General features: G+C 56.1%; 15 protein-coding genes across 48 annotated transcripts in view; 5 read left to right on the top strand and 10 right to left on the bottom strand.

Moving 5' to 3' along the window:
- The window catches only part of LOC149857040 (thyrotropin-releasing hormone receptor-like), a 6,997-nt gene extending 6,578 nt beyond the window's left edge, over nt 1–419 (bottom strand). The window contains exon 1 of the mRNA XM_090062767.1: nt 262–419. The gene's annotated coding sequence lies outside the window, so the exon portion shown is untranslated. The remainder of the gene's footprint in view (nt 1–261) is intronic.
- A 2,433-nt stretch (nt 420–2,852) lies between these two features.
- Nucleotides 2,853–56,813, top strand: ZC3H18 (zinc finger CCCH-type containing 18). Of its 13 annotated transcripts, none has more exons than XM_090062302.1 (19): nt 2,853–2,982; nt 13,385–13,989; nt 16,592–16,676; nt 20,300–20,448; nt 20,747–20,839; nt 21,655–21,812; nt 23,504–23,536; nt 25,110–25,236; nt 26,409–26,701; nt 40,445–40,645; nt 41,770–41,895; nt 45,209–45,310; nt 46,872–47,015; nt 48,312–48,464; nt 50,605–50,765; nt 51,329–51,528; nt 52,395–52,491; nt 53,890–53,989; nt 55,781–56,813. In XM_090062302.1, exons 2-19 carry the CDS (start codon nt 13,399–13,401, stop codon nt 55,983–55,985), a joined length of 3,018 nt encoding a protein of 1,005 aa, XP_089918428.1. In that variant the 5' UTR covers nt 2,853–2,982; nt 13,385–13,398; the 3' UTR covers nt 55,986–56,813. The 13 variants fall into 13 exon arrangements, with proteins under 13 accessions (XP_089918428.1, XP_089918439.1, XP_089918438.1 ...); XM_090062313.1 differs by lacking the exon at nt 2,853–2,982 and adding an exon at nt 11,050–11,211 and having other exon boundaries at nt 50,641–50,759; nt 51,332–51,528; XM_090062312.1 differs by lacking the exon at nt 2,853–2,982 and adding an exon at nt 11,050–11,211 and having other exon boundaries at nt 50,641–50,759.
- A 2,725-nt stretch (nt 56,814–59,538) lies between these two features.
- On the top strand, nt 59,539–62,140 carry IL17C (interleukin 17C). Its single transcript, XM_090062968.1, has 3 exons — nt 59,539–59,649; nt 60,481–60,809; nt 61,208–62,140. The coding sequence occupies exons 1-3, from the start codon at nt 59,617–59,619 to the stop codon at nt 61,452–61,454; spliced, it is 609 nt and encodes a 202-aa protein (XP_089919094.1). The 5' UTR covers nt 59,539–59,616; the 3' UTR covers nt 61,455–62,140.
- Nucleotides 62,141–64,018: 1,878 nt separating this feature from the next.
- On the bottom strand, nt 64,019–67,226 carry CYBA (cytochrome b-245 alpha chain). 2 transcript variants are annotated; one of them, XM_090062987.1, is made up of 6 exons: nt 66,608–67,213; nt 65,978–66,047; nt 65,680–65,754; nt 65,500–65,583; nt 64,668–64,749; nt 64,019–64,393 (listed from the first exon to the last, which is right to left on the bottom strand). In XM_090062987.1, exons 1-6 carry the CDS (start codon nt 67,059–67,061, stop codon nt 64,196–64,198), a joined length of 963 nt encoding a protein of 320 aa, XP_089919113.1. In that variant the 5' UTR covers nt 67,062–67,213; the 3' UTR covers nt 64,019–64,195. The 2 variants fall into 2 exon arrangements, with proteins under 2 accessions (XP_089919113.1, XP_089919114.1); XM_090062988.1 differs by lacking the exon at nt 65,978–66,047 and having other exon boundaries at nt 65,453–65,583; nt 65,680–65,762; nt 66,608–67,226.
- Nucleotides 67,227–67,342: 116 nt separating this feature from the next.
- Nucleotides 67,343–73,585, bottom strand: MVD (mevalonate diphosphate decarboxylase). Its single transcript, XM_090062985.1, has 10 exons — nt 73,436–73,585; nt 71,354–71,424; nt 71,004–71,118; nt 70,280–70,426; nt 69,895–70,094; nt 69,466–69,540; nt 68,812–69,030; nt 68,456–68,571; nt 68,159–68,267; nt 67,343–67,581 (listed from the first exon to the last, which is right to left on the bottom strand). Exons 1-10 carry the CDS (start codon nt 73,503–73,505, stop codon nt 67,486–67,488), a joined length of 1,218 nt encoding a protein of 405 aa, XP_089919111.1. The 5' UTR covers nt 73,506–73,585; the 3' UTR covers nt 67,343–67,485.
- Nucleotides 73,586–83,818: 10,233 nt separating this feature from the next.
- Nucleotides 83,819–85,733, bottom strand: SNAI3 (snail family transcriptional repressor 3). Its single transcript, XM_090062793.1, has 2 exons — nt 85,040–85,733; nt 83,819–84,508 (listed from the first exon to the last, which is right to left on the bottom strand). Exons 1-2 carry the CDS (start codon nt 85,671–85,673, stop codon nt 84,327–84,329), a joined length of 816 nt encoding a protein of 271 aa, XP_089918919.1. The 5' UTR covers nt 85,674–85,733; the 3' UTR covers nt 83,819–84,326.
- Nucleotides 85,734–86,516: 783 nt separating this feature from the next.
- Nucleotides 86,517–93,556, bottom strand: RNF166 (ring finger protein 166). Of its 7 annotated transcripts, none has more exons than XM_090063630.1 (6): nt 93,347–93,554; nt 93,084–93,240; nt 92,895–92,968; nt 92,618–92,732; nt 91,574–91,681; nt 86,517–90,257 (listed from the first exon to the last, which is right to left on the bottom strand). In XM_090063630.1, the coding sequence occupies exons 1-6, from the start codon at nt 93,520–93,522 to the stop codon at nt 90,192–90,194; spliced, it is 696 nt and encodes a 231-aa protein (XP_089919756.1). In that variant the 5' UTR covers nt 93,523–93,554; the 3' UTR covers nt 86,517–90,191. The 7 variants fall into 7 exon arrangements, 5 of the variants coding, with proteins under 5 accessions (XP_089919756.1, XP_089919754.1, XP_089919757.1 ...); XM_090063628.1 differs by having other exon boundaries at nt 92,856–92,968; nt 93,347–93,552; XR_016444310.1 differs by having other exon boundaries at nt 90,217–90,257; nt 91,574–92,160; nt 92,856–92,968.
- A 63-nt stretch (nt 93,557–93,619) lies between these two features.
- On the top strand, nt 93,620–100,975 carry CTU2 (cytosolic thiouridylase subunit 2). 3 transcript variants are annotated; one of them, XM_090063624.1, is made up of 16 exons: nt 93,663–93,728; nt 95,259–95,333; nt 95,415–95,524; nt 96,014–96,092; nt 96,172–96,231; nt 96,682–96,742; nt 97,159–97,268; nt 97,655–97,959; nt 98,111–98,246; nt 98,646–98,777; nt 99,081–99,172; nt 99,417–99,508; nt 99,623–99,761; nt 99,865–99,931; nt 100,196–100,254; nt 100,450–100,975. In XM_090063624.1, exons 4-16 carry the CDS (start codon nt 96,054–96,056, stop codon nt 100,514–100,516), a joined length of 1,359 nt encoding a protein of 452 aa, XP_089919750.1. In that variant the 5' UTR covers nt 93,663–93,728; nt 95,259–95,333; nt 95,415–95,524; nt 96,014–96,053; the 3' UTR covers nt 100,517–100,975. The 3 variants fall into 3 exon arrangements, with proteins under 3 accessions (XP_089919749.1, XP_089919750.1, XP_089919751.1); XM_090063623.1 differs by lacking the exon at nt 95,415–95,524 and having other exon boundaries at nt 93,620–93,728; XM_090063625.1 differs by lacking the exon at nt 93,663–93,728 and having other exon boundaries at nt 95,193–95,333.
- PIEZO1 (piezo type mechanosensitive ion channel component 1 (Er blood group)) lies at nt 100,921–142,755 on the bottom strand. Of its 3 annotated transcripts, none has more exons than XM_090063619.1 (51): nt 141,114–142,755; nt 128,783–128,878; nt 125,347–125,469; nt 124,054–124,096; nt 123,544–123,706; nt 120,024–120,192; nt 119,692–119,905; nt 118,903–119,074; nt 118,649–118,756; nt 118,366–118,450; nt 117,808–117,902; nt 117,446–117,706; nt 117,249–117,360; nt 116,699–116,877; nt 116,045–116,193; nt 115,618–115,797; nt 115,276–115,388; nt 114,962–115,122; nt 114,518–114,694; nt 114,259–114,384; nt 113,944–114,144; nt 113,633–113,837; nt 113,325–113,429; nt 112,684–112,837; nt 112,075–112,318; nt 111,770–111,866; nt 111,416–111,584; nt 110,993–111,082; nt 110,689–110,777; nt 110,172–110,243; nt 109,440–109,540; nt 108,813–108,900; nt 108,612–108,683; nt 108,253–108,425; nt 108,042–108,166; nt 107,617–107,808; nt 107,066–107,324; nt 106,756–106,944; nt 106,367–106,634; nt 106,120–106,225; nt 105,780–105,927; nt 105,458–105,672; nt 104,973–105,131; nt 104,604–104,751; nt 104,317–104,505; nt 103,687–103,779; nt 103,385–103,557; nt 103,144–103,266; nt 102,625–102,704; nt 102,143–102,344; nt 100,921–101,758 (listed from the first exon to the last, which is right to left on the bottom strand). In XM_090063619.1, exons 1-51 carry the CDS (start codon nt 141,856–141,858, stop codon nt 101,509–101,511), a joined length of 8,250 nt encoding a protein of 2,749 aa, XP_089919745.1. In that variant the 5' UTR covers nt 141,859–142,755; the 3' UTR covers nt 100,921–101,508. The 3 variants fall into 3 exon arrangements, with proteins under 3 accessions (XP_089919745.1, XP_089919746.1, XP_089919747.1); XM_090063620.1 differs by having other exon boundaries at nt 120,024–120,189; XM_090063621.1 differs by having other exon boundaries at nt 120,024–120,186.
- Nucleotides 142,756–143,105: 350 nt separating this feature from the next.
- On the top strand, nt 143,106–150,039 carry CDT1 (chromatin licensing and DNA replication factor 1). The gene is made up of 10 exons (XM_090063622.1): nt 143,106–143,451; nt 144,097–144,267; nt 144,549–144,760; nt 145,073–145,267; nt 145,820–145,965; nt 146,282–146,385; nt 146,818–147,006; nt 147,371–147,508; nt 147,592–147,793; nt 148,162–150,039. The coding sequence occupies exons 1-10, from the start codon at nt 143,248–143,250 to the stop codon at nt 148,323–148,325; spliced, it is 1,725 nt and encodes a 574-aa protein (XP_089919748.1). The 5' UTR covers nt 143,106–143,247; the 3' UTR covers nt 148,326–150,039.
- Nucleotides 150,040–154,992: 4,953 nt separating this feature from the next.
- Nucleotides 154,993–161,123, bottom strand: APRT (adenine phosphoribosyltransferase). Of its 2 annotated transcripts, XR_016444336.1 has the most exons (6): nt 156,950–161,123; nt 156,733–156,836; nt 156,489–156,622; nt 156,023–156,337; nt 155,686–155,764; nt 155,190–155,248 (listed from the first exon to the last, which is right to left on the bottom strand). XR_016444336.1 is itself a non-coding variant. In XM_090063884.1 (5 exons), the coding sequence occupies exons 1-5, from the start codon at nt 157,033–157,035 to the stop codon at nt 155,106–155,108; spliced, it is 546 nt and encodes a 181-aa protein (XP_089920010.1). In that variant the 5' UTR covers nt 157,036–157,358; the 3' UTR covers nt 154,993–155,105. The 2 variants fall into 2 exon arrangements, 1 of the variants encoding a protein (XP_089920010.1); XM_090063884.1 differs by lacking the exon at nt 156,023–156,337 and having other exon boundaries at nt 154,993–155,248; nt 156,950–157,358.
- Nucleotides 161,124–161,259: 136 nt separating this feature from the next.
- On the bottom strand, nt 161,260–212,673 carry GALNS (galactosamine (N-acetyl)-6-sulfatase). Of its 3 annotated transcripts, XM_090063882.1 has the most exons (15): nt 212,515–212,650; nt 210,218–210,353; nt 209,631–209,754; nt 208,284–208,358; nt 206,831–206,933; nt 203,434–203,577; nt 201,161–201,227; nt 200,918–201,045; nt 199,964–200,103; nt 198,704–198,807; nt 192,202–192,338; nt 189,580–189,682; nt 180,003–180,124; nt 169,854–169,971; nt 161,260–167,188 (listed from the first exon to the last, which is right to left on the bottom strand). In XM_090063882.1, the coding sequence occupies exons 2-15, from the start codon at nt 210,224–210,226 to the stop codon at nt 167,102–167,104; spliced, it is 1,461 nt and encodes a 486-aa protein (XP_089920008.1). In that variant the 5' UTR covers nt 210,227–210,353; nt 212,515–212,650; the 3' UTR covers nt 161,260–167,101. The 3 variants fall into 3 exon arrangements, with proteins under 3 accessions (XP_089920008.1, XP_089920007.1, XP_089920009.1); XM_090063881.1 differs by lacking the exon at nt 210,218–210,353 and having other exon boundaries at nt 212,515–212,673; XM_090063883.1 differs by lacking the exons at nt 206,831–206,933; nt 210,218–210,353; nt 212,515–212,650 and having other exon boundaries at nt 209,631–209,647.
- A 4-nt stretch (nt 212,674–212,677) lies between these two features.
- Nucleotides 212,678–217,266, top strand: TRAPPC2L (trafficking protein particle complex subunit 2L). Of its 2 annotated transcripts, XM_090063887.1 has the most exons (5): nt 212,678–212,787; nt 213,135–213,307; nt 215,978–216,065; nt 216,229–216,308; nt 217,089–217,266. In XM_090063887.1, exons 1-5 carry the CDS (start codon nt 212,755–212,757, stop codon nt 217,132–217,134), a joined length of 420 nt encoding a protein of 139 aa, XP_089920013.1. In that variant the 5' UTR covers nt 212,678–212,754; the 3' UTR covers nt 217,135–217,266. The 2 variants fall into 2 exon arrangements, with proteins under 2 accessions (XP_089920013.1, XP_089920011.1); XM_090063885.1 differs by lacking the exon at nt 212,678–212,787 and having other exon boundaries at nt 213,025–213,307.
- Nucleotides 217,267–221,073: 3,807 nt separating this feature from the next.
- Nucleotides 221,074–233,053, bottom strand: PABPN1L (PABPN1 like, cytoplasmic). The gene is made up of 10 exons (XM_090063203.1): nt 232,901–233,053; nt 232,087–232,210; nt 230,510–230,591; nt 226,032–226,203; nt 224,730–224,838; nt 224,510–224,577; nt 223,470–223,576; nt 222,273–222,360; nt 221,806–221,951; nt 221,074–221,113 (listed from the first exon to the last, which is right to left on the bottom strand). Exons 1-10 carry the CDS (start codon nt 233,051–233,053, stop codon nt 221,074–221,076), a joined length of 1,089 nt encoding a protein of 362 aa, XP_089919329.1.
- On the bottom strand, nt 228,299–269,790 carry CBFA2T3 (CBFA2/RUNX1 partner transcriptional co-repressor 3). 7 transcript variants are annotated; one of them, XM_090061941.1, is made up of 12 exons: nt 269,381–269,790; nt 246,855–247,001; nt 244,269–244,346; nt 242,086–242,327; nt 241,155–241,244; nt 237,557–237,738; nt 236,697–236,947; nt 236,218–236,303; nt 235,647–235,842; nt 234,994–235,062; nt 234,567–234,757; nt 228,299–233,745 (listed from the first exon to the last, which is right to left on the bottom strand). In XM_090061941.1, the coding sequence occupies exons 2-12, from the start codon at nt 246,973–246,975 to the stop codon at nt 233,416–233,418; spliced, it is 1,836 nt and encodes a 611-aa protein (XP_089918067.1). In that variant the 5' UTR covers nt 246,976–247,001; nt 269,381–269,790; the 3' UTR covers nt 228,299–233,415. The 7 variants fall into 7 exon arrangements, with proteins under 7 accessions (XP_089918067.1, XP_089918064.1, XP_089918063.1 ...); XM_090061938.1 differs by lacking the exon at nt 269,381–269,790 and adding an exon at nt 268,640–268,657 and having other exon boundaries at nt 234,567–234,754; XM_090061937.1 differs by lacking the exon at nt 269,381–269,790 and adding an exon at nt 268,640–268,656.
- Between the last annotated feature and the right edge of the window lie 797 nt (nt 269,791–270,587).

Raw genomic sequence — 270,587 nt, 5'->3', positions numbered from 1 at the left:
GGCCGGGCCAGCTCGGCGGGCGCAGCCGGGCTCTGGGGAAGGGGGTCTCGGCGCGCGCCAGGCAGCGGGCTGGGAACAGCAGCTGGCAGCATCGGGGGCTTTGCCTGGCTCCTCCGCTCCCCTGCACCGGCTCGCAGACCCTCGGCTAGAGGGCCCCGCTCCAGCGCCTCGCTCTCTTCCTGCTGCCCCCCCGTGCGAAGCCAGCCCCGCTCCCACCGGCGGCTGAAACGCCCGCCGAAGAAACTTCCCTGCAGAACTTACGGGAGGCGCCGGGCCGAGCAGCGGGCCAGAAGCGGGCGGGCGGGCGCGGCGGAGCGGAGCGGCTGGCGCTCCCGAGCTGGTCTCCGTCCAGCCCTTCCCCGCCGGGCGGCAGCCGGGCTCCCCGCCGCCCCCCGCCCGCTCTGCCCGGCTGCTGCGGCTGGCTGCAGATGTAAGGGGACTCCTCGTCAGCTGGTACAGCTCCTCGCTCCTCGCTAACCTATGGGAGCAGAGACCTCGTGCCCACCAGCCAGGACCCCCGCGGGTGTCTCGAGCCTGCACCCCTCCGGCCATGCGGTGTTGGACGCCCTGGCGTCTGGGGCACCCCCGCCTGGCTCGCGGGCCCCCAGCTCTGGCTTTGCTGTCCGTGCCTCGCAGTCCCGAAAGGAGCGGCCCTGCCTCGGAAGCAAAGCTGCCCCCCCCCCCCCCCCCGCGGGGCACTGGCTTTCTCAAGGCATCACAGCAAACCGCGCTGCAGCCGGGGACTAGAGGGGTCCCTGCCTGTGCAGCAAGACGGGGGTCTGTCTCCCCGCTTTCCTCTCCGGCTGCCTGCGCGGCCTCGCGGGTGCATTCGTGCGGTTTGCGGCTGGCTGCGGAGGAGAGCCAAAGCAGGTCTTCAGGACTGGGTGGGTGGTGCTGGCAGGGAGCTCAGACCCAGGCGGCTGCTTCCAGGCCTGTGTTGCTCCCAGGTGGGGGAAGTGCCCTGGGCAAGCGTTTCCCCGCTGCATCTGCAGCTTGCCCAGCTGGGAGCCAATGCAGGTGGAGAGAGGGCATGGCCAGATGTGGAGGGCACATCCCCACCTGGTCTCCACAGCAGGGACCTGCGGGCGCCCTCCCTGCCAATCCACATCCATTGCCTCCCTGCCAAGGGATAGCAGAGGCATGGGCGCAAGCCTCCCAGAGCTGCCCTGGCGGGGCTGTGCATGCTGCTGCTGGGGGTCTCCAGCCCCTGGGCTAGTTGGGGTAGCACAGCTCATTGAGCTGCTCCTGGCCTTTGCTAGGGGCTGCCACAGGACAGGGGCAGTCTGGGGCTCACAGTGCTGTGACAGCCTTCCCGCTGGAGGTGCAAGAGCATGTGCAGACATCATAACCTGGGCTCAGACATGGCCCAGCAGTGGGGAGCCGATCCCAGCTCTGGCACGGCTGCACACTGAGTCCATCACTGATGCACAATCTGCCTCTATCTTCTGTGAGGCTTTGGGGGTGTGGGCACTGCTAATTAGTGTGTATTTGCATAATGCTAAGGACTGGGAACTGCTTGCTTTTTAAGATTAATGATGTGTTTTTTCCAGGGATGAAGCCAGCCAAACCAAGGCGCCGGGCAAGACAAGGCAGTGGCATCTGGCAGCTCAGCCCATGAGCCCAGGTGAACGCTGGCCCCCAGGAGCCACAAGGGAGACCCATGAGCTGCCCCCATGACCAGGATGCTGCACCTCCCAGATCAGGCTGCTCATGCCAGGAGCTGCCTGCCCAGCTCCTGCACCACCCCAGGGGCAACGGGCCCTGTTACAGAGGGCAGCAGGTAATCCCAGGCAGGACACTCCACCCCTGCCCTGCCCGCTGCCCTAAGGCCAGGCAAGAACAAGACGATGGCCCCGGTTGCAACGGCCTGGTCCTCGCTGCTCAGCACAGGAGCATTTGTGGAGGGGCAGCACTGGGAGGGCGTGAGCGGGACAAGACCCAACCAGGTCTTCTGGGGTGTGAAGCAGCAATGGCACCCACAGAGCTGCCCTGGCTGAGCGTGGAGACTGCACCCTGGCATCCTGCACCCTGGCATACAGCCTGCACCCAGCCAGGGCAGTGCTGCCTTTCCAGGAGCAGGTAACCTAGAGCTAATGCCCACTTGGCTGGAAGGAGCTGAGCCCACTGCAGTCACAGGGCACGCCATGGAGCTCAGCCCTGCGATCCACATGACAGACACCCCTGCCCCTGCGCTGCTCTGGGAGGACCAGGATACGTGGCTTGCTCCAGCGGGCATAAGGGGCTGACCTCAGGGGTCCCTGTCACTCCCAGCTGTAGGATTTTTGGTCATTCTGGGGGGTTTTATGGTCTCCTGCCTCAAGCAGGGGGCTGGACTGGATGTGACCTTGGGGTCCCCCCTGCTGTAGGATGTCTGTCATTCTGGGGTGTCTGGGATGATCCAGAGGGGACTGATCCTGCCCCATGGATATGGAGATGACCCCAGCAGTCCCCCCCATCCCCGCCTGCTGTGATTGTGGGGGTGTCTGATAGTCTGGAGGGGGTTGATCCTGCCTCAAGCAGGGGTTGGACTGGATATGACCTCGGGGGTCCCCCCTAACCCCACTGCTGTCGGATTTCTCTCATTCTGGGGGTGCCTGGAGGGGGGCTGATCCTGCCCCCTGGATATGGCTGTGACCTCAGGAACCCCCCCTTGTAAGATTTTTGCGGCTCATGGAGGCGGGGGGGGTCACTACGGGGCACCTGGGAGCCCCAGCACTGAACAGCGACATGCCTAGCCCACGGAACACCAATCCACGTGCCCCGGGGGCGGCCCCTTTAAGGCCCGGCCGGGCAGGGGCGGGGGCCGCTCCTCCTTCCTCCCCCTCCCCCCCCGCTTGCCCGCGCGGGTGAGTCGCGTCGCGTGCTGATGATGTCACGCCATGGCCGCCCTGCGCCGCCGCCGCCGCGCGTAGAGGCCCCGTCGCGCGCCCAGAGCCGGAGCCGTCGCCCCCGCCCCCCCCGCCGCCCCCTTCCCCCGCACAGGTGAGGAGCGGCCCGGGACGGGGGGACAAGCGCGGGGGGGCCCGGGCCCAGCGTGAGGGGCGGGGCCTGGGGACGAGGTGTGGGGCTGGGCCCTCATGGAGGTGGGGCGGGCACCCCAGAATGTGGGATGGGGACCAGAGTGGGGGGAGGAGCTGGGGGGTTGACATCAGTGGAGAGGGGGGGCTGGGGGCCAGGTCCCATTGTGGGAGGTGCACCCGTGTGGGGGATGGGCTTGGGTGCACCGGAGTGGGGGAGGGGCGGGACCCATTGATGGGTGCACTAGAGTGGGGGGGGTTAGTCCCATTGGGGGGTATACTAGAGTGGGGGGGGTCCCACTGAGTACACTGAGGGGCTGTTCCTATTGGGGGCTTCACCAAAGTAGGGAGTCCCACTGAGGACACTGGGGGGCTGGTCCTATGTGGGGTGCTGGCTCCCGCAGAGGTTGTGGGGTGGGGGGTGGACTCGGGGCAGCAGTGTCTGGATGTGCTTGTGAGTTTTGTGGAAGAAGGTCCCCATGTCTGACTGCCAGGGGTGCAGCTGTCACCCAGAGCGGAGCATCCCGGCGCTTCGGGCGTCCGGGCCCCATGTTGCCCTGTGCCAGCCAGACTGTCTCCTGCCACACTGGGGCTCCCAGCAGGAGCTGCCATCGCAGTCTCTGCTCTGAGCAGGATCCATGCGCTTTGCCCTTGGTGCCATGCAGCTGAATTACCTGCCAACGTGGTTCCTGGGAGGATTTTTCTGCCATGGTTCCAGTGCGTTAGGATTAGTAACCCCCCCCCAAGTATTTCCCCTGCAGCAACGGCAGAGCCTAAGAGAGCTGAACTCTCGCTCCTGAGCACCTCGGGGTTTGTTTGGACCCGGGACAGAGATCAAAATCTTTTCCTGATCCAAACAAATCCTCAGCTGACATGAATGCTTAACTCTGCTGCCTAATTATTCATGCATATGTGCTGAATGCCTTAAAAATGTGTTTATTCCCAGTAGCAGACTGGTATCCCATAGGGAAAAGCTAGCGGAAAAGATTGACTTGCCCCAGCAGTGGTAAGTTGTGATGTCTGAACTCCAGCACTGGAGCTGTTCAGTCTCTAATCCAACAGAGAAGGCAGGGAATGGTGTCCCCTTGTTGGGCTGGAGTTAGATGTAGGAAGCTGGCTTTGGAAGTGGCTGTCACCAGGGAGTCCTCTAGGACTAGTGCTGAAAAGAGCTTTGTGCAGCCTTTGAGAGGCTATCTTGATGCCTCCCCACTAGTTTGACAAATCCAAGTTGCCCCCTGCCCACACACATCTTCTAAATTGCACTTTCTCTAAGGGAGCAGGACAGGTATGTATTTGATTTTATTGACTTTGTCAGCTACCTGACAGGGATGTGTTTGGTAGGTGTGTTTGTCTGAGACAAAAAGAAAAATGCAAAAATCTAGAACTCTTGGTTCAGAAAGATGATGCCTTTTATTAGCCCAACTAAGAAATCGCAAAAAAAAGGTCTTTTTCTGCAAGCTGGTGGGCTCCCATGCCCTTCAACAGGGAAAATTAAAGACGGTAGGTAGGAAATCAGCTTCCCACTGTGCAAAAATGAAGTTTGAGATGGAGGTCTGTCTCTCTGGGTCCATGAGTGTCACAGGTTTTCAGGACTTTAACTATACCCCTTGGTCTTTGTTCTGTCTACCTTCTTGGCTTTCATCTGCATCTTTTCTTCCTCTTCCTAGATCCCACTGCCTCTTTTTTTTTTTTTCTGAGCCATATTTAGCATCTCTTTTTCTGTTCCATTCCTTTATATTTCTTCTTCCCCTAGCTCCTCACCTCTGTTTGTCTCCTATCTTCCTGTGCATCTCCCCAAGTTACTTGGCATCCTGCTGTTTGTCTAACCTATCCCATTAGTGTTTCTCTCTTGATGTTTTTCCGTACATATGCCTGCTGGCCCTCACCCACCCATATACACAGCTTGGGCAAAAGGAATTGCCAGGTACTAGATATCCCACGGACTACCAGAAACAGACTCGCATAAAAGATAGTGACAGGGCAAAGATCAGGTTAGAGAAGTCAGCTTTTCTCTGCTCTTTGTGAAGGAAAAAATGCTGCAGTTCACTACACAGCTGCAGCTGGATGCTGCTCAGGAGCTCTATTGTGGACCGTTTTTCTGCTGGCCTCTGGCTACTATGTGTCTGATGCATCTGAAACCCTTTCATCACCTCCAGCTATCTTTGGTAGCTGAAAGGGAGAGGAAATGCTTTCAGGAAGAAAGCCTCCTGCTAGCTGCTGAGCCAATCTGTAGAAGTCTCTCGCAATGTCCTATCTGCTCTGACCAGAGGTTTTTTCCAATCTTCCTCACTCTGTTCCTGAAGTCCTGTTTTGAGATATAGTTCGCAGGGCTGCTACTGTTGCTCTCACCTTCTTGCAACTATCCATCTTGCTGATGACTCATGGAACTTCAAAGTTTTTTCTGTTCCAGCTCTGACCAACTTTTCACTTTCTGCTCTTTAGGAAAGCAGTGAGCAGTCACTGAAGTACTAGAGCTGCCTTACTTCATTGGTTTTTGCTCTGATCAGGGTTTTGAGATTCTCTTTGCTAGTATACTGGCTGAGCCTTTTTTAATGACAGCAGGTTCTGCAGAAATTGTTGGAACTTGATAGAGCTTTTCCAGTAGTCCTGGCTTTCTCAAACCCTTGCTTAAGTAGCAGCATCTAAAGGACAAAGCCACTTTCAGTGTGGTTACAGAAAGTATTCTTGAGGTTTGATGATGAGTTAACTTGTGTTCATAATGTTGGAGTGATGTTGTAGCCCTGGTGGTCCAGGAAGTATGCCAAAGGCAAAAATTTTTTGTGAGTGATGCCTTTTATTGGACCAACTGCATGGTTAGGATAGAGCTGGAGAAGCTCTCGATTGCAAGGCATTTCTTCATCACCTCCTTTAACATACTTTCTCCTCTAGTTCCTTGGACCCTCTGCTATCAGGCTGTCTTCAGCAACAGGTCAATTCACTGTTGTTGTAGACAAAGGTTAAATTTCCATAGGTTTAACTGAATGTGCTGCTTAAACTGTTGTGCCTTTCAGCCAGTTTTTATCAGAAAGCAGCAGAGCTTTAATTCAGCAGGCTGAGAGTGACAGCTATAGATTTTTGATTAGTGCAACTTGTCTGACTAAATTGCATGTGTGTCTAGCTATTAAGACATCACTATTAAAATAGGATGCATTCCACTTTGGGAATCCTTTGCACAGCTTCTGTAGATTTTACTGGGAACAACACAGCAGCCAAGGGCAGAATTTAGCTTTGTTGCCTAGAACAGGCCTTGTCAAGGGCCAAAAGCACTAACCCTACTCAATTCCATCACTGTCATTTTCTGTCCAAGCCATTTCCCATCCTGACCTGTTAGTCCCTGCTTTAACAGAGAGTAGGAACTGGGCATGGTCCTGAATGCAGGACCTGCAGCCAAGACTTCCAGAGTGCACATCCAAGCTCTGACTCCTGCTCTTGTCTTGGGTAAGTTGCATTAAGAAAGCAGTGGATTCAAAATCTTGGCCGTTTTAAAATCTCCACTAGCTACTTGGGGCTTTTCTTACTGCCTTTAGCTTTACTAGACCTTCTTTCATGCTCTTGTCCAGTGCTGTATTTCTTTGTTGGTAAAACAGTGCAGGACAATATTTTTGTTAGAAGAAACAAATAATCTCTTTCCATATGTACTGAAGGTGAGTGCGTAGCGTTTGGTTAGTATAAACACTTTTTATTGAACATCAGCGACGTATGTATAAACTGTAAGAATAACATAAACTAGGTTTGTATAAACTGTGAGGAAGAGTGGGGCAATGGAATAGACTGCATAGGGAAGTTGTGGTCTCACTACCATTGAAAGACTCTCCATCAAGGAGAGGCATAACAGCCACTGGTTGGGGATGATCAAGAATGTAGCTGTGCCTATTTTCTACCTTAGGTATTTCCCGTGCTTCTGGGCTTTGCTGGTTGCTCCCGCCCCCATTCCCTCCCGCCACCTTTTTTTCCTGTTATATGTGTCAGGGTATTTTTTAGCTTCCCCAGAGAAATTGGCTATTGGCTACAGCTAGGGCTGGGGACTTCAACTGAGGTGTGCCAGTTCTACAGGAGCAAAGCCAGAGTTTTATGGTTAGAGGGTCTTGCCCCTCCGCTCAGGGTCAGACTGACGCCATGGGCAGATTGGCACAGACTTTGTGGGTTTTTGCCTTCCCTTGTTGCAGGGGGCTTGGCCCTCTACCCAGAACCTCTTGACTATATATTGACAACATTTTATAGAAGCAGGATATTGGCTGCCATGGTTCCCTTGGTTTACCTGTGGTAAGTTAAGTCTATGTTGTGTCAGGGTTGAGGGTAATCTTGTGTAGAGTTTGGATTATGGTTGTATGGGATAGGATCATCTCAATCCAAACTATCTCAGGGAGAAGGTTGGACTAGATGACCTCTGGAGGTCCCTTCTAGCCCTACTTCTCTGAGTAGGTATACAAATGTCTTGCTCATCTCTAAAAACGTGTCAGCAATGGCTTAAGATTTAGTTAATCGTATGAAGTTGCACAGTCAAGTGCTTCAAAGGTAGGAAATGCTGGAATTAAGGGGGATCTTGCAGCTTTGACTCGGTCACTTCTGGCATTTCTGCTTGAGTTTATACCTGATGCTCAGCACATCACTTAAATAAGGCATCTGTCTTGTGTTCCTTGCATACACAGTATGAGATTGTAGGGATCAGACTTGCAGACTAGCATCAGTGGGAGCTCTGCTAGGACTCTCTAAAGTGTTGTAACTTGCTAAGTACTCTGAAATATCAAGCCCTGGGCATCTTGGGTTGAGGACTCAAAATCTGAGAGCAGTGGCAAGAATTCCTCACTTTTGTCCTCATCCGTTGATGTTAGACTGTTTTCCCCTCTTCTTTTTATGTGCCTGTGTACTGAGGGAGAAGGTGGAAGTATTAACAAGCAGGGAAGAGGCAGCATTTGCTCTTGGTTTGAGTGCCACTGGCTCCTAGCACTGGGAAGGGACAGCTTTAGGAGAAGTCTGTGGCAGCCCCTGTGGCCACGTGAGGAGTCATGCTCAGTTATTCTGTGACAATAGCAGATGCACAGTCTGGCCCGTACCTGGGATCTGTGAAGGGATGCAGGGTACTTGGTGCAGACAGAAATCATAAGCTAGGCTTTATAACCTGGTCTGGAATTTGTAGTTTCATGGGGACAGCGAAAGGCACATCCCTGCTACCAGGGTGACCCCAGCACTATTGCTAAATCTCTGATGGGCACCAAAGTTGCTCGGAGAAGTGGTCATAAGAATCTATAACCCCGTTCAAAGAAACAGCAGCAACAGCAGAAGTTTGGGTGAAACTTTGTAATCGGGCCAAATTGGCTAAAGCCTGGCAAAGTTATGAGCAGCTGAAAGGAGGCTTTTAATGGAAAGCATCAGGCAGCCCCCACTTTTGCTGGTGCTGCCTATAATCTTATAAAGCAGTTTTGAAAATAAATGCCTCCCATTTAGGCAGACAAGTTTATGTAGGTAAATCTGATATATTTTATTAAACCAACTCAAGTAGTTGGAAAACTTCTTAGCAAGCTTTTGCATTTAAATACCCTTAGTCAGGAGAGCACTCTGCAGGTTTTTGCCAAAGAATTCTAGGTTATAAATCCTGTAGCACAGTTCAGTCTCCAATAATTCATGATTTTTCACTGTCATGAATCTGCATTTAAAGTTAGTTATAAACTGGACCAGTTTTATTAGTTAGCTAATCTTATGCTGGGTTTTTATGGTGGGGAGTGAAACCTCTGGAATTCTCTTCTAGTTATTCTTAGCTACAATGAATAAAACTAATGTTCTGAATTACCTTCTCCCTTAGGTTACTTGGTATGTGGGGCCATGCTGGGTCCCTGTTCCCTGGAAATCAAAAATCCTCAAAGAGCTTATGGGTCTGTGAGAAACTTCAACCTTTTTTTGCAAGCCCTTTTGAAATGGAGCAAAGAGAGTCATAAGAACTTAACACTGGGGCCAAACTCTCTTTTTATTTTTGCAGAGGCTGATGCATTAAAGCTGGCAAGCCTTCTGATCTGAGAGAGACAGAAAGCTTTTCTTCCTTTTCAGAATTCTCTATAAATATCTGTTGCCCCGGTAAAGGTTTCAGAGTCATTCCTCTTCTCTTTTTTTTTTTTTCCCCCCATCAACAGAGCTGTTACATTAAGAAGTTCATTTCAGCAGCTTCTGCTGTATAAGGAAGACTCCCAGTCAATCTCCACCATCTCTTCCAGTACTGTCACACTTCCGTAATTTGGCAGGTCCAAACAAGGCTGCCGCGGTATTAGCACAGTTTCTTTACTAGGTTTCCCTGCAGACCCCTGGGTCTGTTTGTGGAATGATAGATTTCAGAGATGGAAATCTCTCATCTAGGCATCCCAGCATCAGCCAGAGCAGGGCTGATTGCTGTAAGGAGATGGCCTGGTGAATATAAATGTCTTGTACTTAAATGTAGACACGGTTCTTTGGGTAAATCTGATATCTTTTATTAGACCAACTCAAATAGTTGGAAAAATTCTTCTTAGCAAGCTTTCTGGTATAAATACCCTTGGTCAGGCTGAGGAAGCAATACGGCCACAACCTATACCCTTGTACTTAAATGTTGTACTTGAAATTGGGCTGGAGTTTTTAGTAGTCTTTGAATCAATGAGTAAACTGCATTCAGTGGCCTACATTAAAGAACGGTGGCACCTTCTGTCCCAAGATGTCAAACTATCTCATTCCCCTGCTTCTTTCCTAGTTTTAGCTGTACGTTTCCAGTTCTTGAAAGGTTTGTCCTCAAATGCATGTTGTCACAGGTAGCATAAGAATCAGAGATCTCGGTCTTTGGTCCTGGCTTAGCATTTCTTGTGTACTAATGAAGTGGTGGCCCCAGGACCAAACAGCTAACTGAACTGACGGCCTTTTATGCACTTGCTTAACGGATCACTGAGAGAGCCGTGTCACTGTTTTGAGGCAGGAAATATATAAAGAGGTAATGTGAGCACCCAATTTTGTTGCCTCTGGATGCTTTGATTAAAGACCGTGTTGGTTTTAAATGTGTTCCTTTCATCGCTTGTTAATGGAGGCTAAAGAAGAAATGTAACAGGAAAGGGTTGTATTCTTGACACAGTTTTAATAGCTGCTAGCCGAGGGTAGCATCCACATAGCTGAAGACAAAATAAGTATGAACCCACTTTCTTCCCCTTCCTTTCCAGGTCTAAACCCTGAGTGCTGAAAGCTGTCTAGATCACTTAGCATCCACCTTAAAGCTTCTTATTTGCAAGAGATCAGAAAGCTTATTCCCTGACCTCCTCTCTCCCTGGCAGGTTTTTATGCTCCTACAAGCCTGTTAATGTTGACCTCTTGTATGTAACAAACTGTAAGTAATTTCCAATATGTGCATTCAAAGCGCAATTTCTTGGACACCTAGACAATTAAATATGTCATCACAGAATTATTCCTACAGATGAGTTTCTGAGCTCTGCCCCATCATTAAATGCTTTTTAGAAACAGAATTTGTTTGAATTCCTTCCCATTCTGCACTTAAGTACCCAGAGTTGTTATTAGTAGGAGGCAGTTAGCTGCATTCTTGTTTTTTAGCTCTCCGTAAAATGTCAAGGTTTTCATAGAACTAGCTCAAATGTTGTTAGAAACTCTGGAAACTTGCATTAAGCCCAACATGGAATACACTGTGCAGTGTTCAGGTACTACTTATATTTATTAATTAGTTAACATTTGTACAGTGCCTTGAAGACTGAGTCCTGTGTCTCTGCTAAATATTAATATTTGTACATGATGGAACTCGTCTTGGGAAGTTTTCAAAGCTATGCTTTATTGTGACTTCTGCAAACTGCTTCTGTGAGAATAGGCAGCATTTATTTTATAGGTGCTTTCAACTTCAAAGCAACTTCATTACAAATATTAACTAATCACTTATCTGGTCCCATGAAGGCAGGAGGAGGTATTGTATAAGGGTTGATGTTACATCTGCAGTACAAGATATGAATGCAAGAGTCTTTGTTCTATGGCGCTTAGGGTGTAGAAGGCAGCATACTGATGCGTGTTTTTTTCCCTTTAGGTCTTGTTCATCTTAGTGAGCCCTCAGGAGGGGTTTGTGTGTGGAGAGAGTGGGAACCAGGCAGCCTGGGGTCAGGGGAGAGATCTATTTATGGGAGGGTTGCTGGAAGGAAGAACCCAAGACTGAAGTGCTGGGAATCAAGGGTCTGTTCTTCTGCTGCAGGTGAGGAAAAGAAAAAGAAAACAAAAACAACACATTAAGCTTCCCAAGCCAGTGCCAGAAATTACCTTCCAGGGTTCCTTTAACTGCCTGGAGGAGAGCTGCATGTTGACTGCAATACTTCATTGGGCCCTATTACAGTGCAGAACCCCCAAATTCCATAACGATCAGTGTTTGGTGCTTAAAATCCTTAGGCAATTTGCTTTCTTTTCACCTGGAGAAATCTGCTTTGATTTCTCAGCCATCTGCTTGTGCGCTGCTGACTTAGTATGTGTTCTGCCATGTGCATTTTTCCTGTTCTTATTGTGAGTGACAGCCTTCTTGATTGTAGCCTCAAAGAAGCTCAGCAGTGAAGAGTTATATGTTGGTCAAGGGGAGTAGAAAATAGCACGCAGATGGCTGATGGGAGTCACTCTTCTATTTCACAGCATTTAATCAAGCTGCTTGAAAAAGTAGTTGTGATTTTCCTGAAGAAGCCATCTTCTTTTTTTTTTTCTTATAGCATCTTTCTGCCAAAGACCTTAGATGTCCTGGGTGAAAACCTAGCAATACATGCATGATGCCAGGGAACAAGTTTGTAAGGAGGCCATAATGGAGAAGAACTTTAAATGAATGAAGTATCCTATATATGTTATGGGATGGTTTCTCAGAAGGAGATTAATAGTGCTGGAAAAAGAAAACAAAAACAACACATTAAGCTTCCCAAGCCAGTGCCAGAAATTACCTTCCAGACTTCCGTGAACTGCCTGGAGGAGAGCTGCATGTTGACTGCAATACTTCACTGGGCCCTATTACAGTGCAGAATGCAGTTGTAATGCCACGACTTCCTTCACCTGTAAAAGTACCATAGCAAAGTGTCCATTCTCCCTTTTTAGCACCCATGCCTTTCCAAACCTACATTACAGCCCAATCTCTTTCACAACAATGGATAGATATATAAATCATACTAGGAACTGGAGGCCTCATGCTATTCCCATTTAATTTGTCACTTCCGCATTTTGGAGAAACGACTTAGTTCTTGGACTCATCTGATGTTCCCAGTCATTGCGCTGTCTTGTGATTTGGTCTCTCCTGAGTGAAGGCTGCTACATGGAGTATCAGACTGCCAGCTGGTGGTAACTGCTTTCCACCACCAGCAGCACTGGCCTGGATTAGAAAAAGCAAACTTCTGATAGGAGACCTCTGTCTCTTTGAATTCTCTGGGCCTTCCAGTCTCTGCATTTTTAAAACATGTTCCTTGATGAATTACTCCTGAACACCTTCTGCCTTGCCTCTTATAATTGCTGTATTTACCTTTTTGGTTACAAGCAAAGATCTAATATTTGAATATTTGTATTGAGCCTGCTAGAAAACGGCACAATGCAGACGATCGTTATGCCACTGAAAGACTTCCTTAAAGGAATTCTAAATACAGTGTTACTATGGAGAGTGGGTGGTGGGTTAGACATAGTAAGGTTTGTTCTCTAAATTTGACCTGATTAAAACTCTTAATCTAAACCTTCAAATGCATCTAATTCTTGGCTTTTCCTTTCCTAGTTCAGGGTACAGCAGAAGAATTAATGCCAGCATGCAGCTCTCTTACCAAAGTTCATTACAGGCTATGTTCCTGATTGTCTAAGGAGCCTGAACCATTTATTTGACTAGACTGTTTTGATACTGAGCGCTTTTGAAAATTGGTCAGTGTGTGTAGCAAGTTCATCCACTCACTTCTGAAATACCTTTGCCACCTTCCAGGAAGGGCACAGCATCTGTCTTGTGTCTTGAACACTAGCCAGCAGTTTGACAGGGATCTTTTTTTAATGCTAGCTTCTCCAGTTGGAACTAGGAGGGAGCCGTATATAAGGAGGTCTTCTATCCAAGTATTTATCCAGCCTGACCCTTCCTAGGCAGAGGGGGTTACATTCTGATACTGAGTTGTGTGTCTACTTGTACAAAAAAGGAATGCTTTTTTTTTTTTTTAATGGAATAAGCAGATAACTGTTGATGTTTCTAAACGTCTTTCCTTCTGTGGAGTGTGCTGAGACCCTGTGCATTCTCTTTTCTGAGATGGTAGGACAGGCTGTGATCATCTCTACTCAGAAAAGATAACTCAAGAGCACCACATGTTTAATGAGACTTTCTCATTCCCAGAATTGTTGCATGTAACAAATGGCTTTTTTTTGTTTGCCTTTTGCAGATTAGCAGGTACTGATGGATGTTTCCAACTGCCCTGAGCAAAACCCCTGCTCTCCGGAGGAGGAGAACCGGCAGCTTTCCGATGATGAGATCCTGAAGGAGAGTGGCTCAGATCGAGATCTCGATGGAGAGGGTGGACAAGGCAGCATCTTGGAGGATGAAGAAGAGGAGGTTGCGGCCAGGGCACTGAGTCACGGCAAAGAGAACCACTCGGATGAGGAGGATCGTTTAAGCGAAACCAAGTCTCAGGACTCTGACAATAATGAGCAGAGGAGGGAGCTAAAGAACTCCCCCTGTCGCAAGGGGGAGGAGGAAGACGGGACAAATGACCTTGGAGACGAAGCGTCCTCTGTCACTCGGGAACTGGATGAACACGAACTGGACTATGATGAGGAGGTTCCCGAAGAGCCAAGTGCTGCTGCCGCAGAAGAAGATGCAGAAAAGGCTGGGGCCGAAGAGGAAGAGGAGGAAGAGAAGGGGGATGATGCCCCTGAGGACGAGAAGAAATCCAGCACCAAAAGTGACGATGAAAAGGATGGTCAGGATCCTGTCAAGGAGAAGAAGAAAGAGGAAGACGATGGAGAGATTGATGATGGAGAGATTGATGTAAGTGCGAGGCTGCTCTTGACACGGCAGCCTGGGCATTGCTTGGGGAAATCCTTTGGCCTGCTTTATTGGGATTGCCTTGTTTGAGTTTTTGACATACCTCTTTTTAACATGAGTAGCTGCAGTCAGAGCGAGCACATGGCCTAACTCAAGCATAGGCAATGTTTTTTGCCCAAAGTGCCGAAAAAACCACAATGTGTACCTTGGAAGGTGCAGGAGCACCAAAGTGCTGGAGCCGAGAGCAGCTGTTTGGAGCCTCCCAGCTGCAGCCCACCCATGGAGCCCTGTCTGCATGCAGCAGGGCTTGTGGCCTCCTAGCCACCTGCTGGGAGCAGCCTGGGCTCTGTGGCTGGCAGCAGCTGCTTAGAGCCCAGGCTGGCAGTGGTGGGCTGAGCAAAATGGCCTCGCATGCCATGCTTGGCACATGTGCCAGGGGTTGCTGACCCCTGGCCTAACTGATGACATCAGTCTACTCTGTGAACACGAACTTGGCTTGTCCCTCTTGCCATCCACCCCTTCAAGCTCAGATTATCTCCCAGAAGGCAGCTGAGAGCATCTCTGCCAGGGAGCTTGCTTTGTTCTGTGTTACAGTTTCAACTGCTTAGGTGCCAGATGCTTCATAGTTTGGAAAATCTGCCGGCTGCAAGGCCTGGAAAACAGAGCCTGCTGCTATGGCTATGTCAGCAGAGCCCCCGAGCAATGATGCTGATCAAGGGCACAGGGTCTCCAGAGCTTCAGGGCACTGCTTCTGCCCTGGCTCCCAAAGGATGCTTGTTGGCACCACATTAATTAGCCAGGTGCTCGCATCTGTCACATCAGGTATAATGTTATTAACCTCCCAGGCTGTGACAGTTCCTATAGGATGAATGCCAGGCATACACGGGAAATCCAAAGGTTTTAAACTATGTTATTGTATTGCTGTTGGCACTGTGAATAGCACCTTAGAGCCGGAGTCAGGGAGCTGGATAGACTTGATGGTGCTGGGCTTTCTACAAGCAATGTGGGGGGTGAGGAAGGGCAGAGACACAATCCCTGTGGCTGCAGATTTTTAGAGTTTAAAACAAAATAATTCCTGCTCAGGCAGGGACAAGATGATGATGTCCTCAGGAGCATTTAAGGTCTACATTTTTAATCTGCACACATTTTTAGGTTTTAGGAACAAGTTAGCAGCAAGGCTTATTTTAAATGTGTATGCCCTCTGTTGGCATCTCAGAAATGAACCCTTACTCAGGAGAGCTTGCCTTGTATTGGATTTCAGCAGGAATATAGTAGAATCAGTTGTTAACCCACCTCTCCGCAGACCCGCTGTTTATTTCCAGCTGGCCCATGGATTCCCCTTTCTAGTTGCTAACTTGATACAAAGGCATAAAACATTTTCCCAACACAACTTTTTCCATCTAAGCAATTGCAGTTGTTGCCGCAGGGATGTTCTTCTCCCTATTGGGAGGGAATGGATCCACCAGATGATCTCTCTGTTGCCATGTGGTCCACCGTGAAAATGTTTGTGCCTCCTGGGGAAGAAAGCTGAGGCAGATAAGGGGGCAATGCTACATAGCCTTGGAAGTTGAAGAGCTTCTTGAGGGTGCAAGTGCCTTGTGCCCCTGCAGCACTTGCCACCATCAGTTCGCTCTATTTAAGCTCCCTTTGACCTTCCAAACCTGCCACAATCAAGTGGGCAAGAGCTTTCTTAGTAAGGATTTCCCCTGGGAGAATACAGACAAATGCCTGTCCTCTGAAGCTATGTGTAGTTGGTTCTGTGCACGTGTATTTAATTTCATAGATTATATTCTGATGTCTGGTCCTCTGCTATGACGGCTCATGAAGGCAGTCCCAGAGAGCTCTCGCATGCTCAGTCTTCCACAGGAGATTTCCGAGTGCATTGTGCTGGGCTGTAGCTCTCAGTTTACATCCAGTCGCTTATATGCAATGATCAACACCCCACCCTTACCTTTGTATTTAACTGCTGCCACTGGGACTTCCCAAAGCAGTAGATACAGCTTCCTTGCTGAAAGCTGTTCATGAGATTCTGTCATCTGTATGCTGTAAAAAGGCAGTTTTTAGTGGTTATTACAACGCGCATTATCCTTCAGACCTTAATGTGGAGATCCAATACAGATGCTGTGCATCTCCCCATCAGTCATGCTTTCAGACCTTGTCTGTGTCCACAAGTTGTGTTTGGTTTTTTTTTTTAAAAAAAGGAGGAGGTAGTGTTTTTAGATTGATAGAGTAATGGAAGGTAAATTGGTATGACGTATGAGTACCCACTCGGGGGTTTGTCTCGGTTAACTAAAGCATACATTAATTAAAAAGCTGCAACTTAAATCTGAAGCCTTATCTGTGTTATTGTACCAAGCTGCACTTACTGCATCCAGCGCCCACTGTCCTCCATAAATTATAGAGCTGATACCCTCCTTGCACACAGTTGTAGTACCACAGCTTCAAACTTAATTTCCGTGACGTCTTGTCCAGGATCCATTCTCAATGCCTTTGATATTCACTTGTTTTGAATATATTGTGGGTATGGTTTGAGGAAAGGTGTGTGGGGCGGGGGGGTTGTCATGGTGACCTGACTGTCTTAAGCATCTTTTTCTTCCTTTCTCAGGATGATGATCTGGAGGAAGGTGAAGTTAAAGATCCCAATGATAGGAAAGTGAGACCACGTCCCACCTGCCGGTTCTTTATGAAAGGTAACAATATACTGCGTCCCTGGGAGTAGACCAGGCACTCTGTAACTCCTCTTGGTCAGTGTACAGCTGCAAGACTGCAGGTCATATGATGCTCAGTGTCCCAGACATCCCTCAGTATCGTCTTTCTTTTCCTGGGTGGATTCACAAACTGCCAGCATGCAAAATGCATACAAACTGCTCTGCCTTAGCTGTGGCATGCCTCGCTTGCAGCAAATGAAAAGAAAACTGCTGGTGTTTTCTGGCAGGTTGAAAGAAGAACCTCAAGCTGTCAATTCCGATAATCAAATATTGCTTAAGCTGCTGTTAAAATGCTATACCATACTAATTTGGGAATGGAAAACCACTCCTTAGGCTACGTCTCATCGGCACCCAGCCAGAAGAGAATTGTTCCCTCCAGTCCAGTATCCTAAGGGCTGCTTTTAAATCCCAAACAATAGGGTTCAATTTCTTCCCTTGAGAGACCTTTATTGAAAGACCTCTTACGGAGGCTAAGTCTGGAATTGATGAGTTTCCCTGAAAATAGTAACTGGACATGTCATGTTCCTTTCTTCTCGGCATGGCTGCTTCGACAGACATTTTCTGGTGTGCATCTGTTGATATGAGTCTGCCTTGGCTGTGTAGAGGTCCAGTTGATATGAATGGAAAGCCACAAATTCCAGAGCAGCCCAAAGGTAGCTTGACATCAGGTCTGATTGGGTGAGGAATGACACTCTGTATAGTGTAGGCCCCTGGGATTGGCAGCTGGCTGGAAAAATCCTCTGATTTAGGGATGCTGTTCTGGGTAGAGACTCAGAAATGGAGACCTATTTAAAGCAGATAATAGTGTAACCTTCATTAAACAGATTTAGGGTCTTTTGGCTTTGCATTAAAAAGAATTGTGCCTTCCCCCTCTTCTTGATTTCTCTTAACTTTTGATTTCAAATAATCCTAGAGATGATCTGAACAAAATTTAACACTGTATTAACACATTCCTATTGTAAAACCTGAAGGGGAATATTAAAAGAGTTTCCCCTGCTACCCTCCCCCCTTTTTTTAATGTAAAGATTAGGCTTCAAGTACATTAAAAAAAGGACCTGATTCAGTTTTAATTTGCTGTTGCTATTAACCATATAGCTAAAGAGAGAGATGATCAGAAGCCATTGGGTCACTGCTCAGTTAGTAAAAACTACACAGGGAATTGGGATGGGGTTTTCCAAAGAGACGAGCATTTGGCCTAGCTCACCTCTTTTCCTGGAAGGTTTCCTGTGTCTAATTGTTCTTCACATGCCCCTTGGCATGAATCCGGTAGTGACGTGGATGGGTGGGACTTACGCCTTTCTTTGAATGTGATGCGTGTTTTCTTCAGCAAGCACAGTTTCTTCCTTCGTTCTTCGTAATGTTTAATGTGTCTTTCCTCCCACGCTTCATGGAATTATTTTGATCACTTACCTTGTGCCCGTGTGTCAAAGTTCAGCCTGCATCATGCCGAGCTGTTTTGCCACAGGTACATTCCTTGGATTTCAGCTTCCACTGGGTGCAGGAGGCTCCTGCTTTCTTTCCACCTTGCGAGAGATCTGTAGAAGCAGGTTGGTTGCTGGCTGACATTGCTGGGATATAGCTGGGTTGTTGCTTAGAAATAGGTTTGAAAATAGTGTCTCATAACCACCCTGGTTCACTTTGGATGTGGCTGCTTCTGTGAAATAGTGCAAATGGTATGATTAGCAGCTGTCCTGGCATGCACACAAAGGTTTCTTAATTGCCAGGAGTAACTGCTGCACTTGGCATATTTAAATCAGAAACAGGAAGCATCTCCCTCGATTCTTTTTATTAACAGTTCCAGTGGTCAGCTGTCAAATATCTTACTGGAAGTATTTGCATAATATTTTTTCTTGGTGACTGGTCTGTTTTTTAAGAGTTCTGTAAGGAGATCTGTTAACACTTTTGGTATTCACGCAAGTCCTGAATAACTGGTTAAATTACACAGAGAACAGGGAGTACAGAAGCTTGCTGTTGCCACGGTGCTCTGAAAGGTGGAGAGGCATTCTGGCTCCTGGGCTGTCTCTCCTCACACAGAATAGATGCATGTGGGTAGTGGCGATATAACTTTGCTCCAAATGTTGCCCTCCTAGGCTGCGTCCAGACGTATGTGGACATTTGGTTCCCTGGGGACAACTAGCAGTGGTGGCACACCACTAGCTGTCCCTGAGGAACACCTGTGCCACACATGTTCTGGTGTGCAGTAGGTTTCCCCGGGTGGGGTAGGAAAGGCTGGGGCCAGTACTGGGCTGGCCCCAGCAGCCTTACCTGGGGTGCTGGGGGCCTCATGGGGCTGCAGCGGTGGCAGAGTAGAGTGCAGCTCCAGCTGGCCAGGCTCAAGCTTTACACAGCTCATGCAGCCGTTGTGTGCATTGGTCCACTTTTTTTTCTTGCGGGTTTTTTTCATAGATTTCCTAGACATCAGGGCTGGAAGGGACCTCGGGAGATCATCGAGTCCAGCCCCCTGCCCAAAGGGCAGGAAGTCAGCTGGGGTCATAGGATCCCAGCAAGATAAGCATCCAATTTACTCTTGAAGGTGTTCAATGTAGGTGCTTGAACCACCTCTGCTGGCAGACTGTTCCAGCCCTTGGGAGCTTGGACAGTAAAGAAATTCTTCCTTTATGTCCAGCCTGAAACGGTCTTGCAGGAGTTTATGACCGTTCGACCTAGTCATCCCTTGGGGCGCTCTGGTGAACAAATGTTCCCCCAGGTCCTGGTGACCCCTGGATATCCCTTGCAGCACAGAAAACAGCTGAACATGCAGTATGTGGCACCACAGGTGCATCTGTGGTGCCATGCGCTCATCTGGAGGCAACTCTAAAGTCTCACCCCTGCCTTGGAGGGATCAATTGTAGGGATGAGTGAAATTTAATTTTCGGTGGCCTAATCACTTTCAGTGTTTGCATCAGGGAATGGTAGGCTTGAGTCTCCATAGGGTTTCTACCAGGTCTTTGCATCACAGCATCTGACTTCATGCCAGCTGCCACAGGGAAAGACATGTATTGTCACCTGCTGACCTGGGCTAAATCCAGAGGCACAAACTAGCTTTGTGTCCTGTTATAAACACCTGAGTTCCCACCCCCTACTGGCAAGGTATGACTGTTTCAACTAACAAACTGTAATGGCCTGAGCATTGTCATCTTCCTCTTCTTCCCGCCCCCCTCACCCACCCAAAAAGGTCTCCCCTCCTGTCACTTTCTGACAAGTGCACAGAACTGATTGAATAAAGGAACCCCAATTTATATGCACCACAGCGCTACGTATTTGATTTGAATTGCTGCTTCTACACTTCTTTTCAGGTCTTGTCATTTGGATCTATCACAGAGTTCCAGCTCCAAGTTTTTTGTATGAAACAGAGATGCAGAACTCACTGGATAGTTTTTCGCGTATAAATCTCTTATAACCTGCCAAAACAAGATTCTTCCCTTTCATTTTATCTAGTGTTGCAGTTGAATTCTTTCCTAAAGGGAGTTAGAGAGAGAGAAAAGGTCTTGCAGTGTTATCCCCTGGGACTTTGGATAGCCCTGCAGCTGCAGTAGATGCTGTCATCTTGAGGTGTTCAACTATTCTGTGTGGGAGCCTTTAACTGGACTTTGTTTTCACTACAGGTCACTGCACTTGGGGAATGAACTGTAGGTTTATCCATCCTGGTGTGAATGACAAAGGGAACTACTCCTTGATCTCCAAACCAGACCCCTTCTCCCCCAACGGCGCACCTCCCATCGGCCCTCACCCACTGATGCCAGCCAACCCTTGGGTATGAATGCAGCAGTTTACACATTCGGAGAGGCTGCTCTTTTTTGCTTGAATTGATCTGCACCTGTTCTACAGGGGCTGAAGGGTTTACTAAGTTGGCCTGTAGTATAGCAAAATCAAACAGGCCTGCGGGATAGGTTCATTTTAAGAAGGCGGTTTATATGTTGTGAAACCACCAATAAATGGCCATAACTTCGCAAGTCTACCCTGGATTTAGGGTGTTCACAGAGTTCTGTGGGACAGCCTGTGCTAATGTTTGCAGATGTCTCATATTCCAACTTGTTCTTTTCTTCTAACAGGGTGGGCCAGTAGCAGATGAAATTTTACCTCCACCCCCTCCAGACCCTCCAACAGAAAGTGCCTGGGAAAGAGGGCTCCGGCATGCTAAAGAGGTATAACTGCTCCTTCTGCAATACGTGGTCTGTCTCTCAAGCCAGCAGGTCTGTTTCCTCGGTGGCGAAACAATGGCTGATGTATTCGGAGCCACTGAGAAGGACTTTCTTTCTGGTTGCTGTATTCTCTCACCTCTTTGGAGATGGTGTAAAGAAGGATGAGGGCATAGTGCCTCATTTGGGTCTGTTTTAGTTTTGAAATGTACAAGATTTTTCCTGTTGATGAAAGCCAGGAACATCTTTTTTTACATTTTTTTAGCATTGTTTTTTTGGGAAGCCCTTTACCCCAACTGTCCTCTTTATATTGTACCCCACATCACTCTTCTGACCATGAAGAGCTGGCGTCCAGCACATTTTTTTTTTCCTTATCAACATTAGCTAGAAGAGAGAACTCATGCACAGTTCCAGCCTTACCAAAGTCAACCCCCACTTCAACTATTTGCCTGTTTCTAAGCAGGTCCAGTGAGTTTTTGTGCCCGCCTTCCCCTTGCGTAAGCCCCCCCTGTGGTACTTGCATCATAAAGCTCACAGTGTTCATCTACAGAGGCATTGGTTTAAGTTTCCAAGAGCTTTTCAGTGATCACACCAGTCTCCCTGTCTGATCCATCATTTGAGCTCACAAAATAATAAAGTGTACATATTCTGGTCCTGGAAAACATCGACATCCTGCATCTTTAGGGGACTGAGCAGCAGAGGGAGGGTTACTTTTGAGCAGGTCCTTTCTGAGTGGGGTGGTGCTGTCAGCATGCTAACACTTGTTCTCTGTGCCCTGATGTTCATCCTTCAGCCTGCTTTTATACTTTGCATTGTGGCAGGTGTTAAAAAAGGCAACTATGAGAAAAGAACAGGAGCCAGATTTTGAGGAGAAGCGGTTTACAGTGACCATTGGAGAGGATGAGCGGGAATTTGACAAGGAGAATGAATTTTTCCGGGACTGGAACTATCGCATCACAAGAGATGTCCGAGATCCAGCGTAAGAGCCCGCTTTGTGCTTGCCATCTTTCTTTTTGGAGTGGAGGGGTGGGAAATAACCTCAGCCTGTGTTCTTGATCAAATCCAAACACATTGGTGCTATGGCCAGGTCTGACTTTCTCCTTCAAGCTCTGCAGTACATACAGCTCTGAGAATCACACTAGCTTGTGTGACAGCAGCTGAAACACCACAGGCAAAAAACCTGGCTCCACTGTTCCTTTTGAGACGCCTCTGAGTAGTTCCAGGTTAACACCAGTTTTTCCTTCAAGTGTTTTAGCCCTGTTCCTTGGGCTGTACCCACACTTACCTGGTCTGGCAGCACAGAGAAGGTGTCAGCTCCTAGTATCTGCATGCCTGTATGCTTTTGGTGGCTGTGCTCCAGTAGCTGTACCACCAGCAGGGAAAATGTACTGGCTGTGGGGTGACAGTAGAAACCATGTCCACACAAGAGGTGGAGTTGTTCTGCCATGGGGAGTTCTGTTGCCACAGATAGGCTTTGGGTGTGGACCACACTCTGTGGTGCTGGTCCTAGATAAAGCACTTGTTAGGACTTTAGCCAAGAGGCTTAACCTATTCACAATTGAGACTCCCTGTAGGGGTAGGTCTCCATACAAAGGGAAGTAGCTGAAGCCTGAGGCTCGAAGCGTGCAGTAAAGTCAGCAGGAGTGATGGAGACCTCGATCTGATTCCGCTTGGGTGACTGGAAGCAGTCACTTTCGGGAGGATTTTTAGTAGCTATAAAAACGAGTAATGTAATTATATATAAAAAAAAAAAAAAGTCCTTGCGTTCTGTAGGAGCTGATGGGTGAGCCTCCTGTTTCTCCACCTCCCCACACCCCTACCATGCATATATGCATGCCATGGAAAGATTCCTCCACGCTATAGGGCAGTGAATTTTCGAGCCTTGGTTCCAGCTATTTTGAATGTCCCTTGTCTGAGTTGGGAAAGAAATGGAAACTGAAGAGAGGCAAGCTAAACTTGGCTCCCTAAGCTTAGATTGGCTCAGGACTCAAACTGAACACCCTTTCCTCCATTTTACCAGGGAAGAAGTCCTGCAACTAATTCTGTAGATTTCTGCTTATAGAGTAAAAGCTAACACTGGTCACTCTGGGCCTTGCTCTCATCCTCCTCTGAAAAATCTTACCAATGTACCTTTTTGCTTTCTCGCTAATATTTTGCAGGTTGACTGTACCTCATGTGTAACAGTGTGTCATGTATTCAAGGTCTGGGTTGAGAGTTTCGCTGTTAACACAATATAAATCTCCTGTCCTAAATAAGTATTTGGGTGACTTATTTTTCTATATTGCTATAGTGCCCAGAAGCTCTGCTTGAGGTCAGAGCTCTGTTTTGTGGGTGCTGAGCTCTCCTTGCATAGCACATGCTTAACTTCTGGAACCCAGCCAAAGTACTAAAAGCTAAAATGAGTCAAGTGTTTAAAAAGGGGACCATCAAAGTCCTCAGAAAGAATGCTATGGGAAATAACATGCACATTCATAGTCAAGCCATTCATTTTTAAAGTTGAAAAACATCTGATTTTTTTTTTTCACCTTTATATTCATTGTACGAGATGAGGTGGCATCTCGTGGCAAATATTAACCATTGGTGTTTCAGATAATGATATTGCTTGTCTTGTGACAGATGGAGATGACAAAATAGTTCATAAATCCCTCTTTCTTTTTTGAAAAACTATAGGGAGGCGGACATCAAAGAAAACGTTAATTATGGGTAAGCAGGTCTTTGCTTTCAGTACTGTACCAGCTGTAAGAAAATACCCTGTTTTCTTCCATTGTACTTAAAACTTCCTTGGCTACAGATGGTTGTCCCAGTAATGGATGGTGTGCACGTTTTAGATTGGATTCCACTACGTTTGGAAAATAGGTTTTTAAATTAAGTTAGCCTCTTCCTTAAATACACTTAGAAGGCACAGCAGTTGTGCCTGTTTTCACAAATGAAATTATACAGACAGACAAATGGGTATTACAGAAAGGGACGAGGGAGTTTGGGGTTGAGGGTGGAATGAAAAGTAAGAACTTCTGTCTTGCAGTAGTTTGCAGTTTTGAACACCCAGAGTCACTGAACCCATTCCTGCTAATGGTCTAAGACCTAGAATTGCATTTGTCACCTGGCATGGTCCTGATAACTTATGCCTCTATTAAATCATTAGTATCTAGGAATCACCTTTGTCCTTTTACTATTGCCTTGAATATCACGTCAAGCAGAAAAGTGGAAATCTTAAGCCACATAAAAGTACTGAAATCCATGTGCTGTCGTAGCTTCCAGTACAACAGTTGAATTTCACGCTTCCCTAGATTTCTTGTAACGTCTGTTTTTAAATGGGAACACTCTTATTCTTCCTACCTCCATGTGAGATACTGAAGAAAGGAGCCTTTGATTTCCAATCTTGGCTCTGCCAGTAGCTCCTTCTGTGGCCTTGGAAGTTACTGGAGCTCCATACCCTTTTCCTTGTCTGTGTAAAGTGGTTATTATGCGCCCCGCCCCCCATCCCATCTGGTTGGCAGGGATTAGTTGTTGTTGGGCACATGCTGAAAAATTGCATTAAGTAGTGTTAGTAAAAACCTTCTCACAGGGAAGGTTTTGGAGGCTTTTGGACTCATACCCCAAAAGATCATCCTCTTGCACACCTCCACAGTTATGCATGTATGCAGTGTATGTGAATGTGTTCACAGTGGAAAATGATACTTTTTCAGTTGGAAAATCCAAACTGCATGTTCCAGTATCTGCATTATGACCTCAAACATTTAGGAAAGTGATGTCAGGGACTGCATTTTTATCCCCTAGTAGAAAACTGCAAAAATGCCTGTTCATTCCCAAGTGCTATGCGCTCAGCCCGCTGACACAACAGTAGAAGATTAAGACCTATTCTCCTTCTAATGTCTATATGGTCCTTGATAGGCGCCACATGCATGCACTGAGGAGAAACTGCACAAAAGTCCAAATAGATGGGCCAGAAATTTTTTCTAGATTTCTCCAGATTTACCCCAGTTGAATAGATTACTTTTGGCCTGTGGCGTTCCTTTGTGTCCTCTTCATCAGAACTGCAGCTTTTGTGCCTGTTCTAAAGTTTTCATTTTATTGTAATGTTTGAAAGGAAGACTTCTGTGCCCCTGCCAAGATGCAGAGCGAATAAGCCATTTTAGGCAGGGAGTACTCTTGAACAGGGTTTTCCCTCTTGGTATGTGAGCATGCACACCTGATCTAGACTGTGTAGCATCTTCATCGTAAGTGCAGCGTGCAGGTGAGATTTACCCATCTAACTTTCCTGTGCTTGTCATTGCAGGCTTGATCCCTATACAGATCCGTATTATGATTATGATATAGAACGGTTCTGGCGTGGTGGGCAATATGAGAACTTCAGGGTTCAGTATACAGACCCCGACCCATATCGTAACTACAGAGTAAGTAAGGTAATCCGCCTGTCTAAACTTTCCTCCTCTGGCTGATTTAGGAGTCCATTCAACTTCATTTCCAGTATGTTATATCAAAATCTGTTGATTTCTCTACCTCCCCCTCTTGTCTTGTATGCATCATGGTTTGGTTACCTCCAATTATTCAGTCTTGACTTTTTGAGCACTGGCAATGTACAGTGTGCCAGACAAGACGGTCATACAGGCCTGTCCTGATGAGTTGATGGTCTTTTTCTTCAGTAAAGCAAAACTCACTGCTGCACCCAGCAACAGGTATTAGCTGTCTTTTTTTTTTAAGACATTTGACTTGACATGCGTAGCGTTTTGGAGATTGAACCAAAGGAAGGTTTTAAATGAAGACCAGGCTATATGAGAGTGTTAGAGTTAGGCATCTCTGCCATCATGTATACTAGTGGACTTCACTGAGATAAATGGGTATTTGAGACTTACTGCACATTGTGCTTTGGAATTTCGTATGGTGTTTGATTCAGTGGGAAGAGGGAGAACAGTAGTCTCTAGAGAGAGCACCAGATGCAGTCTCCTCGGGTTGTATTATTGCACACAAGAGGGAAAGCTGAGTATTCTATTGAAAACGGTCCTTGACATGTGGAAAGGCAGTAAAGCTTTGTTGCAGCGTCTCAGAAAGACTAATTTTGCTGAACACTCAGATTTGCAGTGGCAGAAGAGACCCGTTAATTTGTTTACTGGTAGTTGTAAGACTCTTCAGAAGTGATGCTCAGACAGTGGCCTGTCTTTGCTGCTGCTTTTTATGGCACAGTATCAATTCTTGCAATTACTTGCAAAATTCATAGTTATAATATGACAGATTAGTAGTATGCTCAGAGGCTCTTTTCACAAACATTTCTGAACAGCCACGTACCTGGTGATGTTGGTTCTCAAGGGATAAAGGTTGAACCAGATTCAGCCTGGGTGCCTGTTGCCTTTGGTGAAGTTACAGTGGGGGTGAATCTAATGCTGCATGTTCTTACAGTTCTTTTTGCTGATCCTGAAACATGGTGCACAGGCTCCATTTCCCCCCTCTCAATGTCGCGTTGTAACTAGGGGAGCTGGGATAACGGTGTCTAATCCAAGACTTCAAAACCTTGTTTGGAGGCAATGCACTCGCAGAAGTGGTACAGAAATGTCATCCTGTCTCTTTCTTTTTTTGCAAGGAAAGAGAGCGAGAGCGGGAAAGGGAAAGAGAGAACAGACAGCGCGAGCGTGAGCGGGAACGGGAGCGCGAGCGGGAGAGGGAGCGACGGCAGCGGGAGCGAGAAAGGGAGCGCGAGCGGGAGCGCGACAAGGAGCGCCAGCGGAGGAAAGACGAGTGGGAACGTGAGAGGGAGCGCATCAAGAGGGACGAGAAAGACAGGCAGCATCGAGACCGCGACCGGGACCGGGACAGAGAGAGGGAGCGGGAGAAGGAGAAAGAAAAGTCCAAACCTCGGTCACCGCAGCTACCAAGGTATGTGCTTGGCTCTCCCTTATTGTGCCTTTCTACTTGTGGGGTATTAAGCAAAGAGCAGCCTGTAAGCAGGCAGGAAGCTATGCTTTTCTGGTTCATACTGCTCTTGAGGAGGAGCAGTGCAACTGCACTGATCACTGGGAATGTGCAGTTCAAATGAAGCTTGCTGGCCACTAAGTGGAGCTAAAACGCAACAAGTGTTTTGGGGGATTTTTGCAGCAGCTGGCTGTGAGTAGAGCAGACAGGTTAAGCTTCCTGTTGTAGGATTTTGCGTGTCTTTTACTTTGCCCCTGTGAGAGGTCTGGCCTGCTCCAGGCTGCAGAAACCAGCATGATGCTAATGTGTGCGTCTTGGGAATCCAGCTGTCTGAGTGCAGGACTCATAAGCAGGACACCTGAGTTGTAGCTCTGTGCCCAGTACTGACTTCTATGGATTTGGCAAGTCACTGTCGTGGCAAAATTCAAGGATGGACTAGGTATTTGTATAGTAAGCTAATGCTAAGAAGTGAGTGGGGCTTGGAGAGGCTATAGAGCCTCAAGCTTCAGGGCTTAAAGCAATTTTGACTATAAGTGAGGATGAGATTTAATGTAGGGCAGGTCATTCAGACTTGCTGACTGGCAGGCTCCTTTCACCTTCCTCCAAAAACTCCAGCACTGGTCACAGATAGGGACAGAATAGTGGACTAGGTAGAGCAAAGAGCTGATCTGGTCTGTGGTTCCCATGCCTCTGCTTCCCTGAGGGTCAGTTAGGCAATACATGCCCACAGTAACTTCCGAGTGCATTTGGATTAATTATAAACCCCTCTATATACTGAAGCTGAAAATGGCATTTGCAGCACATTGGAAATCCTGCTGTTGCACCATCTTTGTTTTGCCTGGAATTGGGGGTGGGAAATGTTGAGATGGCAAAGCTGCTTGCTGAATGCAGAGGTCAGAAGAAAAACCTTGGGATTTAGAAATGAGGAGGTATTAGTAGGAGATGGAATCTGGCCAAGCAGCATGGGGAAATAGGGGTCATGAAAAACTCAGAACTAAGTCATCTTTGAGATGTGGTAGTCTCTCTTGGTGGCTACTGGGTCACTCTAGTGCCTCTTGGCCATGGGAGGGAGAGGTGGGGGCAATGAGGAAGTACACTGCATCATAGAAACATGCTCTGGGACTGGTCCCATCATAGAGAAGAGGACTGGGAGAACTAGCATTCCCATGTACTTCAGGTGGGTGCAGGGATTAATGTTCATCAGACCTAGAATTTAACCCTTTGGCTTGGATTCCCCTGATCGGGACATTTTGATTTTTGATGAAAGCCTGTTTTCTAACAGGAAGACATTTCATTTGGGATCCTCCTCCCCACCCAAATGTATAAGAAGTGGTCCAGGGCTGTGCTAGCCTGGGCGTATTTGTCAAGTTGAATACTCTGTTCTAAGTAAGGGCTATTCATGCAGCTCTGTTATCTTAGTTGCGGCTAAGGTTCACATTCAGACCAACTTGATGACGACTGCTTCTTGATTCCTATCCTTGTTTGGTGGCTGAAGTGATGCAAGTTGATTTGCTTCTCTAAATATCACCAGCTGTGATGACTGATATCAGTCTGAAGACTGAGGCAGTAGATTGAATGGGGAAAGGAGACTGAGCTGCCTTGTCTCCCAGTTCTCTGAGATCACACATGCTCCATGGGTGCAGTTCAGCCCGTTCCCCTAAACAGGAGCGCAGTGATCTGAGAGCTGGATCTTGCATGTCTAAACCAAACTTCATACTTGGGGTCTGCCTGTGATAAGCACAGGGAGGGAAAATTCTTGTTTTTCATGGCCTTGCTTTTGCCTAATGGAAAACACTGCTCATCTGGACAGTTCCTCTGTTTGGCTGTTTTTTGGCTCGATATTCTGCTATTTCTAGAACTACTAGTTGAAAAGCCAGTATTTCAAATCCACTCCAGTCTTGGCTGGTACAAGAAGTAATTTGTGCAAGTTCAAGTGAAGGTGCTGTAGGAAGCCAGGAGCAGCTGCTCACTTTGGCTTTATTTTATAGGTGGCTTAAAAACATAAAAACTGTGCTGTTGGGGGTCAGGTGGGTTTTTATGCTACAGTGGAGTGATTGCTATTGTACATGACATGGAAGTTTTATAACAAAAAAGTGCTCTCAATGAGGCAGGTATCCACATTGTAGCTGTATTGGTCTAGAGGCAAAAGGAATTGGACCTCATGGTAGAGGTGATTGATTATCTTTATTAAACCAACTAGATTTCTGCAAAAACAAATTATTTGCAAGATTTTGGGCATAAGCACCCTTCAAGCATTGTAAAAGTAATGAAAATGAAGCAAGCACTCAAATGAAGTGCAGTCAAAGTGCCCAGCACTGCCTCTACAAGGGAGTGGAGTAAAAGATGCATTTAACAGTGTCCAGCTATTTGAGGATGTTTTTTGTTTCCAATGGAGACGATACTCCTGTTGAGGAAAATCTGATCTAAAAATAAGACCGATCCCCAGGTCCTGTTGTCAGAATCCCACTTAATCCATCCACATGCACTACACTACGTGGGGGGTGGGAATTGTCAGTAGTAAGATGCACCAAAGCAGAAAAAGTAAATGAAAAGCAATTCCTTTAAGTCCTGTTCGCCAGAAGGAGAAGCCCAGCTCTGAGAAGTAACAGGGCTAATTTTCCCTTGAGGGCAGCAGCCCGTCCCCCCCAATGCTTTCTCTTTCCTACAGCTGTCTCATTTAAGCAATGGCTTTGCTCTGCCTTTCCAGACCCAGCGTCCCTCCTAAATTGTCTCCACGCCAGGATGATTTGTACCGGCCGTTCAAGCTTCACCCGGCGTCACATAGTGACCCACCAGGGACTCGCCAACTCCCTGCCTTCTTATCTCTGAGTAACTTGGCACTATTTATAGCTAAGACTTCTATTTTAGTGCGTTAGCCTTCTAGAAATAAGCCTCTTGCTAATTCTGTTTAATGTGTAACCTCTTTTGAATTTGATTCATATTTACCAGGGAGAAGCCTGCAGGTTAGTGGAAGTCGTGCTGCCCTCTTGGAATCCATTTATAGCCTCATGTGCTTTCCCTAATTGTCAGATCCCAATGGCTGGCAATTCCAGCCTTTCTGTGGCTCTTGGCTCATGACATCCAGTACTTCCCTGCGTCACATGGCTGCATGATGCGAAGCGGTGGTGTTGTTCCAAGCGAGCACGCGCTTCCTTATGCAACCGGTGGCTGGGTAGCATTCCATGCACAGCCGCAGTACGTTGTACCATCAGTGTCTTCAGTTGGGATGTGAACAGCCATCCTTTTTAGCCTGTTTGAGACTGGCCCCTTTTGTGGACCCCTTAGAAGGCCTTTGAAAACTCAGACTTTCAGCAGTCATGCCAGGAGGTATTAAACAGTTGTTGAACTATTAAGGATCAGTGCTGCAGTTGTACCCAGGGCAGTTGTAGTTGCAAGTAAATAGCCTTCAGTGCATTAACGCAGGAGTCTCCTGCTCTCTCCCCCACCTCCAGAAGCCTACAAATAGGCTGTAACTGGGAGGTTGAAAGACAAGTTGAAGAAGCAAGGACATTATAAAATAATGGTTCAGTTCTGCTGGAACAGGAAATTGTAGATTGGTCCGAGGACTAGAAATCTGCTCAGAAGTGAAGGGGGACCTCCTTGCAACACTCTTCCACGCACATGATGCTGGCTGTAACTTTTCTTTTCCTTTCCAAGGAGAGGCTACTCGACAGGCTCCTCTAATATAGGCTTTAAAGGCGGATGGGTTCAAAAATATATTTACGCTCCCCTCTCCCATTTCCAGCTTGCATGAGGAATAGTCCTCCAAAACATTAGTGTGAGTGCAATGCTGGCACAGTCCCACCTTCTGCCTTAGGCAGTCCATGCACTGAGCACCAAACGAGTGAGGACCGGCTCTGGTGACCGGAGAGAGGGATAATTGCATTACTTGATCAGCATTCTCCATCTCGAAAGGAGGCCTGAGGCTGCCAGAGTGTTTGCTGGGTGCAGAACGCCAGCTTCATGCCCTCTTGGCCTTTGGACTGCTGTGTATCTCGCTGTTATGTAAAGCATTTGGTGGGGATCAGAGGGGTTCTGTGAAACTCATTCGACTCTGTGAAGGTTTCTCCAGTGCAGTCACTCCAGTGCAGTTCTGCCCATTTCTTGGATTACCTTTTATATTTGCCTTTCTACCAGCTAAGGCACAGGGCAGATGTTGCAGCAAGGGAAGTTTAGGTTAGATAGTAGGTGAACTGTCTCTCCAGGAGGGTAGTAAAACACTGGAACAGGCTACCCAGAGAGGTTAGGGACTCTCCATCCTTGGAGGTTTTTAAGACTTGGCTGGGATGATGTAGTTGGGGCTGGTCCTGCTCTGAGCAGGGGGTTAGACTAGATGTGACCTCCTGAGGTCCTTTCCAGCCCTGCCTGTCTGTGATTCTCTAAAATGCTCCACTCTTCTAACTGATCTGCATAGGTTCTCCATCCTGCTGCGGATCTCAGTGGGATTTAGAAACACAGCTGATCTGCTGAGCAATTCATTCCTTTGTTGCATTATCCTAGTGCCTGGGAGCTCTCCTCTTGTGAAACAGGACCCCTTCAGTGCTAAGTGCTTACAGGAACTGAACAGAAAGGCAGTCTCTGTCCCAAAGAGCTTGCTGTCAATGTGTTGGATACAAGACAACAGAGAAATGCTCTCGGGGAAGAGCAAGGCAGTACTTGTCAGCTATAGGCAGTGAGTGCTCCTTCCCCAAGGGATGAGTTGCCTGTTTGGAGAGGGTAGAGAGGTCTGTGATCCTTCATTGCTGAGGAAGCCTGTCCCTTTAGCTAGGGACCTTATCCCAGAGCTTTGGTTGATCTCTTGGATGTTCTGGGAGACCTTCCAAACTTGATTTGATGCACTATAGCAGTGGTTTTCAACCTTTTTTCATTTGCGGACTCCTAAAAAAAACTTTGAATGGAGATGCGGACCCCTTTGAATTATAAGTGTGGGTATTCACATACTTTTGACTGATCATAACCATCTTTTGTGGACCCCTTAAGCATAGTGTGCGGACCACAAGTCAAAAACCACTGGTCTGTGAGAGAGGCAGCTTCGGAGACCAGAAAGGACAGCCAGGAGGGCAGAGAATACATTTGATGAGCTCATGGTAGCCCACTTGGCTCAGAGATGGGTTCAAACACTCTTCTCCTTAATGGCTTTGTGCGAAGGTACCTTGCACAGCTGTCATCCAGGTGCGAGATGACAAAGGTGTGTGCAATCGAGACAAAGGTCAGCATCTGCCAGGAAAAGGGCAGTGAGACCAGGAGAAAGTATTAACTCAAGGGCTGCAAAAGATAAGGCAGGAAGTCAGAGGTTTGCTGGGGAAGGAGTGGACAGCATTGGCTGTTGTGGTGACTCCCTTAAAGAAAAGTAAGTTCACGTAGGGCCTTAAACTTCATAAATTCTGTTGTGACCGGTTAATAAAACGGGAACTATTGTACACCCTTATCCGACCGTGGCATGCAGTCAGCATGCACCTTGCAGCTAGGGAACGTTGTGAAGATCCAGATCCAATGAGGCAAATACAAGATTTATGCTTTCTTCAAGGAGGAAATTGTGTGATCCAGTTAACACAGTTTGGGGCTACTTGGGACACTAAAGGGAAGTGACTTTCATCAGGGTATTTTATTGGGCACGTTCTGGAACAGTGGAATTGCACATTTAAACCTTCCTGCAACATGTACCTGGTTACCTAGTGTCTGGAGAGCATGTGAACAAGGCTGATCCCGAAAGGGAGGGGCACCATCTAAACAGACCGTGATTCAGGAGCCAGAGATGTTGGCTGTTGCAAACTGGCAAAGCTGGTTTTTTTGTAAGAATTGCTAATTTTTTTTTCTAATGGTCTTTGATCACTGTTGGCTCTTCTAATTAGCTCCTGATAAAGCTTGATTAGCCACATCTGTTTAGCTGTTTGTCTTTAGTCTCCCCCCCCCCCAATAAAAAAAATGACTGTATGTTAACAGCAAGCATTATCTCAAATGCAGCAAAAGGATTTAACTGTAGCTGGTAACAGGATTTTACCCTATTATGTAAATGATACAATGAGCTGGGGTTTACATCTTGAGTGGCTGTAGCAAAAATCATCCCTTTAAAGGCTTGCTGCTCGTACAGGTTTGCCCTCTGCTTGCATTGTAAAAAGCAAAGCCCTTGTGTATGTGTAAAGGGAGGCTCTGCCTCTGACTTGCGTGACTAAGGGTAGATCTAAGGGAATACATTTTTGTCTTGGTAGCTGTTTAAAAGCTGGACTTGCTAGAAAGATTCCTTTTGCCGGCTCTCGTGAAATGACTGTAAAGAATGAGGCAGAGTAACCGTGCCCTTGTACCCCCATAGCACAGGCTTTTGATCTAAGGAGTCAAACGTGCAGTCCTCCAGGCACATACCTATACCCACGAGCCGGAATCTGGTCCTTGGGAAGAGAGTCAGATACTCCAGAATGAGAGCAGCTTCTTCCCTTCATTTTGAAGTCGGTCCCCTGTGGTTTGGAAGAAAACCTTCCAGCTGTGACTCAACTTCGCTCTCCCTTGGACTGAAACATCTCCTTCATCTTGGCAGTCATGTTCCCCAAGTCAGAAATGTTAGCACTTAAAGGATGAGGTTTTTCAAATCATCTGGATGCAGTTTGGTTTGCAAAAAAAAAAAAGAGTAGCTGCCAATACAACCCACAGGATTTTAAAGATCCTAATCCCCGTTACTGTGCTAGATATAAAACCTAGGGTAACACATACGTGCAGTGCTTCAAATTTGTTTTTTGGGGTTTTTTGTTTGTTTGGTTGGTTTGTTTTTGGGGGGGGGGGGGAGAGGAGGGTTGCTAAACTTCTGTGCCTGAAGACCTGGGTTTGACCACTGGTTTCCTAAAGTTCCTTGACTTCATTTCCTGCTGTAAAATTCCATTTTGCTTTTCTGCAAAACTTGTGCTGATGTCAGCGACACTTGCAAAGTTTACTTTCCTGCTAGAAAACAATCCTTTAAAATTAATAGTGGTGGACTTTCCTCTTTCAAAAATTAAAATGTAGCCACACTTCAGAACAGTAGGCCTGCAGCCGAGTTGAGTCACCAGCTGTTGTTGGGTGATAAGATGTGTGTTACCTGTGCTGGGGGAGGGGAAGGAAGGAAGCAGGCACTTTCTCTGTCCGGATGATTTTCCGGATAAGATTAGAAATGCTTTGTAATAATTTGCATAAATACATTATGAGGCAAACTTGGGGCGTGAGACCAGATTTCCCCTTTTAATTTCCTGCTGGAATTAAGTGACATGCTTCAAGTCCTCGGAGTGGTTTCTTTGATTTGCAGCAGAGTAAGCTGGCTCAGTGCTGATCTGCAGAGCAATTGCGTTTACCTTTTCCTGCCTCCTTTCGCTTCCAGAGCCAAGTCTGGTCTGCATCCTTTTAGTAAAAGCCATGGTCAAAATTGGAAGCCAGTCAGTTGTGGCACGTTTCATTTTTTTTTTTCACAAATGACTTGTGAGATTTGCAAAACAATTAGCAATGAGAAAGATCTGCTGAACTGCTGTGTCCTGGCCTCCCCCCAGGTCATGCAAGAGTTTTCCCAATTGGTATTGATTATCTATCTGGACTGAGCCAAGAGCACCAAGTTGATGACTCTTTCCACTACGTGGCCTCTCTGTGAATGCCTACAAACCCAGCTGAAGACACAGCAGGAAGATCGTGTGTGCTTTGCCTCGAAAGTCTCTCTTAAACAAAAGCTTTTTAATTGTGCAATTGAAATGTAGCTATTAAGCAAATACAGACTGAACAGGTTTGTTTGAAGTACCACTAGTATTTTGCTGCAAGATGTCACCAGTTGCACTGTCTTCCGCTGATGGTACAGAGGTGAGCAAGTTTATTGCGTGATGCTGCAAGTGAGTATGCAGGTCGTTCTTGCGGAAAGGCTAGCTGGAAAAGCCCTCACCGAAGCATTGCCTTTGCCTCCTGACAGTAGGGTGACTGCATGTTCATCACTGAGTCAGACTGAAGCACATGCAAAACCCAGGCTTTCGGCGTGGGTTTCTTTTCCCGCCGCAGGGGAAGGAAAAGCCCTGTCCCGGGAGTGTAATCCGTACGAAACTAGGTGACGGGTGTATGCGGTTGGCTTTGCTTCTTCCCGACTTCATGAGCAAGCAGTTGCATTGAGAACACATAACAGCAGCCATCTCCCAATGCCTGAAGAGGGGTGTCTATGCCCGAAAGCTTGCAAAGATCTTTTTTCCAACTATTGAGTTGGTGCAGCAAAATATATCACGTCTACCCAAAGAACCTTGCCTTCCTATGCCCTTAGACCAACACGGCCACAACTGACAACCTTGCGTTAAGGGAATGTGAGCCTTGATCGGGGACTCAAGCGGAGGCAGAAATGGGGTGGTTACAGTGCCTGTAGTTGGTGACTTCTGTGTTTTTTAAGGGAGTCCCTTGCAGGCTATTTGTGAGAGGCGGGGGACGCTCTAGAAAGGCAAAATGCCCCTCAGTTAAGATCTTCTGTGGTCCTGGCTTACTGCCTTCCAATTCTGAGATCTAATAGTCCTTGCACAGTTAAGAGGATTTTCAGTTGACCTAGTTTTGGCCTGATATGTCAGATCCACAGGGTAAGACCTAAACTGCATGGCCGCACACTTTTACACCAGCCCCGCTTCCCATAGCCACCTAGGAGAGAGTTGTGCCAAAGGAACCCCTCTGTGACTTGCGCAGGTTGTGTCACCTCTCTGTGCCTCCAGAGTGGGGAAGAGGATGCCTTTCTCATGGCTCATGTCTCGCTGCTATTGGCACTCTTGGGCAGGGGACTGCCTTCTTTTGTACCGTTCTGCTGTATGCTGTAACTCGGTTGTGGCCTTCAGACCTAGTCCAGATATGAATATTGGGCCCTGTTGTCCTCTGTTAGATGATCCATGTTTGGGACACATGATGCACGGACAGCCTGTTTGAAATGGATGAACATGAGAGTAACTGCTGTTGTATTATGACTTGCTGTTATAATAGGTATCACAAGCAGGGCTGAAATATTGATGTGGAAGGTAGAGTTCCTTCAGGAAGGGCGGACAAGGGAGGAAAACAGAGATGTTGTATTATATTAAGACTATGCATAGTCTTTCCTGAAGTATAGGAAACACGCATTGAAAGGTAGAGATACAAGAGACAAAAGGCCAGGAGTCGACTGTAACCAGCTTGGAACAAGGACGTAGATGAGGCATTTTTAGGCAGCTAAACGAGTATATCCAGAAGGCAAGACCTGACTAGTGGAGGACTCTACCCAGACACCTGGAAAAGTGGCATGGCAGGACATTGGACAGTCCAGGTCATGCTGCAGAAGTGACCATGGCACCAGCTATTAGAGTTGATACCAGCTAAGAGGGATAATGCTTTAAAATGTATAGGTGGAAGGTTAGTCAGATGAAAACAGTCGTGAGACTCACTGACCTAAGACAAGGAAGGAGGGTGAGTAGTAGAGCAAAGATAACTGGTTTAAAAAAGGCATCCTGTAGTAAACACAGGAAACTGGTAGAATGGCTCTCATGGGAAGATAATCAAAGGGGTAAAAGCATGCAGAATAGCTGGCTGCTACTAAGTAGACTGTTAGCTCAGCTACACACCCTCCCACAAGAGAAGAAAGATGAGAAACACAGTAAGAGAGGTTTGGCTCTATCAGCACTCTTAAGGATCTGAAAATCAAAAAGGAGTAATGCAAAAAGCAGAAACAAAGGTCTGTGATTCAGGATAACTGTAAAACAGCAGGACTATGTAAGGAGAACATCAGAAAGAGTGAATATGTAAATGAGCTGCAATTAACAGCAGACATAAGGCAATAGAAAGGGTCTATAAATGCCTCCAAATAGAAGTCTAGGTCTTAACAGGAAAAGAGCAAATAAAAGATCATAGGATATGAGGGTTGCAGGGACCCCGGGAGGTCGCATCTAGTCCAACCCCCTGCTCCAAGCAGCACCAGCCCCAACTAGATCATCCCAGCCAAGGCTTTGTCTAGCTGGGTCTTAAAAACCCTTAAGGATGGAGATTTCACCACCTCTTTGGGTAACCTGTTCCAGTGCTTCACTACCCTCCTTGTGAGCATTTTTCCTAATATCCAACCTCAACTCCCCTTGCTGCAACTTGAGCCCATTGCTCCTTGTCCTGTCATCTGCCCCCACTGAGATCAATCCAGCTCCATCCTCTTGGCAGCCCCCCTGCAGGGAAATGAAGGCTGCTATTCAGTCCCCCCCTCCATCTTCTCTTCTGCAGACCAAATAAGCCCAGTTCCTCCCTGTCTCTCCTCACCAGTCCTGTCCCCCAGCCCCCTGAACCATTTCTGTTGCCCTCTGCTGGACTCTCTCCAATTTGTCCACATCCTTTCTGTAGTGGGGGGGCCGAAAACTGAACGCAGGACTCCAGATGTGGCCTCCCCAGTGCTGAACAGAAGGGAATAATTACTTCCCTTGACCTACTGACAACACTTGTACCAATGCAGCCCAGGGTGCCGGTAGCCTTCTTGGCATCAAGGACACACTGCTGGCTCATATTCAGCTTCTTGTCCTTTGCCCGCCCCCTCCCCCCCCCAAGGTCCTTGTCTGCACAGCTGCTGCCCAGCCTGTACTGGTGCATGGGATTGTTCCCTCTTAAGTGCAGGACTTTGTGTTTCTCCTTACTGAACCTCATGAGATTTCTTTTGGTCCAGTTCTCCAATTTGTTGAGGTCTCTCTGAATCCTAGCCCTACCTTCCAGCGTGTCTACTACTCCCCCTGGGTTCGTATCATCTGCAAGCTTGCTGAGAGTGCACTGCATCCCATCTTTCAGGTTGTTGATGAAAATGCTGAACAAAACTGGCCCCAGGACCAACCCCTGGGGCACTCCACTTGATACCGGCTTGCCAACTAGACATCGAGGCATTGACTACTAGCCTCCAAGCCTGATGCTCCAGCCCACTCTCCGTCCACCCTACGGTCCCGTCTTCCAGCCTGTAATTCCTTTGCTTGTTTGTGAGAGTGTTGTGGGAGATGGTATCGAAAGCCTTGCTTAAGTCAAGATGTATCATGTCCACTGCTCTTCCTGCATCTGCAGGGCCAGTCATCTCATCATAGAAGGCAATTAAATTGGTCAGGCATGACCTGCCCTTGGTGAATCCATGCTGACTGTCCCTAATCGCCTTCCCCTCCCCCAGGTGCTTAGAAACAGACTCCTTGAAAACCTGCTCTGTGATTTTCTCTTTTTTTCCCAGGAACTGAGGTGAGTCTGACTGATCTGTCGTTCCCTGGATCCTCCTCCTTCCCTTTCTTAAGGATTTGCCCTTCTCTGATCATCTGGGACCTTTCCCAATCGCCACAAGTTTTCAGAGATAATGCCCAGAGGGTCTGCAATCCCGTCAGCCAACTTCCTCATCACCCTCTGGTGCATCCTATCCAGCCCATGGACTTGCACACCTCCTGCTTTTCTAAATAGTCCTTAACCCATTCTTGTGCCACTGTTGGCTGCTCGCCTCCTCCCCAAGCTTTGCTGCCCGATGCAGTAATCTGAGAGCTGCCCTTGCCTATGAAGACAGAGGTGAAAAAGGCATCAGGTGCTTCAGCCCTTCCCGCATCCTCTGTCACTAGGTTGCCTCCTGCATTCAGTAAAGGACACACACCTTCCCCGAGCTTCCTCTCGTTGCTGACACGGGTGACATAGAGAAGACCAAAGTGTTTCACTCCTTTGCTTCACTCTTTCCCAAAAAGTTAACTCTGACCAGATACCTAACTAAAACCAGGCAAAAGGTTAGCATAGGACGGGCTGGGTAAGGCATGTGTTAAAGAAAGGAGTTAGGTAAGTGAGATGTGTCTGAGTCGGCAGGGCCTGATGAAATCAACCCTTGAGAACTCACCAAATTAGCGGAAGGAAGCTCTATAAAATTTAGCAGTTATCTGACTTCTAGAAAGGGCAAACCTAGTTCCTCTTTCTCTTCTTCATTCTTTAAAAAAAAAAAAAGAAAAAAAAAAGTGTGGGCAGGGAGAAGGGCAGGTCCTGCAAGTCTCATTTTGATACCTAGAAAGATATTAGAACAATTTAGACAGTGCATTTATAGGCACCTGAAGGCTAATATGGTGCCAAGAAATAGCCAGAATGACATGTCATGACAAGTCCTGTTGATCCAGTCTAATTTCTTTCTTTGCAGTAGAGCTAGTCTTGTGCCAAGGAGAAAGCAGTGGGTGTGATCTGTCTTGCCTTTTGTAAGGTTTCTGATGCCCTTCCACCCGAGTCTCATAAGCACATTCAGAAAATGTGGTTAAAAAAAAATGCCATAAAGTGTGTGCAGCTAGTTGAACAACTGCACTAAAAATACACTTGTTTGCTTCCAGACTGAGTGCATCCCCCAGGGTCTGTCCCAGACCTTGTACTGGTCAGTATTTGGGATGATCTAGTTGGGACTGGTCCTGCTTTGAGCAGGGGGTTGGACTAGAGGCGACCTCCTGAGGTCCCTTGAACCCTCACTTTCTATGAATCTATCTTCATTAATGATTGAGTGCTGGGATAAAGAGTCCACTTGCAATATTTGGCATTAGCCTGGGAGGGCTAGTAGGCACTTCAGAGAGTGGGTCAGAGTTCAGAATGATCTTCAAATTGGAGAGAGGGTCCGAGATGAACAGGAGAAGGATCAGTGAGGACAAGTGTAAATTGCATTTAGGAGGAAGAAGTCAAATGTACAAATACAGAACACAGAACAATTGGCTGAGCAACAAGACTGCAAAAACCGACCAGGAGGCTGCAGGGATTTCCAAACCGAGCAGAAGCCAACAGGATGGTGCTATGTCCTTCTAAGGCCACCACGCTTAAAGGTGTAGATGATGAGCACAGGCAGGAGCAACAAGAGCAAGGTTTGGAAAATATAACCTTTGTAGAAAGGAATTGGAATTGGGCTTGCATTGTCTGCAAATGAGAAGACCGGGCAAGGGAATGTAAGTCTCTATAGTTATAATCTGAGGTTGTAATAAAAAGTTGGTGACTAGCTGTTCTCCTTGGTCATGGAGGGTAGAAGAACAAGAAATCGCCTTTAGCCTACATCAAAGACGGGTCGGGTTGGATATTAGGGCTGACTTTCTCATTGCTCGGGTGGTGAGTTTCCACGGCTGGCTGCGTAGGGATGTTTCAGCACATCCTTTATTGAAGGTGTGCAAAAACGGGTTAGTCTGTCCGGGTGATGTAGGTGTGGCTGATACTTGAGATGATACAGCAGACTTCCCTTGAGGTCCCAGCCCTCTGCTCCTGTGCTTCTATATGGATGGAGAAGAAATCTGCGTCTTCTAGCCCAGAGCCTCCCAACCACTGGGCCGTGAAGGATTGGCAGTCAGGTTGTGGTGGGAGCTTTAACCGCTGTTAGCAACAGGCCTATGCCTGGGCCAGGCCTATGCCGTACTGATTTGCTGTGCAAGAATGTCCTCACTTGGCCAATGACTGTGACTTCTTAGCTTTTGAAATTGGACCACAGTAACTGCAGGTAGTCACCTCCGTATCAGCGAGACTGCCATAGCTGCTAACATCTGGCTTGTATACTCAGCAGCTAGCTAGCTAACCGTAGCCAGGTGATTGTGTATGCATGATTTTTAGCTATTGTCTCCTCCTTTATTGATGATGTTCCTCGCAACCCGCTCCCCCCTCCCCATGTAAAAATTAAATTTAAGTATGTAAATTAGATTGTTTCTATACCCGGTCCGCCAAAATTCTTTGAGTGAGTTTGCCGGTCCGCAGTATAAAAAAGGTTGGGAACCACTGTTCTAGCCGTCAACCAGAGCCACCAAAGAAGGAGAAGGAGACAACCACCACGCCCTCCACTCAGTCAAAGAGAGCAGATGAATGGAAGGATCCCTGGCGCCGATCCAAGTCCCCCAAGAAGAAACTTGGCATGTCCGTCTCTCCCAGCCGCGCGCGCCGACGCCGGAAAACCTCTGCGTCGTCTGCCTCTGGTTCTGGTTCCTCAAGGTAAGATGTGGGCCAGGGAAGAGCAAGAGGGGCAGCTAACACATGAGACTCTCCTGCACTGTGCCTCTGGCATATGGCTGCCAGACTTTGACAACGGCCTGCTGAAATGGCCCTTGTACGTCTTGCTGATCTGTACTTGTGCTCCCATAAACAGTCCATATAACCAGCAGAAGAGGTGGGGCTTGTGGAGCCTTAGCAACTGTAAGCCCAGGAGTGGGCGAGTGGCTTAAATTTAGCATTTTGTGACCTAACTAGGGCCTGGGGACACGTGGGTCCTTAGAGGACCAATCCAAGAAGTTGAAGCCAAGGTGCGGTCCACCTAATTAATAGCTAATCTTAGCAGAAGCTGCTCTGAGTGGGAAAGTTGTGGAGCCTACATTAAGCAGACCTAGCTCCCTGCAGAGGTAGCAGGGGAGAGTCTGCTCCAGGGAGACTTAGGTTGAAAGTGAGCCTAGAGATGTGGAGAGCTATTGAAGCCCTGGAGCCCGGTGGGACAGAACCCTGGGGAACAAGGTGGAGTGTCACATGGCAACATTTTGAATCCTCCACCACAGGCTGCCTCCCTTTAAAGATGTGAACTTTGGGTTCCCAAAAGGAGGGAAGGAGTGGGGAGGGGAGGACAGGACAGGGGTCTTAATTTGTGCGTGAGAAACACAGAGCATGCAGCTTAACAAGAACAAAGCAGATACAAACCCTGCTAAAACAAATAGAAATAGCTTTTATCCATCCTTCCTTGATCCTAAATGTCTGCTGGTTGGGATCATCCTAGTCCACCCAGAGGAACCTGGGGACAAGGTAGAAGACCATTATCTGGTATAAGTGGGCTTTAAAGGACTGTTATGGAAAGGGAAGGGAGAGCTGCTGCCTGCAGGGCCTTGTTCCAGGTGGCTGGAGTGCTGGTAAATAGAGATTGATCACTAAACCACAGAAGTGACTGGCCTGGGGAGGGGATGAATAAGGTTTTGGGAGAAATGTGCTGTGTATGGTAATGTAGCCCAGGAAGGGTCCTGAAGCAGAGATGGGAGAATGTGAGTGGCATTCATGAGATCTGCTGAACAGGAGACCTCCGCACTCAGTTAACTCCACCAAATGAGAATCCTTTTATTTATTTATTTTTTTTCCAGGTCATCTTCTCGCTCGTCGTCCTATTCTGGTTCAGGTTCCTCGCGCTCCCGTTCCAGATCTTCTTCCTACAGCTCCTATTCTAGTCGCTCTTCAAGACACAGTTCTTTCTCAGGCAGCAGATCCAGGTACTGTTCCTCCGGCTTCTGACCCAACAGGTCTATCTTTCTCCTCTTCTCAAAAGGCACAGAATAGATGGCAATACAGAATTATCAGGCTACTGATGAGCTTGCACAGTAAAATCACTGTGAGGGATATTGCAGACCCTGTGCACGCTTTCTTTCAAAATACAGTTTTAGAAATCTCTCAACATATCTCCATTGGGTGAGCAGATCCAGCTCTCTGGGAAGTGTCACGTTATTAATGTCATCTTCCCTTCTGACACACTGATTTCGGCAGATAAATCAGAGATGTATGTAGTGTGTTCTACTATTTTAATGACAGTCCTTATAATTTACCGTTTTGTCAGCTTCTGAAAGCAGAAAATGACTCTGGCAGGGCACTGCATGCGCCTGCCACTCTAAGGCCCTGGAGCTGGCAGCCTCCAGGTGCCTGATGAGGGCAGCCATTTTAGGCTCAGGGCTCCCTATATAAACAAGGCAGTTTGGCTGCTGGAGGAGAGGCAACAACATCGCCTGGCCTGAGGGCTGCCGAGTTTCATCCGGAGGTGAGGGAGGAGTTGTAGGGGATGGTAGGAGGCTCCTGGTCCTGGGTATGACCGGAAACCACCCTGCCAAAAGTGGGTGGTCTGGTGGGACTCCCAGTGGTGCGGGAGCCCCCAGGAAATGCCAGGCCAGTGATCACCCCAGTGAAAAGCGGGTCAGTGTGCCTTAACCCCTAGCCCTCACCTTAGGGTGGGTCGTGGTACACCAGAGGTAGTTGTGAGGGTTTGAGACCCTGAGGAGGAGAGTTGGGACCAGGCACGGCTACAGCCACCTGAGCCCACCTGCGGTGGGAAGCCCTGAGACCCCGAGTAAAGGGGGCATTATGAGTGCTGTGGAACCGCAGCGAGAGGGGGCAGTGATCAGAAGCCACAGATAGGGTGATGTGGAGCCCTGTGAAGAGAGAGGGGGCTCAGCCAGAAAGCGAGAGTGGAGCCCTGACCCCAATAAGTCCTCCACCGTTGGGAGGCAGAATGGGTCAAAGATAACACCAGTCGTAGCACCACGACCTGCTGCCTGGGGGGAGTGAGAGTCCCCTGTGAGACCCTGAGGCGCCAGTCATGGTGTGAGGTACCCCAGCTCCCCACCTCCGTAAAGAAGGACCCAGAGAGGGGGACCCTGGGATAAGAGTATGGGTCATACATCAGGGCCTGCCAGAGCTTCCCCTGACTGGCCCAGGTGGGGGCCAGGACCAAGAGGGTCAGAAGGGCAAGGAGGCCCACCGAGAGGGACGCCCAAGAGCCAGGGGCCTGGGGTCCCAACTGGTCTGGAGGGGGCTGGGGCTAGGGTGAGCCGAAGGTCCCAGTGAAGGGACTGGTGCTGGCAGAGAACATCAGCGAGGCTTCGGCTGTGGTGTAGGCGAGGACTGGAGCTGCAGATAGTGCCCCCTAGCAGCAAGGCAGAAAATGGGCAGCCTCCAGCCTCCTGCCTAATTACATCTATTAATTAATCAATAAAGACCAAGACGTGGTGGGCAAGAAGGCGGGCAGTTAGCTCAAGAACAGGTGGGCGGGCCTTGCAGAGATCGGCCCCAGTAGCCTCCTGTTACAATGACCATAGCCCAATTTTGAAAATCAGGACTTCCCCCCAACCCAGCTTTCAAAGAGTGGGGTTAACCCTGTTTGACATCGTATACAAGTTTTTTCTTTTTTTTTTTTTTTTTTTTTTTTTTTTACATGTTAGAAGTGTAAGGATCTTGCATGTGTCACTGGGTTTGCAGTTGTAAAAAAAAACCCAGTCTTGGGCACAGACACACACACACACAGACACATGCAGGCAGACACTGTGAATACATCTTTACATGCAGAGATCTGGTTTCATCTCCTGCTGTGCTAATTGTGCGGTTGCATGGGCCTGGTTTAAAACTAGACACATACATAGCCTGGCACTTGAACCAGCTGCTTCTCGCAGTTTGACACACTTAAATTAGCAGCTCCTGCTGTGTACAGCAGAGTGATGGGACCTCTGAGTGAGGGACCACTCTATGGAAATAGATGCAGACCTTTACAGTAGAACTGGTGGGAGGAGAGTGACTTCTTGCTTATCCCCTTCTCTCAGCCTCAGCCAGTTGCTTGCAGGACAAGGCAGTTCTTCAGCAGAAAGCAGTCTGTTTGATGTGCTTAGATTAGCAGCTGCTGCTGTGAGAGAGAGAGAGAGAGTGATGGGACTTTCCAAACCTCCCATAGACTCGTTATCTGAGGGGAAAACTTGTGCAAATAAACTGGGCTTCTTGCCCTTTGAAGTATCATAGAATCAATGAGTGGGAAGGGACCTAGACAGATCATCGAGTCCGACCCCCTGCCATGGCCAGGAAGGAGTGCTGGGGGTGGCAGGGGTCATAAGACCCCAGCCAGGTGCCTATCCAGTCTCCTCTTGAAGATTTCCAGGGAAGGTGAGAGCACCACCTCTCTGGGAAGCCTATTCCAGGCTCGGGCCACCCTTACAGTGAAGTAGTTCTTCCTAATGTCTAACCTAAACCTATCCCTATCCTCCCTCAGCTTGTGGGCATTGTTCCTGGTGACTCCAAGGGGGACCCTGGGGAACAGACTTTCCCCGAGTCCCTGCTGCTGGCTCCTGATAAGGTTGTAGGCAGCCACAAGATCCCCCCTCAGTCTCCTCTTGTGGAGACTGAAGAGATTCAGGTAGCAAGAATCTCAGGTAGCAAGAAACCGCAAGCAAGAATCTCAGCCTGGGCAGCCAGGTGAATCACATATTGCCGGCAGTTGTAGCACCCCACGATGCTGTTGTAAAGTCACTTGACTCTGTAACTAGGTTTTGATGTACTCTGCTGGATTCCCTCCCCACCCCCTTAATGTTTTGGGAAGCTAGAGGTATTTGGATCAGACCTGATCTTCCTCTCCAAGTTTCTGCTCCTTTCTAAATGACTGCAGGTCGCACTTGGAGTCATAAGCTAGAGAAGGCCCAGTTAATCTAGTTTGTTTCAGTTCCTGTGCTTGGAAGTCTGAGTTTAAAATAACCTGTGTCCACAGGCCGTCAGGAACACCAGTGCCATGCATTGGTGTGAAACAGCTGAGTGCAAGCCACAGTCTAGCTGACCATCATTTTTTTCCTTCAGAATTCTTTCCTCCAACACCAACATTGAGCTGGAAACTAGATACAACACTAGCAGAATGAGTTACAGCCCGCTAGAACTGGCTAGTGCGATGCAGCCATTTTACCTAGGGAAGGGGAAGCGGGGAGTGCTCAGGAGCATGGGCAAGGGCACCCTCTTGCATTGCCAGGGACTGAGCAGGGTGTCACATGTCCTTTCTCTGCCTAGGTCGCGGTCCTTCTCATCTTCACCTTCTCCTTCCCCAACACCATCTCCGCACAAAGCGCCTGTGAAAGCTAAAGGGGAACCTGCACTGCCTGTTGGAAAAGGGTAAGCCTTCCTGTCTGCTTGGAACACAGGGCATGAGAAATGGCCTGGAATTACTTGACCTTGGGGCTTTTATGGGATCGGGGGGGGGGGGGGGGGGGGGGGGGGGTGGAGTCCTGGCCCTCTTTTTCCCTTCACGCTAGAAATTGAAGCCAGAATGTCCTTTGAGTAGATGGGCATTAAGTTTTGAGCATTTGAGGATGTAGCAGCTCTAAAAATAGCAACTCCTTACTTGGAAAAAGTAGCTCACATTGGAGCTCCAGAAGCGGATGGGTGGGTGCACACTTCTTCAGTTGGAAATAATGAGCCAACAGGCCTAAAATCTGGTAGAGAAGCTTCTACTGATAGCTTTAGTCTCTTGGCTGCCACTTGCCTGAGCGAGTCGCATTACAGTAGAGGGAGATATCTGTGTACCCGCATGCAAATTAAAACAAACACTACAGTTCTGTCAACTGAAGTGTTTGTTTAAGTGCTTATGTCACCACTCGTGCCTTCTTTTTAATTTTTGTTTGATATTTCGCAACCTCCTGTTGTCATAAAATAGGAAGTTGGGTTTATGGGAGGATGTGTCACTACTAGAGTGACGTCATTCTTACTGGTTACCTAAAAGCCATTTACGAAAGACCTCCAACTTTGAGGCTTTGCTGCAGCTGGTCCATAACCATGGGTGTTCACCTAATGCGGGCTTTGCTCATCTTGACCTTGGGTCAGCATATCGTGAGCCTCTAAGCTGCTTTGGATGCCACCTTTTATATGTGGTCACCTGCTAGACAGACATGGGGAATTCTGCTTTCTTTGATTTACTCGACATCACACCTGTTTAATATTTGGTGTTCCACAATGGAGGAAGCAAACCTGTAATATATTACACAGGCAGGAAACAATAGGTGGTTCTTCTGTAATCCAGTCACTTCTAGCACAGTTAATAATGGGTGTGGCATCACTATCAGTACACTGGGTGATAAACAACTATTGACAGTGATCATGAGCCTCATAAAAAGCACGACTTGATTGAGCTGACATCCCTTTGCCATTTAGTACCCTCATCATAAAAGCCGGAAGTGATGCCCAAGGACACTTGTGGTGATCATATGTAACCTCAACCATAAAATGCAATGGTCAAGATCAGGGGCTTGCACCTTGAAATTGAGGTTGGCACAAACCAGTTCATTTTCATGTGCACAGGACTGGCTCAGAAATATGTGCCCAAGGCAAGAGGTTGTGCGTGGCTTGTTGAGCCCAGCACTATTTCATCAGGGGTGTGTGCTGGATACATGTATAACACAAGAAGCTCATTGGAAGTAGGCCCTGTGAAATAACCTGTACACTGGGGGAGTGGGTTCTCACCAAGATCATGATGTAATCGCATGTCTCTTTTCAAACCAGTTTGTGTTGGTGAAGTACACGTTGCATTCCCTCTTCCAAAAGTCCCCAGTTAAGGCGATGAATCTCAGGTTTCACTAGTGGGAAGTAGTGGTGCATTGCATTGCTTCTGAAACCCCCTGTGGCATGTGCCAGAGCTCAGTCACAAACAAGAGCATCAAGCCCTGTTTTCGCTTTACAGTGAGAAGTCTGTGAAGAAACTAGCTGCCTTGCCAGCCCCTCAGCCACTGACTAAAATTACAGCAGCTGCCTCAGAGCCAGCCAAGCCAGGGGATAATAGAGAGGCCAGGAGGAAGGAGCGTCAGACGAGGACTCCGCCCCGGAGGTAAGAGGAGCGGAGGAGGGCTCGTCCCCTATGTGATCAAGGAGTCCTTTTCCTTGCTCCCTAGACTCCCCAGGAGTAAGGGGCTGGTATATGAAAACAAACCAGGCTGGGCTTCTCCTCGGTGTCTGCAGCAGTAGATACATGAAGCACACCACTAGTGAACTTGCACAGGATAGGGAAAATGCATGTGGATCGAGGTGTGCAGCTGCTGGTAAAGCAAAGGAAGCTGGGAGCCACCAGGAATCCAGAGAAGAAGCTGCTTAAGGAAATAATGGAGCAGCAGCTGATGTGGGGTTGATAATGGAGCAGCTGATGCCTAGTGTACCCCAGACACATCTAATGCTGAGAGAGTTTCTGCCCAGCCCAAGAGATGCTTAACTTCCCTCCCTTCCCGTAGGCAGAGGAGAGAGCGACAACCCTGCTTTTTGTGATGCGGGTGCCTCCAGTAAAAAGCTTACCAGCTGCCATGCCCCAGTTTTAATCTCCGTCTCGGCTGGGTGCAGCCAGTCTCCTGTCTTCGTAAGAGACTCGTTCTCTCTTTGTCACTCTGCTTGTTATGCTTAGTTCTTAGCTTGGCAAGGAGCAGTTGCCCTTGTTCCTTAATAGTGACTAGAGAACAGCGTTGGGAAACCTGACTTGCCTCTGTCTCAACCTGGAGGTGGGTTGCTAAGATAAATGCCTTTTCCCCTATTCAAAAAAAAAAAAGAAAGAAATTAGTAGCTCTGGGTTATGCTGACATGGGTTAATGCCAGGTGTCCTTTGGCACATCCCACGTCCTCCAAAGTTCAGAGCTGCATGTAGGTGTTCTCACGCTAGAAGGTGGAACGCTCTGTCCCTAGCTTGTAAATAAGACGATCAGGCCCAATTAAGTATGTGGTAGCGAGCTAATCCCCAGAAAGGAGTCCAGCCTCCTAGCCAGCAGCACAATCTTGTGCAATTAACAATTTCCTTTGTAGAAAAACACCATTTCTCATCCCAGAGAACAGGAGTAAGATGCTGTAGCCGAGGCCAGGCTTTGTTTAGTGCTGACCAACATCCTTCTGTCCTGCACAGAATACTTGCTGTCCAGAAGCAGGCTGCTTACTCACAGGGCAGGATGGGAATGCCTCGTTTGAAACGCATCCAAAACCAAGACATTGACCTAGCTCTTTACTTTCCTGACCAGTGTAAATGAACACCTATCTGCATTGATGTGTCTCGTTCCCCGTTGACCAGGCACCCAAGTAAACACCCTATTGCAACTGTTTCTTCACTGACCAGCCTCAGGGGAGAGTGACTTCTTTTGTTCTGTTGCAGGCGGACCGTAAGTGGCAGCATTAGTGGCAGCGCCAGCAGCTACAGTGGCTCCAGCTCCCGCTCTAGGTCCTTGTCTCGGTCTCTCTCCAGATCTCATTCTCGATCAACATCTGCCTCAGTTTCCCCCTCCCGATCTGGGTCCAGAAAATCCAGGTAAAGCCTCACACTTCCCAGGCTTGGCCAGAAGGTAACAAAATCCCGTGTGTAACTGTTGTGTGTCATGGGTTTGAGAGTCTGTTGCAAGAAAATGTTCCTTAAGAGAAGGCTGCATGGGGAGAGGATGCTTTGCTTGCGGTATATAAATGTGCCCTAAACTTTAGGGAAATGAAGGCAGAAACTCTTGAGAGTTGCTGTATTAACTCACAGTAAGAAATGATGAAATGAGGCTGAGCATGAACCATCAGTATTCATACTGAGTTGAAGTTACAGCCTCCTTGCCTCATTTGCCAATCTTAATTGAGCTCTGACCTTCCTGCTGGGGAGACAGTCCCTGAATTCCTTATTTCTGGGCTAATAGGCCTTTGGTGTACAGCATCACTGCTATTCCAAACCCTTCCTAAATGTAGTTCTCAAACCTCTCTAGGGAAGATACCTGACCTGTCAGCAGTGTTTGCTCAAGGTATTCAGAAGATCTGCCCAGTAGCAGTGCTTTGCGCTGTTATCCCATCTGCTGATGAGGCTGTAAGACCAGTTCCTGTTGTGCATTTAGCCCCAAGACACCATTCTTTTAAGAGAACAGTGGTGTGGCTGTTAGCAATCCACACATTCCACTAAAACTTTAGGAAGAAGTTCAGGAACAAGTCCATGTCGCCGTGAATTGGGAAGTCTGGTTCAAATGCAGGAGTCTTTCTGAATCTCTGTAAGCTGTTATACTTTCCGTTTCACCTAAGTTCTCATGCACTTAGGCTACCTTGGGTACGGAGCACAACAGAAGCTGGCTCGAATCCAGGCTGATTCACTGGTCTGAGCACTGCAGGATGGCAAGGTTGAATGTCACCATTATTTTCTGAGGATGCAAAGGGGTGCTGCTGCCTTGTCTTGTTCAGTGTGTGCAGGTGTCTGGGAGGCAGTCTGCCTCCTGCGATATGCTGTCTTCATACCAAGTCATTCTGCAAGTTTGCAGATGATCCCTGGTGCTTGTACAGATAACTGAGGTTGGAGGGCAGAGTGGGACAGTAAGTCACAGCCCTGCTGAAGCATGAAACACAAGGCAGGTGGTGTGTTCACTTCCTTGTGACATGCTGCTGGTGAGAGCTGCCTGCACAGGCCAGCCTGTATCGGAGCATCGTGCCTGCTCCGATTTCCAGGACCAAAGTGCTTCCTGCCCATGTGCCCAAGCCAGCAGGTGTTCCTGTCATAGAGATGGGCAGAACTTCAGCCCTGGACTCCTGGCCCTCCAAGCCCCCACCTCTTCTTCAGTCCCTTCTTCCCTGAACCCACTTCTCCCACCACTGCCTTAGCTGTTGCTGCTGCTGGCAGGCATGTGCTGCTGCCGCTGTGGAGTAGCCCGCTGGCAGAAGCTCTGCTTGGACATATGCAGCCTGGCTTGAAATTTCCCCCTGGGATTCTGCTAGCAGCATGGCAGCACCAGCACGTGCCAGCCCTCCAAGCGCTCTCTCAGCTGCTTTGGCAGTTCTGGTCGCTGTGAGCTAGCAAAGCTGGGGCTGCTCAGGTCCATCTGTCACCAATTGTGTAGACAGAGCTTGTAACATACTGTTCCTTTTCCTGGATTTCCTTGGGTGTTGGATCATGGGCCGAGGGCAAGGACTACCGTTTCTTTCTCTGACACTGCCAGGTGCAAAGTTTGCATTAAAATAACAGTCCTTCTCCAGCATCACCCTCCTTCCTTGTGCTATGTCTGGATAGTCTTTACAGTCTCAAAACCTTCTGTCTGGAATACAGGTCAGGAACAACTCTCTGGATCATTATTTAAAGTGAATGTGTTGGGCAACATTAGGTGCACAAGGGTCTTTATAAAAGTTGCAGCCCAAGCAGATTGTTCTTGCTTACGTTGGGGAATAATGACCCATCTAGTTCACTTAACTGAGTAGAAACGATTGGAGATGTTTGTTCTGTGCCCGACACGTTTCGAGGCTTGATGTCCTCCGCACTGGACATGGCCTTCTCATCTGGCCCCGGGCACCACTTACGTCGGCAGTTCTCTGACTCGTGAACAGCACCTCAACCCAGGCGGGGCATTGACGCCAAGGTGCTCTCCGGACTGTAGGCAGCTTCCATGCATCCTCTGCTGTACGCAGCCATCAGCACATACCTGCTTGCGTTCCCGATGCAGGTCCCTGAGTGTGAGCAGCGTCTCCTCCGTCTCTAGTGCCTCGTCCAGTAGCAGTTCCGTGCGCAGTGCTGACTCGGAAGACATGTATGCTGACCTGGCCAGTCCAGTCTCCTCTGCCAGCTCCCGGTCCCTAACCCCAGCGCAGCAGAAGAAAGGTAGAGGTATCTGCCTTTGCAATTACTAATGGGATCCCAGGGAAGGAGCGGAGGGGCAAGATGTGCTTGCGTGGTGGTCCCAGGTACTGCATGGCACCTGCTAGGTAGGTGCAGGTAGGGGAGCGGGCTTGTATAGGCCAAGGGAGTCTGAGGTTGTCTGCTTTCAGCCCTCCATGCTAAGAAGATGTGAAGTGGCCTCTTTGGAGCCCTTGTGTCCATACCTGCATGGCTGCCTGAGCAGGTCTCTCCTTGTCCTTTGGATGCCCATTCCCCATCGCTCCTGCCTTTCTCATCATGCCCTAAGAAAGGCTGAGCTTCCAGCCCCATCTGCTGGGAGGCCTGGCTTATAAAGCCCCAGTTTGCTCTTCCCAGACCCCAGCAGAACCTGACATGAGCCCCTGTCACTCCTTACCTGACACTGTGTTCAAATTTCCCCAGGGGAGAGAACTGGTTTCCTTCAGCTCTCAGTGCTGGGGGGCTGCATGCTGTAGGCCCCCAAAGCACCTTTCTGCCTCGCCTCTGGAGGGGAGGAGGGGTGGAAGGGTTTATGGCAAGGCTTCTGGTTCCAGCAGGAAAAACAAAGAAGGAAGATAGCACCAAGGAAGAGAAACGGAAACGGGAGACGCCTGCCCAGGCCCTGAAGTCGGCCAAGCCTGCTCCTGGAAGCAAATCCCAGCAGCTGCTCCCATCCCAGCAGCCCACAGCACCCCAGGCTCAGCAGGGCGGCTTCAGCGCCCACAAGGAGATCAAACTGACACTGTTAAACAAGGTGAGTGCCCGGGCCTGTTCTCCAGCTGTTCCCCAGGGAAGCGGGGGCAGGATCAGCACCTGGGCCTCTGGGCTGGGGTGGAGCATGGGGGATTGCCCTGTCTGCCCTCACTTTTGGCTCTATTTATCTGTGCTGGAACCTTTGTTGGTCTTCTTTACGGGCACTATGCTGCCTCTGGGGCGAGTGGTCAGGCAGAAGGTCCCGTCCTTCAGTGAGGGGCACCATTGTGCTCCTGACCCCATGACGGGGTGACAGGGAGTTCAGGTCCTTGCTGCAGTGGGGTGTTGGCCCCAGTGTCCAGATCGGGTCCGGGCCAGAGCAGCGACTTCAGCCAGCCTCAGTTACCTTTGCCATTTCCAGCACCGAGGAAACCTTGCTTTGCTTCTGTGCCCTAAACTCAAGCAAGCTCTGTTACTGCAGGTGAATGGGATCCTGGTTGTAAAGACTGGTAGGTTCCTGTGGTACAGGGTACACTGGGTGAACAGAAGGCCTGCACTGGGGGATACTCTGCATTATAGGATACAGTGTTGGAATCCCATCCCCCAAGAGACCACCCAAAATGCCACTGCTTTTATTCCCTTTTGCCCTGAGCTGTAAAACATCCCACCAGAAGCATGGCTGGACGGTAGCTGCAGTGCACAGCTAAGCATTCCCGTTCGTTGTAGTGGTGAATTCTTGTGCACACTGCATGACTCCTTCCTAGGCAGGCACTTAGTGGTTCAAGTGGCTAGTGCACAGGGAGGGCATCTTCCAGGCCACTTCTAGGAGCACCGTGAAGATCCCAGGCCAGCATGCCTGGCTGATATGGCAACTCCAGGGCTGGAATTGCCAGCCACCCCCATCCCCTCTGTCTGCTTCCCTTTCAGGCAGCTGATAAAGGCAGCAGGAAGAGATATGAGCCAGCAGACAAGGACCGGCAAGCCTCTCCGCCAGCCAAGCGAGCCAACCTGTCGCCTGACAGAGGTGAGGAGTACGAGAGATGAACCCATGCGCACAGGGCAGGCAGTGGGTTAGGTTTACAGAGGCTTTTGCTTCAGAATATGCCTGGGAAGTGGAGAAATTGCTGGCACGCACTCCGCCAAGATCTGGGGTGCCTTCCTTCTCCTAAACAGGTAGTTACTATGGGGCATCTCATGCACATAAGCCACCTGCTGTAAAATGCCCAGCAGAGGCTAGGGGCTTGTTACTGCAAGGTGAATTGAGCCTGGGTGGGTGCACCGCCAACTTTGCCTCAGCCTCAGACTGCAGGTGCCTTGTCTCCGCTCTCTTGTGTGGCCTCCCCTGCGTGCTTCTTCCCTGCTGTTGTCCTTTGCTGTGGCAGGCTGAGTCCGCAAACTCTGAGAAATGCCCAGGTCTGGAGCTCTCGTCCAGCTGGTGTGGTCGTCCCAACCCTCTGATCCAGGCATCAATAGTGTCCTGGCCAAATGATCTGTGAAAAGGCTGCTTAAAGCAGTCTAGCAGGCTTTGCAGCCTCTCCGCTCCCCACTTCAGTGGGTCAGATCTGAACCCCTTGCTGCTATGCATTGTCCACTAGCACCTAGAAGTTGGGTCCTGCTAGAACCGGGTTAGATAACCGGCTACAACAAGGGCTGCAGTCTGCCATGGGTGTTGCTAAAGAACAGCCAAGAGGTGGTCAGTAGGGGAGGTGCACCTGCTCAGGCCTGAGTTGTACCAGCTGGTTGGGCCATGTGATGTTTTCCCCAGACGCCTCTATCAGTGCATCGTGTTGACTGTGGCTGGCAGCCAGAAATAATTTTCTGAGTGCTGTCATAACCCTTTTGCATTCCATCACTGCAGAGGTGACTGGGGAAATTAGGCAAGGTGAAAGATCAGGAGGACATAGTTCACGGCTACTGTCAGTCTGCTCACACAGTCAAAAGCTCCTGCCGTCAGTGGTCTGGAGCCTGGCTGACCACTGCGACCACGCTCTTGACTTGCTGAGTGCCCAGGGAGGTGGCAGGCAGGAAGCGCAGTCCTCCTGAGCCTCCTGTCGCGTGCCTGCAGCGAGGAGCTTGCCCGAATACAGTGCAAGGCAGCGTGTTGCTTCAGGTGTCTTCTGTTCAATTTTAGGCAGGCCTGCAGGTACACGGGGCACCATCTGGGCAGATGCAACAGTGATGGCCTAAAAACCCAACAGGAGGGCTGTGCTCTGGCAACCACAGAGACAAGGGGATAAAGCCATCTGCCTTGCATGCCTGGGGCGGGGGTGTGCTTCGGATAGGTCAGCAAGTGCTTGTCATGATGCTACAGCCAGGACTGTCTTGATTTGGCACAACTCAGTCCTGCTAGGGACCAGTTCTGCTCGGAGCACTGCAGCAGGGTTTGGCAGCAGGCCAGGGCTGACAGGCCTTTCCTTTCCAGTAGGTGCTCGTGATAGGAAACCCGCCGGGAGGCTCTCCTCACCCAAGCAAGAGCGCCAGAGAGGCCAGAACCCCAAGCCCACCCCTGCACAGGCTGACAGGTCAGTACATCCCCCTGTCCTGGCTGCGTGATGCTCCATGTGCACTGGTTTTGCAGAAGAGGAAAAGCCTTGGCTTGTCGTCTGGGGGGGGTGGCTGCACACTCAAGGACTAGAGCAGGGACCGCTTCCATCATGCTGCAAAACGGGGATGGCCCTCAACAGCAAGGAGCCAGGGTCAAACCCATGTTGGGTTCAAGGGAACTGGGATGACACCTGTGTGAGGGAGCATGGGGACTTGGTGCTACCATGCCACAGCATGCGCCCACAGCTCCTGGGCCTATTTCCCTTGCAGTAGAACAGGGTCTGTCTGTCCCCTTGAGACACCCCACCCGCCCCCCCCGTGCCACTCCTCGTTTTAAAGTACTTTGCGGGTCCTGTGGGCAGATGGACACCAGCAGTGAGGATGTCAGCTCTGCAGCTCCGTAAGCAAAACCAGCTGTAGCCTGTGGAGCTCAGGTTGCATAGCCCTCCATGAGCACTGCTCTGGCTCGGAGACCCCGGAGGGCTCAGGCCACGGTGTGTCCTCTCTCAGCTGCCCATTGTGCACCACTGCATTTCTTCTTTCTAACCTGGGGGGAGAACAAATGACTCCAGGCTAGGCCTCAAGCCCTGATGATAGGGACCCTGGTGTAGCCTGCTCATTGTTCATCCTGTGTGATCTCAGATGAGTGCAGGGCCCATTGACTGCACCCCGAGAGAATGAGGGGTGTGGAGTCGGGGGCTTGCTACATTAGCCAGGAGTGGGCTGTCACCATAGTTTGTTCTGGGACCCCTGGGCTGGTGATGGCTTTGGTCCAGCTTGCCACGTGGGTCCCACACACCATGGCTTTGTGCTTCCTAGCTCCCGCCCTGCCGGAACATGGGCAAGTGCTGCAAGCAGCATGGCTGCATCCCACACAGCCTGTGCCATGAGGTTAATGCTGCCCTCTTCCTCAGTTGAGAGGCCAGGGGCATGAGTCTCCTTGTCTCATGGGAAGTGGAGCAAAGCCCACTGTAAAAATTCCAGGCCTCGTGATGCTCGGCTGTTGGCAGGATGTTGTCCTTCCTCAGCAGCCCAGCGGTGCGGCCAGGACCATATTCGCTGACTGCCAGAGTGAATGTCGACTCTGCTGGAGTGACATTTGCTAGCTCCCAACCTTGTGCCCATCACTGTTTGGCAGGCGGGTAATGCCAAGGGCTGCAAGAGCACCAAGTTCAAGGGCTAGCAGGGAAGGGAAGGAAGAGCCCATTTGCGGCAGCCGGCAGCTCACCCCCCACTGTTCCCCTTCCCGGTTTCAAGCACTTCCCAGTTCACATGTGAACAGCCAGAGTTAACACTTCTCCCCGTGTGACCTGCTCCCATCAGGTTCTCAGGACAGCTCCTCTGGAGACAGGTGACAGGAAGAGCATGTTAGGCCAGGCTGTAGCCTGGTCCTGTGACCGTCGGCTGGCAGTCATGTGCAGGGTTATCTACAGCGTGACGTAATCCCCGGTGCTGGGGCGGGAGAGCACCGTGCTGCACTTCCTGGCTTCCGCATGTCATTGCCTGCTCCCTCGTGGAAGCAGGGTCCTTCACCCCCACGGCACAGGGCAGGGCAATTAGTTGAATCTCCTGCAAGTGGAGCTGTCAGGCTCTAGTATTCAGTCCCATCTCCCATCCTTCCTCTGCAGCCTCGCGTCTGCGCGGCTCCGGGCCCATGTTCAGTGCTGGTCTTGAGCCAGAATCAGTGTTTGCAGGACAGCGACCCCTTTGTGATCCAGCCATCCCTGCTCACCATGCGCGCGCTCTCTCTCTCTCTCCTCTCCCATTAGGAAACGCCAGCTTTCGCCCCAATCCAAGAGCTCCAGCAAAGTCACGAGCGTCCCAGGCAAGGCGTCCGAGCCAGGCGCGCCAGCTGCCAGCGCCAAGGCGGGCAAGTCCAGCACGCTGTCGCGGCGGGAGGAGCTCCTGAAGCAGCTGAAAGCGGTGGAAGATGCCATCGCTCGCAAAAGGGCCAAAATCCCCGGGAAAGTATAGTTGGGCGCGGCCGCAGTCCCGCCTCGGCCTGGCCTAGCGACTCTGAGCTGTTTTTATACGTAGCACGACGCGGCCACTCTGGATTCGGTGGTTCCGTCTGATGATGATTTTTTTTTTTTTTTTATTTTGGCCACGGTTCTTTTAAAAACAAAAAAATTTCCAAGTTTGGCAGCAGCGAACACGCAAATGATGCGACTCACCCCGGCTCCTACCCTAGGGCCATGCGGCGGGGGCCGCCAGCCCCGCAAGACAGACCGAGCCGGCACCATGACGGAGGTCCAGCCACCCCGCCAGGTTTTCCATGTAAATTATGCACAGAGGACTCCAGATCGCAGCCCTGTTGGATACGTTCACTACTTTCCTCTCTCTTTCTTTCTCTTTCTCTCTCTTTCTCTCTGCGCCCCCTAGCCCATTTCTCTCTGCCTTCTCCTCTTTGCTAGCCATGAGTTGTATTCTTCTAGTTAGCCTTGCTGTGTGGTTGAGTGTCTTCAGCAATGCAGTTCTATATACTGTGTAACGAGAACCGAAAACTGCTGTGAACTACTGGCGACATCATCTTCTTCCTGCCCCCCACCGCCGCCCCCCCTCCCTCCAGCCCTCCCCCAGGAGCAAGACAAATATATATATATTCTTGACGAAAGTCTGATTGGGAAATACAACCTGTCTTTTATTTTAAGCATCAGATTGTTTTAGTTGATTTAAAAAAAACAAAAAAACCACAAACAAAAAAAAAACAAAAAACCACCCTGCAAAGGTCTTGGGATGTCTGTCTGACGAGGAGGGTCTTTTTTTGAGGGGTCTCCCCGAAATAAAGTATTTTGATAAACAGTTCTTCCCATCCTGTCTGTTCTCTTCGGGGTGCCCCCATCTGTGCCCACCCCTGGCCTCTGATTCTTCCAGCGGGGTATTGCTGCCCCCTACTGAGCCACATAGCTGCAGGTGCCATCTGCCAGGGCTTGGAAACCCAGGAGCTTGCATCACGGCTGGCCTCTGAACACAGGTTGAATGTCTTGCCCTTTGCAAGCATGAGCTGTCTCCGCATGCAGCTCTGGCACGTGCCGGTACCGCAGCTGCGTGTGGAGGGAGCAGTGCTGCGAGCCTGGCTCTTCAGAAGGTGGGAAACTGAGGCACGGCTGTTAAGGGAAATACCCTGGTTCAGCAGCAGCACCCTGTCCCACTGTGCTGGGTGACCTCTGACTGCAAGTGAAGGCAGGGGCATTGCATGCACTGGAGCTGCTGGCACCAGGGGTGAACGGTGCCTTCCAGGCCGAGGAGGAGGGTGACCCTGCTGGCTCCGTGAGCGGTGTAAATGCAGCTGCCAAGATGTCGTCATGGTTGTATGTGACACTAATGCGTGGCTGCTGCTGCAGTGGTGGGAGCTGGCTTAACCCCTCCCTGCGCAGCAGTGGCACCGCCTGTGTGCTAGTAGCTACCTCCCAAGGAGATTTACCCTTGCAGAGTTGCACTGAGCTCCACCCTGCAAGCCTTGTGTAGCAGCTGGAAGGAGCATGCCTCTGGCTGGCTTGAACTGCCCCCGCTGGGTGCCCAGGAGCCCGGGCCTCTTCCCCCCTGAGCGCCAGCCAGCGCCGCAGCTTCTGGTCGCATTGTTTCCCCTGTTTCCATCCCCGTAAGGGCATGCATATTTCCACCCTGGCGCTTGCCGGCTGCTGCAATCTCGCCATCTCTGCGGACAGGAGCAAGCTGGCTGTGGTCAGCAGCGACGTGTCCTAGGGCAGCTTAGGCAGATGTCCCAAGATGGGCTGTGCGCGGGTCTCCAGGGCGTGAGAACCTGCAGGGTTAGCCGGGACAGGCTCCGCTCTCTGCCGCATCTGCGGGACAGGGGCTCTCCTGCCCCGCAACAAGGGCTGAAGCCGCCCGCACATACCCCGCCATCAGTGTGTCGTGCAGTGGGGCAGCGGCACCCAATAGCTATACACAAGTGAGCACAGGGCAGCCCCAGGCACTGCTCCCATGCTGCGATGGGGGCACCCCCTGACCCTGAGGCTGGGCGAGGGGCTGCTCAAAGGCAAGCCTTGCGTTCCTGCCATGCTGCCTTTGCGCACGTGCAGCAGGTGCAGACGTGGGCCCAGGGATGTGGCTGCCACTGGCCCCACAGACACCGCGGTGGGAGACACGAGCCGGGCCTGGCCCTGGCAGGGGGGAATTCTCTCGGGGTGGCCCCTGCAGGTCTTCCTGCCCCACCCTCGCAGTGTCATAAAACCACCCCCTGCTTCTATGCCCCGGTGCCCTTTTCCTGGGTTGCCCAACATGGGACTTCTGGGCCTTGCTTCAGTGCCGGGCTCGGTACCAGGGAAGGAATGTGGCCGTGACGTCGCCGCCTGCTCTTGCGAAAGGGGCTCCGGGCCACCGTGGCTTGGGCAGGGGGGCACCCCCCCACGGCCCCTTGTGCACGGGAAGCACTTGATCTCCATGCCTGTGCAGGACCCTGAGCAACACCCCCACCCCATCCATCCCAGCAGGAGGGGGCTGCCAGGGATGCCCGGACCAGGGATGGGAGGGAGCTTGTGGGCTGTGGTCCAAGCTGCTGCCCTGGCGTCAGACACCCAGAGATGTGGAGGAGGGAGGTGGACACCGAGCGAGGCAGGTGCTGGCTGGCAGATTGGTGGGCATGCTGCAAAAGGGGAGCAAGCACGACCCACCCTGCAAGGCTGTAAATGCACCCCAGCATCAGCCAGTGCAGAAGGGCAACAGGCTCAGTGCCCAGGGACCTGGGCACGGGCTGGGGGGGGTCCAACGCCATCTGGGTCACGGGCACCCGGCTGCAATGTTGGCAGAGATGACCGTTTTCCTCCTGGCAGGGGCACAGCAGGCTAACCCTTCATAGCTGCCACCCCCCTCCATGCCCAGCCCTGCTGCTAATATGGGGCGGACGGCTCCCCGCTTCCAAGTGGGAGCTCCCCGCACCGGTGTTTCTGAGGCTCTGCTCTGTGTTTCTGGGTCTCAGGCAGATGCCCCCAGTGCCCGGGATCTGTGCCTCTTCTGCCAGCAGCTCTCCCCGCCCCCCCCTTGGATGCAGCTCCCTGGACCAGGGCAGCCCACCACCCCCCGGGGCCTGCTTGCACCCCGGTCTCCCTGCTTGCAGGAACATCAGCTGCCCAGCCCCTGCCCCAGGTCTGGTTCTGTCTCAGCCCCCACCACATCAGCCCAGAGCCCCCATCCCTGTGAGGGGGGCAGCACCAAGGAGAGGAGCAGCCAGCTCTCAGGAGGTGGGGGAATCCAGCCTGCAGGGTCTAGGCAGGGTCCCTGCTGGAGCCTGCAGGGAAAAGCCGGATCCCCCCCCCCCCCCCCCCCCCCCCCCCCCCCCCCCCCCCCCCGCCTTGCTTACTAATCCCCTTCTCAAATGCACCAGGGAAATGATTAATGGCAGCAGGAAAAGAAAGAGAGCGGCCACACAGAAGGAAGTCCGCTGGGAAATCTCCCCAGGGCAGGAGGAAGAGATGCAATGCTTGGAGTTTCCAGGTGCGTTCATCACCTGTGCAGGCTATATAAGCACCGTGGCCAGGAGCCCGGCTAGACAGCACCCGCCAGGCCCCAAGGGCAGCCAGACACTGCAGCCGGGACAGCAACAGGGCTCTGCGCACCCAAGACACGTCTGGCTCTGCTCCCAGCCATGTCACCCTCCACCCAGGCATCCCCTGCCATGGTAAGGGCCTGCCAGTGCCCGCACCCAGCTGCACGGCGCTGACTCAGCCCCAGCCGGGCTGGCATGGGCAAGGGAGACAGCATGGGGGGGGGGGGGGGGTGTGTGTGTGTGTGTGTGTGTGTGTGTGTGTGTGTGTGTGTGTGTGTGTGTGTGTGTGTGTGTGTGTGTGTGTGTGTGTGTGTGTAAAGAGAGAGACAGGCAGCATTACTATATTTTCTGTTGTAGCAGATACCTCAATCCTCTCCAAAAAAAACAAAAACCAGTTTAATGGCAATTTAGCTGGTTATTTATTACGAGGGTGTGGACACGGCTGGTTGTGCTCCTCTGATGTATCTGAACTGTAAGGGGTCAGGGAGGAGCCCTATCCCACTTCCTCATGGGAGGACTATTTGTGTGTGTGTGTGTGCGCGTGTGTGCGCGCGCGTGCGTGCGTGCGCACACGCAGGCGGGGACAGCTGAATGACTGCGCTAGGACAACCACCACGCTGTATGCGTGGCCATGTGGATGTGCAGTGTACGTATGCACACCTGTGTCCCATGTACAGGTGTGTGACCCTCTCTGTACTGTGCTGCCCATGTAGCGCGTCTGGGGGCAAGGAGGTGCGGGTTCCCCTGCACGTGTGCGTGTTGGTGGCTTTGAGTGTGTGGCTCCTATTGGGTGTATGCAGGCTGGCACACCTGCACGCATGTCCACGGCAGTTGGGGATGTGCCGCACACGTGCGCGCACAAGCGCCACAGGGGAGGCAGAGGGGCAGGATGGTGGTGCTGACACCCAGCGGGGTTTCCAGTCATGGGGCTGACCGTAGTCGCACACCTCCTCTTCCCTGCAGGCCCTGCTGTGCGGCGTCATCCTGCTCCTGCTGCCGGCCTGCCAGGCCCGCAAGCTCCCGGGGGGCAGCCAGGCCCACCACCATCACCACGTGCCCTGCTTCAGCCAGGAGCAGCTGCAAGCAGGGGAGGTGCCCATGCACTACATGAGCCGCGCCGTGCACTGGGACCGCTACACCCCCGTGCAGATGGTGCCCTACCTGGAGCAGGCGCAGCGGGACCAGAGACGCCGCCAACGCCGGCACCCCAAGTCCGGCTGCCCTGCGCTGCAACTCACGGCGGGCGCTCACAGCGAAGCCAACGAGCGCTCCATCTCGCCCTGGCAATACCGGTAGGTGCTGGCAGGGGGAAAGGGGGAGGTCCACTGTGTATGCCCTCAAGTCTTGGGGCCTGCCTCAGTTTCCCCATCTGGGAATGGGCTGCTGCCCTGCTCTGCGTTGGCTCCATTTCCTCTGGCACGTGTGAAGAGGAAAATGGCCTCCCCGCCCCCAACCCTATTGCCATGGCAAGGCTCCCTGAAGTGGCGAGCTGGCTGCTAAGTGACATGCCTGAGGTCATGCAGAGAGGCCGTAGCAGAGCAGGGAGCCTGCGATATGGATGAGCGCTGCTCTCCCATGGGTGGGCTCAGTGGGAGTAGGCTGGCACCCCGTCGTGCTGCCAGGCAGGCCCCGGGCAGGGGGCGCTCTGCACCTAGACCCCGGCCTGACCCACGTGCCTTCCTCCCCACAGCATCGACGAGGACGAGAACCGGTACCCGCCCAAGCTGGCCTTCGCCGAGTGCCTGTGCAACGGCTGCATCGACACCAAGACCGGGCGGGAGACGACGGCACTCAACTCGGTGCTCATCCACCAGACCATGATGGTGCTGCGCCGCAAGCCCTGCCCCCGCGACGCCCCCGCCACCTTCGCCTTCGACGTGGACTACATCCGCGTGCCCGTCGGCTGCACCTGCGTCCTGCCCCGCACCGCTCACTGAGCTGCCCGCGGGGCGGGAGGGCCGCCGCGCTCCCATGGAGTTGCCCATAGCCCACTGTAGCGTGACCGTGTCACGTGGCCAGTATGTGCTTGTTCTAAGGCACGTGTTTATGCCCGCCGTAGGCCCTATGGATCCAGATCCCCCCGCCTGCCTGCACACAGCGTGACCCCCCCACCTCCCTGGTGCATGGAGAGCCTGGCATCCAGGCGTCGGGGTGGATGCAGCAAGGCGCCATCCTCGTGCATCCCGTCAGGAAGGAACGACGGCTCAACGGAGCCCGGGGTGGATTCAGGGGCTTGTGCGTGGCGCTGCCCTGTTTTTACCCCATTCCCTGCAGGAAAACCTGGGGTCTCGAGGCAGTTCCAGGTGCCCAGGGGTGCACGACAGCACTGCCCAGGCCCCAGGGACGCGGCCAGACCCTATGTATTTATTTGCCTGTGTTATTTATGAGTTATTTATGTCTGATCTGCCAGGCTGCCCAGGCCCATGGCAGCAAGAGGCTGGTGCTGGGTCCTGCCTCGGTCCTCAGCCTGGCTGTTTATTCCAGCCCTTGCTGCTGTGCATGTGTGTGTAAGCCTTCTGCTGTGAGCCTGATGCTCATATGTAAAGCCCTTAATTATTATTAATAATTATTCATATTAATATTGTTATTTATGCTCTCCCCCCCCCCCGGCTATTTATTGTGCTGCCACCCAATAAAGTCTGGTTGTGCCGGAGCACGTGTCTGCCTACTTTGTCCTCTGGGGGTGGGCCGGGGAGACACAGCTCCTGAGCCCGCTTCCCAGGGCACAAGAGCTGCAGAGCTGGGGCGGGCATAGCCAAGGGGTGCCCTGTGCTGTGCTGTGCTGCACTCTGCCCAACTTGCAGGTGGGCAGGAGCGTGCCCAGGGCAGAGCAGGTCCCAGCAGGGCAGTGGGGGGGCAGAGGGTTGAGGCAACCAGTCACATGCAGAATTGGGGGGTTCTGGCCCACACAGAGGCCTTGGCCCCCACATCCACCCCACAGGCTGGTCTTCAGTATGCCCCAGCCCCACTGCCATAGCCAGGCTGCACAGGCAGGGGCACTGTCCCCCCCACCCGCTTCCAAAAACACACACACGCTTACAAATATTTATGTACACATTTATACACATACACACACATGTAATTGCACATACATGTTATACACACTCAGATGTGTGCATAGCACTATACACACATACATAATTGTACACATATTTTTATACACACACACACACGCACACACACACGTGTGCACAGCTCCATCTACACACACCTTTTAATACACTCACACAATTGCACACACATTTTTATACACACACACACACACACGTGCACAGATCAATCTAGGGGTGTACGTTGTCACTGTGTTGGTCTAAGGATGGAACAAAGAGGAAGTGCGCACACCAACTGCAGCAGCTTCCTCAGGCCAACGACGGGTTTTTAAACCCGAAACCTTGCTAAAAATGTTTTCCAACTATTTCAGTTGGTTTAATAAAAGATACCAGATTCACACAAAGAACCTCGTCTGCCTAGATCCGTCCACACCCCGCCACACAGATATTTACATACAATATTTATACACACACTTAATTGCACATGCACTTTAAACACACAGATATGTGCATACACACATGTAATTGTACACACACACACACACGTGTGCATAGAACCATCTACACATGACACTGTACACATCTTGTAATACACACACATAATTGCACACCATTTTGGTACACACAGAGGTGTGCACCAATTGATCTACACACAGCTAAGTGCACATACATTTTATACACACACTGGTGTGTGCCTAGATTGTGTGTATAAAAATGTATGCATGTGTAAATCAATCTAGCTACAAATATGAACTTTTACACACACGTGCATAGATCTATACACACACGTACGTAATTGCACACATTTTTATACACAGATGTGTGCACCAATTGCTCTACACACACACGTAATAGCACACACATTTTTATACACACAGATTGCTCTACATACCCATTTCTTTACACACACACACAGGTCTATCTACACTCACACCGTGCCCCCCGCACCAAGCCACAGGCAGGCCTGCAGCATCCCCTACAGGGCAGAGCTGGGCACTGCAGGACATGGGGCCCAGCCATGGCTCTGCCTCCTCCTGACCCATCCCCCTTACGCTTGGCCCACGGGGATCAGGGCCCAGACCCCGACTCCCAAGCCCTCAGGACCCCCCCAACAGAGGAGCCCAGAGCTGTGCACTGCACGCTGGCAGCAGGACTTGAACCCAGGACCTCAGCATCCAGGGCTGGAAGCTGCAGCTCACCCCCATCCTGCTGCACCGTGCTCACCAGGGTGAGATTTCATAGACATGAGGGCTGGAAGGGACTTTCCGAGAGCACGAGGGGCAGGAAGTCAGCTGGGGTCAGACCACCCCAACGAAATAAATGTCCAAATGTTTCTTGAAAGTGGCCAGAGTAGGTGCTTGCACGGCTGCTGGGGGGCGTTTGTTCCAGGCCTGGGGGGCTCGGACAGCAAAGACGTTTTTCCTTATGTCCAGCTCAGAACAGCCTTGCAGGAGTTTCCTTCACTGGTTTATTATGGTATAAAAGAGGCCAGTACAAAGGGCGTAGGCTGCCCTGAGAGGGGCTGAGCTGGGAGCACTGGGGGCAGGGGGAAGCTGGTTGGGGCAGAGCCGGTTGGACGACCGCAGGCAGCATGGAGGATGCTCAAGGCAGGGCCCCGGGGAGACGCATCACTCCGCCAGCTCAGGGGCAGGGGCAGGGGCAGGGGCAGGGACAGCTCCTTCAGCCTCGGCCGGCGGCCTCTTGCGGGCGTCCGGGGGTGGGCGGGGCGGGGGGGCAGCCGGGGGCTGCTTGATGGTGGTCCACACCTGTGAGCGCTCCTGGGGCTTCTGCTCGATGGGCTGCCACTCCTCACCCCGCACAGCGGCCTGTGGAAGAGCCCCAGAGCGTTAGCAGAGAGGATGCAACCCCACACCCAACCAGGGAAAGGGTGCAACCCTTCCCTCCCACCCTCATGCACCCATTCTCAGGACAGGTAATGTTGAGTCCCTGTGCCACTGCAACCGCTCGTGCAGCCATTCTCTGCTGGCACTGTGGAGAAAGTGGGCAGGGAGGGAGGCAGTGCCCGGGACCTGCTGTACCAGCAGCCTGGAGGGCGACCAAAGCAAGCCCAGCTGCGTCTCCGGCTGCCCACGGACGTACCAGTAAGTAGATGACGCTGGCGATGCCGAGGCAGGCGGTGCCCAGGACAGTGGCCAGGAGGAAGCCAGCCGGGACAGCGAGCCTGGGAGGACGAGAGGAGTGCTGGGCTCAGGCAGGAGCTGCACCCAGACCTGCAGGCTAGGAACAAGCGTGGGCAGGGGTATGCACGGGTGGAAGAGCGAAGGCTCATGTGCAACCTATGGCCAGGGGAGCAAAGGCTTCTGGGTAATACATGGGCAGCACGGAGCAAAGGCTCGTAGGTCACGCACAGACACAGAGAGCACCTGCACACAAACAAGAGCATGCGTGTGTGCTGCCACACATACACGAGCTGCACCCATACTTGCAGAGGAGCTATGCATGCACACACACACGGAGGAGCTGCACACCTGCATGCACAACACCCAGACAAGAGCATGCACACACATACACACACAGAGGAGCTGTGCACCAGCACACACAACACCCAGACAAGAGCACACATAGCGCATGCACGTGCACATAGGCACATGCCCACAGCCGACACATGCACAGAGGAGGTGTGCATGCACTTGCAGAGGACCTACGCATGCACACACATGCACAGAGGAGCTACACACCTGTGCACATGCAACACCCGGACCAAAGGATGCATGCACACGCATGAGCTGCACATGCCTGCGAGCACACGCATGGGAGCTGTACACGCACACGTAGAGAAGCTCATGAACACACTGCACCTGGACAACAGCACACACGCAAGAGCTGCACACATGCACACGCAGACAAGACCTGCAGACACACACCTTTGCGTACACACAAGCGTGCACAGGAGGTAACTGGCGTGACTCACGCGGCGTGGAGGATGGCCCGGATGTAGTAGTTCCTCGTGAGCAGCCCGAACACCTTCACCACGGCCGTCAGGTACTTCTGGCCCCTGCGCGAGCGGCGGAAGAGGGGGGCAGGAAGGCATGAGCTTCCCTGGCATACCCCACGGCCCTCGCCCCCGCAGCCCCGACCCAGCCGCACTCACCAGCGCTCCATGGTGGAGCCCTTTTTCCGCCTCCCGCGGGGATACTCCAGCAGGCAGATCAGGACACCGGCCGCGCTGCGGGGCTGGTTAAGGAAGATGGAGCCTCTCTGTGCCTAAATACCCTGGGCAGACCCTGCCCCGATGCCATGGGTGGCTGAAGCAGACTCGTGCCACCCGCCCCTGCCCACGTGGGACCTCCTGGCAGCGCCCATGGCCCGAGCCCCAGCCTGGGGCTATCCTCAGCCCCTCCAGGACAGGATCCGACCCGCCCAGGGCCCGCGGGTCCGGGGGAGGATACATGGAGTAAGCAGCAAACTGCCAGCCCTTGAACTGCCCCACCACTGCCACGATGCCACCGGCCACGAGGACTGCGGGGAGAGCGCGAGGGGTTAGCGGGGAGGCGGCTGCACCGGGACGCGCCTGGGGACGCCTCAGCACCCGGCCCCGGGCCCGGCGGGGGCCTCTGCGGGGCCACGTGCACCGCACGCAGCCCTGGCAGCCCGCGAGTACACGCACCCTGCCCGCACGCGCGCACTGCGCATACATACATCGCGTGTGCACGCCCACCCTGCGCGCGCGCACCGCACGCGTGCCCCGAGACGGGGGCGGGGGCAGGGCTGGGCGTGCGAGCCCCCGCCGGCGCACGGGGGGCAGGGAGGGGCAGGCACGAAGCGGGGCGGCCGCAGCTCCCGGGGGAAAGCCGCCGGGGCGTGGGGGCAGACGCGGGGGCCTGGGGCGCCCCCGGGCCCTGCCCAGGCCCAGAGGCCGCGGCGGCCGGGCGCTGCTCCGAGCTGCTTCCCCATTTCGGCCAGGCACTTCCTCAAAGCCGGGCGGGCGGTGGGGCCAGCTCCGCGGGGCCCGGGGGCCGCTGCAGCCCCCCAGACCGCAGCCCCCCAGCCCACTGCCCCCCGCCCCCGCGCCCACTCACTCAGGCCGGAAGCCAGCGCCTGCTCGTTGGCCCACATGGCCCACTCGATGCCCCCCATGCCAGCGCCTGCCCCGCGCCGCGCCAGCCGCACCAGCCGCTTCCGCGACGGCAGGCGCCCGCCCCGCCCCGCCCCCTGCTTTGCGTAGCCCCGCCTCCTGGCGCGGCCGGGGGCGGAGGCCCACGGAGGCGGGGAGCGCCGCAGGCCGCATCTCGCGCGCCCCCTGCCGGGGGAGGGCCAGCCCCGCCCCGCCCCTGCTTTGCGTAGCCCCGCCTCCTCCTGGCGCGGCCGGGGGCGGAGGCCCACGGAGGCGGGGAGCGCCGCAGGCCGCATCTCGCGCGCCCCCCTGCCGGGGGAGGGCCAGCCCCGCCCCGCCCCTGCTTTGCGTAGCCCCGCCTCCTCCTGGCGCGGCCGGGGGCGGAGGCCCGCGGAGGCGGGGAGCGGCGCAGGCCGCATCTCGCGCGCCCCCTGCCGGGGGAGGGCCAGCCCCGCCCTCCGTCACCGCAGCGCCCAGCCCCGGCCGCGCGTCAGGAAGGAGAGGCGAGGCCTGCCGGGGTCACAGCCATCTATTCGGTCCGCCGAGGGCCGCACGCAGCGGCTACGGCGGGGGAGGCTTGGCGCAGCGCCCGGCGAGGCAGCGGGCGCCATCTGGGGCCGGCCCTGGAGCTGGGCGACAGTCCAGCTCCTGGCAGCCGAGGCCCGTGCCCGGGCGAGGGGCTGCCTCCCCCACGGCGGTGCGGGCTCTCAGGAGGGGCTCGGGCGGGCTCCGGTGCAGGCCCGGAAAGCATCTTCCGCGACACAGGCCACGTCACAGACGCTCCCCGGCTCGGGCGCCGGGTGCGAAGCCCCGGAGTCCCGCCCGGCTCCCCCCGCGCGGCGCTCAGCGTGGCTCTCCCGCGGCGCTCCGGAGGGGCAGCCCATCTGGCCCCAGCAGGTGCAGGCCGGGGTCGTGCAGGAGCTGGGGGCCCGGGCCCGGCTGTAAGGGAACAGAGACACGGGACGGGTGAGGACGCCGGAGCCACGGGCGCAGCGAGGACTCGTCTACGCCAGGGTGAGGTGGCGAGCTCCAGGCGCGCGCACGGCCAGAGGGGTACGTCATTAGATCGGACGGACCTGGCTGTCTCGTTTGCTAACGACCCACCCTCTATCAGCCCCTGCTACTGTGGGCCTATGGTGTCCAACCCCTGCGTGCCTGGGGACATGCTCGCAGCGGCGTGGCACAGACACACTTCCGCTCACACGCCGGACCCGTGGCCAGGAGCCCTGAGAGGCCCTGCCTGCTTCCTCTTTCTCCATGAGGCAGCAAGAGAGCCGTGTGACCCCACCTCAAGGCCCCGCACAGCCAGGCCTGGGGCGGAGGGGCTCGTCCTGGCGCCTTGCGAGGAGCGCACCCCAGGGCTGGAGCAGGCAGAGCCCCTGCTTCCCACCCCCCAGTCCCATGTGAGGCTAGGGCCTGAATGAGACCCTCGAAACAGTGCAGGCAGCAAGGAATGGGGCAAAGCCCTGCAGTGCTGTGCGCCGCTCGCTCCGTGCCCCTGGCCCCCACCCCCTACCTGGGTGTGCAGGATGTACCGGATGGCTCCTGGCACCGGCTCCAGCACCACAGCGGACTGCAGCTCCTCTGAAAGCACGGCCGGCCCCACCGGCAGCCCCTGCAGGAACCTGGGGCAGGAGGGGATGCATCAGCGCATGGTCCGAGTGGGGCAGGGACAGGGCTAGCTCCAGGGGCACAGCAAAGCGTGGCTGGAGAGTCAAGGGGGCCCTGCTCCCTTTGCTGGTGCCCTTCCTATCACCCCACTCCCCCCAGCCCAACCCAGCCCCTCAACCCACCCAGCCACATGCCCACATACTGGTCTCCGTTTGACTCTGGGGGGAAGCTGCGCTTCACCACCTCCACGAACTCATCCACAGTGTCCTCCAGGGTGAAGATCACAGCGTTGGGGCCAGCGTCAAAAGTGTAGGCCACCTACGGCACAGTGGACATCCTCAGAGCTGCCCCTCACTCCTGGCCACAATTAATCCTGGCCCTGGCACAGGCTTCGCCAGCCCAGGGTACATGTCCATGGCACCAGGCCCCACGGCCCTCGATCGCCAGGGCATGGAGCACGTTAGTAAGAGGAGGGAAAGGGCTGGGCACATGCACACGTATCCCAGCCTCCAGGACTGCTCCATGCACCACTGCATGGCCCAGAAGGAGCCCACGTACCTTGGTGGCACCGTGGTGTGCATTGAAGCGGTGGGCCAGGGCAATGATGCACCGCGACACGTCGGTGAGGTAGAAGATGGGCGGGAAGGTGTCCAGGCAGGTGGCATGGAACTGGTTGCTGTCCTGCATGGTGAGCTGCCCAAAGCCCTCGAAGTCCCGCTGCTGGATGAACCGCACCATCTGGGCCATGCGCTCGGGCACCACGGCCTCCGCACGGTGCTGCAGCAGGGACGTGCAAACGGTCACAGGGTGGAGGGGCACCCTGTCCCTCCTCTTCCCCACCATGGACTCGTGCAAACCCCAGGGGCTGTGCCTCCAGCTAGCCCTATGCCCAGGCCTCACGCACAGCCTTGGGGGTAGCACAGGCCCCATCAGGAGACACTAAGGAGCGGCTCTGAGGGTGGGCACAGCCCCAGGCAGCCGGAGGAGAGGCACTCAGTCCCACCCGGCTCCCTCCAGGAGCTGTCCCCCTTGTCCCGGTCACAGCATAGCCCTGCTGTCGAAGGGGCTCAGGCACCACTGGACTTGGACACAGCCAAATAAACGCGCCCCCCAGCTCCAAGGCCGTGGCAGGACTTGCTGGGACCAGGACCAGCATCAAAGCACCACCCTCTCCACCACCACCCTGGGGCTTGGAGAGGGCCCGCTTCCTACCTTCAGCAACGGGCTGGTGTCCACACTGGTCTGCATCCCTGCTGTGCTGCCCATGGGCTTCTTCTCGGCGCTAACCTGTCACAGGGAGAAGGACGGAAAGCATCAGGCATGAGCACCCATCACAAGGCAGGGCCCTGCGGGCACCCACCACCTCGCCCTCGAGGTCCCTCCGTCTCATTCATGATATCCTCGTGGCAAAGCTGCCCGCAGCGCAGTGGGACCAGGGCTGTGGGGGCAAGCGTGACTTGCAGAGATGCCAGGCATCCCAAAGGATGCCCTGCTCTCACCACTGCTCCAGTGCTGGGAGCAGCCCCAGGAGCCAGAACGCCTGGGTTTTCTGCCCCGCTGGTGCCTGCCCTGCTTGGGCATGGAGGCAGTCAAGCTGGAGCCTCATTGCCCCCTACCCACCACCCCCCCTGCCCCACTCACCACCAGGATGAGGGCTCTCAGCTGAGGCCAGTGGGTCTCGGGCATCACCTGCTGGGCGACGCTGTCCTTCCCATCCAGGCGCTCCCCCATGAGCCACTGCACGAAGCCCCCAGAGAGGCTGCGGCAGGCACTGCCCGAGCCCTGGCGCGCAACCTCCGACAGGTCCCCGTCAGCGCCGTACAGCCGGGCCAGCGTGTACACTGCAGGGTGGGATCGAGGGGGCAGGGAATCAACCACATCCAGCCCCCAGGGCCCAATGCAACCCTCCCCACCCCGATTCCGGGGCCACATGAGGGCATCTCCGCCCCCGTAGCATAGTGGGGAGAACGGGAAGATCACAGCACCCCCATCCTGGGCGCCAGGAGCAGCCCAGTGCCACACTCACCAAGGCAGGCGTACCCTGCCGCTGAGGACGCCAGGCCGGCTGCTGTGGGGAAGTTGTTGACGGAGGCGATGTGCAGCTTGTAGGTCAGGTTGAGCGGGGCCGTGTCACCCTCGCTCCCGCTCCGGCGCTTCCGGGCCAGACGCCGCACTGTGGGCACGGCAGGCTGGGCCATCAGGAGGCATCAACCTCCCCTGGGGTGGGGGGGATCTGCCCTTCCAGCTGCCCCAGACAGGGACACCCCCCACCCCAGCCTGCACCCTTAAGCCAAAGCCTCATGATGCTCCAAGACACCAGTGGGTGTTTTAACCACCTCATTGCAGTGGGGGAAACAGAGGCACAGCAGGAACACGGGCCAGGAAGGAGTCCACAGTCCGCAGAGCGACAAGGACAGGGCCAGGGCCATCAAGTTAGTCAGTGGCAGAGCTGGGAACAGCACCCTGGGCACTCTCCTGTGCACCCAGCGCACATACAGCCTGGTATGTGGGTGGGCACACCCCACAGAGCACCCAGGGGCCTGGGGCAGGGCTGGGCCCCTCCACACCCACCAGGCCTACCCGCTTCTAGTCCTCTCTGCTCAGCTCCCAGCCCCATGCTACAGCCCAAGGCAAGGACAAGGACTGGATGGGGTCCCCCCTTTGAAGCAGATTCAGCAGCTAGAAGCGGGGGTGCCAGGCCGACATTACCCACCCGCTGGCCGTGGCCCCTGCCCCCCGGGGGTACTCACTCTCCCGCAGGCAGTTCTGCAGGCGCGGGTGGGTGATGTCGGCCTCCTCCCCATTCAGCCACAGCCGGTCCTCCTTGAAGTCCCTGCTGATGGCAGCCGTGGTCGTGGTTTTCAGCTGGGAGGAGAGAGCAGATGCTGAGCCAAGGGCAGCCAGGGGCCAGCTTCATGGCTGGCATCACCCCAAAGACCTCCACGGGGCAAAGGGTTGGAACCGGAGCCCGGGGTTACTTCAGTGCAGCCCAGTGCTAGGCGCTGTACAAACGTGCCCCTGGGACGCAGCGCTCAGGAGAAAACCCAGGTGTCCTGGCCAGCCCAGCTCGGCTGGGTGCACGTGCCCCTCATGTACCAACCTGGTCCTGGTTCAGGGTGACACTCAGTGAGGAGTTAATGGGCAGGATCAGCTTGCTGTCCCGCTTCCCCCCTGGAAGAGAGGGCACCAGCTGAGTGGGCACCGCGGGAGCACCCGCAGCTCCCCACCCTCCAGCTGGGCCAGTCTCCAGCCCATGACTGTATGGGTGAGACAGGCTGGGCCCTTGAGGGCTGGGGCTTGGCTTATGCTGTTCTCTGAGGACGTGGCCCCACCCCAGGAGGCACAGCGTCTTCCCAGCGCCCTCGCCATTCCCACAGTCTTCGCCCAGCTCACAGCCTCTGCATGGAGGGGGGCAGCAGGCAGCCCCAGCCCCACAGAGCCCCACTATGGACACGGCAGGGGTCTCAACCCTCACCCAGCACAGGGCAGGGGGCTGCAAAGCCAGTCCCCCCAACAGCTATAGCATCCACAGCTCTGCCCTGTGGCATGAGATGAGCAGTACTGCACTGCCCACACATGGGCTTGCAATGTCTGCAGGCTGCTGCACTGCGCTTGCAACATGGCTTTTCCCATGTGCTGTTGCACTGCACTTGCATCACTGCATTGCCCATGCACCTGCTTGCATTGCCCATGCACCTGCTTGCACAGCCCGCCCAGCTGCACTGCCCGTGCACCATTGCACTCCCCACCTACCTGCATTGCCCGTGCACCCTTGCATTGCCCACCCACCTGCAGTTTCATAGTAGGTCAGGTCGGAAGGGACCTGAGCAGATCATCTAGTCCGACCCCGTCCCATGGCAGGAAAGAGTACTGGGGTCAAACGACCGCGGCAAGGTGATTGTCAAGCATCCTCTTAAAGCCCCCCAGGGTAGGAGCCAGCACCACTTCTCTTGGAAGTTGGTTCCAGGCCCTAGCCGCCCTGACTGTGAAATCACGCCTCCTGATATCTAGTCTGAGTCTACCCTCCGCCAGCTTGTGACCGTTATTCCTGGTCACTCCTGGCAGTGCTCAGGGGAACAGGGACTCCCCCAATGCCTGCTGGTCCCCCCCGACTAGTTTGTAACAGGCCACAAGATCCCCCTCAGCCTTCTCTTGTGGAGGCTGAACAGGTTCAGGTCCTGCTGCCTCTCCTCGTCAGGCCTGCCCTGCTGCCCCCAATCATGCGGGTGGCCTCCTCTGGACCCTCTCCATGCTGTCCACATCCCTCCTGAAGTGCGATGCCCAGAGCTGGACGCAGTACTCCAGCTGCGGCCTGATCAGTGCCGCAGAGGGGGAGGATCACCTCCCTGGACCTCCTCGAGATGCATCTGTGGATGCATGACAAGGTGCGGTCGGCCTTCCTGACTGCGTCCCCACACTGCCGGCCCATGTTCGTCTTGGCATCAGTGACGACTCCAAGATCCTTTTCTGCCTCTGCCCTGACGAGAAGGGAGTCCCCAGCCTGTAGGCATGGAGCTGGTTCTTCCTCCCCAGGTGCAGCACCTTGCACTTGTCCGTGTTGAATCCCATCCTGTTCTCGTCCGCCCACCCCTGTAACCTGTCCAGGTCCGACTGCAGCCTATTCCTCCCTTCTAGTGTACCCACGTCCCCCCCACATCTTAGTTTCCTCAGCAAATTTGAACAGGTGCTTTTTACCCCCTCGTCCAAGTCGCTGATGATGTCGAACAGTGCGGGCCCGAGGACCGAGGCCTGGGGGACCCCACTGCCCACGTCCCCCCCAGGCCAAAAATGACCCGTCCACCACCGCCCTCTGGGTGCGGCCCTCCAGCCAGCTGGCGACACGTCTGACTGTGCGGGGGTCGACACCGCAGCCCCCAGTTTCTTAACGAGAACGGGGTGAGAGACAGTGTCGAAGGCCTCCGAAAGCCCAGGAGGACGATGTCCGCTGCTCCCCCTGCGGCTAAGGACTTGGCGACCTGGTCGTAGAGGCCGCCGGGTTGGGCTGACAGGACCTGCCGCTGATGAACCCGTGTCGGTTGCCCCAAGCCTGACCTCCCCCGCCGGCCCCGCGTGGACGTGCGCCAGGATAACGCTCTCAAAAAGCTCACCCGGGCCCGAGGTGAGACCGCCTGCCCGCGCACCCCTGCACGGCCCCGGCTGCCCTGCCCTGCCCGGCACTCACAGTACTTGACGACGGCGATGTTGACGGGCGCGGTGCAGGTGACCCTGCAGCAGCCCTGCTCCCCGGCCATGCTGAGCCCCACTACCTGCTGCCCCGCCCCGCGATCAGCTGCTGCCCGGGATTGGCCGCAGCCGCCCAGCCGCCCCCGCCGCACCCAATCCGCGCCAAGGCCCCGCCCCCAATTGCATCGGAAGATGGACAGGGCGCGGCGCCTCGCGCCCCCCCGGAACATTGCGGCGTGGGCGCGCGTTCCCACCCGGACTGCTGGAACTGAGGGAGCGGGGTAGGGGGGAACAAAGGGCCGCTACGCGCATGCGCACTCTGCGTTCAGGCACTCTGGCGGCCATGACACTATAGGCAATGCCCGGGGCGGGGCGGGGTCCGGCGTGTGCTGCTGGAGCCTGAGCTCCGGGAGTCGCGGGAGGCGCTGGGCTTCTCCCAGCTCCAGTGCCCAGCCCGGGGGTAGGCTCCTCCTGAGCCTGCTCCCCTGCCCGGACCCCTAAGCAATCACCTCCCCGCTGCCTTCTGATTGCTCTTGTACCCCTCCAGTCCAGCCTCAGGCCTTCACCTCCACAGCCCCTTCTTCCAGGGCCTCTTCCAGCCACATCCCATACGCGTCCCCTGCTTTTCTCCGCCCCAAAGGGGCAGATCCCAGTCGTTCTCCCCATGCTGCAGTTGGGGAAACTGAGGCACAGAGCCAGGCGGGGAGGGGGAGAGGGCCCGCATCACTGCACTCCAGCGCTGACTGAGCTGCATCTCTCCCGGGGGCGTGCGTCTCCAGACTCCCAAAAGCAAGTTGTTTTCCCCCAGCTCGGTCAAGGAGGAGGGCAGAGAAAGTGGCCCGAGGATGCCCAACTTGGGCAGATGCAATATCGGCATCAGGTCATGGGAAACTCCCCCGGGACCCCCCGCAAGAGAGGGAAGATCTGCTGCAGGGACCTTGGTCCTTTGAAACCTCGTGATGACAACGGGAGATGGAAAAGCAGGAGAAACAGTGGGTTGCAGACGAACTCGAGAAGCTGGAGCCGTGCATCCCGCGTAGAAACGTGTCCCCGAGGTGCAGCGGGGTACGTCGATCCCAGATCGGCCTCGTCAGCCGCTTTATGGAGCCATGGATGAGACGACTGCGGAAGGCGACCGTCCTCGACGGCGAGGGGTTGCTGCGGGGAGAAAGAGGCACACGGCACGCTGTCTTTTACCAGGGACCAGGGCAGCCCAGAGCCCCGGGGCGATGTCCAGCAGGTGGGGCCCGGGACCTGGCTTTCCTCTCTGCAGCCTTTCCCCGTGAGTCACCCACGCCTTCCCTTGGCACGTGGTGACTGACTGATGTGGAAACTGGCAGCGGGACAGCCGGGAGCCTGCCAGGGATCCACCGGCCAGGCCTCTGCTCCTGCCTCTCCCCCCTTGCATTGCCAGGGGCTCTGTGAGCAACCTTTCCCAGCTCCATCCTCGTGCCCTGCCTCGGGGGGCCAGGAGGGAAGCCACCTCTTCCAACCCCGGTCCACGCCAGGAGGTAGCACCCAGCCCATGGTGCCGGCCCCTCTCTGGATACCTGCCCCATCCCCAGATGAATGCCCCTTGGCAATACCAGGGCTCTGATGGGCACAGGCCTTGCCCCACGCCCAGTGACGAAGGAAGGGGAGAAAGCCTGACATCACGGTGCCCAGCAGGCAGCCCTCTGCCACTCCAGATGGGCTTCACTGCCGTGCTGCGGACATCCCCCTTCCTACCTCCCTCCCTGCACACACCTCCAGGTAGCCTGAGCATGTTGAGTCCTCCCGCCAGAAAGCAAGGAAACAGCCCAACTGCGAGGCCCCAGGCCAGTCTGGCGAGCAGGGCTGAGACACCCACCTGGTTCGGGTGGTAGCAGGTGGGAGGTGCCCCCCAAACTGCTGGCACCCACCCAGACAAGCCTTCGCTTGCTAAGGGACCTCTTGCCCTGCCCAGGGTGGGTGGAGAACCAGGCATGCAGGGGTTAATCCTTCATGGCAGGCCCCTCCCAGATGGCTGCAGCCCCCCTCCCCTTTCAGGCAAGTTGGAGTGGCGGGGGGGTTGCTCTTTGCTGGTCCATGCTGGGAGCCCAGCTTCCCCCCCACTTCCTCTGATCTTGCCGACTGCTCCCTCATGAGCTGATTGACCTGGCTCCTTGCACACTGCAAACACTCCCCCGGCTCTTGGGATGCCAGGCATAGCTCCACCGGTCACTCCCCCGTGGCACCTGCAGGAGGGTGGGGTGGGGTGGGGGGGCCCGCGTACCTCTCCGGGGCGGAGGTGGGTGTTGGCAGGGACCCTTGGGACTGGAAACCCCCAACTTCAATGAAAGCCTCTCCGTCTTGAGGATGCCACGGCCCCCCCCCAGCATCCGTGCTCCCCGTGGCAGTGCCGTGAGTCGGGGGGGGCACTCTGAAGTGCTTTGGGTTAGTCGAGGGGAAAGAGACTTAACGGTGGGGGTCTGCTACAGACCTCCCAACCGGGGGGAAGAGCTCGACCAGGAATTCCTGGGTCAGCTCAGAGGTGGCGAAGGCTGAAGATGCGGTAGCCATGGGGGACCTGAACCTCCCGGACGTCTGCTGGGAGGAGCAGTCAGCCAGGTCTGACCGCTCACGCAGGTCCCTACCGCAGGGTGGCAAAGGCCGGCAGCAAGGCAGCAGCCCTGGACTTCAGGAGGGCGACTTCAATGAGCTACGGAGAACAGTCGGAGAAGCGCTGCGGTCCCGGAGGGGAGGGGAGCCGGGTGTCCAAGGAGAGTGGTCGCTCCTTAAGGAGACGATCCTCCAAGCCCAAAGGGAGGTAATCCCAATGAGGACCAAAGGGAGCAGGAGGGCACACGAGCCTCCGTGGCTCACTAAGAGCATCCAGGAATGTCTCTTTGCTAAAAAGGAGGCTTACACCCAATGGAAAGAAGGGGACATCACCAGGGACAACTATACAGCAGTTGCTCGGGGATGCAGGGGGGCAGTCAGGAAGCTGAAGGCTGAGCTGGAATTAGGGCTAGCTTCCCAGATTAAGGACAATAAGAAGTCCTTCTAGGGGGCAAAAAGAAGGTCCTGGGTAACGTGGGGCCCCTGCAGGACACGTTCGGAAATTTGGTCGTCACACCAGACAACAAAGCTAACGTGTTTACCGATTTCTTTGCCTCCATCTTCCTGAGTAGGGAGCAGAACAGCCACCTCCCTGCTGGGCCCCCCCACAGGCTCCAGGGGAGGCACGCCTGGGCCACGGGGTAGCGAGGAACTAGTCAGGGAGCTTCTGGAGGGGCTGGACGTATTCAAGTCAGCCGGCCCGGACGATCTCCACCCTAGAGTACTATTGGCCGAGGTCATTGCAGGACCCCTGGCACGGCTGTACGAGCACTCGTGGTGCTCTGGGGTGGTGCTGGAGGACTGGAAGAGGCCAACGTGGTCCCCATCTTCAAAAAGGGGAAGAATGAGGACCTGGGAAATTATAGGCCAGTTAGTCTTACCTCGGTCCTGGGCAAGCTGTTTGAGAAAATTATTCTGACACACATCCACGAGGGGCCGGCGGGGGAGGTCAGGCTTGGGGCAACTGACACGGGTTCATCAGCGGCAGGTCCTGTCAGACCAACCCGGCGGCCTCTACGTCCAGGTCACCAAGTCCTTAACCGCAGGGGGAGCAGTGGACATCGTCTTCCCGGACTTCCAGAGGCCTTCGACACTGTCTCTCACCCCGTTCTCATTAAGAAACTGGGGGCTGCGGTGTCGACACCCGCACAGTCAGGCGTGTCGCCAACTGGCTGGAGGGCCGCACCCAGAGGGCGGTAGTGGATGGGTCCTTCTCAACCTGGAGGGATGTGGGCAGTGGGGCCCCCAGGGCTCGGTCCTCGGGCCCGCACTGTTCAACATCTTCATCAGTGACTTGGACGAGGGGTAAAAAGCACCTGCTCAAATTTGCTGAGGACATTAAGATGTGGGGGGACGCGGGCACACTGGAAGGGAGGAATAGGCTGCAGTCGGACCTGGACAGGTTACAGGGGTGGGCGGACGAGAACAGGATGGGATTCAACACCGACAAGTGCAAGGTGCTGCACCTGGGGAGGAACATCCGGCACCATACCTACAGGCTGGGGACTCCCTTCTCATCAGGGCAGAGGCAGAAAAGGATCTTGGAGTCATCACTGATGCCAAGATGAACACGGGCCGGCAGTGTGGGGACGCGGTCAGGAAGGCCGACCGCACCTTGTCCTGCATCCACAGATGCATCCCGAGCAGGGCCAGGGAGGTGATCCTCCCCCTCTATGCGGCACTGGTCAGGCCGCAGCGGGAGTCCTGCGTCCAGCTCTGGGCGCCGCATGTCAGGAGGGACGTGGACAGCATGGAGAGGGTCCAGAGGAGGGCAGTCGCATGGTCACGGGGCAGCAGGGCAGGCCTGACAAGGAGAGGCTGAGGGACCTGAACCTGTTCAGCCTCCACGGGGGAGGGCTGGGGGGGGACCTAGTGGCCTGTTACAGACTAGTCAGGGGGACCAGCAGGCACTGGGGGAGTCCCTGTTCCCCGAGCACCGCCAGGAGTGACCAGGAATAACGGTCACAAGCTGGCAGAGGGCAGGTTTAGGTTAGGCATCAGGAGCCGCGACTTCACGGTCAGGGCGGCTAGGGTCTGGGACCAACTTCCAAGAGAAGTGGTGCTGGCTCCTACCCTGGGGGTGTTTAAGAGGAAGCTGGATGTACACCTTGCTGGGGTCGTTTTTGACCCCAGTACTCTTCCCTGCCACGGCAGGGGGTCGGACTAGATGATCTGCTCAGGTCCCTTCCGACCCGAGCAACTATGAATCAGCCTCTCCTCTCCGTGAGCTTGAGTGCCAGGACAGGAGAGAGTCCGGCGTGGGCACGGCCAGGGGGACCTGTCCCGCGGAGAGCACGGCGGGCGCGAAATCCTCGCTCCCCCCCAGCAAAGGGACCCCAGGGCTATGTGGCCTGTGGGGGGTCAGGCGAGCTGCCCCCGTTCTCCCCCGACCTCGGCAAACCTCCTTAACGATATTCCACAACAACCAGCCGCAAGCACCTGTCGCCCTGTTTACTGTACAGCGTGAAACGCGGTGCCGGGCCCTGGCACAGCGCTGGCTGGCCAGCTCCGGGGCCGTATTTTTATCCTCCAGCCAGTCACAGTGGAAAGTATTCAGCAAATCCCCCCACTACGACACACACAAACCCAGCCCCCACCCTGGGATAAATATAGCCCAGCTTGGATTCACCAGGCGGCTTAAATATAGCAGCCTCCCCAAGCAGGCACCTGCTCGTTGGGCGAAGGGGTTGGATGCCTCGTTAGCGTGGGCGGTCAGGGGAAGTCTGCTTGGGGTGGGAAAGCAATTAGCAAAGAGGATTTGCCCAGAGCACATCACTCCCGCTGGCTCCCCAGCCAGGGGCAAGCCCCTGTGTGCACCCTCTGCCCCCTGGCCCACCCGGCTGTGTGGGATAACCTGCCCCAGTTACCATATTTCCTGGTACAAGACACTCCTCCCACCCCCCACAAAAGGCTAAAATTGGTGTTTTTAACTGAATGTCAGACAGCTTTTTAAATAATTTCATCTGTTTTTTGTGTCAAAACTTCAGGGGAAAAGACTTCTCTTAAGTTTAGACTTCTTTTGGGGGGTGGGATTTGTCTTATAGGCCAGGGTGCTGAAGAAGCAAGCTTGGGCTTGCAAAAGTTGATGCTATTACTGGCTGATTTAGTCCAAAATGTGGTCCGCGGTGTTTTTAGATGCCCCTCAGAAAATGCCAGCTCCAATTTTCACTCCTTTTTTGACAATGCAAAAGATAATATGGCAATTCTTCTATTGCAAAGAGCTCAGGAAGAGACTGGTTGTAACACTTTGGATCCCTTTGGGTTTGTCTTGTGAATCACGTTTGCACTCCTAACAGTGCTAGTGTTGCACGGGACCCCTGAAAGGATCTCAAGGCACCCTGGTTGGTCTATAAGGTGCAAGTCACTGGTCTACAAGGTGCAAATCTACCCTGCCTTCTTATATACCAGGAAGTACAGCACATCTCACCCTGCTCTCTATGGAGCCCAGGCTGTGAAGCTGCAGGCCCGGTGCTCCAGCCCTGTGTCTGTTGCCACAATAGATGGTCCCTCGTAAAAGTGCCCAGACAAGCCACTATGCTACGGGTGGCATGTGCAGTGGACGCTACTAGAAAGCATTGCCACCAGGTGCCAGGGAGCAGTTAATAGCCTGTTGGTATGGAGCAAACTGCTGCCCTGGGAAAGAAGTGGGCAGGTGACACTTGTGCCGGGGCAACGTTGCTGGAGTACATCCACACCGGCTCTAAGTCACGCTGTGCAGGGGGCTGCGTGTTTGCCGGCTGCTTCTCTGCTACCCCAGCAAAAAAGGCCAGCGAGTGGGTCCCCCGCAGCAGCTGGCGGTGACGGATGTGGCTGGGGGGCAGGAAGACTGCAGGGATTCCCGAGGGCTCTGTGAGCACCCCTAACTCACCGCACCCAGGGGGAGGCCAGTGTCTCCCAGCTCATCCTGCAAACTTCTCCTCAAAGCCCACCTGTGAGCGCTCCTTCAGGATCCGCTATAAAAAGGAGCAGAGACCCAAGGCCAAGCCATGTAGCTGTACCCAGCCAGGCTGAGCCAGGGCAAAGACATTCAGCATGTGTCGCAATGCCCTCCAATAGCACCCACCGCATGTGCCACCCCAGCATCATCTGCAGCTTCACAGCCGTGGCTCCGTCCGCATCAGGGTAAGACGTACTGTATTTCCTGGTATGCAAGAAGCCAGGGTAGATTCGCAGCTTATAGGCCAGCGATTCTCAATCTCAAACCCGATTCATGGGACAACCCCAGCGTTTGCACGCAGGGATCCAAAGGGCTAAAGACAGTCCGACGTGCTGGGGGTCTTTAATGGCTGTATTATCTTTTCCATAGTCGGAGCTGGCATTTTCTACTGAGGGGCGTCTAAAACCCTTGAGACCCAGGCTAACTGCATTGGAGAGAGACAGCGTTAACTTTCGTGAGCCCAAGCTCGCTTCTCCAGCGTGTGAGACTGATCCTACCCTCCCCGCTGTCAGAGAGGCCCAGCCCATGCCCTCCCACGTCTGCAGGCAGCTTGTGAGGTCCTCTACCTGCGCCAGGGACTGGCACCGCAGCCAGGCTCTTGCATCACTGCCAGTCATCCGTGCTGGCACGTGTGCTGACGCTGGAGGAGGCCGGCGGGAGCCCGGGCCGGCACCTCGCTCAGCTCCTGGGAGCTGCTGTATCAGCAAAGCCCCCGACCGAAGGTTGCTGGGGGCCGAGGACCACCGGTGCACCCCAGTGCCCACGGCCCCCGGCAAGTGACACCTGCCGCTGCGATGCAGCCCCGACCCCTGGCACCAGCTGGAGCTGGCCTCCCCGCACCAGGTGCTCCGCTCGCTTCCACCCATGCGCTCATGGAAAGGCGAGCGGTTCCACCGGGGGCTGCCAGCGGCTATACATAGCAGCAGGTCAGGCCGCGGGTATAGATAGTAACGGGAGGGCAGGGTGCAGGTATAGATAGTAACCGCAGGGCTATTTTCAACCGGACTGTCGCAGCGGACACAGATCCCCTGCCAGGCTCCCGGTGCATGGCTATTAATAGGAGCTGGTGTTTGGGGGGAGGCTGGAGCAAAGCTGGGGCAGGTGCACCTTGCACCCTCCCTTGATCAGAGCGGTCTCCCTTGGCCAGGCCGAGCACAGGCCCTGTCTGCTCCGCTCCCCAGGGCCGCTGCATCCCCTTGACCAGGATCTGGGGCCTCTCCGACCCCACCGACAACACGTGCTGGCCTCGAGCAGCTTCTGGACAGGCCTGGCAATGGGTGCAGGCGCTGGGGAGACGCTGTGAGCTTCCCTCCCCCAGGCACATCGCCCTGTCCCCCTTGCAGAGGCAGCTTGGTGCTGCCAGCTCCGGTCTCAGCCTGGTGCTAGGCACCCCGGGGCCAAGCCAGCAGAGTGGGGGCAAGGAGACCCAGGGTGTAGAGGTGGGGCTGGGATCCAAAACCCACAGCTGGGGGCTGTATTGCCAGGACCCTGAGCTCCCTAGCTCTTGCTGCCGGGCTCCGGCGGGGGGCACACGTGGGGAGAAGACAGCGGGACTGATGGGCAGGCACAGGGCTCTGGTGACTGGCAGGGGGACCCTGCCCAGCAATTAGGGCCTGACTGAGGGCAGCACCATCCCAGCGGGACCCCAGCCCCGCTCTGGTCCCTCAGGAGCGTGCAGCATGGCTCCGACACCCGGCCGACGCCAAGGGTGGAGTAGGGCCAAAGGTGGGTGAAGGGGTCCAGGGCAGGGGCACCTGTCCCGGAGCTGGGGGACCGTGGGGGCGGGCGCTCTCCCATGCTGTTTACAGCCCGGGCCTGCCGGGTGCGGCGTGGAAAGATCTCATTCATTCATTCCGAGTCAGCTCCGGGGGCTGGCGCCCCGCCACGACCCCCCCAGCGCTATATTTACCGGCATTTTCCATGCACCGCGAGGAAAAGGGAAAACAGGCCGGGTTATTTTAGCGCCGGCCAGATTCTTTCCCCCCCGCGGCCCCGCGTGGCGACAGGTGCCATGGACATATTTAGCCATCGGGGCCTGGAAATAGAAGACAATTTACAATATAGTTTCCTTTAGGCATCTGGGTGCTAGGAATAACCTCCCGGTCAGCCGCGCACGGCGCAGGATCCCCGTGGTAGTGTTGCCGGCCCCGGGGAGCTGACATCAGCAGGGCCCCGGGTCTCTCCTCCCCCAAACGCTCCAAGCGAGCAGTGCCCGCCGGCTCCCTCCGGGATGCCCGCGGCTTGGGGTTCCCCGGTTGCTGCGGCTCCCAGCCCCTTGCAGCGGGGACGCTGCTACGCCAGGGCTCGCACAGCAAGGGGCGGTGCGGTCCCGCCGAGTCAGCCGGCACGTGGGCTGGGAGCAGCGGGACCCCCGCCCCTGCCCCTGAAAGGGAGACGCCGCTTGTGCCCCCCAGGTCCAGGGCTGGGGGTGGGGGCACGGACGACGCATGCCACAAGCCCCCAGCTTGCAGGGCGGAACGGGGCATGCTTCCAGCCCCAGATGGGCCCGGCGTGCAGATGCCACGCCCTGCGCGCGCCGGGCCCAGAAGAGCGAGGAAAGCCACAGGAGCCCCGTGGCCACCCCCGGGCTGGCCACGTCCAGCAGGCCTCCGACGGCCTGGCCGAGCCCGATCGAGTTACCTCCTGCCAGGTGCCGCGGTCTATTTATAGCGCCAGCATGGAGGGAGCCGGGGCCAGGCCCTCTGCTTCCTGCCCGCTATGATGGTACCGCTCTGGGGGGACCACCAGCCTTAGCGCAGGGGACCCCGGGAAGGGGATTTTAGGACGGGGCGCCAAGAGCGTGCTGCTCGGACAGCCAGGCGGCCTCTCCAGAGGCCACGTTGGTGCAGGGGATGCCCACGGCCCGGCGCCTCCCCCCTCCCCTGCTATCAGCGGTGGCCTTAGGGTGGCTGGGGCTCCCGTTGAAGAGCGTCATTTAGGGACGCTTAACTTTGACGACCCATTAGCAAGTCGAATGTTTTCAATTTCACTTTGCCCTATCCATGAAATTTGTTCATAAGTTGAAGAAAGAACAAAGTTTTTAGTAACTTCACCCCCAAAAACAAATTGTTACAAAATTTTGGAGCCCCCTAAAGTGTGGAGCCCTGGGCAGTCATGTGGTTTGCCCTCCCCTAAAGCCACTACTGCTGCTATGCTTCTGCCCCCTTCAGCTGTTTTGGGTTTTTCTGAAGTTGTGTGTCTGGGGCCAAATCAGCCAAATCCATCCGAATTTGCTCGACTGAGCAGAGCTCAATCGCTCCCGTCTGCGTGGCACTACCACCCCGGCAAGTCTCCTCCATCCCAGACTCTTCTGCCTGGGGCTTCACATACTCCCACATCCACAGTAGGCATCCTATGGGCAAGCCCGGAGGCCTCGGGGTTCAGACGCCCTGAGCCAAAAAGGTGAACGGAGCAAGGGAAAGGGGAAGCCCAAGAGCAAATCTCCCTCATCATAAATGACGTAGCCGAGATCCTTGCGGCGGGAGGCATTTACAGACTCGCCCGCCGTGCAAGGGACAGGTCTCCACCCTCAGCCACAGCGACTCATCCAAGCCTGAGGAGCAGGGGATCCCTCCTGCCAGGTCCCCTGGGTCAAAGCCATCATCGCGGGGTCTCCCCTGCCGGCATCTGCTGCCCACTCTCCAGCTCCTTCGTGCTCAGACCTCGCTCTGCAGCTGAGGCCTGGCTGCCTGGGGAGCACCGTCTCCTGGGTCGTCTTGCCCCAAGGAGGGGTTGGGATGTGGGGCGCACGCTGCCCGGTGCACACAGAGCAGGCTGGAGCGGGGGGCCGGGGCTTGACGCCCCTTCCTGCAGCCAGACGTCACCCCCACCCCACAGCCGGATGAGCTAGCCCCAAGCACGCTCCAGAGTTTATTGCTTTTATTAAATGCCAGGAGGGCAGCTGGGCAGGGGCTAGAGGAGCTCTCCAGCGAGGGGGCAGCGGCCAGGCAGGGAGTGCACCGAGCCCCCAGCACCACGCAGCATCCCACCGCCCGGCCTGGACAAGGAGAGCAGAGTCCCTGGCGCGCGGTCCTTACAAGCGGCACCAGGCTCAGGCCGCCCCGCTGAGCTGGACGGGCAGGCGCCAGGCCCATCGAGCCGGCTGCAAGGCACAGGGCGAGAGCGGCGATCGCAGTCCTGCCGGAAGCCATGTGTCCTGGCGCGCAGCTCGCTGGACGGCGTTCGAAGCCCCGTCCTTGGGCACCCACAGATGCCCCCGCATCCGGCTGCGATGTGGGTGCCGGGCAGGACCGCCAGGCCTCCCCCGTGCACGTGGCTGAAGAAGCCCATCGAACGGGCCTTGCCCTCGAGAGCCTGGCAGGGAGCCGGTTGCTCTGTCCCCGGCTGCGGGGAGCAGCCCCGGGCGGACACATCAGGATGCCGGGCAGCAGCCGGCCTCTTCGTGCCGCGCCAGCAGGGACATGCGGGAGAAGGTCTTGGTGCAGGCCCGGCACTGGTACTTCTTGACGTCCGAGTGGGTCTGGAGGTGGGCGCGCAGGTTGGAGCGGTCGGCGAAGGCGCGGCTGCAGTGGGAGCAGCTGTAGGGCTTCTCGCCTGCAAGGGGAGAGGCCGTCAGGCCAGCCGCCAGACCCAGCGACCCTCCCACCCCGGGCGGAGAACAGCGACTCGCTGCACCCACAGCTCGAAGCCCCCAGGCCTCCGCAGGGGAACCTCCGCTCCCAGCCACGCCCGGCCCCAGTCCCGGGGCTGGGGACCAGGGAGAGAAAGGAGGAGCCATCGGGGCAGCCAAGCAGTCACCCCCCAGTTGCCCAGGGGGATGCGGGAGCCCCCAGGCTGGCCGCCGGACCCAGACACAGGGTCTGGGGACAGCCAGGATGTCCCACTTGCTGCAAGCCAGATGTTTCCCAGCTGCCAGATGCCCCCAGGTCCTCCCTGGGCTGCAGCACGCGGGCTTAGGGTCCCCCAGGGCCACCAGAGATAGCCTTTCCTGGGCGCCGCAAGCCACCCCCTCCTGCTCGGCGGTTGCCCCCGCCCCAGCAAAGCGGGACTGGAAGGCGGGGAGCCGGGAGCCGAAGCCAGCGCCTCCAGCCCCGGGGCTCGCGGGGCCGCGCGGCTGGCGCCCACCTGTGTGCGTGCGGATGTGGCCCTGCAGCAGCCAGGGCCGGGAGAAGGCCTTCCCGCAGATCTTGCAGAGGCAGGGCAGCGTGTGGGTGCGGATGTGCATCTTGAGGGCGCCCAGGCTGGCGTACTCCCTGCCGCAGTGCTTGCAGGCGAAGGGTCTCCGGGCGGGCGGCGCGCGGTGCCCGCACGCGGCGGGAGCGGGGCGGGAGGCGCGGAGGCCGCCGCCCCCCAGCCGCGGCGGGGGCTTGCCCGCCGTGGCCTCGCCGCCCGGCCGCCGGCGAGGCGGGCTCAGCCGGTTGAGGTCGTTGCGGGCGTCCCTGAGCGGGGTGCCCGCCGGGCTGGCCTCGCCCTCCCGCGCCTCCCCGCCGCCGGCCGCCGCGAGAGCGGGCGAGGCGGGCGCGCCGCCCCCGGGGGCCCCCGCGGGCCAGCCCCGCGCCCGGCTCCTGCCCGCGGCGGCGGCGGCGGCGGCGGCGGCGTAGTCGGGCACGCGGGCGTGCAGCCGGCCGTAGTCGGGCACGCGGGCGCCGCCCGCCGTCTTCACCAGGAAGGAGCGGGGCATGGCGGGGCGGCGCGGGAGCGAGAGCGGGTGCGGGTGCGGGCCGCGCCGCCGGGACATAAGGCACCGGCTCATTTGCATGCGGCCGCGCCGCCCAATCGCGCCGCGGGGGCGGGGCACACGCGCCGGCTGGCCCCACCCCCCGCACGCGGGCAGGTGCGGGCTCCGCGCGGCGCGGGGCGCTACCGCAAGCGGGCCCCGCCCCCCCCCTCCGCGCAGGGCAGCCGCCTGGAGCCGCGGGCCGGGCGTGCGTGCCTCCTGCCTCCCGCGGCGGCCCGAGGCTGAGGCCCTCGGCCCCCGGCCCCGACTGCGGCTCCGTGCCGGCTCCCCCGGCACGAGGCGGGGCGGCCCTGGGCACGCGTGGAGACTCCCGCCTGCCTCCCGTGGCTGCCAGGGCCGTGAAGGCGAGGGGGATGGTGAGCTCGGAGAGGCCTTGCCTGAACTGCTGCGGCCTCAGCACGCCGCCCCAGCCCGTGCCTCGGCCCGCGGGGCTCCCCTGCAGGCAGCAGGGCTGCAGCCGGGCAGCACGGCTCTCCTCTCCCAGAAACGTCCCTGTTGACAGAGGTGAGCTGCAGATAAGATTGGAGCTGCCCCCGCGTCACGAGATTAGGCCCCACACAATGCGCCTGTCTGGCCGCGGGCACCGGGGCTGACGAAACCGTCTGCCAGGAGCCTCCCGGCACCGCCGCGATCCGCCCAGGGGTTAATGAGTCAGGGAGCAGCCCGCAGCCCCCAGCTGTCTGCGAAGGGATCAGGCGCAGCCCCAGCCCCAGCCCCGCCAGCACCCATCCGGACACGGGCTCCAGGGTCAGAGCAGCACCGGCAGGTTGAACACCTGCCCCCAGGCCCGTGTCCCAGGCAAGGGGCAGGTTCCCCATGGCCCCAGCTGGTACCGACCCCCAGAGAATCAGCCCACGGCCCCGCTGGATGAAACTGTATTTATTGAGAAAAAAAATGGTCCGCTACAAATACATCATAGATTGTTCATCAAAAAACGGATGTCTCGTTAAAAGTCCTAGTCAATGCAAAAGAGTCACAAAGAACACACGGGAACAGCATGACCGGCTAGGACGCCGCATCCGACAGACGACACACAACATGGGACGCCCCTCCTGCCCCCGGAGGGCAAGACCACCACCCCCGCTGCCGTCCCGGGGGGAAGCCAGCAGTGCCCGGTGCCCAGGGAGCGCCAGGCTGAGCTGGCACCGAGCTGGGGTTTCAGGAGTGGGGTTTAAAGTGCTTTATGAAAGCAGGCTGTGCTGCCTGGGGTGGGGGACAGTGGAGGCAGGGTCCAGACACCCAGCTTGCTGCCACCACGGGTCCGAGGCTAACGAACGCTGCCCTATTAAGACAGCAGGCAGGGATCCTCAGCTCCGACCCTTCACGACGCACCCCCCCCCACACACACACCCACACGAGGGCTGGTGAGCAGGCTGAACCCCTTTAACCACAGAACCCAGCAGCTCAGAGAGGGCTGTCTGGGAAGCCAGACTCTGCTGGGGGGCTCAAATAAAGGAGGGATATTGCAAGGAAAACCCACAGGCGCCCTGCCGGGAACAGGAGCTGGCAGGGGGGTGGAGAAAGCCCCAGGCCAGGAACAGGGCGGCACTGTCCAGCACGTCCCCCACTGGAGAGGTGGTGACTCAGCCGACCGGGGCCCTGCTTGGATCAGCCTGTCTCTGCTGAGTGTTTGCCTTCCGCTCCGCATTGTATGGAGATCTGGGCTTGCCTGGTGCGCGGAGGGGGGGAGCAAAGGAACCCACCCGGCAAGGTAGAGCAAGCTGCAGCAGGTGGGGCACGGCCTGCCAGGGGCCCCCGCCCCACGTCCGAGCCCTGCCTGACACCAGCAAGCAACTGCAGAGACTGCCCGGGTGGCACAGCTTTGACCCAGGCCCGGGGAACGAGTCATGCCCCGCGCCTTTCACACAAGAGCCCCAGAGGACTGAGAGAAGGGGCAGGTGCCACCTGGCAAACCCCAGGACAGTCGTGTCCAGGCGGCGCACGGATAAGCAAACAGAGGCACAGAAGCAAAAAGGCTGCTCTGCCAGCCACTGAAGTAGCCGAGAAGACGAGGGGCGCAGCTCCACCCGCTACCCCGTGCCACCTTGCCAGGCGTGCTACTGCCCCTCCAGCAAGCCTGGCTGCCAGGCTGGGACACGAGGGCAGGGGCAGGGGTGGCTGTAGGCAGCGGGGGGGCTCCACTCCACCAGCAAGGCCCAGGACAGGACACAGCACGCAGGGAGGGCCCCGATCCAGCGGGACAGCTGCACCCCCTGGAGGCTTCTGCTGGGAACGACAAGACGAAAGCACCCACGAGCCCAAGCTGGGAGCGGCCAGGAGAGGGGGAGCTGGATGGGGCAGCTTTCCCAGCCAGCCCAGCCCAGCCCTGCTCCTGGGCACACGCCCCACAGGGCCATGGCCTCGACCCCCTGGGAAAGAAGAGGCTGCTCTAGGGCACAGAGGGACGGGCATCGGGCTCCCAGCCGAGATGGGGAGCCTGGGGACGACGGCTTACGTTCCACCTTTGGGAGCCCAGGCTCCCACTAGGAATGGAGGCAGGTGGCACAGGGCTGGGACTAGAGGGCAAGAGGTCCAGCCCTCCCTGCCTGCTCCGCTGCCGGCTCCAAGGGCCACGTGCCACGCTGGGGGCAGCAGACAAGACCACAGCAGCTGCAGTGCACTGGAAGTAGCATTTCCTGCCCAGCCCTGTCGCCTTTGACGTTTCCTGGCCTGCTTTGCTGGCTGCACCTTCCAAGGAGAAACGTCACAGCTGCTAAAAGCCGGTGTTGTTCCAGGCTTCAGCCAGATCTGCCCCATACCCCGAGAGGCTCACGCAGCAGGTGGGCTGCAAGGGACAGTGATCTGGGTGTCTGGGTCTGGAAGGCCCAGGAGTGCACAGCCTGGCACAGGCTGAGGGCACAGGGTGTGCGCTAAATTCTGTTGCAAGCACTGAAGCAAGCACTGGCCAATGAACACAGGTATCAGCGTAACCTGTGGGCATTGCAGTGCTTGCTTGGGACCTGCTGCACCCCAGCAGGCCCAAAGCTGGCCTCTTCCTCCACCCTATCCCTGCTATTTCAGAGGACGGCATGACCCCGATCCCTGGCTTTGCTCCTGCTGACAGGCTCCTGATGCCACTTGGGGATTAGAGTCCACCCAGCCACCCACAAACTGGCTAAGTCTGCTGGCTGGCAAGGAGTCCCTTCTCTCAAGGCAAACCTTGACAGCTCATGGCAACCAGCTGGGGGGTCCCCATGCTCCAGCTTCACATTCAAAACTTCCAAGTTCCCAACAAAGGATTTGAGAGGGAGCTTTTGGCACCATGACTAGAAGGACAGACATCAGAAGCCTGAGCCATAGGTATCCCTTTGAACAGAGATCACTGCAACCAGCCCGAAATCTCTGCCTGGTGAGAACCAAAGCAGCCCCGCTCTAAGGCCTGCCAGGCTCCGGCAGATCGCAGAGACCTCGTCACTACAAAGAAGCCAGCTAACACCGCCTGCAGACCAAAAACGGGACGAAACCTGGAGCTCGCATAACACCGAGTAACTCCTGCCATTGCACCCACTATCGTGGCCCCAGCTCAGCCGCATGCTAGCCTCAGCTTTCTTTGTAGAGACGCCTGATGGAAAACCCTTGGAGATAAACCAACATGTCTGAAACCAACAGAGTTGCTCAGGCCTCCAGGAAGATAACACCAGTCATCCCTGCCCTCTATCTCCAACCTGCAGCATGAGCTTTGAAAAATAGACTTTTTTTTTTCCTCTTAATAACGTCCCATAAAAATACTATTGTCCCTAGTCAGACACCAGTATTGCAACATGAAGAGGAGCTGCCGCTTCACCTTGGCCCTAGAAAACGCGAAAAGGTTTCACATGGGTTAATGTAGAAAAATGCAAGAATTCCTTGCATCACAAAAAGCCAGTACAAAATGAACAGGGGGAGAACTGGACTGAATGTCGAATGGCAGGAGGGCTCAGGGCCTCCCCCCTGCTTCTAGCTACAAATTTCCAGTATGCTTGTCCTCACAGCACCGCCGCTGTAGCCCAAGTGCCACCTTGCTTCTGGTCTGGGCCCATGTGGGGGAGAGCGTGAGCAGTTGCCACTCAGCTGTGGAGGGTTGGGGTCTCCATCTGTGCCCTTCCTGGGCTCAACCCCCTTCTGCTCCGTGCTTTGGAAAGAGAAAACAGGGGATATGAGCAGAGCTCCTGATGAGGACACGTGGTCCTGAACACGTTGCTGACAGATGTACAGATTAAACTGCAAAGAGGAAGAAGGTAGACGGTGCCCAAAAAGCATCTAGTAATAAATAGATCGATGTATACTCCATTATCTGGATCTGGAATGTCCCAGTGAAGGAACCTGGCAGCGGGGAAGGGCCCCCGTCCTGTCCAGCCAGGGTTGCTCTGGCTCCCACTCCATCACGTCACTGAAAGCTCCCACCTTATTCAACAAGGTGCGAGGCTGAGAGGATGGGCTGCCTACTCGCTAGAGGATGCCGGGGTGAATGAGCTCCCTGCCTCACTGGCTGCAGCGGCAAGCGGCCAGTGCAGAGGAGGGTGGAAGGTCGAGGGCCCCGCTGCAGCTTGGCCGTGGCCATCAGTTTTCGGAGAGAGAGAGCGCCAGCGCGGCTTGCAGTGCTGCCTCCTCGTCAATGCTATAGTCCTGCGAAGGAACAAGACACGCCAGTCAGAGGAGCTGACACTTCCCCCTGCTGCCCCAGCCCACCTGGGATCTGCCTCTGCATGGTGCCAAGGGATATGCCCCAGGGCCATGCAGTCCCTGGAGTGTTGGCACCTGCTCTGGGGCAGCGGAGGGAGCAGCAGTCACTGCTTTCCCCATGTAATTCCTGCACTGCAAGACACTGGAACTGGTTGCTATCCCCTGCATCCAGTTCTTTTGGCTTGCATAGCTCAGGCAAGCACGGTCCAGGCTGTGCTCCTGAAGGCAGATGCCCTGCTGGAAAGTGTTGGAACAAGCAGACATCTGCCAATCCCTTCCTTCAGCCTAAAGCTGCGCTCCCTTTTAGAGCTGGAATGTGTAAATAACTCTGAGCCTGGTCTCTCCCCTGCAAGGTGAACAGGTGCCAGCACGCAGGTGGCTGCCCAAGAGGGAGCAAGTCTGGCTGAGCCGGGGCTGTTTGTGAGCACTCCCCTTGAAACAGCACTGCTCCCCCCAGCTTGGGCAGAGAGAACCATGCTGTGCCAAATGCTGCAGAGGTCCCAGCACCTGCCCACGCAGCGTCTGTTAGCTGCTGCTGGACAGTCAGTCTCCATGCTCAGGGCTGAGAGCACTTTTGTCCAGGCCAACGGGGGCATGTCGAGCTTGCTGAGGGCAGAGCCTGCAAGGAGCTGAACCTTCCAGCCAAGCGCCCCGGATTCCCACAGGTTCCTGGGCATTTCCTGGTGCTTTTCTGGGGGATTCTGCTGACAGCTTGTGAATACTCCACCCTACCCCCACTGCCTGGCTGGCAGCTCATGGCTTCTTCGGGGCTTCAGCTGCCCTCCCATGTAAGCACAGCCCCTCTATCAGCCAAAGTGGAGGGAAGGACCGGGGAGGGCAGCATGACAGCCCAGCTCCAGATGGGCTGCAGCCAGGGCCTCAGACAGCCTTGCGCCCACCCCAGTGCACACGGCCTCCTATGAATCTCGCACATTAGCTCCTGTCACAGTTACTTTGTCTCGTGTCCCTAACCCCAGGGCCGATGGGCCAATGCCTGCAGGCTACATGTCCCCACCAGCACACTGTGATCTAAAACCAGAAGCTATTTCAGGCCACAATGGGGAAGAGAACAAATGATTCCCTATTAGCTGATCCCCTCCACCAGGAATCCAGGACCCAGCAGCTCAGTCCCAGAGGGCTCTGCAGGAACACAGGCAGCTCCTGGGTGCCTGGAAGCATGGTGAGGTAGGCAGTGAACTGAGGGACTGAGCCCAGGCTGGGCCTCATGTGAACAGAGAGCTGACTTGCCCCAGACCTACCACAAAGGTGTCATAGGAGAACTTGTGTCGGTGCAGGAGGTGCTGCAAGAAGTTGGCACTCTTGTAGCTGGGATCCCCCCAAGGCATAGCAGAGCAGACTGGGCACACCTGCGGTGCCAAGGAGAGAACAGCGGTGACAGGATTGCAGCCTGGGGGAGCCCTGCCTGCATCCTCCCCCACCCCCTGCTCCCTTTGCTCCCACCAGGCCAGCAGCAGCTCATGCCCATGTCAGCTTCCTGCATGGGCACCGCGTGCCCCCACAGCTGCAGCCTGGTATGCCATGTCACCCTCCCCCCACAGCCTCTACCTCCCATGACCACACGTCTGGCTGCAGGCAGGTGCACTCAAGCCATGTACACGCACTGCCCTGAGGAGGCTGCGTTTGTATGCTCTTCTCTGCGGTCTCCAGGCTGAATGGGGTGGGAGGGGAGAGGTCTGGGTCCGAGGTATTTCCAGGAGTGACTAGAAATAACGGTCACAAGCTGGCAGAGGGTAAATTCAGACTAGACATCAGGAGGCGCTACTTCACGGTCAGGGCAGCTAGGATCTGGAACCAACTTCCAAGAGAAGTGGTGCTGGCTCCTACCCTGGGGGTATTTAAGAGGAGGCTGGATGAACACCTTGCTGGGGTCATTTGACCCCAGTACTTTTTCCTGCCATGGCAGGGGTTCGGACTTGATGATCTGCTCAGGTCCCTTCCGACCCTATCAACTATGAAACTATGAGGTCCATGCCAAAGGGACCAGGCTGGGGCTGACACAACGAAGCCTGCTGTTCTAAAGGCACACTGCCCAGCAAAGTGCCCCTTGGGCATGCAACCCAGCCCACGGCTAATCAAGTGAACAGACCCAACTCTGCACCTGCCTCTCACAGGGAGAGACAGCGATGAGAAACGAGCCAGGCATGTAGCTTGCACTTTGCCCCTGGGAACAGCCGTGCGTGCCTGCCCCCTGAGCGCCCCTGGCCAGACGCACCCTGCTCCGCTCCCTCCCCAGGCTGGAAAGGGCACAGCGGCGGGGACCCCAGGGACCGGGCAAGGCTCACCACTTTGTTGGGGTCGTTGCGGTGGTTCTCCATGCAGTGCTTGACCAGCTCCTGCTGGTCCAGGTTGCGGGCACCGCAGTAAGGGCAGATGAACGTGGACCGGTTGGGGATATTGCTGAAAGCAAAGCAGCGCATAAGCCAAGAGCTGGCGAGATGCGAGGCAGCGCACCGGACCTCAGAGACCCCCTCAACAAAGCATCCCCTGCCGCCCCCAGGACCCGAGACCCGGCGCCGCTACCTGGGGATGGGCTGGGAGGTGGGGATCACCGGCACGAACTTGGGGCAGTTGGCCATCTGCTCCTGCACCTTCCCGCAGGACGAGACGTGGGACCGCATCTTTGTCAGCGTCACCTGGGAGAGCGCCAAGCAAAACACCCCTCGGTGTCCACCCCGGGCGACTCGCCCCAGCGGGGGCAAAGCCCCGCGCCCGGGGGAGGGAGCGGGCAGGGGAAGGGGGCAGACTTGCCTTCTTGCTGCACCCCCGGCAGGGCGCCTTGTAGGAGGAGAGCTGCTTCTCCACGTTGGAGGCCTTCTCCACCTTCTTGGGGTCGAAGGGCATGCGGCAGAGCGGGCACAGCGGGGAGGGCACCTGGAGGCAGGGCTGCAAACACTCCCCGCAGAACCTGCCGGGGGGAGCGGGGCGGGCCGGGTCAGTGCTTGGGGGGTCGCAGCGCCGGGGGCGGGGGCGCGGGGCCCGGGGAGGCCCCGGGGGGGGAGGGCGGCGCTCACGTGTGGCCGCAGCCCGCGATGCAGACGGCGCGATGATAGACCTCCAGGCAGATCGGGCAGCTGAACTGCGCCTCCACCGCGTCGGCGGCGCCGGGCGGCGGATCGCGGGGGCCCGGCCCCGGGCCCGGCCCCGCGCCGCCCGACACCAGCAGGCTCCGCAACATGGCGGCGGCCATGGGACGCGAAAGGGGCACACGTCATCCAGACGCGACGCGACGCTCCCCCCTCGCGACGTCACCGCCGGCGTCTGGCGCGGCTTGGGTGCGTCACGTGAGCGCGCCGGAAGTGCCTGGGCGGGGCCACGTGGGAGCCGGGGCGGCATGTGTGAGGCGGGGGAGGACTACGGCGGCTGCCGGGCGCCCCCGGGGCGGCCCCGGGTCAGGTGGGCGGGGATTGGGGGCTGAGGGCGACCCCCCTTGGGTAGAACAGGATCGGGGCCTGGAGGAGGGGGCTGGCCCCCATTAGGTCTCCCTTTGTGGGGGGGGCAAGGATCGGGGCCCTGGAGGAGGATAGGGCATCCCCTATAGGGGCTTCTCACGGGGGAGCCCCCAGCCCCCTGCGCTGGTGACAGGCAGCAGCAGCCAGGCCCCGAGGCCCCGATGCCTTCATGGTCTCTTGAGCTGGCCAGGGAGGTCTAGGGTTTGGAAGCGGTGGGGGCAGATATCACCTAGAAGACAGCACATAGCTCTTGTTTTTTTTCCATTTAAAGTCAGATTTGCTTACGTACTGGGAGACGGGTGCTGTGTTATTCAGTTTAAGACTAAACAAAACATAATTGTTGGGATGTGCTGATACAAAGCACGGAAAAACACCACGCGCTGCAGCGCAGGCAACGGTTGTCTCATTAGTCCAGTTGTCGTTATAGTTAAAAGTACGTCTCTTATTCAGGTTCATAAAACCAAATCTTCAGCCTCGTGACCATGCCTTGCAATGCTTCGCTTTCAGTCATTTCTACGCCTGTGTTCGTATGACCACGCCGGAGTGACGGTTTTTAGCTAGAGCTGCAAACGGCCTGTGACACAAAAGAGAGGCATTACTAGGAAAAGTGGACAGACAGCAGAATTGCAGAAAAATGGAGAGTTTGAATAGTGAAATATCAAGATTATTAAGGAGAAGGAATTGTTAACACTTGTGGAGTGGAGAGAGATTAGCAGGAATCAGGGAGATAACAGTGAACCGCAACTCTCTCAGCTCTGCCTGAATAGAAATGTTGCTGCCCCCTGCATGCGGTTGGCTTTAAAGCCTGGGCAGGACAGGAATCGGGAGACTGCACCCCCTCCTTGGATCCACCTCTGCTGCCAGGAGTCGCGGATGAGCTTTGTGCTGTGCCTGCCACCCCCACTAGCAGCTCCTTGGCACTGGCACAGTAGCAGCGTGCACATGCAGTGCCTGGCGCAAGTGGCTGCGACTCCTGCTTGGGGAATGACAGCAAACTCCTCAATACTTGTAGCAGTGGATGCCAAGGGGGGCAGCCTCTGGCCAGCTTCACCTGCTTGGGTGCTGGAAGAGTCCCCTGATCCTCTTTGCCCCTTATATGAGAGAGACATTGAGCCCTGCCCCAGCCAGGTAACATGGCCTTTAATAGAGCCATCTCCCTTGTGCTTTTTGACAGTTGGACCTAGTTGAGCCATGGGCTGAAAGAGTGATTGATTTTTGTTCTTTCACTGTTGTAGTCACTGGTTGTGCTAAATAAGGGCAGCATTTCTGCAGGCTCCAGCCTGCTCCCCGTTCTCACCCTCAGCAATAGCATCTCTTTCCAAGATGGTTCTCCTAGCAGGCAGCTGGGAGGCCACATTAAAAGACTCGCTGAGCTCTCTGCACCTTCAGAAGTCCTCAAATAAGCCCACAACGACATGCTGGGCTCAGGGCGCTGCCACAGGGATAACACTTTGCTCTGTGCCTCTCTCCCAAGCGGTGCACAGAAATGCATGAAGTGCAAGGAGGGCACCCCGGTGCTGGTCATCCGTGTCGGAGATGCCTTCTGCAAGTAAGTGTGGCCAGGGGCAGGGGCAGGGGCAGGGGCAGGGACAGGGTTCCCCTTGCTGATGGCTTTACTCATCTCCATAAGCCGGCAGGACTCCAGGCCACTCACAGCCAGAGCTGCAGCAGGGATGAGTTGAGTTTGAGAAGCAAGCGCACAGCAGGTTGAACACGTTCAGGAAAGAGGGGCATTGCCCTGTAAGTCCCAGACTTTGAGATCCCTTTCTATTCCTGCAGACACTCAATGATGAGAGACCCTGTGTTTTGTGGAGAAATAGGGAACATGGCCGTAGGGTAGGAGGGGCATTCTGGTTCTGGTCTTCCTGGCTTTTCTCACTTGGGGATAAAGCCTAGTTCTCCGAGATAATAAGCTCTTGGCCAGTGGAGTAGGGAGCAGGGAAACTGAGTCACGACTGGTGACTGTTGTCCTTTCCTGGGGTTGCCTTTATTAGCATGGGGTGTGATCACTGGTCCCTGCGTCTCAGTGAAACAGCCCCTCATCATCCATCTTCTCTACCTGCTGATCACTGCGATGCAGACTGAACTGTTTCCGGGATCAGTGCATCTGGGAAGAGGGAGGTAGTGACACCCCCCCCCAGCATAGCAAGGAGGAGTGTGCAGGACTCCCTGGCAGAGCAAGTCTGCCGGCTGGTGTCTCAATACTCACCGGTGTTCCCATGGCTGCAGGGCCTGCTTCCGAGAGTACTTCGTGCACAAGTTCCGGGCGATGCTGGGGAAGAACCGAGTCATCTTCCCAGGAGAGAAGGTAGCGGTGTTTCTAGTGGTGGGGCGAGGGCACAGTGGAGTGCTGCTGCTGGCTTCTGACTGCTCCATCTCCCTCGCAGGTTCTCCTGGCGCTGTCTGGCGGGCCTAGCTCCAGCTCAATGCTCCGGCAAGTCCAAGAGGTATTGACTGTCCGGACAGCTTGGAAACCTATTGGCTCCTGGGGAGGAGGAAAGCAGGGGATGGAGCAGCCTCCTGGGACTGAGGTGGATGGCAGGAGGCTGCCAGACCTGCAGAGAGGAGCCCTGCTGGGGGGATGGGAATGGTCCAGAAAGTCCAGGCAGTCAGCCTGATCCAGGGCGGCTTTGGCATGTCCAGCCCTCATCTCTGCTGCTGGGGGGTGACTGTGGCTTCTGCCCCATTTACTGCAACGCTCATTTGCAGGTCCAGATCCCAGACCAGGGGGCAAATGTGGGCTGGGGGCACCTCCAATCTCTAACCTGTGGCAGCCACTAGTAACCTGCTCACTCTTGGCGCTACCTCCTCCCCTGCCATTGCCAGGGGACCCATCAGCCAGAGCAACCTCGTGCAGCCCTGGGGGGAGGACTGACCTGTCCCATTCATCTCCCCAGGGCTTGAGTCGGGAAACGGCGAAGAGGCTGCGCTTTGTGCCCGGTGTCATCTATGTGGACGGTAACCCAGCACTTCCCCAGCCGGCTCCCCCTGCACATGCATGTGGCACTGGAGTGGGCAGAGCCTTGGCATTGGCCACCCCCAATCTATTCCCAGCTTCCAGGGCTCTTCTGGGTGCCCAGCCTGGCCTCCCTTCCTTCGAGGGCTTCTGCTTCTCTGCAGGGAGCAGCCTTCTTTCTGTTAGGGGCCCAGTGGGGCAGCTCAGGGCTGGGGGTCTGAAACCTGGCCAGTAGCAGTTGGCCCCCAAATTCCCACTTCAGCTGTATGCATGGCATCATTTAAGCCAAAACCCATGGTTAATGTGAGGAAGGCTTCGCAGGGTACCCCATGGGAAAAGTGCAAGCTCAGGCTGAGAGAGCCCAGGGGATGGGTAGTGCTAGAGCTATGGCTCCATGGTCCTCTCCTTTGCTGCACAGAGGGAGCAGTGTGCAAGCAGAGCCCAGGAGAGAGAGAGGACACCCTAACTCAGATGCAGGCCCTCCTGCAGGCCTCGGGTTTCCCCCACCACCTGATCCACCTGGAGGAGGTAGGTGGAAGGATAGGGAGGCGATGGGTGTGGGGCTGATGGGACCTGACCTCCCTAGGGAGAGGGTCTCATGGGAAGCACCAGGGGCTGGCACCCATGGGACTGAAGAGCCTGTGCTTCAGGCAGAGTCTATGTCATTGGCTAAGAACCATCTAGCTGGCCCTGTCCTCCCAGGTGCGCTGAGCCCTGTGCCCAGAGCAGCCGCCAAAGTCCCAGGGATGAGGGGCATCATTCATATCCCACAGGCCTCCGCAGGCTGCGATGGCAGGAGCCCTGTCACAGCGTCCAGAGTGCTGGAGTCCTGATCCCAGCCGCACTACGCTCCTCCGTCAAGGTCTCCGGGCTCCAAGGGTGGGGTAGTGTCTCCTGTGGCTTCCTCCCTGCAGGTGTTCAAGCTGCCCAGCTCCATCCTGCAACGTGTCCCCCACGCACCCAGCCCACCTGAGAGCAGCTACAAGGCGGCAGTGGAAGGCTTCATCCATCAGCAGCGGCGGGGGGTGGCAGGCACAGGGGACACTGTGGCACCTGAGGGGCAGGTCCAGGAGCGGCTGGCAGTGCTCGGCATGCAAGAGGGTGCTGCAGCCTCCCCAGGGGGCCTCTTGCCAGACAGTGCCCTCACAGAGGAGCTGAGGCGGCTCTTCGGGGCCGTGACAACGCTGACAGCCAAGGAAGAGCTTCTGCAGATGCTGCGGTGTGTGGGAGCCTGGCGGTGCCCAAGGGGGAAGGACCAGACTGCTCCCTTCAAGAGGGGCATTGGGAAAACCCCAGGCTTGGGGGTCTTGTTGGCCTCTGGCTGGGTGTGCCTGTTGGGAGACCCCCCACTCATGCCTTTCCTCCTCCAGGACCCACCTGATCCTGCACACAGCCCGGACGCAGGGATACTCCAAGGTGATGATGGGCGACAGCTGCACCCGTGTGGCTGTCAAGCTGCTGACCAACCTCTCCCTGGGCCGTGGCGCCTTCCTGGCCCTCGACACGGTGAGCCCCAGTGGGGATGCGGGTGGGGCAGGCATTGGTGGGACCCTGGTGCACCCCATCTCCCACCCCAGCCAAAGCCAGGGACCCTGCTGCTCCCCTTTCTATGTCCCCAGTTCCCTTGCTCAGGACAGCCCAGGCACAGACCTCTGCATCCTGTGGCTGCCCCATGCCTCTGCTGCATCGATGCCCAGCCTGGGGGAGATGCTAGCAGTGCCAGGGTGATGGCTCAGCTCCATGCTAGTCTCTGAGCTGCTTGTCTGTGCCCCCGAGCACAGGAGCAGGGGGTTTTGCTCTGGGCTGCCCATCCCCACTTGGAGTTAACCCCTCAGGGCCTACAGCTTTCCTGTCACTCCTCCCATAGCGGGCATGGCTGCCCCTTACCCCTCTCTGCATGTGCAGGGTTTCATGGACGATCGCCATGGTGATGTGGTGGTGGTGCGGCCCATGCGGGAGTACACTGCCAAGGAGGTTGCCTTCTACAACCGGCTCTTCGGCGTCCCCACTGTCTTCATGCCCGCCCTGGACACCAAGGTAGGGGGGCTGTGGTCCAGTGCACCTCTTTCCTGCTTGCTCTGCTGCCTCTGGCATGGAGGGTGGCATGGCCATGTCACCAGTGGCCCGAGTGTTAAAGCTATGGGGTCATCCAGCTCGGTGCAGGGCCTGTTAGCTTTGGTCCCTGAGAGCCCAGCTGCTGTGGCAGGGGACACAAGGATGGGAGAGCCACAGACCGGCCAGGCCAGAGGTTTGGGGCTCAGACAGGCCCCAGCTCCAAAAGCTTAGTGCCTGCCCAGGGCTCTCAGTCCACAGGAGCCACTGCTGACTCTCCCCTCCCAGGTCCTGGAGAAGCCCAGCATCCACCGGCTGGTTGAGCGCTTCCTCTACGCGCTGCAGGCCGAGTTCCCCTCCACAGTCAGCACCGTGTACCGGTAAGACTCATCCAGCACTGCCAGCCTGGGTGGCAGGCGTCAGCCCGTGCGTTTGAGGATGGGGAGAGCCAGGGGCCACGGCTCAGCAGTGAGGGGCTCCAGCAGGGCTGTGGGTTGGGGGAAATCAGCGCTTGGGCAGGGAGGCAAGTTAAGCTGTGTATAGTGAGCCCCCAAGATCCCCAGCGCAACCGTGCTGAGCCCCCCGGGCGGTTACTCACCTGTTTGTCCCCTCTGCTGCGTGCAGGACGGGTGAGAAGCTGAGTGCGACCCTCGCAGACACCACAGCCAAACCCGAGCACTGCCTCCTTTGTCTCTGTGTCCTGGACACCAGCGTAGGTAGGTGGGGTGCACAGAGGAGGTCTGCCCATCCTCAAGATCTGCCGCGGTCATTGGCCCATAAGGAGCAGAGTGAGAGCCTTGGGCCCCAGCTGACACAGCTCCTCTTTGCAGTGGAGGGCTCCACACTGCAGGCTTTGCTGATCTCCGAGGAGCTGTCCCAGAAGAGACCACTGGACCTGCCGCCTGCCAGGGGCGGCTGCTGTGCCGGGGCAGGGGCGCACAGGTGCTGTGGGAGCCCCCCAGCCTCTGGGTAAGGAGCAGCTGCCTTCCTGATCCTCTCCCCCACGCACAGCTGGCTCAGCCCAGGCCCAGCGTGTGGTGCTCAGCTCTTCCCTCCTGCCTTTTTCCCGCAGGACCAGGGCCCGGGCTGACTTCCTGCCGTTGCTGTGCTATGGCTGCAGACTCACCATCAAGGACATGGTAAGTCTTCTGCCACCCATCCTAGGGTGCCAGGCCAGCTCATCTCCTCCACCCAGTGCTGAGCTCTGCTCTCGGCAGGAAGGGGACCCAGGGGTCTGGCCCCTGAGACAGCAGCCAGAACTCCTAACTGCTGGCAGGGCTGGAAGTCCAGACCTCAGGCAAAGGACCTGGGTGCTGCACCTATCTGGGGGTGGGGGTGTCCCGTGAGCAGAAACCCTGCTGCCCCTACAGCCATGCCCCCCTCTCACCTCCTGTCCATTGCAGACCTGCCTGGAGCCACTCCCACCCTATATCTGGTCTGAGGCTGAGCGCAGGAGGCGCAGGTACCGGGCTGGGGAGATGGCAGGGGGATTCATGGGACCAGGATCAGGGTTACAAATCAAACTGGGCAGCCCTGCAGCCTTCGGATTTGCCCCTGCCCCACCTGCTGCAGGGCCAGGCACCCCTTACCCCCTCCATGACAATAAGGGCACCTGGTTCTACGCCAGGCTGGATGTTGAGGCCGTGCTCCCTTGCAGGGCTGCAACAAAGCAGGAGATCCAGGAGTACTTGCTGGAGGACGAGGCTGCGGAGCCCAAGAGCTGAGCCTGGCTCACGGTTGCCCCCACGGGCAATGCATCAGGTCTCTTTCAAGGAAGAGAGGCAGCTCCCTGGGGGAGACCACTGCATGGCTTAGGCCTGGGTTTCCGAGCACCTGGAGCCTTCATCCCGTGCCCATGCACTGGCCCCAGTCCACTCACTTAGCTCCAAGCAGCCTTTCAGCTAGAGGCCGCAGGTCCTGGGTTGCGGTTCCTGAGCTGGCCTGTCTGACTAGGTGGGCGCAGTCGCCCTCCACAAACCCCAGCCTGGCTCCGGGGCCTCCAACTCAGCCCCGCGCCAGGGCTGCCTGCATAGGCAGAGGGGGTCAGTGGGCAGCACAGTGGGCGAGGTGGCTTCAGGCCCCTCACCCCCACCCCCTGCCCCAGCAGTCAGTCCAGGACGCACAGAGCCTCGGCTTGATTTTTATTATCCATCTGTATAAATAAACCATTTGACATTACAAAAGAGTCCACAGTCCAGCTGGAGCAAGCCCCACGGCTTGGGGTGGGGTAGGGGGGAACAGCCACGCTCCACTGAGTTCCTGGTGCTTGGCAAAGTCCACGGGGAGCCACTGGGGCCCTCCTGAGCTCCACAACTCCCGGAGGGCCCCGGGGCTGCGCTGGGAGAAAGGGGGCTATTGCTTCCATGTGTTTGTAGAGCAACCTGCACCCATGCCAGGTCTCTGGGGGTGCAGCTCAGCCTGGGGGCAGCCCAGCCTGGAAGGCACTGCGGCAGGGGGGTGGGGAGCACCCCGCAGGCAGGGATGGGGGCTGGCCACCCCCACCCTTTTCTAAGGGTTTTTTAAGCTGTTAAGAAAATTCCTTTTAAAAAGCCCATGGCTGAGCCCCCACGCAGGCGCCTCTGCTCTCTGGCACGGCTCAGGACCAGGGCAGGGGGTGGCTCGTGGTGGGCCCCCTCACCCCGCTCCGGGCACCTCCTTGCCCTGGCAGGCGCTGGTGTAAGGCATCTGCTGTGACAGACGGGGGGCGGCCAGGGCCCTACTCCTTCTCCCGCGTCCACTTGATCATGGTCTCAGGGGAGCGGTAGAGGAAGATGAGCTTGGCGTAGAGTTCCTCCTCCAGTGCCAGCTCGCCCGTCTCGCGCACGAGGAAGATGTCCTGGCACAGCTTGAGGATGCGGTCCACGCACGGCAGCTCCTCGAACATGATGGAGTGCGAGATCTCGCTGAAGAAGCCCCGCACAAACTTCCCGATCACCAGCACGATGGACACGTACAGCCCCATGATCCTGCCGGGGCGGCACTGGGGTCAGCATGGGGGGCACCTCTCCTTTCTCTCACCCTCCACACCCAGCTGGGCCCCTGCTGCTTCAGTCTGGTCCAGCCTGGCGGCCTTGATCCTGTTTCTAGGGTCTCTGGGGACCCAGCCACAGCCTGAGGGCACTTAGCCGGCAGGGGAAATGGGATGGGGGGCCAGGAAGTCCCCATGCCCTGCTTTCTACATGGCACAGCTTGGCACAGCTGCCCACAGCAAGCTACATCTCTCCACTCCCACCCTGCAGGACCCAAGAGCCAGGTCCGTATCCCTGCCCCCCAAGTTGCAGACCCATGACCCTTACCCAGCAGAGGCTGGGGGCTATTAGGGCTGTGGCGTGTGGGATCCCGGCACTCACCCGTAGCCGGCCAGGAAGCCCAGACTGGGCGGGCTGACTTTGTCGTTGAAGATGACCATGGGCAGGATGCTGCAGTCGGCGGGGCGGGTGCAGTCCTGCAGCCGCACCACCCACCACTCCAGGAAGCCGTCGCCCCCGGCCCCTGTGCCCACCCGCTCCCGCTTCAGCTGAACCTCCACGTCCAGGTAGCTGTCCTCCTCGTCTGCGGGGGAGAGAGGGGGTCAGGACATGGGCTCCCACCCCGTGTGCCTCCATTGCTGCTTCCAGGGCAGCAAGGAGTGGGAGGACCTCGGCCATGTCCGTCTGTGCTGGTGTGACAGCCGGACAGAGGGACACAAGGCTCATTCTCCCCCCAGTTGCCTTCCCCCTTGCCCCCAGACCAAGCCACAGGTACCCAAGCTCCCAGCATCTGCTGGCCCCAGGGTCAAAGCAGAGGTGAGGGCCCTGGTGCTATAGGAATACCCCCAGACAGGCTCACTCACCGGGCAGCAGCTGCTTGACAGGGTTGGCCTCGGGGCCGTTAGGCGCCCGGATGTACTGTGGGAAGAGCCTCGGGACCCGCCTGCAACAGAGTGAGGTGTGATGGAGACCACCAGCCCCATCTGTCCGTCTCAGCTTTGTGTGACAGGGTCTTGGTACAGGCTGTAGGGTTGCTGTACCCCTGTGCAGCAGCTCCGGGCATGCTACCCCCGCTCTGTGCCAGCCCGGACACCTGGGTCCTTCCAAACCAGCTGGCACTGGGGGCTGAGCTGGTTGCTGGCAGCAAGGGCCCTGCACAGCCCTGGCAGCCAGCCCCATAGATGCTGGCTGAAGCAACCAACCCCTGACTGGTTCCAGTTGCCCCTTTCCACATCTGCCTGTGGGCACGATGGCCCTGGACTCCCACCAGCACCCCCTCCCCGCTGCACAGTGCAAGGCCTCTGCACACCCAGGCCAGGAGGCAGCAGGGTGGGAGGCCCCTCCCAGCTGGACCCCCAGCTCCCCACCAGCCCTGCACTCACACAGGGGCATCCCGGGTGCCCTGCAGCAGCTGGGCCAGCTCGGAGCGCACGGGGGTGCCAGGCTGCAGGTCAGTAGTGTGCTTGTCGAAGGTGTGCTCCACAGTGCCGCCCTTGCCCAAGTCCCTGTGGGGAGGGAGAACGTGAGCCAGGAGCAGGGACAGGATGGGGCATCTGCCCTGCCAGCCCGGCTGGGACCTCTGGAAGTCCCTGCCCCAGCCCCAGCCCCAACCCCTGCCTGCACCTCTGGAAGCTCCAGGTAAAGCGGAGCGTGATGTCGGACGAGCCATTCTGCAGCTCCCGGCGCATCTGCTCGCGGCTGGGGGGGCTGATGCTCCAGAGAGAGCCGGAGCTGCCCTCGATGCGTGCCGTCACGATGTCCTCGTAGCCATACAGTGTGATGAACTGCATAGCCACCTGCAGCGTGGCACCCGGGGGGGGGGGGTCGGGAGAGGGGTCAGAGCCTGGAGCCATAGAGCAACCTCCCCCTCCCCCTGAACCTTGGCAACCAGGCCCTGCCCCTCGGGAGCGCTGGGGGTCCCTCACCGGCTGCCTCTCGAAGTGCTTGGTGAGCTCCTCGTAGTCGCGAGGCGTGAAGGGCTGGATCGACTGCTGCTGCGCGCTCATGGTGAAAAGAGGCTGAGGCACAGGGAAGGGGGAAGCCGTCAGTATGCGGGGAGAGGGTAGAGACTCGGGGCCCCGTCCCCTGTGGAGAGCAGGGACTGGACATCACCTTGGGAGGATCTCCCAGGGCTCTGCCTGGCCCTGGGGTCTGGCACAGGCCAAGAGAGGACCCAGGAGTCCTGGCTCCAAGGACAGAGCCCTGCCCCGCCAACCAGGCAGCTCGTCCCTCTGCAGCCAGGGCGGTGGGTGAGAGATGGGCATCTGCCCCGGTGGCACCGCCCTCCTGCCCTGGCAGAGCACAGGCTCCTCCTCCAGCACATGCTGAGCCCCCATCCAAAACAAGCTCCGCCCCTAGGACAAGCACCACCCCCATATGAGACACCCCCCCCACCCCCCATGACAAGCTCCACCCCCATCTAAGGGCACAGGGTCCTCCTCTAGGACAAGCCCCGCCCCCCACTGGGGCACAAGCTTTGCCCCCCATATCAAGCGCCACCCCTACCTGGAACACAAGCTCCGCCCCCAGTTGGAACAGGCTCCACCCCCTATTACCTCATAGCCGCCCAGCTTGAGGGTGACGGTGACATCGATGGGGTGGTTGACCACCCCCACCACGGAGCGCACAAGCGACATGAAGAGCAGCGGGAACCAGATGATGCAGATGAGGAAGAGGATGATGAGGCCGCCCATGCCGTACTTGACGATCTTCTTCTTCTTCTGGCCCTTGGGCTGTGGGTATTTCTGTGGAGGGGGAGCAGGGGTTCAGGGCAGGGGGTCCCCAAGGGAGGTAGCAGCCCTTGCTGGAGGGGGACCCAGGGCCAGGGACAGGCAGTGCCCACCTTCTCGGTCTCCCGGCTGCACTTGATGATGAAGATGTTGGCGTAGATGTCCTCCACGCACATCCAGTTGGACAGGGACAGCGTGGTGTCGGTCCAGACCCAGTCCATCACGGCGCGCAGCTCCACCAGGAACGGCACCAGGCGAAACCTGTGGGGGGAGGCGTTTAAGAGGTGGGGTCGGGGGTGCCGGCTGCACCTCCCCGGGAGCCAAGCTGACCACCATCCTTCACCTCCTGTCCCAAATGCTGGTCTCGGCTGGGGGTCGACCCCTGCAACCCCACCCCATGCTACTATCAGAGGGCACCCCCCTATCCCTACCCCCCAGCCACTTGGCTTAGGGTAGCAGTGCCTCCCCTCCTGGGCAGGTACCCTTGGAAGAGGAAGAGGTTGAGGTGGTTGTATTTCTTGGTGAGGAAGTTGCCCAGGATACGAGTGGGGTAGCCACAGCGGATCTGATAAGCCGACAGGGCGAAGTAGATGCACTTCACGAAGTACCAGAGTTGGGCAACCGTGTTCAGGCTGAACATCCTGTGGGAAGATGTGGGGGAGGCGCGTCAAGGCCAGGCTCCAGGGGTCCCTCCCCCCAAGTTGGATCCAGGGTGGGGAGAGCAGGGGCGTGTACCCCAGCCTACAACAGGGCTCATTCACTGCCCTCAATGCCCCCGATCCGTCAAGGGGAAGCCCAAAGGCAGGGCCCTGACCCATGCATGCCTAGGAAAGAGAAAAGGACCCAGGTGTCCCAACTCTGAGCACAAGTGGAGAGTCCGCAGGAGCCCAGGAGCATGGGGCTGCGGTGCCCAGGCAACCGCTCATCCCTGGGGCCCACGGTGGCAGGGAGGGCTGGACCCAGGTACCTCTCGGTGACGGCTGGCAGGATGAAGAACATCCAGAGGTGGATGCCGAAGACGAGGATGACCTGGAAGATGAGCTTGCCCAGTACGGTCTTGCGGAGGTAGAGAGCTCGGTCGATGACCATGGTGGAGAACTGGATGAGCAGCATCACCAGGAAGGCCTCGGGCACCTGGTCATCTGACAGCGAGGACGTGATGTCTGCGGCCGCCGAGTGCTTCTGCGGGGAGCCAGACACAGATGTCACGGGAGGGGGGCCGGACGCCGGCCCTGCACCTCTCTGGTAGGGCAAGGGGCCAGGGTGCAGCCCCCTTCTGCACAGCTCACCCCGAAGGCCCAGAAGCCAAAGATGATGATGATGAAGTCGACGACGTCGGCCAGAAACATGAGGGCGTAGACGTCAGTGGCCGCCCGGTACTGCGTGTGCAGGATGTCCCGGAAGAACCTGCGCACCGGCTGGTACACGCTTTGCGTCCTGCCAGGCAGTGGGTGGGCACTGGGGTCACCCACACCACCCCTCCACCCAGGCAGTCTCCACCTCCCCCAGCAGCACTGGGGCACTGCCTGGGTCCCGCTCCCCAGGAAAGCCCCTGTGCCGTCCCTCTCTCAACCTCCAATTCCCCGGGGGGGAAGGGAAAGGAAGGGAAGGTGGCCCCCAGGCACTTACGCAGCCAGGAAGCAGCTCTTGACTCGGAGCCCAGCAGCCTTCAGCCTCTGTTGGGACGGACTGGGCTTCTCCTCCTCCTCCTCCTCTTCCTCCGCCATGCCCTCCTCTGCTCAGACGCAGGGCAAAGCATCACCCCCCTGCTCTCACCTGGCATGTCCCTGCCTCAGCCCCCCTGCACGGGGCTAGGAGGGCAGGGGTCCAGGGGCCTGGGCCAGTCCCTCCCAGTTGTCGCCCAGACCCCACGTACCTGCCGTAGCCTCCACCTTCTGCTTTCTGCCCCATTTCCTCTTCTTCTTCTTCCTCCTCAAGCGCAGCTGGCTTGCCGGCTCCCCATCTCCTGCCCCTTCCTCCAGCAGCTCCGGCTCTGGCCCCAGGACAGTCAGCTCCACCGCCCCGTCGTCCCCGCTGCCCAGCACAGCCGGGGGCTCTGCGGCCTCGGGCACCTTGTCCTCTGCCCGCTTGGGGTCCCGCGGCGGCTTGGCATCAGCATCCTCATGATCCCACAAGCCGTAGCGCTGCAGAGGGTGGGGAGAAAGCCCCAGGGTCAAGGCTCGGGGGGGACAGCCCTGCCCGGGCAGGGAGCACTTGAGGCCTGGTTCCTGGGAGCTTGGGCAGGTGCCGTCCCAGGGCTCTCACCTGCAGGAGGGAGCGGTGGAAGAAGAGAGCCATGAGCTGGATCAGGTCGTACTTGATGTAGCGGTCGGTCTTGTCCAGGCCCAGGATGCGGGGCGGGAAGTAGGGCTTGCCCTCATTGCGCACCAGAGAGGAGTAGCTGTTCCAGGGGAAGAACCCGAACTGGAAGAGGTATTTCACCACCACCATCACCTGGGACAGAAGAAGGCGGCAGGTCAGCGGGGGTCTGGGTCCCGGCAGCGGCAACCCACCCGGCTGCACACAGCTCCCCCACACCGGGCATGAGGCTTTTTGCCACAGACCCAGACCCCACCTCGGTGTAGACGATGGCGGTCATCCAGAAGCGCTTGCTGGGCCGCGGGATGGAGAGCATGGCCCAGAGGAAGACGAGGATGGGCAGGAAGAGGGAGATGACGGAGGCGGAGACCATGTTGTTGAGGATGATGATGAAGTAGCACAGCAGGTCCGAGTGGGCAGCCACGAAGCGGTACAGGGCCAGCAGCAGCTGCAGCACGCGGTTCTGTGCCCCGTAGAACCGCTCCGACTCCTCCAGCTCCTCGAAGGAGAACTGCCTGCAAGGCACAGGCCGGATCCGGGCAGCACTGAGCCTCTGGGGTCTGCTGCCACTCCCAGGGACCCCGCGCCGAGTGTGCCCAGGGGCACGGCTGTGTCATGGGGAGGCACCCACCCCAGAGACCCTGAACATCAGGGCTACAGGCTGACTACAAGATGGCCCTAGTGAGACACGGGTGCCATGGGCCTGGAGGATGCCCCTGTGCACCAGGCCTTTCACACACATCAGCATCAGCATGAAACCGAGCTAAGCACTTGAACCCTACTCGCCGAACGCCTGCCAGCCACTACCTGTGTGACAGCAGCTCGCTGGCCGTCCGCATCCGGCTGCGGGGATGCGCCAGCAGCTCCTGGGACCCCTGCACGTCTTCCTGGGAGCCCGCGGCCACACTCTGCTCCTCACTGCTGCTTCGGGCATCCTCACCAGCTGGAAGGGCAGGAGCACTTGGGGGCTGAGCCCCCTTGCCGAGCGGGTCCCCACTGCTGCAGAGGGTGGCAGGGAGAGTCAATGTCAGGACAGCACAGGCAGCAGGGGCTGGACCCAGGCCTCTGCTCTCCACAGCATGTCAAAGCCAGGAGCGTGCCACCATCTCAGCCTGGCTGCTCGAGAAGGGGAACCCCCTGCCCAGATGCTGATCTGCCAGAGCAAGGACATGACTGCCTTGCACTGGGGTCCCTGCAGCCCTGCCCGGCCCCCTACTCATCTATGCACCTGCCTGGAAGCTGCGCCGTTCTGTGCATCCCGGGCAGGCCCCCCCTGTGTGTCGGTCTCCTCCGAGGCAGGCACGTCGTCCGCCGGGAGCTGGTACAGGTCATCCAGGGCCCCATGGGGGTCCTCGTCCTGCCAGGGAAGGGCACGCAATCATGTCCCATCACAGCTGCTTGGAGAGCTGCCAGGCACCCCCCATGCTCCCCCCGCATCCGTACCTTGGTGAGCTTCTGGGTGAGGACGTATCTCTCGACCCAGAGGATGGTGGACATGTCAGCATGCTCCCTGGTGATGGCGCGCAGCCACTGCGTCAGCCCATCCCCCGTGGCCTGGCACAGCACCCCCAGGAAGTGCAGGGTGCTCAGCACCCGCTGCACCACGTTGCTCTTCTCTGCAAGGGTAGGGAGGGACTGCTGAGCCCAGCTGGAGGGGCACCAGCCCTCCCCATCTGGGAGGGCCCAGACCACACTGTGCTCCTGACTGCAGGTTGAGCACATCCCTGCTCTTGCCCTGGGCACACCGGGCAGGGATGTGCCCTGTCCCACCCGCCACCCATCCAGCTAGGGCTGTGACCCACCTGCCTCCTCCTGCTCCTCCTCTGGCACCTCGGGGGTCTCAGCTTCAAACACATCTCCAGCTGCACCATCGCCTGCGGGACATAGAGCAGGTCGCATCCTGCAGCCAGCTGAGACTCGCCCCCCAGGCAACGCTGGTGTGCGGGATCCTGTGCCGTGAGCAAGGGCAGGGATGGGGGTGGGGAGCAGGGACCCCGTCTTACCCGCTGGCGTCTCGGCATCCTGCTGCTCCTGCTGTTCCCGTTGCTGCAGCACAGACTTGGTGTTGGTCACCCAGGCTTGGTACGCCAGCTAGCCAAGGGCAGAGACAGGGCAGAGACTCAGTACTGGGTGGCCACCCCCATCCATCAAATACCAGCACCTACCTGCCCCTCGGGGCCTGGTGAGCAGAGGGACCCATGGGGCATGTGGATGTGGCTCCTACTTTGACAGCTGCTCCCCTGCTGTCTGCACTGACTTGATAAAATGCAGCAGGCACCTGCCAACACCAGCCAGCTGCCAGGCCCCAGCACAAGGTAGGGGTGGCACTGAGACCCACACCACGGGGGGTCATCACTGCAATGGGACATGGGTTGGGTTCAGCAAAAGGGGGGATGGGAGGAATGGTGGGGGGCTGGAAAGGGATGGAGAGCGGAGACACCAGGCTGGGGCAGGAAGGGGGTAGATGGATGCATAGATGCATGCAAGGATGGATGACAAAGGACCACAGGACTGGAATGGGTCCCCTAAGCTGAGACAATGGATGGGTGGATGGATGGGAGACCAGCAGTTCAGGTGCCCTCTGTGCCACCCATGGCACCTGCAGGCCCGGGGGGGCCGCCCACCCTCACCTGGAAGGCGCTCTGCTGAGCCGGCCTCTGCTCCTCCGGCGTGGACGACTCCTCCTCCTCGCTGTCCGACTCGAACAGGAAGTACTCTCCTGAGTGCAGCACTGCGCGGGGTGGGGACACACATGCCAGCTTCACCCCAGGCACCGCAGCAGGGACGCCCACTCCCTGCCTCCCCCCCCCAGTGCTTGCCATCACCCCCAGCCACCACCCCAGGCCTTCCTCTCAGCTCCCAGCCACGTGGCGCAGCTAGGACATCCAGCACGGGCCCAGAACCCCACGGCCAGCCAGGCACGGAGAAGTGGGGGTGCTGCCCAGGCTTGGCTGGGACACCCTGGCACCAGGACCCCTGTGTCCCAGTGCCCCTTGAGCTCCCAGGGCACAACTGCCCATGCAATGCCACCGCCCCTCCATGTGTGCACACATAGGCAGCAGCTGCACATGGGTCACATGCATGTCTCACCCACCCAGCACATGAGCCCTACCAGCTGGTCCCTGACTCAGACCCACCAGCCACCTAGACCCAACCCCCTTCTCCCTCCAAGATTAGTCCCGAGAAGCAAAGAAACGCAGAGTTAACCGAGCCCCGGCCACGAACCAGCGAGAGGGGGCGGTGGGGTGGATCGGAGCCATGCGGGGCACCCACGGGGTCAGTGATGGAGGCGCGGGTGGCTTGGAGAGGGGCTGTTAGTGACCCGCCACCAGGCATGGGAGCCATAGGCATGCGGGCAGTACCTGCGGCATGGTCTAACCAGGGCCGCCACCACCGTGTCTGCTGCCGGGAAGGGGCCTTCCTGCCCCCGGGCTCTGCGGAGTGACCACACGGCCAGGTGAGGACGGCACCGCCCAGGCAGGAGGCCCTGGCTTCAGTCCAGGGGCAGCTGCTTGGCATGGACAGACCTCAGCATGGAGCAGGCAATGCCAGGGGAGCCAGCTCTGGGGCTGTTTGGGGACTGGGGGCACAGGGCAGGGAGGCTTTGGCTGGGCATGAGACCCGCTGGGCTCTGGGGTGATGGCACTGCCAGGATGGACGGGTTTCGGGTGGGCACAGCTGGGCCAACGCACAGCTGCTGAGGACAGGTAGATGCTTCTGCTCGGGGACAGTGATGGAGCCCCAGATAGGCCTGTCCCGTGCACCTGGCCAGGAACTGTCACCTCTGTGCTGCACCAGGCAGGCAAACAGCCCTGGGCTGGGGACAACTGAGGGCTGGAGCAACCCAGGGCAGGCTGCTCCCCCCACACACCCCCTCACCTGTCTGGTCGTCCTCAGCACCCTCGGTGGTGTCACTGGGCAGCCTCTCCTGGTGGTATTTCTCCTGCTTGGCACGGATCCGCTCCATCCTGCGGCAGAGGCGGGCCAGCTCTGTCCCTGTCTGTCTGCCCCTTCCCCCAGGCCCTCCGGCACCCCTCGCCGAGCTCCCGCACACTGCGACGGGCGGCAGCACTCCTGACTGGACCATGGATCCCACCCCAGTCTCCTCCGCTCCCCCCACAGCAAAGGGCAGCCCACCCTGAAAGCCCCCCACCCTGCCAGGGACCCCCCCATGGCCACTCACTGCCGCTTGAGCTGCACCAGCGATTTCTTCTCAGCCTGGCGATGGAAGCTCATGCTCTTGAGCATGCTGGCTTTGAACAGTGCGAAGCCCCTGCCGAGACACCACGGACGATGAGCACCGGCACGGCCCTGGCCCCCGGTCCCCCCTATCCAGGGCTCAGGAAGGGACAACGGCTGCAGAGCAGAGCTCTGGCACATTCCTGTGGGGCCATCAGAGCCAGCACCTTGGTCCCTGCCAGCTGGGGAAGGCATGGGGACCCCATGCCAGGGCCTCTGGTGCCTGGCACTGCAAAGGATGCACACATGTGCATACACCTGCATGTGCAACGTGTTGGTGTCTGAGGCAAACCCCAGCTGGCAGGGGCCCCTTGGAGCTCAGGCCATGGCCCCCTGGGGAAGTGAGCTCCATGACCCTCAGCCTCACCTGGAGGCCTGCAGGGCAGAGGCCTGGAGGTCGGCGGTGACATGCAGGAAGTAGTAGCTGAGGAAGACGCGGCGCTGGAGCAGCAGGAAGAAGAAGCAGATGCTATCCCAGATGATGCCGGCCTCCTCCACGGGCAGCGCACAGTCCTGGTCCCGGCTCATGCTCTTGGCTGGCAGAGGAAAAAGGGGACGGTCAGGCACCTGGGGCCGGACTCAATCTGGGGGATGCCCACTCACACTGGGACACCCCCAACCCTGTACCCCAAAGACCCCTGGCAGCCTCTGTCCCCTCCCAGCCACTGCACCGCTGGTGCTGGGAGGGACAGAGGGAGGTGATACCAAGGTGGGTACTCACGGTCATAGTAGCCCTTCACAGTACACACCAGGCTGAAGAGCTGGATCACCCAGCAGAAGCTGTTCTGCATCTGCTGCACGAAGACGCACGAGAGGAGCTGCGGGAAGGAGCAGGGGATGGGGCGGTCAGGCAGCTGGAAGAGCCTAGGGCTGCCCTCGCCCCAGCTCCCAGCTGCATCTGCCTCCTAGGTCACACCCCTCCTTCTCCCCCTTGCAATGCCAGAGCAATGGGCACAGAAGCGGCAGTATGGGGGGGTCCCTACAGGGAACGGGGCTCCCTTCCCAGGCCCTGCCCCGGGCACCTACCGAGAGCATGTTCTTGGAGATGATAACGGTGACATTGTAGAGGATGAGGCAGTCCCAGATGGCCAGGCGCGCCCGGGCCGGCTTGCTCAGCATGGCCGTGCCGAAGAGCAGCAGGTAGAAGCAGGCCAGCAGGTAGCCCAGGCCGAAGATGCTGATGCGAGTGGCACCCGTGATGAAGACCACAACCAGCACGAACCAGAAGAGGTAGCGGAAAACCACTACCTTCACCATGTCCAGGTAGGACCTGCAGACGGGGCCAGGATGGGGCGGTCAGGGAAGCCCTACAGCCAGGCCGGCAGCCCCCAGGATTTAGGATGCCTGTCCCAGCTGCAGGCTGCTCCCCGCGGCTGGGGCACTGCAGGTCAGGGGGTCCCTCTCTCCCTCCACCCGCAGACTGTGACTGGCAAGGGGCCACATGAGCGTTTCACAGGCATCCTACATCCCGGGTCTCAGCCCCTGACAGCGTCACCTGCATCTCCGGGCACCGTGCTGATGGCCAGGGGGTGCTACCTGGGACACAGCTGAGGGGCATCTCCCCCTTCCAATGCCAGAGCGAAGGGGCAGTATAGGGCACCCTGGCAGGGGCGTCCCTGGGAGCCAGGCACCCACCGGCAGTTGATGAAGTTCGGCACGGGATTGTGCCCATCGCGAGCAGGGTCCAGGTGGTCGGTGTTCTCGCCAGCCGCCCGGCGCCACTCCTCCGTGCGCTCCGCCTCAAAGACCCGCCACTGCTGGGAGGCGCAGAGCAGCAGCAGGAAGTCGCCTGCGGGGACCAGGGGGTCAGAGCCAGACCTGCAAACCCCTCCCTTCCCTTGCAAAGAGGTGAGGGGGCACTGTCCTGGCTCCTCCCTCCGCTCACAAAGAGGTGGGACTCCAGCTAGACTGCACCCTAGAAGGGGGCAAGCCACGCCCCTTCCTTGCAAAGGGGGTGGACCTCCAGATAAGCTCCTCCCCATAAGGGGATGAAACTACAACCAGGATCCTCCTCCTTCCTCAAGTGGGCAGGGCCAGCCCCAGGTCCTGCCTCCTCCCTAGGAAGTTCAGCTCGAGATCCAGCTGGTAGGGATCCCTGCCCGCTCATGGGCCAGTACGCAAGGGACAGGGCAGTGCCCAGTACCCAGGAGTCTGCTGTCCACAGATGCAGGGCATGGGCCTGTGCCCAACCTCTGCCGGGAGCACAGACGGATGGACGGACAGGCAGAGGGACAGGAGGACGTGCCAATGCCCCGGGCAGAGCTGCCCGCACTCACTGATGAGGTTGATGGAGTTGGGTGCCATGTAGAAGTCAGGCAGGTACATCCACTTGATGAGCGCCGAGTTGAGGGGGATGGAGCGGCTCCACCTCCAGGGGTAGTCTACAGCAAGAGGGGGGTCAGCGGGATCACGGGCCAGGCACAACCTCTAAGGACCCTATTCCCCACCCTGGGTCCTGAGAACCCCTTGGCTGCCCCCAGCCCCCTGCACAACCTATTTGGGGTGCCACCTGCCCCCCCACGTGTCCCCAGGAGCTGCAGGCTCACACCTACCCCAGTTTGACTCCCTCCCCCTGCCCCCTTACCTTTGCAGAGGGCTGGGGGGATGCCCACGCACAGCAGGTACTGGTAGAGCAGGAAAAGAGCTAGGAAGAGGCAGTACTTGGGCCAGAGGCGGGCCACGGCGGCGCGGCGGCGCCGGGTCAGGATGACGACCAGCCAGCAGCCGTGCAGGATCACCATGAAGTTCATCCTCTGCCCGATCACGTTCACCGTCATCAGGAAGCAGATCTAAGGAGGGAGGGAGGGAGGGAGGGGGCTGAGCCGCTATCCAGGTACCCCGTCCTCCCCTCTGCAGGTGCTTGCTCAACCGGGGAACTCCCCCGCCTGAACTCACCTCCAGCCCAAACTTGTAGTAGAAGTAGTTGAGGAAGTATTGGGCACAGGGCAGCAAGCCCTGGTCCAGCCGGGCATGCGTGCCTTCCTCAAAGATGGTCTCGGTGGCAGGCGGCACCAGCTGGTGCTGCCGGCGGTAGTACTCCTGGCGCCGGTACACCGCTGCCTCGAACACCAGCAGCAGCAGCACCAGCAGGTGGTTCTGTCATGGGGACAGGGGCAGGGGTTCGAGTCCCGCCTCAGGTCCCAGGTGCCAGCTCTCGCAAGCCCAAGCTGAGCCCCAGGACTGTGGGGACGGGAGACAGGGGTCACGCACCTGGATGTAGCCCAGGTTAGGGTAGCCCTTGCGGATGCCGAACCAGTTGGCGGGGTCCACCGGGCCGCGGTACAGCGTGGAGTTGTGCAGCTCTGCGGCCGGCAGGTTGGTGCTGTTCAGCAGAGGCTGCGGAGCGTGGGTGGCCGTGAGCAAGGGCGGGGGGGGTCTCTGGTCCCTCCTGCGAGCCAGGCACCACCCCATGCCCTCCTCCACCCAGCCCAGCAGCCAGGTGCCCGCTGCCCTAGGCGCACAGGCCAACCTGGGTGCAGTTGCTGTAGTAGTCGCTGGGTTGGACGACCTCGAGCTGATAGAGCATCTTGCAGACTATGATGATACAGGTCCAGACGGTCGAGAGGCAGGAGGCCATGTGGCGGAAGCGCCCGTAGGGCAGCGCGAAGGCCCACAGTGCCACCAGCAGGAAGTTCATCACCGACACCTGCACGGATGGATGGACAGAGGTCTGGACCGGAGCCAGAGTCCCCCCACGCTTGGCCACCATGCCAGTGCCAGGGGGGAGCTGATGCAGCCTGAGGACCCCCTGAGGGGCTGGCTCCCCCCTCCAGGACCCCCCAGCTGCTGGGCACACTCCCCTGCCACTTATCCGGGACCCCATCGATGGAGGGAATCCCTTGGACTCCAGCTGCAGCCCCCACTCCAGGGCTCCTAAACCCCCTGCAACCCCCGCCCCCCCCAGCCCTGGTACCTCCTGCAGTGCCACCCAGACAGTGTACAGCGCCACCAGCTTGAGGACGTGCAGCTCCAGCACACGCCGCACGAAGACCTGCCCCCGCGTCAGCACGTCCGAGAAGCCCCGGCCCAGCACCTCCAGCCGCTCCAGCACCAAGCCCCACTTGCTGGGCACCGCTGCAAGCAAGAGGGTGGTGGGGGGGACAGGACAGCCTGTCAGCCAGGCTGGCACCTGTGCGCCCCTGCCCCGGACAGCTGGACCCACAGCGAGCCCAGACACCCTAACCCACCCTCCCAACCCAACGGGGCATCGCACGGGGGGGCACTCACCTTCTGAGGCAGTGTCTGAGCCGCCCTGATCGGCCTCAGCCTCGCCGCCTTCCTCCTCCTGCCCCCGGGCATCCCGCAGCAAGCGGCTCTCGTACTCCTCCTTCTCCTCGGGCCTAGCGGGGAGGGAGGGAGGGATCAGCACGGGTCACCCCGCGACCCTCTGCGTCTTGCTTCGGCTCCCCCAGCCCCACCCAGGATGCAGAGAGGCAGGCCCCCCACCCTGCTGAGACTGCAGACCCCTGCCCTGGGTTCTTCCCAGCCCCAGCCCCGGAGGATGCAGCCACCCCGCTGCCTGGTGCAGGTGAAGGAGCCCCCACCGCCCAGCAGCAGCGCCGGGTGTACCTGGGGGCAAGGCGGGTGCAAGGCGCCGGGGCGAGCGCGTGCCCGGGGTCGGTGATGCGCATGAAGGGGCAGTGGAAGTAGTGCAACTGCAGGATGCAGGCCAGCAGGAAGAAGCCGGGGATGAGGATGCTGGAGAAGAGCGCGGACACACTGAACTGCTCCAGGCCCAGGTCCCTCAGCCTGGTGGGAGAGAAGGGCGGTGGTTCAAGCCCTGGGCCCATCAGCCCGAGGCTGCTAGTCCCACGAGACCAGCATGGATGGGGCTGCCCTGTGGCTTTGAGCCATGATCTCCACGTGCATTCCCACTTCTTCCCGAGCAGGGATATGGACCCCCTCCTCCCCCTGACCCCTGGGTTTTGCCCCACACTGCACAGGGCACATCTCCATGGTGGGGAGAGGTGCCTGGGCAGGGGCCGGCGTCACTCACTGCCCGTCGGTGAGGCTGGTGAGGTTGCGCCAGTAGGCGGGGAAGTCCTGGAACTGGTAAGTGTAGACGGCGATGAGCACCAGCATGGTGTAGGCCACCACCAGCCACCAGAAACCCTTCAGCAGCTTCCGCCACAGGCTGTAGTACACCTGTGGGGCAAGAGCCATGAGTGCCCAGGGACAGGGCAGCCTGCCGCGTCCACCCCCCCAGCCCTGCCCTGGATCAACCCTGCCCAGGGAGGCCAGGGGGCCTGGGATGAGTGTCCGACCCCCCTCCAGCCCCTGGCTGTGCCCCTGGGAGTCTGGGCATGGGGCAGACACGTGGACTTGTCTTGCAAAAGGGACCCCAGCACCTACCCCTGCTTCAGGGCATTGCCCCATGGCACCAGCCTGAAGGCAAATGCTAAGAGCCCCTGACATCGTGCTAGCATCCAGGGCTTGCCCATCACAGTACCCCCACATAGCACCCAGGGTATGCCCAGTTCAGTGACCCCTGCTAGCACCGAGGGCATGCCCAGCTCCATGACCCGCCCGCCCCAGCACCCATGGCATGCCCAACTTCATATCCCCCTCCTAGCATCCAGGGCATGCCCAGCTCCATGCCCCCCTCCTAGTACCCAGGGCATGCCCAGCTCCATGCTCCCACCCCGCTCACCTGGAAGAGGGTGAGGCAGAGGAGGAAGAGGAACATGTAGACGATCTTGTAGACGACGAGGCGCCCGGCGAAGCTGACCACGATGAACATGCCGGCGCACACCAGGATCCAGTACTTGGCGTAGAACGCCGTCACCAGCCCGCCCAGCACCCGCAGCACCCGCGGCCGCCCGCTCGCCTCTGCAAGGCACCGCCACTCAGAGCTGGGGCTGAGGGGGCATCGTCTCCACTGCAGCCAGCGCCCAAAACTTCCTGCCCTCTTTACCGGGGCACCTAACCCTCAAGCAGCAGCTGGGGGGGGGAGCAGTGGGCAAGGTGCCAGAAACCTCCCACCCCTGCAGGGAGGGTCTTGGCCTGCCCACCTCACCCCCCCAGGGCACTTGCACTGGGTGCTGGGCTCTCCTGGGGTGCTCTGGCTGCTTCTGGGGGATGCCACAACCCAGCCTCTTAATGCCCCGCGGCAGCTCCCAGCCCAGAAGCAGGCTCCAGGGACCCCCCAACCCCATGCTGCAGAAATCCCGCTCATGCCTGGCCAGCCCCGTGCCCCTCACCTGTGTCAGTGACGGTCACCTCGAGCAGAGGGGCAGGCGGGCATCTCCGCTTCAGCAGCTTCTCCTTGACAGACTGGCGCAGCAGGAGCCAGAAGGTCAGGGTGTAGAGGAGCTGCAGGGACAACGTGGGTCAGGCCAGGCACCGGCTGGGCATAGAGATGCCCAGACGGACAGGCAGGTGGTGGAGAAGGGCTCACCTTGGCTCCCAGGTCCAGGCAGGGGTATGGGGTGCGTGCCAGCCCCAGCTGCTCCAGGCTCATGGAGCCCAGGCGGGTGGGCAGCTCGGGCGCCAGGTCCATGCCCCAGACGTACTGCAGGCCGCACAGTGTGAGGCCGTAGAGCAGGAGGAAGGGCGAGCACAGCATGGCGAAGTGGTGCCGGCTCCGCATGGTCCAGATGAGGCAGGCCCACAGCAGCAGGACGAAGGTCAGCCAGCTGTGGTATGTGATGCTCCACACCTGGAGGGCATCGAGACGGGCACGTGGCAGCACCCACCGGTCCAGGCTCCCGCCCCAGTGCCCCTGTCCAGGTTGCACAGAGTCTGCTCCCCGGCTCTTACCATCATGGCAATAAGGGCGCAGACGTAGCTCTGTTTCAGGACCATGTGGCCCAGGGCTTGCAGGGGGTCCTTGCGCCGTGCCCGCTTCTTCCTGGCTGCGGAGAGCGCGGCAGAGATAGTCGGAGCTGCCCCCAGGCTACCCGCTGCCTTTCCCCACCGGCTCAGGCCACAGGAGCTCCCCAGGGTCCCACCAACCCCCACCGAGGAGGTGGATGGAGATGGTGAGCTCTGGACCCAGCTGCAGGGTCTGAATTGCACACGGCCATGGGGGCACGAGGCCTCCCATCCCCAGCATCCTTCCACAGACCCAGTGACCTGGGCCTGGGAAAACAGCGGGTGCAAAATGGGGAAGGGGCAGGGGTCCAAGCAGGACAGTCCTCACCGTCCAGCCCTGCACCCCAGAACCAGGGGGTGCCCCCCTCCTCCCGCCAGAGGCCTAGCCTGCAATGCCAGGCTCCAGCCACCAGGGGGCAGCATGGCTTCACCCCACCCCAGGTGGCCCCATCCGGGGACCTCGCTGCAAGCCCCAACCACCCCTTGCCCCACCCCATGGCTTACCCAGCGGGGAAGGATCCCCCAGGATGTGCACGGTGCAGTTATCGGGGCTGGTGGCAGGGGCCTCGGCACCAGGTGACAGCATGGGCTGGGGGGCAGAGGGGTGTGAGCCGTGGGCGCTGCACACCCAGGTGCCCCCCACTCCCCCCGTTAGCCCCACAGATCCTGGGGGGGTCTGTGTTACCGGCCCTACAGCCCCTGCAGGCACTAATTCCTGACGGCACATTTCCTTTCCCCTACGGGGATACCAGGACCCTGCCCCTGCCCCGGCGGCTGCGTTTCTGACCTTGGTGTCCTCAGCGAGGCTGTCCCCAGCCTGGGGCCAGTGCTCCAGCTCCACCAGCTCTTCATCCCGGGGTGGCACAGCCTGTGCCTCTGTCTCCACCATGAGTCTCTGGGTTGGGGAAGAGCCAACCTCAGTGCCAGGGCCACAGGCACCAGGTCACTGCAGCATGGAGCATCTGCTGCCCTGGGGCAGTGGGGCAAAGAAGGGGCAGGGGATGGGGAGGGGAAAGGCAGGGCTAGCCAGGAGCCGCTCACCTGGTGGTGGGCTTCCAGCCGCCTGAGCTTCAGCAGGGTGGCCACGGTGAAGTAGAGCAGCAGCAGGACACAGGGGTTCACGTAGACAGGCCAGCGATGGCTGGTGTTGAGGACCAGGGCGTTGGGGCTGCTGCAGTTGGTGGCTAAGACAATGTCCTTCAGCCCGAAGACCCTGCATGGGGCAGAGGATGGTGTGATAGCCCCTGGCAGGGGTCCCAACGCCGCTCCCACCGCCCCGTGCAGCTAGCACAGCTCCTGGGTTGCACAGGATAATGCCACCCACACCCCATCTTGCACCCTGCAGAAGGGGCTCTGAAAGCCAGGGGTCCTGCGGCATCGTGATTACAATCTGCTGGGTGCTGTGAAGGGCACACGGCACCTGGAAACAGCCCTGCACCCAGCAGGGAAGAGGCACCGTGGCCCAGCCTTTCCCTGGGGGACAGAAGCCGAGGCAAAGCCACAGCTCGCCCCACATGGATGAGACAAAGGAGCTGCAGCTACAAGGTGCAGCCCAGGTTCAGCTTTGATCCCTGCTCTGAAAGGGCAGGGCAGCACTGTGCACCCACGGGTCCAGCCCAGCCCCGCGGCCGCTCCCCCGGGACCTCATCCAGGAAACAAGACCCACGTGGGAGCCCAGAGCTGGTGAAGGGGGGTTGAGTCCGGTTCCTACCTGGCACGAGGAAAGCCAGGGCGCCTGGGCAACCTCCAGCCACCTGTCCCCGTTGCGGGGACAGCAAGGGGCCAGCTGGACGGTGGTGGGAGGGACGGAGGGAGAAGCTGCCGGCTTACCGTGCCCAGATGCTGGCCGGAGGTAAGAAGGCCTGGACGTACGGTGCCTGGTAGCTGTAGAGGCAGAGGAGGTGGCCGGCGGCGTAGACGCCCACCATGATGCAGATGGCGTTGAAGCCCAGGTGGCTGAGGCGGAAGTGGCAGGCCCACCACGTGCACGTGCCCACAAACAGCAGGTAGTAGACGCTGGAGAAGGCCGACGGCAGCGTGATGCCTGCAGGGTCAGGGCCATTACCCTGAGGGGCTGGCGACGGCTCCAGGGATGAGCCCCCCTTAGCTCAGCAAAGGGGCGGCCCTGACCCTGGGCTGAGACCCCGCCGCACTCCTCTCACCTGCCAGAGCCAGCAGCAGCAGCGCCAGCCCCTTGCCGGCTGCTCGCAGCAGCCAGTGCACCTTCACCCGCAGCTTGGCGGCCAGGGGTGTCATCTCTGTCGCCGCATCCTCATCGCCCGGCTTCTCAGCACCTTCATCCTCCTCCTCCTCCTCCTCTTCCTCCTCCTCCTGTGGGCACCCGGGGCAAGGTCAGGGCTCCCTTGCCCATGCTACAGCTCCAGGACCGGGCACAGTGGAGTACTACTGTCCTGCAGGGCGCCAGGGCTTGCATGGGCATCGCCACCCTGGAGGCCACATCCCGTGGCTTGCCATGCTGCCTAGTGGCTATCTGGGAGCTGGGGCCTGGACACCTGGGTTCTGTCCCCACAGATTTTCTGGCTGTGCCTCAGTGTCCCCCTCTCCAGCTCTTGGGAAGGGCTTGGAGACCTCTGGGGGGGCCACGAGGGACGAGGCGAGTCAGCCACGGGCAGGATGATACCACAAGGGGTGCTGGGCTGGTGCACAGCACAGTTCAGGCTGACGCCACTGCAAGGAGCCAGGTAATCGGATCCAGGGATCTAGCGCTGCAGGGGTGTGAGCGCAGGGGCCGGCCCCGTTCCAGCTAGGACACGCTGACACCCAATCCCCTGGCTCCCCGGAAAGGCCACGTACGCAGGCCCTGGCGTGGAGGAGGAGAGGTCGCCCCGACAGGTGCAAAGGCTACGGGCACGGGGCAGGTGTGTGGGGACACTCGAGTCTGGGCCCAGCACCCCACAGAGCAGCCCCTTGGCAACATGCCACGTACCCGCAGGCCACTGCTGCGGCTGCAGTATGGGGGACATGGCCCCACTGCCTGGAGGAGCCTGGAGGCCAACCTGACCCGAGATGCAGGGAGGTGGAGATGGGTGACAGGCCCAGTGCTGCCAGCCTCCCGGGGAAGGCACCAGTACTCCCCAGCTGGCAGCACGGGAGAGACCTCCGTTAGTCTGGACACACCGTGGCCTCGGCCATGGAGAGCGAGCAGCTTGAGGTCTGCACCCCCCACAGCCAGCCCAGCCCTTGCTGGAGGTGCCAGGAACGATGCCCTCTCCATGCCAGCCCCGAGCCCAGCTGCCTGCACCTGCCCTTGTTCATCCCGGCTGCCGGGAGCGTGCCACTGGCCCCGCCAGCGCTTCCTGCCTGGGCTCTGCTCTGCTGCGCGGGTTCCCAACAAAGGCACGTGCGTCTGACCCGGCTCTGGTTACCGCCAGGTGTGGGGCCCCAGGTTTGGCTCCAGCACGGAGGAGCACCGACTGCAAGGGGGACCCAGCTGCCATGGAGGAGCAGGGGGGTGCAGCCGAGCACCCCATTGCAGAGCGCAGCACCCACCACCTGGACAGGCCAGTCCCGCCTCTGCCATTCCTCTGCCCCAGGCACTCAGCCAGCACAGAGGCCCTGCTCCTGCCCAGGGCTGGGCCCCGCTGGCACCAGCAACATCCAAGCCCTGGGGGTAGAGACCAGGGGAGCTCACAGGGCTGGTGGCATTGGGAAGGGAGCTTTCAGTGGCCAGAACAGAAATACCTGGGCACACCCCCTTGGCACAAAGCAGCGGCACTTTGATGGAGACACCTGTCCACTCCCCACCTCCACAGCAAACACCCAGGACCTAGGAACAGCAGCCTGGGGCCACTCTCATGCCACGAGAGATCCCAGCCCCCTGGCACCTGGCTGGCAGGGAGCTGGGAGGGTTGGGGGCTAAAAGGGTCCTGCCCGATGCATAGCACCCATGTGCCAAGGTGGCGGGGTGCAGCACGTGCCCCCTGTCCTGGGCCACCGAAGAAGGAAGGAACGAGGCCCTCGGTGCTCAGGGTCAAGCTGAGATGCTGCCCCACTGCCAGGGCAGCCCCCACGTGCTCCCAGGGGATGGGCACTGACTGCAGCCTGCAAAGTCTCAAGCCTAGGGACACAGCCATGGGGGTGAGCTGGGGGTGCCCCAACATCCAGCCCAGTGGTCCCTGCAGGGAGTGAGAAGCCAGGGTGCCTGAGCTATGGCTGGAGAGGCTGGGGCAGGAGAACAGCCTGAGCCCAGCGGTTGCAGCCCCCATGGGAACAGGGAAGCTTTACGGAGGCTCCCCCATGCAGGGTGCTGACAGTGGGCTCTGGATGGGCAGTGCAGCCCTAGCTAGGGACAGCTGTGCCGGCTGCTGTGCTGGGCCGAGGCTCCCACGCCCCGGTGCCAACAGGAGACAAAGGCTGGAGCCCGTGGGCGTCTTGTCGACCTGAGTACAGCCACTTGCAGGGGGGGGGGGGGGAGCACCTGCTGCACAACTGGCCTAATCCCAGAGTAGCCTAGAGGCCAGGGAGGGCACGGGGCCAGGAGGCTGCCCGGGAGCAGGGCATCTCGGTACCAGGCAGGGCTGGAGCCGCAACGAGTTATCTGGGCCTCTCCCATCCTGCCCCTTGCCGTGCCCGGCTGGCGAAGGTGGAATGGGCCCAAGTCACGCTGGAAGGGCTCTGCGAGGAGCCAGCACCTTCTCCCCTGGCTGGGCGCCCCCATGACCCCTCCCCAATGCTGGATGGGTCCAGCTGCAGCTCCAGGGGCAGCAGGGTTAACGCTCCCGCCAGCCAGGGGGAAGCCAAGGTGCGGAGCCCCCCCAGCCTGGCTGTCCCTGCCAGCACATTCTGTTCTCAGCACGGCTCGCAGCCGGGTCTCCAGCCCCCCCGGCTCCGCTAGCCCCATAAATGCCAGGGCCCCCAGAAGAGCTGAGCCCCAGTGCAGACAGACAAGTACTTCTGTACGCTCTGCCCCCATCCCCATGCACAGCACCGGCTCCTCCACCTCCCACCTGGTGAGCCCCAGGCTGCGGGGAATTGCACAGCCCTTGGCCCTGTGAGAAGCACCCTGCTGCCCGCAGACAGCCTGGCTTTCCAGGATCTGGCGCCAGCTCAAACAGGTCCTGGCACTGCCCAGGTAGCTCCCAGGCAGAGCCAACGAGGAGAACGTAGCCCCCTTGGAGGTCTGGGGGGTTCGGGGAGGCCTGGCTGCTCTGCACCCCAGCTCCCGTCACAGGGGAAGGGACAGCAAGGCATGCAAAGCCCACGATGGGGCATGCTGATTTGCACACGGGTCGGGCACAGCTGTGCACAGCTGTGCCGCGCTCCGGGGGCCAGGCAGGGAACCCATGCACACAGCCCCCGCTGCTCTGTGCCCGTGGGCGGCAGAGGCTGCCCGGCGCAGTGCCCAGGGCTTGCCCTGGCCCCACATAATGGGACTCTGTTCCTCGCCTGTTTGCGAGGAGTCCCTATGGCAACCGTGGGGAAACAGGGACACCGTTCCACCCACAGTGTGACTCACCTTGGCTCCTACAAGACGGGTGAAGCCGGGGCCAGGCCCAGCCCCCAGTTGCAGCCCCCCGTCCTAGGGCAGCATGGCCCAGCTCTGAGCCTGGGGCAGGCACCGGTGCAGCCCCAGCAGGACCCTTCCCGAGGCCAGGGCAGGCACGGGTCAGCAGTGCCAGGGGGACATGGTACGGGCAGGCTCTCCAGGCCGCAGAGACTTACCTGCTCCAGGGGCTCGAGGGATGCTGGCCTACGGACGCAGGCACCTGCCCCATTGAGAGGCCTGAGGCGGCGGCATAGACCCAGGCAGATGGCGGAGACCAGCAGGATGCCCACGTCAGGGGCCACCAGGCGCACCGAGTTGGGGATGTCGCCAAGCTCCAGCCTGCGGGGGAGGGTGGGAAGGGGGTGAGATGCCAGTTTGCCTGTCGCAGGACACCTGTCTACACTGCTCCCCCAGTCACTGGTGCAACACACACCCCATGCCAGGGACGAAGCCATCAGGACAAGGGCACAGACATGTCCGTGTTCCCCTGCGGGCACAGGGCAGGGTCTTCCAAGGGAGCTCCCAGCTGGGTGTCAGTGCCCAGAAGAGGCACGGCACAGTATGTGCCACCGTCCTGGAGCTATTCAAGGAGCCTCTGTCCCAGTGGGTCCAGAGCATCCCCTCCCCTAGCCTGCAGGCACCCACCCCGACCCCCTGAGCATGGCACGGAGCAGGCGGCCCCTCACCTTGTGACCCCGACATGCCGGGACAGCGTCTCCCACGTGCTGCCTGCAAGGAAGAAAAGAGAGACCAGGTCAGAGGGAGGGTGCAGGGGCAGGGTGCTGCCCAGCCGGGCAGGCAGGGGCAGGGCAGAGCCGGTTCACATCGCTCCTGGCATACTTGCCCATGTGCCCAAGAAAGGCCAAGCCCCGAGGGGCAAAAGTCCCCCCAGGCAGGAAGGGATGTGCCCACCACGTGGCCACTAGCCAGCCTTGGCCGTGCACTCCCCAAGGGCAGCTCTTGCCTGCCTGGGGGCTGTCAGCCTGGGGGCCAGCACTGGAAACCCCATCCTGATGGATGGGCTGGCCCACCGAGCAGGTGCCCCCCGCAATGTGGGACCGGGAGGCAGCGCCAGGGCCTGCTGACGGGGCTGTGATTGCACCCGGCAGCTGAAGGCTCATGTCTGCCTGAGTCTGGCCCCGCTCCCACCCATACCAGTGGGGAGGCTGGGTTGCAGCAGCAGCAGAGAGGCCCTGATTGAGGGGTGCAGGCTTCTGCCATCTCCCTGCCTGGGTCTTCCCATTAAAAGACCCCCATCAAAAGACCCCCAAGCTGGGGACAACAGGGCAAAGAGAAGCAGGGCTCCTCCACCAGCAGCTGTGGGGCAAGGGGGCTGGTGCTGGGCATTTTGCCCCAGGGGTTTGCAGCAGCCAGACTGGCCCATCCCAGGTCCAGGGGAGCGGTGCGAGCCAGGCCTGCCATTCCATCAGGGAAATGTTTCCTCTAGCTCTGGCTTCATGGCAAGATGGAGAACAGGCAGCCCCTTGCCAGACCACCCCTTCCCCATGAAGACACAGGACCGGTGGGCCAGGAGAGTGCAGCGCGAGCAGGGCAGGAGCAGGCCCCCATCCCGGCTGGGCTGCTGCTGAGTGAGTGCGGTCCCCTCACCCCAGCCAGCAAGAGGGTGGTGCATCTGGGGGGCATTTCCTAGGAAGGCAGAGAGCAGCAGAGACCAGGGGCACGGAGCCGAGGGGAAGTGACCCACTGGCTGCTACCAACGCCTGTGTCCCCTCCACATGAGCAGAGGGGGCTGAAGAAATGGGTGAGGGCGATGGACCCCAGGCTCTGACATGCTTGTGGATACGGTTGTGATGTCATGGAGGGACTCTGATGACCTCACGCAGAGGCTGGGTAGCAGTGACTGCATCTCGGGTGGCAGCAAGGACAGGAGGGGAGCGGGGACCAGGCTGGAGCTGGGCCTGGCCCCAGGGGGTGGCACTCGGGGCTGCCAAACCAGGGGCTGCCCCTGCCATACTCACAGTTGTGTCCCAGCAGCTGGCTCAAGCCGGGCACTGTGTAAAGGCATATCTGGAAGACCAGGTGGGCCAGGAGGAAGAGGATGCTGGTGCCTAGGAGAGCTCGCAGGAGGCGCCCGGTGTGACCTAGGAGACAAACCATCCTCGTTGCTGCCTTTACCCGTGTCCACTACACAGGCCCTTCACGGTGGGCAGAGAAAGTAGCATGGGTGGTGGGGGGTGGCAGCTCATCCCGGGCTCCAGTTATGACAGCACTCAAGGTGCTGCTCAAGCCCTGAGCAGTGGAGCTGGTGAAGCCCATGCTCCCAGCACCAGGCAGTTCACCACAGCAGCTGAGCCAGCCCTGGGGTGAGATCCCAGCCTTCAGACACCTAGTATCCCGCGGGCACCACATGTCTGGCCAGCACCCCCAGCACATGGGGAAGTGCCCGCAGCCTGCCACGTAGCTGCCAGGCAGCCCCTCCATGCCCACCATGCCATGAAGGGCTCCACTGTCCCACCCGCAGTGGCCTTCGACTGGGAGCACAGCCCCAGTTAGCCACGGCCCCGCTGCAGTCTGGTTAGAACGTGCACCGCACATACACACACATGCCCCCACATGCTTGCCCATGCACACACGGAGATGCATACATACACATGCAAGGACATGTGCATGCACATACACACTGGTGCGCACATACATGTGCATGAATACATGCATACACACACACAGGTGCGCGCACACACAAACCCATAAATGCATGCGCGCGCACAGACAAACTTGCATGGACCCATGTATATACGCACACACATAGGTGCACACATAGGTGCATGGATCCTTGTGTGTATGCACATAGGTGCACACACACACACACATACACAAACCCATGTATGTACAGTTCACATGCGTAAACACATACACATGCATGGACCCATTTACACACACACCTACAGGTGCACCCATATGCACACGGACCCATGCATATACACACATGCACACAAACACATCCACGCACACACATGCACACAAACACATCCACGCACACACAGGGCAACCTGAAAAGGCAAACCTGCGGGGGTTGATTTGCAAATGATTTGCACATGTAATGCTAGAACCGCACACCCTAGAGCCACAGCCAAAGCAGGCACTGGAAGCATGTGCCCCTGTCCAGCTGCGGCAGCCCCCAGGAGCTCTGGGCAGCAGGCCGAGGGCCTCCACATGTACACACACGTATGTATGCATGTATGCACACACCCAGGTGCCTCGAAATGAGGGCGATGGGCTGTGAGGAGCAGAACCTCACAGAACCCCAGCAATGCAGGGAAGGACCACAACCCCCCTCCCATCCCTACTGACAGGGAAACTGAGGCACCGCACCGTGCAAGGAGTCCAGGCTTGCCCAGGAGGCCTGGCTGGCCCCCCCAGCTCCTGAGGAAGCTGCAGCAGGACCCAGCCTCCCTGCTCGGGGCCTGACCCCGCGTCTGCCCCCCTCCCGCAGCCCACACAAATGAAACCCAGCTGGGCTCCTGCGGCCTGCCAGCGTGGACAGCCCCGCGGTCCAGCCCCGGGCCGAGCCAGCGTGGAATTTTCCATGCGTGAGCTGCCAGGTGAGGCCACCGCTGACGAATCCCCCCGCGGCCGCCCCCGTCAGACCTTCCACCAGCTGCGCAGCCCCCTGCGCTCGCCGCCATGGCTCCTCGTGCCAAGGATGCTACGGGTGGAGAGCTCACACTTTCCTCTCCTCGGCTGGAAAAGCAGCGCTGGTGGGGGGCGGGGAACCGGCTAGGCCAGGGGAGCGGGGTTTGGGCTGCGTTTGGGCTGTTTTCTAGCCTCTTCCCCATTTTCCTGGAAGCCAGCGTGCAGCGAGAGCCCGGCTGCGCTGGCACATGAAATATTTAAGGGAGCTTTGAGTAGCCGCCAGCTCCCGGGCTGCAGCTTGTCCGGGCTGCAGCAGGCCATGGGCCCCAATCCTGCATGCTGGTGGGAGCACATTAATGCCCCAGTGCATTCCCTGCAGGGACCCTCGCCAAGAGCTCCCCCTGCACCAGCAGCAGAAAGCAGCAACAGCAAAGCCCACAGGGCTGGTCCCAGATGCCCCACGCAGAGGTCCTGGAGAAGGACAGAGGGGCACTGCACAGTAGAGCCCAGCCCAGCCCCGTGTCCATGGCTCCACTCTGAGGTTTCCAGCTAATGTGCTTGGGGCTTGGAAGCCGCCATTTCCAAGTGAGGAGCCTATTAATAGATGGGCCGGGCTATAATTAACAGCGGTCCAGCCGCCAGCGAGCCACCGCACGCTGAGACCCGCGAGCGGCTCAGCCCAGGGGAAACCGCAGAGGAAGGAGCCAGGTACCACGATCGGACAGCACGCAGCCCCCTCGGCCTAAAAATACCCCCATGAACCCGGCGCCCAGCCTGAGGGCAGCCCGGGCTGCTATCCAGAGGCAGAGGGGGCCCAGCTCAAGATGTTGGAGGGCATCAGCCCTGTCCTCAGCCACCAGGATCCATGCTGCCACCCAGCCAGGGTAGCTGAGATACCAGCTCTGGGCTGGACCCAGCCAGGGTGGGGGTGCTGTAGTGTAAACAGGGCTCAGGCGCACCTCCTGGCCTGGCCTCTGAGTTTGCCATGCACAGATATAGCCCTCGTGAAGGTCTGTGTGCCTGCGCCCCACCTCTAGGATGGCCAGGGCTTGCCATGGAAATGCTAACAGCCCTGTCCCCAACCCCAGCTGCCCGGCTCCACTTGTGCTGGACTCACAGAAATCAGAGCCGGGACAGGGACCCATGCTGTGTCACGTCAGCTCGTTCAGGGGCCAGGGCTGCTCCCTGCCAGCCTCTCTGCACAGGGAGACTGTTCCCAGGCGTGCTGGAGCCCCAAGGACCCCGTTCCTCCCCCCGATCCCTGCCAGGGGCTCACAGGAGAAGGCAAGCAAGCTCAGGGCTGGGGGAGTACGTGCCCACCGAGCACCAGTCCAGAGCCCTGGAACAGCTCCCAGCTGTGTCAGCAGAAAGGCAGAGGTGAAACGCCTGGCCTGGGATCAGCCACATGAACCATTGCAGCTGCTGGGCTATGTATCAAAGCCCCTGCACTGCTGGCAGGGAAGGGGGAGTCTCCCTGGGCTGAGCAGAAGGGGTCTGGGCTGTCCCTGGGGTTGCAGGGCACACCTGGCTGCATGCAGGTGATGGAGGGGGTGCTGAGGAGCACAACCCAGGGCCAGGCCTGTGCCCGAACCACTGGTCTCCACTGCTGTCATGGGGACTCCAGCTGGTCCACAGCTCACCCCAGACAGGGCATGCCCCCCGCAGCCCTGCACCAGGCTGGGCTCAGCTCAGGGAATGGCATTCGCCCTGGGCATAGAAAGGGAGCAATGCCGAGCATGTATGCGTCTGGGCAAGGGGCACCTGCCGCAGTTGGGCCCTGCCAGCGGGACGCACGGACAGACGGGCCCGCGCAGGCCTTACCTCGGATGGTGCGCTCGGTGGGTCCCTGGAACCAGGGCAGGAGCAGCAAGTACAGCAGGTAGACGAGGGACAGGGCGTTGACCCGGAAGAGGCAGGCTGCAGAGAGAGGCCAGGGTGGATTAGCTGGGGGTGCACGGTGCTGCCCATGCACACGCATCCCCTCGACGGACGGTGGGGCTCAGTGAACCTGGGAGGGCAGAATTTCCTGGTGCCGCTCTTGCCATTCCCTGAAGCCAGGCAGAGGCAGGGCAGTCCCCCCATGTGCCGTAGCCCCCGTACTACAAGCACAAACTCGCCCCAGCCTGCTAAGAGGGGAAGCAGCTTGCCCAAAGCCATGGAGGGGGATGAGGGCAGGGCTGAGAACGGGACCTGGTGGAGCCGTCTGCATCGTGGGGCACAAGAGACTGCGTGATGCAGCCATGCTGGAGGTGTGGGGCTGCTACACGCCAGTGCTGGCCAGGCACGCCGCGGCAAGGTCATGGAGGGAACAGAGCTAGCCCTGGGCCCCCAGGGAGAAAGGTGCCACAGGGCATCTAGCGGGGCAAAGCTGTTCTGGGACAGTGCCCGGGGCCCGTCACAAAGCAGCTGTGCCTAACAGCTGTGCTGGCCCGTGGCCAGGCCTGGCTCCCGCTTTGGGAACTGTCCTGTGCTACCAGCTCCTGGCAGTGCCAGGGCCCACACGCCCATGGGAGTGCCTGCCTGGCTTCCCTGCCCGCAGCCCCTGGGCCAGCCAGGCCTCCTGCCTCTGTGCTGCACGGACGCCTGGACAGAGACAGGGGAGATGGATGGACAGAGACACAAGTGCGGGGCAGGGCAGAGAGCAGCTAGACCCATTCAACAAGGGAAGACCCCAGCGACCGAGCCCGCTGGCTGGACTGTCCAACGCGGCTCTGTCTCCTGGCGTGCCAGGGATGAGCTTGCCAGACCCATGCCAGGCAGGTTTCACTTCCCTGCCTGCAATGGCTGCTGCAGAGACCACGAGGAAGGTCCACGGGAGCAAGAAAGCAAGAGAATTTTGCAATCTCAGTTCTGAGAAACACCCGAGGTGCCCAGCTTGACCCTTCCTCTGACCAGTCAACAGGCACCCGGGGCAGGAAAAGACACGGGGCAGCCAGCTGCAATAATTCCCCACACTCCTGCAAAGCCAGGGCAAGGCCCCTGGCCTGTCCCTACCCTGCCCAACACTGGGTCCTTCCCAACAGGGTCCCCAGCATTGACCCTGGTGCAGCAGAGGGGCAGGGAGCTTGCTTGCCTCCGGGCTCCAACTTATTTTTAGCGAAGGCCAGGGCGATGTGAGCATTGGTTTGCCTCTCCATCCCCCTTGCTGTTTATCAGGCCAGCCAGTTGCCGGCTCAAGGGCAGGGCTGCTGCCCTGACACCGCTGCGCGTGCCAGCGCTAATTGGGGCAACCATGACAGCAGCCCGGAGCAGCACCGCCAGCTCGACCTGCTGCAAGCGATGCCGGGCCCTGGACACCAGGCGTGTCCGGCTTCCTGCAGGCACATGCCCATGCATGCACACAGGGCGGCAGGACCTGCTTTCTCCAGGGGAGGGAGGGACACGGGAGCCGGCGGCTGACCCGGAAATGCCGGGAACCGGCTCCAACTGGGGCAAAGCATCCCAGGCCCAGAGCAGCGCAGCAAAAGCATGCACCAACAAGGCCCCACCCAGCGCCTCGCGTGCCATGCCGGGGCGGGGGGGGAATCAGGGCTCCAGGAGGGGGGCATGGAGGGCAGACCTCAGGTGCCCACGGGGGCCGGCATCCAGCTTCCAGCTGCCTGCCTGTCCCGGGCCCAATCCTGAGCCTCAGACCAGGTGGGGGCATGCCCTCCTGCACTGTCGTCGGGCTGGGAGCATGAGCTAGGGGCTGCTCAGGCACCCCCGGGCGCCGGCCACCCCAAAGGGGGCTGGGTGGGGCTGTCCGTGGGGAGGGGAGGGGAGGGCCGGCAGCGCCTTGCTCTCCCCGGCAGCATGAACTCCCTGACTGCACGACTGATGCAAGGCATGAGCTCATGGAGCAAATATGCCTGCCCTGGTGCCAGCAGCGCTGCGGAGGGGAGAGCCTTTCCCTGACGCTGCGAGCGGCTCCGGCTCATGCACGCACCCCCACTTCCTCCCACACATCGGGCACATCCCGGAGCCATGGTGTTCTCCCCCGCCTGCAGGGACACGTCAGTCTCAGAGCAAGCTCCCTCATCACTCCCCAGAGGTGGCTGCATTTTGGAGAGGCTGCTCCAGGCTCTCAGGCAGGCCAGGCCCAGCTTGCAAGGCTCTGGAGGGGGATAAATACATTGCAGCTGGGAGGGGGACAGGACAGGGCGACTGGGGAGGTCAGAACTAGAGAGCTAGTCCGCAATCCCTGCCCCCTCCCGGGACAATGCCGGCTCCGGACAGGATGTGGCTCAATCCGGGACAGGGCTGGCAAAGGGGAGGCTTGCTGCATGGTCCCAGGGCTTTTAGAAGAGCCACTTCTCGGCTCCCGCCCCCCTCGCCAGCAGCTAGGAGGGAGCTGCCCCCAGGACCGAGCAGCCGAGGCAGCGACCCTTGCCCTGCACAGGCCCTGGAGGATGTTTATAAAGCGGCCGCAGGAAGCCGAGCCAGCTGGACACCGGACAGGCTCATGCCGCCCACCCGCAGCCGAGAGCCCAGTGGGGTGGGCGGGGGGACACGCGGCACCAGCCACACTCGGGCACCCAGGCCTGCAAGGAAATGCATGCCATGGAGCAAGAGGGGCATCGCCTCCGTGCCCACCAGGACCTGCAGGGCAGGGGGCTTGGGTGGGTCTAGACCAGGCGCCGGAGGCGAGAAGGGCCAGTGAGATGGGGACAGACCAAGGCTTTGGGCAGCCAGAGGCAATGCCGGTGCCCTGCAAAGCTGCAGCTGCTCTGAGCAAGCCCGAGGTGCCTGGCGGGGAGGGGAGCAAAGGAGCATCTGTCCCCAGCCCAGAGCCCCCACGGTGCCGCCCTGCGCCGGACACCGGCACCAGCCGGGAACGGGTCACCGAACACGGGGCCGGCCAGGCCCTGGGCCAGGCACTCGCACAGTCCCACAATTGAACTCCAGGACAGGCTGCGTCACGGGGCATCACATGGGCCGGCCGGGCCGGGAGGGGGATGCTGCATCGTCAGAAGTGGCGCTGGGAACCGGCTGAGCAAGTTATGGAGCCAGGAGCCTCCAGTGCCTTGAGAAATGGCCCCGGGGGCGGAGTGGGGAGGGGTCAGCATATCTCACTGGCTCCAGACCCAGGCTGCCCCCAGGACCCGTGCTGCAGCAAGCAGGCGTTACGCCCCCCTCGACCTCTGTAACCAGCCAGCAAGGAGCAAAGTCCTGCTGGTCACGGTGCCGAGCCCCACGCGGGTGCCGCAGGCTCGGGCAGGTGACGGCACAGCGCGGGGCTGCATCCTGGCACCGGGCCCAGCTGTGCCCGGTAAAGGAGCCTGGGGGTGGCCTCCTCTCCCGTGGCCCCGGGGGACTCGTGAGAACGGCGGGGACTGGCGACATCCAGCTTAACCCGCTGTGGCGGCACCGAGACGGTGACGAGAGCCCCGGCAGCCCCCGGGGGCCGGCCTCACCTCGGGGTGGGGGCACTGGCCAGGCTCTGGGCCCCGTGTTGGGGACGGCTGGTCAGCCCTCCTAGCAGCTACCCCGCCAGGACTGCGTCAGCCTTTTCCTGGCAGACACGCTCTTTGGGTGAATCTGATAGCTTTTATTAGACCAGCTTAAATAGTTGGGAAAATTTTTAAGCGAGCTTCCCGGACACAGGCAAACAAAAAACCTTGTCCGCCTGTGTCCTTGGACCGACACGGCTACGACCTGCCCCCTCAGCCCTTTCCTGACCTTGCAGGTACTAGCAGAGTGGCCGGAGCCCGCTCACCCTGTCAGCAGTGTCGCCCCCACTCACAGCCCTAGTAGAGGTCGGAGCCCCTGGGTACTGCTCACCCCCGGGGCTGTGTGTGCACGACGACAAGGAGAAGGCACCCAGGTCGGGTACGGGAGGGCAGCCAGGCCTGCATACCTCCAGGGACTGAAACCTGAACTGGGAGCAGGGCTGGCAAGGCGATGGCATCAGTCACCCCCAGCAAACTGCCCAGAGAGTTGTTCCCAGCTCCAAGAAGCCGGCCCCGCGCTCCGGGAAGGCGCCCGCAGCCGGGTCCAGGGCTCCTGACACCTCTCCTGCAACCTCCTGCATTAACAAGCAGCAGTTTTCATGCATGTATTTCCACAGACCCTCTCCCACACTTGGGCCGGGATGGACCTCCCCACCCCTGCCACATCCTGGGCCTAGATCCGCTCCTGACCACTCCAGCTCCAATTCCCCACTTGGCCTGGGTTTTCAAGGGAAGGATTTGTGAGACACAAGACATCTCTCCAGAGCCCACAGAGCTGCTTGCAATGCCCTTGCACCCAAGAGACAGATCCTGGCCAGCCGGCTCGCTGGAGCAGATACCACCCTGCATGCCAGCCCCATGCCTCATGAGAGATGCCAGCTAACCGAGGGAGACGTCCTACACACGGAGAGCGGCAGAGCCTGGGTTTCCGTCGCCTGCTGAGTCACATCGAGAGGCGCAGCACAGAGTGCAGGAAGCAGACAGCCACTGCGAGAGGTTTCACAACCACAACAGGCTTTGGGTTGGTCTGAAGCTATCCAACTACCCAGCCAGGGCTCCAGATGCTTATCTAGGGGACAGACTTATCTCCCGAGCTAACCAGTCTCCGGCAGCTCCCCGGCTCTCGGGGGGTCTCCCCACCAGACGCTGGACTAGCGAGACCTCACGGAGCTGACACCGCAGCAGCTAGAGGCGGTTCTCAACCCAAGTGGGGTGTCTCGGGAGCACTTTCAAGCTGGGCTATGTCACGGCAGCACCGCTAGTGTGCAAACGTGACTCCTGCAACACACCCAGAGATTTCCCACAGGAACCTGGGGTCTGCCCAAGTCTTCTGCACCAGAAGAAACTGCTCTCGTGCTTTTCTGGAGGCAAAAAGAAGAGTGAGAACTAAGAGCTGGCACTTTCCAAGGGTCTATTTAGGGTGCCGCCTGCCTAAAAAGGTTGAGAAGCACCAGCTAGCACCGTGCCAGCAGCCGGAAGTCTGCAAAGGGGGGCTCCTCCCTCCCTCTCAGGCCGGATGAGCTCCAGCATCATCCAAAGGGTTAATCCCTGGCTGGGGGCCGGGGCCGGGGCTGGGGCTGGGGCTGGCAGCCCCTGGGTGCTTGGATTCCCGAACTACTTTTCTGTGCAAAGTGAGGAATTGATTGAAGCTGGGCGCTGGCTCAGCCAGCCAGACTGCACCTCACAAGCCTTCCCCAGGGCTGCTGCTCCTGCATGCTGGGGGCAGGGGGGCAGGGTAGGACATCCCCAGTCCTGTGGCTGGACAGTCCCCGCCAGCATGCGGCTGGGCTGAGTCAGCTTGGACAGGCGGCTGCTGCAAAGCGAAGCCGCAAGACACAAGTGCAGCTCCTCCCCTGGCACTGCCGAGACATCGCAGCTCCCTGTGCTGGGTACATGTGCTGGCAGGGCAAGGGAGACTCATCTTGGCCTGTCCCCGCCCCAGCCCCAGCCCCAGCCCCACGCTGGCCTCTGCTCTCGAGGCTTCACATCGAGGCACAGCCACCCCTCTCAAGCACAGCGTGAAAACCATGGCGGTGCAGGCGCCCAGCACAGCAACCCGCTCCCCAAAGGTGCCAGGCTGAGTTTCTAGGACCCAGGCCAGGCTGTGCACGGGGCCACGTGCCCACGTACGTGTCCCCAGCACCTCCAGCCCACATCAGGCTACGAGGCTGAGGCTGGGTGCAGTTAACCCAAGCCAGACACGTCTTGGCTTCACACGCGTTTGTGCACAGACTGGCACCGGACAACAGAGACAAGCACAAGCCGAGAGCCATGGGCAGGAGCACCTGCATTGGAGTGGGATGCATGGATGTGGTGGGGTCCTGCTGACATCGGGCACGTGGCTCTACCCGGGACATGGGACATGGTGGCACTGGCCCTTCCCAGACAACTCTGCCCTGCATGCATGGTCAGGGTCACAGAGAAGCAGGGCTGGAAGGAGCACTGGCCCAGTCCCCATCGCCAGCCTGGGCTGCAGCCAAGCCCCAGTGCCCCTGGAGGAGGCTTCAACAAAACCCTGATGCATGTAGCGGGGGGGCCCCACATGGCAACCAGCAAAGCCCAGTGGCCTGGGAAATCCTCCCAGCAGAGCACAGAGGTCGCAGCACTAGCAGCATTGTCTCCCGAGGCACAAACCAGGGGAAGACGAGCACTCTCAGATGCACAAGGGATGTCCCTCCTGCACCGTGTGGGGGGGAGCCCCTGGCCGAACCGCAGCGGCGCGGGCTGGGGCCTGGAGCAGTGCTGAAGCCGCGTGGTCTGGCCTGGCTGGACACGTCTCGAATGGGGCAGGTGCTGCACTTGTGAGCGAGCACGAACGCACGAGGCAGGGAGAGGATGGGACAGCTGTGCCCTGGCTGCTGCACGGGGTGGGAGCCCAGCCCATCCCTGGCTGCAGCCCCGAGGCCGCTCAAGACCTGGCTTCTGCAGACACTTCCTTGGTGTCCAGAAAGTGCTCGACCCCTTGGACACCAAGGGCAACCAGAGAGCCCCATGGAAAAGAGACACCCTGGGCTATTGAGCATGGGATAGCAGGTTTCTCCATGGAACAGACTGCATCTCCTGTGGCACGAGCCCCAGGCCGAAGGAGCGAGGGTGGCAAGAGCCCTGGTGACCAGAGATCACAAAGAAGCGGAGCTAGAAGAAAACCCTGAAGTCACATTAGTGCAACCCCTACCTGAGGCAGGATCAGCCCTGTCCAAACCATCCCAGACAAACCCATCATCTATGGGTGCACTGGCCGAAGGGGAGCGAAGCAGGCCACAGCTCTCAGCGCTGGCCAGCGTCCTTGGTGGGCCAGAGGCCAGGCCACGCAGCAGGGACGCTCCCCCCGGACAGGCTGCTCCGTCCAAAAGCCCATTCAATCTCCGGCAGGCCCCAGGCCCCAGGTGCAGAGACCAGCTCCCTGGCGCGCCTGCTTCCCCCCTTCCAGGCACTCAACACCCCAGACGCCCTGGGAGCCGGAGCCGGAGCCGCGCTGGCAGCCGGAGCATGCTGCAGCGACCGCGGTTGCGGGAGTGCTCGCGCCAGCTGCCTCATTGATTAGTGCTGGAGCTGGTGCAGTCGGCAACTCCTCAGAGCCCTGCTCTAGCGGTAATTAACAGTGCTCCTTAACCAGGAGGGGTTTCCAGCACACTGGCTTGCAGGGGGCAGTCCTAGCCCCAGCCTTTGCAGGATGGGGGAGCTCCCTGCTAATAGGGTGCAGCCCCATACATCCACCCCCACTGAGCCTGTCCCTGGGGTCCTGGCCGACGGGTCCGTGGCGCTCTAACCGTGGCAGCAGAAGGGCGCTGCACTCGATCTGCCCAGGATAGCCGGCAGGCAAGGCCCTTTTGGGAGCCTGGAGGCACAAGGAAGGGTCCCTGCAAGTTCCCTCCATGCGCCTGGGCTTTGCTTCCTACCCTGCTGACCATGAGGAGGCATGGAGCTAGGCTAGCGCACGGGCTGAGGGGTATTGCACCTCCTGCCCCTGTGGGGAGAGTTTCACAGGGAGGAAAGCAGGGCACTGCTGCTTGACACCACGACCTGGAGGCTGGACCACATGGCACTGCCAGCTTCAGCACTCCCCAGGGCCGCGGGAAACTGGAGCTGGGATGCAGCACTGCTGTGTCCAGCTGCAAAGGGGCAGGATGCACCCCTCAAAGCTGGGGCCGGGGGCTGGACAAGGCTGTGCTGTCCCCTCCCTCCCCTCCGCCTGCACCCAGAGCCCCCAGGGCATGCACACCTGTGCCAACACATGGCAGCTGCCCCCATGAAGCACCACTTGCTGGGGAGGACAGACCGCCTGGCCCCGCTCTCTAGGGGCATCCCAGCCCCACTCCCAGCCAGCGAGATCCCTCCAGCTCTGCAGATTTCCTGTTCCTGGAAGCGCCGTTTCACCCACTGCATCCTGTTTTCATGGAAAATTCATCCTGGTTGTGCATGGCGCTGAGGCGCATGCATCCGCCAGCGTCCCCAGGGTCCCCACTGGAGGGGAGGGGCTGCGATGGGGGGCTACCGCTCGGGCCCAGGCTGGCTGCAAGGATTGCAAACGGCTGTGCCGATGTGGGCGAGTCCACGTGCTGCAGAAGCCAGGGCTGCGCTGCCGGACCCCCCTGCTGCGTCCGGCTCCGGCCACTGGCCTGCAGTAGGGAAAGGAGCTTTCTGTACTGTAGCCAGGGGCAGGGTGCCAGCTGGGGGAGAGGAGACATCTCAGGCCAAAGCAGCAGGGGCACCGGGGGCCTGGCATAGCAGAGGAGTGGCACAGCCGGGGCATCTCCCTGGGCATGGGTGGTCCCCATTCTGGAGCCCAGACACGGCCCCGCTCTCCCCAGGCTCCGGCACGCTGCCGGCCAAGATCCCATCTCATTCCCCACCCTCCAGCTGCTCAAGGCCTTATCTCTGCTCCGCAGCCAGGGATGTGGAAGCGCGGGTCCAGCGAGCTCCTGGCTGCGCTGCAGGGCAGCGGCATAGCTGGAGCAACGCCGGAACCAGCCCCCCTTCCTGTCCCATCTGCCCCAGCCCTGTGCTCTGACCGCAAGGCCACGTCGCTGCCCGGGGCCCTGCTGGCGTGTGTCACACTGCCGCACTGGCTGGCAGGAAGGGCACGCCGATGCGAGCAGCACGGCATGGGTGTTTCCAGCCCTGACCTGCTGCAGCTGTGCGGCCCCAGCCCCGTTCTTCATTTCACCCCAGCTGCGAGTGCCAGGCCCAGCCTGTTTCTTCCCTAAAGCTGGGAAGCCAGTGGGGCTCTTAGGCTTCCCCACCACCTCCCCCTGCCCCAGCATCTCTCAGTGGGGAAAACCCTCGGCCCGCTCTGTGCCGGGACCAAGGCAGCCACTCTCGCTCTGCTCCGAGATGGGAGCGGGTGCCAAGTCCCGTGGCTTAATCCACGTGCTCGCACCCAGGGGAGTCTCTCTGTCTCCCCTGTACTGTTGCCACCTGCAGAGAGGGGATTAAGCTGGCTTAATATAATTGAGTTCCTACTGGGGAACATGGCTAAGGGCAGTGAAGCAGCTACAGACTTGCAAGCCCCACTTCACCTCCAGGAGCTGGGCGGGGGTGAGCCCGACTGGCTGTTGCAGCCCCAGGCGGCCCAAAATCCCTCCCAGCCCCCGTGCGCTGCCGTTTCCCCTCGCAGCAGCTCCACTCCCAAAGCCTCCCTCATATTTTCCACTCGCAGCCCTAAATCTGGGCTCCCTGCGCAGCAAAGTCAAACATGCCAGGCTTCAGCAAACAGCCCGGCTGCAAGCGGCCCCCGTGTCACGCTTCCCCGGGACCAGACCAGGGAACAACGCAGAGCACACGGAGAGCAGAACGGGTCCGCACCCTGCACGGAGCCCGGGGCGGCACGTGCCCTTTGCAGCCACGAGCTGCGGCTGGGCGATGCCAACGTCCCCTGGCATCGTGCTGCAGAGGGCAGCCTCGACGCGGCAGGCGCGTCCAGAACTGGCCCTGATCTTTTTATCTCACACCATCAATAAGCACCAGGCAGCAGCAGTGCAGGGGGCACCTGGCACATCTCTAATGACCTCTGCAATGGGGATGCTGCCCCCAGCCACCCTCGGCGCCCTTTGGCGGGCCTGGCAGGACAGACACAAGGCAGATGAGGCTGGCGGCCTGGCGCGGCGGGACCGTTTACATTCCTGCCTGGCCGCCCGCCTGGAATCCGTCTGCACAGCAGCTTTTCCTGAAGGTTGCTCATGAGGTGGTATGGACCGCAGGCTCCCAAACAATGCAACGGGAAACTGGGCCGGGCCAGGCCGAGCGGAGAAGGGAAGCTGTCATCCACCCAAGCGGGGAGAGATGAACAGGGGCAGGAGAACAGGCCGATATTTAGGAGATGAGGACCTCGAGCCCGACTGGGATGGGCACGTGCAGGGATGCACGCCAGGACCAGGCAGGGGACGGAGTCAGGGGTCTCACGCCGAGAGCACAGGAAGCTTTGCTTCCCTCTGCCCAGGCCCTTGAGACAGAGCGATCGCTCCTCTCTTTCAGACGCTGCTGACATTTTTGTTTTCATAAATGAGGAAGAAAAAAAATACACCTGACCACAGGAGGTGGCAGGGCAGCAGCAAAGGAGGATGGAGCATGTATTTAAGGAGGGGAGACAAAAAAAAACAAAACAGCTCAACTCAGGTGGCTGGTAAACAGCCGCCCGCGCCCGGGCAGGAGAGGGAGCGCTAAGAATACCTCCTGCTATTCCCGGCATCGGGCTGGGGGGCCCAGCCTGGACAGGGACAGCGTGTCCTCCCCTCACCCCACTGGGAACATGCTGCAGCCCCCGGCACCAGGAGCCAGAAGCTGGATCCTGGTTCTGGGCCACGGGGCTTTGCACGATGCCCCGGGGATGCCAGGCAGCGGGAGCATGTCATGGGGGGAGGCCTGTGCTCCACGTGCCATCCGGGGGGCAACATCAACACCCAACTCTGGGGGTGGGAAGGGAAATGGGGAAGAAGGCGAGGTGTAGGGAGGTCCGTGGCACTGGAGACAGGGCTGGCCAGCCCGGGCACAGGCCCCAGGAACTGCCCCGCACCTGGGAAAAGTGGGGAAACAGGGCCATATCCCTCCCATGCATGGCGCGGCCCGCACTCGCTGCACGGGCGTGAGGGCTCTCACTGAGCGAAGCGCTCAGGCACGCTGGGACTGGGCAGGGAAGAACTGGGCAGGCCTCGGCGAAAGAGCCTCCCTGACGAACAAACCACGTCGGGACTGGCACGCTGTCTTAATGAGACTCCACGGCACTCAGGCGGTTGTTGCAGTGCCCACAAAGCCCAGGCAGCACGGGGACCACGGCGAGGCCGACGGTGATGCCAGCTCGCCGAAGCCAGGGGAAAAGGCCGGCGTCCCCGATGGAGGGAACGCTGAGCCATAGCCCCTGCCCTGCAGCATCTCCCTTCCCTGAGCACATAGGTAGGCTTGGACCCAGCGCCTGGCTGCACACTCAGTGCTCCTTACAGGCCGAGCTATAATTAAACCTTTCACATCCTGCACACCAGCCTCTGAGTCACTTCTGAGCCCGGGCACATGCTGGAACGAATCGGAAGCTGCCCCACGCTTGCAGCGAAGGCAGGCCCACAGCACCTCTGCAAATCTCAGCTCACGCTAACAGGTCTGGGTGCATTCAAGACAGCCTCTGCCTTCACGATGCTGCGGCCGCATTTCCTTCCCCCACCCATGCCGGCGGGTCCTGCCACCCCGGCTCAGCGAGCGAGAGAACAGGAGAGTCCCCACGGGGCGGTTCACGCCTGCAGCTCTTCCCTCCCAGCAGCGCGGCCGCCTGGCACTCGGGCGGGGAAGCCGCTGGAAGCTAAACACGTCCTTGGCCGCGGCCGCGCTCCCGAGGGAGCGGTGGAAGCCCTGCCGCTCGGGACCTTTGCTGAAGCAGGCCAGACAAAACACAAGGAAGTTGTCGAGCACGATCCTGCCTCTGCAGGGAGACGGGCTGGCGGGGCCCGAAAGGCCCTTTCATGAGCCCGTGCGTCCCGACGAGCGGGCCGCCTGCGGTCCGCAATTGCACCTCGCTGGGGAGGGCAGGTTGAAAGAGCCGATTCTCTCCGGGAGGCTGGAGACGCTGGTATTTTCCAGCCTGCCGGCCAAGCGATGGCCAAGGGGGCGGTGGATCCGTCTCCGGGGGATACCGTTTCTTAAAATGGTCTTGGAGCAGCTCTTTGTGACGGGCTGGATGGAGCCGAGAGCCAGATGTTGCAGCTGGGGGGTCTCCCCCTTCGCCCCAGCTCCACGCCTACAGACGACCCAGGATTTACTACCGGCTGAAGCTGGCGGGACGGGGGGAAAGTCCAGAGCCAGGCAAAGCCGTGCGGCTCCTGGAAAGGCAGCCGGGAGCCGTTTTCCAGCGGCCCCGCCGGCCTGCAGCAGCCGGGCGCCTCCGGGCCCCCGGGCCGCGGTTGCCAAACGGCCGGGGGGCGGCTGGAGTTTGCTCTCAGGCCCCTTGTGACACCCCGTCTCCGCCCGGAGACGAGGGCAGACTTTAGACGGGGGGGGACGGAAGGCAGCCTGAGGCGCTCGGCCGAACCCTCCCTCAGATAAAGGCTCACCTGTCAGCGGCCGCGGGCCCGCCTCAGCGCCGGCCCGGCCCCGCGCGCGGAGGCGGGCGGGCCGCAGCTCCTTCCCCGGGCCAGGCCCGGCGGCCGCAGCCCGGGCTCACGCCGGCGGCCCCCGCCGCCGCCGCTCCTCACGACGGGCCCGAGCGGGGACCCCGCGCCCCGCGCGTGCGCGGCACTCACCGGGCAGCAGCGCGAGCGGCAGCAGCAGCCAGTAGGCGAGTCCGCAGAGCAGCCGCGGCTCCATCCCCGCGCGGCCGCGCTCCGCCGGCGGCCCCGCTGCGGCTCGGCCCGGCGGGCGGCGCAGCCGAGCCCGAGCCCGGCCCCGCCCGCCGCCCCTTCCGCGCGGGCGGAGCCGCGCCGGGCATCGCCTCACCCGCGCGGGCGGAAAGTGTGATGCGGGGCAGGGGCGGCTCCGCGCTCCCCGACGGGACGGCTCCACCTGGCGGCCTCGGAGCCCGGCCCGTGCGGGGGGCGCTGTGCGCGCGGGCCCGCGGCGGCCCCGGGGAGGGGCTTCGGGCGCCCGCGCCGCGCTTGGCACCGGCCGGGGCGGGAAGGGGTGCCAGTCCAGCTCCTGCTCGCCGGCACGTTGCCCCGCCGCGGCTGTGCCCGCTGCCCGGGGGCCGCGGGAGGGAAGGCGCCCGCAAGGGGGGTCCCGCCCGCCGGCACCTCGTCCCTTGAGCGCTCGGGACAAAGCAGCTGTGTCCCAGCTCCAGCTGCACGCTGACCCGAGCTGGGAACGCGCCTGTGCAACCAGCTGTGACCCAGATGCGTCCACCTCCTGGCTCCGGGCTCGGCTCCCCGCGGCGAGGTCCGGCTTCCCTGGAAAGCCGCCGCCCGGGACCTCCCCGAGAGCAGCCCGCAGCTCTGGCGCAGCCTGGCCGGAACGAGGGCTTCTGTCATCCTGACGGAGCCAAGGAGCATCCATCACGGCCGTCGATCTCGCTAAGGAAGAGGACCCCAGTAATTCACCTCAGCTGGGATTCACGCGGCAGAGAGCTGCGCCGGCCCCGGGGAGCGCTCGGGAGAGGCAGGGGGCCTGCGCTTGGGTGGTGCTGAGCCTCCCTCCGAGGGGCAGGAGGGGGCCGGGGAGCTGAAGGAGCGCTTTCTGATGCGGGGCAGCCCGCGGCTGCTGTGACAAATGGAGCCCCAGATCCAGCAGCTTTGAACCTGGAGCGGGAGCACGAGGGGAATATCAGACGGCGCTGGAAAGCCCTGACGAGAGCCAGGCCCGAGGCCTGTCACTGCCTTGGCTGGAAAACAAACAGCTACTTGAAGCAGCGGCTCCTCGCGGAAGAAGCACGAGGCCGGAGGGCTGCCGGCGGGGCGGGGGACCGCCGCTCCGCCTTCCCCCCGTGCTCCGGGCCACAAGCAGCTTCAGCGTGCGGGGGTGCAACGCACCGTGGGGCGGCAGGGCCCGGCCTCGGCAGCGTGCGGGGGTGCACGAGCACGTGCTCTCCGGGGGGCCAAGTCTCTCGGCCGCAAGGCACGAGCGAGGAGCAACGGGCTCCACTTGCAGCAGGGCGGCTGAAGCTGGATGTCAGGGAAAACGTTCCCACTGGGAGGGTGGCGAGGCAGGGTCCCTAGGCGGGCGGGGGGATCTCTGGCCTTGGAGGGCTGTAAGCCCGGGCGGGGATGCTGGGGCTGGTCCCGCTCGGAGCAGCGGTCGGACTAGACTCCCTTCCCACCCCAGTCGTCTCTGGTTCTGCTCGTCCGCCACTCCCGCCCAGGGGAAGACACGGGTGCTAAAAGACTTCCAAGGAGGGGCACCATCAAGGGTCGCCGCCCCCCGCGTCTCCAGGAATTAGCCACCGTCTCCAGGCAATAGGGCGCTCATGCCAATAATTATTCAATCTTGAATCCCATGCATCCAGTGGGTTTGTTAACTGCGACAGTCGTGTCCATTCGCCTTGTCCAGGGCAGTCCTCCATGTCCTCCCCGCACGGGATGAACCCTCCCGCAATGGATTCAAGCAGAGTCGGGACCCCGGCACCGTCCCGCACGGGCGGGCGGCACCGAGGGGCCCAGGGCACCCTATAAGCCCATTGCACGGATGGGGAAAACTGAGGCCCCGAGCGCTAGGTGCCTGTTGCTGTGCGGTGCGGACGGAGCACGACAGGGGCTCCCGCCCCGCCCCCGCGGGAGGAAAAGGAAACAAACCGAAAAAGAGGCGCGGCGCCTTTAAGAGCAAACTGGCGCCAATTCTGCGGGCCGTACCACGCGGCGGGGGGGGGCGGGCAGTTGGTACGGCCCGGGGCGGGCTTCCCGCGAAAAGCGCCGGGCTGCCGCGCGCCAGACGGAGCGTCCCGGCCGGTGCATGGCGCAGCGCCGCCTCACCGCCTTCTTCCCGCGCGCCAGGAGCGCGGCCCGCGCCGCCCCGCGCACGCCGCCCCGCAAGGATGCCGCCGCCCCGCGCCCCCCGGCCCGGAAGCGGAGCCGCCCGGAGCCCGGACCGGAGCCCGGCGGGGGTGCCCGGGGCTCGGCCAGGAAGCGCCTGGTGCTGCCCGAGCCTCCCGCCGCGGTACGGACCGGATCCGGGCTCCCGGGGTGCGGTGCGCGCTGCGAGGCGCCGGGCTGGGGGCGCTGGGGGCGCGGCAGGGCAGGGGTTAACGGGCCTTGCTGAGGCGGAGGGGGCAGCGCCGGGGGGTCGGCCTCGGGCCTGCAGGGCAAGGCCCGCAGGGATGCCGCTGCCTGCTGGGGCTGGGCCTGCGGCCCTAGTGTAGACAGGGCTCTGGGGATCGCCCCCCCAGTGCGGCCCTCCTGCTTTGCACAGGAGTGATCCCAGCCGGGGGGAGCCACCCTGCAACACCTGAGCCTGCCCCGGGTGAGGCCGGGGGACACGGGCGCTGCCGCCGTCCTGCGGCTGCGAGGTCTTTAAAGTGCCCCGAGGGACCCCAGAGAGGCGGCCGCGGCCCTTGCTACGGAGGAGGGCAAAGCCCCGTAGTCTGTGCCAACTTGACTGGGGCGTAAAATGCCTCCCCGGTTCCCAAGAGCGCGCGTGGTGCGTGCACCCAGCGCTGGCTGCTGGCCCCGCAGCGGGATTCGGTCTGCAACTCGCGGTGCGCCTGAAGTCCGAGGCTGGCGGCCCCTCCCCGAAGGAAAGAAGCAGCGAGACGTGTTGGCGCCTTGCAGCAGGGCAGCGATGCCCAACGCTGAACTCTTGCAGGTTTCCAGCTCGGCGGGAGCTGCCGGACCCCCGACCCCGTCCTCGCTGGACAAGAAGGCGAAGAACCTGGCGAACGCGACGCTGTCGCCGGGCCCCGGGCAGGGCAGCGATCTGCCGGCCGGCTCGGCCGCCCCCGAGGGAAGCCGCAGCTTCGAGCCGGCACAGAGCAAGGTGCTGCCAGCCCCTGCGAGATCCCTGGGCTCCCGGGGTGGTCTGGCGGGAGCGCTGTTCCTGAGCTGCGCCCCCTTCTTGGTCCTACCGGGACCTTGTAAGCTAGAGGAAACGGGCAGAGGGGGGGAATCCCGTCCCGGGGTGGTCTTGCCCGTGCTTCCCTGCTCCACGCGCCTATCCCGTGCAGCTGGGGCACGACCCAAGTGATCGCAAACACTGCAGCGTCCAGGTGGAGTCTTCCCCTGCTCAGCGCCAGTCTCTGTCCCCTCTCCCCGTGCCAGGAGGACGTCGCTCGGCTGAAATGCCGCCTGCAGAAGCTCCGAGCGCTGACGCGAAAGGCCAAGCTGCCCGTCGCCGCCTCCCCGGAGACGTGCGCTGCCCTTCGGAGCCGCCTCGAGCAAGCGCAGGCGCTGGAAGCCAAGATCCGCCAAAGGCGGGCGGAGGAGAAGACATCTGAGCCAGAGCCATCCGGAGAGCCCCCGGCTGCAGCCAGGTGAGGAGGGCGTCACTTGGGGGCTGCTGGAAGGGGACTCCTGCTTCAGGGATCTGTTACCTTGCTGCAAGCGGGCGGAGACCCCTGCTATCTTCTTGGCTGTCACAGGCAAAGCTAGGGCTGGCCTGGGCGACCTGCAGGGCTCTCGACTGCCCCCGAGATGGAGCCGGGAGGCAGCCTAATGGCAAAGCAGTGAGACCCTGGGGGGAGGACATATGCCTTACCCCCAGCCTCCCCAGGGTGGGCTGTCTCAGTAGTCCCTGCCCCAGCCAGTCCCTCGGGAGCAATGGGCTGATGCCAGCTCCCTTCCAGGGACAAGGCACCTGCCTACCAGAGGTTCCACACCCTCGCCCAGGACGGGCCCCCCGGGCTGACGCTGCCCTACAAGTATAAGGTGCTGGCCGAGATGTTCCGCAGCATGGACACCATCGTGGGGATGCTCTTCAACCGCGCCGAGACCATCACCTTCGCCAAGGTCAAGCAGGGCGTCCAGGACATCATGCACAAGTAAGCCCTCCCCGCCGAGGGGCACGGCCACGTGGTGGCTGGCGGGGACCTGCCGCAGCCTGGGCAGCGATGCAGCAGCCCTAGACCTTCTTCTAGGGCTGGACTGAGATGCCTTGGACGCAGCAGAGGGCTGGCGGCTGCCTTCAAGGGGCAGATGGCTGGCTCCAGCTCTCGGGGCAGGGGTTGTGCAGCGTGGAGCATCCTCGGGGCGCTTGTGCTGGGCTGACGGCAGGGGAGCGGGACGGTCCTGGCTCCAGCAGCCCTGCCCCTGCTGCTGCTGCCCTAGCTGAGTTGTGCAAGTCTGACCCCGAAGGCTTTCTTCCCTAAAGCCAGGGACGTGCCCCTCTGTATTGGAGATTGAATCCTGAGGTTCAGCTCCTGAGCTTGGGCCACTTCCCCTGGCCCGGCTCGGTTCTTGCTCTCTAGCTGGTGTTTTCTCTGCCCCTTGCAATGCACTTGGCACTGGCCGCGATGGGCTGCTGTCACACTTTCGAGCTGGAGCCCCTGTCCAAGCCTGGAGGGGCTCCAGCTCCACCTCTGCCCTGGTTGCAGGCAGTTCGAGCAGCGGCACGTGGGCCAGATCAAAGCTGTGTACCCTGCCTCCTACACGCTGCGCCAGGACAACAACATCCCTACCTTCGGGGCTGGCATGAAGCGATCCGGCTACCAGCTCACCATCGAGCCCGTGCTGGGGGAAGGTACGTGCTGTGCCGGGGGTGGGGTGGAGACCTCTGCGTCTCGCAGGGCTCGGACCTCTGGGATGGGCTGGCAATGCTAGGGTACCCGAGGCCTGGGTTTGGTGCCCCCCATCTCTCTGTTGCCTCCGGTGACTGGACAGGTCAGTCGTGGGCATGGCGGGTTTCGGTAGCAGTCAGGGATATGTTGAGGCTGTTGGTACAAGGACAAAAGACAGACTCTGGAGCCTTGGTCCTGGGAACGTAGCCTGGAGACGGGTGCTGCAACGCAGCTGGGTCGTGCCCATCTCTGACGGAGGAACCCGTCTCCCCCCTCTAGAGGAGAAGGTAGATGGCCGTCCGCACCTGTCAGCGTCGCGCTTACTGGAGCGCCGCAAGGTTTTCGGCAGGAACCTGGTGAACCTGGTCAAGCAGCATCACAAGGTGAGGGGATCCGCCCCCAAACCCTCAGACCTGTAGGACACTGCAGAGCACGGGTCCTTCCCTGGTTCCCAAAAGCTTTCTCCCCTGCAGAAGCTCATGGCATTGTGCACTGCCTGGGGCATCTGCTAGTTTGCCCCCCCCCCCCACCGCCGCAAGGACTGCAATGCTGAGGTCCCCCTTTGGGTATCTAGAGGAAGGGCAGGGCTGGGCTGGCATCTGGAGCAAGGCATGGCAGGGCTGTAGAGCTGTTGGCTTTGGAGGAGCCTGGGGCCTGGCAGGCAGGAGGGTGTGGAGTGGGCGAGAGACTCGGACAAGACCTTGGATCCTTTTGGCTCTGGTTCTTCGTGCTGGGAGGCAGATACTGCAGCGAAAGGCCGGGTCCCAGCCCCTGGGGGAACTTAGCCTGCAACTGGCAGTCTTTCCCTGCCCTAGACCTTCCTGGCATCTCTGAGCCCACCCCTGGCCGTGCCCGATGACCAGCTGACCCGGTGGCACCCCCGCTTCAACGTGGATGAGGTGCCAGATGTGGTGCCGGCCGAGCTGCCGCAGCCTCCAGTGGTAGACAAGCTGACCACGGCCCAGGAGGTGCTGACCAAGGCCCGGAGCATGATGTCACCCAAGGTTCGTGGGCCAGGGAGGCACTTGGGGTGGGGGTTAATGGTTAACCAGTGGGTTGATGCTGCTGACTACACTGACCTCAGTCACTGTCTCGCCCGTCGTGGCAACCAGAAGGCACACGACTACCCCGGCTTCTGGCTAGCGGGGGGGCAGAAGACAGCAGCTGCCAGAGAGAGGAGTTGGGGTGGACCCTATGCCCTGGGGAGCCAGTGGGACTGGGGCACATTCCCCACCAGAAGTAGAAAGGCTGGTGCTGAGCCAGGAAAGGCCTAAAACTTGGTTCCTGTGGTGTGAGGTGGGGTGACCACTGCCCTGGGTAAAAGCTGCCTGCAAGGGGCTGCCCGTGACCTGCCTCTTCTGCCCACAGATGGAAAAGGCCCTCGCCAACCTGGCCTTGAGAACAGCCGAAACCGGTGCCACTGAGCAGGAGGTGCCCAAGGCGGCAGCATCCCCGGCTGGCACCCCCAGTGCCCTGAGGGGGGTGTCCCAGTCCTTGCTGGAGCGGGTGAGTAGCCTGGCCCTGGGCCGGCCAGGGGCTCTGCTCGGGGGCTCGGTGGGTCTGACCCAGCCCCCTGCTTCTTCCCCCAGGTCCGAGCCAAGGAGGCGCAGAAGCTGCAGGCCCTGATGACGCGGGCGCCGGAGCGGGAGCAGCGACTGGCCATGCTGGCGCGGCTGCCGGAGATGGCGCGGCTGCTGCGCACCGTGTTCGTGGCGGAGAAGAAGCAGGCGCTGACAGTGGAGGTGGCCTGCGCCCACATGGCCAGCAGCTACCGCACCACGCTGGCGCCTGGTGAGGCGGGGAAGGGGCATTCCCCGATGGCGCCTGTGCCCGGTGCCCTAGTCCCAGTCGAGCTGTTCTGCATCCACGTTCCCTCCCTTTCCCAGTGCGCGGGTGAATAGCTGGCCCGTGGTCCTTGCTACCCTGACGTGTGTTCCTCTGCTTGCTCACACCATCCCCCTGGCTTCCAGCACATGGAAAGGCTCTGAGTAGCCCATGCCCCCCGGGATTAATTGCTGGGTGGAGAAGGGCCTCCAGCCCCTCTTTTCCATGGGTGCTATCCAAAAGTGGTGACCTGCCCCGTGCTGCCTCCCGTGGGTGGTCAGCAGGAAGGGGCAGTGGCAGGGGACTCACTTTCCGTCACTCCCGGTTCCCTGCAGGTGAGATGGAGAAGCACCTGCGCCTCTTCTCGGAGGTGCTGCCTGACTGGGTCAGCCTCCACCCCATCCGCCAGGACACCTACGTCAAGCTGGACAAGAGCAAGGACCTCAATGTCATCGTGGAGAGACTGAGCAAGCTGATCCAGGAGGAGGAGAGGCTTTGATCCCCACTGGGCTGGGGTGGGTGGGGGTGAGTGCGGTTTGGATTGCGGACCTCACTTAGCGCAATCCGCGCCAGGAACGTAGCAGGCGCCGTGTGAGCAGGGCCCTGCAAGGAAGCCCCTTGGGGCTGCTGGTGCTCCTGGCTGCCGCAGCAGGAAGGCAGAGAGGTAGACGGACACCTTTGTTTTAACTTGTGCTTTTACCTTAGTCCTGCTGGACGCCGGACCCCGCTCGCACAGGACAGCAGCGGGGTTCTGGCTCTCTGCCTGGAGCAAGTGAACCAGACACGTCTCCTTGCAGCTCTGCGCTCCCAGCTCCTTGGAGTAACGGGCTGTACGTGAGTCCAACCCTGCCCTGGGCTGTGACCTGGCCAGCTCCTGAGCTGCATGGGCACGAGTGCCCCAGATGTTTTAACGGCTCAGCTCCTTGGAGGGAGTCTTATTGTCTGTTTCTTCCGTTAATTGAACGCTCTCCAAGGCAGCCAGTGCTTGTTACCGGTGGAGTTTCCTTTTTAAAATCACAGGTGCTTCCGTCACTTTTTATGCATTATTCCGGGTTTGGGAAGGGGTGCATCTACTGCCTTTGTGCTGGCCAGGCGCCTGGGCTGTGTGCATAGTTTTCCGTGTGTTTTTTATTAAACTTAAGGCCTCCTTTGTGGAAGCAATTACCTTGTCCAGGTGCTGGAGGATCCCTTCTCTATGGGGGCAGGTCCCTGCAGCTCAGAGCTGTGCCTGGCTGGTGGCAGGGACGCTGGGTTGTTGGCCAGATCCTGGCATGGCTGCATGTGGCTTCTCGTGCAGGCTGCGTGGCTCAGAGTGAGGGGTGGACTCGCTCAACCAGCCCTTGGCATCTACAAGCTACTTGGTGTATTTACTCAAATCTAAGATGTGGTCCCCCCCACCTGCCCATACAGCTGTGGGGGTGGGAGGCAGCAGGGGGAAGGCTACCTAACCCCTCCTGCCTGCCCCTCTGCAGATGGGGGTGGGGAATGAATTTTAATATCTACAAAATTTGATTGTAGATGTGGAGAACTGTAGCACTTCTACATTTATCAGACTTGAATGGGGGTGGGGGCATTGTCTTAGATGCGGGTGTTGGCAAACTGGTTTCTACTCGGCAACAAAGCGCTGGCCCCTTCCCACCCAGCAAACCCATGTGCTGTTGCCTAAAGCAAACCCGGAGCCTCCTGAACCTGCTGCCCAGATGCCTTCAGTGCCGCGGCAGTGGAGCGGTATGGGCCATCAGCGCTGGAGCTAGGGTCTGCACTGCCTTTCCCCTCTCAGTGCTGCCTGGCCCTGGCTAGCCTAGTAGAAACTTGTGGCCTGGCCTGTCACTGCTGCTCTTGGCAGCTGAAGCCAGGGGATGATTTCAACAGCTGCTTTCCACGGGGGTGCTGGGGGGAACCTGAGTTTTTCCTCCAACTCCCGGCTGCGGTCCTGCCCTTCAGCCAAGGCAGGTGCCGGCTGCAAATGGTAAATATTCAGTGGACCCAGCTGCTCGGTTTTGATGCTGCATAAGCTTTCACAGATGTTCAGGCCAGCTAATCACATTTACCCTCGTCTGCCTATGTCCTTCGATCGACACAGCTACAGCCCGTGCCCCGCCGGCCAGCACCGGCGCTCACTCGTGGAGGTGAAATGCAAGGACCTGGCTCTGGGGGTAGCCAGTGGCAGGTCTGGACTCGCTGCTCAGCAGCAGAGAAGGGAACGGGGTCTATAGTGCTGCGCCTGCTACCACGGGGGGCCAGGGGCAAAACCAAGTTTGTGGAAGGGGCAGAAGCAAACCATTTCCCTCCCCTCTGCAAGGCTGGATTTTGAGCTGTTCTGCAAGCAGAGGCATGCATCTCCCAACAAGCTTATGGCTTTGTACCTGAGGTTCAGATAAGCCACTGCTACTTCTATCTTGCTGTATTCAATGCCCAGTGTGCATTTGGGCAGGGGAGATTTAATGCCCCCTGAAGGCCAAGGCTTTGAGAAGTGAGCACACATCACCTTCCAGTGAGAGCCTGCGGCAGTGCGGGGCTCGGTAAGCGCTGGGGGAGCTCAGAGCTACACGGAAAGAAAACCTTGGGACAGTCGGCTCAGTCTGGGAGTGCAGGGCACAGTCGGTCTGAGGGGCTGGTGTCACCAACTGCCAGCGTCTTGGGCAGGAAATGCCCACACAACAGGAACTTTTCTGCTCAGAGAAGAGCTTGCAGGCACCTTGGATTTAATAAAAGTGTTGATATTAGTCACGAATCAACTCCCTTCGGTCAACACCGCCGCATGCCCGTGCACGAGCCTCGGGGCCCTGGCTCCCGGCTGCCCCTGGGACTGGATCCTCTGGCCTAAAAACTACTAAATGAGCAAGGCTGTGGCTGCCAGTCACATGGGAACTTGAGCCGTATCTGTCGAGCTTCCTGCGCGGGCTGCTCTACTCCGGCAAGCGAAGGATCCCCACCAGCTTTACGCACCAGTTCTTAAGCGCGGCCCGAGAGCGGAGGGACACCCCTGACCGCTAGGACACGTGGCTGCAGCTGTCGCATCGTCAGCCCTGGCACTGTTTGACCTGATTTCATGGTAAGTCACAGCTGGATCGGGCTGTCGTTTAGCTACTACCCTGAGCTAAAGGGGCTGCAGGGCCCAGCCCAGCACAGGTTTTTTGGCAGCGAGGGGCCTGGGATAACACTGGCTATTTTTGGCTCAGGCTAAAATGCCTGGGCTCCACGTGCACCATCACCTGTGCTGTATCTTTTCCTCAAGGGCAGGGGAGAGTGGGAAAATACACAGCACCATGCACAGAGCCTTGGACTACACAAGAAGGTTGCTCCTGGCTTGGAAAAGGAGCAGCAGCTCAGGTGAGGTAGCCCCTGGCTGATGGCCAGGTTTGTTTTATTAGGTCTCAAACTAATCACTGCCCAAACCAGAGCCACCCATCCGAGCCTTCAAACAAGCACGGAACCTCGCCAGCCTCATCACCAGAAGCGAACGTCCCGTGGCCCAAAACACACCAAATGGCTCCAGATGATGCCAGGACAAAACGTAAAACCTGCCAACATGTCACCACTCCCATGACAACTGCACCTCAGAACAGGCCCATCGCCATTCCTGCATCTTACGCCAGCACCTCCAGAAACGTCCCGTATCTCATCCAGGGACAAGAGCTGGGCACCAGGGTGACCGCACGCTGGGCATCTATTACAGACGAGGATACCCATGACCAGTGTGGGCACTTTTCTCACAAGGAAACCACTCTCTCGCGCTCAATCTCTGTTTTAATCCTCAAAGGGAATTTGCAAAAGGGTTTTCACAGAGGAGCCTGCGAACTTCACTTCAACCACCTCCTGGATACAAAAAATGGTGTGTGCATGGATGTCAGCAGCCCACAAAAAGAAGAGCAGGGGTGGCAGGTTCTGTACAGGCTTGTTAAAGCAAGTGAGAGGCCTGGTGCCTTCGTGCGAGGGCAGCAGCTCCCTGCTTTGGAGGGCAGGAGGGAGAGAGATGCACGACTGCCCATCTGCATGGCCTGCCTCTTGCACACACGCAGCCTCGCCCAGCAGGACACTGGCCCCAAAGCAGCAGAGCGCACGGGCGCCGGGGACTGCCAGAGGCAGTGCCAGGCTCTTCTGTGACCAATAACTCACCGCCTCGCCTCCGAGGAGCCCACGAAAGATCTAAGGATAACACTGGCTGTTATAGTTTCATGGTAGGTCGGGCCAGAAGGGACCTGAGCAGATTTCATAGATTTCATAGACATCAGGGCTGGAAGGGACCTCGGGAGATCATCGAGTCCAGCCCCCTGCCCAAAGGGCAGGAAGTCAGCTGGGGTCGTAGGATCCCAGCAAGATAAGCATCCAACTTACTCTTGAAGGTGTTCAGTGTAGGTGTTTGAACCACCTCCGCTGGCAGACTGTTCCAGACCTTGGGGGCTCGGACAGTAAAGAAGTTCTTCCTTATGTCCAGCCTGAAACGGTCTTGCAGGAGTTTGTGACCGTTCGACCTCGTCATCCCTTGGGGCGCTCTGGTGAACAGATGTTCCCCCAGATCCTGGTGGTCACCCCGATAAACTTATAGGTGGCCATCAGATCACCCCTGAGCCTGCGCTTTTCCAGGCTAAAGAGTCCCATGGCTCTCAGCTTGTCATCGTAAGATCTGTTTTCCTGACCTCTGATCATGCACGTGGTTCTTCTCTGGACTCTCTCTCAAGCGTCTCCACATCCTTTTTGAATTGTGGAGCCCAAAACTGGGTGCAGGACTCCAGCTGCGGCCTCACCAAGGCCGAGTACAAGGGGAGAATGGTGTCCTGGGATTTGATTGAGAAGCATCTATGGATGCAAGCCAGCGTTTTGGTCGCTTTACTAGCCGCAGCATCGCATTGGAGGCTCATGTTCATCTTGTGGTCAGTGATGACCCCCAAGTCTTTCTTCCATAGTGCTAACCAACGTAGCACTGCCGAGCCTATAAGGGAGCTGCAGGTTTTTCCTCCCAAGGTGGAGAACCTTGCATTTTCCGGTGTTAAACACCATGAGGTTCTCGTCTGCCCATTTGCTGAGCTTGTCCAGGTCAGCCTGGATCACCCGCCTATCTTCTGGCGTGGATGCTTTGCCCCAAAGTTTGGTGTCATCAGCGAACTTGGCCAGTCCGCTCCTGACTCCAATGTCCACATCATTAATGAAGATGTTGAACAGGATGGGTCCCAGGACAGAGCCTTGGGGAACCCCACTGGTCACAGGACACCATGATGGGTGACTGCCATCAATTACAACCCTCTGGGTCCGACCACGAAGCCAATTTCCCAGCCAGCAGATCATGGTGGACCCAAGGCCACAGTTGGCCAGTTTGGCCAGGAGGTGATCATGGGATACCAGCTCAAAGGCTTTTCTGAAGTCAAGATATATGACATCAATCTCTTCTCCCTCGTCCAGGTGACAAGTCACCTGGTCACAGAAGGAAATGAGATTGGTCAAGCAAGACCTACCCACAACAAACCCGTGCTGGCTGTCCCTCAGGATGTTGGCCTCAGCCAGTCCATTAAGCATGGCCTCTTTAATAGACTTTTCTAATATCTTCCCTGGGATAGAAGTCAGGCTGATGGGCCTGTAGTTAGCCGGATCCACTTTCCTCCCTTTCTTGAAGATAGGCAGCACATTGGCCTTCTCCCAGTCTTCGGGCACTTCACCAGAGCGCCAGGAGCTCTCAAAGACCCGTGCCAGGGGCTGGGCTATGATGCTCACCAGCCCCTTGAGTACCTTGGGGTGTGGATTGTCAGGGCCGGCTGACTTGAAGGTATCCAGCTTTTCAAGGTGTTCCTTCATGAGGTCAGCATTGATGGAGGGCAGGGGATCTCCCTCACCCGGACCTCCCTGTCCCGTGGTGGGCACGAGTGTCCCATGGGACTGATGCAAAGTACCTATTTAATAGGTTGGCTTTTTCCTGGGTATCAGTTGTCCCATCTGGTTCAGCAGGGGTCCAGTGTTGCCCTTGCTTTTCCTCCACATCAAGTCTGACCCCCTGCCATGGCAGGAAAGAGTACTGGGGTCAAATGACCCCAGCAAGGTGATTGTCTAGCCTCGTCTTAAAGCCCCCCAGGGTAGGAGCCAGCACCACTTCTCTTGGAAGCTGGTCCCAGATCCTAGCCGCCCTGTGAAGTCGCGGCTCCTGATGTCTAGCCTAAATCTCCCCTCTGCCAGCTTGTGACCGTTATTCCTGGTCACTCCTGGCGGTGCTCGGGGGAACAGGGACTCCCCCAGTGCCTGCTGGTCCCCCCTGACTAGTTTGTAACAGGCCACAAGATCCCCCTCAGCCTTCTCTTGTGGAGGCTGAACAGGTTCAGGTCCCGTAGCTTCTCCTCGTAGGGCCTGCCCTGCTGTCCTGACCATGCGAGTGGCCTCCTCTGGACCCTCTCCATGCTGTCCACATCCCTCCTGAAGTGCAGTGCCCAGAGCTGGACGCAGTACTCCAGCTGCGGCCTGACCAGTGCCGCATAGAGGGGGAGGATCACCTCCCTGGACCTGCTCGAGATGCATCTGTGGATGCATGACAAGGTGCAGTTGGCCTTCCTGACCGCGTCCCCACGCTGCCGGCCCATGTTCATCTTGGCATCAGTGATGACTCCAAGATCCTTTTCTGCCTCCGTGCTGACAAGAGGGGAGTTCCCCAGCCTGTAGGTATGGTGCTGGTTTTCCTCCTCAGGTGCAGCACCTTGCACTTGTCGGTGTTGAATCCCACCCTGTTCTCATCCACCCACCCTTGTAACCTGTCTAGGTTTGATTGCAGCTTATTGCTCCCTTCCAGCGTGCCCACATCCTAGTGTCATTAGCAAATTTGAACAGGTGCTTTTTACCCCCTCGTCCAAGTCGCTGATGAAGATGTTGAAGAGTGCGGGCCCGAGGACCGAGCCCTGGGGGACCCCACTGCCCACATCCCCCCCAGGCCAAAAATTACCTGTCCACCACCACTCTCTGGGTGCAGCCCTCCAGCCAGCTGGTGATGCATCTGACTGCGTGGGTTACGGGCTCGGGCTACAAGGCACGGGCTCCACCCAGGCTGTCACCTGCACTGTATCCTTTCCTCAAAGGTTGTGGGCAGTGAGGAAAATATACAGCACCATGCACAGAGCCTTGGACTACACGAAAAGCTCACTCCCAGCGTGGGAAAGCAGCAGAAGCAGTTCAGGTTATGTACCCCGGTCAACAGCTAGATTTGTTTTATTAGGTTTCAAGCAAACAGGAGTTTAGAACAACCTTCATGCAAGTGGTGGGAGCAAGACCTGGCCCCAGGCAGCTGGGCGGGCTGCTCCGAGCACTAGTCGTACTGCAGCAGGGAGTGACAATGGAAAGGCAGCAGCTTCTCAGCCCCTTTCAGAGACAGCAGCTCGATGACCACCAGGCACTCGAGCACTTCGGCCTTCAGACGTTTCATCAGCTCGCAGGCTGCGCGCATGGTACCTGCACAGAGACGTCAAGTGGAGAAATGCAGTCACCCGCAGCATGCATATCAGTACAAAGCCCTGGCTCCTGCTGCTCCCGTGGGCATACAGGTGGCTCCTCATTTCAAAGAGCACAGGTGACAGCTCGCAATGTAGCCTGAACTCCAGCAGCCCGTACGGCATTCAGACGTACAGGGACCAAAGCGACAAGGGCGCGTAAAAGGAAACCCGCCCCCTTCCAAGTGCTCTGAAGACACGCGACATCCCCGCTACCCGCCTGGGCCTGGGCAGCTTGCATTTCCTCTGGGCCGTGATCTTGCAACGGGCTCCTCAGGACTGATTCCCCAAGACGCACCGTGACGGGCAGCCTGGGACCTGCAGCCAGGCAGGGATCACCAAGACCTCTGCCAGGAACAACTGTGCGAGGCCCAGGCTTGACCGGGCTGCTGCTCTTACCGCCCGTGGCAAGCAGGTCATCTACGAGGACCACCTTCTTTCCCGGCTCCACGGCATCCCTCTGGATTTCTAGTTCAGCCTGCAGGGTGGGAAAGGCCGGACAGTTTTAGCCACGTGCCCGCGGCACCGCTTTGCAACACGTGCACGTAGAAATGCAAGCAGATCAACCGCAGAACTGTCATGCCCTGGCGCATACGCCACGCCCTCTGCTCCTCAGGCTGCAGGAGATCGAAAGCTGCCAAGGAGGCCAGATACTGCTGGGGCCAGCCATGTAAGGGCAGCAGTCATGCACACTCTTCCTACGGGGGAACGAGCTCATCCCAGACCAACACCCCACCTGGCCGTGCCTGCTGGTGTGTAACATGCTGGCCTAGTGTTTGTGATCCCGATTCCAGGTGGCTTTGGGACACAAGACCCCCGGCACTGGCCCTGCACATCCTACGACTCCGGCTGCTGGAAGCCGCGGCAGGCGGGCACGAGATCCTGGGCGGGGCCCGTTCGCCCACTACCGCGGCGTCCGCCCAGCCCTGCGCGAGGGGGAGGGGGCTGGAGCAGCGTTCCTCAGCCGGTGGTACAGGATCCCCTGGGGGTAGGCGGGACCCCAACACGCTCTCTCCTGCCCTCTTTTCCTCTCAGAAGCCCTTCTTCCAACCTGCGGCACACGTTAATCCGTAAACAGAGCAGCCCCTGGAGATCTGAGGGTTGGGGTACTGTGTTCAGAAGCCGGGGGCCTCGCTACTTAAAAGGCTGAGAAGCAGCGGCTGGAGGGCCCAGGACGGCGCTTCCCCGCCCGCGGCTGTTACCTGGCCGTACTCGAGGGCGTAGGCCGCGGTCTCCGTGGGGCCGGGGAGCTTCCCCTTCTTGCGCACCGGCACGAAGCCGACCCCCAGCCTCAGCGCCAGAGGCGGCCCGAACAGGAAGCCGCGGGCATCCAGACCTGCGGGCAAAGCGAGGCGGACGTGGCGGCGGAAACCCGCGCTCCGAGGGGCCGGGCCGGGCCCGGCTGCCGCCGGCGCGCGGCGCAGGGCAGCAAGGGCCGCCGCTCACCCGCGATGTAGTCCGTGTGCGGGTGGGCCGCCCTCACGCGAGCCTCCAGGAGACCGACGGCCGCCCCGAAGGCCTCGGGGTCCTTCAGCAGCGGGCTGATGTCGCTGCAAGACAAGGGCCAGAGGCGCTGGCTTCCCGCCGCTCGCCGCAGCCCCCCGCGAGACCCGGCGCGGCCGGCTTAGCCCCGCCCCGCCGCGCCCCGCCGCGCCCCGCCCACCGGAACAGCACGCCGGGGCGCGGGAAGTCCGGCACCAGCCGCACGCGCCCGCGGAGCCGCCGCCGCAGCCGCTCGCCGTCCTCCATGCCGCGGCGCCTCGCGCGGGCGCAGCCCTGTGACGTCACGCGGGGCGTCACCGGCAGGGCTGCGGGAGGCGCGACCTCTCGCAGCCGCCGGGCCCTAGTGCCGACAGGCTCCGCGGCCGGGCCCTGCTGCACCCCAGGAGCCGAGCCGCCCCCGCGGGGTCTCCCACGCGCGCTCGGGAGGCCGCGGGCAGGGCAGGGCCGGGCAGGGCAGGGCAAGCCCCGCACCAGCGCCCGCCTCCGGCAGCACGAGGGTCGGCTGCCCCCCTCCCCCCCGAAAAAAAGCAGCCGGACTTGGGGTTTCCCGAGACCAGCGGGGGTTACGTGGTTGCCAGGCATGGCGCGATTAGCCCCCGCACCCTCCCACCCCCTTTCTTGTCCTGATCTGCCCCCCCGCTTCGTGCTGCACCCCGGGCTCGGGAGACGCCCGCTGGGCAGGCCCCAGGCGGGTGCCTCTGGAGCCCCTGTGACGTCACCTCGGCATTCTGCCACCCGCGTGACCTCACATGCTCTCCCCCCGGGCCCACGTGCAGCCTGCCCTGGCTGCCACCCGCTCCTCTGCAGGGTGATGACAGCACGGGGAGGGGGCATTCCCAGCCTCCTGCCCAGCGAGGGCAGCCCCACTGCCTCAGGCCGGATGGCACCCGGGGCCATCAGGATCCTGCGGTGAGCCCCCTTTAAAGGACAAGGAAGAACTCGCCTCTCGGGCTGGTGGGCACCTAGTGCAACGTGGGAAAGAGCAGGGGTCCAAAGCTGTGCTTTCCGGGATATTTGCATTTCTGGGACAGCGCCTTCCTGAGATGGATGAGTGGGAGGTCCAGGAAAGAGGAGGTCACGGCTGTTCCTTTCCCAACAGTTTCCCTTAGGACTAAGATTTTCCCAAGTCAAAGCTGCTAGAAAATCCTCTCTCCAAGAGCTGCTCCAACCTCCCCGGCCCTCAGCAACCAAGAAACAAACACAGGCGGCTCAAGCACATCGCTTTCCACTGGAGCGGAGGCTTGTCGGCTCCCTCGCCCGTTCCCCTGGAAGAGTTTCTTTGGCAGCTTTGCCAGCTCAGGTGCGGTGCGCTCAGCTCTTCCAGCCGCTCTGCTGAAAGGAAATCTTTTTCACAGCGCAAGGAAATCATCCAGGTCATTTTCTTGTGCATCACGGCGTGGAAGTTGTTCCATTTTTCATCGCCTACGGATGTGCGAGCTTCCACCAACCTCTCCTTTCTTGGCTGTAACGGTCCCATGCAAAGCCCATGCATGCTACCAGCACCGTGAGCAGCAAGCCCAGCAGGTTTTGTTTTGACCCGTGAGTCCATGCTCTTGGATGTGGTGGAAACACATCCCACACTGATGCACTGCAGGGGAAGTCCCAAGGACTCGTGGCATGCCGAAAGGGAATTTGCATGCTCCTAATGAAGCCTGGACTCCTCGGCGGATGCTGCCAAATCAACCCTTCCTAAAGAAGCAACATGGCATCTGCATTGCCCTAAATTATGCCCTGTATTGGCACATTTAAAAAGCAAATCACTGTGACAGCCCCATTTCAAAGACTGCCAGCTGAACAGTGCTCGACCTTCCCCTCTCATCTACTGTGCTTGGCTTCCAGTGCTGCTTCTCTCTCATAATCATTTAATTGCTTTTTTCAGCGATAGGAATTGCCCTGCTAGTCTCATTATCTGAAAAGGATGCGCTGAGGACTCAACTTCCAGCATTTCAGGCCAAAATATAATGCTGGACCAACACAAGTGAGAAGCTGAAGCATCCCATCAGACTAGCCCAGCAAGGGAGAATGGGATGATCCCTGTCGGCCCTCAAACACTAATGTGTACATCCCACGACAGTATTACAGCCGCTTGCCAATGATCACGTTGCAGGGCTTGGTGAAGCTCGATTCATGAATGCTCCTAAGCGTTTTGAGATCCTGATGTGAAAGGTGCAATGTTTTACATGGAAGCTGCGGTGAGCAAGAGATTAACACCTGCTTCACCTATCTGGGGCAGAGCCGTGTGTATCCTGCAGCAGGAAGGGATCTTCATCCAACCCCTGGCAGGCCTGCTGCTCCTTAATCCTTTCCCCGCGCTGTTTATCCCACCTCTCCTTGAAAACCTCTGATGGAGGAGGACGATGGAGATTTCCATCTCATTAAGGATGCTGAGACTTCAAGACAGGGCTTCGTTCCCAAATGGAAAAGAAACCAAAACACTGGTTCTCCATGAAGGAAAAATCTGAAAAAAACTCTCCTTCCTTTTGGGTCAGTTATGTTTCTTTTTGCTTTCAGCTTTTCCAAAAGTTCGAAACAAAAGCCACTTAAGAGTCACAGCCAAAATGTTTTGTGCCGGTAAGTGGGAAATCTCCTTCCACCCAAGTTTCTTTGAGCTGAGGGCGCTGGATATTTGGCTAGCTGCTGCAACCAAGTCCGATGAATCATAGCCTAGAGTTAGGGTTAGGGCTCTCATTGTGTGTCCTTGCTGAGCCTCCAGGACAGGGGACCTAATCTAGAAATCATCTCCCAGATGTCAGCAGGCCCACAGAAAGGGGAGAGCGACGTGGGTCTCTGTCCCTGGCTGGTCTTGCTAGCTCAGCTGGGTTTCTGCATGTGATCCAGACCAAATGGGTTTGGCAGAAAGGCCTCACTGCTGGCAGTCGAGCCTGCTGGCTCCTGCAGCCCAACCGTGCTACTAACCACATACTGCCCAGAAGGGTGTTAAATGATTTCAAGGGGAAAAGGATGAAAAGTCTGCTGAACTGGCAGTTGGAGGATGCATCTCACACCTGACCCTAGTGATTAGAGAGCTCCGAGTGGGGAGCCACCTTCTGGTGGGTGTTTTAACTTTATTCACGGGATTTTAAGTAGACTTTGAACACGGGTAAAAAATGAGCTGAGTGAGGGTATATATACCATGCGCCTAGCGGACAAGCCAGTTCATGGCATTAAAATAACAAACCTAAATCCAATTAATTTTCTAAGAAGGGGGTGAGGGGAGAACCCGAGCACCAAATATGTCCAATTCGCTCCTTACATTTCCTTTTTAAGAAGCCCAGAGTTTAGTTAAAAAAAAGTGCATGACAAAGTCACAACCTTGGCAAACTATAATCCTTCTTCCAACAATGCCTAGGATATCAGTCACACTTCCATGCCGTCAGAAACACTAAAGCCACGCCATACTTTGCCAATTCAGAGAAGTCTTCAAGAGCAATGAAGCCATGCTCATTGTGCTCGCTGCAGTCTTAATATCAGTCTAAGTTTCCTGATGCTATTAGGATGTTGGAGGAAGTTGGGGAGGGATACTTCTAACAATGGTAAAGACAGAAGGCTTCCTTCGCCAGTGAGGGTACCAGTAAGGGAGTGCTCCTGGCTTGGATAACATGGCTGTTATAAATTCTCCAGCAAGCTCCTGTTTTGCCTGCAGAAGGATTGTCTTCCCAGTCTGGACCAATGTTTCTTCAAATCACTGCCCGGGCAGCAACTCCCTTGTGGGTTCTTTCTTCAGCTGCTAGAAAATTTTGCCCTGTGATTGAACAGAAGTTAGTCTTTTCCAGTAGGCCTTCAGCTGCTTAGTGATGATATGGTATAGCATTGTGTTTGCATTCACTTTACCAAGTTTGGGTAAGAGAAGAGGAAGCGAAGGAAATGATTACGGCCAGAGGATGTCACAAGGCACGATCCATTTTTAGAAAATTCAAGACAGAATGGAAAAAAACTAAAGGGTGCATTCAGTGGGTTGCTCAGCTATTGAATAAAAATAGTTATCTATCAATTAGTGTTACATATACTAGAAATGCTTTTATATATATTTACCTTATTTGGTAAATGTTTTGATGTGGAGGCAGGAAATAGAGTATGAAAAACCAGGGTCCTGTCAGAATCAATGCTCTTCAACCGTGAACTATGGTTCTTGCTGAATAGCTCATCTGCAAATGGACCAGTACCAAATTAAGTTTTAAAACAGCGCTGAAGACAGAAGTCCTTCTCCCAGACAGGCTGGTCACCTGGGAGAGGCTTTTGGAGACTTTAGGACCTAGAGAGATTAACTTAAAATAATCTCAAAATGTTAACAAGGTTTATTTCTTCAGGAGTAATGCACATTTTTTTAAAATTTAAATCATTTGCTTGATATGCCTTTATACCATTTAATCATTTATATCTCATTTCTCTATTTTTTTTATTAAATTTATTAAAATGTATGCATCTGTATGTTTCTGACTTTTGAATTTTGGTGGGGCTGGCTCTCTGAACCTTTTCGATTCTCAGAATCTGTTTGGGGGTGAATATCTCCCCGAGAAGAAACATATTCCCGACCTTTCAGAAATTATCCACCTGAATGCCACATGCTGTGAAGTGTAACCTGGCGTTGGGGAGCTCTCAGGAGGGCCGTGACCAGGCAGGCATGTCCTACATCTCAGGAAAAGGCAGGCTTTTGCAGCTGTGGGCAGCTGCTTGCTCCCACTGCTCTGAGTGTCTCGACCTTCTGGAGGATTAGGTACCAACACGAGCATCCCTAGAGTCTCCTCGTTGCCATTACTGCCATCTCCTTTAGTGAGAGCCTCCTGGTTTCAGTCATCCTCAACACTTGTCTAGGGATTCAGTTGCAAGGCTCGCAAGTGCACGGGGACCATCTCCTCCATTCCAGCAGGCCCACTCAGACCCATCACATTTGCACTCTGAATATTGCTTCCCAAGGACTCGCGTTTAAAATGCAGAGGCCTGTTATCTTTCATCCCCACGCTCAATGCGGTTTGTGGGGCATTGACCTTGCGTGTAAATGTTCAGAATTGATCTGCTGGTTTCCAATTCCAGCGCTCAGATCCCCAAATTGTTGGTCCACAGAGACCAATTTGCTACCGAAATAATCCATTTGTCACTGCAGGTTTTCAAATCAAGCCTCCGTTTCTGCAGCCGTGGATGGCAAACGTAGCAGGACTTTCTCCGTGATTATTAGTTACATCAATTTCAGAGGCTTCTCCGCGCTGAAGGGCTGATGATAATGTAGCCTCCGGGGGTGAGAAGGAAGCCATCTCTGGAGGATCCAGCCTCAGCTAATTGGAAATTAAAGTCAAGGAAAGAATTCCCTGGACTCCCAGCCTGGACAGATTTAAAGCTTATGGCATTTAGGAGGCATATTTAAATATAAAGAAGTAGGGGAATATCACAGAACCATAAGCCGTCTCGGAGAAGAGCCTCTCTCCCCTTAGATTGTATATGTGGCTCCAAATAAAAGCTACACAGCTCAAAAGAGCAAAACATCAAGAAACCAGCTACTTCCATTGCTGTTGGTTTGTGCCCAGCCATCCTGCAGACCCGCTCCCCTAGGCAGCCTCCTCTGAAAGGCTGAGCTTCAAACAGCCACCAGCAAACCAGCTCCTGCCTTGGGATGGGGAATTCCCAAACGGGGGGTTGCTGGGAGCACGGTGACCCCGAAAAGGGTCCTGCATGGCTGTGATGCAGCCCAAGGCTGGAGCAAAGTCTGTCTATTCAGGGTCAGGCTGCTCTGAGCTGCTCCCGTGACCAGGCAGCACTGGCTCAGTTTATCCCTGCCGTTAAGCCAAGTTGATCTGTGCTTTATGTAACCAGAGCAGTACAGCACCGCAGTAGCGTCTCCGGGAATGTCCCAATGCACGCTGCTGGGAATTTGTATGACAGGAGTGTCTTACTGTGCTGGATGCTGCACGCGTACATAAGGCAAAAAACGGTGGTACACCCATGCTGCCGTGGCAGATATGACTGCAGAGCTGCCCACACTCCCTTACGCTGGTTATGTTCAGGTAGTGGTAGTCATCCAGCCATGGCAACATGAAGATCAGGGCAGGCCAATTTGTCCTGCTTCTTAGTAGTTCAATGCAACCCCCTAGCATCATCTATGCTATACGCTTCTACGACCGCAGTACAGGCATACTCAATCGCTGCCACAGCTCACTGTGCAAACTAGGCAGAGGATGGAGGGAAACGTGGTAGGGAAAGGAAGCGACTTGGACAAAGTCCCACCTAGCAGGTCAGAAGCAGATCTGGAAGTCTCTGGATTCCCAGCCCTGCACCCCTGTACCATCCTTCACCCAAACTATTTGCAGGCTGCAAGAGGGAAAGGAAAGGATGCAGTTCGTGGTTACAAGGTCATTTTGCTACCTAAAAATCCACATGGTGCAGAAATTGGCACAAAATACCATTTTATTTTGTTCTTCAATTCCTTGTGGCCCCCTCAAGACCAACCATAGCATCTGTACATCCTTGGCACCGATTTAAAACACTTCTCAATGATCCAGCTATAAAACTAAATTCAATTTGCTATTCATAACTATTCTTATTTTAAATGTAACACACAAGCTCCTCCATATCAAACCCTTCATCTTTTATCAAGGAACAAGCACAGTGCAGGGAGTTAAACAAATGTTGCAGGTGACTTCACTTTCAGCAGCCAGCTTTCTAGGACCATGTCTTTCTGAAGGAGGCACTGACTTATTTGTGAACAAATGACAGTGCGTTAAGACATCTGTACCAGCTAGCAGTCAAACTGGCTGTTCGCATGCCTGTAATAATATTGCAGTTTTGTACACGTTTCTAATACTGGCTCTAAATATTGTGCTTTTTAGCATTCATTACTTCTGCATGGTTTATTCCAAAACATGAGACATCACAGACACCAGGCAATGCATTGTCATCGACTCAATGCCTTAGAAACGTTTAAGGAACGCATAAGGATTTTCAGTCATTCCCCACATCACCACCAGACACATTCTTAAGTATCCAGCCTTCTGGTTAACAAGACTGTCATCGGAGGTCATCACAAATCTCCCCGCAGTCACCTTTGTCTTGCTGGGTCCCCATGAACGGGGCATACTGCAATGTTGTTCTACAATTCTTGAATCACAGTTTAATTTGCTTTTATTTGCCAAGTCTCTTAATTAGCACTCCCACCCCAGATCAAACACCACAACAGAAGCAGCACTGAGATACTTGGAGAAAAAGAGTCAGGGAAGTGGCTGTGCTCCATGCCACAGTAGATGTATGAATTGAGGCTCGTGACATCTACCCAGTAGAGTACAGGGGGGAACAGTGGCTCAGGGATCTGGCCAGGCCTTTGGTTTTGTTCGCGGTGGTTAGCAACAGCACTTCATCTCAAGCAGCTGGTTTGGCAGAGCGGGGTGAGCACCTATGTTTTAGAGAACCAAACACCATGGGTGTGTCTACACGTTCGTTAATGCACCATAGTTACTGTGCATTAAGTTTGGTACTTGGATAACCAAGTACTAAATCAATGTGCAGGAACTTCTGCTACTGCGCAGTAGCACCAGTGCATGTTTTTTTATTAGGCCATTAGGCAGTTCAAGTCTCATGTAGACATGCCCACTGAGAACCAACAAGCTGAGACTTGTATCAGCAGGTGATAGCGGAGTGAAAGGCAGTATCTTCAAAACTGGTTGTAGGCTGGGGAAGTTAAACAGGGCAGAGGATAAGAAACCCTTGGAGTAACAAGTGCCCAGACCTGCATGAACACAATCTAAATGCTCTGGACGACTGATAATTTAGGAAACATGTCTGAGTTTCTGCTCGAAAGGCACAGGTGATCTCTCTTTGTGCAGGGCCCTCAGAAGCCATGCTGCTACTGCTTCCAGTGCATTCAGAACAACTTTAGATCAATTGGGAGTCCATCTACTGGTAACTGCAGACGCAGGATGTGGTGTTGGTAACAGTGGATTCCAGGGTGATGAGCCCTTCCAGGTGGCAGCTTCTAAAGGTGGGAGGGAGCAGAGATTGGGAATGGGAGGGCTTTCTTTGATGATTCCTCTCACCAGATCCACCCTCCCCGTCATCCAGCACATTATGCGAGGCATTCAAGACTCACACCATCCGCCTGTAATGCAATCCATGTTAGGTCCTGATCAGAGATGCTTTTAAATACTCGAGGGACAACAAGGAGCACCAAGTTAATGAAGACGTGCAAGAGCAGAGCAGTCACCACTGACAGCACAGCAGATCAGACTGTCGCAGAGACCAGACAGAGGTTGGAAGTCCTGATACGCGGAGCATTAAGCGCCAACTCTTGACAGCCTCATACTCATGGGATAATCCAGCCTCTAGCACATGCTAGAGGATATCATCTAGCACGTGCTACAGGATATGATGGAGGGGCTCACAGTAGGCAAGTACTTTGAGGAACAGAAGGGGCGGAGGGGGAGGAGATTTTGTGTGGGCAAGAGGCTTAGAACCAGGGGAGCAGGAAGTGTTACATGGCTTACTGCAAAGACGGTTGCCTCAAACCCCCTTGGAGCTACCAGCCTCTTGGGGAAGTCTAACAGAATTAAGTAGGAATGTGTAGAGTACCTTGACGTTCCCTCTCTGCACCAGCACAGCTCCAGACCCAGAGAAGCGTGAACAATACCCGATGCTCTGGAATGGAAGAAGAGGCATCCCCCGGTGGCCCGGACTACTGGCATCTCCTGCCATCCTCCAAGGAGCGTGTTGGGTTTTCTCCGTGCAGTGGAAAGATGCTAATACTGGCAGAGTGTGTGAGAGCACAGCTTGCAATGTGCAATTCTGCTAGGGACCCACATCCGCTGTGAATGCAGCTGACAGGAATGCAGCACCCAAGCTGCAGAATGCAGCGCTTAGAAAAGTTTGTGCAGGGCCATGAACTCCTCACCAGGCAGGAACTGGGAAGGGTGTTGAGTCTGAACAGGCATTTCCAAGTCTCCAGCTGGCTGCGCCTTATTTGCCGAGAATCAGTCTCACATCCCTGCTTGCCAAGAAGTAACCTCACATTAGGAGGCTGGCAGCATCACCTCACCCATGTTTGAACCCAAATTCCCTGAGATGAAAGGATAAATGAAGCAGCTGTGAAGGGAGGTGTGCTGTGTGCTGCCCCAGAGAATGTCCTGTAATATTATTGCAAGGGAATTTAGCACTTAACTAGCACTTTTCATCTAAGTGTTTTGCCAATACTGCTTAATTAATGTTCACACCAGCCCCATGTTCAAATGCGTACTTGGAAAATACTGCATTTTCTCCTGACTGGTGACTGCTCTTTCACATTAGGATATTGTTGAAGTCCGCTGCTGTTAGTTGCTCTGGGGTAGCACTAGAGAACCCTGCTGAGGCTGCAGGGCTGTTAAACAGGAGATGAGACCTGTCCCAAAGCACTTAAAATTGCAGGGAAAAAAGCTGAAAAGCAAATTGGTTACAAGAAAACAAAACTGTCATAGAGAGGCAGGGCTGGAAGGGAGCTCCAGAGGTCACATCTAGTCCAACCCCTGCCTGAAGCAGGATCAGCCCTGTCCAAATCATGCAGACAAATCCATTGTCCAACCTCTTAGTAACACTAATGCCAATCCTGACACAACACAAGACAACACACCTGAACCTGTCACAGAGAAAGCAGGGGGACCATGGCTGCCAATGCCCTGCTTCTGTAAAAGGTTGTCAAGAGATCCCAGGTAGAGACTGTGTCCCTGCTACAAAGGAAGGCAAAACCAGCCCTCCCAGTCCATACCAATCTGACCAGGGGGTCAAATGCCTTCCTGAGCCCAAATATGGTGTCAGTCTGAACCTGAGCAGAGGGACAAGACTCTCTAGTCAGGAACATCCAGCTTTAAGTCCCAGCAAAAGCACTGGCACAGCCCAGTCAAAATCAAAGCAAAATTGACACCTTTTATCTATGTGCTCCTCCTCTAGGTCTTTGCACTTCAGGGCATCTCTATGAAGAGTTCTCAAGAGAACAGGGAGAGAAAGCAGCAAGACAAGAGACTGTCTGCTTTATCTCTGAGGTAAGGGGAGAACTGTAACTGGGGAGAAACTGCCTCTTGTATCATTTAAAACAAACCCATTACTGACAATGTGCTATGGATTGCAGCAATGTGTCATTTCATCTACTGAGAGGGAGGCCTAATCAAACAACAGAAGAGAATTGCTATTGCCCTGAGAAGTGAGGCTGTAACACTGATCCTTTTGGAAGAGCAAACGATGATATCTGACATCGCTCCTTTCCGAGGCACAAACACACGAGTGTCAATACGGGAAGACAGGTGCCATGAACCGTGACCTCAGTTCGTTTCACATCTTGACCAGATCTGGTGCCCTGGAGCAAATATCAGTGCGGCCAGAAGCACTTGGTAGGGTTGGAAGTGGGAGGTTTCAAGCACTTTCCCAGCTTCTCGCAGCCTGGAGGGGCCCAATTCTGTTAAAAACCAAGATGGAGAAATAACATCAGTTCTAAAGAACAAACACGTTGCTAAGGTCTGCAAGACAGGATAGATGTAATGAGATCTGAACTACAAGAGCTCTTTTTAATTTTCATTGCACAGGATCACCGTTAAGCTCTGCCTGAAAAAGGCAGCTCCATTTGTGGCTGAGGCTGGCAGGTTCAGTCTTCCTATCACCTTGCAATTTCATCCATACAGTCTTTGGGCAAGCCCATAAAACCCCTTTCTAAAGAACCTCCTTCCAGTAAGAGATCCAAGAACCAGGCTCTTCAGAGAGATCTGACCCCTTCTTTTGCATTAACACGATGGGGAAATATACCTGCGCCCATCTGGCAGAACCTTTGGAAGGAACTAAAATTGCAAACACCCAACACACTGAGAGACATTTCTGGAGGGAGCAAGTAAAAAAGCAGCAGCCTCTGAAGGCTGAGGGTGAGAGAGATAAGAACATTTGCGTTTTAATGAGCATTTTGATGGATTAGCTTAGGAATTGATGGATTAGGAGGTGCTTAGATGACAACTATTCCAAGTCGTGTGAACCAAAGCGATTTGCCTCCCTTGTTTTCATGTTCCCTGAATTATCTTGTCCCAGCGTGTGTGCAGCCGGGTAGAAACAATGTCAGCAAGGAAACACTGCAGTTGCCTGCATCAAAAGGGGTTACTAGGAAATGGTAGGGGGAATAGGTTTAATTTTTTCCCCAGAATCTACAAGCTAGCAAAAATTACAATAAGGGATTGCAATAAAATTAATTCAAAGGGCCACAGTCCTTCTTCTGCCTTTGGAAACCCTCTTTCCTCTGCTGCCAACTGAGAAAACATCAGCTAGTAAAACGCTCATCTTCTCCTGTCTCGGTGCCCAGTCACCTGTGGGAGATCCCTGCTGACAGTCATTAAAGGTTAGTTGTGCTCGGACCTACTGCCTTATATTTATTTTAACTGAGCCCTTTGTGCTCATTTTAGAAGCAGATTCCTGCAGGGGGAGCGAAAAACAAATAATGCTAGGGAAAAAAGGCAGGAGCAGGTCTACATTGCACAGAACCAGCGACAGATGGCAGTGATGCACCAGCAATCTCAGCAGGCTTGGAAGGACAGCGAGGAGGGGGATGTTGTCTGAAGGCTGTTCCAGGGAGACAAGGCCCCCTGCAATATGGGAGCAATTGCTGCTGCTTTCTACAAAGGTTTCTAACTTTCTGAATGCACCAGGATGACTGGGAGTTTCATGGGCTACACATTCAGCTGGAGCAATGGAACAGAGGGAATTTTTGCTCTTCTGCATGACTAGGTTGCATCTGTTTCACGCCTTGAGATCCAAATCCTCTCTGCTGTCATGAGTCTAAACTGTTAGTGTCTGAATACCTTGGATGGGCTGGAAATCCTGCAGACAGGGAAACTGAGGTGGTTCCCGTGCATGCAGGTGATCCCTGTAGGGTCTGTGCTCTGTGAGATCACTTCCACAGACAGGGGCTCCCTGCACACAGAGGGCAGGAGGTACCAGCAGGCAGATCGGTGGAACTTACATCTGTACTGAGATAGGGGCAGCAACTACAAAGTGGTACATCTGCTGTCCTCCATGCATGATTCCTGTCCCCTCTCCCTGCAAAAATACTCAATGTCCAGATCAAACAAATGGGCTCAGCTCCAGCAGCAGGATTTGGGATGCAGGGCTGGGTGCCTTCAGACCCTTTCAGTCCATTTATCATCCACTATTACTGAGTGATGAGTATTGATTAAAGAGAAAGTTAAAAGAAAAAAAAAAAGATAGCAGGACAGAGGCACTGTTTCTTCAGCTGCTTCCCCTGCAGAACACCCAAGAATGAAGAGATGGCATAAATCTTATGAGGTGACCTTCCCTGTCTCCTTACTAATGCATGATTTCCCCCCCTTGTTTTATATTCTGTGGCTATTTTTCTGGCTGGAAGCAATTCTCAGCCAATGGGATTTCCTCTTTTTGCCTTGGGGGACCATTCCACAGTTAGGATTTTTTTTTCCTGCTTTTTAATCTATGTTTTCCTTTCCTCACTTGCATCCTAGTCTTCCTAGGCAGGTCCCTTCTGTCTACCCAAAATCATTCTCATGATGTGAGATTTGCCCTTACACACTGACCAAACTGTCAGGTTCAGGGGGTGCTCTATAGAAATCAAGGACTCTTCAACGCCGTCTCGCTTGGAAAAAAAATCCCCTCTATTCCATATCATTCGCTGTGTTGTTAAGCCATGAAGACTGGAAAAAATTAGTATTGGGTGCTTGGAAGATACCGATCAAGAGAGATGGGTGCCAAGGTATCAATTCCACTGCTGCCAAGCCAGCTGAGTTTCGGAGATTTCTGGAGGGGGTAAGAGAGGAGGAGCAGGTGCTGCAGATACTGTGCTCTCTCTAAGGCAGAAAGTTGCACCGTTTATCACGGCACGTTGACAGACTTTCTAAATGCAATTCCAGTAACTTTGTGCTGACCCTTCTGCACAACTCCACTCCCCAGGTAACACACAGCTGCAACTGCAGTGGAGCAGCCAGACAGCCCTTCAAAAGGGCTATGCAGGATTTTGTCCCCTCACCAACCTGTGCCAAGGGAGACTTTCATGCTTTACAACACACATTATGTGCCAGAGATGCTCAAATGTACGTAGGGTCTAATTCCCTTACCATGACGGCCCTGTCGCATATGTTCAGCTGTGGTTCTCCTGGCACCAAGGTCGCCTTGTGCTGGTCAACGATGGGGGATATTCGTTTCATAACTGCTTCGTACTCAGGGCTGGCAAACCTAGAACAATGTGGAAAAAGAAAAAAGCAGGAATTATTATTTAGATGCTTCCACAGTATCTGGCTTCCTGCACCATCTGTTTAGGGGACAGCTTCTCACTTGAACACTAAGCTGTGGTGTGCTTTGGGCTGCTGGAAAACTGATACTGTGCAATCTATGCTGTCTGCCTGTGAGTTTCCAGACATTTAAAGTGTTAGGACTTAAAGAACCCTTACAGAGGCCCACAACTGATTAGCTGAGGTTGGGTGTCTGTGAGAGTTGCATGACAACCCTGCTCTGGGATATTACAGAGGGCAGCACGGACCAGCCCATCAGGTTCATACCTAGCTGAGCTTCTCCCATTAGGAGCTGGCAGCCAAACCCCCCACCACTGCATGCAAGCTGTTGTGATCCTCGTACCAGGATTATTACTTCAGCAGGTATTTAAGTGGCTTGTGCTATATTTTGCAACACTAATACTTTGTGCTTCTGAAATGGAGGATTAATACCCAATGATCTCATTTTGTCCATCATATCATGAGTCACATAGGAAACCAAGTGACAAATTGGGAAACAAGGTCCTGTCCCCAGGCTCCTTTTGCTGACAGCCCACGCTGGCCACCAGCCCCACGCTCCAGGAAATTTCCTTCTGTGAAAAGCAATCACATTCTGAAGCCCAGTGATGTGCCAAGAGTTTCCAGTAAACCCTGTAGATATCACTTCCCCTCGGCAGCCTTCCAGAGAGCGCTGATTGCAGGCATGGGCCAGAGCTCTGCTGGGAGAGAACCGGAAGGGAATTTGGAATGACAAGCTCAAGCAAGCTAATCTGTCTCTCTCACACCCAGCTAGCTGTATCCTGGTTTAATGGACACACTTGGAGGTTAGCATCAGGGCTGGCGACACGAGTTGGGCGGACCATCACAGTTGCAAAGCTCCCATTTCCCCACACAACCGCCACTTATTTCTGTTACCAGAAGACTCTATGGGCTGTTCAGAAAATTAGGGGCCAGTCACAAGCTTTGCAGGGTCCAAAGACCCTGACTGACCAACACAGCTTTAAATTCAGTTATAACCCAGCTGTATTAGTGGAAAACATAGCTGTGGTCCAGGAAAAGCGTATATAATGTGTGCCAGCCTGTGCTGTCTTCCCATCATGCAGCACAGTTTGCCATAGTTCATTGGGAAGAGGAAATTTTGACCCGACACCAGTTCCTGGTCCTTTGAAAGATCCGAGTGGTGATGCCCTATTTACTTAAGTACACTGGGCTTTTCTAACCAGGTACCCACCATATTTGCCAACTTATAACCAACTGGTATTCAGTATGGGCTGAAGACATTTCCCCAAAGCACAGTTGGAGCATCTTGGTTCACCCAATAGTTCTGCACCCCTAAAGCAAGGTATAGACTGATGTCGTACTGAATGCTGTTTCTAGCCTGAGTTTAAGAACATGCAGCCTAACACAGTTTAGCTAACACTTTTCTGCTCTGAAAGGTATTAAGAGGGCTGGCGTGTTGTAGTAGCCAGGATGTGTGTAAGAAGCGAGGGTTTTTGGGGTGACATCTTCTATTGGACCAACTGTCGGGAGAGATGTTAGCCAAGCTTTCAGGCACAAAGTGTCCTTCTTTGAGGTCTGTGGAAGAAGCAGGTCCACCTATGCTAAATGCCAGAAAAAACAATGCCCATGTGTGCTAAAGTTTAAAAAACCAGGCTGGAATGCAAAAGACTTATTCAGATCAACTTGGAGGATTTTAAGGCCCAGCTTGACAAAGCCCTGGCTGGGATGATGTAGTTGGGGCTGGTCCTGCTTGGAGCAGGGGGTTGAACTGGATGTGACTTCCTGAGATCCCTCCCAACCCTCATTTTCTATGATTCTATGACTTACAAGGCACTCTTCAGCCTGTAAAGTAGCATCCAATGAGCAAGACTAGTCCAGTGTTTTTGGTCATGTTTAAAAACATCTGAACACTACCCTTATTTAATTATATTTACATGCATGAGTGTGTTAAGGGGGAGTGTCCTTTGTTCTGTTTAAACTGGGATCATCTTGCACTGCTTTATCATCATCTTGCACGATATGCCAGCATACTTGGCCATGAACAGAAGCAGAACCCCTATCCCCTATAAGCCTGCAGCTTACTTAAGATAGAATTACCTCTTCAGATACACAATATGAGTCAGTGTTCATGTCGTGTCTCCAAAACACACAATTGGTGACTGTCTAGAGCAGGTTAAAATTGCTCAGAGCCTCAGGGAAGCCTGTTTGGAGAAGGGATTGGTAATAGGAATTTGATTAGCACTCAAGTTATAGGGGTAACCAATCTAAAAGCTAAGCAGTGGGCTGCTAAAATAACTAGAAAGCTGTCCTACTCATGTGAGTAGTCCCGGTATTGTCTTGGGTGGGAAATGCAGGATCAAGCCTCAAGTGCAGAGCTTGCAGTATTTCCTTTAAAAACGACAATATCCTCCATACAGGTGTTTGAACATTATTGTTTGAGCGAAGCTCCAGACCGCTGTGCCTCTAGGGCATGCTGCATTTTGTATTCTAGTTCAACAAGCCGGCTGAAGGCAAGCTGGGAATAGCAGTGAAAGAATGAGCGCGCGCGCAAGCAGGGGTGAGCAGGTGGTGTTGTGAGGAGTTTGCTAAAAGAGATCCCCCAGTGTACATGAAATTATTCCATGCTCAGAATGAACGAGCAGAGTGGACAAAGTCCAGGGTCATTACACTAATTGACACTTTACCTCCAGGAAGTCTCTGGAGAGCCAATCAGGCCTGGATTGCGAGCGCTAGGTCCCAGGCACAGGTGTGGCCTGCGCTTAGTTCATTTAGTGTAATTGTGCCTTGGCAATCTGTTCTCATCTCTTCCCTCTCCAAACAGCTCTGTGTGTAACCTGCTCTGTTATTAACCCCACTCTGCCCCAGTGAAATCCTGGTTTTGGGGAAAGGAGAAATGGTTTAATGCTCTCTTAATCAAAGCAAGAGATCATCTTAATCTTCGAATCTTCAGACGCATTCACCTTCTGGTTGGCTACAATTGTGAGGTATAGGGAACAGCCTCACAACAGCTTTCTATTTCTGCTTATCAACAAACCCTCATTGCAAAGCATGCCAGATGCAATATTGTCACTCTTCGTTATTTATCCAGATCTTGGTCTTTAAATGCTACCTATTCCTGATGATTAAATACCTCCTTTTTATTAGTATTTCTCATTATTAACTAATCACACATAAAGCCTGATAAGCTGATCCTCAGTGCTGGAGTTTCCTATAGAGCTCTCCCCTCAACTATCTAAGTCTGGATCTCATCCTATTATTCAGCCTTCCTTTGTTTCTTGTTTCCATTATCAAGTTCAATCTCAATTTAAAAACTGCTTGGCGGGAGATGGGGCCGAGAGGCAATGAGCTGCCATGATTGGGCAGAAGCAGGAGATTAAGGCAACCAGAAAGAGGGCTAAAATGCACGAAGTATGGACCATACCGCAGTCATCTTTTATTTTGCAAGTTTTTAGGGGCACTGAATACAATGGCTCCTAAACCTGGTGGATCATGCTGTGCTGAAGTACCACAGTGCCTCTAACACCATCATGCTAACCGTATGCAAAGCCCCTCATGGTCTGGCTTTGAGTGATCATCTCCCATCTTTCCATTGTTCTTGGCCTCTGTCTGAGGTTCCAGCTGGCTCCATCCAGAGGCAAGGCCCTTCACGGGGCAAAAAGGCCTGTCTAAGGAGCTTCCCTCCTGGGTATGTCCATCAGATTCCTCCTGGTAGCTGGCTACCTGGAAACTATCAGTACAAGCCCTGTCTATTAGTCTGGGTCACGTCTGACAATTAACTGCTCTCTCTTCCTGGGGTAGGACTTGTTCAGATTTTCACAGCTGCATTTCTTTAGATTTGAGCAGTTGATTCTGCCCTCCCCACCATCCCAATAGACCGGCTTTGTTTAAATGCTAGCTGTAAAACAGAGTCTTCCTGACGTGTGCACTAAGCACCAGAAAACTTTGGCTAGATGCAGATTTTAAAGCTATCTGGATATCCAGATCTTTGCACAGGGGGGAGAGAGAAAGGGATGGAAATCCTTTGTGTTCACTGCAGACCTGTGGACTGATTTGTTCATTTAGGCACAGGTGACAGCAGACTGCACTCATTTAGGTGTCGGGGGGGGCCTGCTCCTCCCTTACAAATACAGTGCCGTATAAAATCTTTTTGCAGGACACTAGAAGTGGGTCTGGACTGCAGTAATCGTAGGCATGCCTTAGTGAGCTACAGTTCTAGCCAGTTTAGGGCCTGAGTCTGCAGCAAACCCTTTCTCCCAGTGGAAGAAACAGAAGTAGCCAAGCCACACCATCATCTTCCTTCCTAAGTGGGAAGGGAAGCAATTCTTTGCACTGATTAGGTGCTATGCAGCATGGAAACAGCAGATGAGTCCCTGGTCTTTCAGGTGACAGGCCTCTAGAGAAGGGTGGTCCACCTCCACTGCTCTATCAATTTTGCCACCTTCAGGAGAGCTCAACATACAGGCTGAAAGGGGAGGACTACGAAGGAAAAAGGGGACCAGGGGCAGAGTCCAGGTGTGCTGCAGCAGTTTTGTCAGAGGCCTGAAGGGCAAGAAGTTACTTGGATGCAACGCCCCCAGCCTGACTGTATAACTCAGGGTATGTCAGAGCCTCCTAACAGCCAGGCTAAAACAGCTGCTGGGCATGGCTACAGCCTCACTAAAAACCAGATGCTGCCTCTGAGCTGCTGCCATTTCCCGGCTTTTTTGGGATGCATTTTTCCTAAGCATTTCTGTTTTCCATCACAGCCCTTTGTTTCGCTGAGTGAGTGCTTTAACTCGAGTAGGTGGCGAGGCTGCTTTTCACATGCACCTACTGCTCGTTGGTTGACAGGGTAAGACTTGCTTTTCTGTGCCTTCTAATTTTGCTGCCAGGACCGATCTGTGGACATGGCAGGTCTCTGCTGCAGGTTCTCCAGTGCCATATGTCAGCAGTTTGCTGCTTCTGCTCTGCTCAGCCTATTTAATTTCCATAACCATATTTACCATCCTCAATCACTGAATTCCTACAATTTTACTCTGGATTGTCTCATCTGTGGTTAGTGAATCTGATCGGGTCCATTGCCAGGAGCACTGACTGCACAGCAACAGAAACAGAAACACAATAGCCTCCGGTAGATCTTATTCACTCTTGTAAGGTAGACAGTTTAGGTGGGTATTCTTTCCCACCGCTGCTGGAGTGTCTGCTACGGCTATACATGCTGCCTTAATGCTATTCCTACTCTTAGAACTTTATTCAAAGAGAGGGCCCTCGCGTCTCTGAATGCTAATCTCACATGATTTCCCATTGCTCATAATCAAAGATAACAGAAGTGACTGGAGAATAAAAGACTGAGGGGAATTTAATAGCAAACCTTAACTTCCTGAAAGGTGGCTGCAAAGAGGACAGAGCTGGACTATTCTCAGTGGGGGCAGATGACAGGAAAAGGAACAATGGGCTCAAGTGGCAGCAAGGGACACTGAGGTTGGATATTAGGAAAAACTCTCACTAGGAGGGTAGTAAAGCACTGGAACAGGTTACCCAGAGTGGTGGTGGACTCTCCGTCCTTGGAGGTTTAGAAGACCCAGGCAGACAAAGCCCTAGCTGGGATGATGTAGGTAGAGCAGAGGGCTGGACTAGATGTGATATCCTGAGCCACCTTCCCATCCTCATTTCTCTGATTCAATGACTTGTTGCTCCCTGGTTCACCAAAATAATGAGTGGCAGGACAAATTTCCAGACTTTAACAATAATTTTCCCATTATTTCACTGCTGCTTGCAAATTTTAAATTTGAGGCACTGGGGTCCCACAGTGACTTGCCTGGACCATGTTATTAGTAATGCGCACTGTTCATTTTGAAGAGCGTCTTACCTTGTTCAACTTCTAGTCATGTTTCTTTTTCTTTTTTTAATAGACCTTTTTATGAGGCACTGCTCTGTCCTAGGCCAGCTACTTGTCAGCTGTTGCCCCACCTTGTTAAAGCACCTGTTTATTGGCCAATTTAATGGTTCAAATTGCAGAGGTACCAAACTATGGGCTAGGTCAGATGACAAGCCTGTAGCTTTCCCAAGATAAGCTTATATCCCTTTTACCTTGTGTCCTATTCAGCCGTATTTCTCCTCTGGCCCCAGGCACTGGGATGACTTATTTGCTCTAAAAGATGCTCCTGGAGGTGCTCTAGGCCTGCTGCCTGACCTACACGCTTCCTGACAACCTTTCAAATGTCTAACCCCTGCTTAGCTGACACAAGGCAGCAGGTTTCCGTTGTCTTGATTGAGGCTTCTCACTGTAATTCTCAGCAACTTATTCATCGTTTTAATGCTCTCTTCAGTGCTCCTGGTCCCCAAGCTGCAGATAATTTGCCAGGGCTCTCCCTCAGTGCAGCTGCTGCCATTTCCCTCTGGTTAGATGGCAAGGCTCCAGCACAAGTCTTCCTGTGATTATCCCCCGAGTGACTCTTTGTTATGCACCATTTTTGCTGTGTTGCTCCTTCTCTTCATTTTTAGAGGGTAACATTTCTACCCTGAATAGCAAGGTCAGATTGGCTCTGTTATCCATCAGGTCCTCTCTCCTCTGAGTTTCTCTGGGAGATTCCTCCCCTCTTTTCTGGTCCCACAATGAGTATAATTAAGTCCTTGATGGTTCCTACGATTTTTTTTTTTTAATCTGCTTGAAATAGGCATTTTTGTGAGTGCTGCTTTTAAAACAAAAACAAAAACCACGCAGTAGTTGGATTCTGAAATCATCAGCAAATATCAATAAGTGTTTACTGCTTCCATGCATTTCTGTAATAGTCAAGTATGTTGTTTAAAGTCAGATCTTGCTACTTATCTAGTTCCAGAACTGAACAAACTCCGAGTTTTGGATCAATGCCCAATCACTCAAATCAGGTGACTGTACTTAAGGGCATTAATGACCAGGCATTAGCTGGCACTGCTTATTTATGATTGAGATTTTGCACCTCTCGCCTAATTTAGCAGAGTGCTCTTCAGCAAGAGATTTATGCTGCCAGTTCTTTTGTAATGTCAGAGCTTGGCTCACAAATACCTCCTCTGCTGCAGCGGGCTGGGTGTTTTGTTTGCATTTGATGCTGCACCACATTTAGTTTTATGCTACCTGCTTGTGTTTTTACTATCGTAAGGTATTTCAGTGCAGGTACCTTTGGATGGCACGTTCCGATTCAAATAAAAACTGAAGCTTTTTTTTTTTATTTTTATTTTTTTTATACGATTGATTACGAAGGTGGTAGCAACAGATTATTTTGGTGGCTCTCTCTAAAACGTTGCTTGAATGCACCTTATTCTTGCAGAGATGAGTCCCGGCATGGTACTTGAGGCGTGTACAAAGCTCAGAGAATCCAAGAATTTTACAGAGGAAAGACTTATTAGATCATTTAGTCCTGTCTCTGACATATGCTGTAACAAAAATATTCCACTGGCTCTAACTTAAACAGGAAGACTAGTAACTGTGTCCAGAGAGGAGCCTAAATATTGCTTAGACTTACAGAAATGTTGCTGCTCCATATGGCAAGTGCTAACATATGATCTTATATTAAGAAACCTTTCAAATGACAAAAGATGCAATGGATTCAAACCTTACCACAAAAGACAGAGGTAAATCAGGGCTCATACTGGTACCTGTATAGAGTCAAGCTACCCTTTTAGCAACCAGTGCCTGGGTTTCCCTTCGAGAAACATTAGTGTAAGGGACTCCCAGCAGGCAAGCTGCCAAGGGGGGATAAATTAAACTAAATAAAAACACGCACCAGTAACATCCCCACAAATGAGGATAATTTAATTACCACACAGGATAGGAGACCTACTTTCCATGACGCTTCCAATGTGACCGGAGATGAGAGAATAGCAACATTACGTGCTGCAGAAAGGAATATTCATTTACTAAAAAGAGGCTTTCTATTAGGGTCTGCATATTAAATAACATCGTTGCTTTCCGTAATCATGTCATAATCTTACCATAAAATTCAATCAAGGCAACAGCTTGTGTGTGTCCAGAAAGCAATAGCACCATATGAGAAATGACTGCAGATGTAACTCTGGAATTTAGTTCAAGCCTCAAAACATAGTTGTTAAAAGGAATACTTAAGCAATAAGGCAGCAGATGCCTTGAAGATTCTGCATGGTAAAGTCTCCCCAGCTTCAGACCAACACAGACAGCCTGCAAAACCACACTTAGGTAGTAACGTCCTAGCACTGGATTTTTGGAAGGGGCTATTTCTGCGCCTCCTCTTCCTAAAACAAAACAGCTATTAAACCAGAACAGGATATAATCTCTTCTGGAATCCCTACTCAGCAATGCAATTTTACTGAACTGAATTCAAAATACAACAGCAACTGTAAGGAATAAGATATAAGATGGATTTCGCTTGTTCATTAGCACTGAAATGCAAGGGAAAGAGCGAGCTAATGTGATGGGCTTCTGAAGAGCTTCATATGCTGCGTAATGTACCCCTGGGGTGCTCATCTGTTATGTGAGAGAAGTGAAAATATTTTCCCTCTCCCTTTCTCTCTGGTGAAAACACTAAGTGGACAGTATGGGCTCAGCTCTGTTGAATGTAATGGAGTGAGTGCATCCACTCAATTATTTAAAATGCTTGAGTAATTGCAGCCCTGTCAGTTCAGAAAGCCTCTCTTTGCTAAAGCCACCACACACAACCATTTCTATGCAGAGGGTCGTGGCAGCACCAGTTTCTGCTTTATTTACTAATACATTCTATAAATCAAAGCCAGTGGAAATGAAAGACAGCATAACCCAAGTCTCCCATGTCCTTCTGTTTAAAAAAAAAAAGCATTCTTCCTGATCAGTAGAGAAGAGGTGAGCCCTTACCAGCCTTTGGGGAGAATGCTGTAATTAAAGCAGCAAGGCAAGATTAATTTGTGGGTTGTGCTGGCTGATACCAGTGTAATCTCTTGCCAAAAACCCAGGGATTAGGATGGCTGCTAGAGGTGCAGGCTACACACTTCACAGAGAATGGGGTTAAAGGGCTGACACCACCCAAAGAGCTCTCAGGACAGTGCAGAAAGTTTACCAACCAAGCTTCCATGAGCAGGGCTCTGGAAAGCTTCCCCGGTCAGGACAGCATTTCTGTGATGGGCAGTGGTGCTAAGACTCATCAGAGCATGCCGACAAAGAAAAGGGGCGCTTTTCCCCCTTGGGAGCAGAGGATTGCTGCAACCTAGCTCAGGTGTGCATGTTCAAAGTCACCAGCTTATTACTCTGCAGCTGCAGAGCCAGTCCTGTAATTGAGGAGCAGAAGGGAGGACGATTCTGCCTCCTTCCTGCTCAGTCAGGGGTAGCTGGCTGCAAGACAGGAACCACTACACTGAGTCTCTCTCTCTCTCTCTACCCCCCTCCTTCCCTGCCTGTTATTTAGAATTATGCTCACCTGCCTACGCTTTCTAGGATCCAACACTTGATTTTCATATAGAAACACCTACGGAGTCAACTGGTTAACTGCATAGACATGCAAGTGTCACTACAGCCCGCAACATGACATTTATGTAGATGTACCCTCTCATGCTGCAGCATCACAGATTTCCTATAAGATGCCTTGTGCTTCCACACACCTGTAATGTACTCCTTCATTTTGCCTGAATCACTAAATTGAAGGAACTGGCTGTGGAGAGCAGTACTGAGGGACTGCACTTTCACATCCTCCTTTAGACAGTGGTCATCTCACAAAATACTTATGATAGCAACAAACTGGTATGATGAACAGCAAAACCTGTCATCTAGGATGTACTGTGCCACCCCAGTCAATTAAGGTAATTTATTTTACCCAAAGGAAACAAAAATTGAACAGCAGCATTATTAAAGTAAGGTCCTTAGAACTATAGGAGCAAATATGTCCACAAGAGAAGTGATAAACACTAAGGAAACCAGCCCTTTGGTTAAAATCGTAATATCCTGTCCTCGTCTCTGAAGAGTCCCCTCACACATCCTTGTGACGCAGAACTCTAGCCACAGACACTTCCATATTTTGCATTAGTTTTTTTGCTCACCGTACTGGATACTTCTCCCCAGGGTCCCTCCCCAAATGGAAAAGCAGTGGCAGAAGGGTGTGTTCCTCTTGAGTATGCGTTGTCACTCCTGAGATGTTTTGTCCAGGACAAAAATCGATGCCCTGAGTTGGAAAAAAGAAAATGGGTCAATGAGATGATGGGACGAACGGATGGGTTTGAGCTCATTTATTTAATAAGTGATGGATGCAAACAGTGGACTCTATCAGAGTTTGCATCTGGAGCATGACTTAACACAGGCCTCACATTTCTGCATTATTAAAAATCAAAATCTCTCTATAAAATATTCATTGAAATGAAATGGCAAACAAAAGACAACAAGGAGGTCATTTAATCACAACTCTGCACATATAAAGCATCCCCTCTTTCTTTGATTACCAAGGTTCAGAGCTATGCTGACTGGCTGGGGCCGCTGTTTTATAGGAGGGAAAATCCAATAAGATATGAAAGAGCATCATCCCAGGAGGTGATAAGCACCCACAATTCCCCTTGGCTTCGATGGAGGCTGCAAATGCTCAGCATCCGAGTCAGACCCCAAAGACTCATTTCGCAGAAGGCAGCAATAAATTGAGTTATTTAAAAGAGTCAGGTGTGTTTGTCTCTGTGATTTACAGCTTTTGGTTGTTAGCCAGGGAATGCTAGGTGGGCTGGATGCTCTGAAGTAAGTTTGGAAAATCCCCAATATCCACCATTAAAATCTGTTGCTGCAAGTCAAGTGTTCCCCAACAGCAGGAGCTGTTGGTGCAGAGGCCATAGTTACCTGGACGCTTCAGTTGTTAGCAGCAGCGGGTTAAGTCCTTAGTCCCCAGCCCAGGGATCCCCAATGCTGTCTGTTCAGAAATCCAGAGCAGTGCACACGCCCTGCATCTGCGACTCCCTACACTTTGCCAGGTTTCGTCTCTCCTAAACTCCAGGCAATTATTAGCCAGATGTCAACTCCCTAATAACCTAGAGCTTGGCCTAGAGTCTTACGGGCTATTTTAACCCTGGGAATAGCAAAAAATTTTAAAGTGCTAATTTCACTGAAGCAAAAATAAAGCAGGAGGCCCCACGGACTAGCACGAGCTAGCACCTAGCAGACTTGTTAAACCTCAGAGTTTTACAATTCAAGCTAACACACTGTGCTATTTACAATTCCTCAAAATGCCAGAGACACAGACAGGGACCCAGAGAAAAGGTAAATGGTAATATTTAAACGGGGGGGGGGGGGGAGCAGTTGTGCCATTTGCTTATAAAGCAAACAAACTGAAAGGCTTTCTCCAGATGTGAGCAGCATTTGATTGGCAAACAATTTTCCAAAAATATCCTGCGTGTTTTAATGGACAGCTGGTCAGCGGAGCAGTTAATATTCTGCTTTTCAATAAAGCAAGGAGGTTAGAAGCCCATGAAATCCCATTTATCTGCACAGAGCTATAGATTCCTGAATCAGTGGCTGGAAAAAAAAATAAGAGAGCGGCTTGATAGGTTGTAGCAGGCTACCAATAATGGACTTTAAATGGGTACAAAAATGATTGACCTTTTAACCTTCTGGTAGGATAGACCTCTGAGATTGAATGAGGTTTTAATAGTGGAAAACAGAACTTAAAACAAAAACAGAACAGTTAATGGAAAGGTATCAAAGCCGACATAACATACAAATTATAATTTGGATGCAGATCAAACAAGCTATTTAATTAAGAGTCTGCTAATTGGTGCACTGCTCCACTAATGCAAATGTTTTAGTTTGAGGGAAGAATTTATTCTCTTGGGCATTCGCTTCTATGTTGCTCCGTATACATTTCACCCTTTGCTTCTCATATAATCCTTGTAACAGGAGCGCCAGAGCACATTCCAGATTACATCCTGCAGATTCCCGAGAAAGAAGGAAGCTTCAACATAGGGGTCTGGCAGGCCTTGAAAGCCAGTTCCTTGTTCAAACTTTATCTACCTGGGGCGGGCAGATGGAGCAAGACAATCCTTTCAAAGAAACAATTCAATGACACTGATAAATAGCAGCCCTAAAACATGGCTTGGACCATTATGAAGCCCTTTAAAGGGCCATTTCTAAAGCCCTTTAATTTTATCTCCATAAAAGAGGGCTCATTATTTCATTTTTCTGATTTACATGGTGACGGTCATAATCAAAGGATGGGAGGGAGGGACTAAGCTGGACAACTTAGGTCCTGTGCGAATACAAGCCCTGATCCTGCATAGGTGCTGAGATCCACCGGCGCCGTACCACACAGGACCTTACACGGCTGTGTGGAGATCCCAAATGGCAGATACACTGCTATCCATCAGGACCAGGTTTGTAGTCTCAAATATTATGGAGGCCCTCTGCCCTTAAGAGCTTCCAAACCAGTCTCTACCTTTAAAAAGCCAGCTCTCTGCTTTACTGGGGAACAATAAAAACTAGCGTCAGTGTGGAGGGCATATGAAATCCCTGTTTGCAACTCAAGAGCCCTGATCCCATAATCTATTCTGCATATTGATTTCAAGGGCTCACCTGACTGACCCAGGCACTGCACATAATCATTAAAACCAGGAACTGGTGAGTAACCAGGACGCTGGACACCACGTATCAGAGTATGATACCCAGGAGGATGTCTGAAGATACACAGATACGCTGTATAAGATGGAGCGAGTGTCTTGCAGCACTGAGAAAGTTTCCGATGCATTGACAAGAGGGAATGCTAGTCACGCTCCAATGCGCCTCACTCTAAAGTCTTATTAAACAGGTACCTGTGAGCCTCTTTTTTAACAAAAGGCATTTTGCCAAAACTTGGCATTTGAGACCTCATGGTGTTGTTGCCCAAGACGGTAGAGCAGCTTATATTCTGAAGAAGAACAAATTTCCCTGCTTAAATAGTCTACCTGTATTCTGTCCCATTTGGTGCTTTGTAAATTCAACGCTGTTTTCAGTTTGTGAAAAGAAAACAGCACAGTGTCCGACACGAATCAACTGAAAGCCCAAGAGGCCTGTCTGGACCGTTTCCCTTTTCTGGAGCTGGGAATTTTAAATCAATTCTGCGTTGGGAAGCATTTCAAGATACAGACAATCCACCCATCTGAACATCTGGACAATGCCTCTAGCAGCTTGGGAAGCATGCCAATTAGGTTGTGTGTGCTTGCCAGGAGTGGGGAGGAAAGGTGACATGCAGAAAGATGCTAGACCTTCCCCTGCTGGGATGAAAAACATTACCCTTGGTGAAGAAAGCATGATAAGCAGTTTGCCTGCCCCTTCTACCCCTCCCCAAAAGCTGGAGTGGGCTCCAATGGCAAGAAGGATGCAAAGAAAGGAGGGAATCCTTTCTACGTACTTGGATGGTCAGAGATCAACAGAAGAGAATTTGAAACCACGTCATCAGGCGAGGATTGTGTCCCATTCCTCAATAAATAAGGCAATCTAACTGCACAGGACTCAGAAGCTATACCCGAGGGCCGTGGCAGGCTCATGTACAAGGCAAGACAGGTCAGGTTGGCAGCTGGAGCAAAATGATGCGGCTCCATAGACATTGATGGAGCTTTGCCAATTTGTGCCAGCCAAGGATCTGGCCCCAATATACCTGGCGTCCCAGAGGCCACCCTAAGCAGCACCACTTAAACAGTAACTTACTTCAGACAGAAGGAGCAAAGAATTGATCCAGTCCCCGCCCTCCTCACCGCCAGACGTACTGCATTGTTTCCTTAAACATTTTCTTGGAGAGACTGTTAATCAGGAGGTGCTTTTAACTGGCTATTGATCCTCAGCACAGCTCTGGTATTTTACTCTCCATGTTATCGGAGGCAAGATGCATGCTGACCAAAAAAAAATAAGTAACCTAACACAGGCTGCTGCTTGCGTTTCGGCAGATCCCCTAAGCGAGTGTACAAACCAGCTCAGGAGGATGCGCCTACAGCACTGCTCAGTGTGCGGCAGCCAGCTAAAACAGCATCGGATGACTTGAAAGCAGCAGCCAGAAGCAACTCAGCTGGTAGGGCAGATGCTTTGTGCTGCTGCACAATCTTGTCCGTTGGAAGGGAATTGCCACTGAGCTCCACTGAACTGTACCCCCTCCCGTCTGCTCCAAAAGCAACCGGATGCTTAAGGGGCCAGGGCTGCCTGTCCTTTCTTCCTTGCAACCGTATAACTAACCTCAATTTTTTCCCCTTCAGTAAGAACTACTGTTGGTTGCACAGCTTGTGCCTCAATTTCCAGAGCAAATGGACCACAGATGCTATGTCAATATAGACATGAGACAAATGCAGCAGTTTGCCAGGATGGGCTCTTGGCCAAGTGATGGAATCACCACTTGTGTTAATGTAAGCCCTCCGGCAATTCATCACCCTGGCACTCTCCCAGACTGCTCCGACTTTACAAGTGACTGCGGATTACAAGAGCAGCACAGCAAACGCTGGACTCCATCTCCTCATTCCAATGCACAAAACCCAGAGCAACAGCAAGAAAAGTATATTAATAGTAGGGGAGGGAAAAAACCCACTAGGTGGTTTGAGTTAGGGATCCCCGGCGCTGAAGCGATCTGCTGTTTCGAGTCAATGCCACAGCCCTGGGAAGCAGCAATGCTAAGCCAAAGCCTTCAGATCTGGAAGGCCGAGCGATTGAACACCTGAACATGCTGTTGCTGCTTTCTCTTGGCAGCTGCTTCAGCCCTGTTGAACAAAAATCGCGTCTAATGTGTTAACTGTCTGGAAGGGACCGGAGAAAAGAAGCGAATCAAAAAGTCTCCATCGGCTTTCAAGCTGGAGCGATCGATGGCTAGCTCATATGCTCAGAGGACCACAATCAAATGTCATTATTTGTGAGGTTCTACTTGACTTCACATCCCCCTCGCAGAAAAGGCTTTATCGATCCCTTCACGTTGACGAGAAGGGCAATCAGAACAGACTGCGGCAAGAATAACCCCTTTGGCATTTTACATTAAAACAATAGGGCCTTCTCTCCCTTGCACACAAATCGTTTAAAGGTACAGTAGCCTTTATGAAAAAAAAAAAAAAATCACTGAAGATTACTAACAAGAAACTAAGCTGACAGCAGAGGCCGACTCTATCAGCCACTGCCTGAGACACCAAAGGGCCTTTTTTTTCAAAAAATATATATTTTTAAAGATCTAGTCCAAGCTCCCACGACTGCTGCACAATATTTATGCTGTGTTGGAGCAACCTCAGAAGTAGGCAGAGGGGAGAAGCATCAATCTCCCAGTGGCTGCAATTCTGCCTCCTTGCATGGGGTAATTAAACTATGGGTTCTTGAAGAATCCTGCTATCCCTAGGAAGGCAACCAAGTAACTCCTCCAAGAAATCCCAGGTTTCTTTATCATTACCCTCTTGCAGGCCCTGAATAAGGCACACCTGTCTGTCTACTCAAGGGATGGTTAAATGCAGCTACCCCCTCCCCTTATTCTGGCCTTCTGCCCAGTTCAAGCCACGGGATTTCTCTCAGCACATTCCCACTGGAGTTAGGCCATGCCTTTCAGAACAGCATCTGAGCTGGATTTAAATGTTTCCAGAGATGGAGAATTTGCCACAACCCTTGGTAAGTTGTTAGCCATGTTAAGTAACCTCACTGATAAAACAAAAATCCTCCTAAATTAGTTTAGCTTCAGCTTCCAACCAGTTCTTCACTCCCTTGGCAGCAACACCGATTCTCTAGCCTGACATATCATATACATAGCTGTTCATGTCACAGTAGATTTGGCTGGGAGAGCAAGATGGCCAAAGAGTAGGACAGGAGAAGGACCTACACTCTGGTACCCAGCAGCACAAAGGCAAAGGACAGCAAGAGCCACATCCTCTAGCAAGTAAAAGGCATGGCAGCTCTGTGGGTTTCAGCTGGCTGAGTATCTAGCTCCAAATGAATCCTGCTGGTGGTTCACTGTCACACCACTGAGGCAGAATATGGGCAGATTATCCCCTCTCCACTGCCACCGCTTCTTTTCAAATGCCAGGGGAAAACAACAAAGTTAGTTTCCTATTACATCACGAGCCGATTCTCCAAATGAAGTCTGGGGCTGTGCAATTCTGATAAACTTCTGCTGGTCTTTTTTTTAATAAAAGTCTCTCTCCCCAATACAGCTTGCAAGTTAAATACCAAATTGTTTAGAAATTCTATAACATAAGGTCTAGGCAAACTTCCTTTCCTCCCTCCTAGTCACCAGCTCCTGAACATTAGACTGTTTGAACTGCATAAACATGAAATCCCTGTAAATCAGAAGCTTTTTATGGTATGAGCATGACAGCTAGGTAAATATTCCTAATGGGAGCATCCAAGGTAGTTTACAGACAAAAGGGATCTGAGCCACAGAGGACTTAGTCTCACTCACTCCTTCCAAGTGCATTTATCTTTCCTTCCCTTATGCTATTTGAGAAAGCAGCCATTCAAAACTGGAAGTTATCTAAATAATCAAGTAGCGAGGGCAGGGGAAAATGGCGCTGCATGCAACACCTTGGTGCTAGGGAAAAATGATAAATGATTTATGGAAGGAATCTGATTAGAAAAATACTGGGTCTGGAAATTAAATAACAACAAAAAAACCCCAGCACATTTTCATGTTTGTGAGTGATGACATGAATTTTAATCCCAAATCATAATACAGATGATGGAGACTAGTTAGGACCCATTAATAACATGGGAGTTTAATAAGGTAAAATAAGACTGTGAACCTGTGTACTGTTGGCATGGGATCTTTGAAGTGTAAATATACCCAATGCCGTATGGGGGTCTGGTTCTCTGTTTTACACACACACACACACACACACACACACACACACACACACACACACACACACACACACACACACACACACACACACCATAACATGTTTGCTTCCTATAATGCTGCAATCAAGCAATTAGCATCTGACCTGGAAAACTACAGTTCCTCAACCTGCCCCAGTTCTTCTGAACCAAACCTGAAAAGCTTTAAGTGGCCAAAAGGCATGTGTAAGGGCAGATCTGCGACCACGATAACGGTTTGAAGTGTTCCAATACCAAAACAAAAGAAGGGTTCTGCTGTTTTTAATGGCATTCCCAGGCCTAAAAGACCTAAATAAAAAGAAACCAAGCATGGCTTAAAAATACTGCAAGCTGCCTCTATTAAATAATTTTCCATTCTGACAATTAACTAGGGAATTTCAAGAGCAAACAGAGGTTTAGCTAAAACGTGAAACTACTCTATAAAAAAATTTTTAAAAAAACCCAACAAGATACTAAATTACCCATAAAATAAATCTCCTGAAAAACCCACAGACAGCTGTCTTGACATATCTGGCCAGCGTCAGACCTGCTTTAAAATGACTGCAGCTCCAATAAAGACAGTGAAATATACCTGCTTGTATGAGGTTGGAGTTTGGCACCAGAGTGAGTTTCATGTCTAATAAATCTCTGCGACCGGCTCTGATATTTAAGTAACAATCCAGTCAGGAGGCCCTACAATTACAGGAGGCAAAACTTGCTGTATTAGCCAAAGCCCCGGTGGCTTGGCAAGTCAAACTCACCGAACACGTGTTCTGCTCGCAGTGGAGATTTCTAACGTCACACGTATGCATTCATTAAAATCCATTTGCTGTGAAACCCAGAAGCAAAACTGGCCCTCCAACTCTGCCAGAAGAACTTTCACCCCAAAATTAATGTGACCAGTAAAGCCAGTGTCTGCAAAGAGGGACCTGGCTCTAGCATGTATGAAAGATGAGCCCAGGAAAAAAAAAAAAAAACAAACAAACAGAAATCAAAACAAAAATCAGAACTATAAAAATATTCTGCCTCTCAATGTCTTCTTGTTTCTAAAAACTTACTAGGGTTGTAATTAAGGCCTGGAAGACGTTAAAGAAGAATCGGAAGAAATTTCAGTCCCAGCTTCCCCTCTGCATGTTGTTAATGGTTAGTCTGTCCACTAATGTGCTCCAATTTTACCCACATCAACCACATGTGATACAAGCTGCAGGAAAGCAAGTGAATTTTTACTCATCTCTGATGTACAGTATAATTGCTGACTTTTATCAGCCAGTAGTTAAACAAAGACTTAGAAAGAAAGAAATATTCCTTAATTGTACAACTGCCACTGCTCACAGTGAGAAAGTCTTTGAAATGAGTAACTGGTCCCCATTATCAGAGCTACACACACATTCAGACACGTACAAATAGGTTTAGATCAATGCAGTTATCCCCCCCACAAAAAAACCCAGGTATGCAAGTGTACGTATGCACTCGTATTACAACAGAGAGCAATTACTCATACCTGACATTATCTCCTGTATATATGAAAAGTGCTTGCCTCTGAGCATTGTGTATACAATATATACACTCTCTCTTCCAGGGTCCCCATGCAGAGGGGAAAAAATCTTTCACGCTCCTTCTGTATCACTTGTGAGATACAAGCTTTGCTCTCACACTTGTGCAGACAAGCCCATTATATTGTCCCCTTCACGCAGTGATAACATTGGCCACAAAGTGCAATGCACCTTTACAGCCCCGAGTACCTTTCTTTTGGTAAGTACGTTTGGCACTGCCACTACAAATCCTAGGGCAACATCAACTCCTTGACCCTCACAGGACTTGCGCACGCACGCACACACACACACAGTAAAAAGACTACCTTAGAGATGACATTTCCTCCAGACACCCCAAGTAGAGAAATTATGCACTTTCACATCCACAAATGTCAATGGCCCTCACTCCTGCACCTGTGATGCCTGAAGGACCTACAACATGCACAAAAAAACCCAGCAACAATCTTATAAACAGTCACCCTAGCAGCCTGCTGTCAAAATCGCTGGGAGCTGTGCCACAATATATTTACTTCACTTGTAAGGGTAGAACCAGCATGGGACATTTGTGATCCTGGCAGCTGTGAAATGCCCTGGAGTTGAGTACCCAAGTTTAGAACAAGGAGGACACAAAAGCAGCAACACAGCAACTGAGCGTGGCTTAGAACAGTAAAATAAGCAGGCAGGAAGCACAAAGCACCACATATCTAGCAAAGCCAGTGTAATCGTTCTTGGAGAAAGAGTGGTCATCTTTCACCTAGTTCAGCTCCTGACCACTATGTTTCCTTCTCTCTCAATGCATCGCCTAGAAAAAACATCTCATGGCATTTAGACAGTGAAGGGCACTAGGTTTCCCACATTATGCACTGAGATCCATCCCATCAACTTAATGAAACCATTCAAATGGCCCAAACAAACTAGAAGAATGGTCAGACTTCATCAGGAAAAGCTGCTTAACAGTAAGGGGTACTGAGTACTTTTATATATATTAAAATAAATATTTATAATATGTGTTAAGACAAAAAGCCAAACCCCCGCCACGCCATAAGAATCTCTTATCATCACCTTGGCCTGGCACTGACTTTTATATAGAGGTGCTGAAATACTAACCTCCTGCCTTTATGCTACACACTCTACAGTTCTTACACATCACTGCCTCCAAGAAACATCTAGTTAAAACAGTGTCTCTTCAGGATTTCAGTGACGCACCAGGATTTTAAATGCCTCCTTAACAGAGTTATTACCCCAGATGAGAGACACCTGGATGTGCCTGGTAATGGGAAAAACAGACTCAACTGGGGGGGATGGTTTCTGTTACCTTACTGTACTCCTCCCAGGAGTTGCTCCAAGTCCAGTAGTGAGCCTTGTAAAGCCCAACTCTTACTGCCATCATCTCGTTGCCACGGTAATAGAATATCGGCCTGACAGGGAAGCAAAGGGAGAGGGGGGAGAAGTACAGCTGCATGAGAAATGCGATGTGCCCAAACAAGCGCTTCGGCAGGCGCACTGATAAGGGAGACAAACACTTTAATGGAGTCTGACTTCCGATCCAGCTATCAGTCAGGAACAGGCTGCCTTCTAATCGTCTCCACTGCAAGGTTTTCAATTAACATTTTTTAAAGTGTTCATCAAGTTGAGAGCTCACACTGCGCACGAATGAAACATTATACAACTCGGCTGCCAGCGATTGTTAATCCTTGAACTATCAGACCCTGTAATTTCCTATAGAGCTTGACGATTTAAACACCAAATGTCTCAGAAGAGAGTGTGTGCACACGCGTGTGATGAGGACTCACAGGCTGTGCGATGCTTGGTCTCCTGTTTGTGGCTGGTGGCACAGCGCAACGGCAGGAGGCTGCGAGCTGTTACTGTCACACAGGTGGGCTGGAGAGAGATGGCAGATGGGGGATCTCCTCCTAGGTGCCACAGTGCTCTGCAGTGCTATCACAGGAGGCCCCAACTGAAAAATACCAGTATCCAGATGCTTCCTATGCCCACACATTTCCTTCCCAAAAAGCCTTGCCAAGTTGGCTGAAGGCAGCCCAGAACACCACTTTTTTCCCCAAAGGTCCACTGCTCTCACACATCTGCTAAGCATAGTCCATCCTCAGTGCCCAAAGCAATCCCCTCCTCTCCCTAGGTTTCACTGCCAAAGAACTCTTATTCTTGGCATGAAAGGCAAGGCAGGCCCATGACATTTTGTTACTGAGCTGTACTGTCTACAGGAGGCAGGACTGATTGCTGGCAGCTTTTCTCACCCAAGGACCTCAAACTCAGTCAGCCCTTCCCAGCTGTTTAATGCTGGTGATACAATGAAGTCAGAAGCCTGGTTCTCCTCATTTTTAAGGTGTGTAGCTTTATCTTAAACTCAGAATCCCTAGCCAGCAAGAACTGTTCAGCCGCAGGGTGCCACCATGAAGAATATTGCTTAAATGGAAGGGCAAGGTTGAAAAAAAAAAAAAACAAACCTTCTCAACCCGAAGCATGGGAGTGGTTGTGGATCCCTTCTGTTTCAAGGCTAAAGTGAAGTCTCCTTCGTGGGCACCTTACACAATAAGCCTTCTGCCCTGTGCAACTACAACTTGATTATGAATGAAGGAAGCAATGCTGCACATCAGGAAAGGTCCAGGCCTGCATTCCCGACATACCTAAACTTCCCCTGGGATCTAGGGAGGTTTAAAGAACATAGATCTGGGCTGAAAACATTCAGAGCAGTGAAGTTAAAACAGAACAACCAGATCTGTCCTCCCTCACTCTCAACACTCATATTTTGAGAAGCTGTTACATGCTTTGGTTTAGGAAGAAGCAAGTCCTTTTTCTTCAAGCAAAGAAAATATTTGCTATCCTTCTTCCATCTCTGTTGTTCCTGCTTTCTTCACTAAAAGGAAGGCCAATTCCTAACCCATTGAAAAAAATAACAGAAATGGAATTTTTGCCTTTGGAAGATTTGGTTTTCCAGTTAAATCTGGGAACAGAGATGTTTATTGTGTGTACTGAAAAAGGCAGTTATTACCCTGTAATCTGTGTTGCAATAAGGTGTTTAAACCAATTAAAAATCAAAAACTTCAACAGACTTCAATTACTGCTGGTAGCAACATTTCATAGCCGGCCTACACCTAGCAATATCTTAGACCAGCCGGCGGCTGAACTTCTGATACTCTGTGCGGGAGCTTTCTGTTTTAGTGGGCACACAATTTACTTTACTGAACAATGGCTCAAGTCCAATATGTATGGAGTACCCTGAGAAGCATCTCTCTGCCTTTTCTATGCAGTCTCTCCCTTTCCTTCTCTGATCCATCAGGTCTTGTCATTACAATTGCAGCTGAGCCCTAGGGAGTGAGTCAAAAATGCTCACTATTACACTTTAATACCACACAACTAGGCCCTACCCCAAGCTGGTCACCTCCCAGGCCTCCAACTGAAGTCTAAAGTTGAGGTTCAACCCTATAAAAGGGTGCAGACACACAGATCTTTAGGTGCACATGAAATACCAGCCAAGTTCCTCTTCAGGATCAAAGCCTTCAATTGTAGGCTCTTTCACATCTGGCTGTGCTCCATGAAGGGCCCAGTACACTCTTGGATGTGAAAGTAATAAAATACTAGTGCATCCTTTCCCCCAGGTTAGAGTTCATAGGATTTACCCTTACTGCAAGCTTATACGCCTCCAGAGATCCATGCTAACCCCCATGACACTTGCATCTATCCATGAAATCCATTACAAGGCGATATGTCAAGTGTCAGGAAATCCCACTTGACTAGCTCCAGCAGAGAATTAAGAGAGAAAGGAAATCATTGCTGTTCACCCTGATTCACCCACAATGCACTGCTCCCATTCTAAAAATAATGGGAGGAAGTTTAGAAACAAACAAACAAGTTCCGCGCCCGTCCAATAACCCAAGAACGGCAGACGGGAACCGCGAGCTCTGTGCTTCTAACTAACCTGTCAATTAGCTTGCCCTGCAGGACAGCAGGTAGAAGGTCAATGCCGTCAATCTGTCTGTCATCGGGAGGCTGCAATCCTGCCAGCAGGAGGCTGGTGGTGAAGAGATCCATCACGCTACCCAGCTGATGATTCACCTGAAAGCAACAAGACAACAGAAGAGGCATTTGCAAAGACCTTTCACGCAAACATGAGCCTAGGGGCTTAATTCTTGTTTCCAATCCCTTTTTTGAACGCTGCCTTTCCACACGCCATGCTTGGAGCGCAGTCCTGCTCCCAAGGAAGTAGTTTACAAAGCTGCTTGGGGCTGAAACAGGTCCTTGCTCTTTTCATGGGATTTTTTCCTATGGATCTCACTCTCTCTGTTAAACTTCTCCTTTGATTTCTTAGATCACTGAGAAGTCAGGCTGCAAGCGACCTCAAGCGATCATCTAGTCCAGTGGTTTTCAACCTGCGGTCTGCAGATCCCCGGGGGTCCACAGACTACTTCTAAAAGGTCTGTGAAAGATGCCTGAGATCAATCAGAAATATTATATATATATATATATGCGGATAGCCACACTTACCATTCAAGGAGGTCTGCACCTCTATTCAAACTTTTTTAGGGGTCCACGAATGAAAAAAAAGGGTTAAAAACCACTGATCTAGTCCAACTGGGGATCAAATCTGTGACATTGGTGTTGATTCCCTTTCCCCCACATTTCATCCAATATCCATGCACACAATTTAGAGAGGCTCACTGCCCTACCCCATTTCCTTAGGCAAACGATGATTCATTTTCCAACTGAATCAGTCTGAGACCATCCAAGGACTGTTGACCTGGGGTATTTTTAATGTACATTTTATTAGTGGAGAAATGTTTTTGGCTCTGGCAGCCTGTTGTAGGTTTTCTACTTTAACTGGAAGCCATATTCAAGATCTCTCCCATTTATTTTTTTATTTTTTAAAAAAGGAAACCAGCTCATCCTATACAATCTGTGCACTGACGGGTTTCCTTCCGACTGATTTCTCCCCCACAAGCCATTTTATCATTCTGGGTCATGCTACTGCATTCAGAGATGATCACAACCCTCGGGACATGGAATTAACCAACGTTACACAAACAGGTATCTTCAGTCAAGTGAAAAGTGAGCAAACGCACACTCGGCTCTAAGATGTGTCAGTACCAGATGGGACACAGAAGAACCTCTTCATCCATGCTGCAAGTTCTAAGATGAGGACTCATCTGGTACAATGCAGCACACTTATAAAGTGGAGAAAAATGCTGCCTTTTCCACTCTAGGCAGATTTACAAGTTCTGCCCATATGCCAGGGAAATATTGATATACCTGTTACAATGCTATGACTGGAGACCTACTGACATCATGGTGAGACCATGGGTTTTTCATGGCCCAAAGAGCTGATTTTGTGGTCATTTCAAGATGATTGGCAGAGGGCGCATCACTCAGTCTACCTCACTACTGTTTTGGCTTTTTTTGGTTCATTTCCCAGGGAAATCACAGCCAATGCATGATTTTCTGGCAATCACGGAAAATGCTGTTTTTCACAAAATCTGCGAAACTACGATCGAGGTAGGTCCCTACCTATAACCATCCCTCCCTAAATCCTGCTTTATTCTTCAGTATTTCTGCTATTAACTCACAGAAGCCCTGCTACAGAGGTGATGCAAAAAAGCTTATATCAAAACTTTATCACATTATAAGTGAATTTCTGCAGCACATCAGCTCAGGCATTTGATGGTCCCAGGCCCTGCTAAGGGAAAGCAAACCTTTTGTTGAAATTCTAGACCTCCTTCTGGAATTGACTGGTTGCCCTAATGCTTTGAAGGGTCCCCCCTTTCTGCTCCAAGCAATCTCCCTCTTTTCAAAATGCAGCTTGGCTGGTGAGCTCTCTTTTGCCAACCCCCTGTGACAGAGTAGCCATGCCTCCCACTCTTGCATGCCAAAGGAAAGGCCAATCCTTACAAACACTTCACGCCAGGCCATGTCACCGGTGAAGCTACTCATGGTAGCAGGCACTAGCCAGGGACCATGGAGAGTGTGCAGGAATAGACCTTGAGTAGACTGCTTGTCTGGCATGTGCACTTTGGAAAGAGCTGTATGCACTGCAAGTGGGCACAAGGAAAGTTCTCCTCTTTCAAAGAATATATCCAGCTGGATGCTGACAAGCCTGATCTGCTCCACGCATCTGGACGCTTTGCCAAGCTTAGGAGCTGAGCGGTTAATAAAGAGGGTATCTGGCAGATGAAGTAGTTATTAACATGCCCACTCTTCATGTGCTCCTTCAGCATCAGGAACCAAAAGGATCACTGGTATTTAAGACATTTTGTAATTAGGCTTTAACAGTTTAAGACAAATCCAGAAATCACTTTTCATGTTGTCACTTCAATCCCCTCCCTTCGATCCATAGGCTAAGAGGCAGCGAGAGCAATAGGCAGGCTGAGACCCACATCTCTGCTATTCCCTCCTTTATACCCTGCATTATGACAGCCCTATGGGGCCACCACCGACTTGCTGTACTGGCCCTTTTTAAGCATAACCAGATGTAGATGACTCTCTTTAATCATCCAATTACGTTCATGGTCTCAGACAACGTCCTTCCAAGCAGAGAAAACGTCTTAAGAAAATTAAATGCCCATGCCACAGCCACTTGGATTTATCTGTGCTCTGCAGCACCGCATTGAGGAAAAAAAGAAGAAAAGAAAAAGGTTAATATTTATATAATCTTTGAAGTATTTTCAGAGAAAAATAAAAAAATTACCATTTTCTCCTGTCAACAGCACTCTTTCATTCCAGTCACCTTTCCCATTTTTTTTTCAAAAAGAAAAATAAAAATCCAGAGAGAGTAACAGCCCAGAGAAAATAAATAATATATAAAAAAAAGAGTGAGATCAGATATTCCTCGTATCAGTAAGGAACAGCCGGTATTACGCACGTAAAAACAGCTCCCCCTCCTCCCTTCCCCCCCCCCTTTTTTTTTTTTAATAAACTCTCGGTGTACACACACCGTCTTTAAGAAAATGAAATCCTTTTGCTGTGGGCCACGTCGCAGGAAGAAATAGTCACCACTGCTGTTATCAGCCCTTTCAAGCTTTAACTCTGAATCAAAGGCGACAATTAATAAAGTCGCCCCCGCCAGGAATGGAAAGGAGGAAAGCTAAATATTTGAAACTGGGTGAACAAATGTCAGGGTGTTTTTAAATAAAATCCTTTTACAGTTATCACAGCGAGCAGACCTGATATCCCTGTCTAATTCAATTTCAATTTGCGCCCCACGGGAGATAGTGAAGAAAAGGTTGCAATGCTGTCTTTGGGTTGATATGTTCTTTTCTCCTTCAGGGAGCAGGAACTGGGGGTGGGGGAGAGGGAGGACGGGGTGGGGGGAAGCACAGACAGAGAGTAGGAGAAGGATTCAAATACCAGCAGAATATGAATTTCTTCTAGCTGGATCCTTCCAGAAGGCAGACGTGATGCGGGGAATGTTTAAAATGTTGGCTTGTTATGAATTCACCTGGAAAATACAGCCAGGGGAAGGAAACTACAGAAAGGGTGTTTGCGTGTGAATAAACGTGCCAAACGGGGGGCCCAAAGCAAACGGATTTTGAGACCAACAGGAACAGCAGACTCCTGCAGCATCCCCTGCCTCTAGATCCCAGCTGTAAATCAGCTGGCTCTGCTGGCTGCTAGCAGAAGCAGCCACAATCCTGCCACTTGCTTTTCTTTATAAACTTCTACGTACCATTCCTGTCCCTTGCAACAAACAGGCCTAGTACAACACAGAAGGCTCCTGTTTGGGAAGAATGAAAGCACACTGCTGACCACCATTAATGTTACAAGCTTCCCAGCAAAGAACTGGTTCCTATTGTATGGGGCAGCTAAAGCACTGTGCAACTCCAGTGCCTAATAACAGGATAATGGAAGACACTTAACAGTGGGTTTGAATGCAACCTTCCACACTCAACAAGAACCAAAAATTATCCCTGGCTCATAGCAGTTTGGCCACCTCCAAGAAAAAGCCACTAAGTGGTCCTTGTGGACTCCTGTCCGCATTACAAACCACCAGCATGGCTGGAACTAACATCACTGCTCTGTAGGTCTAGAGTAGACTTCAGTTTCTAGATCTGTTTTAGGTCTCTAGACTCAAGCTTCTCTACTGCTTTTGAAAATAAACCATGCTTGCAGATTTCAAGCAGATTTTCCATCTTTTGCAACCAAAAACACAGGCAAATTACGTTTGATTTGCAATGCAGGACGTAAGTTTGTAGCTTCCACATATGGCATAGAAAAGAAACAAGAACAATGTAGCAGGAACTCTGTGACACTTCAGCTCCTGTGCCTAGAGAAGGCAGCTGCAGAGAAATGACTAGGTACTAGAGCACACCTGCATGGCACTGTAACAGAAGACAATGGTAGACTAACACTGCCCAGAAGCCTAATGTAACATGGAACCTCTCCCCAATGGTCAACACCAGTTCTGGTACCAGAATGCAGGAACCTCAGTTCCAAGACCAGTTTTTGGCTCATACCAGCTACATTTTATTTACAGGTCACCCAGGGTATCACTTCCATTGCATATTATAGGCCATAGCTCTACAAGGCAGCCTCAACCCCAACAGGAAATATCCAAGCCGAACACCTCCATGGAACCACTGGGCACTCTCCTGAGCTGGGGACAAAAGCGAGGAATGAAGTGCCTGCTTAACTTTGGGCATCTACTTCAGAATCAGATCTCCAGGTGCAGATCAGCCCTGTAAGATGTAAGCAAGGGCTTAGAGTTAATTGTGTGATTAAGTGCTTTGATGAATAGGAGGCCCTGTGAACATACCTCTGGTACCTGATGACACTCAGCTGCCCCATTTTTTGCTGCACACACATGGTTGATCACGAAAATTCAGAACTAGGATTAAGCTTTTGCCTACAACTGTAAGCACTAGGTACCTGCCCCACTGAACAACAGAGAATACTTCCCATGTCAGCAACTTGCTACACCACACACGCAAAATCACCGTCAGACTGGCCTTGTCATGTTCCTGTTAAATGGTTTCCTCACTCCTATTAACCCTAGGGTTATTACAAGGGAAAGAATTTTACATTTTGTATTTCCTTATCCCCATTTCTGACAGACATTTGCTTTCAGCACTTTATTTGCTTCGGCCAATGGAAATCAGGAGTCCACTTCAGTTTCAAGCTGCATTCAAGGCTATCGTGTTTGGCTGGCAAAGACTTTGCAGAAAGGTTTAAATTCAAACAAAAAACACTGTTTTCATTTCTCATTAAAACAATTATGAAAATATTCCTATTGGACTTTACAAAACCTTTAAAATGACAAAACCAAAACTCTTCTTGTGCCCTAAATTTTAGCTTGTGTTATCTGATAGCATCATACTAAATATGCACTGTGAATTATCTTTGTCCTGATTTAATCACAGAATCATAGAAAAGATCAGAGTGGCAGGGCCCTCAGGAGGACATCTACTCCAACCCTCTCAAGGCAGGATCATCCCTGTCTAAATCATGCCAGTAAAGTGTTCGTCTAACTGATACTTAAAAATTTCCAAAGATGGCGATTCCACAGCCTCCTTAGGTAACCTGTTCCAGTGCTGAAACACCCTCATAATTATGAAGTTCTTCCTAAAAAATATAATAAAGCTGTTGTAACAGAATATAGCTTCCTATAAATTAGAGTCCTGAGGAAGGATGTTTTACATTCAAAAGCTTGCCTAACTTTATTCCAACAACATAGTTGGTTCAATAAGAGATAGCACCCTAAGAAATCCTTGCCTCTTGCATGACCAGACGAATATTCTGCAATCTTCAGCACAGAGTCCAGTAACTCAAGTATTTCTTCCTTCTGGAAATAACACCCCCCCACACCTCTGAAAACAGGAGGGAATGCTTCTTATGCATCAGGAGTGTTGTCTGCTGAAGAGTTGACTGAACATTTCTTTAGCGAGTCTTGGACAATTTCCTGTACAGGCTGCTATTAGCACCTGGGGATTAGTTTATCGGGAGCATCATTTTAATTGGTGTGCAGACAGGAAGCAGCAACACCTCCCCAGGTCAAATGCAAGACTGTGAGGGTCACATCACCTGACACTTCAGGACAAAGAATGCATCCAGGCAGCATACTTCCCCACTAAAGGTGGACATACAGAAGTAGCAGGTGCACCCTGGCCTACTGAATATTTAAACATATAATCTACAAAAAGTGTTCCAACACAAGCAGATGGATCAAACAGTCTACAAGGTCAGAAAAGTCAAATCCCTTGGCGTTCAGGAAAAAAAACCTGATCACATACTTCTACATGCAAATTGGCAACAATGAAATTAACTGATTCACTGCACAGATCAATCAACTCTGTTTGAGCTAGACCCCAGAATCTGACAAAGAGATTTCACTGAGAGTTTTTATAGGCAAAATGTGCCTATAACCCATGGGAATTATTCGCTTACAGAAAAGGGACTTCAGACTGCACCTGAAACTGTTAGGACCAGACACCCACCTGTCCTGCAGGTATACGGCCAGGCCACCATGCAATAGCTGGCTCTCTCATGCCACCTTCAAACGTTGTCTGTTTTCCGCATAGAAAAGGCCCATTGCTACCCCCTAAAAACAGGATAATTGAGAAACATTAAGAGGTGCCAACAGCATATTTTAAAAGGGTCCCAAATAGGAGTTTCTGAAACCAGCATTTTAAAAGAATTTTATTTTGTTGATCAATATGATCTAATTGGCACACATGGCATTACTTTGATTACCTTCCTTTAAAATAAGGTTTTAGGATGGACTTTCCTGTACTGGAGAAACCGATTAACAGTCACTGCAAATATGAAACAAACCAATAAGATAATTTTTGTCCATTTTGTTTTACTCTAAGAGTCTTAAATCTCACTTGTGTCCAAAGGAGGTCAAATCTTCCAGACTGATGTGTTATTTTTCTAGTATCCCCTTACATTTTAGGGGTTTTAAATGATATAGACATAAAGATGACAAATAAGATTACATTATGTTTCCCCCAAAAACCTCTGATCAGAGACAACGACTGGTTTGCAGCGACACTCCTTTCATCCCCAGCTTTGCAGTTAAGCCAGTGGAGGAACAAAGCAGAAAGGTTGCCCAGGGTCACAGAGTGTCAGTGAGATTAGAACTCAAGATCCTCACAGCCTTATGTCCTGGTAGCTCCTGGACTGCAGATCTCCAAACAGAGAGGACAAAAAGCTATAAGATCAAATTTGCAATGGCTGTACCTCAGGGAAACAAATTTATAAACAAAAAGGAAATCTGTGAAGAGAAGAAAACCTGTTCATGACAGGGAACGCTTGTTTCTCCTGCTGTTTCTTCGTTAAGAACTGAAGAGGACAGGACTTTTGCATTTTTTATAAACTATTCAGAAGTCAGATATGCATTTGGAAATGGGGATCTAATTCGTCTTCCTAATTAACTAATATAGAAGGCTTAGAAGTTCATTGTACATCTCCCTCCAGCACGCACAATACAAGTGATAGATGTAAAAACTGGCCAGCAGGCAGCTAAATGATGGATAACTGTAATCCAAATAAAAACACTTACCCATCAGCACTGGGGCCTGGGGCAGAAGGGGACTTGTGTGTGATCATGTCTCAGCTTCAGAAAGAGTTCTCCAAACCTCAATGGCGCTAAACCAAAACCCAACATGGGAGTCTCTGTCTTCCAACTCTGGGACTGTTCAAATCTGGGCCCAAGTTTCCCAGCTCCAACTGAGCTTTGTCCTCTACGCACCTACCCTGTTTAGGAGCCGAAATGAGGGCAGCCCCATTATCAGACGTGAAAAACACAAATGTGCTCTTGCTGATGCCCAGCTTCTGAAGGTGTTTTAGGATTTTTCCAATGCTGTCATCAATTTCTCGCACAGCATCTCCATACCTGAGAAAGCAGCAGTTATAAACATTTAAGATGGTGAAGAAGGAAGGAGAATTTAACGCAAGGTAACGCATTACAATAAAACACGGCATCTTTAGAATACGCAACTAATGCCTGTGCTGGAGAGGGAAATAATTTACCCACCCATCAGGTAGGTAATGAAAGTTTGCCAGTGTCACTGTATAATTTATGCCTCTTATCTGTGGAAGGCAACCTCTCTGAGATATTAGAGCCCTTTGAGTTTGCTCAGATCTGAGCCACTCTTGGACAGAGACCAGCAACTGAGATAAAGTAAACCATATGGCTCCCAGACATAAGCAAAGGCCACTTTGCTCTGAGCTAGAGGCTAACAACATTATTTTGCTTATAGATGCTAGGTGGAAATTACAATCTCAAAACTGAGGCCCACTACACGCACAAGACTACCCTTCCCCTCCTGAAAACTGAAGTTTCCAAGACACAAAGCCTGTTTGCTGTGCCGATTTACAAGCTTTTAAACCAGGCACTAATCAACACTAGACCAGCAGCCTTCCCAAAGCATCCCTTCCATATACAGCATTTCAATACCCACACAATGGGCAAGGGAATGTCAATCTTCCCCACATATTTGTCACCATATTTTTATTTCAGATAATAACAAACATCTTGGAAATCAGCCTCAGCAAAATCCTTTGCAAAAACTTGAATCAAATACCAGGCTCATCAATGTATGGGTTTGCACTTCAGGACACATACACAAACAAGCAGCAGTCTATGTTCTCAAGTCTAATAAGAAGTTGTACCGCAGCAGGTATAAATCAAACAAAAAGTGACTTACAGCCCTCTCTGGCTAGTGCCCAAGAAATCTTTGGAGGCATACACAGGCGCATGAGTAGCATCAATTGCCCAGTACAGAAAGAAAGGCTGTTGACTGGCTTGCTGCCTGTTAATAAAATCAAGAGCTTCCTGCAAATGATAATAAAAATTAACTTAACAGAAACATTCTCTGCCATCTAAACACTTCATGAGAAGAAACATAAAATGATTGTGGGTTATAAACCCCTATTAAAATGCACAATACCTTTAAGTAGATCTGAGTTAAGTTTGCCTCTCCTGTCTTCAGATCAATTTTGAAATCTTCGTAATATCTTAAAACAGAAATGGGGGGGGAGGGACGGAGAATCAAGTACCTGAGGAGTGCAGAACAAAAGGGCTTCTCTTCCCCATTACTTACAGAGGCAGGTCACTGTTACTCAACAAAAAGGCAGGCTCATAACATTTGTAGCCAGCCAATTCTCTTTGGAAACAAAAAAAAAACTTAATTATGCTTTTATGACAGGCACGAGCAGCAAAACCTTATTAAGGAGAAGACCAAAGTCAAGTGAAGACATGCAAGATCTGCATGCACCCGAGCCGACGGGTTTGTTTCCTATTGCACAGTATCTTACTGAATAATTAAAGATAACTATTCAACAAAACACAGCTCAAAGTCTTGGTCCACTCTTAAAACAGGGATAAATAAGATAAACAGGGATATTCCATTAAAAAAACCCCACATGAATACCCAATTCCCCTTTCTACAGGGCTGTGCAGTCTATGGATAACATTTTCAACAACCTGTAAAGTTCGCTATAAGACTCAGGCTCCCAAGCACCCTTGAAATTGGGACATGTTGTTTTTAAATTTTCGGTATGCTATATTAAGCAAAAGGCAAGGGGAAAAAAACCTGGAGGGAGCACTAGAGAAAAGGAACAGGAGAAGATGTGTTCTGAAGACAGCAGGCTAGAAAGATACAGGCTGTAAGCTTGGAGGCTATGGTGGGAATGTCAATATAGAAAGGGTTATTTGCAAATAGGAATGAAGAAAACAAAAATTTCTGCAGCTATGACTGGCACTGGCTCCCAAGAGGCAGCAGAGAGGAATCAGCATAAGGAATCTTTCAGGCACGTTTGTACGGGCTCCTGTAAGAGTGTCTAAAACAGCAGCAGCCTATCCGCAGTCTGTGAACACCTGCAGAAAGTTCTTGGCTCTCTGGACTACTACAACCCTCTACACTAATATTCTACCTTGAACTTAGCTGCCCTGTGAGCAACCCATCACTGGCACAGTGCCCCTGTTTGAATAGTCAAAAGCTCTGGCATGTTATGGTATCCTGGGCACTCCCATAAGTCTCCTAAATAGCAGCAGGAGCCAGAGTGCTTGATAATCCCAGTGAGATGCCATGCAGAAGCCCAGCACTGAAGCAGCGAGGCTTCAAAGTCAATTTTTGAGATAGGAACACATGCCATGGTTCCAGCAGGCAGTAACTGAAGAGTTCATGGTAAAGCCTAGCAGCGATGAAGCACCTGGGAGCTCTTCAAAAACACTGGTAAGCACTATGACGCCCTTTCGCTATGGAAAAACAATGTTAGAGTCGGACGCGTAACTCAGGAGCTCATTTCCTCACCCTGCATGTATATCACTGTGCGTGCATCCCTCTAAGTAAGGAGCTATGTCTGCAAATGGAAAAAGAGGCTGATAAATCCAGCCCAGGAACAAGTGCTGTGAATTGCCAAAACCGTGCTTCACAAACCAGCCCATCCTGACTTCTAGCCTGAGCACAAAAACCCTCCTACCCACATGCTCCAAACCTGATACTTGAGAATAAAACCCTTCTGGGAACTGTATAAGAAGCCCCACTTCTTTGGGTAAGGCTGTGCAAGTTCTCACCTGGGCCTTACACGGCTCAGTGTAGGCCGTCTCTGTTCAGGGGGACCCAGCTCTCCTCCCTTGAAAACAGAGATGGCCTGAGCAGCATACGAACCAGGTAAGTTTGCAATAGCCTTTAGCCAACAAAGCAGGGCTTTTTAATAGGAGAGTGTCCAAGAGGTTTTTACCCTCAGGAATCAGGTTTGGAGTGTCTGCCATGTAGGTAGGAAGATTTTGTGCTTGGGCTAGACGTCAGGATGGGCTGTATCTCACTGGTGTGTGAAGGGCAACGGGTTTCTACATTAACAATTCTGGGATTGCCTACTCTATACACCTGGCAACTCTGCAGGGATGCTAGGAAAAGCCCTGGGGTAAGTTGCAATGGTAAGTGAACCAGCTCAGCCTTAGGGCCTGGCTGGCTCAACAGCTCACTGCACAGACAGGATTTTGGGAACTGTTACCCATCGAACCAAGCCATGGTGTTCTAGCTTTGCCTGACTCAGAAGCTTCTGTATTTTCCCCATCTCTTCCTAGCTGAAGGCAGCTTGCTGTGCAAACCTTATCCTCCAGTAGAGCACAGACAGCAGAGAAAGCAAAGAAAAGAAGGTGCCAGTAACCTTCAAATCTTTTCTGACAAATGAGCTGGGGAGTAAAGGGATGAAATACCTGCCAATCATTTCTTGGTCCCTATACACAGGGAGGTTTGGGAAGTCCTTGTTATTGTACGGTCCAAAATGGCAGTTCGGGGACCCAAACCACTCATCAAACCCATGCTTCAGAGGGTGGAATTGGGGTCTGTGACCCAGATGCCTAGGAACAAAACACACACAGAGCTCAGGAGTCCATTGACAAGGAGAAAACAAGCACCATATGGCAAGAAAATCTTCCAGCGACATCAGAGGAATATTTTAGCAGTTTCAGACAAATCAGTGACTAAGCAATGGGTGCGGGTAATATAAGTATAGAAGCCCCTGCCACTATTCCAGAGTCTCCATTTAGTCCAATTCCCCTTATGCATCTTGCCTTCCATTAAATACCACTTTCTTCTATGCTCTTGAGTGCAAATGAACATAGACAGACACACTCCTGAGTCCACACAGAGCTGCCTGCAAGAGTTAATCCATAGTTGAGAGACTGCTGGAGACAAACGGCCTTTGCTTTTTTCTAGTTCCTTCCTATTAACATCTTCTCTGATGCCATCTTCATTATGGTCCCCTCAGCAGAGGTGGGGTCTGCTCCACCACCCAGAACACACAGCAAAAATATACATAACATTCACTTGGGGCCTGCACGATCTGCACCAAGGCATCTTTGCTGTATTCAGGCACATAGGAGCCACAAAACCCGTGCAATTGTTAGCTGCATTTAAGTTTAGTTTAAGAAAGCATTTGTGTTACAGAATGGAGTAAAGCGAACCCTAACCTAAGTGAGAATGAGGCCTGCAGAATGCACAGACACACAGAAAACACGTGCTGCTGCTCTGCTGAACAGCTTCGTGCCAATGTATAGCTTGGACCCTCCTTCCTTGGCTCCAGGCTCCTGCTCATTCCCAAGCCTCACGTTCCAGGACTGTGAATAATTCACTTCCTGCATTTAGGCTATCCAGAAGGTATTTGAGGGAACTGTCATTCCCTCCCTGTCTCCACGGGAGACATTTCTAGCCAAATATAAATGTATTACTTCAGTCTCCTCCCCTGAGCTGTCATCTTTAACCCAGTCTCTTTTATTGCCATCCTTTGTATATTCTTTGAACTCTGGGAGCCAGAAATGCATGTGCTGGATTACACCAATCCATGATGTAACCCCAGGGGGTGCATCAGGGCTGCACTTCACCTCATCATTCCTGCTGTGCTTACCTTGGCTGGGTAAAGTAAAACCTTTGTCTCCAGTTTTACACGTGGGAACCCCTCCTTCCCCCCCGTAATACACACACACACACACACACACACACACACTCATTTCACAAGGATTAGGAGAACAGAAAAAACTCTTATGCAGCGAGAGAGAAAAGAAGGGGCAGATGACTTTACAAGAGTTGAACAGAGGAAACGAGAAAGCACACCAATCAATCACTTGGAGGATGGGTAGGCTGCATACTTCCGTTCTCCTCCTTTTACTGCACAAGGGTAAGGGGACATTCATTGGATCTGAAAGGCAACAAGTTTAAGCTGAGCAAAGAAAATACCTTTCCCCCCACCTCACACAAGGCATAGCCAGACTGGACTTTCTGCCCCAGGATGCCAGCCAAACATTTGAAAAGGACTTAAAGGAGGGATATAATGCCACCTGTTTTCAGGCTGAAACCTATCCCTATTAGGAAAAGACTTTCATGGAGGACATGGTATCCCACATCTGCCTGCCGCAGGGTTTCTTGCACCCCCTCTGAGAAACAGCTGATGCTAACAATCATCAGAGATGGCAACTCCACTACACAAGTCTTGGGGCCTGCCCAATACAATGATTCTTAGCTTCACAAAGACACAGCACTGCAAGTTCACAGCTAGTCTGCTTTTTTCCACCACCTGCAGGTCCTTCCAGACAGCTGTCTGGAACCAAACTGCATCCGTGCTGTTTATTTCCTTTCCCTAGGTGTATGAATTTACATCTATTAGTACCGAACTCCATCTCATTGCATTCAGCTCACTGATCTGAATTTTCCTGGCCACTTTGCCACTTGGATTTGTGCTAATAAATAATTCACTGTTTTAGGTTAGTTTGTTTTCCCCATGATTTCTCTGGTACTGGCAAATTCAATTGCAATTCAATCAACACCTTTCTCTAGCCCGTTAATGAAATTGTAAAATAATATAGATCCCATTACTGTCCCATACAGGACTACCCCACTCCCCAGATACTGCTGCCTCCGGAAGGTCTCTGTATTCAGATTTTGTTTGTGAACCCAGCAGTATCAGACTTGTACCTATGCAGCTTTGATGTTATTATTTATGCATTTATTTATTACAGCACTATGCTGAATTGTGAATTACCAGCGCAGTGACCTAGAAACCCAATGGGACTCATCACACCACTCAAGTTCCTTACTGAAATTCACACACGCTACACCCAGTAGCTTCTCTAACAACTGCACCAGCAATTCCAAAGAAGGCAATTGCATTAGCTGGCCCGAGTGTCTCAGACGCTTCTTTCCTACCCCAGCTTGCCTTTACAGGTGCCAGGCACTCTACCTCGCTACCATGATCAATAAGAATTATTTCCAGAAGTCCTTCTTAGATCTACTAATAGGTGCTGAACAGAACAGTCAGAGATGGGTTTTTTGGCATCCCTAGGCCAGTAATGCTGGATGCCAGGAAGGATAATGAACAAGGAGCAGGTCACTCTCAACATGTCCCATTCCATGTTCTCCCTCCAAGATTTCCATTTCTGCCATTGTTGGAGACATGATACTGGGCTAGATAGGCCACTGGCCCGACTGCTTATGTTCTGATGTTTTCTTTGCCAAGACCTTGTCCTGCACCCATAAAAGTCAAAGCCAGTGACAAAACTCCAATGAGAACAGGATCATATCCAGAATGTTTTAAAAACCCTTGGCATAAAGCTTGCTCTGGTCTCTGCTCTTAACTCTCTCCATTTGCTTTCCTAGGCTAGGCCACTCTTTTGCATAGCCCTAATATCAGCCTGTTAGCCCTTACAGGATGCAACCTTATTTCTACCTCAACAAGTTGCTACCCCCCAAAACACCGAAGAAAGATTGCAGTGTAGGAGTCAAATGCATCTCCAGAGAGTCGATGTAAAATAAATTGTTGGGTATTAGCGACATACTCCAACAGAACATCGTGGTGACTGTTGATGAAAATAAGTGCATTGTGGTGCACGGATGAGAGCACAAGGGGTTGAGGCTTTTACTTTAATAATGACAGCACTCAATTCTGAAATTAATCACAGCAGGGGGGAAGATCTTGCATGGATTTCAAGAGACAGACATCTGTGCTTGAAACAAGTTTTTGCAAGCTGATTTTCCCACTGCCCCTTCACATTAAACACACACAGGTGCATGCACACACATACGCACACACACAAAGCAAGAAACTCAAAACAAGGTTACCATTTGCCAATGATCTTATTGACATATCCTGCTTTCTTCAGCAGCTCTGGAAGCAGTAGCTCAGAATCTGGGATTCCCCCTACTATTTCCTGTGGTGTGTAGGCTGTGCAAAACAAAACCATGGATTTTTGACTCTTCACTCACATTGGAAAGCAGGCCATGAAAGCTTTTAGCCACTCATCAGAAGCATCATTTAACTTGACCGGAAACTGGGCCTGGTTGGATGAGCCACCAACACTGTTTTTGTGGATTCAACTCTCCCAAGCCAGGAAGTAATGAGGCCAAGCTCCCTCAGCAATTCTGCCATCACAGAAAAGGGAGCCTTTCAAACTGCTCCACACTGTGACCAACATTCAGAACCAGGGGTTGAACCCAGCTGTTGTTGGCTGATTTAAGGATACAGGTCCCTCGGAAAGGAGTGGCCATGAGGACAGTGAATGCCAGAGGGCTCAAATGGGGCAGTGAGACTTACTTCTGCCAAACTGCCTGGAAACATATAGAATTTGTGGCTTCTTATAAATCAAAGGATAAATGTAAGAATACGGAAACACCCAAAGTGCACTGGCAGATCCCAAACAGGGCCTCTCACATATTCGTGGTAAGATAACCCTCGCTTTACTAGGTGAAAAGATCAATGCTTCATCCCAGTTTACTCACACAGTAGGCTCAAACAGTCAGGGCAGGCACAGCAGGAAACAAGAATGGCAGCACATCTGCATGCCTCCAAAGCTACCCATGAGAGCTGAGTCAGCTCAGGCTGCAGTGACGTGCCTTTACTTGCTCTGCTGTAGCACCCTATCATTTAGCTATGGGACACCCAAATACATTTGAATGGACTGATACACAGCTGTAAGCGTGTGTCCATGTGAACGTGGTCTCAGCGCCCCCGTTACTTTGGAACCAGTGACACTAACTAAATTAACCCAAACGCAATGTGAGTTGGTACCTTCCTTCAAGACCTTTGTGGGAAAGCTCTCTTTCCAGGCAGTGAAGTGCTACAGAACTGCCCATTCTTAACTAGCTGAGAAGGTTTTATTTCTACATGATTGGGTTTTCAACAGCTTTTCCTTAACCTACCCCATTAATGCCACTTCCAGCATGACTTTCCTCTTTCACTGAATGTCAATTAGGCTGCGCAAGGAAACATCTCCTCAGCCAGCAGAAGCAAACAGATTAACAACTCAACTTAAGTCTTTTTATTTAATGGGAACATTTGGAGATGTTTTCCCTTTTCAGCTTCGAGAGTAGGAAGCAATAAGTCTCACACCTGTTCCTATTAACTGGAGTGGCACTGCATGCCAATCCCTTTGTGTTGCTCTGAAAACGTGCTTCTTGGAGGGTGGATGAAGGAAAAGCACAGCGCCAACCCCCAATTTTTAGCAACACCTGCTGCAGAGGCATAGAAAAGGTAGAGAAAGTGCGTGTCTAGGAGAAGCGGCACCAATGTTCTTACCATTTCTAGCATGTGCATTTGTGGTGTAGAAGCCATTCCTGATAGGGAGGCGGCCAGTCAACAGAGCTGCCCTGGCTGCAGACAAAACATGCAAAACAGAGGACAGAGAAAGAGAGTGTTTAGTACTGACTGTCAGCCTTGTGGCATCACATTTTGGCTGGGGACAGGTAGACTGCTGCTTAGGAGGAACTTCCTGCCATTGCCTACTGCCATGTTACTGTTCCTCACCTCTTACATTGGATTATGTGACAAATTTCATCTCACTGCTCTAGCATCAAGTCAAAGTGATGCTAGTGGAATTAATGTAGCTGTGCCCATTAGAACGAGGTTGGGACCTGGGCCCTTACGTGCAGAAAGCACTTTACCCACAGCTGAAACACAAGTGCCTCATGGAAGGAAACACAGCAGCCCTTCTGCTCCAGCACCTTTAAACAACAGAACCTCTAGGGAAGGGAGAAAGCAGTGAGCCGGGGGTGGACACTTCACATAAATCAGTCATTCACTTCATTTAAAGTGGATTATCTTGCCTTGGCACAAACATTTATCTACTCCTACTGTGAACAGAAAAGGAAGATGTCCAACTAAAGCACAACAGACAGTAGGGCCCCAACTCAGAAAAGTATTTAAGCAGATGCTCAACTTTTTAAACATGTACTTAAGACCTGCTGCTGTCAATGGATTAGGTAGGTGTTTCAGTGCTTTTCCTGAATCTCGATGGCCTGAAAACATTTAACCATGTGCTTCCTGAAAGGGAACCCAGCAAGAAAGCTCTTGGGTTTGCTTTTATTTTTCACGTGTCGGCTGGAAATGAGAAAAAGAAAACAGCACTGGGGACAAAGATGCAAAATTGGCATGTCGGGAGACCTGAAAGGTTTTGCTTCTCTATGCTCTCTCTTAACCATCAACAATGACAGCCAGGAATCCAAGTTGCTCCATGTAGAAAAGTCAGTGGGAGTGCTGTGTAAAACAGAATCAGGCCCAGGGTGAACTTTTTTGTTCAACCCATGTGTAGATATGACTTTGCTCAGCTTCCTAAAGACAAAAATATCTTTGTGGCTGAGGCCATAGGGCTAAAACGCAATAAATAAATAAAAAAAGGAGAAAGTCTCTCACTGGAGTGTTTTGCTGGCTAAATTACTGCTTTGTACAAAATGGATGAATGTCGGTTTTCCCCCTTAAATGAATAAAATAAGGAAACAAAACACAAGATCAAAGCATCAAACCCCAGTGCTGCCTTCAGGGTAATCACTGCTTTGGTTAATAGCTTGTGTCAGATGCTGGCAAACATCCCAACTTTCTCAGAAGGTGGCAATTTCACATGTTAGTTTAAAAGTGAAGTTTACTTACATGGGGAGCACAGAGGGTTAGCAGTGTAGAAATTTGGGAAGAGCATCCCTTCTGCAGCCATCTGGTCTAAATTAGGGGTTTCTTCAGAAGGCTCTCCAAATGCTCCCAAATCACCCCAGCCCATCTGCAGAAAGCAAGCACCGATATGATGTGAGAACAGCTCGACCTCTGCATAAACTACTGTACTGCCATCCGGACCAGCTTTGCTTTTTTTAGGTTAATTCACCCATATACAGGCTAAGTCATCACTGTATACAGGCACCTCGCACACACGACCTGAATTTATCCTCACTACCCCCATGAAACAGAGAGCCATTATGATGTCCATTGACAGATAGAGAGAAAGTGATTGAGTGACTCACCAATAGTTCCCCACAATAAATCTATCACTAAGCCAGAAGCAAAAACTCAGCCCCTTCAGCCCTCCTCCATTCTCTTGGTCATAAGGCCCCCTGTCCTATCCCCACCTTTTAAACGATTGTACACAGCCAGTCAGAAGTGCTCGGTGAAAGTCTAGGTCAAAAGGAGGAACAAGGACACCAGAGTTTTTTAAAGCAAAACTATTGAAAGAAGCATGCTGTCCTCACCCTCATCATCACTTCACTCTGCAGGCTGATAGGCTCACCACGGCGCGGCTCCAAGCCTTTATCTCAAGCAATGTGACTACGTAGCTCCTGCCTAGGAACTCTAGAAAATTACCAACCCATTTGCCTAATTTCGGCACTGAAAAATAATACGGAAGCAAATAAAAATAAGTGACTCAAGCTATAAGCTCCTAGAAGACAACAACTTAATGAGCACTTAAGCACTATGGTTTCATAAAGATGATATTGTGCCTTGGAAACTCAACAGCTTCTTTAATTCAGTTGTGTGTCAGGTGGGCAATTGAAACACAGGGCATAATCTATCTAGGTCTTGAGAAAGCTTTTAGTGTGGTCCCGCTTGAGAGTCTAATAGAGGTATCAGAATGATGCAGCTTGGAAGAGAATGTTGTGGAACAGGTACAGAGCTGGCTGATGGATTGTGAAGAGAGAGCAATTAAATGGTACAACATAAAACCAAGAAGTCGAATTAAGAGGAGTTCTGCAGGGGTCAATGCCATGTTCTCCATCGTTCAGCATCTTTACTAGCTATAAGGAAGGAGGAAAGAGTTGTACGTTGATCAAATTCTGACACAAATGCAGGAAGCAAAGGAATTACAGAAAAATCAGGGAAGGGAGCAGAGGCACCCGGGAATTTATTATTTATATTACTGCCACGTTCGCAGGCTCCTATTGGGATCCATGCATAATTATGCCTGGTGCTGCGCAAACACATTGGAAGAGATTATCCCTGTCTCAGAGGTCTTTCCATCAGAAAATTACAAGATTCACTTGGGGAAAAATAATTCGGAGTGGGAAGCTGCTGGGCAGATGGCTGGAATGCAGGGCAGAAGCTGGAGGATTGTACAGCCTGGCCGATGAAATCAGCCAACTGCAAAGGGGGGCAAAAACTCTGCAAATATGGTGTTGTTATCCCTACATTGAACTGTCATAGTGGAGCCAGCCAGGAGAGAGCTGAGTTGGGCACACCTCTTCTGTCCCTCATGCACCCTCACTTTGTTTTAAGCGTCTTGAAGAAGCTATGTACAATATACTTGCACCAAGCATGGATCTGAGGGAATAAAGATGGGATTGGAAGAGAAAAAACCTGGAGACATTGCCAAATGACTAGTAATTTAGTTATGTGATTAAGTGCCTAAGAAGGAGACTGTGTTTCACCTGCGGTTGCTTTTGCTCCTGATTTATTCAGTGTGTTCTCTGCTCGGACACAGGAAATGAATAACATCAGTTTCTTTTTTGTTTCTGGATTCACTTTGAAGGCTTTAGGGTTGCTACGTTTGCATTTTAACTGTGAAACCTCAGCAAACACAGCCGGCTTGACTTTCCCTATTCTCATAAGCTACGCCCTGAGCTGTCACTAGCGTAGACTCAGCGTTGTGTGGATAAGGCTTGACTGGGATGCTTCAAAGGTGACGACATTTATTTGAAGAGGTCACGGTTGGGATATCGAGTAGCAGCAGCATGAGACATTCAAGCTCCAAAACAGGAACCATTTTCTGAGAGCGTGATCAGTCGGTCACTGGAATAATTTGCCTAAGATGGTTGCTCAATCAGTCACGAGGGTGTCTATGAATAGACTGCTAGATAAACTATGGAGGTGTGGGAGCCCTGATTGCAAAGAAACTTGTGCACGCGCTTAACTGAATGTGCACGAGTGGCCCCATTCCTCTTCAGCAAGACTGCTCGTGGGTGGGAAGCAAAATACAGGCCTGTTACTGCGAGACTTTGGGTTTTGCATGGACTGACCTCATGCCGCACCGCTGCAGGGGCGGCAACTACGAGATCCAGGAATTTCTTTCTGTTTCTTTACCATTAGTACATAAAGTCTGGAAGGGGCTCAAGGAGAAGCAGCCAATCCTTAGAGGCCACCTCTGAGGCTGAGACTGTGGTCGGGGTCCGACCTGCCCTGACCCCAGGTCCAGAAGACAGTAAGGAGGCAGTCCCCATTTGACAGTCCAACCCCCCGGCCCCGATCTCTGCTCATTCGCCCCCAGGCCCCCCATACACAGGGGAATGAGACCCCCCCAGCACCAGGGGTGATTCCCAGCCCCTCCTCCCCTCCAGGAAACAAGCTCCCCTACCCCCCTGGCTGCCCCCCACCCCGCACACCAGCACCCCCAACTTGAGATGACCCCCCCCCACTCCATGCTTACCCCCCAACCTGAGGGGACCACTTCCCCCATACCAGCCCCCCCCCACCTGAGGGGACCACCCCTACAGCCCTCCATACCTGCCCCCCTAAGCTGAGACGACCACCCTGCCCCCAACCTGACGGGACTCACGTCATCCATGAGCATCAGGAGCAGGTTGGGGGGGGCGCCCCCCGCCGCCAGGCGCAGGGCCCAACAGAGACACAGCCAGGTGGGCAGGGGCAGGCCGCTCTCCATGGCAACCGCGCCCCGGGCACCCCGCTTCCGGGAGGACGCGGTCACGTGAACGCGTCACGTGAACGCGGCGGGAGGAGAGGAAGGTGCGAGCCTGTGCCGGGCCCGGCGGCGCTGATCACGTGACCTGCGGCCAAGATGGCGGTCTGCATCGCCGTGATCGCCAAGGAGGTGGCGGCGCGGGGCACTAGACTGGCTGGAGGGTGGGGGGCTGCTGAAAGCTGGGGGCTTATAAGGGATTGGGGGGTCCTGAGGGGGTGAGGGTGTAGAGGGGCTGGGGGGTCCTGAGTGGGTGTGGGGGCTGGGGACTTTTAAGGGATTGCAGGTCCTGGTGGGGAGCTTCCTGAGGGGGTGAAGAAATGGGAGGTTGGGATGGGGGGTGTTGGGGGTCCTGGGAGGTTGGGATGGGGGTGGGGTCCTGAGGGATTGTGGGTCCTGATGGGGAGCGTCCCCATGGCTTGGGCTAGTCAGGAATGGAGTGGCTTGTGCTGCTTAGCCCGGTTTGTTCTCCTCTGCAGAACTACCCCCTGTACATCCGGAGCGTCCCCACAGAGAACGAGCTGAAATTCCACTACACTGTGCACACCTCCCTGGACGTGGTGGATGAGAAGATCTCGGCAATGGGGAAGGCGCTCGTTGATCAGAGAGAACTCTACCTGGGGCTCCTGTACCCCACCGAAGACTACAAAGTGTATCTTTAACAGCTCCCGGTTGCTCTCTACAGGGGCAGGTCCCTCCTTAATCAAACAAAATTCCGGTTGAATGCACTGAGCATAGGATTAGGCTTGAAATAGACTCTGGCTGTGCATTTTACTAGTGCATCACTTGACATTGCAACTGTCAATCTTGCTTTGTGAAATAACAGCCCTGCAGCTTGGTTTTTAATGGACAAGTGCTAGGGGGATCAGCAGATCCTAGATATGAGCCACGACTGTTTGGCTGAAACAGCTGGTGAGTTTGCAAGTGTGAACTAAAAGTGCTGCTTCTGTTTAAGTTTTGCAAAAGCCAGCTTTTGAGAAACCTAAAACTGAAAGAATTATTTCCACCATCCAGGAGAGAGAGAAATCTAGGGAAAACAATAGGGTTTAAACCAATGTTGTTCAAATTCACAGATGACATTAAGATGTGGGGAGAAGTGGGCATGCTAGAAGGGGGGAATAGGCTGCAATCAGACCTAGACATGTTACGGGGTGGGTGGATGAGAACAGGATGGGTTTCAATATGGACAAGTGCAAAGTGCTGCACCTGGGGAGGAAGAAGCAGCAGTATACCTACTGTCTGGGGAACTCCCTTCTTGTCAACGCAGAGGCAGAAAAGGATCTTGGAGTTATCATTGACTCCAAGATGAACATGGGCCGGCAGTGTGGGGATGCGGTCAGGAAGGCCAACCGCACCTTGTCATGCATCCACAGATGCATCTCGAGCAGGTCCAGGGAGGTGATCCTCCCCCTCTATGCGGCACTGGTCAGGCCGCAGTTGGAGTATTGCGTCCAGTTCTGGGCGCCACACTTCAGGAGGGATGTGGACAGCATGGAGAGGGTCCAGAGGAGGCCACTCGCATGATCAGGGGACAGCAGGGCAGGCCCTACGAGGAGAGGCGACGGGACCTGAACCTGTTCAGCCTCCACAAGAGAAGGCTGAGGGGGGATCTAGTGGCTGTTTTACAAACTAGTCAGAGGGGACCAGCAAGCATTGGGGGGGTCCCTGTTCCCCCGAGCACTACTGGGAGTAACAAGGAATAACGGCCATAAGTTGATGGAGAGTAGATTCAGGCTAGACATCAGGAGGTACTACTTCACTGTCAGGGCGGCTAGGATGTGGAACCAACTTCCAAGGGAAGTGGTGCTCGCTTCTACTCTGGAGGTCTTCAAAAGGAGGCTGGATGTACACCTAGCCGGGGTCATTTGACCCCAGCATTCTTTCCTGCCATGGCAGGGGGTCGGACTTGATGATCTGCTCAGGTCCCTTCCAACCGTGAAGCCAGCCTCCCTGGCATTGAAACACATGCAGCGCAGCAAGGAAAAAGTAAAAATAAAGCCAGAAACAAATGACTTGTCTGAATGTGGTCTTGTTTGGCCTTTTTAAAATTAGATAAGCTAGATTCCTTATTAATCACTGACGGTTGCAAATGATGCAAGTTACAGAGGATCATCTCCTTGGCTGCTGTAAATGGGTAGTTTCATTCACTTTGAGGGAAGTATGTGGATTCACAGAAATGATGGAATATCCAGTCCTGTATTTTTGAAGTTTATTTTATGAAAAATCCCTATTTTAAGTCTTTAGGTACCAGAACGTGTTATTAGAAGTAGGCATCCAACCTCCCCAGCAGCATGCACCTGTGCTTGTATCTCCTCACTCTGCCCTGCAGACTGCTCTCCCAGGGAACCTCTATTCCTGTTTGGGGCCCCTGGTGTTGGCCTGGTCTTGCAGAGCAATTTCCAGGCCATATGCCAAAGAGTGGCTTAAAGTATCAGCTGCTTTGTCAATGATTAGCATCAGTTCAGTTTATTCTTGGCCTTGCTTGTCTGTTGCTGACAACTGGAAAGGTCTAGTTCTGGTTGGGTCAGGTTTCATACCTCATCCTTCACTTAACTAAAGTTGTGACAACAGGTCTGTGATGAGGCCAGAGGATTTTGCCCAGCAGTGCTGGTTAGGGGAGTAGGACTCTTGGAACATGTCGTTCTGCTTTCTATAAAATCAGTATTTCAGGACTGTGACTGCATCAGAAGCTAGCAAGATAAACCTGTGAAACTAGCTGGTCACTTAACCAGCCAAAGAAACCTTTTCTGCTTCCCTTTTTGCCAGTTAAAAAGTTAGGACATTTTTAATTTAACTAATGCAATGGATGCCTGGTATGTAGTCTCACTACCAAGCTGTTAATTCATTTATGTAAGATTTTTGTCACTGGGTCTGGGGTATTGCCCAAATGGACATGAATAATTAGAGCTGTTGAGCTGATTCTCAGAAACTGCTGCAGCAAAGGAATTAATCACAAACCACGATTGAAGGCTATTTGTGCAATTGCTGACAGTAAACAAGAGTGCCTTTGGATGCAAGCAAGATTTCTTCTGTTATAAAGACATTCGCTTCTGCCTGCTTAAATTAGTTTATGAACAATTCTCAAGCATATGGGTGATGATAAATTATCACAAAGGGTGCCATCGAAGTAGAGAAGGGGGAACCAAGGCCTGTGACTTGTTGTCCTTATTCCCCCAAACATGGCTTAGAATGTGAATAGTTTGAGGGTAGCCTCCCCTTGTGGGGCTTTTTTGTTTTCCCTTGACTGTATTCTAGTTTTATCTTGGTAGCTTTGCCAGCTATGTGTGTGTGTTAGAAATACCTTCCTTAACCAGCTGCGCAGATACGGCTACGTGACAAATTCCAAGGTTAAGTTTGTTATGGTGGTAGATTCTTCGAACACAGCACTTCGAGACAATGAGATCCGCAGCGTAAGTGCAGGAAATCTGAATGTAACTTGCTAAATCATTATTTTTTGCTACTTCCACCGATTCACAAAATGCTGAGAAGCAAAAAAAAAACAAGAAAAAAATCTGACAGTAATTTTTTAAGTTTTAATTATAAAAAAAAAATCAAACCATGATCCTTTTTCAGATGTTCCGAAAGCTGCACAACTCCTACACAGACATCATGTGCAACCCCTTCTATAACCCTGGGGAGTGTATTCATTCCAGGTGAGTGGGCTGCTTTTGATAATCATCTCGATTTTTGTTGCTTTTCTGGGACTCTGAGCTATTAGTGATAGCTCTATAGCATTTAGTGCTTAAGAATGGAACTTCAGTGGGTGATCAGTTTAAAAACTGGGAGCTGCAAAGCTCCTTTCCAAAAACATGCAGCTGTGCTCTCTTTGGGCAGTTGCTGTGTAATAGAAGGCTCAAGTCTCCACTCTCCTCATTAGAGACTTTATTTACCTGCTTTCCACAGGCTTTACCCTCACACCTGTGATACTAAAAATGCTGACTCAAAAAAAGGAAAAGAAAAAGCTTGTTTCCTAAATGACCAGATTTCTTTTTTTCTTTTCTTTTTTGATTGAAGCATGGGAAAAGTCATACTTTGTCTGCAGTCATGTTCACCAGACATGTCTAATGGGGCAGGCTGCAGCTATGCAAAACTCAGCCTGTGGGGAAGAGGCCAGAGCAGCTGAAGGAGTGCTGCCCATCATTTTAAGTTCTGGTTTATGGTGAATGGGAGATCCTGCTACCGCAGGTGGAAGATCAGGCTTCAGACTCCCAGCATTGAGTCCAGCCTGCATGCAAGGCAGCTCTGCTTTCCTTCTATTGAAGCTGAAATAACTGCTTAATGGACCACCTCATTGGTTAAAAATAAAACTTCTACTTAAGCCTTGGAAAGCCCTTCTGTTCAAGAACATTAGTGGTTTCTTACCTGCTACCAGCACAGCTTTGTAAAAGAGCAATCCCAGTTTAATGCTTTACTTTGTGCTCTTCCTTCTCTAGGGCCTTTGATAACATGGTGACCTCCATGATGATGCAGGTGTGCTGAAGCAACTGCTCCTATCCCTTCCCTTTTGTTGCTTGTGACCATTCTTTTGTACAGAGGTGTGTGTTTATGACGTGCTATGTATATACAGCCTTTGCACTTCCTGTATATAAAATAAACCTGATACTAGCGGGAGCTACCCATGTCTGTCTCTCTTTAGCAAGTCACAGGGGAGGACTTGATAATCAGAGCTTAATTTTTTTTCCCCCTAACAATAGCAGATTCATATATTCCTCCTCAAGCATCATGCAGTATCTTTGCTTTAACCAACTGCTTCTTGTAGCCTTTAGAAGAGGCTTTACCAGTACTAAATGCAGCCCAGACAATCTGTTGCTGTAGCTGTTCCCACACTAGCTGCCAGTTGTACTGCTGAAACCACTAACAGCACTTCAACACATTTTCCAACTGCACTTATTCCAGTTTGGCTTCCTCAGTGAGATGTGAAGTATGGGGAGCCTGCAGCTACCAAAAGGGAAAACAACAACAAACTGCTGCAAAAGAGGCAACAGTGGCTTTAGTGCTCAGTACATAACTCACTGGGCCTGTTTAAAAACCATGGTGTTAGGAGTTTAAGTATCTTCACCCCTTAAAAACACTCCTTCATTTTATTGAAGGCATGGAGATGACCCATCAGCGACAGTCATCAAACCAAGATCTCAAAGGTCCCCTCCTGTGGAAGTTGAGGCAACACAGGAGCTCACACCCGGTGTCTGTATTATTGCTTAAATCCCATGTGATGATGGTTACGAGCCAAGACTGCAGTTGTACAACAACTTAAAGGGGGCTTTTGGCATCTGAGGGGTTGTTTTTGCCACCCCTCTACTTTTCCCTTAGGATCATAAGAACCCTTCTCCATTTCACAGCAGTATGTCAAGTAGCTGAATATCCTCCATGCTGTGCTGAGGTATTAGCAACAATATACTGGCAGCTATTTTTTTTCTATCTACTTTTAGACAGCACCCAAAATGTGCAGCTGCTTTAATTGCATTAACCTAGACATAATTATACCTTGAGATCAGTTCAAAGAGCTAGGCTTTTGGGTCCACGGCTATTTATCATTGCTATTAATGACTGCAGTGTAAGGATACAGACTATTCTCATCAAATTTGCAGATGACACAGAAAAGCAGGGGGTTGCAGCCACATGGAGCCTGGGAGGAAGATCCCATCTTGATAAATTTGAGAATGGGAGTATTGCCAGGCTGAAATTCAGACCAATGTAAGGTTCTACTCATAGGGAAGAAAAAAACAACCATGTAGATGCACAAATCCAGAATAGGAGCAATATGCAGTTTGGCAGTAGCATTAGCAAGAAGCTTAGAGTGGCTCACAAAAGCAGCTTGAGTTGGTAATAGGACATTATTGCAAGAGGGCAACTTGGAGATGCAGTAAGAGAAGCTGTGTACATAAGATTGAGGTAGTGGTAGTACCACCCTCCTCCATGCTGGGCAAATGGAAGACGGCAGCCAGTTTTGGGCACTACCTTCCAACAAGGCTGTGGACAGGCTCCAGAGGCAAGTGACAGAGGGGCTGCTGCAAAAGCCAGCTGAGGAAGGCTTGAAGGACCAAGGTTGAGGTGGGAAGGAGACATGAAAGCAGCTTGAATGTCTCCATGAAGATGGAGGAACATTATTGTCCTTTGCCAAAGGCAGGACACAGGGCATGGGCTTAATCCTAAAAAAATTAGCGTGAGGAAAAAGAGTTGCATTGCATTATCCATGAGCACGTATGGTGGACAGAAGGGGTGCTGACATGGCATTTTAGTTTTGGCAAGGTTTGCTAGTGAGTTAGTACATGTTCCCAGCTTAATAGGCAAAACGCAGTGAATGTAGGTAATACCCATCCTCTCCTGTTTTATTCTGAATGACTGAGCAGGCATCTGGACAAATGAAGGTGAATTAGTCTTAACTGGAAAATCAAACCCCCAGAAACTATAGGGCCACGCTTACCTCAAATAGGCTGGCCACAGCCATGCAACACGGATACATTGCAGCTATTGACACAGGCACGCTTATCAGTCCAAGCAGACAGCTGGCAGACCATTCCCAGGGATATATGGCAGCAATAAGGTGAGGGGAGCTAACACAAATATTACACTTATTTATCTACCACCTGCATGCAGACACACATGGCTGTGGATCTGATCTAGCATCCCCTAGCAATAGCAAAGTGAACTTTCATTTGGGATAATGATTTTTCTAGACAGCAAGAGCATTTATTTTTTAAAAAATTATAGAAATGACATTTACAGTTCTCTCTCAGGAACATAACATGTTAGAAACAGCAACTGTTATCCCACCCTCCCACCCCTCCCCCCAACAAATGCAACGCTATTTTTATAAATAGTTACACATAAAAGTGAGTTAAATCTTTTTGCCTGTCAAGACCAGATTTCAACATTCCCTTTTCAACAAGTGATCTTAAAAGACAGTCACTGCCAGGTACTTTGCATCTAAAACAAACTTATTCTTCAAGGATGAAGTCCCAGGGCTCCCAAGTTTATTCAGAGAAACATGAGATTTTGGGATTTATGTTTAGAACTTGCAGTCCAAACTGTTAGATCCACAAGATTTCACAAGATCCAGAATGGAAAGCTTCCCGACTCTCCTTTGAAGCAGGCATGGAGAGGTCTTTTTTTATTCCCCAGACAACGGTACCTGGCAGTGTCCCCTCAGCTGGGTATCAAAGTTATTTTCCCTGCAGCTCTGGGGTAAAGGAATCCTGAACAAAGGTCCTGAAAGATCAGGGCAAGAATTAGATTAAAATTAAATTTTTAATGCCAAATATTAACTAGGTTTTTTTTAAACCAAGGATAATTTTCCTTTAAAAATCAGCCAGTCAAGGTGCATGTGGAAGGGAGACCAGGAGGAATGGCTTGTGCCAGGCAGCTGCTAAGCATGAACCCCATATGCTTAGCCCTTGCACTCCCAGCCTGAAACAACAACTGTTCTCACCACCTCGGGCCTTGAGATGAGACCTCCCCACTGTGAGAATAGTGTCAGGAATAGAGGGAGACTGCATTTAGGCCCCCTGCAAACGCGCCTTGTTTCTACGGGCTGGATTCAGACCCAGCCCCTGGGAGGTGCAGCTCAAGACGACACTCCCTGCACCCCCCGGGTTCTGGATCAGCTTCCAAGCAGGGTTTGTGAGTGGGTAGATCTCATGCGCTGACCGGCATTAACACAAGCCTCATCAGAGGAACAGGGCCAGGCACGCCTCTTCAGCCACCCCACCCCAGGATGTACGACAGGCCTATTTTAACAGCAAGATCAGAGGTGAAACCCAGGCAGTCTTTATAACTAACATTTAAAAAAAGAAAAAGGTGGTGGGATGGGGGTTGGAATCTGACTTAGCTGCTTCACCAAGGGTTTTTCCCTTTCACTCCCATCAACAGTTCAGGGGGTAGAAGAAATCCCACCTTGCTTCCAGGATCTGCTTGTGCCCAAGAGATATCCCACCGAGTCTGGGTACTGGTCAGCTGAACGAGTGGGTCCCAGAAAACAGAATTCAGGGCACCTAGCTCTTGTGTCTGGACCCCTGAGTGTGGCAGAGAAAGCAAGATGCCCCTGACAGCTCTGGTCCAGCTGGCACATGGGCTGACTGCTCTAGGTGCCCAAACCCCGTTTCTTGCAGCTTCTACAGGATGAAAACAGCTATGCGGGGAGCTTGGTTTCTCTGTTCCAGTCATGCCATGCTCAGAAACGTGGGGTTGCCTCCCAGGGAGATGAATGGGCTCCCTAAGAATGACCCGCAGGGCAACCCCAAAATGCCTGGAAAGGTGCCAGCATGGCACAGAATACAGCACCCCCTTTGCTGCACCCCACACAGACAAGACACCCCACACTTCTTTCTGCTCACCTAGGTTCCCATTCAGCACCCTGCCACCCCTTTTGTTTTTTTAAATGCAGTCCTGTCGCCATCTCCAGCACAATCTTGTCTTTGTCTAGTAGGGAGAATACCACGGCAGTAACCGTCCCCGGCTCCTGGACAAGATCAAACACAGCGTCAGAGTGCACAGCCAGTCCCTTATAAAAGCAGAGCGATGCCTGCTCTCCAGCCCACCTGAAGCATGGGCAGAGGCCTGATGGACCCAGGCCTCACGGGCAGCATACCTGGGCTCTGTGCCCTGCACCAGCTGTGCGCCCTCTTCCTGCAGCAAACCCTCCGCCCCCAAGGAGAAAACTTGACTAGAGGAAACCTGTGAGCCCTCCCACCCCTGTACCCTTGGTGGGATCCTTCACCTCCCCTGCTAAGCAGCACAGCTTGCTGAGCCTGGAGTCAGAGCTGACCATTGCAGACTCTGAAGCACCCCAACGCTGGTGGACTGTGCAGGAACCCACTGGGAGCCCGGAAATGGACTGGAGCAGAGCAGAGCCAACCCAGGAGCAGGCTGAAGGGGTCGTCCCTCCCAGCAGAGGCAGCGTGTATACAGCACACCCCTGGCCTGAAGCCTGTGCTCTAATGACTGGTCCAGAGCTGGATGGATGTAGAGTACTAGGCTGGTGCTTAGCATCATCTCCCAGCACTGGGACGGACCAAGGAGAAGCTGTCCTCGTGGCAGTGATGAGCTACATTTGGCTACCAGGCCACCACACGCGAGCCCTGCTTGGTGTGGGTACACCGTGATGCTGTGCTCCACCGCTGGCCCCCCAGCAGCAGGGACCGCCGCCCTCACCTGTACACCCTGCCGCGTGGCCAGGCTCGCTGCCCTCTGCAGAAGCTTGCCCCATAACACAGGCCCCCCCTGCTCTGGGCACGGCCCCGGAAGGCGCCACGGTCGGTCGTGCTGATGCCTGGCATGTTGGTCCTCTTGGGCAGCACCTAGGACACAGCCAAAGGCTTGGAGCTTGCCCCCTCGCTGCCCCGGGGAGCAGGAAACCCCCAGCTCCAAGCACACGGGTGGCATGTGCAGAGGTCTTAAATTTGCCAGCAGCTGGGTGGGATGGAGCACACGGCGTCTCCATTGCCCAGGCTACAGAGCACAGCCCTGACTGCCCCTGCTGAAGCCAGGTGCCTAAACGACAGCAGTCCTCATCCCCTGAGCTGTGCTTGGGAACCCTTGGCCAGCCTGGGCACCGCTAACTTAGCCCAGCCTGGCACAAACCTGGAAGACAACCCCCCAGTCACTCCCGCCAGCCTCACCTTGATGACCCGGCCGCGAAACACACTTTCGTCCAGTGCCGCAGCCGCCTTCGCTGAGCTTTGGTCTTCAAACTCAATGTACGCGTACCTAGGAGGTGACAGGAGGACAAACCCCTTTGCTCTACCGCTCCTAAGGGCGCCAGGGAACAGCCCAGAGAGGATGCTCCAGCCGGCAGTGCTACAGCTGGCACCAAGAAGGTGACAGCTGCCCATCCAAGACCCTGGCACGCCGCAGCTAAAACTGCAGTCATCCGTGTTTGGAAGCATGCTTGACACCAGTGCAGGTCCCCAACCCATGGGGTTACTAAGCCAGGTTCTAGCTAAAACCTCAAGCACAAGCCAGCAGCTTCCAACCCAGCTCTTCCTAAGCAGACGCCTGCGCACCCAGCTGAGATGGGGCAGGGCTCTGCTGCGTGGTAAAAGTCAGAAGAGGGACCTGAAATGGCTGCTAAGCTTCCTGCTGGCTCAGGGGACTTGGAAACAAGGGGAAGCCTCCTGGGAGGCCAGGCTGCATCTCTGCTGGCTTCAAATACCCAGTGAACAGCCCGCGGCGCCCAGGCAGACCCCGCTGGGTCTGGTGCTGATGCTCTCCCATGGCCAGAGCTTAGGTAGCAGCCCGTCCAGCACGAAGAGCCTCCTCAGCACTTGACTAACAATCCCCGCTTGTCTGGTTCAGACAGGGAGACTTCCTTGCCAGGGAAGCCGTGGAAGCAGCTGGCACAGCATGCAGGGCAATCACCATAACACATCTGTGCACTTGTGGTGCAAAGGGGGCATTTACACACGGGGACCCAATATGGGATCTACCGTGTCGGAGGAGCTTTCCTCTCCCTCCCCACATGGTGAGCAGTGGATCCATGCTGTAGCAAGGACCCTGACTCGTTGCTGGACCAGCAGACAGACAGCTCACTTATTGCCCCCATAGCTTCTCATGAGTTACTCCACTAGGAGCACGAGCATGTGGAGAGATGCATGGACGGGCACCCTTCCCGGAGCAGGCAGCTCACCCCCATTCACTCAGCGCACGAATACGTGGCTGGGTTTATACAGCAAGGCAGGGCTTAGAGTGGCTATCCCCAGCCAAAGCCAGGGAAAGAGAGACCAGGGGGTCAAGGTCTGGAGAGTGGCAGAGGCCTGGGGGGTCTCAGAACAGCGCGCACCCCCTGCACCATCCCAGGTGCCACCAGCCCAGCTGACCCTTTCGGATGTCCGGAGAACTTGTCGCAGAGGATGGTAACGCGGTTGACCTGCCCGCAGCTGTTGAAATGGGACTCCAGCTCCTCCGCTGTGCCACCGTAATCCACCTGCCAAAGCATGCCCCGCTCAGCCACGCACCAAGGGCATGGCCCAGCCTTTCACCCACGCTACTCATGCCTCGTTAAACAACGCCAAGAGGCCAGCTAGGAGGCATCCCTTTCCTAGCTCCTACACAGGCAACTCTCACTAATGACGTGAGCCAGTGGCAGCCTGCCGTGCTGGGCGCTATAAATCGGGAAGTGGCTCAATGCCAATGTCATTGCAGCCAGGTTTGCATCATGCCAAACAGGTCCTGTCTGCAGCATTGGAGGAATAAGATGCGACCTGCATGCTCTGAGGCTGCTCCTATTGCTTCCAGCATTGTCTGGGGTTTTCTGCATCTTTGAGTCTGGATACAGAGCTCCTGTTACTTCAGATCCAGCAAGTTATCCAGAATCAGGTGAATGCCACTGAAACCTTTCTGTGCACATTCGCTCTAGTCCAAACCCATGCAAGCTCAGGCAGCACCGGACAGTTTTTGTCTTTGCATTCATGCAATGATTCCCATGAAGGAGTTCACTGGCAGGAAGGGTGCTGGAAGCTGCGCACCCCCGTATTCCCCCAGCCTCCAGTTCACAAGGCCTACAAGTCACTTCAGTCGGGCTTACACCTGGTGATCCATGGTACCCAAATCCCACTCCAGACAGATGCACCCAGTCCCAAAAGACAGGATCACCCAGCTGGGGAAATGGAAACCGCAGCACATGATAACAACTCTGATCAAACCACTCAGGATTTTGAAAAGCCAAGACCTGCAGCCAGCCCCTTGCAACAGGTGGAAATCAAGGAGATGAGTTTGAAGCAGTAAATTCAAGACAGCTGCTCCCGGAAAGGGGCTCGAGGAGGCTCCAGGTACTCATGGCTGTTAGTACAAGGAGCAATGGACCAGCTGCGCTTTTTGCCCAGAAAGCCACCAGTGCTTTTCCTTTCTCCCCACTTACGTTTCCCACATAGACAGATCTCTGATCAGCCTTGATTTTTTCCTCTGCTGTCCTAGGAAAGAAAAACCCTGCCGGGACAAGGGAGACTTTGAAATGACCAAGCTTCAGGGGCTGGTACTGGAGACCCCGCAACTCACGCAGCCCACCCTGATGCATCCCAGAGAGGCACCCCCACCGCCTAATGGCCCTGCCCCAGCGCCCAGAGGCTGCAGCACCGTACCTGCCTCTGCTGCCATGAGGAGGTGACTCTGGGCCTCTGCCTGCAGCTCCTTCAGCCGCTCCTCCTCCTCCTCCATCTCGCGGACCTTGGCCTTGATGGCTTCCAGCTCCTAACACCAAGCCGCAATGCCACGGGCATGAGAACGCAGTGCCCGAAGGGGATCCTGTGGCAGCTGCTCCCCCTGCCCATCCTGGCTATTCTCAGTCTGCAGCACCTGGCACAGGTGAGTTTTGCAGGGAAAGAGGCAGGGTTTGCTTGCACCTTGCTCTTAGGCAGTTGAGGGCATTGGAAAGTGGGCACATGGAGGAAGAGGAGCCAGGGGGTTTGGGCTCTGCAGTCCTCACTGCCGATCAGAAAAGCACAAGACGGGGCAGGCTGCTGGCTCGCTCACACTCTCTCCTGGCTTACAGGAGAGATTTCATCTCCTTGCGTATGCTTTGGAGAAGAGGGGAGTCTAAGCAGCGTGTCCTTAACACCACTGCAAAACAGCGTTTGCTGGCAGCGAATGCTCCCCTGCAGCATTTGCAACTCAAACAGGCTGGAGGGGAGCAGAGTTGCAGCTGGTTGCAGACAAACCAGAGCCACGTACCCTAACGAAGCCAAGACTGAAGGTGAGAGCCGAGCAGCACGAGGGGCACCAGTGGCTCCGAAGCTTGGGAGCTTTTGTGAGCTCTACCCCGTTTCTGTGGGTCTGCTTCGATTTACTCCCTTAGAGACCCAGGAGTTGCCTCCAGGTCTGGGGCATCTCAGGTGGAGGAACAAGCCTGCTATTAGGGATGCAGGAGCAGAAACCCCTTTGTGCCAAATACTCTGCAAAGGCTGGATGGCGATATCACACTCCCTGCAGGTGCCTGTGCTGTGCCTGGGCTCTGATGTGAAGTGGAGTGGCCCTACCACCCCTTTGCCTCACCCTCTTGCTCCAAACTGGTGTTGCTTTATACCCCACTGTATGCCTCAGCAAGAGAATTAAACCCCCACTGACCCTCCGCTGCCCTGGAGACTAAATCCCTGGAGGGGTGATAGTCCTGCAATGCCTTCCCACGAGTCCCCCCCACGCACCTAGAAGTTCAGACATCCCCTCTCAAGGCAATGAGGAAGCATCATAGGGCAGCTCTGTGTGGCGCCGCAAAGCATCATAGGGGCATGGTCCCCGGGGTGCTGGCAATGCTCACGGGTGCACACAGCCCCCTAGGCAGGGCCAGGACCTCACCGCTCCTGCAACGGAGGGGGGTCCTCTCCCTTTGCCCCCCAGCAGGTCCCAGCTAGGACAACATTAACCTTTGCCATGGATGGTCCACTCACCGGGTCCTCCACCTCCAGCTCCTCCACGCTGTCTCCCTCCAGCTGGCTCAGGTCTGAGACCTCACCCGTCTTCTGCCAGGTAGCCATCTCCACCGCATCCCAGGAGCCCCCCGTCACCAGGGCCCCCGCGGGGTCTTGCCACCAGATCCCAGAGGGGTCCAGGAAGAACGAGCTTCATAGGGACAGGGAGAGAACCAGGCAAATCAGAGCGGCGTGTCCTTCAAGCACGGGATTCATTGCTACCAGATGTGGTGGAAGCTGAGAGCCAGATTCACCCAGGGACCGGGTACGTGCTTGGAGGAAAGGGGCATTGGTCTCTATTGAGCAGGGAGCGCGGGGCACGGTCAGACCTGCCTGGACCCTCAGTGCTGGAGGCTGCAAACAGGAGAGGAGCAGGGGAAACCCAGCTCAGACCCAGTCCACACACCCTTCCAGCCAGCATCTGCTCTCATGGGAGACTGGGCAACATGGACCCAGGGTCTGATCCAGCCCCTAGCAATTCTCACGAGCAGCCGGGGGAGCGGCAGGGCAGGTCCTCAGGCCAACACACGCCCAGCACGGTCTGGGATGCTGCCTGGCCCGTGGGGGTCTCCTTGGAGCTTCCCAGGACCCCTGTTCTCCAGCAGCATTTCTCAACCTTTTTTGGACAAGGACCCTGCAAGGGAAAACCCCTGGTTTCCCATATTTTTCTCCTTGAAAGGAGACAAGAAACTCTTGTTAACATTTGTTTGCAGCCCTTTCATATATTCACTTTTGCATCACACCCCATGGTTGTGAGAGACGCTGCTCTAAAGCAGGGGCTGGCCCAGAGCCCCCCAGGCAGAAACAGCCGGGTGCTTAGTGGGCACCTGAGACCTGGATCCGCAGCAGGTAGGACAGGGCTGCGCCATCCCAGCACCCAGCAGTGCCACGAGCCTTACTGGGACATGCCCCTGCCCCATTACCCTGCTCCCAGCCTGGACATCGCAGCTCCACCAGCAGCCCCCACCTGCCCCACCACTTCCCCCATTTGATACATCAGCAGCCAATCACGGCTTGCCCTCCCAAGGAGGCGGGGCCTCGGGCTGGCTTGCCCAGTGGTTGCAGCTGTGGCTGCCAGCTGCTCGCCCCTGGCACAGGCTGGCTTGCAAAGTCCCAGCAGGACCAGCTTCATAGCCCCTCTGGCACCCCTGGGAAGCTTATCCTGACCTGCTGGGCATGCTGCAGGGTGCTGGGGGTTGGTTGTGCACCGCCCAGGGAGCAGGGTCAAGGTCAAGGCTTTTGGGCTCCTCAGCTGAGGAGTACACCAGGATGAGCAGCTGCTGCGTCCCACCCCAGAGGTGGCTGCACCACCCTGCAGAGGCAGCACTGCCACCCAAGTCATTCAGATTAGGGGTCCCCAGGCCTCCAGGAGGGGAGCCCCTGGCAGCCCAGATCCAGATGGGGGTGCTGGGTAGGTCTGGGGGCTCTGCCAGCACACCCAGCACCCTTCCCTGGGGAGGAGTCCTGGCCACAGACTGGAGGGGACTCATGGCAGGAGTCGCCCCATGAGGTCCGCGTGATCCTCTGGTGGCCCCAGAGAGCCCGGCTGGGAACGCGCCCTGCTCTGGAGACCTGTCCTGCATATCCCAAGCACGAGACAACGCAGAGCACCAGGCTCCCTGAACCCAGCCGGCCTCATGGCCCAGGGGCCTGGGGTCCCTGCCCGAGCCACGGAGGTGGCAGTGTATTTTCAGGCAAGGTCCTTAGGTGTGAGTCCCATCTTGAAACCCTACTCCCATAAGAGGGTTTAAAAACTCTTCGTGCAGCAGAAAGAGCCTTCGTGGGGCTCCTTGTCTACCCGACCCCTTAGAAACTCTTCGTCCCACAGGTGTGAACCACCCTCTCTCCTTTTTCATCCCTTTTATTGCTCCACTTATCCAGCTAGACTTTCTTCTGCCCCGTCGCTGCTCCTGGTCACTGAAGCTCCTCTTTCACAGCCCTGCCAAGTTGATCTGAACTCTTTCCAATGAAGTGATATTTGGTTTTTTTGCTTCTTCAAACTGAATCATGCGGTGCTCAGCCCTAGCATATGAGTCACACTGCTAGTTTCTTTTGAACAGGAGAGAAATGTGTGTTGTTTTAGAGGTGATGATGCACCTGGCCGTGTTGCACCCCCCTTTTCAAAATGCTAGATCCACCCGAGTCCCCCGCTAGCATCCAAGATGCGGCAGGGCTGAGCCCCCCTCCACACCCGGCTGCTCGCCCGGGGAGGGGGGCATGGGACCACTGCAGCCGAGGCCTGGGGGTGATAGTAAATCGTCTTTATTACACAGATACAGAGTTAAGAACAGACAGAACCTGAATCATAATGTTTACATCTTTCACAGGTCAAACATACAGTACACGTAGGAAACAGCGAGGGGAAGGGACAGCATGCCGAAAAACTCCGATCACGGCGCCATTTCTCTGCAACGGCCACGGAAACCAACAAACAGCAGGGACGGGGCGGGCAGGGCAGGACGCGTGTGTGGGGGGCTGGACTTCTGTTTTCTCCCTTCTCGGAGCGGTTTTGGGATGTGCTGAGGCACCCAGCACCCCTCCTCCCTCCCATTCAAGTATTGCACAGTTTCACGCGGCAGTCGGCTCTCCAGCTCTATGCGTGTATGCAGCAGACGAGGGGGGCACCCCCACCCCCGGCATACATCTGCTGACACGGCAGAGTTGCCCCGAGGGTGGGCTGGGCTGGTCTCCCCTGAATCTGGCTGCATCCCAAGCCACGCGCCCCAGTGGGGTGACGCTAGAGCACCTTGCACTCCTGGTGGCTTTGATTCTTGTGCAAGAATTTGAACAAAATCCTCCTGGGTTGCAGCTGAGCTGCTAGAGCCGGCCTGGACCCCGGGAACCACCGAGTAGAAGCCTTGAATCCACGTGGATTTGGGGGCCGTTTCCCCTGCTCTGCGTTTACATCTGCTTTTTGGACGCTGCGGACAAGGGGAGCTTGCTGCTGGGGTGTTCCCCCAGCAACCCAGAAGCCGGGAAATGGCTTGGTTCATCCCCAGGCCCCTCCGCAAGACAGCCAGGATGCAGGGATGGCAGAGGGGGTCTCCCTGAGGGCAGGCATCACACTCCTAATCCAGCAGCCCTGCGTATAATGTCTCCGAGAGGCGCTCCCCTGGGGTCTGGCTGCTTGCAAGAGGCAGGAGCGGGGCAGGAGCATTTGGCCCACAAGATGTAAGCCCTGTGGGTCCCCGCAGCCCTGACCTCGTCCCGGGGGCAGCTGCCAGGGTGCTGCGCACCATGCCCAGCCACGAGAACAGGCGGGGAGCTATGGGACCGGGGGTTCGCTAGGGTGCCATCCGGACCGTTGAGGAGCAGGCACAGCGGCGAGACAGCGCAGGCGGGAATGGGGCTGACCTGGCAGGAAGGGGCTGCTTTGGTTTCAGCTTGGATTTCAATTTGGAAACTGAGGAAGAGGAGGTCACCATGGAGATGGGTTCGTGGCGAGTCGTGCTTAAAGCCCAACAAAGCCCCTGTCTCTGCACCGGCCGCCTCGCCCCCACCCCGTCCGTAGCCCGCTGTGCCCCTGGGCTCCAGCGCTGCTTGGCGGTAGAGCTGCCTGTTGACCGCCCTGCCCCATCACAGGCCACGGCCCTGCAGGCCCCTGGGGTGCTGAGACCTCAGCCTGGGCGGCAAAGGGGCCCAGCCTTGGCTTGCCTGCACGCACCCTCTGCCACACTCGAGGGAAAACCACCCTGGCTGCTTTACCAGCAATGCCTGTGGCTGCTGCATTGGGCACCCCAAAACTCTGGCCTGGTCTCGGTCTCTTCCCGCGCAGCCTGGGGGTGCCGACGGCAAAGAATCGGGAACATGCAGGACCTGGGCAGGCAGGTTGGCCATGCCATGAGTCGTGACCCACCACCAGCGGATCAGCCCAGACCCTCCCTCACTCCCCTACGCCCTGGAGCTGGCCGCTGGCTCCTCTCCTGCAGCTCCCCTCTCCCCCTTCTTCCATCCCGCCCCTGCCGTGTTCCCCCTGCCCACCTGGCCTGGAGGCTGCTAGGACACCGACCCCCTCTGCTTTCAGCTTTGGGTCCCGATGCCATGTGCCTGCACAAACTGCCATCCTCGATGCTCTGAGCTGCACTGCCAGCGCGTCGGAGATACAGCAGGCAGGAGCCCGGGCAGCTTCAAGCAGCTGGCATGGCAGGGCATCCTGGATGGTGCAGGTGGCCGGTCTGGTTGGGTAGCTCCAGGGAGGAGGCCCTCGCCTTCCCCTCTCCAACGCCGGGCCTCTGCCCTGCTGCGTGGCGCTCTGGCTGTGCTCCTCCCGGGACGGCACGGGCGAAGCAGCGGGTTTTGCAGAGGCAGGACTTCTCTGCTGGCTACGTGGGCTTTGCTGCTTTCTTGGGACCCGGGGGCTTCAACGCTGGCTTCCCCCAGTCACCCAGGCATGCCCAGCAGGGAGACGTGCATCTCTTGCTGCCCCCCGCTGCTAGTCGATGCGCCCAACAGAGTACCCTGTCCTTAGGGTCATGCGACATGTCACCGTGATGGGGAGCAGCAGGGCTAGCAAGCGAGGGGGCTTCTGGCTGTGGCAAACTAGCAAATAAATGCAAGGTCAGAACTGACAGGCGCTCAGAGCTGGGAAACTGAGCCCCGGGCTCCGTGGAAATCAACCCCAAAGCTCCCCCTTGCCTCCGCCCAGACAGCTGACAGGGTGGGGGGCAGTGGGGACAGACCAGACCCCGGGGCATGATGGCAGGTCCTTGCCACCCCTCACTTCCAGCCTGGGTCTGTCTTGCAACAGCCATGCCAATGCCCATGCAGCGCCTTCGACAGCCCTCCCGGCAGCAAACCAGCCTCGACACGCGGTCGCGGGGCCCAGAGACACAGTCACGTGGCACCACGGCCCTACCCTGCTACATGGGGAAGTGCCTGTGAGAGATGGGGGGTCTTTGCCAGCTTGGACCACCCGGAGAGGAAAACAGCACGACGGAGATGCGAACCGCGTGGGCCGCCGCGCAGTGCACCGGTCCGAGGCAATGCGCGGGGGGGCCGAACGCAGCCCCTGACCCCGAGCCCCCCGTCACCGGCTGCCACGGACCCAGACCACGGTTCTCCCAGGCCGCAGCCAGCTACAGGGCAGGGGAAGGGAGAGAAAAGCATACCCACACACGGGCATCCTGCCACTTGCTCTCAGCCCTGCCCCGTGACGAGCAACTGGGAACTTTGCAAAAAAAAATAATCATCCTTCCTTTTTCTTTGTTCTTTCTTTTTAAAAAGAAACCACACGTGACAGAGGCTGCGGGTCCGGGACTGAGGCTCCTACTGAACACACCGAGTTTGTGGGGAGGGGGAGAAGGGTTGTTTTTTTGTCGGTTTTGTTTTTCTTTTTTCTTAAAACCTAGCTCCTAAACTGCACGCACGTCAGTGGCTTCTCTTGGTATTTGGCAAACGTCTCTTCTTTTATTAGCTTCCATAGGATTCTTTTTTTTTTTTTTTGGACCTCTGCAAAGACTATGTACATTCACATTAGCATACAGGGTGTCTGCCCTGGCCGTGGCGGGGCTGCCCCCATCCCGTAGCCATGCCACTTTCCATATTGCACTCCTGCCCTCTGCGCTTTATACAATGATGCAAGAAATGCAAAATAATCGACAGTGTCTTTCTCTCTCTCTTTTTCCTCTTCTCTAAGAAAAAGTGTTTGTTTTTCCCCTTTCCTTTATTTCCTCCTAGAAATCATCGCAGAATCGCATGGGGGAGGGAGAGGGAAGGGGAGCAAAGAAAAGCAGAACCGAAATTAAAAAATAAAAAGGACCAACCCAAATGAACCCAATGGCCATGTTCATCACCGGACTGGAGCAAACATCTGGAGAAGAGCTAGACACAAAAGCAGGGGTGGGGAGGGGGGGACACCTATCTACAAGCAAATAGAGTCTTCCGAAGGGAGAGGACAAAAGGCGTCTCTTTCTTTTCTTTTCCTGGCGAAGTTTGGAAGAAGCCAAGACGGCCGTGGAGAGATGCCGGAGCGAGAGGGGCGGGCTCTGGACAGCAGAGGTAGTGAAGGAGTACGCGGGCCAGGCAGCACCGGTACCGGCGGCCTTCTGCTCGCGCGCTGACCAGACGCGGAGAACCGACGACGGATTGTCACAGTCCGGCTGGGAACGATGCTCTCTCTGGACAAGGACCGGGGCTCGGACCTCCTCACTGGCTCTTCCCTAGGCATTTATAATCCACAGAGAGACAAAGCCGGGAGCAGGGCTTTCCCGTTGCACGCGCACGTATGCACGCACCCCCCACCCACACACAAAGCCCTCGGCGGCTCGCTTTGTTTTTGCTTTATTGGACCAAAACTCTTTCCATCCCCAGAGCTGCGTCCGTCCTCCTCCAAGGTAGGTCCGGGAGCCGAGAGTCCGGCCCGGGACGGCCCCCCGCCGCCCCCCAAGAACACAAGGAGTCCGACGCGGCTGGCTCTGCCCGGCGCCGGGAAAGCAGTCGTCGTGGTTTGGTTGGAACAAACGAACGCTGTTCCTCGTCTCGCGAAAAACCAACCAAAAAAGGAACGGGAAGGTCAAAAAGAACCAACGGCAACAGAACGAAACAAACTTTGGCAGTGGAAAAAAAGTTTGGGTTTTTTGTTTTTTTTCTGTTTGTTTTTGGATTTCCTTTGGAGCAGAGGTGAGTCTGGTATGTTCTTGGCTAGCTAGCAAGGTAGTTTACAGGTACGCTTCCTTCACTTGGTTTCACTTCACTTGGTTTGTTTTTTTGGGATTTTTCTTTTTTCTTTTTTTTTCTTTTTTTTTCTTTTTTTTTTACTTAAAGCCAAAGAGTTTGACGGTTTTTCTTTTTTTTTTTTTTTAATTCTCTTTCCTTTTAAAAAAAAAAAAAGACGAAAAGAAGTTTCTTGCCTTCCGAAACCGAAATCCTTTGTCACGCCGCTCCCCCCCGGCCAGGCCGAGAGAGCTGTTTGGTGCACATCCATACCCGCACGCACGCACGTGCCCACGCGTCTCCAGCGGGACAGAGACCGAAGGGCTCCCGCTCCCCGGGGCGAGAGGCATCGAGTTGGCAGACAAATCCCACATCCGAAAAAACAAAAGGAAGAAGAAAAGAAAAAACCGACGACGACGACAATCATCCCCCAAATCATACTGAGAAAAGAAACCCAAAAGAACCGAAGAGAGAACGGAGAAGATTGGTATTTGCCGTAACTCCACTTTAAAGCCCAGTGTGAGGATCCGTGAGGATTACATGTGAATTCGAGAGGTCGTTTTGGAGGTCAAACATGAGTCAGGTAGCTGAGGAGGTTGCATTGAATGCAGTCTGGTTTTTCTTTTGGAGAGAAGCAGTAGCAGCAGTGACGGTTTGTAGATTCCTCTGTTTCTTTCCCCTCTGTTGGTCAGTCAGGCGACGGCCAGGTCACTTAGCGGGACGTGGCTTCCAGAGGCGCCGGGGTGGCCGGCGTGCCGGAGCGCGACGCGGCGGACGAGCCCGTCTCGCTGGGGCTCGCCGCGATGGCCACGCTGGTGATGGAGGGGGTGACGGCGACCACGTCCGGCTGAGCGGCGGCCACCCCCAAGCCCGCCCCGGCAGAGGGGGCCGCGCCGGCCGGAGCCTGGAGGCCCTGCAGAGTCTGCCCACAGACGTGGTGGTGTTTCTCCCAATCCTTGTGCTGGCAGAAAGACCCGCAGTAACGCGCCGTGTTGCAGCCGCTGCAGGTCTCGCTCGCCTTGCGCCCGCAGTTCCAGCAGCTCTGCGTGGGGGGGCAGAAAGCAAAGGCGTCAGCCGCAGGGTAGCGCGAGCATCCGGCCTTACCGCCCCCTGCCCCGGGGAACGCTCTGGAGCTCAAACCCAACGCAAGCTAGAAGCCTCTTCCCATTGACATCACCCGAGTTTAGGCCCCAGCAAAGATAATGAGAACATAAGCGGTGCCATACTGGGTCCATTTAGCCCAGCTGCCGACGGTGGCAGAAGCAGATGCTACAGAGGACGAGCATTGAACCGGGTCTGTGGAGTGATCCATCCCCTATTCATTACCCTTCCTGGCATGCACCTTTATTGGTTTAGAGATGCCAGAAGAAACATCTCCAAGTATTCTGCTCAACAGCCATTAATAGATCCATGCATTTGTCCACCCCGTGAACTTGGCAATGCTCTCTGCCCCCACCGCCTCCTGCGGCAATGAACTCCACCAGTTACCTACGTGTTGCGCCAGAAAAGTACTTCCTCTTCTTCCTTTTAAACCTCTTGCCTGCAAATTTTAGTAGGTGGCAGGTTTAAAACGAATGGGAGAAAGCATTTTCTTCATGCACATGTTGTCGACTCGTGGACAACCTGCTGTAGTCCCTGAAGTTGGGTTTCACCCGACAGGGGCTTTTGAAACCCTCCAGGCCTGGAAAATGCCTGGTCCGAGCACAGGCCCAGGAGCTGGGAGCCCCTGCATGGGGCAGAGCTCATGGCAAGGCTGTCTTGTGTAAAGGCGCTGATTTCCAAGGGCTTGCAGAGACTTTTGGACCCCACCATGCCACAGACTCCCACCCCATGGTGCACACTGCTTCCCCGGCCAACCTCTACCTCGCTGGAGTCTTCCTGCTGATTGATGACAGTGAGCGCGTCCTCTGATGCCTGGCGCTTCGCCTCTGCCAGCGCCCGCTCCATCTTGGCCCGCTCGGTGGTGATGAGCTCGTGGGCCTTGCGCTCGGCGTCCGACACGGCCTTCTGGAGCTCGGACATGGCCTGACGCTTCACCTCGTTCACGGCTTCTTCTGGAGGCAAGAGCACAGAGCACGGCACCTGGCATGTAGGGCAGCCTGCAGCCAGGTGCCCACGGGGACCCGGCGGCCTGGCTATGGGGGTGCAGGTCAGGAGGTCCTATGGGGCCTGGCTTTGGGACATGCATACACATGCACCTTTCACACTAGCCCTTTGCACAGGGCAGGGTTTGCTCTCAGCACTGCTCTGCTAGGGTTGAGATGGGGACAGCCCACGGTGTCACACTCACCAGCTTTCCTCCAGATCTCCTCGGGCATGTAACCGGAGAGGGGCCTGGGCACGAACTCACGGTGAGCGTCTGCAAGCAACAGGCAGGGAGAGCACATTAGGAGGCAGGGCTGGTCAGACCAGACCCGCTCCTCGCTGCGCCTGGACGCTGAGAACCACCGCACCCGAAGGACAGGGCATCCCTGGGGCTCCAGCGTCCCCCAGGCAAACAGCTGCGCTCAGATGCACCAAGCCAATACCCCATGGCCAGGTTATGATCCCTTCTATTTGTATAACTATGAATATTAATTAGTTTCTCATTATTGTAAATAACGCATAGCCTAGTCTGCATTGCTGCTGGACCTCAGGGCCCTGATCCCAGGACCCTGCGCGCTGGATGCTGCATGGGCTCTCTGCGGCTGTGATGGGAGCAGGATAAATCAGTGGACGATGCCACATGCTCCAGGCATGGCAGAGTCCGGACAGGTGTTAGCAAGCTCCATCCCCAAGGCAGGAACAGGCTGTGAACACACTGCCCGGGTCTTCCCTGCACCAGGAGCTTGGCTCCCTTGTCCCCACGCCCCACTCCGCTGTCTTCCCTGAGACCCAGAGGCTGCCAACAGAGACGATGCCCGGGTACGTGACAGGGGAGCGGCAGGTCCATGCCATCAATACCTAACTGGGGCGGCTCAGGGGCGGAGGAGCTGTTGTGAGGGCGGGCGGTGGGGCTGGCGCCCTTCTTCATGTCCTCGGCGTCGCTGTAGCGGCGGATCCAGTGGTTGAGCTCCTCGCGGTCGGCCTCCTGGCAGCGACGCAGCACGGTCAGCGACCGCCGCGTCTTCTCTACCATGTCCATGATGCAGTTGAGCAGCTGCAGGAAGCAGAGCCTTCATGAGATCCTGGCGGGGCAGCGGGGCGCCCCCGGGGTCGCCGTGCCGACTTCCCCTCCCTTCCCTCCCCCAAGGGGGCAAGAAGGAGGGATCCCAAATGGGAGGAGAGTCCAGCAGCTTCCACCCGTCTCCAGGGCAGAGGGGTATCAGGCTCAGCAGGGCAAGGCATGGAGGGAGTGGGGACCCTGCCAGAGCCAGGCGAGAAAGCCAAAAGAGAGGGTGCGTGCCACAGGGCTCAGCATGGATAAACTGAGACCCCCTCTGCAGGAATGCCGGCTCCTCGAGGCCCTCCCACAGGCCTGGCAGCAAGCACAAGTCTCCCTGGACCCCCGGTCCCTGCCTGGCGCAGTACGTACATTGTTGAGGTGCTTCCACTCCTCGGCCCACTCCCGGTCGGTCAGCCGGTGGTCGATCACCTCCTCCTGGCGGGCGCCATGCACAGCTGGGAGAGAAGCATGCCCGTCGGCCACAGCTGCTCCCCAGCCCCCAGCCAGCTGTGGACCCCGTCCCCCAGCTCCAGGGCTCTGCTGATCACCTCTGCTTGCTGCGCAAACCCAAAGCAGAGATGCTTCCTGCCCCTGCAGCCTGGGAACAGGGGCAGGGCTGGAGTTCCCCGGCCCCTGGCACGTGCCCTCAATGCCCTCCAAGCCCCCAGGGCTGCATCCCGCCTTGCTTGGAGGAAGCCCCAGGCTCTGTCTGCAGGGCGCAGCGTGGGAGACAGCAGCTTTCTCCAGCTCATCCCCATTTGCTTCCTCCAAGCTCAGCCCCACCCCCAGGGTAAGGGAGGGGGCAGGACTGTGGAGCCGCGCACCCTGCCATGCCGCGTCACACTCACCCGCTTGCCGGTGGCGCTCGCGGAGCTCGCGGGGGTCGGGGTGCCGGTAGGCATCGCGGTAGTGGTGGGCCATGGCCATGTCCTCCAGGCGGTAGTGCTGGGGCAGCTGGGGCGCAGTGTGGGGCAGCCCATTGGGCTGGTGGCTCAGCCCGTTGCTGGGGCTGTACCGCTGGGCAGGGCTCATCGTGCATGGCCTCTTGCTGAGGTGCTCAGGGTGCAGGGGGTCGCGGTCCACGCCGTTCTCTTTGGTCCTGGCCCGGGGAGGAGAGAGGGCGATGCTGTTGGGCAGCAAGCACCATGTCCGTGTGCCGCCGGCCCCACCGGGACGACCCTGCCCCCGGGCTCCCTGCACTCGTGTCTTGGGAAATGCAGCTGCTGGATGCCCTCTTGGCCAGGTGCTCTCCCATGCAGGGGGACTCAGTCCCCCGTGGCTCAGCTAGGGGCTGGGGGGGCCACATTCTGCTCTGGGTGGGGGAAGAAGGTAGCATGGTGGGTAGCACTGGCCTGAAGCAGGGTGTGAGGTGCACAGAGCTTAGACGCTCTTCTCAGGCAAGGATTCAAGCTGTCCATTGCTGGGGGAAGCTGGCAGTGGGAGCGCCACCTCCCGACCCATCACTGTGGACATCCCTTGGCCCAGCCAGTGCCCAGATGCATCCCCTTCACCCCAGCCCCTGGAGGACAGGGTCTGTCTGCATGGGCAGGGCAGGCTGCATTGCACTGCTTGCAGCAACTGGGATCAGCAGCTGCCAGCCCCAGGCCAGGGGCTGCACCCACCACAGCTGGATGGGGGGGGGTGGCATCTGCCCTCTGGGCCTGGCACGGGGCCTGTGGGGAGGGGAAAGGGGCAGGGGAGCCCCTACCTGTCTGGCGTCCTCCTCTTGCCCGTCTCGTTGACCTCCAGCAGCAGCTCAGAGGAGTCGATGGGGGACGAGGCGTTGGCATCCAGCAGCAGCTGCTCGTGCTGGGCCAGATACTGGGCTGGGGTCTGCTTGGCCATGCGGGCGCAGTGCAGGAGCTCGCGCTGCAGCAGGGGCAGGTTGGCCTGTGAGTGCACAGGGTAGGTAGAGAGTTACACCTCCAGGACCCGTCCTTCTGTTCCCCTCCACCCCGGACCTCTGCTGGGAGAATCTACCTGTTGGGGGAGAGCCCCCGTGGCTCCAGGAAGGGCACAATGAAGCCAGTGGGAGAGAAAGCAGCCCCGGATGCAAGGGGCTGACTGCCCTGCTGAGACATGCGGGCACTGCATATATCTACATGCATGTGCCACAGCTGTGCACAAGCACGTGTAAATGCAAGTAAATGTGTGCACACCCATGCGGGCATGCATGCAGATATATGCACGTGCACATGCATGCATATGTGTGTGTGTATGTACATGCATGTAGGTAAGTGTGTGCATGTGTGTGCATGCTTGTGTGCGCACACATGCATGTAGATGGGTGCCTATGCACATATGCACATAGGTATGTATGTGCATGCATGAAAGTGAGTGAATCTGTGTGCGAATGCATGTAGCTGTGTGTATATGCACATGCGTGTAGGTATGTGCATGCATGTAGGTCTTTGTTTGTAAGTGTGCATGTGTGTGCACATGCCTGCAAGTAAATGTGTGCACATGTGTGCATCCATGCATGTAGATGGGTACCTGTGTGTGTATGCACATGGGGGTGTGTGTGTGTGTGTGTGTGTGTGTGTGTGTGTGTGTGTGTGTGTGTGTGTGTGTGTACGTGTACGCAAGCTCTTTCCAGACAGGTACCAGACATCCCCTTGCCCTCGGCTGGATGCCCAGCTGGATGACCCATCCCTGGGACCCAGCTGAGGCCCGTGGCGCCAGGCTTCCTGCACCCCTCCGCCTGCCACGCCAGACGCCTGCCGCTCCCTCTGCCCGCGCAGGCTGGGCCCCCTCCTCCAGGGAGGCGCACAGCTCTGGCTCGGCGTGGCCTGACCCCGTGCTCAGGCGCTGCAAGGCAGAAGCCCCAGCACCCCCCACTCCCCACCCCAGCTCCCAGGCCGGCGGGACAGGCAGGGCCGGGTTGCTAACCTCCCCCACCCACCGCGTTTCTCATGGAGCCACGACCCCGGGAAGCGCGTCCAAGGATGAAGCAGCCGAGCGCCGCGGCAGGCCCGGCGCGCTCGCTGCCAGCCCTGCTTTCCTATTTAGGCCGCTGGTCGCCAGCCAAGCCACCATCTGTTGAACATGTTAGGGCGCGAGCTGAGGAAACGCAGAGCTGGAGACTCCAGGGCAGCAAACATCCCTCCCGCCTGCTCTTTCCCCCCCTCTCCCCATTTAAGTAAATAACTTGGTGGGGGGGGAGGAGGAGAAGCCTGAGTCTGGGAAACACGCTGCGGCCGGCTGGAGACTTTTAGCCTAATGAAGAGCAGCTGCAGCCCTGGGTGGAAGCAGCTGGGCGCAGGGTGCCAAGAAAGCAAACACAAAGGCGAGTGTTGTCCCATGTCTCCATGGCAGGAGATGGGGCTGCCGGGACCCAGGGTACGGAGGGCACCGGGAAGACGAGGGGGCCCCTGGGTTGGGGAGGATGGAGCCTCGGGAAGCCCCAGTCCCAGCCTGGCCTGCTGCAGCTGGCAGTGCCCTGTGCCCCCAGGGTGACTGGATGAGCCAGGGCGCTGGAGGCAGCCAGACCAGGCCCCTTGGAGCTCAGCCCAGGCCACCACGTCTGCAGGGACCCCACAGCTGGGCTCTCGGCAGCTGTCCGAGGTGCTGCCGCTCCCACCGGGCCTGGGCACAGGACGGAGAGAACCGGGCAGGGGGCAGAGACGTGGCACGGACCCTCCTGCTCCACTTCCCCAGCACAGCAGCTCTGGGAGGGCTGCTGGGTTCATCTCCCCACTTCCCAAGCAGGGAAACTGAGGCACGGAGGGGCAGAGTTGCTGCCCCCCTTACATGGGACGTCATGCCCTGTACTAGAGCTCAGGACCCCTGGTTTCCAGAGGCGCTGAGCAGGTCCCACTGCTGTCCGCTGGCCTGGCCAGGGCTGCACGCTCCTGGGAGCCAGGCTCTGTTTCCCCGGCTGGGAGGTGGGGAGCGAGACCCCGGCCTCCCGGGGCTGTGGGGCGGCTTGGGTGCCTGCAGCACCCACCTGCAGCCAGGGACACGGCTGGGCTTTATCCCCGACTGCTGGGATGGCAGGGCTGGCCCTCAACACCAAAGACTTCTCCAAACTTGGACAGAGGACTTTGGCACACATGTCAATGGAAGATGTGCATCTAAACCCCTTGGGCAGCCTAGGGAGCCCATGTACTGGGTCACACTGGTGCCTCCCAGCTGCCATGCACTGAGCCAGGCTCCAAGTCCATCCTACCCAGGCTGGTGTCCCACAGGCAGAGAGCGGAGGCTGGAAGGGAGGGTGACCTGGGTCTGACCTGGGTTTTCCACCGCTCCCCTCCCACTTGCAGCTGTCAGCATTTAAGGTCTAGAAAGGTCTGATTCGGAGGCTGAGCCCCTCACTCCTGTGCTCAATAGCAACTGCACAAGGGGAACAACACTGAGGCCTCCAGGCTGCTCTGGGCAGACTCCTGCAGCTGCAGCAACGGCTGAGAAGAGCCCCCAGGCCCAGGGACAGGGGATAGTCCAGATGCCAGGGGAATGGCTTTTCCTGCCTTTGCAACTCCTATGATAGACTTGGGCAGCCGAACAGCAGCTGCAAAGAGGGATTTTGCCAGCGCCGCCCGCACGCGGCGGATCCCCTAGAGCCGGGTGGCGACGCAGGCTCTGCACTCAATCGCAAGGGAAGCCAACATGGGAGGTTTCGAATGCCCTGCAAATGGCTACCAGATGGGCCTCGCCCTGCCTTTCATCGCCAACAGCTCCGAGAGCGCCTTTCACACGTGGGACAACGCGTGTGCAAGCTTGTGCCGAGGCACTGGGGGTAGAGGGTCTCTCATTTTGGACACAGTGGGCACAGCCAATGCTTGCCCACTCCCTCCACCAAGCATCATCCCAGCCTCAAGAAGTCCAGAGAGGCTTAAAAGCTCCCTGCCCCTGCACCTCCCTTGCTCTGGGGAAGACGGTGCAATCAAAGCAGCTGAGACCCTTGCATGGAGGGACCTCCCAGCCCCGGCAGCTTGGCGGTTCGCCAAGTAAATTCTTATGCAGAGTTCAGACAAGGGGTGCCTGGACTGGTTTGGACGGGGCTGATCCTGCCTCGGGCAGGGGTTGGAACAGATGTGACCTCTGCAGGTCCCTTCCAACCAGTGTCTCTGTGACATCTAGGATAGCTCTGATGTCCTGCTGCTGCAACCCTCTGCCAGCTGCTCCTTCCCCAGCCTGGCGTTAGGCAATGCACTGACACGGGGCATCCCCCAGCCACGCATTGCAGAGCATCCCCCGGCCTGCGGCTCCCCACCTGCCCCAGGAGAAGGCTTCCAGGGTGACCCCAGCAATGCAAGCAACCAAGGGTGCTCCTCCCGGGTAGGGCTGGGGGGAAGCAGGGAGCTTACCTTCAGGAAGGGGATGACGAAGGGGCGCAGCGGAAAGTTGGTGGCCTCCTGGAGCTTGGAGTGAAACTCCTCGATGGTCAGCGTGGAGTTCTGCGGGCAGAGCCGGGGGTGAGCAGAGCACCGAGGGCAAGAGCAGCTTCCCCCAACCCCACTCCTGAGCTCCTAAACCCACCATCGCCAGCCAGCCAAGCATGGAGGAGAGCTCCTGACCTGCCCGCACCCTCTCTTGTCTGTGACCCCACTATCCTGCTGCCTGGGCAGGCACGGCCATATAGCCCCTGGCCAGCTCCTTCCATGATCTTTGTGGGCTGTGGGGAAGGCAGCCCCATAGTACATGTTTTCCCACGAATGTGCTTCCATGTGAGGGTGCCCCATTCCCTTTTGCACCACCATGGAGGGGGAAAGTAGGGGGAGCTCCCCAACCCATGCCTCTCCTTGTGATTTTGTCCCAGCTGGCCAAGGCAGCTAGCACCCTCCACTTTCAACCTGGGAACTTTTCATGGGAGCAAGGGGATGTGTCTGCACCCCACGATGCTGCTGAAGGGGAAAGGGAGTGGATTTTCCTCCCCGGTGGGAGGGAGCATGAAGCTGCCTGGGTTTTGCATATTGGTGCTGGAGGACATCCAGGCAGGATTCGCACCTGGCTCAGAGCTGGCTGCATCCAGGCCATCCCCCTTGCACCCATCTACCCAGGACGTGTGGACGTGGAGGCCTCTCCTTGATAAGAGTGACTCCAAAATCCTTGAGTGACAGCACATTCAGCCAACGAGGCACAACGGTGGAGCACTGGAAGACTCCCACTGGCTGTCCACCCCCCTAGGGCATCGCCCAAATTTGAAGGCAGCCCGTGGGTGGCCTTTCCCCCTATGTTACGAGCGCCCCAGAGCTCAGCAGTGGGTCCAAGTCCCCTGTGGGAGAGACTGCCACGTACCACCAGCCCCAGCACCAGGGTGCGGACGCGCTCCCCAATCTCCGGGGAGATGTCGTTGCCGAACTGCTGCAGCGTGGTCAGGAAGCGCTTGAGTTTGCTGAGCTGGCGGGCGCCGCAGGCCGGGGGCAGCTGATGGTTGGACAGGGAGGCCGTGGAGGAGGTGGCCGGCCCGTTGCTGAACCCGTTGGGGGTTGAGGGCGCTCCGTTGATGGCCGTGGGGGAGTGGCTGCTTCCATTCATTACTGCAACGAGAGGGAGGGCGAGGAGGTCAGATGGTGGGGAAGGGCCGTGGGACAGTGGACATCCTAGCGCAGGGCGCTGCCTCCCAGTAGCGGGAGCCAGGGCAGTGTGCCGTGTACCAGGGCGCTGTGCCACTGGGGGCAGCTTTGTGGCCCTGCAATGGGCAGGCTGCTTGCAGCCGGGCATCGGTGCCGCAGGCATGGGTGGAGTCCAGGATGGCACAGCAGCAATGGGGAGCATCTCACCTGCCCCCCAAAGCCGTGTTGCCAGCTGGGGGCAAAGTCAGCAGTGATGCACAGCGAACACCCACACCCACGATCTGCTAAACCCACTGCCCAGGCTGTCCCGTCCTGCCAGGGGCCCACAGAGCCACCCAGCTCCACGCAGCACGCAGCGCCGGAGCACGACCCCCCTGAGCACCCCCCCACACCACGCGCACCAGGACGAGACCCATTCTCAGAGCCTGCCCTATAATGAGCTGCCCACCCTCCCCGGCTGCACCAGGAAACTAAGCCTCTGCCCTACTACGACGGGGGCGAGCATTAACCTCAGGAAATCCAAGCCGTGGACGTGGCGTGGGCAAACGGCAGCGTGCCCAGTGCCGAACACTGGGATGTGCAGCTCAGGCCAGCCCATGGGGATCGGTGCTGAGGCAGAAGCAGAGCCCATGTACACTGGCTGCACGTGTACCCCGAATGGCAGCGAGGGGCACCTGCTTCCAAGCGGGGCCCAGCCCCTGCCTTCATGGCCCTCATCGGCAGCTGCATCCCCTAGCAGGCTGCCAGCTCGGGAGACACTAGGATCCTCCGCACCGCCACCCCCAGCCGCTGCCCAGGGTCCCCGAGCCCCCCTGCAGCTGGAAGCCCCCGCCCAGACAATGCCAGGGGCTGGGGAAACCACAGGGGTTCGTGCTCGCCGGCGCCATGACACGGCCCACCCCCAGAGCTCACCTCTCACGCGGGCCCGCAAGGCACAGCATGCACGCGCCCCCGCTCGGGGAAGCCGCCGGGCACACAGCGCCCTGTCCTGGGAACGCTGCGCCGCTGGGGAGAGCTACCAACCTGCCCGCCGTGCCAGGCGCCCGAGCCCTGCCTCTGTGTTTCCCCAGCCGGTCTCCCCCTCACTCTCCCGCCGGGCAGCGCCAGCCGCTCGCTCAAGAGGGTCCCAAAATAACCGGCCGGCCACAAGCGCTTTTATTCCAGCGACAGGTGCGTTACTAAGTTAGACTCCGCACGTGTCCCTCTTGGACATCCCTGGACCCACGGGGACGGGGAAAGCCGGCGGCGCTGGGATGGGCAGAGAAGCTCGATGAGGGGGCTGGCAGGGACCCGGTCCCCTGCACCCTGCTCCCCCATCTGCACCTTTACGCAGGTCCGGCTCCCATCTCCCTTGCTGCCATTTATGCCCAGACCCACGATGGCCGTGCTGGGGGAACGGGCTTCGTTTTATTATCCCCGCTCCTTGGTCTCCTCCAGCCCTGGACTCGCCGTAGCTGCTCCCCATGAACCGCCGAGACTCCCTGCATATGCAGGGAGCAGCCAGGAAAGTTGGGGCTACAGGACTCGAGATGCCGGTGGGTACCAGGAGCCCCTGGGCTGGGGGCTTTGCAAGCTTTTTCCCAGCTGTCCTGGCTCCTTGCCCTGCCCAGGCAGAGGGCTGAGCTGTAGGGCTACAGGATGCCCCACACCCCTGCTGCTAGGGGGGCAGCAGCTGGCGTGTACATGGAAGAGCCGAGCCACTTGCCAGCGCCGTGCCCCCAGGCTCTCCCCGCAGTGCCAGGGAAAGCACCCCCGTGGCACCCTCTCCAGTCATGGGCAGGGGGCAAGCTGTGCCCCCCCGAGTCGGGGCAGAATGGGGGCGGGGGGCTTCTCCTCCCCGGGGAAGGTGGGGGTGCTGCCTGGGGCCTCTGGGTCTCTCACGGGTGGGTGTTTCCTTTTACTTACAGAGACAGACCATCGACCATTTCAAGCAACCCTGAAAACGGCCGCGGGGCAGAAACGTCGGGGGCCCAGCTTCTCGATCTGCAAGCAAAATAAAACACACGCTAGCGTGAGAGACCCGAGGGGGCCACGGTGCCACCCGGGGGGCTCTGCAGCGCCGGCCCCGGCACCTCCGACCGGGGCCGCGTGGCCGAGGCCACGAGCTGCAGCGGGAAGGGGGCTCCTGACGTGACATGCTGAGCGGACGGGGCCCCTCACGCTCCCTACCTGGCACTGCTTCTCCAGGCTCCGAGCCTTGCAACGCAGGGCTGAACAGCAGGGAAACTGAGGCACGGAGAGGGGAGAGCTGCCTAGGGCTGTGAGTAGAGGCGGGACAGCGGGGACCAGCGCGGGGCGGCACAGACACCCAGAAGGGCTTGGCTCTGCCAGGGGCTCCCTCAGCCCCTTCCTGAGAAACTCAGCAGCTGGGGAGAGGACCCAGGAGTCCTGGCTAGAAGACGGGTCGCTCCGGCCGTGTCAGTGCAGTCTCCTGTGGCGCCATCGGGTCTCTCTCATGTGGCACGGACCCCCGAGCCCAGAGACCCTGCCAGGCTCTCCAGCTGGCAGCACCCCTCCTTGTCCCCCGAGCCCCATGAGACGTGCACCACGGCGGGGCAACCCTGGAGCCAGGCTGCTTATGGGGGCCGAGTCCCGGCGCAAAATCCTCCCCCCTCCTGCAGCACAGCAGCTCCTAATGCATGCCTGGAGCCTCGGCAGCTGGAGAGAAGCCGGGTGCCTGTGCGGACGGGACACCCCGGTATACGTGTGCACACGTGTGCACACACGTGCATGCAGGCGCACGCCACCAAGCCTGCAGGAAGAGGCAGCCCAGCTGGTGCAGGGCTGGGATTAGCGGCGCGGCGCGGCTCCCTCCGCTCCCCGATGGCCAGACGCCGCTGGCGGATGGCGGATGCAGGAACATCTGGAGCAGGCGGGGGGGGGAGGTCACTCCGGCATCCCGTGGCCCTACCTGGAGCTCCTGCGGCCCCGCCTGCCCCTCCCAACACGGCAGGGGGACACCAGCCCGACAGGCCGTGTCCTACCCCCTGCTGCAGCCGGAGATGGAGGGGGGAGAGAGACCAAGCCTCGGGCCAGGACGAGCCCTTTGTCCAGACGCAGGGCACAGAGGGCATACCCCAGCCCCCACGAGGCAAACCCTCCGCAACAGGAGCACGGGGCCACTGTCGGCGTCCTGCAGACTCAGGGCCGCCACGAAGATGGGGCTGGGGCTGGGGCTGGGGCAGGTACCTTCTCCCTTCCCTCCTGACACGCAGGGAGGGGAACCTGCTAGGGACGGCGACTGGCAGCTCCCTGGCACCGCAAGGGCTGTTTATGGGCAGGAAAGCTGAGGCAGGGAGCCTGCCTGAAGCATCCCAGCCCAGAGCCCGGTGCTCTCTCGACGAGTGCCCGGCCTGCCTGCCCCGCGCCCTTGGCGTGCCCCAGCCCCGCTGGATGGGCCGGAGCAATCGCTGGACTCTGCTGCCCATGCTGCGAGCCAGGCTGGCGGGCAGACGGACGGACGGAGCCCGTGGCCCTGGGGGCACCTGGCACACCGAGGTCTGCAGACCCCCCCAAGAGTCCGATCGGGGGTGCTGAGCAACGCCAGCCCAGCCCATCTGGAGCGGGTCCCCATCCGCCAGGAGCCACAAGAGCTCAGCACCTCCTCGCATTGCTCCTACCACGGGACCCGCTGGACGGCGACGGGTCTCTGCCGCAGCGGCATTCACGGCGCGGAGCCGAGGGCAACGCCACTCACGCCAGCGAGCGGCAGGAGGTGGGAAATGTCTGGAGAAAGTGGGGCGCTGAAACCCAGCTCTGCCCCAACCTCTAGCAGTGCAAGGACCAGGCCCGACAGGTCCTCCGGCCCCTTCCCTCTCACCCATCGGGGGATGCAGGGGCTGAGGCAGCACCCGGAGCCTGCAACGGGCATCCAGGAGCTACCCTGAGAGCAGCACGCCCAGCACCCTCCACGCACGGCTCCAGCTGCCAGATGCAGCCCAGCGCGGCAGTGACCTGGTGCCGACACGGCCGGACTCTTGCTGGCTGCTTCCCAAGCAGATGTCTGCCACATCCCCCCTCCCCTGGGTACAGCGAGATGCTTTCTATACATTTCAAGCAAAGTCTTCCTGGTTTTCCAGCCAGCTCTACTTCTTTTTGTACCAGGGAGCGTTGAATTGGCACCAGACTCTGGGCCGGGGGGAGGAGCGAGCCGGCCGGCTGTCAGGGCTCCTGGCCCTGGGGGAGCTGCTTTGTGCCTCCGTTCCCCGTCTGGGCTGGGGATAATGGGGTTGCAAGCGCCGTGCCCAGCTGCGGGCAGGCGGTGGGCTCAGAGCCTGCCTTTGGGCATTTGTTTGGCCACAGGATCTGCCCTGGCTATGCCCCTTCCAGCTGTGCAGTGCCAGCTGTGCCCTGCTTCCCTCCAGCTGGGGCAGGGCCTGGGAACGACGCTCCCTTCCCCAGGGCGCTCCTGCCTTGCCCCAAACCCTGCCAGCTGGGAAGCAGCCCATCTGCTTTCCCCGCGACACCCCGGGAGCCGGCGGTGGTACTCACTGGTGTTTGGTGTGAAGGAGGGGTGCCGCGTGGCGCCCTGCGTGACGGCCGGCGGAGGAGGAGGCATGTTGGGTGGCGTCGCTCTGGACTGAGTCTTCACGTCGGCCGGTGAGTCGGGCATCGTGGCTGCCGTCTTCTCTGCGTTATCTGCAAGGGGGAAGAGCCGCAGAGAACAGGGCCGGTGAAGGCAAGGCTGAGGAGTTCCAGCCCGGGGACCCTGCCTGGAGCCCGGTGCTGCCCATGCCCACCCCCTCACCACTCCTGCACCCACGAGCTGCCCTGCCCTTTGGGGCTCAGCCCCCCGGCTGCTCTCTGCATGGCAGCTTGCCCCTGCAGTCAACCCGAGACCAGAGCTCCTGGGACACGCAGCCACGCACACCCCTGCGCCCTCCTGGGCACGTACCACGGTCAGCCAGGCCCATAGGATGTCCCAGCCACCCCCACGGCAGCGTGGGGCACGTCACCCCCTCCCCGAGACACTGGATCAGGCAGGTATGCCCCCCCGGGAAGACTGCCCGGCTGCTGTGCTGGAGCCCTCCCGTGCACATAAAGGCGGTACCAGTCGATGCACACACACCTCTGCCGGGACGTGCATCTGGGTGTATATGCAGTGCAAGCACCCCCCTCCTCCCGACACGTGGGGCCAGGCTGCTGACAGACACGTCACGCATGCAGACGGCAGGATGGGGGGGATCTTCGCTGAAAGCCTGTCCCCACGCCGGTCTGGGCACCTGCCAGTTCTCAAGGAAGCCAAATCCCCCCGGGGCGGCCGGCTGGAATGCGCGGCCCTTTCCCACGGAGGCCGTGCGGAGCTGCGGTAATTGCAGTGACGGGCAAGGATTGTTCACAGGCTGTAAATCGCGCCGGCGTTATCCGTCCCGCCGAGCGCCTGGTGCAGACACGCACTGGAGCAGTCCCCCGTCGCCCCAAAACCAGGACTCAGGGCCCCCCAGTCTATACGATGTGAAACGTGGGGCTCCCTCTCTGCCTTGCAGCCCCTTGTCCTCCGGGGTCACCAGGACCAAAAGTTTTCCTGCTCTCCTTTGGAACAAGCAGACCAACACCAGCCTGGGGGTAAAACACGCTCACGTCATCACAAGACTCCGGGAGCTGGGGCATGCGGTAAAGCAGCATGCATCAGGCAGGTCTTCTTGGGATCCCTGGCAGTAATATTTTTCTTCCTCCCCCACCTCCTGCCTCTGACACGAAGCTCCCGAACGGGGGAGGCCTGGCAGCCTCCCGAGGGGCCGACGCCGTGTCTTGGAGGCTGGCTGAAATGTGAACTTTCGGCTGCAGCGTGTTGCTGTCGCGTAGCTTCGCTTTCCCACGTGGAAGGAAGCGTTTCAAGACCACTCGGCCCGGCTTCCCCGAGGGGAACGCTCTGGCCTCTCGTTTCAGCTCCTCCACGCTAGTCCAGCGAGAGGCCGGGGTGGAAACGAAGGGTTTCAGTTTGATCGAACTGGGGCATTTCGATGGATGAAGTAATGCTTCCCTCCCACCCCAAAAAAGGGACTTTTGGAGGTCGCGGTTTTGTTCCGTTTTAGAGCAGAACCCGGTTCCAAAGGTCGGGATTTCCTAGTTCCCTGCCTGCCGCGTGAAGGTAAAGGGGTGAAAGGCCCCACTTTAGCATCTCTTGCTCAGCCGCCACCGCCCAGATGGCACTGTCCCTGCCCTGGCCCCGCAGCCCCACGCTGCCCAAAGCTGGTTGCGCTTGCTGGTCCAAACCGGGGCAGCCATGGCTCGGTGCCCTGGGATCTCCTGCGATGACCCCAGCGAGACGGCAAGGGACGGATTCAGCTTCTCAGCCACCACGGCCAGACTGGCACTGCTCTCCTCTGCAGAAGACAATCCCCGGCGCGGGCGAGCCTTTTTCTCAGCATCTCTGCAGGGCTGGTGAGAAGGAGCTGCTGTTTCCCCAGGGTCTGGTGGGGGGAAGTAAACAGGCCAGGCGCGGAGAGCACCTGGCACTTCAATCAGCTGCTGCCAGCTCCATCTCTCGCCCTCCTCCGCCGGGGAGGATGCGCCAGGCTTTGATGGGTGGCCACAAGTGCGCCGGCAGCTGCACGGATCCGTCAGTGCCCCGTGCCCGCACTTTGGGCAGCCAAAGAAGGCAAGCATGCCACTAGCGCCCCGCGCTCCAGCCCGCCCAGGTCTCCTGGAGGGCTCGCTGCCTTGACAGGATCAGGACGGCTCAGGGGCGCGCGCCCGGGGGCAGCCGCTCATCGACCGGGCATCCGTAATCCGCTGCAACTGTCATGAGATTAATTGAACCCTGTGCGAGGATGTTGTCCAGGCTAAATAAAGCCGAGCTTTTATCGACGGTGAGATGCTTTCAGACCAGGTGCAGCGACTCCAAGGGAGCCCTGCCCCTTGCAGCAGGACGCTGACGCCACGCTCTCTCAAGCTCTCTCCAGCAGTGATGGGCACGGTGCAAACGGTCCCCAAGCACGGCCTGGTCTGGGTGAATCGGGTGCAAAGGACACGGCCCATCCTTGTTCCACATCACTGGTTCTCGACCTTTTTAGACTCGGGCCCCCCTCTGAAAACACCGGCTCCTCGTCTTCGCTCGGTGTTTGGCTCCAGAAAAATAGCAGGGTCATTTTTCTGCTGTACAGAGCTCAGATAGATCCCGGGAGATAGTTCAGATACATCCCAGCAGGTCGGGATGTTTTTCTTGGGAAGCACGGTCGCTCACCTAGCGCCGCGCGGCACCCCTGCAAGGCTCTCGAGGTGCCCCCGGTAGCTCCTTATCAGAGGTACCTCTTGCCCCGGCTAAGGAGCTCTGCAGCAGGCAAGGGAGCGGGCTGCATGCGGGCGCAGCCCGAGGCAGCAGCAGAGCCACGGCATCCATGCACGGGGGCCACCACGGCCCGGAGATGCAGCCGGCTCCACGGACTGACCTGCTGGGTGCTGCCGAGGCCGCAATGAGGCAGCGCGAGACCCCCCGACCCCTCGGTGGGAGGACGAGAAGGCCCAAGAGGACAAGCCCAGCCCAAGCCCCGGCCCGAGGGACCCGGCGTGCGTGCAGCCGCGCGCTGTTCCAGGAAGGCTAATTAGTTTCCCAGACAGTAGATGCCTTGTCTCCCCCTCCCCGACTTCACGGGGCCCCCCTCGGCGCTCAGGCTGGGGTCCGTTTCCATGTCTGGCGAAGGCTCCCCCAGACAAAGGGCCGCGTGTGTGGAGAGGGGCTGGCCGGGCGCCAGGGCCGGTGCCTGGGGCGCGGGGCAGCCCTCTCCTCGCCATCCCCAGCCGAGCACCGGCCAAGGCACACGGGCTCTCCCCGTTATAAATCAGCACGGGGAGGCCGGCAAGGGGGAGTCGCAGGCCCCTTGTGAGCACGGCCCGGGGCCCCGTGGGCAGGGGAGGCCGGCCGGGGGCTGAGCACGGGGGTCAGGCCCGCGAGAGGCACGGTGCTGAACCCCAGATGTGGCTGCACGCATAGGACACGTCTGCAGCCCTGCCTGTCCCCAACGTCCTCGAGCAGCGGGGCTGGCGGAGGTCACATCTAGTCCGGCCCCTGCCGGAGGCAGGACCAGCCCTGCACAAACCACCCCAGGCACATCCACTGTCCAACCTCGGAGCAAAACCAAACGGTCAGCCCTGGCACGGCACCGGACATCACACCCGAGCCTGCTCCAGGTAAAGCAGGAGGATCACGTCCTGCTTGGTCTTTAATACGCGCTCAAGGTGATCCCAGGTGGAGGCTGTAGAAGAAGGCAAACCCCACCGTTCATGCCAATCTGACCAGGGGGAAAATCCCTTCCTGGACCCAAATGCAGCATCGGTCTGGCCCCAAGTGGCCATCCAGTGGGGACCCTGCAGGTTTGAGTCCCAACAAGTGCACTGGCACAGCTCAGTCCCCAGCCAATGCAGCCAGCTCTGAGGACGGTCCCTGCAGTCAGCAGCGTGCCCTGGCAGGTCCCTGGAGAAATGCAGGGAATAGGGCAAGGGGGGAGCTGAGAGCTGCACTCCCAGCTCCCCCAGGAGGTGCATGGAGCTGCAGGCCTCCCCGATGCAGAGCTGAGCATTATCAGGGCTCTCCCAGAGGCCCTGCTCTCTCATCCAGCCTGGACCAGATGGCCCTCAAGATCCCTTCCCGCATCAGGACTCTGCAATGCCAGTCCCCTGCTGCCACAGCACTCCCAGAGGCAACAGGACACACGCCCGAGCATCGCCTCGACCCCTAGACCGTGCAGGCGGCTGCATTACTACCAACCCGCAGTCCCAGCCAGGACGGGCAACAGCGCGCCCCGTCCTGCCTCAGACAAGGAACAGGGTTTGCACGGGAGCCAGGGAGGACCTGGATGCCCCCGTCTTGCTGCAGTCGAGGCCACTGCATGTTTTAACACCGCCTGTGGAAAATGATGCAGAGAATACCTGGATGTGGGAAGGGCCTAGCTCGGACCCCCCAGAGCACTGAAAACTGCAGGAGGTGAAGGGGGTTGTTTTGGGGTTTTGTTGAAAAAAATGAACTTGTTTAAAATCACTTCTCCCCGCCCGGGCAGGGTGGAAGCCAGGCGGCCGCGCCAAGTGTGGCAAGGCGAATAGGGCCGGGTCAGACCCAAGCTGAAGGGTTTTGCAGGAGCTGGTGATGGCTTTCCCTCTGCCTTCCACAGCTGCAAAAATCAATCCCCCGCCATGCGCTGGGCTGTCAGCTGCAGCCCTGCTGCCGGCGCCGCGATACAGCGCTGCGCTGGAGCCCTCGGAGCCGGGAGAGGCAGGGGTCTCACGCCCCTCAGCCAGGCAGCCTGGATGGCTTTATTCTGTGGTGGCGGGCCGTTTCTCTCATCCCCCGTGGCCGGAGGGAGCGAACTCCGCGGTCTCCTTGCGAGATGTGAGAGCCGTTCGCTGCTCTTTCTGCATCCCGAGCCGTCAGTGGTACGCCGGGAGCTCTGCTGTGCTGGCTAAAGCAGACAGCAGCTGCTCCACCGCAGGGGAAGACAGATCCCGGCTGCTGTGCTCCTCCTGGGCCCAGGCAGCGTGGCTGGGGTGAGCCACGGTGCCACGTTAGTGGGGCCGATCGGTTGGCTCAGCTGCAGCAAGGTCGCCCTTTGCCACGGAGAGATGGGGGTGGCGGTAGGAGGCACGTGCCCAGGAGCGTCATCCTTCCATGGCAGTGGAGATCCCGGAGGTTTTGGTCCAGGTCTCTGGGCGAGAACGGCCATGCCGGCGCCGCAGGGCACTATAGGAAACAAGCCACGGGACACAGGCTGCGAGCTCTCTGGCTGCCCCTCACCCTGCCCTGGCCCGAGAAGGGAGCGCGCGCCAGACCCGAGCTCCCGCTGCCTTTGGAACGAGTGCCCTGAGTGACAGCGCGGAGCCGCGCAGCAGCTGAGAGCCTGGCGCAGCAGATGGGAGCCAGCAGCAGCGCCGGCACGTCCAGGGAGTTGTCATCAGCAAAGTGCGCGCCAGCTCCGGGCAGGCGTGCGTGGGTATGCAAGCAGGAGGGGTGCGTGTGCGTGCACGGCTGCGAAGGCAGGCAGCGGGTTTGCGCGCTTGGCAGGGGACAGGGCGTGAGCTGCTGCACCCCCACAGCCTAGGGGCTCCCTCCTTGCAGAGAGCGAACGCAGCAAGGGGGCCAGGACTCGGCCCGGAGAGCGCCTTTGGCCTGCCCGTTGGAGCACCCCTGTGGGCAAGTGAGTGTGCAAAGGCCTGTGCGAGCAACAAGCACGATCATCTGGTGCAAAGCACTGGCACGGGTCCCCTGGGCACGCAGCGGGGGTGGCAGCTGTCCATGGGCCAGATGGCGTTTTGCTGCGGGCTGGGCGGGAGGTGCTTGGTGGTGACCTGCAGGGCAGACGCAGGCCTCGAGCCCCCTTCCAGAGCCTCCTGCTGCCTTGCTGCCCCGGGCGCCATAAAAAGCAAGGGCAGTTCTGCACCTCCCATGTGCAGACGGCATGTGTCCTTCCCAGCTTGGCTGCAGCATCTCCCAAGCACCGACCTGCTCCGTGCACCTGGACCGCAGCGGCAGAGGCCACGGTGCCTTCCAAGACGTGACTTAGCATGGTCCTCACCTGCGGACTCCGCTGCCTGGAGGCTGGGATGCAACGCCCAGCTGCACGTGCCTTCTTCCCCCTCCACCTGCCTGCCTTTTCTTGCTCCCCTGCTGCGCCCTGGTTTAGCGCACACGCATGGCATCAGCTTGCTTCGCCCTGCGTCCAGAGGAAAGCGCCCGTGGTGCTGACCACATCCCAGTGGAGGCTCTTCCTCCTCTTGCACGAGCCATGGAGCTGCCATTAAAGCCCTGGCTTGGGTGAACCTCCGTGAGGCCGGGCTGAGATGATCACTGGGTGCATCGCTGACCTGGCAGCCAGCGCGGATGGGGAAAGGGCAGGGAGCCTTTTGCATTCACCGCTCCAGGCACGAGCTGTAGCGTGGCTGAGACGGGGTCGTGGGCAGCCTGCGGGAACGACCCCCGTGTTCAGCAGGGCACGGACACCCAAGCTCCCGCAGCTCCCTTAAAGACTCCCCACTCCCTTTCCTTATCGACGGGGAGGTCAAGTCCTCATCCACACGGACCCCTCTTGACTTCATCAGCCATTCAGGGCCCTTCCCCCCACGCAAGACACCCCTAGTTTGTGCTCGGGGACACATGGGAATCACAGAAAATTCAGGTGGAAGGGACCTCAGGGGGTCACATCTAGTCCGACCCCCTGCTCAGAGCAGCACCAGCCCCACCTACATCATCCCAGCCGAGCAGGGTCTGAAAAACCTCCAAGGACAGAGATTTTACTTCTCTAAATAACCCGTTCCAGTGCTTCACCACCCTCCTAGTGAAAAAGTTTTTCCTACTATCCAACCTCAACTTCCCTTGCAGCGACTGGAGAGCACTGCTCCTTGCTCGGTCATCTGCCCCCACTGAGAAGACGCAGGCACGGGCAGGCGGGGGCCAGGCGTGCGTGCCCGAGCGAAGCCCGCCGATCCCGAGCCCCTCGCCCGTCTGACAGCGCTCGGCGGGGAGGCCCCGCGCGTCTCTGAGCTATCCCAGGCCTCCCCGCTTCCCGCCCCCTCCCCGGCACCGTTACAGATGTGGCAACGATTCCCTGACATGACTCAAACGCTGCTGGAATCTTTTTTTATTCCCCCCCTTTTCGGGTAATGTGTCCCAGCCGGCCGGGGCCGCGTCTGCGTTCTGACATCTGGTTTCCATTAGGCCTGTGCAGCCCAGATGAATAAGTAATAATATCAAAATAAAAGGATTAGTCTTTTTTCCTTCGCTGGTCTAAGCAGCAAACCCTCCCCCTGCCCCCACCTCCTCCACCACTGCCCCAACGGGAATCAGATGCCAAAGCCAGATATCTCCCTATGCACCCCATGGGGACCTAAAGCCCTCAATTTGTCACACCCGTGGAGTTAACCCTCAGCAAACTGGACTGCGCGTGGGTTCCCGGCCAACGCTAGCTTTATAGCTTTTATTGCTTCCCCCCGCCATGACACGCCATGCAATTCGGATCGGCCGTCTCTGCCATGTAAACCCGAGCTACTGCCACAGGGTTGCTGAGCCCTGCAAACGCCCGGTCCCTCCTTCTTCTGCAGGGCAGGGAGGTGCACAGACTTTGCGTTGCCTCCCTGCTCCAGGATCTGGCCCTGGCTCGTCTCCCCGATGGAGCCGGAGTACGCCAGGCCCATGTCACCACCAGCTATTCGCACCCATGCGCGGGATGACCAGAGTTTGCACGCGTGCACGCACCAAGCGTCCGGAGACGGCGAGTCAGGCCCCGGGAGAAACACAACAGGGGCAGCACGGAAAGGTCCAGGCTGCCCGCGCGCCTCCCCTCCGGCCCGGGCGAGGAAGGGGTTAAGGAGGGAATTAAAACCACAGCTTCTTTCATGCGCTGCAAATGGCTCCAAATGAAACCCAGATGCTGGAGGCGACGTCTCCTGAAGCCAGGCCGCCGCCGCGAGGCAGCCCCGGGCTCCGGCCCTGCGCGCCTGGTGCCACCGGGGCCAAGAACAACTCCCCGATAAGATCTCTCGGGAAGGACAGGGCCGCTCCATCTGGACTGTGTTAGGGAAGCACTCAGCGCCGGCGGCAGCGCGGGGACAGGCTGCAGAGCCGCGGCACATGGCAGAGGATGGGGGCCAGGGTGCGGAGAGGAAGGGACAGGCTCCCCGGGGGGGTCTGCCCCGGTCCTCCCCCTGAACTTTTGTAATAAAAATTAAGGGGGGATTTCAGAATGGCTCAGTGTCCACCAGGAAACAACCCCCTAACCCTGCCTGGGGCAAAGTTGGGTTAGACTGGAGAAAAGACAAACTTCTTCCCAGTGAGAGCAGGGCGGCACGGGGCAGATGCCAGGGGAAGGGGGGCACTTTCCATTGCTGGAGAGGTTGAACAGCCACCAGTCGGGTGTAGCGATGCCTGTATTTTGCTATGGGGATTTCCCAGGCTTTGGGGCTGTCCCCCTACCCCTTTCTCCTACGTGTGTCGGTGTTGGCAGCAGCCCAGGCTGGGCTGTGCCAACACTCCTGCTGGGGTCTAAGCCAGAGGGTCCTGCATGGAGGATCTTGCCCCTCCACTCGGGGTCGGACCGATGTTGCTTTGGGGTCAGGACGGAATTTCCCCCTCTAGTCACAGGACAGACAGAGGGGTTTCGCCTTCCCCTGCAGCGTATGCTTTTATAGAAGCAGGACGCTGGCCGCCGCAGCTCCTCTGCTTTCCCGGCAGCAGGTTCAGGTGTGATGTCTGCCGTTCTGTCGAGGCTGAGGGTAGTTTTACAGAGAGTTTGGACGATGGGTTTGTCTGGGACGGTTTGCACAGTCCAAAGCGGTCGGACTGGATGTGAGCTCTGGAGCTGCCTGCCAGCCCCGCGGCTCTAGGACTCGACGAAGCCTGGATCGGGACAGACAGGCGTGCGTCTAGAAAGAGAGGGGGTGTGTTGGAGCAGACACAGACAGACAGACGGGGGTGTAGGAGCAGAGGCAGGCGGGCAGACAGCCGTGAGGGACGCCAAACCGCACGCTCACGTCTGCACCGACTCCAGTTGGCTCCACGGGCAGGTACGTGTGACCGACAGCAAGCCGTGCCGCGAGATGCCCCTTATAACCTTACCCCTGACCCCAGCCCTACTATCCCTGCAAAGGGCAAACCCGAGCTGCTGTAGGCCCTTCCTGCAAACCTGTGCCCAGCAGGGAACCGCAGGAAGGGGCTGGAGAACTGGCACCCCCAGGACAGGCGGGGACGTTCACAGCCAAGGTGTCATCAGCATGGCTGCTGGAGAAAGCCAGGGTGCAGATGCGAGTTGCATCGCAAGCTGACATGCCCTTGGGGCCCTGCCCTGGTGCAGCCATGCCCCCGGGGCCAGACCCGCGCCCTGGTGCAGCCTGGCCATGCTGCAGGGCATCACAACATGGTGTGGGAGCTCTGCCAGCACTAAGGCTGGTACTGCTTTGGCCCAGAGCTCATCCGGCAAGGACAGGCTAGGGAGAGCTGTGCACCCTCGAGGCCACGCTGACCTGCTGGCTGGGGGCAGGCAGGACCCCCCCAGCTCAGATGTGGGCAGGAGATCCATGGGCCACAAGCTCCGTAGTCTGTGGCAACCTCTTGTCCTCCTGCATCGTGTTAATGCAAGCTTACTTCTACCTGTGTCAGGACGTGGGCTGGGCGTGAACGCCAGCACAGTGCAGGGTCCCCCAACCGGTGCTGACCAGGCCTCCACTCTCCCCCGAAAACATCTGGACAGGTGCCACGTGCAGAGAATGACATGCACACTGCCTCCGACATGCAACCTCCAGGTACTTGCACGCTGCCTCCGACATGCAACCTCCAGGTGCTTGCACGCTGCCTCTGTGGCCTTCCTCCCTTGGGCTGGCGAGCAGGGGGCAGCAGCACAGCTCGCTGGAAAGGCCTGTACAAGAGGCTGCAGCTGGGGGCAGTGACCCCACGCCTGCCCCCAGACCCAGATGCCGAGCCGTGCCTAAACCCACACGGCGCGTCGGTGCAGCCAGGCTGCCGCCCATGGAGAGGCGCTGGAGCTCGGGGGGCTTTCTGCTGCCGATAGCCACCGGCTGCAGGGAAGACAGGAAACAGATGTGCTGGGCAGTGACAGGGGAGTGATGACAGGCGAGCTCTGGAAGAGCTCAGGTGTCTGCACGACTTCGCTGCCCCCCAGCGCCAGAGCCGCTCGCTTCCCAGAGCCCGGGAGGATGAGGCAAAATGTGTTGCATGGCTGCAGCCGCCCAGACACGGTCTATATAGGGAGCACCATCGGCCTGGGTGCCTGAGACCCGAGTACATGCCCCGTCCTGTAGCTCTGGGCTCACAGACTTCGTTGTAGTGGCTTCAGTGCACCGCACCCAGCATGTGACCCAGCACGGCCAAGCTGCAGGGAGACCCGGATTTTGGTGCCCCTGGCTCCACACAGCTCCATTACAAGGGCCTTTCCAGCAGCTTAAGCTGCCCCTTTGCAGGCTGGACATGGGTGAGATTTATCCAGCGTTAAAGCAGGGAGAGACTTCTCCCCCAGCATCTGCAGTAACTCCCTGCGTGCCTGCTCTTACCCCATGGTAGAGGGTAGATACTGCTTAGCCCTCAATGAGAATGGGGGAAGGTACCAGGGCTTAACTTCCACCCATGGTGGGAGAAGTGCACGCATCCCTGCCCCGTTTGTCCTGCAGCAAAAGGACTGTGTCCATCCCCGCGTCCTGCTGGCACCGCTTCTCACGGGGGCAGACAGGGGAGCCCCTGTGCCCCAGCCCAGCTTGGCTTCTCCCCACCCACGCCAGCCTTGCAAATGCGACCACATCGCCAGCGGAGGCTGCCAGCAATGGCTCCACCAGTCCCCCGAGCTGCCCAGGCCTTCTCCTCTCTTCGGGCTGGTCCAAGCCAAGGGGCCATGTGCCTAGTGGTTAGAGACCCCAAGCTGCGATTCCTGCTGCAGCTGAGCTCCTGCCTCCCCTATCATCACGGGGCCTCTGCCCTGCTTCTGCGTTACAGAGCCCGGCGACACATGCAGGCAGGCAACATGTGGGTCTGGCACTAGAAAGACACGTGTGCATGCGCATGCGTGCATGTGTGCACACCAGTCTTGAGCTTGCAAACCACCTGTGATGAAAAGCACAAGCCCGGAGGTGGGGGAAGCGTTGCTAACTGCGGGGAATCCCGTGCTAAGATCTCCCTGCCTGCAACCCAGCCGGCTCCAGCTGCGGCCAGACTGCTCCCACACCGCCGGAGGGGGTGGGTCTGGCTCTTCCCCGGACCTCCGGAGTAGCAGCCCCATGCCGGGCCCTGGGGCAGTCCCTTTGCAAGGGCTCCAGCAGCCGAGGGGGCTGGCGGGTCTCTGTGCCCGCGTCCCAGGAGCTGGGAGGCAGGTGGACGCGGCTCCCTCTCCGCCCAGGGCCGACGGTCCTCAGCCAGAGGCTTTCCAAAGCACTCGTTCTGCAAAGGAGCTGAGCCCGCAATCATTACGGAGGGGCAAACTGACCCCAGGAGCTGCTACGAAGTGGGCCTGATCCTGTGGGGCGCTGAGCATGCTCCGCTCTCAGAATCAGACCTTAGCTGTCTATTTGCGCCCGCCACCTCTGCCGCCCCTATACGCATCCCGTATAAACCCGGCAGGCGAGGAGGTTGTGGGCAGGTCTGGGATACAGATCTTAGCATGGGATTCCCCGCCGTTCACAACCTCTTTGGCCGTGCCCGCGGGCACCCGGCACGCACACACGCGTCTAGCAACGGGGACGCAACAAGACCGCGAGGCGGTACCGTCTCTGCCCCGCACACCCTACCGGCTCCAGCCCCACGGGCAAGCAGACACAAGCCCAGTGCAGGAGCCCAGCCCCGACGTGGCCACGGCCAAGCTGGGCTGCGGAGGTGCGAGGTGCACGGTGCGCGGGTCTGCTTTGGCCCAGCCGGAGCCACGACGGCCCCCGCCCGCGGGCTGGAAGACAGGCTCTCGCCCTCTGCTCCCCGGCCGCGCCAGCCGGCGCCTGCTCTCGGCTTTGGAGCCAGTTCGGGGAGGAGAGGAAATTGCTCTAATTCTCTTAAAAGAAAAAGAAGCCGGAAAAAAACCCAGCCCCTCTCTGCTTTACAAGCCTTCCCTCACTATTGTTTATGTAAACAGGTAAATTGTTTCGTATCTCAATTAAAAACATCTGCCACATAAATGAATACCAATTAACTCATCCTGTTTTTAATTACTCTGTTAATTACACACAGGCAGCAGAAAGGATGGCATGGGAATAGGGAAAGCCTGCTTGCAAATGCCCCCTTCCCTCCCCCCCCCACCTTGCTCTTGGCAAGGATCCGAAATATGCCCAGATAATGATGGATTAAGGTGGTTGGTGAAACAATGGCTCGTAGCCAGCTCCGGGGATTTCGGCTCACTTCACAACCTCCGGGCGCCGGCCGCGTGGGGACACGTCTTGCAGGGGCGTTTCCCCGTGTCCTGCACCTCGTGCACCCGCCTGATGCTGGCTGAGCCCACCCTACCCGGCGTCCAGGGCGCCCGCCCGGCATCGCTCACCGGAGCATCGCCCGGCCCAGTGCGGGGACCCGGCATCAGGCCACCCTCCTTGGGGCCCCCCAGATGAGGGGGTGAAGAGGCAGATGTGGGGGTGCCAGTTCATCTCCTGTGCCCTGAGACCAAGATTGCGCCGGAGACCACAGGCTGACCGCCCCCCGGCGCCGCTGCAGATCCAAGCCCCTCCCTGCAAAGCCTGCAAGTACCCCATGAGCCCAGGGATGTGCTGGGCACCCGATGCCCTGCGGTAAGTCTCCCTGCACCTGTAGTGACCTGCAGCCAGGCTGGGATGACCCAGCATGCAGCCTGGAGGAAAGCGTCCCTGCAGCACCCTCCCCACCACGCTCTCCGGCCCACCCGCTTAGCGCCGAGGTGCTGGGGTGGAGGGTGTCAGCAGAGAGGCGTTAGCCAGCGCAGAGATGATGCACAGCAGCGGAGGCCGTGAGCAGGGAGACCAGGCTCGGGGCCCGTAGCGCTCCAGACACGTGCACAGCAACGAGGGCGACAGAAGCCAGGCTTAGGGCAAGCAGCGGGGAGCTGAAAGCACCCTGCAAATCATGCCTCCCCCCCAGCTGGACGCAGTGGGCATGCCAAGGGACCCCTGGCACTGCTGGCTGCTGCATGCTGGAGCCTCCTGCTCCTCCCGCGGTGGTGGTGGGAAGCTTTCCAAGCCTGCAGATGGGGCCGGGGGAGCCGCGTGGAGCGAGGAAGGGAAAAGGTGACTTTCTCACACTGCGGGTATCACGCGTGAACACTCGGGGCCTTCTGGCTTTGCCGGTGCCCTATGAGTCTGGCCAGGGAGCTCTGATCCAGGCTGGGAGGAAGGAGAAGGGGGCAGCGAGGGCGATTCCCCAGCTGGAACACAGTGCAGAGACCAGCAAACACGGAGGCATCACGCCCCAGCCATCCCCGCGCTGTCCCAGACAGGGATGCCCAGGTGGCCCTTGAGACCCTCCATCCGAAGCCCCCTTTGCATCCCCGTCCCTTCCCCTCGCGCAGGCAGCTCCTCCATGCCCTGACTCGGGCAGAAATTGGGCTTGCACACATTGACCTTAGCTGGTGTCCTCGGCACAGGTGCCAGGCGCCCGTCTCTCCTGCCAGCGGTTCCCTGGTAACAGTCCCGGGGGGACTTGTCATTTCCTGCCGGAACAGGTGGATGGCTTTACCGCTTTATGATCCAGTCACATGACCACGTGTGTGCACACATGTGTGTGCACACAGACACACCCTTTTGCTATCTGCCAGCTGTCTTGTGCCCTGGGAATTTGCATCCATGCACCAAACAGAGCCCCGTGGCCCGGAGGGAGGTGCCCGCAGCAGGGAACGTGGGCTGCTGCGGGCACCCGGAGCGTGCCTGGGAACGTGGGCTGGCCAGGCGGGCGCCGCTGCGGAGAGCTGCCCTCGGGGAATACAGCAGCCCCGCTCCGGCACTACCCCGCGCCAGGGGTCCCGAGCATGGGCACAGATCGAACCTGGAGCAAAAGGGCCCCTGCGGGGTCACGCTGGGACATGAGCTGCATGAACCGAGATGGGAGCGTGGTCCTTCCTCCCCAGGGGCAACAGGAGCATTGTCCGCAGGAGGTGGCGCGTGGCCCTGGCCCTGGGGCAACACACTCAGAGGCCCTGGGCTCAAGACCCGCTGGAGAAAGCCCACCCGAGATCTTGCCCCCAAAGGCCGATGGCTATTTATGCCAGGGCTACGTTTTCCTTGGGGGTCAGCCCTCGAATCCCCTCCCGCTGGACCCCGGGCAGCTCCGAAGGAGGCCCCTCGGCTGGTGGGGCCCGAGGCAGAGGCGGGCTCCACGCAGGTGCAAACGCAGAGCGTGCCCCGGAGCTGCCCAAGCACAGACGCGGGGGGGGCGCACGCTCCGCCCTGCTGCACACGCTCAGCCCCTTGCTATGCACGCGTATGCTCGCACACACGCCTTTCCACATACACACCTCCCTACTGTGCGCACGCACACACTCCCACTCCCCACACAACACACGCCTTTCCAACCCTCCACACACGTGCACACAGACGCTTCCCTGCTGTGCACATGCACACGTGCACACACACACACTCCCCAGACACATGCCTTTCCTACCCTCTGCTCACACCCCGCACCCTGCTGTGCATGCACACACACTCCACTCCCCACACAACACACACCTTTCCAACTCTCCACATACCCCCCTCCGTGTGCATACACACATACACTCCACTCCCCACATAATGCACACACACCTTTCCAATCTTTCATACACACATACACACGTCTTCTCAGCCACACACATAATTCCCCCTGCCCTTCCCACATGCCACCCACTTCTCTCTCTCTCTCCCTCACACATACATAACCCCTGCACTCATACACCCCCCACACACACACCTACCCCTCCCCAACCCCCCACAACTGCACTCTCACCTCCCGTCACCACCCACGCAGCTACACAACCACATAACCTGCCCCAACCACACAAACATCCCACCCCCTCCCCAGCTACACCATCCCTACAGCCCTCACCCACACCTCCCAGCCCCAAAGCAAGGTGCAAACCCTGCCACACTTCTCACGCCCGCCCTGCTCCCCCATGCACCCCCGGTCCCACGGGCCGGCAGTGCTGGATGCCAGGTTCATGGGGGGGGGGGCTGGATGGGGGCACCCTCTGCTTCTACCACTGCCAGGGATGGAGGCTGGGCCACTGCCACTGGCTCGGTGCCCGCCTGGGGCTGGGGCTCCTGACGCACCAAGGTGAACAAAGCCAAAGGCCCCAGGGATCCCAGTGCAGCCCACCCCGTGCCACCCACGCACTGTGGGCGCTCGGCAAGACTCGGCATCTGCTGCCTGCAATCTCCCCCCCAGCAGGCGACTGTCCCCTCCTGCAGCAGATGCTGGGATTAGGAAGCAGATTGTTTGCTGAATTGGGGGGGGGTGGATTAACCCTCCCCACCCCAAAAACCAAACACATGCAAAGCAGAAGGCAGGTTCCACCCGGCAGGCAGGGTGGAGATGTGTTTACCACCATGGGGGCTGGTGCTGGGAGCCCAGACACAGGACGGGAGAGCCTTGCAGCTGCCACTTGCCCCTTTGCAATCTAGGAGAGTGGGGATGAAGCGGCCTGATGTCAGCAGTGGGACACAGAGCCCTGCGCCGCAGCCTACCCCGCAAAAGTTCAGGCCCCCCCCTGTGCTGGATAGCTATTTCTACTGGGGGACAGCAGGGAAGAAGGGGCCAAGAGACAAATGCCCCCAATGGCACAAGGAGGCTCCAATACGGGCTGCGTGACACAGCAGGTGCAATGGGAGACACCCAGGTGGGCACAAAAGGTTTTGGCTCCTTTGGCCCCATGGGAGACCGTCTGTCCCCCGGGCCCTGGCCAGGAAACCAAAGCTTTTCCCCCTGCAGCCGGAGCCCAGCATCAGCCTGGTAACGGCTGCAGCTCCCTGCCAGCGAGTACAGCTGGAACGGGTGCAGCGCTCACCAGGCGTGAACGCAAGCTTGTTTGTCTCCACCCCTGGAGGGAGAGTGCCCCCAGGGGGAAACTGGGCTCGTTTGGGGTTAAAAACAGGCTTTGGAGGAGCTGAAAGCAGCTCCTTGAACCTGAAACACGCATTTGCATGGGGCTTTGCGCCGGCTCCACAAACCGGAGGCAAGCGTGTACGGACGAGGCCTATGCCTGTTCCCGCCGAACCCGAGGCCAACCCCTGCTCAACACCCCGAGGGGCGGCTGTCGCGAGCTGTGCAGTGCGGGGACGACCGCGAGGGCAGAGTCCGCACGACAGCTGTGGAAGGTGCAAACCCCACGACGGCACGTGCAGGCAAGTGCAGGCAATCTCCAGGTGACGACACCGCCGCCTAGGCGAAACCCAGGCCCCACCTGCCTTCCCGGCAGCCCCGAGAGCCAGAGACTGGAGGGAGCAACCGGGGGGTGGGAAGCCCAGCCCAGCCCAGCCCGGGTGCTTAGAAGCCACAGACTTGCTGGCAGCCCCTGGGATGCATCAGGTCCTTCCCCAGCCGCAAAAAGTTGGACCCTCAGCTGTGCATAAAGCAATGTAGCGGTGCTGAAATCAGCGGTGCTTTACTGCTTTGCGCCAGGGGTGCGCCCATCCTCCTCTCCATTAGCTGAGCTGCTCTCTGGACTCTCCCGCCTGCAGCCGGGCATGCACTGCTGACCCTGCCCGGCGGAGCTGCCTGGCCCCACACTTGCTCCTGTTGAAGTGAGGGAGAGGGATGCTTCCTACGTGGGCAAAAGGAGGTGCTGGGCAGAGATGCACACGCGGACTCCCAGTCCCTCGAGCCTGGCCCTGCAGCTCCCACCCCTTGCGCGGAGGCAGGATCCCGGCTGCTGCCCCTACCGCCCGGCTGCTCAATTCTTTGCCGCTCCCTGCCTTCCTTTTTTTAGCCGGGCGGTCTATTTTAAGGCCTGTCAATGAAACATCTCACAGAGAAACGACGTGAGCAGAGAGTGTACAAAATAAACAGGAAATCCCTTGGTGGCTTGCTGGAAACATTTGCCCTGCATCTTCCAGAGGTGAGTTGTGTGTTTTGCAAGGTGGGGGCACTGCCCAAGGGGCTATGTTCATTAGCAGAGGGGGAAAAACCCACCAGGGCAGGACTGGGCAGATAAGCTACGCCAGCTCTATGCTTCCATTCAACAGCATCCCTGGGAGCGAGGGGGTCAGGGTGGGAGTGAGTCCAGCAGGAGCATGCACTGCACAGGCCTGAGCGGGCTTGATATTGGAAGCCAGGGCAGGGGTCTCGCACTCATTTTCAAGCAATGGGGAGAAATCAGGTCTTTGGGCTTCATCCTGCACAGGGGAAGGAGGAAACCCCTTGGTTTCGGACCTGCTGCAGAGTGGAGACGGTGCAGCTCTCTGGGTGCTGCTAGCAGGTGAAGCTGGAGGCTGGGCAGAGCTCAACGAGGAAGCAGCCCTCCATCCCACCCAGAAGCAAGGTGCTGCCCTGAAGAGCTCCTGTCCTCCACCCACGAGCCCTGCTTGAATGGTCGAACATCCCATTAGCCCTGCTGAAGGATGCAGCCCAGTAAGGGGAGGGAGCTCGTAGCAGATCGCCACCCCCAGACCGCTCATCTCGTGTCTGATGGCTTGCCTCCCGTGGGGGTCACCAAAGGCAGACCACAGCCCCGCAGGCAGATGGCCTTGGGGCAGCTGCCTGCTGTTTATGGGCTGATGATTTATTTATGATGATGATGATGATGATGATGATGCCTAAGGTGGGAAGAACCCAGCCTGGCTCTTTCCCTCTGGTCCTCCAAGAGGCCACAAGGCCCTGCCAGCTAGTGTGCTGAGGGCACTGCAGGGCCCTTTCACCCCTTGCTTGAGAGCCACAAGGGCTGGAAGGGACCTCAGGAGGTCACGTCTAGTCCAACCCCCTGCTCCAAGCAGGATTAGTCCTAAGTACATCATCCCACCCCAAGCTATGTCTACCTGGGTCTCCAAAACCTCCAAGGATGGAGATCCCTACCTCTCTAGGTAGCCTGCTCCAATGCTTTACTACCCTTCTCATAAGACAGTTTTTCCTAATTGGAAACCCAGAGGACAGGACACTACCCTGGGTTTGGGCAGCAGGAGCTCTGCCCAGCAACTTGCACAGGGGCAGGATCTGGCCCACGAGGCAAATCTGCAAAGTGGCTGGTGGGTTCAGGAACCCCCAGTGGCTGCGTGACGCCCCCGCTCCCCTCCCCAGTTGACCATTAGCACATCTATTTCTGGGACACGCCACCATCTGTCATCGCCGCCTTCAAACCGGGTCACCCCAAAGCAGCGTGGAGGAGGCTGCACTCACCGCTTTCCCAGCCCTGCAGCAGAAGGGGTCCTGCACAAGCTCCTGAGTCCTCTAAGACCCCCCGGTAGGACCTGGCAGATTTCAAACAAAGATTCCTAGCCAGCAAAACTGAGGGGAGTCAATAAAAGCATCAGGCCTACAGCCAGCAAGCAAGCCGCCTTCCTCCTGCCCTGTCCTCAGTGATGATGGCTCCACTCCCCGTTAACCCCCTGGGAATCAGAGCCCAGCTCCCTGCAGAGTCCGTGCAACACAAGTGGGAAACGCCGCCAGCGGTAACATTACTCCCACTCCACGCAGGCGTGAATGACCGAGCAAGGCACTGGGCCCCAGAGAGCTGAGCCTGGGGGGCACCCTAGGTACCGCAGGAGATTTTGGATGCGATGCTGCCTTTTCGCCCCAATAGGCTGAATCGGGGGGGATGCACCTGCCACTCTGTCCTCGCCGGCGGTGGTGGAGGTGTCCCAGGTGCAAAGACCCTCAGATCCTGATGCCAGGGGGATCTCAGGGCAGGCACCGCCAAGGCCCGAGGCTGTGACGGGGTAGGGGGGGTGCTGACGCTGCTGGCTCACACTGCAATGCAATTCCCCACTTGAAAGACTCCAGGTCTTCTCGCAGCCTCAGCTGCTGCTTCCTGTGCAACCAGCCAGCCCTGCAATCTCCATCCGGTTTGCCCGCAACCCGCCGACCCCTGCGCAAGAGCAGAGTGACATCCCCTCCATCGCCCGGGGTCTCCGTGTGCCGCGCACCCAGCACGGCCCGGAGGCAGCCGGCGTTGCGCGGGGCAGAGCCGGACGCTCTGGCCTGGAAGCAGAGGAGAAGCCTCAAAACGGCCCCGAGCCGACATCCCGAGCACAGCGAGGGCCCGGCTCCAAACCGGAACCTCACAACCCCGCCGCGCCTGCCCCACGCGGACCAGCGACGGAAACGACGACAAATCGGGATATCTGGCACGCGCCCGGGACAGACGGCGACGTCTCAACCGCCCGGGGTCGGGAATTGCGCTGCTCGGACCAGACGACAGCCCCTCCGTGCGGGGCCTCGGCGATGAGACAGCCACCTCCCCACGTGCCGCCGCAGGCAGAAATTGCCTCGGAGGGTTTTCCCACCCCAGCACCGATCCAGCAAGGTGATGGCAGCGCACGGAGCCGGGCTCCTCAGGAGGGATGGGCAAGGGCTCTTCTCGGCCCCTTCATTCACCGCGGCTGCCCCGGGCTGGGCTGCAGCGACAGCCCTGGAAGGAGAGGCCAGCCCTCCTCCTCGATGCAGCTCGCAGGCCTTTGCAAGCCAAGCCAGAAAGCATTGCCTCCCACCCGGAGGAAAGCAGGCGGCCAGGCCACCGATGACTCAGACGTGCCTTCAGCTTCAGCTGGGGGGTGCTGGGAGGAGGGCCCTGCATGGGGCCACGAGCAGCCGTTTGGAAGAAGACCCCACCTTGTTCCCGATCCTTCAGGACAACGTGGCATGGATTTCCTGTCCAAAGACGGGACCAAGACCCAAGGCACGAAGCTGAAAAACAGCATGAGGATCTCACACTCAGGCACCGTTCCTTCTTTTTTGTTGCTGTTGTTGCGGCGCTTACACTTCTCCGCAAGCCGAGCTCCGCGCTCCTGCGTGCTGGGGGCTAGAAATACCAGCCGCGCTGCATCTGCCGGGTGGGAACAGCAGACAGAAAACCTCTGCGTGGGGAAGTTCAGCTCGTTTTCCTTTGCAGCCACCCTCTGGCTCCCGGCCCCATCAGAACAAAAGCAAAAGTCTTTGCTTTCTGCTTTAAGGGGCTAGAAATGAGAATGAAAGGCCTGTTCAACGTTCAAATCCAAACCGGACTTTCCATGCCGGTGTCCCGAGGGGAGACCCCGCTCGTCCCCAGCTGGCCACACTGAAGTCACTTCCCAGCAAATATTATTCCGACCGTTTTGCAAAGAACGGCCCCAGTTGTCCAACGCCAGGTTTCAGGAGATGGCATCTTTCCTACTGGCACGGCCCAGGCTCCTGCCCTGAGATCACAGCCAAGATCACGCTTTGCTGCCAGGGGAGCGTGCGAGGGAGACTGCTCGCAGGGAGGTTTGGAAAGATGCTGAGCGTCTGTGCACGTGGTGGAGGGCAACCGGGCCCCTGCCCTGTGGAGGGCGATGGGCAGGGCTTGGAGCAATACGAGCCCGCTGGTCCTACTAGCGAACGAAGGGCAGAGTTGTCTTTGTTCTCGGGCAGGCGCTGGGAGAGGGCCCCGAAGAGAGCCGGGACTCAGCAGAGAGGCAGGCAGACCGATGCTGCTCGCTAGCACTGCTCCAGCACCTCACTTCCCACCCAGAATTACACGTCTTTTGACACCCAGCAGGTTTTTTTTAAACCTAAAACCCACTGCAAGGTTTTCTCAGTTCAAAGGAAGGGAAAAAAACAAAAGCCCTGGGGGAAAAAACCAGAAAGAGTGGTATTCCCCCCCCTCCTCCTGTCCCCAAAACCAAGCCACAGAAGCAGCCAAGGGCAACCGAGCTCACGGCCTGTCCTGGCCCAAGAGGAAAGGCATGCAAAATGGCAACAGGGCTGGCCGGACCGGCCATGTTATTTTACCACCATAAATTGGGGGTGGAGGGTAAGAAACGGGCTTCTTCGCAAGTGTTGCTCGTCTCCCCCAGCAAGGCCAGTGGGATCCAGTGCCACGCAGCGCTGCCGTCGGACTGGTTTCGAGGGCTGGGCTGGGCTGGGCAGCGCAGAGGAGCGCACCCAGGCCCGGCGTAGCTCCCGGCTCGTGCTTCTCAGTGTAAAACCCCGTTTGGTTTTCACGGGCACCGTTGCCCTTCCTCCCTTCCTAGCTGCCCGAGAACCAGACGGCCTGGCAGGACCTCACGTCCCGAACGCCCATCGGGGATGCACTAAACCATGGGACAAACTAGTTAACGACTGCGACGCTCCCATGCTGGGTCACACCAGTTCGGAGGCTGGGTTTTGTTTCCTGCAGCAAAAGCCCCCCTCGAAAACATCCATCAAAGAAAACTGTTCTGTGGCGGGCATGAGAATTGAGACGGTGGCTTGAGTGCGTGTGTGAGAGGCCGAGGGTGTGCACACAATCGTGCGAGTGTTTGCAGCTTTTACTGGGCAAGTGTGTGTGCGCGTGTATAATTTTATACACGAGCCCACGGTTTCTTCCGAATGACTCAGAAAGTCTCCGGAGGGGAAGGATGCCCCTCCTGACCACGGCACATAAATAAATATATAAATCAGCCGCTCCGAGAGTCAGCGCGGGAGTTGATGGCTTTTCATGCCTCAAAGGAGGGTCTGGCTCCCAGCTCTGGCAGCCCACCGTGCAGGGAAGAAAACGACTTCTCCCAGTCGTGCAGAAAAGGAAAATTTGCAAAGCAAAAAAAAAAAAGACAGACAGACAGACTGGGGAGAGATTTACCGCAGGTGGGAACGAGATTATGCAGATTCCCCACGTAATTGATGGCGGTGCTGGATTAGAAAGAGCTTTCCGAGCCCAGCCGTGTGCACCCCCAGCCCGGCGCCCTCTCCCCCCTCCCCCGGCTCACCGAAAGCCTCAACTTACAACGATGCCTTTTGCAAAGGAAAAGTGCAGACCCCGGCTCCGGGCCCTCATCTACAGCAGGGCGGGGGGGAAAGAGCCCCAAATCTGGCAGTCCTCTCGCAGGCAGAGCTCCCACTGCCTGCTGGGGCATTGCTGCAATACCAAACCCATCAGACGCGGGTTCCCACCCCCTGCCAAGGCCACAGACCAACCTTTTCGAGACCAACTCGTGCATTCGGGCAGCCAGCTGGAGGCAGCCCGGCGGCGCCTGGCTCTCGGGGCGGGCTGACCCCGGTGCCAGGCCCGCCGGCAGTGCCGGGAGGGGGGCACCGGCTCGCGGGAGCGGTCGTGACCCTTGGGGAGCCCAGCTGAGCCCCTCGAGAAGGGGCCCGGAGCCGCCATTTCCACCCTCTCCTCCGTCGCCCCGCGCCCCGGACCCCCGGTGCTTCCTCCCGCGCACGGCCCTCCCGGCAACCTTGACAATGAGCCTCGTGGCTCGCCGAAGTGCGAAATGTTCAGGACGCGGCGCCCGGCGCCTCAGCCCTGGACAGCAGCCCCGTGGCGCGCGGCGGGCAGGGGTCTCAGCCCCGGCCCGGCCGCTGCGGGACACGGCGCCCACCCGCGGGGTCGCCAGGCTCCGCGCCCCCGAGCTCCCGCGGGCGGCAGGGCGGGGAGAGCCTCGGGGCGCGGGGGCACCGGGCCCGGGGCGCAAACCTCCCCCCCCCCCCCCGCACCCGAGCGCGGGCCGGAGCGGGCACTTACAGTCCTGAGGTCGGGCTGGAGCCTGAGGTAAGTTCCCACGCGCGGGAGCCCCCCGCAAATCCCGGCGGGGCTTAATCCGGGGCGGACCCGCCTCTGAAAATCCCGCGCACGCACCGGGCTGAAGATCCCAGGCTGCGCGCTGCGCTTCACGTCCCGCCGCGCCCGGGGGCCATGGCCGCGGAGCCCGGCTCTAGCTGCGCGGGGGCTCCGCGGGCTGCGGCCGCCTCCTGCCCAGCGGCGCCCGGCGCAGCCCTGCGCGGCGCGCGCCCGGCATCTTCCCGGCGGCGGCCCCGCGCTGCGCCCAGCCGGCCGGCCCGCTCCGCTCCGCTCCGCTCCGCGCCCGCCCGCGAGTGAGGCGGCCCCGCGCCGTGAGGGGACGCGCCCGCCGCGCCGCGCGGGGGGGAGGACCGCGCCCGCCGCGCCCGCCAGGGGGCGCTCCGCCACCGCGCCCGGCAGCAAAGCCCGCCTCCCCCGGCGGCTCGCGGCGCGCGGCTTCCGCCGCCGCCTGCCCGGGGCGCGACTCCGCGGCTCCGGCGCTCTGGCCGTGAGGCCCGCTTGCCCACCGGCTTCGCAGCAGGAAGCGCGGTGCTCGCGGCTCGTTCAGTGCAGTGAACCGCTTCGCCAGCTGCTTAGCTGAAAGGCCCCCCCCCTTTTTCCAACTATTTCAGTGCCCCAAAAAAGCATTTTTTTTCCAGCCGTTTAGGTGCACAGAACCATGTTCCCAACGATCTCGTTGCAAAAAACATTTTTCCAGCTGGTTAGGTGCAAAACCCCCCCACTTCCCCAACTATTTCATTGCAAAAAACTCCCCAACGTTTTTCCAACTATTTAGTTGTAAAGGACCATTTTCCCAACTGTTTCATTGCCAAATAAAATTTTTTAAAATCCATCTATTTCATTGCAAAGAGTCATTTTTCCAACTATTGAGCTGGTCTGGTAAAAGATACGGCGTCTACTCGAAGATCCTGGTCTGCCTGCCCCAGCAGCGCTGTTCAGAGACGCCTTTGCCCTCCCCGCCCCACCCCTTTTGCCCCTGCTTGGCTCCGGCTCTTGGCGCGGGAGCCCCTCGCTCACCTCCGGATGAAGCCCCCGCACCCCCTGGGCCCACCTGCCTGCACCCCTGTTGCAGTACCTCCCAGCCCAGGAGCAGAGAGGAAGGCAGTCAGGAAGCCCTTTGCCCCCGCTCCATGACGGGTCGGGCACCATT

The sequence above is a fragment of the Crocodylus siamensis genome, chromosome 9 (genome assembly GCF_052110815.1).
Source record: "Crocodylus siamensis isolate JL-2025a chromosome 9, ASM5211081v1, whole genome shotgun sequence".
NCBI lineage: Eukaryota > Metazoa > Chordata > Crocodylia > Crocodylidae > Crocodylus > Crocodylus siamensis.
Note: the sequence above shows the minus strand (reverse complement) of the source record. Positions and strands in the feature narration are given on the sequence as shown.

What these genes read in the sequence shown, in the direction of transcription:
- ZC3H18 (XM_090062302.1), top strand. Translation starts at nt 13,399, where the DNA reads ATGGATGTTTCCAACTGCCCTGAGCAAAACCCCTGCTCTCCGGAGGAG. An exon ending in TTGATGATGGAGAGATTGAT is followed by an intron (nt 13,990 to 16,591) that starts GTAAGTGCGAGG and finishes TTCCTTTCTCAG; the next exon opens with GATGATGATCTGGAGGAAGG. An exon ending in GGCTCCGGCATGCTAAAGAG is followed by an intron (nt 20,840 to 21,654) that starts GTATAACTGCTC and finishes GCATTGTGGCAG; the next exon opens with GTGTTAAAAAAGGCAACTAT.
- IL17C (XM_090062968.1), top strand. Translation starts at nt 59,617, where the DNA reads ATGTCACCCTCCACCCAGGCATCCCCTGCCATG. An exon ending in CCCAGGCATCCCCTGCCATG is followed by an intron (nt 59,650 to 60,480) that starts GTAAGGGCCTGC and finishes TCTTCCCTGCAG; the next exon opens with GCCCTGCTGTGCGGCGTCAT. An exon ending in ATCTCGCCCTGGCAATACCG is followed by an intron (nt 60,810 to 61,207) that starts GTAGGTGCTGGC and finishes TCCTCCCCACAG; the next exon opens with CATCGACGAGGACGAGAACC.
- CYBA (XM_090062987.1), bottom strand. Translation starts at nt 67,061, where the DNA reads ATGCGGCCTGCGCCGCTCCCCGCCTCCGCGGGCCTCCGCCCCCGGCCG. An exon ending in GGCGCTGGCTTCCGGCCTGA is followed by an intron (nt 66,048 to 66,607) that starts GTGAGTGGGCGC and finishes CTCTCCCCGCAG; the next exon opens with TCCTCGTGGCCGGTGGCATC. An exon ending in GGCTCCACCATGGAGCGCTG is followed by an intron (nt 65,584 to 65,679) that starts GTGAGTGCGGCT and finishes CCGCTCGCGCAG; the next exon opens with GGGCCAGAAGTACCTGACGG.
- MVD (XM_090062985.1), bottom strand. Translation starts at nt 73,505, where the DNA reads ATGGCCGGGGAGCAGGGCTGCTGCAGGGTCACCTGCACCGCGCCCGTC. An exon ending in ACACCAGCCCGTTGCTGAAG is followed by an intron (nt 69,031 to 69,465) that starts GTAGGAAGCGGG and finishes TCCCTGCTGCAG; the next exon opens with CACCGTGCGGAGGCCGTGGT. An exon ending in CACACCACGGTGCCACCAAG is followed by an intron (nt 68,572 to 68,811) that starts GTACGTGGGCTC and finishes ACTGTGCCGTAG; the next exon opens with GTGGCCTACACTTTTGACGC.
- SNAI3 (XM_090062793.1), bottom strand. Translation starts at nt 85,673, where the DNA reads ATGCAAATGAGCCGGTGCCTTATGTCCCGGCGGCGCGGCCCGCACCCG. An exon ending in CCACATCCGCACGCACACAG is followed by an intron (nt 84,509 to 85,039) that starts GTGGGCGCCAGC and finishes CTCCCCTTGCAG; the next exon opens with GCGAGAAGCCCTACAGCTGC.
- RNF166 (XM_090063627.1), bottom strand. Translation starts at nt 93,522, where the DNA reads ATGGCCGCCGCCATGTTGCGGAGCCTGCTGGTGTCGGGCGGCGCGGGG. An exon ending in ATCGCGGGCTGCGGCCACAC is followed by an intron (nt 93,241 to 93,346) that starts GTGAGCGCCGCC and finishes TCCCCCCGGCAG; the next exon opens with GTTCTGCGGGGAGTGTTTGC. An exon ending in GCCGGGGGTGCAGCAAGAAG is followed by an intron (nt 92,969 to 93,083) that starts GCAAGTCTGCCC and finishes GCGCTCTCCCAG; the next exon opens with GTGACGCTGACAAAGATGCG.
- CTU2 (XM_090063623.1), top strand. Translation starts at nt 93,667, where the DNA reads ATGTGTGAGGCGGGGGAGGACTACGGCGGCTGCCGGGCGCCCCCGGGG. An exon ending in ACAGTCAGCACCGTGTACCG is followed by an intron (nt 99,173 to 99,416) that starts GTAAGACTCATC and finishes TGCTGCGTGCAG; the next exon opens with GACGGGTGAGAAGCTGAGTG. An exon ending in GCTGAGCGCAGGAGGCGCAG is followed by an intron (nt 100,255 to 100,449) that starts GTACCGGGCTGG and finishes GCTCCCTTGCAG; the next exon opens with GGCTGCAACAAAGCAGGAGA.
- PIEZO1 (XM_090063619.1), bottom strand. Translation starts at nt 141,858, where the DNA reads ATGGATGCTCCTTGGCTCCGTCAGGATGACAGAAGCCCTCGTTCCGGC. An exon ending in GGCTGGAAGCCCACCACCAG is followed by an intron (nt 118,757 to 118,902) that starts GTGAGCGGCTCC and finishes TCCCCAACCCAG; the next exon opens with AGACTCATGGTGGAGACAGA. An exon ending in TGCACCCGCCTTGCCCCCAG is followed by an intron (nt 115,389 to 115,617) that starts GTACACCCGGCG and finishes CCTCCCCGCTAG; the next exon opens with GCCCGAGGAGAAGGAGGAGT.
- CDT1 (XM_090063622.1), top strand. Translation starts at nt 143,248, where the DNA reads ATGGCGCAGCGCCGCCTCACCGCCTTCTTCCCGCGCGCCAGGAGCGCG. An exon ending in CGAGCCCGTGCTGGGGGAAG is followed by an intron (nt 145,966 to 146,281) that starts GTACGTGCTGTG and finishes TCCCCCCTCTAG; the next exon opens with AGGAGAAGGTAGATGGCCGT. An exon ending in TGGTCAAGCAGCATCACAAG is followed by an intron (nt 146,386 to 146,817) that starts GTGAGGGGATCC and finishes TCCCTGCCCTAG; the next exon opens with ACCTTCCTGGCATCTCTGAG.
- APRT (XM_090063884.1), bottom strand. Translation starts at nt 157,035, where the DNA reads ATGGAGGACGGCGAGCGGCTGCGGCGGCGGCTCCGCGGGCGCGTGCGG. An exon ending in CGCCCCGGCGTGCTGTTCCG is followed by an intron (nt 156,837 to 156,949) that starts GTGGGCGGGGCG and finishes CTTGTCTTGCAG; the next exon opens with CGACATCAGCCCGCTGCTGA. An exon ending in ACGCCCTCGAGTACGGCCAG is followed by an intron (nt 155,765 to 156,488) that starts GTAACAGCCGCG and finishes CCCACCCTGCAG; the next exon opens with GCTGAACTAGAAATCCAGAG.
- GALNS (XM_090063881.1), bottom strand. Translation starts at nt 212,619, where the DNA reads ATGGAGAGCGGCCTGCCCCTGCCCACCTGGCTGTGTCTCTGTTGGGCC. An exon ending in TAACTCAGATCTACTTAAAG is followed by an intron (nt 201,046 to 201,160) that starts GTATTGTGCATT and finishes TATCATTTGCAG; the next exon opens with GAAGCTCTTGATTTTATTAA. An exon ending in GCCGTATACCTGCAGGACAG is followed by an intron (nt 192,339 to 198,703) that starts GTGGGTGTCTGG and finishes TGTTGCTTTCAG; the next exon opens with GTGAATCATCAGCTGGGTAG.
- TRAPPC2L (XM_090063885.1), top strand. Translation starts at nt 213,090, where the DNA reads ATGGAGTGGCTTGTGCTGCTTAGCCCGGTTTGTTCTCCTCTGCAGAAC. An exon ending in CCCACCGAAGACTACAAAGT is followed by an intron (nt 213,308 to 215,977) that starts GTATCTTTAACA and finishes CCAGCTGCGCAG; the next exon opens with ATACGGCTACGTGACAAATT. An exon ending in GAGACAATGAGATCCGCAGC is followed by an intron (nt 216,066 to 216,228) that starts GTAAGTGCAGGA and finishes ATCCTTTTTCAG; the next exon opens with ATGTTCCGAAAGCTGCACAA.
- PABPN1L (XM_090063203.1), bottom strand. Translation starts at nt 233,053, where the DNA reads ATGCCTCTCGCCCCGGGGAGCGGGAGCCCTTCGGTCTCTGTCCCGCTG. An exon ending in CGCATGACCCTAAGGACAGG is followed by an intron (nt 226,204 to 230,509) that starts GTACTCTGTTGG and finishes GTCCCTATGAAG; the next exon opens with CTCGTTCTTCCTGGACCCCT. An exon ending in TTCGCGGCCGGGTCATCAAG is followed by an intron (nt 221,952 to 222,272) that starts GTGAGGCTGGCG and finishes GCTGTGTCCTAG; the next exon opens with GTGCTGCCCAAGAGGACCAA.
- CBFA2T3 (XM_090061940.1), bottom strand. Translation starts at nt 247,525, where the DNA reads ATGCGTGACGTGTCTGTCAGCAGCCTGGCCCCACGTGTCGGGAGGAGG. An exon ending in CGAGCGCCACCGGCAAGCGG is followed by an intron (nt 236,304 to 236,696) that starts GTGAGTGTGACG and finishes CTTCTCTCCCAG; the next exon opens with CTGTGCATGGCGCCCGCCAG. An exon ending in AGTGGAAGCACCTCAACAAT is followed by an intron (nt 235,843 to 236,217) that starts GTACGTACTGCG and finishes TGCTTCCTGCAG; the next exon opens with CTGCTCAACTGCATCATGGA.